Source organism: Oncorhynchus nerka, linkage group LG25, assembly GCF_034236695.1.
Source record: "Oncorhynchus nerka isolate Pitt River linkage group LG25, Oner_Uvic_2.0, whole genome shotgun sequence".
Classification (NCBI taxonomy): Eukaryota; Metazoa; Chordata; class Actinopteri; order Salmoniformes; family Salmonidae; genus Oncorhynchus; species Oncorhynchus nerka.
Window position 1 is genome coordinate 39,499,776 of NC_088420.1, and position 288,358 is coordinate 39,788,133.

At 43.9% G+C, this 288,358-nt stretch overlaps 10 protein-coding genes across 16 annotated transcripts in view; 3 read left to right on the plus strand and 7 right to left on the minus strand.

Annotated features, from left to right (window-relative positions):
* Positions 1–33,316: 33,316 nt before the first annotated feature.
* LOC115109494 (genetic suppressor element 1-like) lies at positions 33,317–76,968 on the plus strand. 3 transcript variants are annotated; one of them, XM_065009782.1, is made up of 15 exons: positions 33,317–33,463; positions 59,346–59,513; positions 61,138–61,340; positions 63,728–63,900; positions 64,036–64,230; positions 68,928–69,089; positions 69,862–70,139; positions 70,362–70,638; positions 70,844–71,457; positions 71,615–71,727; positions 71,815–72,094; positions 72,346–72,459; positions 72,557–73,165; positions 73,400–73,503; positions 73,778–76,968. In XM_065009782.1, exons 1-15 carry the CDS (start codon positions 33,370–33,372, stop codon positions 74,087–74,089), a joined length of 3,696 nt encoding a protein of 1,231 aa, XP_064865854.1. In that variant the 5' UTR covers positions 33,317–33,369; the 3' UTR covers positions 74,090–76,968. The 3 variants fall into 3 exon arrangements, with proteins under 3 accessions (XP_064865854.1, XP_064865853.1, XP_064865855.1); XM_065009781.1 differs by having other exon boundaries at positions 33,318–33,463; positions 71,812–72,094; XM_065009783.1 differs by lacking the exon at positions 33,317–33,463 and adding an exon at positions 49,869–50,080 and having other exon boundaries at positions 71,812–72,094.
* A 745-nt stretch (positions 76,969–77,713) lies between these two features.
* Positions 77,714–98,833, minus strand: LOC115109495 (ubiquitin-conjugating enzyme E2 H-like). The gene is made up of 7 exons (XM_029634440.2): positions 98,294–98,833; positions 83,178–83,254; positions 82,937–83,011; positions 82,768–82,807; positions 82,549–82,601; positions 81,630–81,758; positions 77,714–81,333 (listed from the first exon to the last, which is right to left on the minus strand). Exons 1-7 carry the CDS (start codon positions 98,344–98,346, stop codon positions 81,212–81,214), a joined length of 549 nt encoding a protein of 182 aa, XP_029490300.1. The 5' UTR covers positions 98,347–98,833; the 3' UTR covers positions 77,714–81,211.
* Positions 98,834–105,666: 6,833 nt separating this feature from the next.
* Positions 105,667–120,939, plus strand: LOC115109496 (kelch domain-containing protein 10). 3 transcript variants are annotated; one of them, XM_029634443.2, is made up of 10 exons: positions 105,667–105,901; positions 106,827–106,919; positions 109,017–109,238; positions 109,389–109,543; positions 112,880–113,028; positions 113,123–113,207; positions 113,299–113,365; positions 113,449–113,496; positions 117,723–117,862; positions 117,944–120,939. In XM_029634443.2, the coding sequence occupies exons 1-10, from the start codon at positions 105,808–105,810 to the stop codon at positions 118,151–118,153; spliced, it is 1,263 nt and encodes a 420-aa protein (XP_029490303.1). In that variant the 5' UTR covers positions 105,667–105,807; the 3' UTR covers positions 118,154–120,939. The 3 variants fall into 3 exon arrangements, with proteins under 3 accessions (XP_029490303.1, XP_029490301.1, XP_029490305.1); XM_029634441.2 differs by having other exon boundaries at positions 117,723–120,939; XM_029634445.2 differs by lacking the exon at positions 106,827–106,919.
* Positions 120,940–121,796: 857 nt separating this feature from the next.
* Positions 121,797–144,775, minus strand: cax2 (cation/H+ exchanger protein 2). Of its 2 annotated transcripts, none has more exons than XM_029634447.2 (20): positions 144,647–144,775; positions 139,378–139,551; positions 139,112–139,218; positions 136,213–136,321; positions 135,919–136,035; positions 133,451–133,512; positions 132,914–133,078; positions 131,807–131,998; positions 131,466–131,565; positions 131,208–131,349; positions 129,304–129,487; positions 129,036–129,135; positions 128,720–128,835; positions 124,269–124,306; positions 124,010–124,122; positions 123,783–123,928; positions 123,584–123,678; positions 123,342–123,420; positions 122,859–122,967; positions 121,797–122,560 (listed from the first exon to the last, which is right to left on the minus strand). In XM_029634447.2, exons 1-20 carry the CDS (start codon positions 144,696–144,698, stop codon positions 122,487–122,489), a joined length of 2,274 nt encoding a protein of 757 aa, XP_029490307.2. In that variant the 5' UTR covers positions 144,699–144,775; the 3' UTR covers positions 121,797–122,486. The 2 variants fall into 2 exon arrangements, with proteins under 2 accessions (XP_029490307.2, XP_064865856.1); XM_065009784.1 differs by lacking the exon at positions 144,647–144,775 and adding an exon at positions 140,556–141,972.
* Positions 144,776–156,381: 11,606 nt separating this feature from the next.
* On the minus strand, positions 156,382–166,427 carry armc10 (armadillo repeat containing 10). The gene is made up of 6 exons (XM_029634448.2): positions 165,949–166,427; positions 165,317–165,462; positions 164,913–165,047; positions 159,136–159,312; positions 158,943–159,014; positions 156,382–158,611 (listed from the first exon to the last, which is right to left on the minus strand). The coding sequence occupies exons 1-6, from the start codon at positions 166,214–166,216 to the stop codon at positions 158,360–158,362; spliced, it is 1,050 nt and encodes a 349-aa protein (XP_029490308.2). The 5' UTR covers positions 166,217–166,427; the 3' UTR covers positions 156,382–158,359.
* Positions 166,428–208,523: 42,096 nt separating this feature from the next.
* Positions 208,524–228,109, minus strand: LOC115108946 (leucine-rich repeat-containing protein 17-like). Its single transcript, XM_029633497.2, has 8 exons — positions 227,862–228,109; positions 222,478–222,741; positions 222,191–222,327; positions 220,475–220,814; positions 220,067–220,293; positions 210,327–210,482; positions 209,044–209,185; positions 208,524–208,904 (listed from the first exon to the last, which is right to left on the minus strand). Exons 2-8 carry the CDS (start codon positions 222,603–222,605, stop codon positions 208,637–208,639), a joined length of 1,398 nt encoding a protein of 465 aa, XP_029489357.2. The 5' UTR covers positions 222,606–222,741; positions 227,862–228,109; the 3' UTR covers positions 208,524–208,636.
* Positions 228,110–232,528: 4,419 nt separating this feature from the next.
* fam185a (family with sequence similarity 185 member A) lies at positions 232,529–247,480 on the minus strand. The gene is made up of 8 exons (XM_029634449.2): positions 246,814–247,480; positions 246,434–246,543; positions 236,541–236,633; positions 236,266–236,404; positions 233,556–233,597; positions 233,342–233,440; positions 233,001–233,135; positions 232,529–232,850 (listed from the first exon to the last, which is right to left on the minus strand). The coding sequence occupies exons 1-8, from the start codon at positions 247,235–247,237 to the stop codon at positions 232,738–232,740; spliced, it is 1,155 nt and encodes a 384-aa protein (XP_029490309.1). The 5' UTR covers positions 247,238–247,480; the 3' UTR covers positions 232,529–232,737.
* A 16,429-nt stretch (positions 247,481–263,909) lies between these two features.
* On the minus strand, positions 263,910–267,030 carry LOC115109500 (fibroleukin-like). The gene is made up of 2 exons (XM_029634450.2): positions 266,831–267,030; positions 263,910–265,335 (listed from the first exon to the last, which is right to left on the minus strand). The coding sequence occupies exon 2, from the start codon at positions 265,328–265,330 to the stop codon at positions 264,626–264,628; it is 705 nt and encodes a 234-aa protein (XP_029490310.2). The 5' UTR covers positions 265,331–265,335; positions 266,831–267,030; the 3' UTR covers positions 263,910–264,625.
* LOC135564538 (mucin-2-like) lies at positions 267,030–277,409 on the minus strand. Its single transcript, XM_065009785.1, has one exon. The coding sequence runs from the start codon at positions 276,527–276,529 to the stop codon at positions 267,032–267,034; it is 9,498 nt and encodes a 3,165-aa protein (XP_064865857.1). The 5' UTR covers positions 276,530–277,409; the 3' UTR covers positions 267,030–267,031.
* A 6,066-nt stretch (positions 277,410–283,475) lies between these two features.
* The window catches only part of LOC115109501 (lysine-specific demethylase RSBN1L-like), a 25,676-nt gene continuing 20,793 nt past the window's right edge, over positions 283,476–288,358 (plus strand). Inside the window, exons 1-3 of one of the 2 annotated variants that reach the window (XM_065009786.1) lie at positions 283,476–283,958; positions 284,213–284,356; positions 284,575–285,257. In XM_065009786.1, the coding sequence (XP_064865858.1) occupies positions 283,490–283,958; positions 284,213–284,356; positions 284,575–285,257 (1,296 nt within the window). In that variant the 5' untranslated portion in view covers positions 283,476–283,489. The remainder of the gene's footprint in view (positions 283,959–284,212; positions 284,357–284,574; positions 285,258–288,358) is intronic. The other variant, XM_065009787.1, reaches the window with a different exon arrangement.

The following is a 288,358-nucleotide window of genomic DNA, read 5'->3' on the forward strand; positions in this document are numbered from 1 at the left end:
TCAATATGGCAGTGTATTAAGCTTGTTGCTTGTAATAGTTTTTATATGTGAAATTGTGATTGTAATATAAATTGTATTTTCATGTTTAAGGACTCTTGGAAGATTAGTCCAACTCAGGACTCAAAGGGATCGGACAGTTTTTTTTCTCTGTGAGAAATCTTGCTTTTTCATTACAATGTGTGATATGACTGAACAGTCTGTCAGCTAAAATGTCAGCTAAAATGTGTTGGACTTACAACTTTCAAATTGAACCTATCATTCTCTGTTTTGTATGCAGAACCAGAGGTATCAACCTATCAGATGGAACATGAGGTAGCAAAAAGTTATCAACAGGCTATGCAACAAAAATGGGCACCATCAGACTGTTTTTGCTAGTTAATGAACTATGTGAGAGTCTCTCTACTCTTCTTATTACACTATTCTCAGTCACTGGTCTCGATGTCAGGCTAAAATAAAAACAACTCATGTTAATATGTAGCTAGATGGGTAAATTTGAATGTTCCCATCTTTTCCCATTTCTCAGTCCTTTCAGCAGCAACTGAAACTGTATCATGGCCTATATATTTATCCATCACACACAGCAGACAGATACACTGCTGATCGGTACGGCATGATGAGAGGGGATCTTCTCCTCTAGTTGTCCAGTGGCATTAACCAGCATGTGGTTTCTTTTCCTGGGCTGAGTGCATTATAAAGTTTCAGGTGAGTCTCGCAGTAAGAGGCCAGTGACATCAGACAGGACTTGACAGCTATGGGTTTTCTCCCAGTGCAGATGTCACACCCCACACCTAAAGGTCCAGCACAACAGTGAAGGGGAGGAGCAGTTTGGAGTCCTGTCTTCATCAGTTATTCCACTAATTCAGTAAGTAGAGAGTTTTTCCTCAGAAAAGGCATTGGGCAGTGGAGGCTCATCCGAAGAGGAAGGAGAGGACCATCCTCCTCAGTGAATTTCATAAAAATAAAAATAGTAAGTTAGTTATCCTTTTTAGATAAAACTATACTAAATATATTCACATCACCAAATAATTTACTAAAACACACTAATTGTCAATGAAGGTCTGCAATAGCCTCAACAGCACTCTCTGGGGTAGCACCATGGTGTAGCCGGAGGACAGCTAGTTTCCATCCTCCTCTGGGTACATTGACTTCAATACAAAACCTAGGAGGCTCATGGTTCTCAGCCATTCCATACACTTACACCATTAATATTATAATTTCCCAAAGACGTCAGCGCTCTTGCAGTATGAACTGTATGAACTGACATTTTGTCCACCCAATCAAAGCATCAGAGAATTAATCTAGTACTGAAAGCATAAGCTAAAGCTAACTAGCACTGCAGTGCATAAAATATGGTGAGTAGTTGACTCAAAGAGAGAGAATGACAATAGTTGAACAGATTTGAACAAAAGAGAGAGAGCTAGCTTTATTGCTTCTTTAATTTTTACTATTTAATTTTCACGTTTTCACTTTTACTAACCTAGCTAGAAAATGCAGCTAACTAGTTTAACCTTTTCAAACACCCGGCTCAAACAGAGGGATGCTACCTTAGCTAGCTGGCTATGGATACCCAACACTAAAACTAGTCAACACTAAAACTAAGGTAAGCTTTTGGTTTTATTAATTTATTGCCAACAGGCCTGCCGTTTTGTAACTGCTAAACTGCTTGCTATACACTACTGCATGATTGTAGTGGGTTAATGCCTTAGTTCTAGTAGCTACAGTGCATTCGAAAAGTATTTAGACCCCTTGACTTTTTCCACATTTTGTTACGTTACAGCCTTATTCTAAAATGTATTAAATAAATAAAAAATCCTCATCAATCTACACACAATACCCCATAATGACAAAGATAAAACACATGTATTAAAAATGAAAAACATAAATACCTTATTTACATAAGTATTCAGATTCTTGCTATGAGACTCGAAATTGAGCTCAGGTGCGTCCTATTTCCATTGATCATCCTTGAGATATTTCTACAACTTGATTGGAGTCCACCTATGGTACATTCAATTGATTGGCCATGATTTGGAATGGCACACACACCTGTCTACATAAGGTCCGACAGTTGACAGTGCATGTCCGAGCAAAAATCAAGCCATGAGGTCAAAGGAATTGTCCGTAGAACTTCGAGACAGGATTGTGTCGAGGTACAGATCTGGGGAAGGGTGCCAAAACATTTCTGCAGCATTGAAAGTCCCCAAGAACACAGTGGCCTCCATCATTCCTAAATGGAAGATGTTTGGAACCACCAAGACTCTTCCTAGAGCTGGCCGCCTGGTCAAACTGAGCAATCGGGGGAGAAGGGCCTTGGTGAGGGAGGTGACCAAGAAGCTGATGGTCACTCTCACCGAGCTTCAGAATTCCTCTGTGGAGATGAGAGAACCTTCCAGAAGGACAACCAACTCTGCAGCACTCCACCAATCAGGCCTTTATGGTAGAGCCTCCAGACAGAAGCCACTCCTCAGTAAAAGGAAGTTTGCCAAAAGGCATCTAAAGATTCTCTGGTCTGATGAAACCAAGATTGAAATCTTTGGCCTGAATGCCAAGCGTCACGTCTGGAGGAAACCTGGCACTATCCCTACGGTGAAGCATGGTGGTGACAGCATAATGCTGTGGAGATTTCTTTCAGATCCAGGGACTGGGAGAGTAGTTAGGATCGAGGAAAAGATTAATGGAGTAAAGTACAGAGATATCCTTGATGAAAACCTGATCCAGGGTGCTCAGGACCTCAGACTGGGGCAAAGGTTCACCTTCCAACAGGACAATGACCCTAAACACACAGCCAAGACAATGCAGGAGTGGCTTCGGGACAAATCTCTGAAATGTCCTTGAGTGGTCCAGCCAGAGCCCGGACTTGAACCTGATCGAACATTTATGGAGAGACCTAAAGATAGCTGTGCAGCGACGCTCCCCATCCAACATGACAGAGCTTGAGAGGAGCTGCAGAGAAGAATGGGAGAAACTCCCCAAATAAATGTGTGTCAAGCTTGTAGCGTCATACCCAAGAAGACTCGTGGCTGTAGTCGCTGCCAAAGGTGCTTCAACAAAGTACAGAGTAAAGGGTCTGAATACTTTTATGTAAATGTGATATTTCAGTATTTTATATGTAATAAATTTGCTAAAAATTCTAAACCTGTTTTTGCTTCATCATTATGGAGTATTGTGTGTAGCTATTTAATACATTTTAGAATAAGGCTGTAACGTAACAAAATGTGGAAAAAGTGAAGGGGTCTGAATACTTCCTGAATGCACTGTATGTTGACTATGACTTTAGCTAATATGGTGACAACGATGTAGCAGTTAGCGGTTATGGTATAAAGGTTTGGCTTGGAAAGGTTTTTTCGGCTGTTCAGACAGCTGTTGTATTGTGCACTGAAATCCACAAGCAAATGGAAAAGGTGAGATGAGGGGGAGCGTAGATGCCAGAAGGACATATACAACGAGCAAAATGAGCATCCTTTTTTTATGTGATCAGGGGTGTATTCATTACGTCGATTCTGTTGAAAAACCTTTCTTAAACAGAAGCAAACAGAATGAAATGGGAATAAACATACCTGAATTTGTCCACTAGAAACTCTCATTTGCAAATGTTGGACTAATGATTACACCCTAGCTAGATGCAGGCAAGAGTGTGCAAGGCGGTTTTGAATGTGTCACTATCTGTCACATTCATTACTCAACATTTTATCTTGTCCTGTGCACCTACATTGCAAACTTTAATTCGTAGGCTAGGTTGTAGCAACCGGTTCTGTGTGAACTCCAATATCAGACAGTGTCTGGCCAGCAGAGGGCATATGTTGTCTGTCACATCCAGAGAGAAACCCTGATGATGGTTTATTGATACTGAAACATTGGTATAAAATCATTAAATCTGAGGAGCATTAAGATCAGAATGTTGGAGTATCTTTTCATTACAAACAGATAGAAAATCATCTCAGAGTCATCGCCTGCGGCTGCTAATCAACGTGATTCATTCTAAACAGAGAGAGAGAGAGCGGAGGAGGGAGAGAGGGAGCGATACCAAGAGAGTGAGAACCAAGAGAGTGAGAAGGAGAGGAGAGCAGGGGGAGAACAATATATGTAGGCAGAAAAAGAGAGGATAGAGAGTGTGAGAGAGAGATAGAGAAAGAGAGTATGAGTCTCCCCTGTGGCTGTACTGGTCTCTACTAACAACCCAGGTCTGCTGGCTATCAGACAGATGGAGAATTAACACTGATTACCCCACTAACACCTGATTTTCTCTGACAGCTCAACACACACATATATTCACACACTCATGCACACAGATGTGTGTGTAAGTGATTGTATCTAAACTGAGCATGCAACAGAGTTGGTTAAAGGATGCGGTTAATGTGTACCTATTTCTATAAAGGACAGCACATTATGTACATTATGGTCTAGATAGAACCCACAAGCTGAACAGATACTACACATTGGAACAGCATGGAAGCATCCCGTTTCCATTTCTTTCCCTCACTCTTCCGGTTCCTCTCCCCCACAACTCTCTCTCCCTCCCTCTCTCTTTCTACAAGTAGGCCTATGTGCAACTTATTCCAAACCTATGATATGTGTATGTTTGCTCTAGGGAATAAGACACGATTCTCTCTCATAACAGAATGCTATTTATCTATTTTACACTAACAGTGGATGGACAGTTTAGAAGCTGTTTTTATGTTCTACACATATCACCAAGTCCCCGCTGTGATGGAGAAGCCCCCAAATGCTCACACAGTAGTCATTCATGTTGGTACAATCGACTACAATCTTTGTAAATTAAAGGTTGACTTCAGATTGTCTATAAGCAAACTAAAGGAGACAGACAAATGGATTCTCATTTCCGGTCCTCTACCTACAAACGGTCTCGGAATGGAACACTTTAGTCATCTACTGGCTACACTACTGGCTTACCTCCTACTGTTCCTCGATGGATTTGGTGAACATTTTGACCACCGTTGGGAGAGGGCCCAGTTTTACAAGAGGAAAGGCTTGCATCCAAATATAAATGGGCAAAATGTATCTCAGCCAACATCGAGAAGGCTCTTGTAAAACATTGCCCAACCCATGGTGAGGTAACTTTTTTCCGTTCCCTCTATTTCACGGCATTGTCAGTAATAATCTTGTAACCATAAAATTGAATTCCACTGTTCGATCTGTTCCTGTTAGCCCATTCAGGTAACACACTGTGGTAAGCTTGTCCAGTGCTATTATAGCATCAAAATGGATACCCCCACTGTTTTCAAATCGGGTAGAGGATTTGGGCTGTTCCATATCTACCTATGAAGTTTGATGTCAAAGATGGACCTTCTTGATATCTGGGTGCATGACACGAGCCTGGACATTTTGGTTGCTAGCTATATATGTGAAATCAACTCTTGTGTTCTCATGTTCTCTAAATATCACTAACCCCCCAAAATGTTAGCTTTTGGTTAATGTGGCCATAAGCCAAAATACACATGTATATGTTGCAAGGATTTTACCACCCCATTTTAAGAATATTTGTCTTGACTTAAACCTGACTCGACTGATTGCAAAACCCACATGGATGAATGTAAAAAATCCAGCAAACTCCTCACTGATTGACCTAATTCTGACAAATACTTGCCTAGTGATGTATTTTCTAATGATCTCAGAGATCACTATCCTATTACATGTACTAGAGATCCCAAACAGATGAACAATGATCCTCGTTTAATTATAGTTAAACATTTTTCCCCACAAGCTTTTCTTCGTGATGTGTATTACTCTGACTTCTCCTCTATCAGCTGCATGCCTGACTCTGAATTAGTTCTAGAATTGTTCTCATCTAGTTGTATCTCTCTGGCAGATAAACATGCTCCCCTTAAATGTTTTAGAGTAAAAAATAAAACAAATCCTTGTCTCTCTACAGAACTTTCAGATCTTCTTATGATGACAAATCAAGCCTAGTCCAAGGCTAGATAAACTAACTCTGCAGCTGATTGGCAGTTTTCAGGCAATTGAGAAATAGATGCACTTCCTCAATCAAGAAAGCTAAATCTAGCTACTTTCTAAGTTCTATCTCAGACTCTGCTGATGATTTGTCAAAGGTTTGGAAAACAGTTAATGCTCTGAATCTTTCCCCTGCCTAAGCTAGTTGTCAGACTCTCAAATCATTTATTTTAATGTTACATTCTCTGATGTCTCTCTGGAAGGCAATCTTTGCTCGAATTCCGTCTACCTTGTTGTCAAGAGACTGGACTTTGGCGAGTCATATACTTGGGAGCTGTAAGAGATGTGCCCGTCTACGGAACCTGACCAGTAGACCGCTTCGTCTGCCCCTTCTGTGGCACCGTTGTTTTGGGTCGCCTACTGGGATCAGATCCTGGGTGGTGGTCTGAACAGAGGATCCACTTCGGGAAAGTCATATTCCTGGTCGTAATGTTGGTAAGTTGACATTGCTCTTATATCCAATAGTTCTTCCCGGCTGTATATAATAACACTTAAGATGTCCTGGGGTACCAATGTAAGAAATAATATATAAAAAAAACAAAATACTGCATAGTTTCCTAAGAGCGCAAAGCGAGACGGCCATCTCTGTCGGCGCCATCATCATAAGCATCATTACTGAGAAAAAATAGATAAGTGATGCTTTTAATCAACATTTTATCTTGGCAGGCTTTTTATTTGAAAGAAATTGTGGTTTAACTGACCCTGGTCAGCCATTCAACTGCCTGCCCCACTCCCAGCCTCTACGGTAACCGGCCCGATGGAAGTTCAACTTCTAGTGCAACTTTGTTTTCATTTCAACAACTCTCTACTTGTGATGTTTATTGTAAAAAAACTGGGGCTGATTTGCTTGATCATTTCTTGATGCAGGTTTCTGGTCCTCTGATAGCAGAATCTTAAACATATATTCTTTACCTTATATCATTTATGGTACCATCCCCAGGGTCTGGAAAGCGGCCCATATATTCCTCATTCACAAAGGTGGTGATCCGTGTGACCTAAATAATTATCGCCCCATTTCCAAACTCTCTTGCCCAGCAAAAATTCTACAATCCTAGGTAAATACTCGATTTACATTATTTTTTCAATACTAAATGTACACCAGTCAGTCTCAGACCAGGTCATAGCACCATCTCTGCTAGTTATTTTGTTTTAAATTAGGTTCTAAATTGTTTGGATAAGAATAAACAGTGTGAGGTTTTTTTACGGACTTATCTAAAGTCTTCAACCCTGTGGATCATTCGTTACTTATTCAGATGCTTTCATCAACAAGGCCTGGACAAGACTGTGTGTAGCTGGTTTGAAGATGATTTATTTGGATCACTTGAAATGACCGTTTGTATTTACTGATGGTGTTAAATCTGGTTTTCAGGACATAACAAAGGGTGTCCCATAAGGATCGATTTTTGCCTGGTTCTTTTCAATATTTGTACAATATTGGTTTGTTGTAAAAAAAATAAAAAAATAAAAAAAATAACTTTCACCTGTATGCAGATGATACTATACTGTGGTGTATGCTATTGCCCCCACAGTTGACCAGGCTGTGTCAGAATGTATTACCTTGCAGAAAGCCGTCATTGAACTGAAATTGGTACTTAAAAGAAAACTTCACCACTAGACACTATTTGTGGTGTTTTTCAAGTCTCCCTACATAACGATGAGTGATGAGAGAGTGTTTCAGACATAACTATGCACTATAGCTGTATTTTTGACATCATTGGTTGATTGAGACTGCTGTCTGATTTAAAAATGAGTCGAAGGCTATTGCTTTAAGACCCAAACGGCGTTCCATAGAAGGCAGGCTTTTCAAAACGGGGCAGAACTAGTTCACAGGTTCACGGGAGGTCTATTACCGTGCACTGTCTATCCGAGACTGCTAAGTAATTAGCTAGGTTTTCATCCAATTGGCGACAGATTTTCATGCGAATATTTTAAAAAACACACAACAAAATATGTGCATTTTCCCAACAGTAGTGTGAATCCACCAAACTGACTTGTTATGGATAAAAATCCCTAAATGAGGACGTTGTGCACACAAAATATGTTTTCGATAAAGTTTACATGTACAGAATAAAAATAGAATGTTCAACATGTTTCCATTGGATTTTCAACCGATAGTTACCGATAGTTTTGTCACAAAACAGTTCATCATAAGTTATTTCCTCTGTAGCCTAATAAACTGCATGGTTTCCCGAGTCGTAGTGGGTGGACCACACACAATATTTATTTTACCTTTATTTAACTAGGCAAGTCAGTTAAAGAACAAATTCTTATTTTCAATGAAGGCCTATGAACAATGGGTTAACTGCCTTGTTTAGGGGCAGAACGACAGATTTTGTACCTTGTCAGCTCAGGGATTTGATCTTGCAACGCTCTAACCACTAGGCTACTCATCGTTTGACTTCAAGTTTAATTCGATTTGATGGTTATTATATCAATATTTGTGCATAAAGGCATTTCCACCAATATTTCTTGCATTATTAATTTTACAGACACTAAAAGATCCCACCATGTCGAAAAAACAAATGATCTGTCTGCATGTAAAAATTGTACCGAAACTTCTTGTTTCCATCACAGCTGTCATGATTTATTTTTATATGTTATGATTTTACTCACAATAAAACTGTGGATGGAAACATGGTTAATGGCTGATTCTGATGATTCCTCTTTTCAAAAGGAGCTGGGATAGAACACTTTTTGATATCCTTTTACATAGGAACATACAGCCCTATTTATTTGAGGCTGAATACACTGAAGAGGGGACGGCGAGAAAAATTATTGCGAGACCAGCAAGCAGCCAGCCTAGACCAGGACAGAAGGGTAATGACAAACGAGTAGGAAGTTTTGTTGTCGGTAGCTAGCTAGCAATATATGCTTTTAAATAAATAAATAAAAGTTTTACCCCCTTTTCTCCCCAATTTCGTGGTATCCAATTGTTAGTAGTTACTATCTTGTCTCATCGCTACAACTCCCGTACGGGCTCGGGAGAAACGAAGGTCGAAAGAAATGCGTCCTCCGAATCACAACCCAACCAAGCTGCACTGCTTCTTTAACACAGCGCGCATCCAACCCGGAAGCCAGCCGCACCAATGTGTCGGAGGAAACACTGTGCACCTGGCGACCTGATTAGCGCGCACTGTGCCCGGCCCGCCACAGGAGTCGCTGGTGCGCGATGAGACAAGGATATCCCTATCGGCCAAACCCTCCCTAACCCGGACGACGCTAGGCCAATTGTGCGTCGCCCCATGGACCTCCCGGTCGTGGCCACGGGCCTCCCGGTCGCGGCCAGACAACAACGGCATACGGGCGTAAATATATATATTGCAATTATTCTCGAATGAGCGGCCGTTCATGTGCAAAGGATTAGCATTTCAATGAATATAATTATAGACTGTGTGTAGTGAATCCATTTAGTCTTTCCCCCTCTTTCTCTGTCCCCACCCCTTTCCTTTGTCTTTCAAAGCCGTCATTTCGGCTTAGCCCACTACAGACTTTTCTATCATTGTTAGTAACCAATATCTACTGTTTGTTTATGTAATTCTGTGTGATTATTTAGTTAATTAGTAAATAAATAATTAAGCCACTTTGTATATCGCTGATTCATGATTTTAACTAGGGTTCCTGCAGATATCCAAGGGTTTGCGATGTTCAGTACTGAGAACTGATGAGGTAATTAAAAATCAATAATGGAAGACTAATTGATAAGATATTAAAATATCTGGGTAGTTATATTCTGGAAATTATAACCCTGTAACGCTAAACATTTTCCCGTGGTGCTCCGACTTCCTAGTTCATTAATGTTTACATGATTAGTTTAATCGCGTAATAATTAAACCTAGAAAATTGATTTGATAATATACAGTCTTCACATGTAATGACAGGCCAGACACGACACATTCTTGCCTCCTTCATTAGCGATTAGCTGCAGCGCCTAAGACAGATGCTGAGGAAGTTGATAAAGAGGTCAGGCTAGCACCCCAGTGGAATTGGGGCGGGTGTGTGTCTGCTTGTGTGTGTGTGTGTGTTCAGCCCCCACCCTCCCCAGGCACTATACACCTCTACAGTATACAGTACACACAACATCCAACCAACTCCTTCTTTTTCATTTACCCTCCCCTCTCTTTCCCTCCATCCCCCATCACTCTATCCCACACGCCTACTCCCACTAACCACCCTCCCCCATGTTTCCTTCCTCCCCCTCATCCATTCTCCTTTAGCTACCCCTCTACCCCCAGGCTTCCAGATCTTTCCATTGTCCCTGACATCTGTTCTGCTGGCTGATTAATTGAGAGTAGCTTGCAGGATGAGACCCCCCAGGTAATAACTGAAATTAGAGAATTAAGTCAGAAGAATGACTGACAGGCACAGTACAGTATCTTCACATTCAATAATGGATCAGGACCAACGCAGGTTAGACTGACTGGCTGGCTAGCTAACTGGCTGGCTTACTGACTGACAGACTGACAGACTGACAGACTGACTACAAAAACTGTTGATGTTATTACTCATGAAGTTTCTGTCAGAATATGTTTGGCTTTACACAAATAGACATTGATTGAGTTCTATGAAATAGAGCTAGAAAAACAAAATCCTGCAGATAAATGAGGCCTTGAGCTAGTGTTAGTGGTGTAGGAGTTTCTGTATCATTCCGTTCCTGCAGTGTCATTCTACCATGTCTGGGAGAAGTGATGTGATTAATGTATCTCCAGGGACAGATGGGAGAGGTCAGAGGTCACAGGCTCAGATCAAGGGTTAGAGATCAGTGGTCACTGTTCTGAGTTTAAGTTCAAAAGCCACTTGGGGAGAGTTGTTGACGTGTCACGTTATTCTGGCAGTGACAGGGCAGGACCTACTCCAACTGACTGACAGGGTGAGGGATGGAGGGAAATAGAGAGAGAAGGAGAGAAAGAGAAAGAGTGAGATGGCCATTGGCCACTGCAGTGATCCACCATCTGGACCGACAGAGTGGGGCCAAAGACACACACACAGCAGGCTTATTTCACACTCAGTATGACTGTGGCTCTGCTCACACGTTTGGACCGACAGATGTACAGATGGTAGGGAAGGACGGAGAGAGGGTCAGTGACCTCACAGGGAGGAGAGAGAGAGAGAGGAATATCGTAATTGTGTGTGTGTTTGTGTGTCAGGGGTAGATTGAATTATCCTATAATCCCAAAGCATTCCGTCACGTATCCACGGTGATGAGGCCAGAGATCATCAATCGTTATTGGCTGCTGCCTGTAATCATCACAGATCATGCGGCGTGTTCATTGGCCTGTGGCTGACCTCTTGACCTCTGTTGACCTCTGGCCCATAAGGATGCAACCTCAGGTCGACGAGCCCAGCTGTGGTTGATGGCAGGCCTGTGCGTGAGGAGTGTGTGTGTGTATATGAGCGTGTGGGGGAAGTATCTCGCTCTATATTATGCCTATCTTTTTCCAGCCCTTTTTTGTAAATAGTCCTATTCACCCCCCCCCCCCCCCCCATCAGCCAGGGTGTGATGAATCAGCTGTCAGTCAGGCACCAGTCCAATCTACTGTTAATGTCCGACATTATCCTCCTCTCTCCATCCTCCCCGTCTCAATTCAGTTCAGCTCAATTCTTCTTCTAGAAGTCTTTGTCTCAAATTCTCTCACCCATCTCTCTTCGCTCCCTCTCTATCTTCTCACAAAACACTACCCTTTCTCTCCTTTATCTGTCTAATTTTTCTCTTCTCTTCACGTCTCTCTACTCTCTCTCTCCTCTTCAGTGTTCAGATGAGCAGTGCAGTGAATGGGACATAGGTGTTGAGGCCGACGAAGTTGGAGAACAGAAAGAGAATGTAGGATTAAAAAACAGAAGACGTGTCTAATGGAAGAATAAAAGCAAAAGGAGTGCAAAGCTGAGAATTAAAAGAAGAGAGGAGGAAAGTGGAACAAATCAGCTTTTCTCTTTGTCTTTCTCGCTCTCTCTCTCTCTCTGAGGATCCCATGAACATAGGATGACAGGATGACACACACACACTCATTCTCAGCCTAGTATGGCAGAGTAACCCTCTCTCTTTTCATCTGTTTTCATGATCCCTCATTCTTCTGCTTGTCTGATATCTATCTCCCTCTGTGTGAGAGCAGTCGGGGGGGGTAACACATGCCCACCTCCAGGCTTCAAGACAGAGCAGAGACCAGTCTAATAACTCACCCCCCACATGGCTCCCCACAAACAGCCAGAGTCCCCCCTCTTCCCACCTTTCCTGGAGGATCTTTCATAGCATTGTCTACAGATGAGTGATTGAGAACTTTGTTTGGGTTAAAAACTCCACAATTCTACCAGGTAAGACCTCAATTGAGGGAGTGAGGGAGGGTAGAGCAAGATTAAACATTTTTAATCAATGCTCATTACCTCCTGAATCTTTCATGCTGGTTATTGAATTATACATCTGCTTTCATAAATGATTGAACCAAAGTGATTATGTGATGCTTTGTCATTGTGTGTGTGTGTGTCTTCTGTGTCTGTCTGCTGTGTGGGGGTTATCCATAGAGATGGATGGGGGATAGGTGGAGAGAGATGAGACAATTCCTCTTCCTCCTCAGGATAAAAACTCCCCCCTCTCCTCTCTCTCTTTCATCCTCCTTTTTTCTGTTTAGTACGTTTCTACACTTTTCCCTTTGGTGTGTGTGTATGCCGCCTGCGTTTTTTTTGTCTGCGTGTGTGTTTCTCTGTGCGTGTCTGTGTGTGTGTTTCTCTCCTTGTCCACAGAGTTAATGGTCTCCCAGCCCCCCTCCTGGTCTAAGTGTGGTTGCCGTGGAGACAGTGTGTCAGCCACATCTACAGTAGCTCTACAATGATTATTGGACAACAGGGTGGGGTGGGGGGAGAGGAAAAGAGGACAGGAGAGGTGAAGAGAAGATAAAGAGAGGAGAGGAAAGGAGAGGAGATATGTGTGCACAGAGGGTACTCTCCTCGGTCAATCATCCCAGAGCTCTATGTGACCTTTACACACTATATCCAGTGGTGGTGGTTTGACTGTTCCAAACACACTCTCTCTCACTCATTCACATACGCACACACATACACCTTAGATAATTGATCATGAGTCAATAAGGTTAAAAAACAGCGTGGTTGATGTATGTGTTAGTCAGCCATATTTATTAGCTGTTGTGGCATTTCTAGGAGCTGGTCGACTGTGTATGACTTGACCTCTGCAGTGATTTCTATGACGTGTGAGAGCTACAAGGACACCAAGAGCTTTGATTAATGGGTGATGTCACACACACACACACACACAATGGGTTATCTTGCTGTTAATGCCACCAGTGACACAATATGTCACTTAGCAATAAGTGCTTCCTGACAGTGAGGCCAGTGCGTGCCAGCGCTAACTAGCAGCCAACCAGTGCTTATATGGGAGACCATGACAACAGCTTAATGTCAACAGCTTAATGTCAACAGCTTTATGTCAACAGTTTTTGTGTACAGAAAACACACACACCTAAACACTGCTCCCCAATCATGTAAGAACAGGACACTGTCTCTCGCCAAGAAGAAAATGAAACAACATAAATAAGAAAAATAAAGAATCCTCACCCTCTCTATCCTTCAGAGATGGAAAGAAGGATGAACAGAAGAGAGGGATGAACAGAAGAGAGGGATGAACAGAAGAGGGGGATGAACAGAAGAGGGGGATGAACAGAAGAGGGGGATGAACAGAAGAGAGGGATGAACAGAAGAGAGGGATGAACAGAAGAGGGGGATGAACAGAAGAGAGGGATGAACAGAAGAGAGGGATGAACAGACAGAAGAGGGATGAACAGAAGAGGGGGATGAACAGAAGAGAGGGATGAACAGAAGAGAGGGATGAACAGAAGAGGGGATGAACAGAAGAGAGGGATGAACAGAAGAGGGGATGAAGGGATGAACAGAAGAGAGGGATGAACAGAAGAGAGGGATGAACAGAAGAGAGGGATGAACAGAAGAGGGGATGAACAGAAGAGGGGGATGAACAGAAGAAGGGGATGAACAGGGATGAACAGAAGAGGGGGATGAACAGAAGAGGGGGATGAACAGAAAGAGAGGGATGAACAGAAGAGAGGGATGAACAGAAGAGGGGGATGAACAGAAGAGGGGGATGAACAGAAGAGGGGGATGAACAGAAGAGGGGGATGAACAGAAGAGGGGGATGAACAGAAGAGAGGGATGAACAGAAGAGAGGGATGAACAGAAGAAGAGAGGGATGAACAGAAGAGGGGGATGAACAGAAGAGAGGGATGAACAGAAGAGAGGGATGAACAGAAGAGAGGGATGAACAGAAGAGAGGGATGAACAGAAGAGAGGGATGAACAGAAGAGAGGGAACAGAAGAGGGGGATGAACAGAAGAGAGGGATGAACAGAAGAGGGGGATGAACAGAAAGAGAGGGATGAACCAGAAGAGGGGGTGAACAGAAGAGGAAGAGGGGGATGAACAGAAGAGGGGGATGAACAGAAGAGGGGGAGGGATAATAAAGGGGGAGGGATAAACAAGTGTGTTTCGGTAAGGTCTTGGGGCCGGAAAACAAACATCCAATCAGCAGCCCTAATTGGTCAAAGGAACTTCTGTCTCTAACGAGCTGCTAATTAACTGCACTTTCACTCAGCACACACACGCACAAACACACACACAAATGCACGCACACACTCTCACTCTCTCTTCCATCCCCTGCTTGGGGTGTTTACCTTAACTTAGTCAACAGCAACGCCAACTGAGGTTGCACACAAAACATCACCGGGGCCGAGCTCCCTGCCATCCAGGACCTCCATACCAGGTTGTGATTGAGAAAGGCCCTAAAAATCGACTCCACCCACCCAAGTCATAGACTGTTCTCTCTGCTACCGCACGGCAAGCGGTACCGGAGCGCCAAGTCTGGGACCAAAAAGCTCCTGAACAGCTTCTACCCCCAAGCCATTAGACTGCTGAACAGTTAATCAAATGGCCCCCAGACTATTTACATTGACCCCCTTTTTAATTCCACAGACTTTCTTGCACATTCACTGGACTCTACCCACACACACAAAGCACACAGACAATCACATTTGCACACTTTCACACTATCTATCCTAATTGCCTAGTCACTTTTACCCCTACCTACATGTACATATTACCTCAACTACCTCGTACCCCTGCACATTGACTCGGTACTGGTACTCCTTTTATATAGCCTCGTTATTGTTATTATATTGTGTTACAATTTATTTTTACACATTTTTCATACTCATTTACTCTGTATTGTTGAGGAAAGGCTTGTAAGTAAGCATTTCACAGTAAAGTCTACACTTGTTGTCTTTGGCCCATGTGACAAATACATTTTTATTCTATTTGAAACAAAATGATACACATAAAAACAAACACACACACACACACACCATGTTGCTTCAATATTCAGCCTGTTGAGTGGCCTCGGGCATGTCTCTGGCTGCCACCTGGCCACAGCATGCAGGAGGTTACTGTTCTACTTACACACTCGGGAGTACGCCCTTACACAATGTGTGTCGGTGTGCAGGTTTGCAGTGTGTGTGTGTGTGTGTGTGTTTGTGTGAGCACGCTCATGTGTGATCTCTCACCACATCTTTCCGCTTCTGACTTCATTTGCATAATCTGCATAATGAGCCTGGCTGTAATTGGCCGTGGCCAGGTATAGGAGATCATGTGGTTTAGTAGGAGATGATAATGAATCACACTAATTGGCCTGAACATAACAAGCTGCTCCTCTACATCTACCTCCCATCTGGAGAGGAGGAGGAAGAGTGGGATGGAGCAGGGGGGGGGGGTGAACAGGGGGAAAGGGAGGAGAAGTGAGAGAGGATGAGACAGAAGGGGAGGGAAAGAGGAAGGGAGAGGGGGAAGTAGGTAGGGAAGGGAAGAAGGAAAGGACATGGGGAGGGAGGGGGATAGAGAAAGGAGACGAGATGAGAGAGGAAGGGAAAGGGAGAGAGGAGGTGAAGAGAATAGAATAGATCTCTCTAATGTTCTGCTGTTGTCATGCAGAAACCTCTAGGTGTATGAAGACTATATAATACAGGGATCAATGTTCTCCATCTCTCTCCCTCCTTCATCTCACCCACACTCCTTCGTTCCCTCTATCTCTATATGTGTGTATGTGTGTGTGCGTGTGCCTGTATGTGAATGAGTGTGTGTGACACTGCCACTGTATCTGCTACACAGATGGCAGGGGTAAGTAACCCTTTCACGCAAACAAAGAAAGGTAATTCTCTCTATATAGGACACGAACAGTACACTTCAAAAGCAGAGCAAACACACCCACTCCTCCCCTTTCTCCTCCCTGGGGGTGGGGGGTGGAGGCAGGGTAATAAACAGGATTATAGCTCATCTAACAGCAGTGCGTGTGGCAGTGTGTGTGTTGGCTGAAGATAGACAGCACAAGCACCTCTCTCTCTCTCTCGCTCTCTCTCTGCATGGTTTCCCTTAGTAATTGTTACAGTGGCTCAGGCATTTCTCTGTTCTTGGCTGGCTTAGTTAGACTGCATCTCAACAGCCTAACATGACATCCCTTTCTTGTTTTCTTTCATCTCTCTCTAAAGGTCACACTACTCTCTCTCTGTCTCTTTCCTCTCCCTTTCTCTCTGTCTGTCTTTCCTCCATCTCTCTTTTTTTGTCTCTGTCTCTCACAACATGTCGCAGCTGCCAGTGTTGAATGATGACTGAAAAACAGAGAAAGGAGGAAAAGGAGAGGAATAGATAATGGACAGAAATAAAGTCAGATTAGAGAGAGAAAGAAAAATAGAGAGCTTTTGTGACAGTGCTTGATGTAATTTATACAAATCAATGATGTAGTGTATTTTCCTCCCCTGCTGTGGGCTAGGTTACTGTGTGTGTGTCCATATTTGTGCATGTCCGTATGTATGAGGGGTGATAAAGGCCATAAATGAACCGAAGGGGGTGACTGAACATCTTACTACAGTTTTTTTCCAACTGCTTACACACAAAATCTTTTCATGTCACACAATTTTTGAAACCTCTCACTCAAAGTGCAAAACTACACACCAAATATCCAAAACCATAAGCTATTTCTCAGCCTTTGACTCAGTTATCAATTGCATAAAACACTTTTTTCAAAACACTACACACAATTCTCTACCTAAAACACAAAAATCTAACAGGAAGTGACTTGCTTTCCTTTTCCAAACACCACCAATCAAAATGCTACAATTATTCACCAGGTCACACACACACTCCTCACATGTGCAAACACTAATAGCTTAACTGATCACTTACCAATCACTGCTTTACTGTAGTATAGGCCCATAAATAGGTCAAAGGTCAGATTACCTATTTTGAACAATGGATGCCAACAATGGACAGAGAGCAAGAGGAGTAGGAGGGAGAGGAAGAGGAAGAAGAGGACGGGGGCAAAGAAGAGAAGGAAGGAGAGCCATCTATGATGAGATTAGGGCAACACTTGTTGATCATGTGATCAACCACAGTTTGACCACGAGAGAGGCTGGACTGAGAGTCCAGCCCAACTTGAGTCGATTTACAGTGGCGTCCATACTTCGAACCTTCAGAAATGAGAACAGGTATGCAACTATAGCCATCCATTTACTGCACTGCACTGCACTGCAATGAATGAGGTTGGTTATCATGCTGTACTACATTTTTTTGTACATTGTTTACAGTTCCTATGCTGAACACATACTGTGTTTGAATTCTGTCCAGAGTGGAAAGGCAAAGACATATTGGATGACGAGGACAGTTGTTTACAGATGTACAAGAAACTGTCATTATAAATATGGTTTTGGCCAGCAATGCAATTAGGATTCGGGAGATAAGAGAGCATATCTTGAAGAATGACACCATATTTACAGTAACAACATCAATACTGTAAGCCTGTCGACCATACAACGCATCCCCCAACGGCACCGAGTGACGATGAAACAACTTTACAAGGTGCCATTTGAGAGAAACTCTGACAGAGTCAAGAATATGCGACATGACTTTGTAGAGGTATGTATGCAACACTACTTCCAGTACTTCAGACATACCATATTTACTCATCTGTATATCCTTTTGTCTGTTACAGAGAGTATTGGAGCTGGATGCCCATGTAATTCGCCATGAATTTATTTATGTGGAGGAGGTTGGCTACAACTTCACCAATACCAGGCAAATGTAATAGGACAGAGGGCAATTACCAATGTCCCTGGACAGCGTGGGGGTAATATAACTGTGTGCTGCCATCACTCAAAACGGGGTCCTCCATCACAATGTCACACTGGGTCCGTACAACACCGGCCATATGCTGACTTTTCTGGATGCAATTTACACAATGCTTGTCCCTGATCCAGATCAGGAGCCTGCTTGGTTTGTTGTTTTTATGGGACAATGTTAGTTTTCACGGGGCTGTTCTGGTCCAAAACTGGTTTGCCACCCATCCACAATTTGTAGTTTTGTACCTCCCCCCATATTCACCTTTTCTAAATCCCATAGAGGAATTCTTCTCAGCCTGGCGCTGGAAAGTGTATGATCTCCAACCCTATGCCCGCATGCCGCTTCTCCAGGCAATGGAGGACGCATGTGGGGACATAGAGGGTGCCTCTGTCCAAGGTTGGATACGCCATGCTAGGAGATACTTCCCTCGATGTTTGGCAAGAGAAAACGTATCTTGTATTGTATTGTATTGTGGCCAGACCCAGGCCGGAGAAGAGATGAAGCGTAGCTTAGCACTGGTGACTGTCCCCCCCACCAATTCCTGGACTACCCCCCCCCCCCCGGGACCCCACACACACAATTGTGTTCTTTACTGTATTCTAAAGAATATACTTTTGGTTTACATATGTTTATGGTTTTGTTGTATGCTACTGTATACAACTGTAATGTTTGGCCTAATAAATATTTTCTGTTTCTACATTGCATTGGTGTTTACAGTGTACTTGTTACCCCTCGGCATTTTGCATTTTGTGTGTGCAGTTTTGGGAATTGTGTGTAGAGTTTTGAAGAAAAGGAGACAGTTTTGAAAACGTGTGTAAGCAGTTGGAAAAAACTGTAAAACCATGTTGAACTCGTGAAAGCCTGAACGCATATTTCAATGATTTAAAAAATGTATTATTATAGTTACACACATGAATGCGTGAACATGTCATTATTTGTATATTTTTATGTAGAATTTTTTACAATTTCAATAAATGAAAAATTGAAAAAAAGTGAAGGTGTGTGTGTGTGTATGTGTGTGCGTGTGTGCATGTGTGCGTATGTGTGCGTGTGTGTGCGCAGCAGGATGTGTGTGTATGTGTGTGCGTGTGTGCGTATGTGTGTGTGTGTGCGCAGCAGGATTTTGTCTTATCTTATTCTGGACTGATCATTCAATAATGTTTAGGGGGCGGCAGGGTAGCCTAGTGGTTAGAGCATTGGACTAGTAACTGAAAGGTTGCAAGTTCAAATCCCCAAGCTGACAAGGTACAAATCTGTCGTTCTGCCCCTGAACAGGCAGTTAACCCTCTGTTCCTAGGCCGTCATTGAAAATAAGAATTTATTCTTAACTGACTTGCCTAGTAAAAAAAATAATAATAAATTAGGGCTGTTGGTAGCCAAGCCTACCAGTTGTTTTTATACATTAAACTGTGTATTTTGCAATAATAATGTAATATTTTTAGCACATTTATAATTTGGCCTTTGTAGTTCCCTAGCCTCAGAGCTGTTGCCAGACTATGATCAGCTTGGGAGAATATTTTTCCCAAGGGGGCCACTCTTTTTGATGCCTTATTTATAGATACAGTGCATTGGGAAAGTACCCCTGTACTTTTTCCACATTTTGCTACGTTACAGCCATATTCTAAAATGCATTAAATAAAACATTTTCTTCATAAATGTACATGCAATACCCATAATAACAAAGCCAAAACAGGTTTTAGAAATGTTTGCAGGGGCCTCCCTAGTGGCAAGGTGGTCTAAGGCACTGCATCATAGTGCTATAGTCATCACTAGAGACCCGGGTTCAATCCCGGGCTGTATCACAACCGGCTGTGATCGGGCAGCGCTCAATTGGCCCAGGTTGGGGAGGGTTTGGACGGGTGGGGATTACTTGGCTCATTGTGCTCTAGCGACTGCTTGTAGTGGGCTGGGCACCTGCAGGCTGACCTTGTCGTCAGTTGAATAGTATTTTTATTTTATTTCACCTTTATTTAACCAGGTAGGCCAGTTGAAAACAAGTTCTCATTTACAGCTGCGACCTGACCAGTTTCCTCCGACACATTGATGTGGCGGCAGGTGTTAAGAAGCGTGGTTTGGCGGGTCATGTTTCGGAGGACGCATGATTCGACCTTCGCCTCCTGAACCCATTGGGGAGTTGCAGTGATGAGACAAGATCGAAATTGGGGAGAAAAATGTTTTTTTAAATAACAATGTTTGCAAATGTATAAAAAATAAATAACAGAATAAAATATTATTTACATAAGTATTCAGACACTTTTCTATGACACTTTGAGCTCAGGTGCATCCTGCTTTCAATGATCATCCTTGAGATGTTTCTACAAATTCAATTGATGGGACATGATTTGGAAAGGCACACACCTGTCTCTATAAGGTCCCACAGTTGACGTCAGAGCAAAAACCAAGCCACGAGGTCGAAGGAATTGTCCTTAGAGCTCTGAGACAGGATTGTGTCGAGGCACAGATCTGGGGAAGGGTACCAAAAGGCAATTCTGCATCATAGGAGGTCCCCAAGAACACAATGGCCTCCATAATTCTTAAATGTAAGAAGTTTTGAACCACTAAGACTGTTCCTAGAGCTGGCCGCCTGGCCAAACTGAGAAATCGGAGGAGAAAGGCTCAGATCATGAAAAGCATGATTCTCTGGTCTGATGAAACAAAGATTGATTCCAAACACCAGTCTCAATGTCAACAGTGAAGAGGTGACTCCGGGATGCTGGTCTTCTAGGCAGAGTTCCTATGTCCAGTGTCTGTGTTCTTTTGCCCATCTTAATCTTTTCTTTTTATTGGCCAGTCTGAGATTTGGCTTTTTTTTTCAACTCTGCCTAGAAGGCCAGCATGTGTTTTGCGGGTACTATGTAATGAAGCTGCCAGTTGAGGTCTTGTGAAGGGTCTGTTTCTCAAACTAGACACTCTAATGTACTTGTCCTCTTGCTCAGTTGTGCACAGGGGCCTCCCACTCCTCTTTCTATTCTGGTTAGAGACAGTTTGCCCTGTTCTGTGAAGGGAGTAGTACACAGCATTGTACGAGATCTTCAGTTTCTTGGCAATTTCTCGCATGGAATAGCCTTCATTTCTCAGAACAAGAACAGACTGACGAGTTTCACAAGAAAGTTATTTGTTTCTGGCCATTTTGAGCCTGTAATCGAACCCACAAATGCTGATGCTCCAGATACTCAACTAGTCTAAAGAAGGCCAGTTTTATTGCTTCTTTAATCAGAACAACAGTTTTCAGCTGTGCTAACATAATTGCTGAAGGGTTTTCTAATGATAAATTAGCCTTTTAAAATTATACCTAACACAGCGTGCCATTGGAACACAGGAGTAATGGTTGCTGATAATGGGCCTCTGTACACCTATGTAGATATCCCATACAAAACCTGCCGTTTTCAACTACAATCGTCATTTACTACATTAATAACAATGTCTACACTGTATTTCTAATCAATTTGATGTTATTTTAATGGACAAAAGATGAGCTTTTCTTTCAAAAACAAGGACATTTCTAAGTGACCCCAAACTTTTGAATGGTAGTGGATATATACAGTATTTCTGTTTTTTTTAAAAATTATATCTAAATGGTAATTACAGTCTTATCCCATCGCTGCCACTCCGGTACGGACTCGGGAGAGGCAAAGGTTGAGAGCCATGTGTCCTCCGAAACATGACCCTGCCAAGCCGTACTGCTTCTTGATACACTGCTTGTTTAAAAAGCTGTTTTTGCTTTGTCATTGTGGGGTTTTGTGTGTTGATCGGAAAAAATAACTATTTCATCAATTTTAGAATAAGGCTGCAACGTAACAGAATGTGGAAAAAGTCAAGGGGTCTGAATACTTTCTGAATGCACTGTATATAAAATATATGCATTGAATCTTCCACTAACATGTTAATGTTCATGCCAATGCAGCACATAACCAATAAGCAAAGCATTAACATTGTTCCGATATTCACCGGACCAGAGCCATTTATTTGGTCCGGACTAACCAACTATGGAGCCCAGGGCAAGAACGTCTTTAACCAACTGTGCTCGGAAAATGACTTCAGAACACAGGAGTGGCATGTTGTAACTAATTGGCAGAAGCCCAGGTAAAATAGAGACAGAAATAGGCTAACTTGTGTTATCCAGATGAAACGCTGGGCTGTTTTGTGCGTCTCCGTGGCGGGAGTGACAATATCAGGACCATGACCAGCGGCCAAGCGCTCAGCCAAATAGATAACGGCGTGCTTCTACACCTGCATTGCTTGCTGTTTGGGGTTTTAGGCTGGGTTTCTGTACAGCACTTTGAGATATCAGCTGATGTACGAAGGGCTATATAAATACATTTGATTTGATCTGATTTGATTTGATAACGCGACAGTCTTATCTCAAAGCAACAACAGAAACGGATGAATTTTCTTTAGGAAACGTGAACAGATATTGAAAGAATTAGCAATCTCACACACTCACACCTGTCAAAAGGACCCATTAATCAAAGCTACCAGCGCACCTCAAACGCACAACAACAAATCACATTTCTCCTTTCCTAAGAATGTCAGCTATTAATAACCTATATAGGCCTATAGGATCATGCGAAAACAATGTCGCCTATCAAATGAATTGACAAGGAATGGTTGAAGGTGGATAGTGAGACATCTATGCAATTACTAGACATATGATGAAGATGAACTGTACAACCATTCAACGTTTTAGTGTGGTTATGCTGATTGCTGACACCACATTTACATTTGTGTATATGATAGACCGATTTGAATTTGTCACCGGTGGATATTTCTTGTCTCTGTCTTGCATAGCACATGTTCAGGTGGTATGGCAGCATAGTCCTGTGAATGATAGATGAATATATGATTCATTTCTCATTAACACATACTGTGTCTCTGTCTTCACTGTTCCCATCTTGCACAATTCACACATCTCTGCTCGGCATCAGCTCCACTGGCCTCTCTTGCTTCCCCTCTTCTCTCTCTCTATTCTTAATAGCTTTGTACTGAACGAGTAGCCTATAGCTCAATGCGAGTCACAGGAATAGCAATACCGTTTTTTTTCTCACTTATTTAGAGACATTTTTAAAACAAATATTAGAGGAGAAAAGCAGAGTAGGCTGCAGCATTGGAAATGAACTGCGAGAAGTATCTCTGGTGGGATGTGATGTGAGTGACGGGGTGGGGATAAATTCATAGCCTAAATGGCTGAATTGACACGTTGCAAAGAGATTAGTTGATGAGTGACTTCATACATCTCCTGCTGTAGATACTGGTGAGGGGGATGGATTTTGTGGCCATTTTGTGTGTCCTAGCATGATGATTTGAACATATCCCTCCGTGTGCCAGAGATGTATTGTGCCAGCATTCAAAATGCTGATATTGAAATGTAACTGTTCCACAAAAATGCATGGAGGAGAAATGTCTATTCACTATGTCGATAAATAAAGATGTATAAATAATATTTAGAGTTATTGTATAAGCCTAACTTTTCTGAAAAAGATGAACGATTAGCAAGACACATGGAGGCTTCCATGCAGATTATGCTACTGTTGAATGAATATAAGAATAATTGTTTATTAACCTATTCAAACTTGTGAAGCGTAACCAGTGGTGCACAAACAGTAAGAATTACACCCCTCCCACCCAGAAAGTAATACAAAAATGTAATAATAAAAAGAACAATGACAGTTGGCTGACAGCGTTTCTGTCAATTCAGCACTATGGACCTAAACTACCCCTGATAACTTGAACATGAAAAACACAAATTATTATAGCAGAAATACTGTATGTTTTCATTTATGGTTACATATTTTACACATACCTGTCAACTACATATTAGCCAGGCATTCATTACTCAAAGCATTAGGGGGTGGTCACAGAATTTATCATAGCCTACCAATACCTTCTATAAACGCAACATGCAACAATTTCAAAGATTTTACTGCGTTACAGTTCATATACTGTAAGAAAATCAGTCAATTGAAATACATCCATTAGGCCCTAATCTATGGATTTCACATGACTGGGCAGGGGTGCAGCTATGGGTGGGCCTTGGGGGGCATAGGGCCATCCACTTGGGAGCCAGGCCCAGCCAATCAGAATGAATTTCTCTCCACAAAAGGGCTTTATTACAGACAGAAATAGTCCTCAGCACCAGCCCCCCCCTCCTCAAACAATCCCACAGGTGAAGAAGCCAGATGTGGAGGTTCTGGGCTGGTTTGCGGTTGTGAGGCCAGTTGTGAGGCCGGTTGGACATGCTGCCAAATGATCAAAAACGACAAATGGAGGCAGCTTATGGTAGAGAAATTAACATTACATTCTCTGGCAACAGCTCTGGTGGCCATATCTGCAGCCAGCATGCCAATTGCACACTCCCTCAAACTTGAGACATATATGGCATTGTGTTCTGTGACAAAACTGCACATTTTAAAGTGGCCTTTTATAGTCCCCAGCACAAGGTGCACCTGCGTAATGATCATGCTGTTTAATCAGCTTCTTGATATGCCACACCTGTCAGGTGGATGGATTATCTTGGCAAAGAAGAAATGGTCAAAATGAAACAAATGCAGTCCATAGTCCTTTTATCCATCACTTTAAATGCCTGTGAAGAAAGAGGATGTTGCTCACAGAGGAGGGCTTGAGCATGGAGTGTCTCTATTCCAAAATTGGGCCACACACACTGAACGCCCGCTCGGAGGGGGCACTGGAAGCCAGGATGCTGACTACGTGGCTGGCAAGGTTGCTGAGTGCAGAGAACTGAAATGTCTGCCTGCCACCACAACAGAACAGCGCTGGGTCTGCATGTTAAACTGAAGTAGAGTTTGACTGCCACATATTATTTTGATATCAGCTGATGTACGAAGGGCTATATAAATAAATTTGATTTGATTTTGATTTGATTTAGTTGATTTAGTTTTCCCATGGTCTTGACTCAGGCGTAATGGTATCTGCTCCATCCTCCCAGTTGAGACTGTTGGTCTCTTTGGCTGTGAGGGTCCTGGCTCTTCAGCAGTGGGGGGACCTACGGCTCCGGCTCCGCTCTCAAGGCCCTAAGACATAATGAGCTCTTCGGTTTGCCTGCATAATCTGCTCTCATGCAGTTTCCTCCAGCACCTTCAGCAGCTGCAACTTGGAGGTCAAAAACGTTGCTATGATAAAAATCATGTTGGGAGCAACTTTAGGCTATGCTAGGTGTTGTTTGAGATCTATTGTTTTGTAGGCCTTTAATTTTAAGGAACAAAGTTGTACACTATCATGGAAATAAAAAATATAGCTTAATGAAACAAGAGCCGTTGTGTTTGCAGCCGGCAAGCAGTGAAAATCACCCGTGGTTTATTTCTGTTGCCTATGGTTGCCTGCATGAGATGAACTGTTTTGCTCTATCTATTGCATGATGATATTGTTTTATATCTCAATTAGACCGATCTGGTTGAATAAAGGTGAAATACCAAGGTTAAATAATAAATAATTAACCTGGTTATATAAAAATAGTGGTTCAATTGGTCTTTGCATGCAGCAAACCTATAGGCATATATGCTTTCATTATTTAAAAAACAATGATGTTGTTGCCTTTGTTGCTTTTGTAGAGCGGTTAAATTAAACTTGTTCTCCAAAGAAATCCCATTCTAACAAAAAGAAGTCTAAATGCCTTTATTATATAGTAATTATTAATCAGCTCGCCTTGCACTCGCTGTTTCAGCGTGCAAGCAGCCTCCATTCAGCACACCACACACAAACACACGTGGTCCGAGAGGAGAGGAATGAATGAACAATGAAGTTGAGCAAGCAGGACTTATCTGTGAATAATGCAACAAAGGGTATTTTATAGCCTAGAATATAATGACCAGAGAATAGAAAGATGGGACCAACATTTCTTTATATTCTGAAGTTGTCTGCCTGACCAACTGCTCCTGCCCACAGCATGAAAAATGCCCTCTATTATAATCATCCCCTGATAACTAGGACATGAGGCGCAAGGCAGAGAAAATTCTTGCAGAAATATGTTTTCATTGAATCGCTTTCACATGTGTGTTCAAAGGTGCTTTCAACCGTGTGTTGACAGATCCATTGACACATTCACACGTGTCAATGTGTGAATGCACGTGTGAATGAACACGTGAACATGCGTGTGAAAGCCTAAGAAAAATAAATGTGTCTTCATTAACAGTCCAGGTTAATTCAAGACGGTTTCTTAGGCGCTAAGTTACACATGACTTGGTGAGACGTATCAGCAGCTACATTAGACTCGATTTAGTCCCCATTTCACCCCTCATACATATGTGTGCATATCCTTGTGTGTGCTTGTCAGTGTGTTAGTGTGTATGTGTGTGAGACAGGTTTATGAGGGGGGGTTTATGGGTGAAGTAGACTGATGACTGGGTCTCCAGCAGCAGTAAAACTGTTACTGTTATTATTACCACTGTAGATCTACACATTATAGTGGCCTCAGTTACACACCTCTTAAACGACTGCACACACACACACACACACACACACACACACACACACACACACACACACACACACACACACACACACACTGTGATTCCTGTGTGTAGAAGGTCAAAGCGGAGTAGAGAAGGTTAGAACCCCAGAGAGTGTCTGCCTGCACAGCTACACCATTAATCATCTTGGTTGCTATTCTCTGTGGGCAGGCACACAAACCCATGCACACAAGCAAACAAACACACACACATACTTTTTCCTGTCCCTGTTCTATGGCAGGTCCTACTATGCAGATGCTTTTCTCTCTCTCTTTTTCACTTTGGGTCATTCCATGAAATCAGTGCCTTTGATATTTTAAGTAGAAATTGTGCGCCAATATTGAATTTTAAAAGCCTGTTATATTAAGTTAAGTGCCCTTTTATATAGACCACATGGAGAATTCAATAAATATTTTTTTTTTTTACATGAATAAAGTCTTGCTAATGTGCCAAAATTCAGCATTTTGACGTGTCCCTCTGTCAACCCTGTGTCACTTCTAGGAAGATGTTAACCCACTGAATCCCCAAACCTACTCCAAGTTTCACCATCATGGTAAAGTTATGTTGTTGCTTTCTAAAGTCCTTTCTGAAGATGATTATTTATGCAATGTGATTAGTGATTCATGTGTATCTGTCACCCGTTTTAAGTTCAAACCCTTGAACTATTGTTTTAATATGGTGAAACTATTCCTTTTAAAATGTTTTTCTAAAAAGAAACATCGAACATCTAATAGTTCAAATCATAATGTAAAAGCAGGTGAGCTGGTTCTACTCTTTTTGGACATGTTGTTTTGTGGTGGAAAACTGAGCGGTCGAGCATCACACATCAACCCTGTTACCATAGATAGACAGGCTAGAAATGTTTAACAATGTAAAACAAGTGTGTGAAGCTTGCATTCAATTGCCAACCCCCGGTTACACACAACAAGCTTCCATTCCCCCTGTAACAAGAGGATTCATGGCTGATTTAAGAAGAACTCGTCAACCCTGTTACAGTCAACCCTCACTTTATTTGGCACTTAATTGTTACTTACTATAGTAATTTAGGGGAAAACATGTTTTTTATGAAGTTGAAAATGTGCCCTTTATGATAGAATGAGGTGAAATCATTTTTTTTTAAACGAAGTTACACTTCTCAAAAGGCACCGAATTGGTGGAACGTGTGTGTGTGTCTTTGTGAAAGAGAGGAGAAATGAAAGCGGTGGTGATGGTGGGCTGAACATCCCCCCTTTTCTCTTTCTTTTATTCTTCACTCCTCTCAGTGCCTCCTTCAGAGGCTTGCTACTTTTTGTTTTTACAAAGGGAGAGGGGGGGGGCTCTGAGCAGTGTTTGTTTGTGTGTTTGTATGTGTGTGCGTGTGTCTTCCAGCAACGAGGGGATTTCACGAACAGAACTGAAGGAAGCATTTTGTTCAGTCGGAGAAGAGAGAGAGTGAGAGATAATCTTACTGTGTGTGGAATATCTTATTCTATGCTTCAACAGGAAGGAAAGGGGGAGGGAGGGAGGTAGGTAGGTAGGTAGGTAGGTAGGAAGGAGAGAGAGAGAGAGAGAGAGAGAGAGAGAGAGAGAGAGAGAGAGAGAACTGCATTTATGAAGGGAAATATATGCAAAACAGCTGTTAAATAGCTGTGAAGTGGAGCAGCTGCTCAGGAGACAGAGGGTGATGGAAGGATGGAGAAAAGGAGGGAGGGTGGGACATGTGAAGGGAAAGAGAGAGAGAAGGGAAGGTAGGGGAGAGGGGATAGGTACAGGAGAGAGAAATGGATAGACCGAACGCAACGGACCGACTGAGGGAGGGATAGAGAGAGAGACAGAGAGACAGAGAGAGAGAAAGAGAGAGAGAGAGAGAGACAGAGAGACAGAGAGAGAGAAAGAGACAGAGAGACAGAGAGACACACAGAGAGAGAGAGGGGGGGGGAGAAGGCAAATATCTCTAGGAGAGATTGAGGAGATAATAGGTGAGGCAGGTTATGAAGTGTACGAGGTGGGATCATGGTTAAGTCTATGAGGTGGGATAAAATCAAATCATCACATGCTTAGTAGATGATTTTAGCAAAATTCTTGTGTTTCTAGCTCCAACAATGCAGCAACAAGGGTGTAGTCCAAGGCTCGATCCTAGGCCCCACACTCTTCTCACTTTCCATCAACAGCATAGCTCAGGCAGTAGGAAGCTCTCTCATCCATTTATATGCAGATGATAAGTCTTATACTAAGCTGGCCCCTTCTTGGATTTTGTGTTAAACGTTCTACAACAAAGCTTTCTGAGTGTCCAACAAGCTTTCTCTGCCCTTAACCTTGTTCTGAACACCTCCAAAACAAAGCTAATGTGGTTTGGTAAGAAGAATGCCCCTCTCCCCACAGGTGTGATTACTACCTCTGAGGGTTTAGAGTTTGAGGTAGTCATCTCACACAAGTACTTGGGAATATGGCTAGACGGTACACTGTCCTTCTCTCAGAACATATCAAAGCTGCAGGCTAAGGTTAAATCTAGACTTGGTTTCCTCTATTGTAATCCCTCCTCTTTCACCCCAGTTGCCAAACTAACCCTGATTCAGATGACCATCCTGCCCATGCTAGATTACAGAGACGTAATTTATAGATCAGCAGGTAAGGGTGCTCTCAAGAGGCTAGATGTTCTTTACCATTCGGCCATCAGATTATCCACCAATGCTCCTTATAGGACACATCACTGCACTCTATACTCCTTTGTAAACTGATCATCTCTGTCTACCCGTCGCAAGACCCACTGGTTGATGCTTATTTATAAAACCCTCTTTTACCTCACTGCCCCCTAGCTGAGATACCTACTGCAGCCCTCATCCTCCACATACAACACCCGTTCTGCCAGTAACATTCTGTTAAAGGTCTCCAAAGCACATACACCCCTGGGTCACTCATCTTTTCAGTTCGCTGCAGCTAGCGACTGGAACGAGCTGCAACAAACACTCAAACTGGACAGTCTCCATCTCTTCATTCAAAGACTCAATCATGGACACTTACTGACAGTTGTGGCTGCTTCGCGTGATGTATTGTTGTCTCTACCTTCTTGCCCTTTGTGCTGTTGTCTGTGCCCAATAATGTTTGTACCCTGTTTTGTGCAACCACCATGTTGTGTTGCTACCATGTTGTTGTCATATTGTGTTGCTACCATGCTGTGTTGTCATGTTGTGTTGCTACCATGCTGTGTTGTCATGTGTTGCTGCCATGCTATGTTGTTGTCTTAGGTCTCTCTTTATGTAGTGTTGTGTTTTCTCTCTTGTCGTGATGTCTGTTTTGTCCTATATTTTAATTAATTTTTGTAAAAATAAATATCCCAGCTACCATCCCCACAGGAGGCCTTTCGCCTTTTGGTAGCCTTTTCCTAGTTAAATAAAATAAAAATTGTTTAAACACAATCTAAAGTAAAGGAATGGAATTATGAATATATAAATATTTGGACGAGCTATGTCAGAGCGGCATAGACTAAGATACAGTAGAATAGAATACAGTATATACAGTTGAAGTCGGAAGTGTAAAAACACTTGTTTTTCAGCCACTCCACAAATTTCTTGTTATAAAACTATAGTTTTGGCAAGTCGGTTAAGACATCTACTTTGTGCACGACACAAGTCATATTTCCAAAAATGGTTTACAGATAGATTATTTCACTTATAATTCACTGTATCATAAATCCAGTGGGTCAGAAGTTAACATACACTAAATTGACTGTGCCTATAACGAGCTTGGAAAATTCCGGAAAAGTATGTCATGACTTTAGAAGCTTCTGATAGGCTAATTTACATTATTTGAGTCAATTGGAGGTGTACCTGTGGATGTATTTCAAGGCCTCCCTTCAAACTCAGTGCCTCTTTGCTTGACATCATGAGAAAATTAAAAGAAATCAATCAAGACCTCAGAAAAAGAAGGTAGAACTCCACAAGTCTGTTTCATCCTTGGGAGCAATTTCCAAATGCCTGAAGTTACCACGTTCATCTGTACAAACAATAGTACGCAAGTATAAACGCCATGGGACCACGCAGCCGTCATACCGCTCAGGAAGGAGACGCCTTCTGTATCCTAGAGGTTAACATACGTTGGTCAGAAAACTGCAAATCAATCCCAGAACAACAGCAAAGGACCTTGTGAAGATGCTGGAGAAAACTGGTACAAAGTATCTCTTTCCACAGTAAAACGAGTCCTAAATCGACATAACCTGAAAGGTCACTCAGCAAGGAAGAAGCCACTGCTCCAAATCCTCCATAAAAAGACAGAATACGGTTTGCAACTGCACATGGGGACAAAGATCATACTTTTTGGAGAAATGTCCTCTGGTCTGATGAAACAAAAATATTACTGTTTTGCCATAATGACCATTGTTATGTTTGGAGGGAAAAGGGGGAGGCTTGCAAGCCGAAGAACACCATCCCAACCGTGAAGCACGGGGGTGGCATCATCATGTTGTGGGAGTGCTTCGCTGCAGGAGGGACTGGTGCACTTCACAAAATAGATGACCTCACGAGAAAGGAAAATTAGGTGGATATACTGAAGCAACATCTCAAGATATCAGTCAGAAAGTTAAAGCTTGGTCGCAAATGGGTCTTCAAAATGTGGCTTAAGGACAACAAAGTCAAGGTATTGGAGTGGCCATCACAAAGCCCTGACCTCTATCCTATAGAAAATGTGTGGGCAGAACTGAAAATGCATGTGTGAGCAAGGAGGTCTACAAACCTGACTCAGTTACACCAGCTCTGTCAGGAGGAATGGAACAAAATTCACCCAACTTATTGTGGGAAGCTTGTGGAAGGCTACCTGAAATGTATGACCCAAGTTAAACAATTTAATGGCAATGCTACCAAATACTAATTGAGTGTATGTAAACATCTGACCCACTAGGGATGTGATGAAAGAAATAAAAGCTGAAATAAATAATTATTATAAATAATAATTATATATAAACTATTATTCTGACATTTCACATTCTTAAAATAAATTGGTGATCCTAACTATGATTAAATGTCAGGAATTGTGAAAAACTGAGTTTAAATGTATTTGACTAAGGTGTATGTAAACTTTCAACTTCAACTGTACATGAGATGAGTAATGCAAGATATGTAAACATTATTAAAGTGACTAGTGTTCCATTATTAAAGTGGTTAAGTGTAGAAGGTGGGATCAAGAAGAGGGTATCCTTTCATTTATTCATTCACTCGTTCATTTATTTTAAATGGCTTATGCTGCTGGTTGCCAGAAATGTACGTTTTTGTAAAAGACACTTTGTGTTCCGCCTCCTGATAACACATCCAGACATGACCAATCTCTCAGTTCAAGTGTCTATCACTTTAATCTAATACTGTAACTGATGCATAGTCCCTCCCTATTAGCTGTCTCTTACCTGTGACACAGTAGAGATAAGTGATACATGTTATGGGTGTGAATGTGCTGAGTCTTACCAGATAGTTACTGCCTGGCCATGCTATTACAGAAGTATTACAACTACCCTAAAACACACATGGGCCTTGTAGACCTGTCACACATTACAGCCAGACATTTGGGCCCTGCACAGGGTTGTAAAACTTTATTATTCCTTGCCTCTCTCTCCTATTGCTCTCTGCCTCTCTCCTCCAGGATGGCAGGTAGCTTAGTGGTTACAGCGTTGGGCCAGTAACTGAAAGGTTGCTGGATTGAATCCCCGAGCTGACAAGCTAAAAATCTGTCGTTCTGCCCCTGAACAAGGCAGTTAACCCACTGTTCCCCGGTATGCCGTCATTGTAAATAAGAATTTGTTCATAACTGACTTGCCTCGTTAAATAAATAGAAATATGGACGAGGTGCAGTCATACACTGTAGCATAGCCTTAGGCATACCCTATATGAAGCAATGGGCCTGCCTCTTAATCTTATATGGCGACTGACTGCATGTATAAGACACTTCTCTTGTAGAAGTAGTCTCTTCAGTCTACACATTTGTATTTTTTTATTACAGTGGTCACTGCATGGTGATGACTGATGATGACAATATAGGACTAGAAAATACTGATGATTTCTTCCTAACAGTGGACTTCCAGTAATATAATGTCTTCGATGTCTGTGGCCGTGTCTCTAGGGGGGTTGTCTGTTTGAGGAGGTGCTTGCCCTCAGAGAAGTCCTGCCTCTTGATCAGGCATCCACAGAGAGAAAGAGAGAGTTTATTTCACTTTTGTTTATCAATTTCACTTTCTTTGGCAATGTAAACATGTTTCCCATATCAACAAAGCCCCTTGAATTGAATTGAGAGAGAGAGAGTATATACTGTATATACTGTATAACATTTTAAATATCTCTATTCTTTTGAAACTTTTGTTTGTGAAATGTTTACTGTTCATTTCTGATTGTTCATTTTACTTTTGTTTATTTCACTTCCGTTGGCAAACATATGTTTCCCATGCCAATAAATGCACTTGAATTTAGATAGAGAGAAATAAAGCTAGAGCTAGCAAGTGGCGCGAGAGAGACAGAGGGAGAGAGAAACAGAGAGAGCGAGAGAGAAACAGAGAGAGCGAGAGAGAAACAGAGAGAGAGAAAAAGAAACAGAGAGAGAGAGACAGCGAGAGAGACAGAGAGAGAGAGCGAGAGAGAAACTGAGAGAAACAGAGAGAGAGCGAGAGAGAAACAGAGAGAGAAACAGAGAGAGAGAAAAAGAAACAGAGAGAGAGAGAAAGAGAAAGAAAGCTCGTGCGAACGCCCGCGAGAGAGAAGAGAGAGAGAGAGAGAGAGAGTGTGGTAGAGTACACCTTGCTATTTCATATGAGTCTATGCCAAGGAACAGCGGTAGCCGATGGTTCCTCTTTTATACTGGGATTAACGCAAAACCGAGGATTTAACCGTCTCTGTTTACGCGGTAAGTAGCCTAAACTAGTTGAAGTAGTATATGGGCGTTTAGTGCTCGTGTACCTCGTTAATTTATGTGGTTAGCCTACTGTTATCGCTCCAGAAGTTGGTTGAATCAGATAGAGGGAAAGATAGCACTGCTTATGCCACGGCAGTCTTCCTCTCTGCGCTCTCCATGTAGGCTACCGCTGTGTAGGCTACCGCTACAGTATGTCTGTAGTGAGGATGGATCTCTCTCTTTCTCTCGTTCTTGTGGTATGTGTTATATGATTAATTTATCTCGTTCTTGTGGTATGTGTTATATGATTAATTTAATACCCATTTATGTTTTTTTTAAATTATAGAATTGAAGCGTAGCCCAGTCAATAACAGCTTGTGTCAATGTTTGCTGTGGAAGTTCAGTAGCTGGCAAACTAGTCCTTAGTCAAACAGAGGGCCAAGCAAGTCGTCTTGTTTAGCTGTGTGGTTGGAAAGTCATTACTCCATGAAGAGTAGCTACTCATGAGGGTGTATGTTACATAAGTTCCTCTGTAGGTAGAAGGGACCTTTAACAGCACCATCACGTTTATCTACTTTAATGGCGCCGGCCTCATTGCTCTGCATTCAAATGGATCAGATACGCTTTGTGTGTAGGCTACACTCCCAGCAGGTAGAGTAGGCCAAACACACACACACTTTCCCACAGACAGGTAGATACAGTGTTGTAGCAGGTGTGGAGCAGCAGAGGAGATAAGCCATTTCACACACACACACACACACACACACACACACACACACACACACACACACACACACACACACACACACACACACACACACACACACACACACAATGTGCAGCTGACCTGTGGTAGAGCAGCTGTTCAGCAGGGGTAGAGTGTCCTACACTAAACCAACAAGTCTCCTCTCCTATAGGATACAGGAAAAAAGTGTTTTAGCAAACATTCTTATCCAGAGGAACTTACAGGAGCAATTAGGGTTAAGTGCCTTGCATAAGAGCACGTCAACAGATTTTTCACCTAGGTAGCTGCAAGTCTACCTGCTGTGCACTGGTGTCTGCCTGGACTGCACTGGTGTCTGCTTGGACTGCACAGGTGCATTCAACAAGCTCTCACAATCTCACTGCGGAATTAGACGTTCAACCACGTTCTCCAAACGTCAAATTTCGAAGTTGCTCCCAACGTCAAATTTCAAAGAGTTTTTGTTGCTCTTGCTACTCTGTATCGTTCCATTTCTCCAAACGTAAAATGTCAAAGTTAAGGGTTAAGTTTACGCACTCATTCCAAATGGTTAAGGTTTTGGATAAGGTTCAAATAAAAAAAATTAAAAAACAGTGTCCACGACTGGGATCGAAGACACAATCTTCAGATCCAGAGTCATAGGATTACTTACTTACAGTTGAAGTCGGAAGTTTACATACACTTTGGTTGGAGTCATTAAAACTTGTTTTTCAACCACTCCACAAATTTATTGTTAAAAAACTATAGTTTTGGCAAGTCTGTTAGGATATCTACTTTGTGCATGACACAAGTAATTTTTCCCAACAATTGTTTACAGGCAGATTATTTCACTTATAATTCACTGTATCACAATTCCAGTGGGTCAGAAGTTTACATACACTAAGTTGACTGTGTCTTTAAACAGCTTGGAAAATTCCAGAAAATTATGTCATGGCTTTAGAAGCTTCTGATAGGCTAATTGACATAATTTGAGTCAATTGGAGGTGTACCTGTGGATGTATTTCAAGGCCTACCTTCAAACTCAGTGCCTCTTTGCTTGACATCATGGGAAAATCAAAAGAAATCAGCCAAGACGTCAGAAAAAAACTGCAGACCTCCACAAGTCTGGTCCATCCTTGGGAGCAATTTCCAAATGCCTGAAGGTACCACATTCATCTGTACAAACAATAGTACGCAAGTGTAAACACCATGGTGTAACGGACCAAAACACAGCGTGGTTAGGGTTAAACATCTTTAATCAAGACGAATACAGGGAAAACAATACAAATATACAAAACAATAAATGTGAAAACCGAAACAGTCCTGTGTGGTGAAACAAACACAGACACGGAAACAACCACCCACAAAACAGGCTACCTAAATATGGTTCCCAATCAGAGACAAATGACTAACACCTGCCTCTGATTGATAACCATATCAGGCCCAAACACAGAAACAGACAAACTAGACATCCAACATAGAATGCCTACTCAGATCACACCCTGACCAAACATAACACAGAAACATACAAAGCAAACTATGGTCAGGGTGTGACAGTACCCCCCCCCAAGGTGCGGACTCCGGCTGCAAAACCTGAACCTATTGGGGAGGGTCTGGGTGGGCATTTGTCCGCGGTGGCGGCTCTGGTGCTGGATGTGGCCCGGGACAGAGGGGCAGCTTGGGACAGAGGGGCAGCTCGGGACAGAGGGGTAGCTCGGGACAGAGGGGTAGCTCCGTACTGGCTGGCGGCTCTGGCAGATCCTGGCTGAATGGCGGCTTTGGCAGATCCTGGCTGAATGGCGGCTCTGGCAGATCCTGGCTGACTGGCGGCACTGGCGGATCCTGGCTGACTGGCGGCACTGGCGGATCCTGGCTGACTGGCGGCACTGGCGGATCCTGGCTAAATGGCGGCACTGGCGGATCCTGGCTGACTGGCGGCTCTGGCGGATCCTGGCGGCTCCTGGCTGACTGGCGGCACTGGCGGATCCTGGCTGACTGGCGGCTCTGGCGGAACCTGGCTGACTGGCGGCTCCTGGCTGACTGGCGGCACTGGCGGCTCCTGGCTGACTGGCGCACCGGCGGCTCCTGGCTGACTGGCAGCACTGGCGGCTCCTGGCTGACTGGCAGCACTGGCGGCTCCTTGCAGACTGGCGGCACTGGCGGCTCCTTGCAAACTGGCGGCTCTGATGGCGCTGGGCAGACGGGTAGCTCAGGCGGCGCTGGGCAGACTGGAGACTCCGGCAGCGCTGGAGAGGAGGAAAGCTCTGGCAGCGCTGGATGGAGGAGCTCTGGCGCCTCTGGACTGAGGGGCGGAAGCTCTGGCAGCGCCGGACAGGCAGGAGACTCTAGCAGCGCTGGAGAGGAAGGCTCTGGCAGCGCTGGACGGAGGAGTTCTGGCGCCTCTGGACTGAGGGGCAGAAGCTCTGGCAGCGCCGGACAGGCTGGAGACTCCGGCAGCGCTGGACAGGCGGGAGACTCCGGCAGCGCTGGAGAGGAGGAAGGCTCTGGCAGCGCTGGACAGACGAGGCGCACTGTAGGCCTGGTGCGTGGTGCCGGCACTGGTGGTAAAGGGCCAAGGACACGCACCTCAGGGCGAGTGTGGGGAGCTGCCACCGGAGGGTTGATGCGTGGAGGTGGTACTGGATAGACCGGACCGTGCAGGCGCACTGAAGCTCTTGAGCACCGAGCCTGCCCAACCTTACTTGGTTGAATGCTCCCGGTCGCCCTGCCAGTGCGGCGAGGTGGAATAGCCCGCACTGGGCTGTGCAGGTGAACCGGGGACACCATGTGCAAGGCTGGTGCCATGTACGCCGGCCCAAGGAGACATACTGGAGACCAGATGCGTAGAGCCGGCTTCATGGCACTTGGCTCGATGCCCACTCTAGCCCGGCCGATACGAGGAGCTGGTATGTACCGCACCGGGCTATGCACCCGCACTGGGGACACCGTGCGCTCCACAGCATAACACGGTGCCTGCCCGGTCTCTCTCGCCCTCCGGTAAGCACAGGAAGTTGGCTCAGGTCTCCTACCTGGCTTCGCCATACTTCCTGTGTGCCGCCCCCCAATACATTTTTGGGGCTGCCTCTCGGGCTTCCTTGCCAGCCGTGTTCCCTCATATCGCAGGCTCCTCTCTCCGGCTGCCTCTGCTCTCCTAGCTGCCTCCACCTGTTCCCATGGAAGGCGATCCTTTCCCGCCAGGATCTCTTCCCATGTGTAGCAACCCTTGCCGTCCAATACATCATCCCATGTCCATTCCTCCTTGCGCTGCTCCTGCTTCCGCTGCCTATCACCACGCCGCTTGGTCCTGTTGTGGTGGGTGGTTCTGTAACGGTTTTCTTCCTGGGAAGGAGAGGCGGACCAAAACGCAGCGTGGTTAGGGTTAAACATCTTTAATCAAGACGAATACAGGGAAAACAATACAAATATACAAAACAATAAATGTCAAAACCGAAACAGTCCTGTGTGGTGAAACAAACACAGACACGGAAACAAACACCCACAAAACCCCACACAAAACAGGCTACCTAAATATGGTTCCCAATCAGAGACAAATGACTAACACCTACCTCTGATTGAGAACCATATCAGGCCCAAACACAGAAACAGACAAACTAGACATCCAACATAGAATGCCCACTCAGATCACACCCTGACCAAACAAAACATAGAAACATACAAAGCAAACTATGGTCAGGGACCACGCAGCCGTCATACCGCTCAGGAATGAGAGGCGTTCTGTCTCTTAGAGATGAACGTACTTTGGTGCGAAAAGTGCAAATCAATCCCAGAACAACAGCAAAGGACCTTGTGAAGATGCTGGAGAAAACTGGTACAAAGTATCTCTTTCCACAGTAAAACGAGTCCTAAATCGACATAACCTGAAAGGTCACTCAGCAAGGAAGAAGTCACTGCTCCAAAACCGCCATAAAATGCCAGACTACGGTTTGCAACTGCACATGGGGACAAAGATCATACTTTTTGGAGAAATGTCCTCTGGACTGATGAAACAAAAATAGAACTGTTTGAACATAATGACCATTGTTTTGTTTGGAGGAAAAAGGGGGAGGCTTGCAAGCCGAAGGACACCATTCCAACCGTGAAGCACGGGGTGGCAGCATCATGTTGTGGGGGTGCTTTGCCGCAGGAGTGACTGGTGCACTTCACAAAATAGATGGCATCATGAGGCAGGAAAATTATGTGGATATATTGAAGCAACATCTCAAGACATCAAGTTAAAGCTTGGTCGCAAATGGGTCTTCCAAATGGACAATGACCCCAAGCATACTTCCAAAGTTGTGGCAAAATGGCTTAAGGACAACAAAGTCAAGGTATTGGAGTGGCCATCACAAAGCCCTGACCTCAATCCTATAGAAAATGTGTGGGCAGAACTGAAAATGCATGTGTGAGCAAGGAGGCCTACAAACCTGACTCAGTTACACCAGCTCTGTCAGGAGGAATGGGCCAAAATTCACCCAACTTATTGTGGGAAGCTTGTGGAAGGCTAACCAAAATGTTTGACCCAAGTTAAATAATTTAAGGGCAATGCTACCAAATACTAATTGAGTGTATGTAAACTTCTGATCCACTGGGAATGTGATGAAAGAAATAAACGCTGAAATAAACTATTCTCTCTACTAACTACTCTACTATCTCTACATTTCACATTCTTAAAATAAAGTGGTGATCCTAACTGACCTGTCAGGAATTGTGAAAAACTGAGTTTAAATGTATTTAGCTAAGGTGTATGTAAACTTCCGACTTCAACTGTACCTACTTGATTGTAATTGCACTCACTGTTGCCCCTAGTGTCTGGTTTTGAATGCAGTTCCCAATGTCCTCAGGACATAGATAGACATCCAATTTCAAAGTCAATCTTTAACAGACCTGGCTGGGTGCTTTACCGTTCACTTCCCTTTACAAAACTGTATGGGCCTATTCTATTTGAATTCTTAACTCTGCATTTTGATTCAGTATGATAATGATTTACAAACAACTTACCATGGGAAACAAATGAACCAATAATTGTTTATAAGCAGATTATAATCATACCATCTAATAAATTGTTCCAGGTATTTATGCTAAAACATCCTGAAGTTACTCAGTTATATGACTTAATGTTTGAATGCACCAACTTACTTTCCCCGTTGGTACTCTCTGTATTAAATACCTGTTTGTGAGGAGCGGTTTGTGTATTGTGGTGTTTGTAAATGTGTGTGTGTGTGTGTGTGTGTGTGTGCGTGCGTGGAGAGGAGAGACAAGATGAGTATGATTCTGCTGTAGACCGCTGAGATACAGACCGTCTGTTCCTCACAGACAGTCAGTCCAAGGCCCTAAGGCTGGGTAACCAGGTGTCAACCCACTGGATTTAGACCACAGCCTCCTGAGCAAACACAACACACATAGAGAAAGAAGGAGCGAGGAAGAGAGAGAGGCACACAGTGTCTAAACTCTGGTGCCCAAACACCCAGTGTGACCTAGACCTGCTATCTGAAGACCAACTAGGGTTCACCCAGCCACATAATAATTCACAAAGGCGCAGACGACCTGAGAGCACAGCAGGAAAGGGTGGCCACAGCACTCAAGGCCGTGATTGAAAAAGCTTCTTCCACTTTCTCCAACTCAGAAGTGGTTATCTCCACCCTGTTACAGTGAAAATACTTTCACCCTGCTACCATACAGCAGGGTAAAAGCAAGAATTTCCTGGACTTCAACAGTCTTTATGACCAGGTCCACCTATACAAAGCAACAGTCCCTACTTTTGCAAGAACCCTTAAAGACGTCTTCCTCTGCTGCAGCCCCAGCACCTCACACAAGAGCAACAGAGCAATGGACAACCCACCCAGACCTGCGAGGGTTCCCCATGAACCTGCACCTAGAGGACCCACGTTGAGAGGACCCACGCCGAGAGGACCTAAATCAAGAACACAGCACCACCAGGCACCAGATTTCATCCTGGAATATACAAGGTCTGAGAGTTAATCTGCCTTTGGCCTAAAGAGCAGTAACCCAGACTTCACAAAATACATCAGAAATACAGACGTTGTCATCCTGCAAGAAGCATAGTATACAGTGGGGCAAAAAAGTATTTAGTCAGCCACCAGTTGTGAAAGTTCTCCTACTTAAAAAGATGAGAGAGGCCTGTAATTTTCATCATAGGTACAATTCAACTATGACAGACAAAATGAGGGAAAAAAATCCAGAAAATCACATTGTAGGATTTTTTATTAATTTATTTGCAAATTATGGTGGAAAATAAGTATTTGGTGAATAACAAAAGTTTATCTCAATACTTTTGTTATATACCCTTTGTTGGCAATGACAGAGGTCAAACGTTTTCTGTAAATCTTCGCAAGGTTTTCACACACTGTTGCTGGTATTTTGGCCCATTCCTCCATGCAGATCTCCTCTAGAGCAGTGATGTTTTGGGGCTGCTGCTGGGCAACATGGACTTTCAACTCCCTCCAAAGATTTTCTATGGGGTTGAGATCTGGAGACTGGCTAGGCCACTCCAGGACCTTGAAATGCTTCTTACGAAGCCACTCCTTCGTTGCCCGGGCGGTGTGTTTGGGATCATTGTCATGCTGAAAGACCCAGCCACGTTTCGTCTTCAATGCCCTTGCTGATGGCAGGAGGTTTTCACTCAAAATCTCACGATACATGGCCCCATTCATTCTTTCCTTTACATGGATCAGTGGTCCCTTTGCAGAAAACAGCCCCAAAGTATGATGTTTCCACCCCCATGCTTCACAGTAGGTATGGTGTTCTTTGGATGCAACTCAGCATTCTTTGTCCTCCAAACACGACGTGTTGAGTTTTTACCAAAAAGTTATATTTTGGTTTCATCTGACCATATGACATTCTCCCAATCTTCTTCTGGATAATCCAAATGCTCTCTAGCAAACTTCAGACGGGCCTGGACATGTACTGGCTTAAGCAGGGGGACACGTCTGGCACTGCAGGATTTGAGTCCCTGGCGGCGTAGTGTGTTACTGATGGTAGGCTTTGATACTTTGGTCTCAGCTCTCTGCAGGTCATTCACTAGGTCCCCCCGTGTGGTTCTGGGATTTTTGCTCACCATTCTTGTGATCATTTTGACGCCACGGGGTGAGATCTTGCGTGGAGCCCCAGATCGAGGGAGATTATCAGTGGTTTTGTATATCTTCCATTTCCTAATAATTGCTACCACAGTTGATTTCTTCAAACCAAGCTGCTTACCTATTGCAGATTCAGGCTTCCCAGCCTGGTGCAGGTCGAGGACAGAGAAGCCTCTTAAAGAAGAAGTTACAGGTCTGTGAGAGCCAGAAATGTTGCTTGTTTGTAGGTGACCAAATACTTATTTTCAACCATAATTTGCAAATAAATTCATTAAAATCCTACAATGTGATTTTCTGGATTTTTTTTCTTCTAATTTTGTCTGTCATAGTTTATGTGTACCTATGATGAAAATTACAGGCCTCTCTCATCTTTTTAAGTGTGAGAACTTGCACAATTGGTGGCTGACTAAATACTTTTTTGCCCCACTGTAGATGCGATGGACAGTATATTTGACTTATCAGCTAACATATCAAATTAAAACAATTCTAGCAGAAAACCCAAGAAAACTAACAACAACAATAAATGGTTTGATGAAGAATGCAAAAACCTAAGAAAGAAATTGTGAAACCTATCCAACCAAAAACACAGAGACCCAGAAAACCTGAACCTACACCTTCACTATGCGGAAACACTAAAACAGTCCAGAAATACACTAAGAAAAAAGAAGGAATGTCAGAATGTCAGAAAACAGCTCATTGTGATTGAAGAATCCATAGAATCAAATCACTTCTGAGAAATTGGAACAAACTAAACAAACAACAACATGAAGCGCTATCTATCCAAAATTGAGATGTATGGATAAACCACTTCGCCAGCATTTTCTGCCATATAACAAAGAACCAAGAGCAAACACATATACATGATCATTTGCAAATCAGCTATTAAAGACTACCAGAACTCTCCGATTACATTGGATGAGCCAAAATACAAACCCTCCAACCCAAAAAGGACTGCGGTGTTGATGGTAGACTAAGCAAAATTATAAAATACACAGATCACAAATTCAAATGGGCTATTCTTAAACTCTTCAACATTGTCCTCAGCTCTTGAATCTGCGTCAATAGTAACCTAGGAGAAATCCTCTGCAGTATCATCAACAGCAGACCCCACGTATATACATCCTGCACACCCTAATTGACAACAACAAAAAAACTACCAAAACAAAAGCAAAGTCTTTTCATGGTTTGTTGATTTCAAAAAAGCTTTTGACTCAATTTGGCATGAGCGTCTGCTATACAAATTGATGGAAAGCAGTGTTGCGGGAGATCATGAGATATTATAAAATCCTTGTACACATATATCTTTCCTCAGAGCCATGGCATGAGACAGGGATGCAGCTTGAGCCCCATTGGTGAGGGCACTGGAGCAGTCTGCAGCACCCGACCTCACCATACTGGACTCTGAAGTCAAATGTTTATTTTTTGCAGATGATCTGGTGCTTCTGTCCCCAACCAAGGAGGGCCTACAGACCTTTTGCACAGATTCGGTCAGACCTTGGCCCTGACAGTAAATCTCATTAAGACATAAATAATGGTGTTCCAAAAAAAGGTCCAGTTGCCAGGACAACAAATACAAATACTATCTAGATACCATTGCCCTAGAGCACACAAATAATTATACCTACCTCTGCTGAGGGGAGGATGGATCATAAAAATGTCTGGAGCAAATGGAATGGCATCAAACACATGGGAACATGTGTTTGATGTATTTGATACATTCCACTCATTCGGCTCCAGCCATTACCACGTGCCCGTCCTCCCCAATTAAGTTGCCATCAACCTCCTGTGCTACCTCGGCCTAAACATCAACATCAGAGGTAACTTCCACAAAACTCTGAACGATTTAAGAGACATGGCAAAAAATACATTCCATGCCATCAAAAGGAACATGGAACTCGACATCCCAATTAGGATCTGGCTAAAAATACTTAAATCACTTATAGAACCCATTGCTCTCTATGGTTGTGAGGTCTGGGGTCCACTCACCAACCAAGCATTCACAAAATGGGACAAACACCCAATTAAGACTCATGCAAAAATACTCCAAACAATGCATGCAGAGCAGAATTAAGAACATACCTACTAAATATCCAAATCCTGAAAAGATCTGTTAAATTCTACAACCACCTAAAAGGAAGCGATGTCCACACATTCCACCACAAAGCCCTTACCTACAGAAATATTAACCTAGAGAAGAGTCCCCTCGGCCAGCTGGTTCTGGATCTCTGTTCACATACAGACCCAACAGAGCCCCAGGACAGCAACACAATTAGACCCAAACAAATTATGAGAAAACAAAAAGATAATTACTTGACACACTGGAGAGAATCAACCAAAAAACAGAGCAAACTGGAATGTTATCTGGCCCTAAACAAAGAAAATCCTTTACCATGTACAGACCCAATGAGCATAGCCTTGTTATTGAGAGAGGTTGCCATAGTCTTTCCTCTCTCAAGAGCCAAGTCTGCCTATGTGCACACTACTCACAAAATGACGTGGACTGAGATGCACTTCCATACCTCCTGTCAAAGGTATGACCATATTAGAGACACATATTTCCCACAGATACAACAAACCCATAAAGAATTTGAAAACAAATCAAACATTGATAAACTCACATAACTGTTAGGAAAAATACTGCAATGTGCAATCACAGTAGCAAGATTCGTAGCCCGTTGCCATGAATACAGGGCAACAGTGGAGCACAAACAACATTATGAATACCACCAATTTTGGTCTGTTTACTTATCTTCCCCTACTATTAGTACTACAACTAGTTATACATTGTTAAAAACACTGTCCATAGCTGATAATAAAACGTTTGAAACGTCTATTATTTAAAAACCTTTATGAGTGCAATGTTTACTTTAATGTTTTGATGTTGTTTTTTTGTTGATGTTGTTTGCTTTGGCAATGTACACGTTTCCCATGCCAATAAAGCTCATTTGAACTGAATTGAGAGAGAGAGAAAGAGAAATAGAGAGAGAGACAGAGAGAATATAACACTGTTTCATGAGAGCGCTCCTAATCCTAGAGACAATGATAAGCAGCTCTTATCACAGAAACAGTGATTACAGTGTGATTATGCTGACAAACTGCCCATAGAACGGTTCTGTTATTGTTCTCCACTGGGAGACTACAGGAACAGAACCAGTATAGGCTCAGTCCCAATTCTACAACCCTCCCCCTCTCTTTCCCTTTATTGCTCTTTCTTTTCCTGGTTTCCTAGCTTTCTGTCATTACTTGATCCTAGGTGAAAGGACTGGATAGGTGTACAGAAGTAAAGCTTAAACCTATCTGCACTCTTAGAGAAAATGGTTGCGAAAGGGTTCTTCGGCTGTCCCCATAGGATAACCCTTTTTAGTTCCAGGTAGAACCCTCTGTGGAAAGGGTTCTAAATGCAACCCAAAAGGGTTCTACCTGGAACCAAAATGGTTCTACCTGTAATCAAAAAATAGTTTTTCAAAGGGTTCTCCTATGGGGACAGCCGAAGAACCCTTTTAGGTTCTATATAGCACCTTGTTTTCTAAGTGCGTAGTCCTTCCAGATCAGTGTTCAAAACAGAAGAGAAGATTGTGAGGGAAAGAGCCCATGACCAAACAAAAATCACGTGAAAAAAGCATGTGAACAATTTCAAGTGAAAAACTTGAAAAACACATACATTTTTCACGTTTTTCCCTCGTGAAGAAAAATACATTTTTTCACATTTATTTGTACACATTATTATTTTCATTACTTCCAGTTACATCTGGTTTCCAATCCAGAGACCAACCCTGCTTAGCTTCAAAAGTGAACCAGCAGTGGGATGCAGGATGCTATGTTGCTGGAATGAATGTGCCAGAACTTGCAACTGGAAAAAAGGTTAGCAAGGCCAGGGTAACATAAGCAAAGATGGGGAAAATTGCAACAAAGAGGGAATCATTTATTTAATTGTGTTATCATATATATATATATATATATATATATATATATATATATATATATTTTAACTTAATGTGAGAATGTGCTCACTTCCCGCAAACTTTAGATCATGCGTATGCACATCTGTTAGTGGTTGAAATATTGTATTGCAAGTAAGTATTTTGTACAAATGATGAAAAGCTTATTCATAAAAAACTAACCAGGAAAACATATTAACAAGAATTCAACCATTTGCCATTAGTGCGAAGAGTGAAAATCTGTTTTATTTTTAGCATCTAAAATAAATTGACAAAGTAATCTTATGACTAGACATAAGAATCTATTTCCGATTTATATTCATAGCTATTGCCGAATATACAATATTAGTCAGCTTTTCTGGCCGTGATGGGTTTATATTCCCGAAAGAGCAATACAACAAAATACAATGTAGCCTAGAAGCCTAGTAAATAGATAGGCTATATCTAGTCCAAGTTTTGCAATATCATAGGCAACGCAGTTTATAATACCGGTATACAGTCAAATTTAACAGCTGATCTTACATTGAAGTAGGCCTATGTATCAAGTTTCTAGTTTTTATTGTCACGTGCACAATTACAGCAAGATATTCAAACATTCTGCCAACACAGTAAATAGACCGGCAGTGTATGTATTTGACAGTATGGGTAGGCTACAGTATTGCTGTGCGATAGGAGCGTGACATTATTGCCTATTTCATCTCAGAGCCTATACTAAGGCAGGACATACAAACCCAATAATCTACTCATAAACTGAATATTGAACAACAATTAGTCTTTTGCATGCCGTGGCCTAATTCGAATAGTTCCAAATTATACAGCAAATAAGGGCGTTGTTGTCACCATAAAAGGTGAATTATCCAAGATGGCGTAGCAGTCAGGCGTCTTTGTCTTCGTCTTGTCGTATCCTGTGTATATATCTTTATATGTATATATTTTATATATTTTTTAAAATAATTTTCTTAACCCCAACTTCAACATACTCTCCTGCAACCCGCCTCACCCAATGTGGTATGGATCTGCTATTTTCTTTACTTTAGAACCGGAACCCCCAACAGAAGCTAGCCAGGTAACTAGCTACTAGCTCGTATCAGCTAGCCTCTGATAGCGGTCATCAGCTTACCATTAGCCCGGACAACTCCTACCAGGCTGCACTTCGCGATTCATCCCAGAGCTGTTCGGACTTCTTTTTCTCCGTATCACCGGATTCCTACCGCAAGCTTTGAACCTCTTCACCTGGATCATCGCAGCTAGCTAGCTGCTATCAGATTGGCTTCTCCTGACTAACGTCTCAGTCCTGAAGTCAGCACCAATTGGCCTGCAGATAGCCTATGCTAGGCCCATCTCCCTGCTAGCTGAAGAGGTCTATCAGCACTCCTTGGGCTACAATACCTATTTTGCCAATTGGCCTGGACCCTTTTAATTGCCGATACAGAGCCCCGCCGATCAATCACGGCTTAATAAGGACAACAAAGTCAAGGTATTGGAGTGGCCATCACAAACCCCCGACCTCAAACCTATAGAAAATTTGTGGGCAGAACTGAAAATGCGTGTGTGAACAAGGAGGCCTACAAACCTGACTCAGTTACACCAGCTCTGTCAGGAGGAATGGGCCAAAATTCACCCCTTATTGTGGGAGGTTTGTGGAAGGCTACCCAAAGCGTTTGACTGAAGTTAAACAACTTCAAGGCAATGCTACAAAATACTAATTGAGTGTATGTAAACTTCTGACCCACTGGGAATGTGATGAAAGAAATACAAGCTGAAATAAATCATTCTCTCTACTATTATTCAGACATTTCACATTCTTAAAATAAAGTGGTGATCCTAACTGACAGGGACTTTTTACTAGGATTAAATGTCAGGAATTGTGAAAATTTGAGTTTAAATGTGTTTGGCTAAGGTCTATGTAAACTTCTGACTTCAACTGTATATATATGTGTGTGTTTTCAATGTTGCACTGTATGTACTGTATTGTTTGCACTATAAAATAGTTATCTAGTAATGAGGTACACTACAGTAATTACTACTACCTTACATTTCCCTAGCTTATCAGGGCTGAAGATGCTAGCTGGCAGTCTTGTCCCTGGATTATGATTTTTCAACGCCGATACCGATTATTGGAGGACCAAAAAAAACGATACCAATTAATCGGCCGATTTTTTTGTTTATTTATTTGTAATAATGACAATTACAACAATACTGAATGAACACTTATTTTAACTTAATATAATACATCAATAAAATCAATTTAGCCTCAAGTAAATAATGAAATATGTTCAATTTGGTTTAAATAATGCAAAAACAAAGTGTTGGAGAAGAAAGTAAAAGTGCTATGTAAGAAAGCTAACGTTTCAGTTCCTTGCTCAGAACATGAGAACATATGAAAGCTGGTGCTTCCTTTTAACATGAGTCTTCAATATTCCCAGGTAAGAAGTTTTAGGTTGTAGTTATTATAGGAATTATAGGACTATTTCTCTCTATACCATTTGTATTTGCCTATTAGATGTTCTTATAGGCACTTTAGTATTGCCAGTGTCTCTCCTCGTTCCTCCCTGGGCTCGAACCAGCAACACAACGACAACAGCCACCATTGAAGCAGCGTTACCCATGCAGAGCTAGGGGAACAACTACTAGAAGGCTCAGAGCGAGTGACATTTGAAACACTATTAGCGAGCGCTAACTACCTAGCCATTTCACTTCGGTTACACCAGCCTCATCTCGCGAGTTGATAGGCTTGAAGTCATAAACAGCGCAATGCTTGACGCACAACGGAGAGCGGCTGGCAAAACATACGAAAGTGCTGTTTGAATGAATGTTTACGCGCCTGCTTCTGCCTACCACCGCTCAGTCAGATACTTAGATACTTGTATGCTTGTATGCTCAGTCAGATTATATGCAACGCAGGACACGCTAGATAATATCTAGTAATATCATCAACCATGTAGTTAACTAGTGATTATGATTGATTGTTTTTTTGTAAGATAAATGTAATGCTAGCTAGCAACTTACCTTGGCTTACTGCATTCACGTAGCAGGCAGTCTCCTTGTGGAATGCAACGAGAGAGAGGCAGGTCGTTATTGCATTGGACTAGTTAACTGTAAGGTTGCAAGATTGTATCCCCCGAGCTGACAAGGTGAAAATCAGTCGTTCTGCCCCTGAACAAGGCAGTTAACCCACCGTTCCTAGGCCGTCATTGAAAATAAGAATGTGTTCTTAACTGACTTGCCTAGTTAAATAAAGGTATAAAAAATATTTTAAAAATAGGCAAATCGACACCTAAAAATACCGATTTCCGATTGTTATGAAAACTTGAAATCGGCCCTAATTCGGTCGACCTCTACCCTGGAGATTAGATGTTTAGGGCCATAGGATGTGTGACGCATGATGCACAAATACTGAGTCAGCAGATAGTGTGTGTGTGACTGTGTGTGTATGTGTGTTCTTAGATGCCAGTAACTGACGTCATAATGTTGTGTGATTGAGGCTGTTAATTTGAGAGATTACAATTCCTCATGCACACACACATTGCACTCAGAATTGATATTGCAGCCATGATTACGAGGATTGTAAACATTTGGCTCTGACTCTACTTTCCGTGTCAGTAGAACATAAAATCCTTTGCCAGCTACTGTATAAAACTGAAATGGGGGTAGGAGTGAGCGCTGTTTACAGTGTGTGTGTTCCATTCTCTTCCGTGGCGTAATGACAGAGCAGGAAATAACATACACATACTCTTGGGGTAAATGAGCATGGGCAGTGTAAATGCTTGTTTACCAATCCTAATGTCACACACACACACACACACACACACACACACACACACACAGGATGACGTTTATAGAGCCTTGTCTTTCGGCAGAACTGAGCGATTTCCACCAGATAGGACAACTGCAATGTCAAAATTGGCTATATTGTACAAATTCAGGAAAATAAAATTGAGCTTTTGGTGTTAATTTAAGGTTAAGTTTAGGCATTAGAGTTAGCAGTGTGGTTAGGGTTAAGGTTATGTTTAAAAGATTGTATGACTTTGTGCCTGTGCCAGCGACTTACCACTCTGGAGAGCTGCCTCCAGAACATTATTCATGACGAAAACGCTAACCTGCCACACACACACACACACAAAGGATAGAGCAGGTCCCCTGCCACGCTGTGTGTGTGTGTGTGTGTGTGTGTGTGTGTGTGTGTGTGTGTGTGTGTGTGTGTGTGTGTGTGTGTGTGTGTGTGTGTGTGTGTGTGTGTGTGTGTGTGTGTGTGTAAGAGAGACAGAGGGCTGAGTTTATTTTTTGTTTATACGTGTGTGTAAGCGCTGGGCTGTCATGTTGTCCACTCTAAACACTCCTCCATCCCTCGTCAGCCCCTGTCCCCCTGGCCAAGCATAAACTCAGGGGTCAGGGGAGAGATGTCACTGTCAGGGCCCCTGCAGCAGACAGGGCTGATGTGTGGAGACAGAGTGATGGATGAAGTCTACCCCTGCTCCTCCCTCCATCCTCATCCTCCTGCTCCTCCTCATTCTTAAGAGTGGGGGAGGAGAGAGGGAGAAGAGAAGAGGTGGCTGGAGGTGTGAGGAGGAGGGGGTAGACAGGAAGGGGGAGTAGGATGGAGGGGAGAAACAAGGGTATGGGGATAGAAAGGGAGAGAGGGTGAAAGAGAAGGGAGGGGGACAGTGAGGGAATCATGTGATCGTGTAGCAGCTGCATGACTGAGAGGGCTGTTCCTGGAGGAGCGAGAACAAGACCGAGAGAACGAGAGAGAACGAGAGAGCAAGACAGAGAGGGAATGAGAGAGAGACGGAGCGTGAAGAAGAAAGAGGGAGAGTGTGAAAGGGAAAGAGAGCGTGAGAGAAAAGATAATGCCAGCAGGAAGAACAGGGAGCCGGTGAGTGTTGTTTGTTATGTCCTAGTGTATGTGTGCCTGGTGTGGTGAGCATGTGTATCAGTGTGTATGTATTGTTGTGAGAGAGAAAGAGACCCAGTGAGTGAGAGAGAGAAAAGATAAACAAACCAAAGCGAGCATGGAAGGGGGAAATATAGAGGCAGTGTGTGCATTCATGTTCTTGTGAGTTATTTTGCTAAATAAGCTCAAGAGCTTGTTAGAGAAACAGAGAGAGAAACAGAGAGACAGAGAAACAGAGAGACAGAGAAACAGATGAACAGAGAGAGAGAAACAGAGAAACAGAGAGAAACAGAGAAACAGAGAAACAGTGTGAGAGAGAGAAACAGATAGAAACAGTGTAAGAGAGAAAAACAGAGAGAAACAGAGAAACAGTGTGAGAGAGAGAAACAGAGAGAAACAGAGAAACAGTATGAGAGAGAGAAACAGAGAGAAACAGAGAAACAGTGTGAGAGAGAGAAACAGAGAAACAGTGTGAGAGAGAGAGAAACAGAGAAACAGTGTGAGAGAGAGAGAAACAGAGAGAGAGAGAAACAGAGAGAGAGAGAAACAGAGAGAAACAGTGTGTGAGAGAGAAACAGAGAAACAGAGAGAGAGAAACAGAGAAACAGTGTGAGAGAGAGAAACAGAGAAACAGTGTGAGAGAGAGAGAAACAGAGAAACAGTGTGAGAGAGAGAGAAACAGAGAGAGAGAGAAACAGAGAAACAGTGTGAGAGAGAAAGAGAGAAACAGTGTGTGAGAGAGAAACAGAGAAACAGAGAGAGAGAAACAGAGAAACAGTGTGAGAGAGAGAAACAGAGAAACAGTGTGAGAGAAACAGAGAAACAGAGAGAGAGAGAGAAACAGAGAGAGAGAGAAACAGAGAAACAGTGTGTGAGAGAGAGAAACAGAGAGAGAGAGAGAAACAGAGAAACAGTGTGAGAGAGAAAGAGAGAAACAGTGTGTGAGAGAGAAACAGAGAAACAGAGAGAGAGAAACAGAGAAACAGAGAGAAAGAGAGAAACAGTGTGTGAGAGAGAAACAGAGAAACAGAGAGAGAGAAACAGAGAAACAGTGTGAGAGAGAGAAACAGAGAAACAGTGTGAGAGAGAGAAACAGAGAAACAGAAACTGTGAGAGAGAGAAACAGAGAAACAGAGAGAAACAGAGAAACTGTGAGAGAGAGAAACAGAGAGAAACAGTGTGTGAGAGAGAAACAGAGAGAGAAACAGTGTGTGAGAGAGAAACAGAGAAACAGTGTGAGAGAGAGAAACAGAGAAACAGTGTGAGAGAGAGAGAAACAGAGAAAAAGAGAGAGAGAAACAGAGAAACAGTGTGAGAGAGAAACAGAGAGAGAGAAACAGAAACATAGAGAAAGAGAGAAACAGTGTGTGAGAGAGAAACAGAGAGAGAAACAGTGTGTGAGAGAGAAACAGAGAAACAGTGTGAGAGAGAGAAACAGAGAAACAGTGTGAGAGAGAGAGAGAAACAGAGAAACAGTGTGAGAGAGAGAGAAACAGAGAAAAAGAGAGAGAGAAACAGCGAAACTGTGAGAGAGAAACAGAGAAAGAGAGAGAAACAGAGAAATTGTGTGAGAGAGAGAAACAGGGAAACAGAGAGAAACAGATAATTTTTTTGAGAGAGAGAAACAGAGAAACAGAGAGAGAAAAAAGAGAGAGAAACAGAGAAACAGAAACTGTGAGAGAGAGAAACAGAGAAACAGAGAGAAACAGAGAAACTGTGAGAGAGAGAAACAGAAAGAAACAGAGAAACAGTGTGTGAGAGAGAAACAGAGAGAGAAACAGTGTGTGAGAGAGAAACAGAGAAACAGTGTGAGAGAGAGAAACAGAGAAATAGTGTGAGAGAGAGAGAAACAGAGAAAAAGAGAGAGAGAAACAGAGAAACAGTGTGAGAGAGAGAAACAGAGAGAGAGAAACAGAAACATAGAGAAAGAGAGAAACAGTGTGTGAGAGAGAAACAGAGAGAGAAACAGAGAGAAACAGTGTGTGAGAGAGAAACAGAGAGAGAAACAGTGTGTGAGAGAGAAACAGAGAAACAGTGTGAGAGAGAGAAACAGAGAAACAGTGTGAGAGAGAGAGAAACAGAGAAAAAGAGAGAGAGAAACAGAGAAACAGTGTGAGAGAGAAACAGAGAGAGAGAAACAGAAACATAGAGAAAGAGAGAAACAGTGTGTGAGAGAGAAACAGAGAGAGAAACAGTGTGTGAGAGAGAAACAGAGAAACAGTGTGAGAGAGAGAAACAGAGAAACAGTGTGAGAGAGAGAGAAACAGAGAAACAGTGTGAGAGAGAGAGAAACAGAGAAAAAGAGAGAGAGAAACAGCGAAACTGTGAGAGAGAAACAGAGAAAGAGAGAGAAACAGAGAAATTGTGTGAGAGAGAGAAACAGGGAAACAGAGAGAAACAGATAATTTTTTTGAGAGAGAGAAACAGAGAAACAGAGAGAGAAAAAGAGAGAGAGAAACAGAGAAACAGAAACTGTGAGAGAGAGAAACAGAGAAACAGAGAGAAACAGAGAAACTGTGAGAGAGAGAAACAGAAAGAAACAGAGAAACAGTGTGTGAGAGAGAAACAGAGAGAGAAACAGTGTGTGAGAGAGAAACAGAGAAACAGTGTGAGAGAGAGAAACAGAGAAATAGTGTGAGAGAGAGAGAAACAGAGAAAAAGAGAGAGAGAAACAGAGAAACAGTGTGAGAGAGAGAAACAGAGAGAGAGAAACAGAAACATAGAGAAAGAGAGAAACAGTGTGTGAGAGAGAAACAGAGAGAGAAACAGTGTGTGAGAGAGAAACAGAGAAACAGTGTGAGAGAGAGAAACAGAGAAACAGTGTGAGAGAGAGAGAAACAGAGAAACAGTGTGAGAGAGAGAGAAACAGAGAGAGAGAAACAGAGAAAAAGAGAGAGAGAAACAGCGAAACTGTGAGAGAGAAACAGAGAAAGAGAGAGAAACAGAGAAATTGTGTGAGAGAGAGAAACAGGGAAACAGAGAGAAACAGATAATTTTTTTGAGAGAGAGAAACAGAGAAACAGAGAGAGAAAAAGAGAGAGAGAAACAGAGAAACAGAAACTGTGAGAGAGAGAAACAGAGAAACAGAGAGAAACAGAGAAACTGTGAGAGAGAGAAACAGAAAGAAACAGAGAAACAGTGTGTGAGAGAGAAACAGAGAGAGAAACAGTGTGTGAGAGAGAAACAGAGAAACAGTGTGAGAGAGAGAAACAGAGAAATAGTGTGAGAGAGAGAGAAACAGAGAAAAAGAGAGAGAGAAACAGAGAAACAGTGTGAGAGAGAGAAACAGAAACATAGAGAAAGAGAGAAACAGTGTGTGAGAGAGAAACAGAGTGAGAAACAGTGTGTGAGAGAGAAACAGAGAAACAGTGTGAGAGAGAGAAACAGAGAAACAGTGTGAGAGAGAGAGAAACAGAGAAACAGTGTGAGAGAGAGAGAAACAGAGAGAGAGAAACAGAGAAAAAGAGAGAGAGAAACAGCGAAACTGTGAGAGAGAAACAGAGAAAGAGAGAGAAACAGAGAAATTGTGTGAGAGAGAGAAACAGAGCAACAGAGAGAAACAGAGAAACAGAGAGAGAAAAAGAGAGAGAGAAACAGAGAAACAGAGAGAGAAAAAGAGAGAGAGAAACAGAGAAACAGAGAGAGAGAAACAGAGAAAAGAGAGAAACAGAGAAACAGAGAGAGAAACAGAGAAAGAAACAGAGAAACAGTGTGAGAGAGAGCGAAACAGAGAGAAACAGAGAGCGAGAAACAGAGAGAGAGAGAGAAACCGAGCGAGAGAGAAACAGAGAGAGAGAGAGAAACAGAGAGAAAGAGAAACAGAGAAACAGAGAGAAACAGAGAAACAGAGAGAGATAAAAACAGAGAGAGAGAAACAGAGAAACACAGAGAGAGAGAAACAGAGAAACAGAGAGAAACAGAGAAACTGTGAGAGAAACAGAGAAAGAGAGAAACAGATAATTTTTTTGAGAGAGAGAAACAGAGAAACAGAGAGAGAAACAGAAAAAGAGAGAGAGAAACAGAGAAACAGAGAAAAGAGAGAAACAGAGAAACAGAGAGAGAAACAGAGAAAGAAACAGAGAAACAGTGTGAGAGAGAGCGAACCAGAGAGAAACAGAGAGAGAGAAACAGAGAGAGAGAGAGAGAAACCGAGCGAGAGAGAAACAGAGAGAGAGAGAAACAGAGAGAAAGAGAAACAGAGAAACATAGAGAAACAGAGAGAGATAAAAACAGAGACACATACACTTCCGGGTTGGAGCGAGCGGTCGCATCCGCACTCGGTCCGCAGGTAGTATTACATTTCATTACATTTCATTATAGTACAACGGTTTGATTTGTCTAATCTTAGCAATTTCTTCTTAGCTAGCTACATAGCCGTCTTTGTATCATAGATAATTGCGTAATTATCGTATTTCGTCGTCCTAACGCAGTCTACACTGCTATCTGCCCTGCAGCTAGCCAGCTAGCTAACGTCCACCGTCTACCGATTAGCAGCACAACTATTACACTCAACTGAACGACTTGATTAGTGTAGTGTTAGCTAGCTACATAGTTGTCTCTGCTGTCTTCGTATCCAAGATAATTGTGTAGTTTAGAGTGTGTAGTTTTAGAGTGATTATCTTAATTTACCGAGGTTAGCTAGCCAGCTATTTGTCGTCCTTAACGTAGGAGACACTGCTAGCTAGCCAACAGCTAGCCAACGTCTACCGAACAGAACTTCCGCACTCAACAACCCGGACGCATTTCGCTTCGCTCCACAGGTAGTATCACATTTTTCATTTCATTTCATTACAGTACAACGGCTTGATTTGTTTGATCGTAGCTAGCTACATAGCTAGCTACATAGCCGTCTTTGTATCAAAGATAATTGTGTAGTCTAGAACGATTTCCTAGGTTAGCTAGCCAGCTATTGTCGTTCTTTTAACGCAACGTAACGTAATCAACACTGCTAGCTAGCCAGCTAGCCCCGAATAGCAGCACAGTAGAAACTATTACACTCAACGGAACGACTTGATTAGTGTAGTGTCAACAACGCAGCCACTGCCAGCTAGCCTACATAGTCAACAACACAGCCTCTGCCAGCTAGCCTACTTCAGCAGTACTGTATCATTTTAATCATTTTAGTCAATAAGACTCTTGCTACGTAAGCTTAACTTTCTGAACACTCGAGACGTGTAGTCCACTTGTCATTCCAATCTCCTTTGCATTAGCGTAGCCTCTTGTGTAGCCTGTCAACTATGTGTCTGTCTATCCCTGTTCTCTCCTCTCTGCACAGACCATACAAACGCTCCACACCGCGTGGCCGCGCCACCCTAATCTGGTGGTCCCAGCGCGCACGACCCACGTGGAGTTCCAGGTCTCCGGTAGCCTCTGGAACTGCCGATCTGCGGCCAACAAGGCAGAGTTCATCTCAGCCTATGCCTCCCTCCAGTCCCTCGACTTCTTGGCACTGACGGAAACATGGATCACCACAGACAACACTGCTACTCCTACTGCTCTCTCTTCGTCTGCCCACGTGTTCTCGCACACCCCGAGAGCTTCTGGTCAGCGGGGTGGTGGCACCGGGATCCTCATCTCTCCCAAGTGGTCATTCTCTCTTTCTCCCTTACCCATCTGTCTATCGCCTCCTTTGAATTCCATGCTGTCACAGTTACCAGCCCTTTCAAGCTTAACATCCTTATCATTTATCGCCCTCCAGGTTCCCTCGGAGAGTTCATCAATGAGCTTGATGCCTTGATAAGCTCCTTTCCTGAGGACGGCTCACCTCTCACAGTTCTGGGCGACTTTAACCTCCCCACGTCTACCTTTGACTCATTCCTCTCTGCCTCCTTCTTTCCACTCCTCTCCTCTTTTGACCTCACCCTCTCACCTTCCCCCTACTCACAAGGCAGGAAATACGCTCGACCTCATCTTTACTAGATGCTGTTCTTCCACTAACCTCATTGCAACTCCCCTCCAAGTCTCCGACCACTACCTTGTATCCTTTTCCCTCTCGCTCTCATCCAACACTTCCCACACTGCCCCTACTCGGATGGTAATCGCGCCGTCCCAACCTTCGCTCTCTCTCCCCCGCTACTCTCTCCTCTTCCATCCTATCATCTCTTCCCTCTGCTCAAACCTTATCCAACCTATCTCCTGATTCTGCCTCCTCAACCCTCCTCTCCTCCCTTTCTGCATCCTTTGACTCTCTATGTCCCCTATCCTCCAGGCCGGCTCGGTCCTCCCCTCCCGCTCCGTGGCTCGACGACTCATTGCGAGCTCACAGAACAGGGCTCCGGGCAGCCGAGCGGAAATGGAGGAAAACTCGCCTCCCTGCGGACCTGGCATCCTTTCACTCCCTCCTCTCTACATTTCCTCTCTTCTCTCTGCTGCTAAAGCCACTTTCTACCACTCTAAATTCCAAGCATCTGCCTCTAACCCTAGGAAGCTCTTTGCCACCTTCTCCTCCCTCCTGAATCCTCCTCCCCCTCCCCCTCCTCCCTCTCTGCAGATGACTTCGTCAACCATTTTGAAAAGAAGGTCGACGACATCCGATCCTCGTTTGCTAAGTCAAACGACACCGCTGGTTCTGCTCACACTGCCCTACCCTGTGCTCTGACCTCTTTCTCCCCTCTCTCTCCAGATGAAATCTCGCGTCTTGTGACGGCCGGCCGCCCAACAACCTGCCCGCTTGACCCTATCCCCTCCTCTCTTCTCCAGACCATTTCCGGAGACCTTCTCCCTTACCTCACCTCGCTCATCAACTCATCCCTGACCGCTGGCTACGTCCCTTCCGTCTTCAAGAGAACGAGAGTTGCACCCCTTCTGAAAAAACCTACACTCGATCCCTCCGATGTCAACAACTACAGACCAGTATCCCTTCTTTCTTTTCTCTCCAAAACTCTTGAACGTGCCGTCCTTGGCCAGCTCTCCCGCTATCTCTCATCAGATCCTCCTCTCCACCCTCTCCGAGTTGGGCATCTCCGGCGCGGCCCACGCTTGGATTGCGTCCTACCTGACAGGTCGCTCCTACCAGGTGGCGTGGCGAGAATCCGTCTCCACACCACGTGCTCTCACCACTGGTGTCCCCCAGGGCTCTGTTCTAGGCCCTCTCCTATTCTCGCTATACACCAAGTCACTTGGCTCTGTCATAACCTCACATGGTCTCTCCTATCATTGCTATGCAGACGACACACAATTAATCTTCTCCTTTCCCCCTTCTGATGACCAGGTGGCGAATCACATCTCTGCATGTCTGGCAGACATATCAGTGTGGATGACGGATCACCACCTCAAGCTGAACCTCGGCAAGACGGAGCTGCTCTTCCTCCCGGGAAAGACTGCCCGTTCCATGATCTCGCCATCACGGTTGACAACTCCATTGTGTCCTCCTCCCAGAGCGCTAAGAACCTTGGCGTGATCCTGGACAACACCCTGTCGTTCTCAACTAACATCAAGGCGGTGGCCCGTTCCTGTAGGTTCATGCTCTACAACATCCGCAGAGTACGACCCTGCCTCACACAGGAAGCGGCGCAGGTCCTAATCCAGGCACTTGTCATCTCCCGTCTGGATTACTGCAACTCGCTGTTGGCTGGGCTCCCTGCCTGTGCCATTAAACCCCTACAACTCATCCAGAACGCCGCAGCCCGTCTGGTGTTCAACCTTCCCAAGTTCTCTCACGTCACCCCGCTCCTCCGCTCTCTCCACTGGCTTCCAGTTGAAGCTCGCATCCGCTACAAGACCATGGTGCTTGCCTACGGAGCTGTGAGGGGAACGGCACCTCAGTACCTCCAGGCTCTGATCAGGCCCTACACCCAAACAAGGGCACTGCGTTCATCCACCTCTGGCCTGCTCGCCTCCCTACCACTGAGGAAGTACAGTTCCCGCTCAGCCCAGTCAAAACTGTTCGCTGCTCTGGCCCCCAATGGTGGAACAAACTCCCTCACGACGCCAGGACAGCGGAGTCAATCACCACCTTCCGGAGACACCTGAAACCCCACCTCTTTAAGGAATACCTAGGATAGGATAAAGTAATCCCTCTCACCCCCCCCCTTAAAAGATTTAGATGCACTACTGTTCCACTGGATGTCATAAGGTGAATGCACCAATTTGTAAGTCGCTCTGGATAAGAGCGTCTGCTAAATGACTTAAATGTAAATGTAGAGAGAGAAACAGAGAAACACAGAGAGAGAGAAACAGAGAGAAACAGAGTAACAGAGAGAAACAGAGAAACAGAGAGAGAGAGAAACAGAGAGAGATAGAAACAGGGCAAAACAGAGAGAGAGAAACAGAGAGAAACACAGAGAGAGAGAAACAGAGAGAAACAGAGAGAGATAGAAACAGAGAGAAACAGAGAAACAGAGAGAAACAGAGAAACAGAGAGAAACAGAGAAACAAGAGAGAGAGAAACAGAGAGAAACAGAGAAACAGAGAGAAACAGAGAAACAGAGAGAGAGAAACAGAGAGAAACAGAGAGAGATAGAAACAGAGAGAAACAGAGAGAGATAGAAACAGAGAGAAACAGAGAGAGATAGAAACAGAGAGAAACAGAGAAACAGAGAGAGAGAAACAGAGAGAAACACAGAGAGAGAGAAACAGAGAGAAACAGAGAGAGATAGAAACAGAGAGAAACAGAGAAACAGAGAGAAACAGAGAGAAACAGGGAAACAGAGAGAGAGAGAAACAGAGAGAAACAGAGAAACAGAGAGAGAGAGAAACAGAGAGAAACAGAGAAACAGAGAGAAACAGAGAAACAGAGAGAGAGAGAAACAGAGAGAGATAGAAACAGGGCAAAACAGAGAGAGAGGGGGGGCTAAAGGAGTGGGAATAGGAGAGAGAGAGGATGTGGCGATGTCTCAACTCACATGCAGCTGTAAGGATCTGAGTGTGTGTGTCTCTCTCTGTCTGTCGAAGTGGTGTGGGGGTGGGGCGGTAGAGTGTATGATGCTTGGGTTAAATTCAGTGCTAATAGCTGTATGTGGGTCACTGGGAGGGCAGTGGGGGAACACTAATAATGTTAGTGTGTGTGTGTGTGTGTGTGTGTGTGTGTGTGTGTGTGTGTGTGTGTGTGTGTGTGTGTGTGTGTGTGTGTGATTGTCATGGCTCTGACAGACTAACCTGGCCTCTGACCTTATACTTGACCTCAGCTCCTTCCCATCTCTCAGAGTCGTCACACACACACTGTTCTATTATGATAGAGAGAATCCAAAGAGGCTAAATATTCCTAATTTCACTTTTTTGTCCTCTCCTTCTCCCTCTATCTTTCCAGGTATGAACCATGAGTCAAAGTCGCGGTCATTAGGAATGATCTCCACTGCAACTCGCAACACGGCGACGGTCAGCCCTCTTACCCCGCTAGCCAACGGGAGTGTGGCTGCTCACTCCGGATTCGCTGCCGCTCTCCGTCAACTGGCCAAACAGGCTGAAGACCCCAGAGGTTAGCACAGTGACCCCCGCCTCATCTTACCTCAGGACAGACAATATCATCTATACAAAATCCATCCATCCGTGTTTGTGTGTTAGCTCCTAATGCAGGTAATTACCTGCTATTACATACTCCCTCTCACCCTCTCTTTCCTTCTCTCTCACTCCCACTCCCTCTCACCCTCTCTTTCCTGCTCTCTCACTCCCACTCACTCTCTTGCCCTCTCTTTCCTTCTCTCCCACTCCCACTCACTCTTTTGCCCTCTCTTTCCTTCTCTCTCACTCCCACTCACTCTTTTGCCCTCTCTTTCCTTCTCTCTCTCTCACTCCCACTCACTCTCTCACCCTCTCTTTCCCTCTCTCTCACTCCCACTCACTCTTTTGCCCTCTCTTTCCTTCTCTCTCACTCCCACTCACTCTCTCACCCTCTCTTTCCCTCTCTCTCACTCCCACTCACTATCTTGCCCTCTCTTTCCTTCTCTCTCCCTCCCACTCACTCTCTCTTTCCCTCTCTCTCACTCCCACTCACTCTCTTGCCCTCTCTTTCCCTCTCTCTCACTCCCACTCACTATCTCACCCTCTTTCCTTTTCTTTCACTCCCACTCACTCTCTCACCCTCTCTCTCACTCTCACTCACTCTCTTGCCCTCTCTTTCCTTCTCTCTCACTCCCACCCACTCTCTCACCCTCTCTGTCCCTCTCTCACTCCCACTCACTCCCACCCTCTCTGTCCCTCTCTCTCACTCCCACTCACTCTCTTGCCCTCTCTTTCCTTCTCTCTCACTCCCACTCACTCTCTCACCCTCTCTTTCCCTCTCTCTCACTCCCACTCACTCTCTTGCCCTCTCTTTCCTTCTCTCTCACTCCCACTCACTCTCTTTCCCTCTCTCTCACTCCCACTCACTCTCTTTCCCTCTCTCACTCCCACTCACTCCCTCACCCTCTCTCTCACTCTCGCCCTCTCTGTCCCTCTCTCACTCATTCTCGCCCCCTCTTTCCTTCTCTCTCACTCCCACTCACTCTCTTGCCCTCTCTCTCACTCCCACTCACTCTCTCACCCCCTCTTTCCTTCTCTCTCCCTCCCACTCACTCTCTTGCCCTCTCTTTCCTTCTCTCTCCCTCCCACTCACTCTCTCACCCTCTCTTTCCTTCTCTCTCACTATCTCACCCTCTCTTTCCTTCTCTCTCACTATCTCACCCTCTCTGTCCTTCTCTCTCCCTCCCACTCACTCTCTCACCCTCTCTTTCCTTCTCTCTCCCTCCCACTCACTCTCTCACCCTCTCTTTCCTTCTCTCTCACTATCTCACCCTCTCTTTCCTTCTCTCTCACTATCTCACCCTCTCTGTCCTTCTCTCTCCCTCCCACTCACTCTCTCACCCTCACTTTCCTTCTCTCTCACTATCTCACCCTCTCTGTCCTTCTCTCTCCCTCCCACTCACTCTCTCACCCTCTCTTTCCTTCTCTCTCCCTCCCACTCACTATCTCACCCTCTCTTTCCTTCTCTTTCCTTCTACGTGTGTGCGTGTGCATGCTTGTACGTGTGTGTGTGTGTTGATTAGTGAGACATCTAATTTTTATAGTAATGGCTTTCTGATGGCCTCTTTGTTGTGAAATCCCCCCCCCTCTCTCTCCCCTAGGTTCTTCTCCCAATAGTGAGTCTCCAGTCTCCTCTCCAGCCACCAGTCTCAGTTCTCCAGTCAACACTCCTAAGAGGGGGTTGTCAGGACCACTCCAGACCCCAATTCGGGGACACGGCCTTCCCTCCATCCCTTCTGTAGTCACTATCGCCCCCACTCCCACCAAGAGCGGCAGCATTCTCTGGAGAGGAGAAGGGCACCAGGTAAGAAGAAACACACACAGAACCTTAGAACTCTTCTCTTCCTGACAAGGTTATACAGGGGGTCAATGAGCCATGGAGTCATCTCCCTCTCGTTTTCTAAGTTTTTCTCCCTCTTATCTTCTCTGTCTTTTTCTGTCTTTCCCCCACCCCACTGCTACCACTTCCACCATTAAAGAAATAGTCCCAACGTTTATCCAAGTCAATGTGTCAGAATCACCCGTCCCTCTCATCTCTATTTCTGTCCCCATCTCTGCTTCTCTCTGAGAGAGAGGGTAAAGAGGGAGTCACCCAGTGGGCCCATACTGGAGAGAAAAAGCAGTAGCTGTAGACGCTGTCTCCAATTGTTATATTTCCGGATTGTGTGTGTGTGGTGTGTGTGTGTAGTTTGAGGGAGCTTTGTGTACATTTGCTTTTGTCCCAAGACCCCTCTGTGTATGTGTGTTTGTATTTAAGCTGGAGTTAGGAACCAAGCCCCCTAAACAATCCAGGGGTTAGCCCCCTGAGCAGCATTTCTCCCCCTCACAAAGAGCAGTCTGTCTGGCTCGGCTTCCTACCCTGGGGCTCCTATTCAGAGAGGGGTCAGCGGAAGAGAGAAAGAGAGAGCAAGGAGAGTGAGGGTTAAAGAGGCAGAGAAATGGACAGAGTGGGGGAGAGAGAGTGGGGGAGAGAGAGTGGGGAGAGAGAAAGAGAGCGAGTGGGGGTAGAGAGAGTGGGGGAGGGAGATGGAGAGAGAGAGAAAGTTGGGGAGAGAGAGAGAAAGAGTGGGGGGAGGGGTACAGAGAGAGAGAGAGAGAGAGTGGGGGAGGGGTACAGAGAGAGAGAGAGAGAGAGAAGAGAGAGAGAGAGAGAGAGAGAGAGAGAGAGAGAGAGAAAGAGTGGGGGTGGGGTACAGAGAGAGAGAGGGGGAATACAGAGAGAGAGAGAGAGAGAGAGAGAGAGAGAGAGAGAGAGTGGGGGAGGGGTACAGAGAGAGAGAGAGAGAGAGAGAAAGAGAAATAGTGGGGGGGAGGGGTACAGAGAGAGAGAGAGAGAGAGAGAGAGAGGGGAAGTGGGACAGAGAGAGGGGAAGTGGGACAGACTGAAAAAGAAAGGGGGAGAGGGGATAAATAAAAGGGAGTATAAAGGAAGTTAAAGATTGAAAGGATGTGATGTTTTCACTTCCGGTACATTGATGTAGCAGGTGCTTCACATTCAGTCAGAGTACATCCAGTTCAACCAATAAGGACAGCATGTCCTGTGTCTGTAAGGCCAGGGGTCAAGGTGTGTTCTGGGAGCTGCTGCAATTTTTTCTGCACCGGATAACCCCAACACACACACACGTGCACACGCACACATACATATATACACACGCAGACATAAGCATGCTTTGTCCCTTGATCCTCCTCTTTACAACGGTGGATGGAGACCAGAGAGAGGTGATAATGACTAGGGAGAGAGATCAGAGAGAGAGATCAGAGATCAGAGACCAAAGACCAAAGAGAGACCAGAAAGAGACTGGGGTGTGTTTGATCCATTATTGGAAAGCCTGGTGTGAATCTGATTTCCCTGAGAGAGATAGTCAAAGATATTCAAAGCACAGAGATTTCACTGCTGCAGCCAGAAACCCTGGTTGTTGGAGTGAACCTAGACTTTATTATCCAACACTAGGCATTAGCACTGAGAGCTAATACAAGTCCTCAGCAAGGTTACTCATGTGAGGGAGTAGTTTGGTGGAGTGAGTGAATGAGTGAGTGAATGTTTATACTTTATGGAGAGAGGTAGACAGCAGAGAAAGATGAAGGGTGTAGTATAGGGAGGATGAGTTTTAGGATGTCCCCTCCTGCCCTGATCTAGACTTCCTCTGACATATCAGAAGCACTTCTCCACCCGGGTGGGCTTTTAGTTCGCAGCTGAGAGGTCATCTCCCCTCCCTTTCCCCCCTCTTCTCTCCTTCCTCTACCCTACTCTCCTTCCTCTACCCTACTCTCCATCCTTTCTCCTCTCGCTCTCCCTCCCTGCCTCAAGGCTCTTAGAGCTATTAACGTGTGAGTCTCTAACCTTGACCAAGAAGAAGGTGAGGGTGTGTGTGTGTGTGTGTGTGTGTGTGTGTGTGTGTGTGTGTGTGTGTGTGTGTGTGTGTGTGTGAATGGCGAACAGATATGACAGGGGTGCCAAAGTAATGATGAGAGCATTACTGGCATGTGAGTCAGCGATGCTTGCTGAAAACAGAGTGGGTGGTTGGATTAGCTAGGATGTGACAGCGTTAGGATGCTATGGATAGATCAACATTAAGGGACAAATCCTGACTTAAATGGAAGTTCCACATGTTGTGGGTAGGAACTTTTTTGCCAAACAAAGATTGTCTTTCTGTCTCTCTCTCCTGCTGTCTCTCCCTCTCTCTCTGTCAGGCTGAGTTGGGTGTTCTGGGGGTGAGTAGGGAGCCTGTGGGGTCTGAGCCCAGCCTTCCCCAGGAGAAAGGGGCTCATCCTGTCCTCTCTCCTCACATCCTGGCTCACCCATCCTACCCCTTCACCCTCACCCCCAGCTCTGTCATGCAGGACCGGCGACTACAGGGCCTCAGGTGAGCCACTCTATCACCTGGATGCCTACACAAACACACACACACACGTCTCTATACTTGCTTAAACCTTAAAACGCATACACCTCCTTTAACTCCAATTTGCAATCTGATCCCCAACTCCTCCCCCTCCTGTAGTCTACCTGGTCTGGTACAACCTGCAGTTCACTCAGGGGCGGTCCAAGAGGAGTACCTAAGAGGACTACGCCCCTTCACCACCTCAGATGACCTCCGCCTGCGCTCGCTGCCCCTGGGGCTCGACCCCACCACTGCTGCCCACGTTACTGCTGCTGCTGCCTACTACCACCCTGCCTACCTCCACCACCTACACAGGTCAGTCTATAGACCACCCAACCTATCCCCACCACCTACACAGGTCAGTCTATAGACCACCCTGCCTACCTACACAGGTCAGTGTATAGACCACCCTACCTATCCCCACCACCTACACAGGTCAGTGTATAGACCACCCTACCTATCCCCACCACCTACACAGGTCAGTGTATAGACCACCCTACCTATCCCCACCACCTACACAGGTCAGTGTATAGACCACCCTACCTATCCCCACCACCTACACAGGTCAGTCTATAGACCACCCTGCCTACCTACACAGGTCAGTGTATAGACCACCCTACCTATCCCCACCACCTACACAGGTCAGTGTATAGACCACCCTACCTATCCCCACCACCTACACAGGTCAGTCTATAGACCACCCTGCCTACCTACACAGGTCAGTGTATAGACCACCCTGCCTACCTCCACCACCTACACAGGTCAGTCTATAGACCACCCAACCTATCCTCACCACCTACACAGGTCAGTCTATAGACCACCCTGCCTACCTCCACCACCTACACAGGTCAGTCTATAGACCACCCTGCCTACCTCCACCACCTACACAGGTCAGTCTATAGACCACCCTGCCTACCTCCACCACCTACACAGGTCAGTCTATAGACCACCCAACCTATCCCCACCACCTACACAGGTCAGTCTATAGACCACCCTGCCTACCTCCACCACCTACACAGGTCAGTCTATAGACCACCCTGCCTACCTCCACCACCTACACAGGTCAGTCTATAGACCACCCTGCCTACCTCCACCACCTACACAGGTCAGTCTATAGATCACCCAACCTATTCCCACCACCTACACAGGTCAGTCTATAGACCACCCTGCCTACCTACACAGGTCAGTGTATAGACCACCCTACCTATCCCCACCACCTACACAGGTCGGTATATAGACCACCATGCCTACCTCCACCACCTACACAGGTCAGTCTAAAGACCACCCTGTCTACCACCACCAGCTACATAGGTAAGTCTATGCCATCCTGGCTAACTCCACCACTGAACAGGACAGTCTATAGACTAGCATACCTACATCCACCACATACAGAGGTCCATTTATAGACTACCCTGCCTCCCTCAACCACCAACACATATCAGTCTATAGATCACACTGCCAACCTCTACCACATACACAGGTAAGTCTAGAGACAACCCTGCCTATACCACCTACACAGGCCAGTCTATAGACCACCCTACCTACCTCCACCACCTACACAGGTCAGTCTATAGATCACACTGCCAACCTCTACCACATACACAGGTAAGTCTATAACATCCTGTCTACCTCCAGCACCTACACAGGTTATTCTGTAGACCACCCTGCCTACCTCCACCACCTACACTACTCAGTCTATAGATCACCCTGCCTACCTCCACCACCTACACTACTCAGTCTATAGATCACCCTGCCTACCTCCACCACTTACACAGGCCAGTCTATAGACCACCCTACCTACCTCCACCACCTACACAGGTCAGTCTATAGATCACCCTGCCTACCTCCACCACCTACACTACTCAGTCTATAGATCACCCTGCTTACACCAACTACACAGTTCTGTCTGTAGACCACCCTGCCTACATCATCTACACATGTCACTCTATAGACTATCCTGCCTACCTCCACCAGCTACACAGGTGAGTCTATACCATCCTGGCTAACTCCACCACCTGAACAGGACAGTCTATAGACTAGAATTCTACATCCATCACATACAGAGGTAAATTTATAGACCACCCTGCCTACCTCAACCACCAACACATATCAGTCTATAGATCACACTGCCAACCTCTACCACATACACAGGTAAGTCTATAACATCCTGTCTACCTCCAGCACCTACACAGGTTATTCTGTAGACCACCCTGCCTACCTCCACCACTTACACTACTCAGTCTATAGATCACCCTGCCTACCTCCACCACCTACACTACTCAGTCTATAGATCACCCTGCCTACCTCCACCACTTACACAGGTCAGTCTAGAGACAACACTGCCAACCTCTACCACATATACAGGTCAGTCTATACCATCCTGGCTACCTCCAACACCTACACATGTCTATAGACTACCCTGCCTGCCTCCACCACCTACACGGGTCAGTCTATAGACTACCATACCTACCTACACCACCTACACAATTCAGTCTATAGACCATCCTGCCTACCTCCACCACATGAACAGGACAATCTATAGACTAGTATACCTACATCCACCACCTACACAGGTCAATTTATAGACCACCCTGCCTACCTCAACCACCAACTAAGGTCAGTCGATAGACCACCCTGCCAACCTCCACCAGATACACAGCTCAGTCTATACCATCCTGGCTACCTTCAACACCTACACAGGTCAGTCTATAGACCAGCATATCAATTCCACCACCTACACAGGTCAGTCTATAGACCATCATACCTACATCCACCACCAACACAGGTCAGTCTATAGACAACCCTGCCTATACCCCTACACAGTTCACTCTATAGACTACCATGCCTACCTCCAAAAGTCAGTCTATATACCACCCTGCCTACTGCAGCAGGTCAGTCTATAGACCACCCTGCCTACAACCACCTACACAGGTCAGTCTATAGACAACCCTGCCTACCTCTACCACCTGAACAGGACAGTCTATAGACTAGCATACCTACATCCACCACCTACACAGGTCAATTTATAGACCACCCTGCCTACCTCAACCACCAACTAAGGTCAGTCGATAGACCACCCTGCCAACCTCCACCAGATACACAGCTCAGTCTATACCATCCTGGCTACCTCCAACACCTATACAGGTCAGTCTATAGACCACCATGCCTACCTCCACCAACAACACAGGTCAGTCTATAGACCATCCTGCCTACACCACCTACACAGGTCAGTCTATAGACAACCCTGCCTACCTCTACCACCTGAACAGGACAGTCTATAGACTAGCATACCTACATCCACCACCTACACATTTAAGTTTATAGACCGCCCTGCCTACCTCAACCACCAACTAAGGCCAGTATATAGACAACCCTACCTATACCACCGACACAGTTCACTCTATAGACTACCATGCCTACCTCAACCACCAACACAGGCGATAGACCACCCTGCCGACCTCCAACACATACACAGCTCAGTCTATACCATCCTGGCTACCTCCAACACTTACACAAGTCAGTCTATAGACCAGCATATCAATTCCATCACCTACACAGGTCAGTCTATAGGCCACCATGCCTACCTCCACCACCAACACAGGCCAGTATATAGACAACCCTACCTATACCACCTACACAGTTCACTCTATAGACTACCATGCCTACCTCAACCACCAACACAGGCCAGTATATAGACAACCCTGCCTATACCACCTACACAGTTCACTCTATAGACTACCATGCCTTCCTCCACAAGTCAGTCTATATACCACCCTGCCCAACTCCACCACCTACACAGGTCAGTCTATAGACTACCCTGCCTACCCCAGCAGGTCAGTCTATAGACCACCCTGCCTACACCACCTACACTGGTCGGTCTATAGACCACCATACCAACCTCCACCAACAATACTGGTCAGTCTATAGACCATCCTGCCTACACCACCTACACAGGTTAGTCTATAGGCCACCATGCCTACCTCAAACACCATCACAGGTAAGTCTATAGACCACCATGCCTACCTCTACCACCTACACATGCCAGTCTTTAGTCCACCTTGTCTTTACCACCTACACAGGACAGTCTATAGACCACCCTGTGTACATCATCTACACAGGTCAGTCTATAGACCACTCTACCTCCACCACCTACATAGGTCAGTCTATAGACAACCCTGTCTACCTCCACCAGCTACACAGGTCAGTCTATAGGCCACACTGGCTACCTCTACCACCTACAGTAGTCAGCATATATACCACCCTGCCTACCTCAATCACATACACAGGTCAGTCTTAGACCACCCTGCCTTTCTCCACCACATACACAGGTCAGTCTATACCATCGTGCCTACCTCCACCACCTCCACAGATCAGTTTATAGACCACAATACCTACCTCTTCCACCTACAGATGTCAGTCTATAGACTACCCTGACACCTACACAGGTCAATCTATAGACCACCCTGCCTACACCACATACACAAGTCAATCTATAGACTACTCTGCCTTCCTGCACCATCTACACAAGTCAGTCTATAGACTACCCTGCCTACCTCAACCACATATGCAGGCCAGTCTATAGACCACCCTACCAGCACCACCTACACAAGTCAGTCTATAACTACCCTGCCTACCTCCACCATCTACACAGGTCAGTCTATAGACCACCCTGTTTCCCTCCACAACCTCCACAGGTCAGTCTATATACCACCCTACCTACCTCCACCACCTACACAGTCAGTCTACAGACCACCCTGCCTACCTCAGTCTGGCTCTGCAAATATCAGAGTCATTTTTTGCAGATATTTTTTGCAGATATGGAGACAGAGACCCAGAGACAGGCAGACAGAAAGATGAAAAGACAGACAGGGACACAGGGAGACAGGGGTTTGCAGCAGCCTGTGTGTTTGTGTTTCCAGGATGAGCTGTATAAACGCGACTGAACCCCAAAGTGTGCCTTACTGTTTTCGTTTTCTCCCTCCTTCTTTTCCACTTGTCCCTGTGTGTTCCAGGATGGAGGAGTCTTTGTGTCTTTCTGCACTACGGTCTCAGTTCTACTCTGTACCAGCAGGGGGGGCCTTCCCTCACCTCCACCCCTCTGCCCTCCACATGCAACTGCCTGGGGCACGCTACCCTGGGGAGTTCAGCCACACACACAGTGCACTGGCTGAGAGGTACAGTAACACACACACGTATAAGACACACACACAAACACACACACCTGCACCTTCCCACACAGTGCACTGGCTGAGAGGTACAGTAATACACACACGTATAAGACACACACACACACACACCTGCACCTTCCCACACATCACACTGGCTGAAAGGTGTTACACTCATACATGCACACAAACACACACAGTTTGTACATGCACACAAACACACACAGTTTGTACATGCACAAAAACACACACAGTTTGTACATGCACACAAACACACACATCTCTCTGCAGGAAAGGCACAGGTTGCTGACTGTTATATTTTTAGAACACACCCCACCATGCTACCATAGACACATCATGAACACACACCAATACACACATCAGTGTGTGTGTGTTCATCCTGTGGTTACCTATTAATTGTTCATCTGCTCTTGCTCACTCATGCTGTTTATGCCTAATATGGTGTGTGTGTGTGTGTGTGTGTGTGTGTGTGTGTGTGTGTGTGTGTGTGTGTGTGTGTGTGTGTGTGTGTGTGTGTGTAAGTGCCTGCTTGGGCGTGTGTGTGCATAGGTGTGTGTGTTAAACAGTGTGTGGTTAATCTGCCCCATGGTGGGTGTTGCATCTCTCACCCTCTCTCTCCCCTGTGTCCTTGGTGTGTGTGTGTGTGTGTGTGTGTGTGTGTGTGTGTGTGTGTGTGTGTGTGTGTGTGTGTGTGTGTGTGTGTGTGTGTGTGTGTGTGTGTGTGTGTGTGTGTGTGTGTATTTTTTGACCTCCCCCACAGAATACAGATGGAGGAAGAGCTTCGCCAACGAGAGAGGGAGCGAGAGCATGAACGAGAGAAACAGAGGGAGCGAGAGCTTGAACGGGAGAGAGAGAGGGAGCGGGAGAGAGAGAGGGAGACAGAGATGGAAAGACAGAAGGATAGGCAGAGGGAGAGAGAGAGGGAGAGACAGATGGTGAGAGCGGTGAAGAGCCAGTACCTTGCTGGGCTGAAAGCTCTCACGGCTCTGCCGGAGGACAGGGTCAGACCTGGGGAGAGGCTGACACCTAACAGACTGGGTACGGTGTACACACACAGATACATGCACACACACACAGTATAGACGCAATACACACACATTGATTGGTTGATTTCCCGTTAATTATGGACCAGAGATGTATCTTTTAAGTAGAGCCTGATTGCCATCAATATCATGCATTATAACATCCATAATGTATTTCAAAGTGTGTTCCTAAAATAAAATGAAGCATTCATTGTAATAACTCATCTATTTTCCCCAGATAAGCCCACCCTCCCTGCCCTCCCAGTACCTAAACCTCTACAGCCAGGCCTCCAGTCAGCCCCTCACCTCATACCCAGCCTGGTGCCCTCTCAGATGGGGAACAGACACACTGCTTCAGCCTCTTCCGGGGGGCTCCATGGAACACTGCTCTCTGCCATGATGCTCCAACAGGCCAATGGGGAGGAGCGCAGGTTGGCACGTCAACGCAGGCAGGGACAGGAGAGGGAGGTGTGGCCACCTGGGGAAGGGGTGGAGCCTAGGAGAGACAGCTACAGGTCAGTGTTTAATCAAGGAACAAGCAGTTGAGAAAGGTGGGGTTGACCTGTGTGTGTGTGTTTGTTTGATAACACTACAGTATCCCCGAGTCAGTACTCTCTCTACTCTGCTGACATCTACTTTTAAATTGGCTGCATTATCAAGGTCAACTTGGATAAAACCCAGTGTGTGTTTGTGACTACATTGTGTTTGTTGTCTTCACAGATCCAACGCCAGCCAACGTGACACAGGCAACAGAGAATCTCAACCTCACCTAGGAGCCCCGCCTCCACTCATCTCACCCAAACCTCACCTCCTCCCCCACCCCCCTGCCCCTTCCACCACCCTCTGGAACCCTGCCTCCCTCACTGAGACCCCCCCAGACCCCCGTTTCAGGTTCGACTCCCCTGTTCCTCCATCTCGCTCCCCTCCTGATCTGACCAGAATCGAGCGGTCCCCCAGCTGGGAGAGGGGGGAGGATGGGTGCAGGAAAAGGGGGAAGGACCCAGAGAGGCTCTTGTCTGTCAGGGGACCCATTCTGCAGGAGCCTGGCCTCTGGGGCTGGGCTGAGCTTGAAAGATCCACTCACAGTCTCCACCACCATAACCACCTCCACCAGAGTGGTTCGCTGTCCGTCTCCTCCCCCAGCCCCAGCTCCAACCTAGGGGTCCAGCACCACGCCAGCTCCCCATCTCCCTCCATGGACCTCCAGAGGTCTGAACGGCCAGGCCAGGAGCCTCAGAACCCAGTGGTGTACGATGAGATCCTCCAGCAGTACCGCAGGCTGGTCAGCAAGCTGGACCTGGAGGAGAGCAGGAGGAGAGAGGCCAGGGAAGGAGGTAAGAAGAGAGGGGAGGGGATATAAGAGAGAGGGAGGTGAGGAGAGGGGTGTATGAGACGAGATCTGGTGTGGTCTTTAACATAAATATTGTCGGTGCTCTCTCACTCTCTCTCTCCCTCACTCTCTCTCCATCTCTCTGTCTCTCTCTCCCCCAGGGTATGACTATGATATAGATGAGTGGTATGATGACAGTGATGAGGAGGAAGTGAGGGCCCACCTCAGAAGGGTAGCAGAGCAGCCCCCGTTAAAACTGGACACATCCTCAGAGGTAACTGCCACACACTTAAGAACCGCCACGTCCTTACTATAATGTTGTGTGATTGTCCGTTCTCTGTAATCTGTTTTTTTGTAGAAGGTGTGTTTCCTGCGTGTCTGTGGCCTGACCACGCTGGCCCATCGTGACCAGCTGCTTCATCAGAAGAGGAGGAAGAGGAGGAGGATGTTGAAAGAGCGCAGCATCTCCCCTCCAGCAGTACGAGGCAAGAGGAAGACCTCTCCGCATCCTGCGGCACGCGCTCCCACCCTCTGCACCACTCTCACCCCAGAGGAGATGAATTGCTCCCCTCACCTGGAGGACAAGAAACACTTCCTCAACATGTTCAGCCTGTCCCATGTGACCAACCAGCAGAGGAGAGGTAACATACACTACACTAACCCCTATGCACTACACCCTAGCTCTTATTCTCCAACCCCTAACCACTACACTCTAGTGTACTGTAATGCTATATCCCAGGGGTATTCAAATCTTGCTCGAAGAGGTCAAGAGTACCGCTGGTTTTCTTTTCTACCTGATAATTAATTGGTGTTCCAGGTCTAAATCAGTCTCATTCTCACCCTCCCCCGTCCGTCCGTCCCCCCATCCCCCACACACCCCCTCTCTCTCTAGATAAGGAGAAGATGGAGGGGTTGTTGAAGGCTATAAAGCTGAAGAGTGTGACGTTGGACACCATCAGATACAACCCATTACCCCTCTGTAGAAGCCCCCCTGTTTCCCCAACTGGTAAGACAAACACACACACACACACACACACACACACACACACACAAAGGGTAACACCCATGAGATCCTTATACTGCGTTTATGTTTATGTTATCAGGCGAATCAAACGGACTCCACTACCAAGACTCCCCAAGCCCCTCGCCCTCCTACCCCCACCACCCCAACAACCTCCATACAGACCCACTAAAATCATCCACCCCTCCACCCAGCCAACCGCCTCCCCTGGCCCCCGACCCAAACAGGAAAGGACTGGGTGGAGGTCACCCAGCTAAGAGGCTCCAGTGCCTCCAGAATGGAGGAGGCCACCCTGGCCATCATCCTCAACAGAAGGTGCCCCTGGCTGTGCAGAACGGGCAGAACATAACCTGGGAAAGATTCATCCCGAAGGACTTCCACCAGTCTGTGTTGCAGTCTACCCACAAGACACTGAGTGGCTCCACCTGCGTTCCAGAGTCCAGTATAAAGTCTGAGCCCTCAGTGCCCTACAACATCCCCCCACTGAAGAGACCAGTCCTCCTCAACACATCCCTACACCCCACCAACGGGCATCACCCTTACCCCTCTCCAGCCCACCATGTACACCTTGGCGTACGTGATGAGCTGTCAGAGGAAGAGGATGAGGAGGAGGAGGAGGATGAGGGAGAAGCCCCTAGGAAGTGGAGGGGCATAGAGTCAGTCTTTGAGGCGTATCAGGAGTATGCGGATGGTGCGTTTACCTTTGGGCTTTATTTGGGATGAGTCAAATAAAAATACACCTGTTTCATCTACAAATATGTTTGTTTTTTATGTTTTTGTCTCACTTGCTGTCCCACACACTCACTTTCTCACCCTCTATGCCGCTCTCTCTATCGTTCTTCTTCTCTCTGCCTCTATGACCCCATGTCTCCCTTTACCCTCCTGTCGCGCTCTCTATATCTCTCTTACCCTCTCTCTCTCTCAGAGCGGTGTATGGAGAGACAGGTTCTTCACAGTCAGTGCCGGAGGCTGGAGACTCAGAACTACACTCTCAGTCTGACAGCTGAACAACTCTCACACAGCATGGCGGTAAGAACCTCAAGGCCCATAGATGCACAAAGTGTCCTCGAAGTCCACATATACACAGTGTCTCAGAGTAGGAGTGTTGATATAGGATCTGTCCATACAATCTTATTTATTATGATCTAAAAGTGGAAAGTAAAGCTTGATCAGCACTCTGACTGACAGTCTGTCTGTTTCTGTCTACACTGATGTGCTTGTTCACCCCCACTCTCACTTTTAGTGACGCTCTCGATCTTTATCTCTCTCTTGCTCCCTCCCATCCCACTCTTTCTCTCTCTAGGAGCTGGTGAGTCAGAGACAGAGGGTGAGAGATGAGAGAGAGAGGCTGCAGGCTCAGCTGGAGCACTTCAGGAAGTGTCTGACCATTCCCAACGTGCACTGGGGCAAGGGGCAGGCCAAAGGTCGCCCCTCCCCGGTGACCCCCTGCCCCGCTGCAGACCGACAGACAGACCGACGACCGATGACTGATGGAGTGAGAGAGGACACTGAATTGGTTCCCAGTCAGAGGCAGAGGGGGAAGAGAGCTCTGGACTGGGAAGGAAGACAGGATGATAGAAAGGGAGGAGGGAGAAAAGGAGGACAGGCCCTGTAACCTCACATGCCACTCTCCTAGACTTTGTCGTGTGGTCAGACTCACCACTGGTGAAAGACTGGTAGTCTAAAAGCTAGAGGACATAGCTACATAAGGGTATGGCAAAATATTGGGACACACTTTAACCAATCGTAGACTTTGGGATGAATACAATGAGCAGTCATATGTCCTCCCTTTCTCCCTCTATGGTCTGGAAGGGTTTGGAAGCAACCAATAGCCAACCAACCAACCACTGAACTGAAAGGACTTGAATCAGCCAAGATGCACTTAAAGACCTAGAAGAGCTACTAGTGATCATACTAGTGACAGTACTGTTGAAACTACCTAGAACTAAACACTGTGTTGTAGAGCTTTTACTATTCTGGAGCTTTTTTCACTTGGGTTCATGATGAGCAAAAACACAGGTGCAGAATATTTAAGACAGTGTTTCTATAAGGAAATAACTGGAGGTTTTGAAAAATCTATTTTTAAATCAGGTTAAATACATTTTTATCGGATTTAGAAGTCTCTGTTATGTTTTTAATAATTATGCCATTGATAATGTAAATTGCCTACCTATTAAGCCAGAATGTTGTATGTTTTATTATTTTAATTATTGAATTATTGTTATTTAAAAGCCTGCTTTAGAATAAACATTTGGGGTAAAAACAAGATGCTTGGGATAATTTTGTGCTGTTGCTGGCCAGTATGAAATATTTAAAGAGAAGTAAACATTTTAGAAGCGCTGTATGTTAAAGACGCTCCATAAAAGTTGTGTACTATGTCATCGCGTAATTGCTCTCGAGCCCCTGCAGCTGTGCACAAAGACATGCACGTGCTTGGGCTTACTCTACAACCTCATTGGACAATGCCATGTCAATCTGATCCCACTTTAAACAGTTTGGGGCGGTGAGAAAGAAGTACCCTGGAGCTGGTCCTTTCCGTTCTGCCGCCCTAGGTGAAACCAAAAAATGCTGCCCCCTGCAAAACTAGAATAATCCCCGTAAGCAAAATTACATTGAAAATAAGTATTTTCTAGACGTTGAAGTTAGGGTAAATGTAGGTTCTGAATAAAAGGTGAAAATGTATTTTTCGTATGTTTAAAATACATATTTTCCAGGATGTTGAAAAGGCGTGTTTTCTGGACGTTGAATTCAGGTACATTTTTAGTTTTAAATTAAAGTTGAAAAGAGGTCATTTATAGACGTCTATGTTTGGCTCAAATCAAGGCTGGTCCATAAATGTATGTCTGTGGCAATCAAGGCTGGTCCAGACCGCACCAAAAAAAGATGTCCAAAAGGCGTCCCCGTCGGTCATTGCTTACTGAGGTGTAGCCTGAAATGGAATTGTATGAATGTCCATCTATGTGGTAAACCTACCCTTTAAAATTAAAAAAAGACATCCAAAAGACGTTGGCTCGTGCCTACTGGGGTGTAGCCTACCATGTCAGCCACAATGGAATTTTATGAATGCCCATTCATGTGTTAGGCCCACCGTTTGTAAAACAGGCCGATGCATTGGTTTAATTAGTTCTGATTCCTGTGAATAATCAATTTGTCTATTTAAGCTCTGTATATCAGCTACTCAACTTTATCAGGAGTTATCGTGAGCCTGTTTGCAATGTGTTTACACGGCGGGGAAAGCAGAATGATTTTCTTTTTCACTATGATTAGCTTGTACAGATACAAACTTTAAACCATTGATCATGACAAAGGGGTGAAACTCCTGGACAACAGCTGTGGTTGTCCATTTTACTTTGTTTGACCTGTCCTGTTTTTAGGATATGTTGTTTGTTAAAATTACAGCACATATTTTATTTGATTTAGCACCATTTAGGTTAGTTAGGCAATTTGATCGGAGAAACCTGCATGATGTAAAAAAGTGTCCGTCTCATTACATTGTCTTACATTTTATCTCCATTCTTTGGCCTACAGAAATGGCTACATACCCTGTCTACCATATCCTATATCTGCTACATGATTTATGTTAGATTGTTTTTTTGACGGAACGTTGGTGGAGCGCCGCAGCGATGAGTCTCTCCAACAGCACCCTGGAGAGGCACGCTGGGAATGAGGAAGCAAAATATTGTTCGCCCCTACCTTTGACAAAGTGGGCACTGCTTATCACAGGGCGGAATCAGCGATCACCTAAATATCCCATATGCCACTGGTTGAGAGAAATTGTCATTGTTTTTGGGCAGAATTATGTGAGGTTTTATGTATTGTTGCCGCCCTCGTCAATCTAGCCTAATCCCGCCTAATGAGCGGGCAGATGGCTGTGCGCTGGAGGCGGGGGACACGAAGGGTAATATTTCGATAATGATAGCTATTTTATATTTTAAGATGAGTCCCAGCCACAATCACCTCATAACCTGTCTGTCATTGAGCCATCTTCTGCCACAGGACAGAAATGACAAATAAAAGTCACCCAGCTAATTGTAAAACAGATGGTCCCCATGCTGACACAGGTTTACCACAGAGACCAGACCTACTGCACATTTTAGTAATGACGTGTCATCTCTCTACATCCTATTGACTTTAGAGGAACTCAGCCCTTTCCATTGCAGATACCCAGTCTAACCCCAAAGTCTGCCCGCTCTACCTCACGCCTAACCTAGCCTACCTACAGTACATAACCACTATCTGCCCCCCCCCCCCTTCCCCCACAATAAATGAAAAACAAAACAAAGACACATTCTGTGAAATCATGTTTCTACCTGCTCTAGTTAATCTTTTGCTTGTAGGCCTATGACGTAATATTAATTTATGGAAATGTTGCTGTAATTTTCTGATGAAAATGCAAATAAAATGTTTGTATAATTTAGAATTTGTGTAGATCAATGTCAATGGGACTTACCTGTATAAATAATCCCTTTGATCAATAAAAATGTTTAAATTGGAGTCATCGTTGACAACATTTTACTCCTCAGCTAGGCTACATCTCCTGTCCATCCACTCTGAACTGGGGGGGGGGTTTATTGTATTATTATTATTTAGATCAGTACAGATGAGAGGAGACAAGGAAAGGAAACCACTGTGTACTATGTAGACTCTAATATCTGAGAATATGTCTGACCAAAGAGAGTAAAGGACATTGAACCATAGAAGAAAGGTAGAAAAGCTTCAAGTATTTACATGTAGTTTATGCCCTCTGCTGGCCAGACCTGGTATAATACTATTGGTCAATTGCCCACAAGTTCCAACCAAAATGTTACTTCTCCGAAAGACACACACGCATACATACAGGTTTTGGAGAGGTGCGAGAGGGTGCCACATTGGGGACCGGGGAACTGTTGTTGTGGGGGGCTAAGTGCCTTGCTCAAGGGCACAACGCCTTACAATGGCATCTAGGATTTGATGCCAGCAACGCAACGGTTGCCAGCTCACTTCCTCCAGGACTTTTCCCCCGGAGAACTGGGAAACCTCCGGTTGCTGGCTTGCCTCTCTAACCGCTAGGCTACCTGTCGCCCCTCTGATTCTGGTGCTGCTCAGTCTTTTAGAAATATGATGAAAAATCCATCAAGCCCATAGTTATACCAATCAAAATGCTTTAAAACTCACAAGGTGGAGTGAGCATTTGTACACTCCAGGGAAAGTGGAGATAATCAGACCACAAACCAGTAGTAAAACAGAGACGATTTTAAAGGAGTTTTTCATATTTTTGTTTATTTATTTATAAAGTTACAAGGGAAGCACATTTATTCATTAACTTATTTGCCTTTAAAAATGTGGTAATTCCTGGTCTTCTACATCCTTAAAGGATTAAAACAAATAACGCTTCAAATACAGTATATATCTCATTATTGAAAGGGAGTGAATACACATACTGTAATGACTAATGTGTCCTGACGCTAAACAGCTAAAGGAAAAGGGTCCTGTCCAATCACTGATTGTTGCTTCGAACAAGTTTGCAACTCAAACAGTGAGAGCAGACATTATGTATTTTCTTCAGATGTTCGTTGTTCTGCTTTTGTGCCAAGTTGAATGTGTAGAATACATGTTTCTCCTCAAATTATGCTCAATTTGCTAATAGCCAACATAGTTACACACTATGGCTGTTCTCTTGTGGTAACCATTACAATACACCACAGTGTCTGGTGCCCATGTTATTGAGACACAGTTGGCATAATGCTAAAACTACACTCATAATGTATTAGGATGCTAATGCTAACTCGAACCATCTCAATGCTGAGGCTTTCCCATGTCAGTAAAGACAGTGCATGTTTTTCAATGCAATAATTTCTCAAAGAAATGCAATTTTCCTGTCTCATCAACTCTCCTGTTCTTAGTTTAATGGAGGCAAAAAACAAATTACAGACAAATATCAACAATAGCTTCACCATCATGTGGGACTGCGGTGTGGGGCCTGTTCTGTCATCTGTAACGTCACCCTGCACCCTAATACTTCAAATTATGTTAACTATATTATTATACATTTGACAGTTGTTGCATTTTGTGAAAATGAAAACAAAGGGATTAAATCAATTGTGATTCAATTCTTGTGTACGACTAGGATGTCCCCAATGAAAGCTATGATGAGTTTTCTTAAAGAAATACAGATGACATCTCGTCTTATGTGACCTGGGACAAGAGGCCCGTACACCCCCCTGTAACAGGCTTTACGGCAGTGTTTTGAACCATTATGACATCTGCTTTGAGCAAAGGGTCCACATTATTATGGCAGTAATATACACCCGGCTCCTAAAGTTTAGGACCCCAACCCTTTTCAGTTACTGTACATGTCACTAGTAGCATATTGAATTGATGCACAATGTTTAGAAAATCATAGGTAGATCTGTCATGTACAGAATGGACAATATCCTCTATTGTGTGGAACAGACACCCATTCACATTGCATTTCTATATGAAAGTCTCATATAGAATGTGCCCTATAGAATATCATAGGATTAAGCACACCAATCTGGGGATATGATTGGGCCCATGTACTGTACTGTGGCATGAATGGGACACCCTGTGTAGGTTGATGAGCCTTGACCAACCTCTCCATGAACACAATAGTAGGAGAGTAGAATCCTGGAGCACTCCCAATGTGGTGCTGCCGAGTTAGAGATCAAAGTTTGAAAAACCCAAAACACTGCTTGCCAGTCTGGGTATGTAGCTGTACTCATCTAGCCTGGGTGCCAGACAGTGTGTTTCTGCTTAAGCCCAACATGACGTCACAACAGTGAACAAAGGAGTTGGCCACAGCAGAAACAGCCAGACACCCAGGCTAGATAAGTTCACTTGCACACTGACAGAAGAGACCATTTGCATAAGAGAAAGGATACAGAGATGCAACATGCCTTTGGAGGATCAGATTCAAATCAGGAGAAGAAAAAAACAAATCTAATTCAAACTAAATGCTTCACCTTTACAGGACAATTCGCTTTGAAACTAGCTTGCTATAGAAGGAATAAAACCATAGATTATAATAGGATTCACCATCTGGCACATTAACTAGCACTACGCAAGTCAAATACCTATTATAGTTGAACACAAGCAATAGGCAAAATTCCCGTACACCCCACAAGTCCCCAGGTACCCCTCAACACCTCCCAGCCCAGTCCCACACAACAACCCAATCCAACCCCTAGATCAGGGCAGTCCAGTTTTATCTACAGAGGGCCAGTGATGTGGCTCCTGTACCAACCAACACACCTGATTCAACTAATCATAGTCTTCCATAAAGACTGAGAGAAGTCCAAACAGGTGTGTTAGTGCTTGGATGGAATGAAGCCTGGTCATGCACTGGACCTCAGTGTGGATACGACTGGACACTGCTGACATCTAGACCCATCCATCACACATGAGGTGTCTTTTCTATATTTCTACAGCAAATAAGCTCAACAAAGCACTACACAACTTAACTTCTGGATCATGCCACAAGGTACAAAAGGATGCTTAGAGAATGAAACACTTTCCTAAAACGGAGAGGAGGAGGGCTAAAGGAGTGGCTGGTGGACAACAGTGGGAGTTTGTTTAGTGACAGACAGCTCCTGGGTTGATAGTAGTTCATCTCTGTGGTTCTCTCATCCAGAGCAACAACAATGTGTAATGCTGTGTGTTAGGGTTGTCACGGAGATGAGAAACTACTATGGCTCTAGAAGTCTGTTTCATTTCCACCTGGGTCAGTTGGGTCTAACAATATGAGGTTCTCTCTCTCTCTCTCTCTCTCTCTCTCTCTCTCTCTCTCTCTCTCTCTCTCTCTCTCTCTCTCTCTCTCTCTCACACACACACTCACTATCTCTCTCAGGTGTTAAGTGGTGTGGTAGGTTGTCTTTGGTTGGTGAGCTGGTGCTCCTGTCTACGGGGTGAAAGGCGTGTTTACAGAACAGTTTCTATGACAACCAGGGTGTGGTGGGTTGATAGGCTTGCATACTGGCCTCTGGGGCAAGGCCTGAAAGATGGGTCAAAAACAGCCATATTGGATAGGTGGATCTGGATGAAACCCACCAACTGATCCTCAGGAAGGAATGATCCTGTTCCTGATGGTAGCTTCCAACCCCATCCAAAGGAAGGCAGAAAATGACTTTCGAAATGGTGTAATTCCTCATTGTGGTAATAACTCCAGAGAGAGGGGGCCATGCACTAGAGACAGAGAGCTTCTGGTAGAGCATGGGGAGGAAGAAAAAAGCTGTAACTGTTGAAACAGTGTTTCACTCACCAAATACAGAACCATTCTGAGAATTAAAAATCTAAACTGTGGTGGGGAGGCGGTACTGAGTAAACATTCCATCCCTGTCTCTGTCATGACAATGACAGTCTGACAGTCTTGTCTTCCCATGATGCTCTGCTCTCACCCTATCGTCGGTTCCATCATGGTTGGGTTAATCAGAATATCATCCAGACCGAAGGGGGGCATCTAGGATCATGGGAATGCTGCACTCCTTTCTGGGTAGGAGGGGGTAATAATGTGGGTGGGGTGGTGTTGGTAGAGGGCTATGGGTAAGTAATAAAGAATACCTAGACGAGGGGGAGACTGACATTTCACACCGCCACTTCTCATACATATAATCCATAAAAATCCTTGTTTGTTTAGTAATAAAACAATTGCCTTGTTTAAATATGAATATAATAGTTTGCTTCTGCTCTTTAGGAAATGATAGTCCGTGTGGGTGAGGGGAGGGCGGTTGCCAGCCCTTCACTACAACTCCATGTCCTGAGCCTCATCCTCAGAGAAGTCAGACATGGAACTCTCAGACGAGGAGTCACCTCCCTCCTCCTGCTCCTTTAGAGCCTCCTCTGTCGCATACTTTTGAAGATACTCTGGAACAGAGAGAAGGAAAAGAGTCAGACAGTCGATCGTGTGTGTGTGTGTGTGCGTGTATGTATATACAGTATGTATATGTGTGTGTGTATGTATATACAGTATGTATATGTGTGTATATTTACATTTAAGTCATTTAGCAGACGCTCTTATCCAGAGCGACTTACAAATTGGTGCGTTCACCTTATACAGTATGTATATGTGTATTTATATACAGTATGTATATATGTGTGTGTGTGTGTGTGTGTGTGTGTGTGTGTGTGTGTGTGTGTATATGTACATGTGTGTGCCTCACCTTTGATCTTGTGTTTGTAGTCCTCTGGCCGATGCAGGTACATGGCGGCAGCGTCTCCGTTCAGAGGGTCGATAGGGTTGGGGTAGGCCAACAGCTGGGGCAGGAATGACTCAAAGATGTTGGTCAGGTCTGCAAGGGGAGGAGGGACGACCAGTGTTTTACATTATGGGGGTTAAAGAGGTGCTAATGTGCAACCTTTGACTCAAGGTAAACACTCAATGAGCTGTACTAATTGCACAACTAATTGCACAATTAGTACAACCGTACAAGTTGAACCGCAAAACAACCCCGCCACATCACAAGTATTTCATTTGGAGGTTAGTTGGCCTCACAATTTTGCATTTCATATTGAGTCCTGTCATGACAAATGACTACTAGGTCTCTGTTCTGCTCTCACCATCAATACAACAGCCTATCTGCTACAAGCAGTGAATGGGCCAACAACTCCAACCAGAACGGGTGATCATTTTCAGTCATGTTAAAACCGATTGACCCTGCTAAAAAATACATTATAATGCCACGTCTGGTATGTCCCACTGACACAGTGTTCCTAATCGTTGAAACAAGAGTTCAAACCACAGCAACAAGGTCAATTCCTTGTACAGTTAAATTGCTAGTTCAGTTTTCAATGATAGGAACTTCTGTATGGCAATCATGCTCAGCTATTCACAAGGCGAGCCATATAAAAGCCTAATAAACACTAAGTTGAGACATTGTAGACCTGTTTTCCTAGTCGGTCGCTCTTATAGCCGCTCCCCTCACAGCTGCTCCCACCAGCCCAGACATGATCATAGAGAAAGGGTACAGTATGTACCCATGTCATGGAACAAACCATTCAGTGAGTTTCAAACATTTCCAAACTGAAGTGGTAGCATGTCCATTGTGTCCATTTTGAAATCAATTCTGAACTGTTACTCACCATACAGGGCTGTCCACGTCTGGTTGATGACATCTAGACACACCGTCCCTGAGCTGAAGGAGAGGGGAGATGAGAGAGCAGAAAATAAACAGAACTGTGAGCAGCATTCTGTGATATAACAAACATGATGTATAACTGATAAGATTGTCCAGGCCTATACGTCAACATACCGTACATTAGTTGCAAACTACTAAAACGATATCATCAAAATGAACTTACGCTTCATCAATGTTGGGATGAAAGATTTTATTAATGAATCCTGTGAGGAGAACAATAAAGTTAGTTTTCATAGAAAACCTGTGTTAGTCATTTCCACAATGCTTTAACCAGTTATGTTATTAGTTTCTATTACATAGAGATTGTTGACAGATGCATTTTGATACTGTACCTATAGATGGAGACTTGAAGGGGTATTTGTCTGGTAAGTCTACTCGCACCTTCCATACACCTCCTTCATAAGGTGCTAAAAAACAACCACATTTGATTAGAAACACACACACACACACACACACACACACACAGGGAGGAGGATTGCCTCCATATAGCCTACCATACAGATCTTTGCATAGACACAATGAGCCCAGTGAGAAGCCAGCGGAAGTCATTAGGCTGTTTATGAAAACACTTACTTCCTTGTGGGCCGTAGAACTTGACCACAAACTCATTGAGTCCGCTGAGGATGGTTACCTCATGCTTGCTCTCGATGCTGAGCACTTGTTAAGGAAAAGACACGACTGAACGTGACTAACGAGAAGGCTACAGTACAAACAACACACATTTTAAATGAAAGTAAAACAAGCCAATTAAAATGAGCCACAATCAGAATCCAACTAGTTGGGTGAACTGGGCTCCGTCCCAAACGGTACTGATCAAAAGTAGTGCAATAAATAGAGTGCCATTTGGGACTCAGCCCTGGTCTGAGGTCAGTAGAACCAGTGTGTGTGAGAGATACTCTGGGCTAAGGTCAAACATAGGATCGATAACGCCAGCCGTGGTGTCTGATCAATAATGTAGTGATCAGACTCAGCCAACACACAAACACTTACCCTAACCAAAACTAACCACACAAATAACTAATACGTTACCTCACTCTCTTATAACAAACAATGTCATATTATAACCAGAAATAGCCTAACTTCACACAATAACCCAACACCCTCAGGCTCTACCCAGAACTAACCAAATGTGGGTATCAGCTTCTCTTCTTGGGAGAATAGGAACCGAAACAATAGGAAAGCACCAGTGTCCCATCAACTAGTCTAGGCCTCTGGGAGACAATGCTCTGGCCTGATGAGGACCCCCGCTGTGGAGCTACATGCTGGGCATCAGTCACCAGGGTCTATGGATGGAAACACCTTCCACATTCTGACACCTGTGCCCTGTATTGTTTTGACCAATGAATTGAGACAGTTCAGTTGGCCAATGTTCAAGTTCACCTGGGTGAACGAGATGAGGCTGTGGGAGGGAAAAGAATGGGAGAGAAGAAAATAAAGAGAGTGAGACTCTCCAAACTTACTAAACGTTTCGTAAAAATACAGACGGCTACACTTATTACTCAATTGTAAACTTGCTTACTTGCTACTTCTCAACCCCTACTTCCGGGGGCCGCGCACAACATTCACCTGACAGTTGCCCCCCTTGAATCAGGGCAAAACACAATTGTCTCATTGATCAAACACTCCTGTAGTATAAATAGTAATAGCGCAGCTGAAATGTAGACATTTGTCTAATATTTGAGACTTGTTTTATTGAGTTTTTACCTGAAATTGCAGCAACAGCGTGTTACATTCTGAAATTGTCACAGTAGCTGCCAGATGCACTGGCCCTCAGTGTGGATACGACTGGACACCGCTGACATCTAGACCCATCCATCACACATGAGGTGTCTTTTCTATATTTCTACAGCAAATAAGCTCAACAAAGCACTACACAACTTAACTTCTGGATCATGCCACAAGGTACAAAAGGATGCTTAGAGAATGAAACACTTTCCTAAAACAGAGAGGAGGAGGGCTAAAGGAGTGTCTGGTGGACAACAGTGGGAGTTTGTTTAGTGACAGACAGCTCCTGGGTTGATAGTAGTTCATCTCTGTGGTTCTCTCATCCAGAGCAACAACAATGTGTCATGCTGTGTCTGTTAGGGTTGTCACGGAGATGAGAAACTACTATGGCTCTAGAAGTCTGTTTCATTTCCACCTGGGTCAGTTGGGTCTAACAACATGAGGTTCTCTCTCACACACACACACACATTGTCACAGTAGCTGCCAGATGCACTGAGCCATGTAAAACTATGGAAACCCATCCCACTACCAAAAACATGTAAAACAGGATATGTTTTATAACATTGTTTGGTCATTTCAGATGTGGCACCACAGGTCCTAGAGTGTATGAATTGTTTTCCTGTGGGGGCTAACCTAATCAACTCCCACCCTAGTTGTAGCGAATGACATGGTAATAAATCAGCTGTAAAAATACAATTTAAAAAACGGTTTTATATGGGCTTTGATGGGACAAGATTATTTTTCTAAATCAGGCCATATGATTATTTATTTACACCTAGAAAAACCCCTACCCTAGGGAGGATGAAAACATTAAAACCCTTTACCCAAAAACAGACAAATGTGATTGGACAACAAATAAAAGAACAGGGCCGAGCTCGCTGCATTGCAAAGGCATTGCGTAGGACTTTGCATCTGCAATTAAAAAGATACTCGTACAGTATGTCATCACTACTGTGTTAATTTATTCATTCCAGTCAATCATTTTTTATATAAAGCTGTAGATAGCCTAGCCACCAGTGTGAATATACATCAAATTTGATCAAATTCTCAGAACACAAATAAATGTGCCTATTTTAGGCTATAAATTCATAACTTAGGCTACAAAAACATGACATTACGTTTCCCCAGGCCCAGATGGGATCAGAGCGCATAGGCTTCTCTAGGCTACCTGCAGCTGTGGATGTTATCAGTAGGCTACAGTTGATCAGACTGAAGCACAGACTAAATGTGTACGTTGACAAATCATGTGGCATTTTAATAAAAAATGTACAAATTGTGTGGCGGGTATGGGCTTCCAAATAAAAAGCTTGGTCACATTTTCAGTCGCATGTTGCTTTAACCACGTAATGATTTGCATGATATTGATAAAAATGAAGCCTGGTTTGTTGTAATGTTGTAAGGTGCTGTACTTGTACATGTATGTGAAAGGGTTAATCTGTCATTTCTTATAAGCTAACGTTACTTGATGAAGACATGCTGTTACAGCAACTCTTTGCTTTGTTCTTGAAGCTAAAATGTAATGAGTGTAGCCTACAGATGAGAAGATAAACCCTTTAATTGACTGCACATACATGCTTGTGAATTGTTGCATTATTCAATAGCGTAATATGGTTTGGTTGCATTATTTAATAATGTAATATGTTTCAGAAGAAAAGTTTGTCATTGTTGAATAGTTTGTGCTGGCTAGTGCCTACTGTGATATTTATGGTAAATTTGAGCTGCAGACCAAGACTGTTGTGTTGACCAACGAAAGGCAAGGATGTAATGTGAATTAAAAAGTAGAATTCTCTTCTGCAACTCTGCTCCTTCATATCTCGTAGTGGGAATAGGGCCATAGAGATAGATCTCTAAACATATCATGTTATCTAGCTAACTCGCCACTCCAGTCCACATCAAGAAGATTTTACTTCAGTTTTTATTTAATCTCATTCATTTCTGTATCAACCACCAAGGGCATAGGAGCCGTGGAGGACATTAGTTGATAGTTATGAAGTAAAATATTTGCTTTGTGTGTATTTTATTTAGTCTCTATTGCCATTGTCCTAACTGGAAGGTTTAGTGAATGTATTTATTGGTTTATCTATCTATTATGTTCAGTCTGTCTTGGTTTGCAGCTAGGCTTAAGTCACAACATCAAGAAAATTTTTTTTTTTTTTATTGGGTTTAGGAACAACTGAACAGGAGCAGGATTGAAGAACACTGGCCTAGACTAAAGGATGGGAGCAGGGCAGTCAGCAGTGACTGTGACCTACAACAGACAGGACCTATAAATAAGGCTGGCTACAATGCATCTCTGTCTTGTCTTTCCCCTAGGGCCCATGGCTGATGCGTGCACACAGACAATACCAAACACTGAAATAGTCCGTAGGTACAAAGGGAAGGGACTAGGGCCTGAAATGGAACCAGTCCCCAGAGGTCATCATGACAAACAGTCATGCGTTCTACATTGAGCATGCTCTACATTTACCTGTTCCTCTGCTGCCTGGAGTAAACAAAAGACATGCCCTCACACTGAGTGGCTGATATACACTACATCTGGACACCTGCTCGTCGAACATCTCATTCCAAATTCATGGGCATTGATGTAGAGTTGGTCCCACTTTTGCTGCTATAACACCCTCCACTCTTCTGGGAATGCTTTCCACTAGATGTTGGAACATTGCTGCGGGGACTTGCTTCCATTCAGCCACAAAAGCATTAGTGAGGTCAGGCACTGATGTCGGGAGATTAGGCCTGGCTCGCAGTCAGTGTTCCAATTCATCCCAAAGGTGTTCGATGGGGTTCTGTGCAGGCCAGTCAAGTTCTTCCACACCGATCTCAACAAAAACATTTCTGTATGGACCTTGCTTTGTGCACAGGGCATTGTCATGCTGAAACAGGAAAAGGCCTTTCCCAAACTGTTGTCACAACGTTGGAAGCACCGAATCGTCTAAAATGTAATTGTATACTGTAGTGTTAAGATTTGCCTTCACTGGAACGAAGGGGCCTAGTCCGAACCATGAAAAACAGCCACAGACTATTATTCCTCCAACACCGAACATTACAGTTGGCACTATGATTCGGGCAGGTAGCATTCTTCTGGCGTCCGCCAAACCCAGATTTGTCCATCGGACTGCCAGATGGTGAAGCGTGATTCATCACTCCAGAGAACGCGTTTCCACTGCTTCAGAGTCCAAAGGCAGTGAGCTTTACACCACTCCAGCCGACGTATTGTGCATAGTGACCGTAAGCTTGTGTGCGGCTGCTCGACCATGGAAACACATTTCATGAAGCTCCCGACTAACAATTATTGTGCTGACGTTGCTTCCAGAGGCAGTTTGGAACTGGGTAGTGAGTGTTGCAACCGAGGACAGTCCATTTCTACGCGTTACAGCACTCGGCGGTCCCATTCTGTGAGCTTGTGTGGCCTACCACTTTGCAACTGAGCCGTTGTTGCTCCTACATGTTTCCACTTCACAATAACAGCACTTACAGTTGACTGGGGCAGCTCTGGCAGGGCAGAAATTTGATGAACTGACTTGTTGGAAAGGTGGCATCCTATGACGGTGTCACGTTGAAAGTCACTGAGCTCTTCAGTAAGGCCATTCTACTGCCAATGCTTGTCTATGGAGATTGCATGGCTGTGTGCTCAATTTGATACACTTGTCAGCAACAGGTGTGGCTGAAATAGCCAAATCCACTAATTTGAAGGGGTGTCCACATACTTTTGTGTATATAGTATATCATGCACAGCCCACATTTCTCCACTGGTGCTGGGCTAAAAACACTGGATTTACTGTGTACAGGTTTTTCTACCAGGCTTTACAATGTTCTCTTATCAGATAAGAGAGCAGAGGCTTCACATACTAATATACAAGATCCAGTGCCAGAGACAACAGACTATGCGGATTTGGCAGGCACAAAGAAAGGACAGATTTACCACAATACCCAGCCCCCACCTAAACTTCAGGAACACCCACACGTGTATAAACCCACAAGTACACACGTGCATGCGCACACACACACACACACACACAGACACAAAACATGCTAAGACAAAAAACAAACATCTCAAGATGACACACAATCATGAAAGTATCTCTCCCTCTCCAACACATGCATGTTCCTCACAGCGATGGCACTCAATAGGCCACTGCTCATTTGATGTTTAGCCTACTGTACTGTTCATTATTTATTTATGCAATTTATATTAATGTCTTGAGAGAACTGCCCGGGAAGGCAGCTAATTACTCATGATATCCATGCATTGATTTCAAACCAGACAGTATGTTAGGGGGGTGGGAGGAGGACGCAATAGCTTTACTAAAGAGGGGAAAAGTCATTGTGCATGTTTTCCCAGAAAACACACACACCGTCATGGCTGTGGCTGAAATAGAGTAGTGACTTCCGGGTTGGAGCGAGCGGTCGCATCTGCACTCGGTCCGCAGGTAGTAGTACATTTCATTACATTTCATTATAGTACAACGGTTTGATTTGTCTAATCTTAGCAATTTTTCTTCTTAGCTAGCTACATTGCCGTCTTTGTATCATAGATAATTGCGTAATTATCGTATTTCGTCGTCCTAACGCAGTCTACACCGCCCTGCAGCTAGCTAGCTAGCTAACGTCTACCGTTAGCTAGTCCACCGTCTACCGATTAGCAGCACAACTTTCACTCAACTGAACGACTTGATTAGTGTAGTGTTAGCTAGCTACATAGTTGTCTTTGCTGTCTTCGTATCCAAGATAATTGTGTAGTTTAGAGTGTGTAGTTTTAGAGTGATTATCTTAATTTATCGAGGTTAGCTAGCCAGCTATTCGTCGTCCTTAACGTAACAGAACTTCCGCACTCAACAATCCGGTCGCATTTCGCTTCGCTCCACAGGTAGTATCACATTTTTCATTTCATTACAGTACAACGGCTTGATTTGTTTGATCGTAGCTAGCTACATAGCTAGCTACATAGCCGTCTTTGTATCAAAGATAATTGTGTAGTCTTGAGCGATTTCCTAGGTTAGCTAGCCAGCTATTGTCGTTCTTTTAACGCAACGTAACGTAAATCAACACTGCTAGCTAGCCCCGAATAGCAGCACAGTAGCACAGTAGAAACCATTACACTCAACGGAACGACTTGATTAGTGTAGTGTCAACAACGCAGACACTGCCAGCTAGCCTACATAGTCAACAACGCAGCCTCTGCCAGCTAGCCTACTTCAGCAGTACTGTATCATTTTAATCATTTTAGTCAATAAGATTCTTGCTACGTAAGCTTAACTTTCTGAACACTCGAGACGTGTAGTCCACTTGTCATTCCAATCTCCTTTGCATTAGCGTAGCCTCTTGTGTAGCCTGTCAACTATGTGTCTGTCTATCCCTGTTCTCTCCTCTCTGCACAGACCATACAAACGCTCCACACCGCGTGGCCGCGGCCACCCTAATCTGGTGGTCCCAGCGCGCACGACCCACGTGGAGTTCCAGGTCTCCGGTAGCCTCTGGAACTGCCAATCTGCGGCCAACAAGGCAGAGTTCATCTCAGCCTATGCCTCCCTCCAGTCCCTCGACTTCTTGGCACTGACGGAAACATGGATCACCACAGACAACACTGCTACTCCTACTGCTCTCTCTTCGTCTGCCCACGTGTTCTCGCACACCCCGAGAGCTTCTGGTCAGCGGGGTGGTGGCACCGGGATCCTCATCTCTCCCAAGTGGTCATTCTCTCTTTCTCCCCTTACCCATCTGTCTATCGCCTCCTTTGAATTCCATGCTGTCACAGTTACCAGCCCTTTCAAGCTTAACATCCTTATCATTTATCGCCCTCCAGGTTCCCTCGGAGAGATCATCAATGAGCTTGATGCCTTGATAAGCTCCTTTCCTGAGGACGGCTCACCTCTCACAGTTCTGGGCGACTTTAACCTCCCCACGTCTACCTTTGACTCATTCCTCTCTGCCTCCTTCTTTCCACTCCTCTCCTCTTTTGACCTCACCCTCTCACCTTCCCCCTACTCACAAGGCAGGAAATACGCTCGACCTCATCTTTACTAGATGCTGTTCTTCCACTAACCTCATTGCAACTCCCCTCCAAGTCTCCGACCACTACCTTGTATCCTTCTCCCTCTCGCTCTCATCCAACACTTCCCACACTGCCCCTACTCGGATGGTATCGCGCCGTCCCAACCTTCGCTCTCTCTCCCCGCTACTCTCTCCTCTTCCATCCTATCATCTCTTCCCTCTGCTCAAACCTTCTCCAACCTATCTCCTGATTCTGCCTCCTCAACCCTCCTCTCCTCCCTTTCTGCATCCTTTGACTCTCTATGTCCCCTATCCTCCAGGCCGGCTCGGTCCTCCCCTCCCGCTCCGTGGCTCAACGACTCATTGCGAGCTCACAGAACAGGGCTCCGGGCAGCCGAGCGGAAATGGAGGAAAACTCGCCTCCCTGCGGACCTGACATCCTTTCACTCCCTCCTCTCTACACTTTCCTCTTCTCTCTCTGCTGCTAAAGCCACTTTCTACCACTCTAAATTCCAAGCATCTGCCTCTAACCCTAGGAAGCTCTTTGCAACCTTCTCCTCCCTCCTAAATCCCCCCTCCTCCCTCTCTGCAGATGACTTCGTCAACCATTTTGAAAAGAAGGTCGACGACATCCGATCCTCGTTTGCTAAGTCAAACGACACCGCTGGTTCTGCTCACACTGCCCTACCCTGTGCTCTGACCTCTTTCTCCCCCTCTCTCCAGATGAAATCTCGCGTCTTGTGACGGCCGGCCGCCCAACAACCTGCCCGCTTGACCCTATCCCCTCCTCTCTTCTCCAGACCATTTCCGGAGACCTTCTCCCTTACCTCACCTCGCTCATCAACTCATCCCTGACCGCTGGCTACGTCCCTTCCGTCTTCAAGAGAGCGAGAGTTGCACCCCTTCTGAAAAAACCTACACTCGATCCCTCCGATGTCAACAACTACAGACCAGTATCCCTTCTTTCTTTTCTCTCCAAAACTCTTGAACGTGCCGTCCTTGGCCAGCTCTCCCGCTATCTCTCTCAGAATGACCTTCTTGATCCAAATCAGTCAGGTTTCAAGACTAGTCATTCAACTGAGACTGCTCTTCTCTGTATCACGGAGGCCCTCCGCACTGCTAAAGCTAACTCTCTCTCCTCTGCTCTCATCCTTCTAGACCTATCGGCTGCCTTCGATACTGTGAACCATCAGATCCTCCTCTCCACCCTCTCCGAGTTGGGCATCTCCGGCGCGGCCCACGCTTGGATTGCGTCCTACCTGACAGGTCGCTCCTACCAGGTGGCGTGGCGAGAATCCGTCTCCACACCACGTGCTCTCACCACTGGTGTCCCCAGGGCTCTGTTCTAGGCCCTCTCCTATTCTCGCTATACACCAAGTCACTTGGCTCTGTCATAACCTCACATGGTCTCTCCTATCATTGCTATGCAGACGACACACAATTAATCTTCTCCTTTCCCCCTTCTGATGATCAGGTGGCGAATCGCATCTCTGCATGTCTGGCAGACATATCAGTGTGGATGACGGATCACCACCTCAAGCTGAACCTCGGCAAGACGGAGCTGCTCTTCCTCCCGGGAAGGACTGCCCGTTCCATGATCTCGCCATCACGGTTGACAACTCCATTGTGTACTCCTCCCAGAGCGCTAAGAACCTTGGCGTGATCCTGGACAACACCCTGTCGTTCTCAACTAACATCAAGGCGGTGGCCCGTTCCTGTAGGTTCATGCTCTACAACATCCGCAGAGTACGACCCTGCCTCACACAGGAAGCGGCGCAGGTCCTAATCCAGGCACTCGTCATCTCCCGTCTGGATTACTGCAACTCGCTGTTGGCTGGGCTCCCTGCCTGTGCCATTAAACCCCTACAACTCATCCAGAACGCCGCAGCCCGTCTGGTGTTCAACCTTCCCAAGTTCTCTCTCACGTCACCCCGCTCCTCCGCTCTCTCCACTGGCTTCCAGTTGAAGCTCGCATCCGCTACAAGACCATGGTGCTTGCCTACGGAGCTGTGAGGGGAACGGCACCTCAGTACCTCCAGGCTCTGATCAGGCCCTACACCCAAACAAGGGCACTGCGTTCATCCACCTCTGGCCTGCTCGCCTCCCTACCACTGAGGAAGTACAGTTCCCGCTCAGCCCAGTCAAAACTGTTCGCTGCTCTGGCCCCCCAATGGTGGAACAAACTCCCTCACGACGCCAGGACAGCGGAGTCAATCACCACCTTCCGGAGACACCTGAAACCCCACCTCTTTAAGGAATACCTAGGATAGGATAAAGTAATCCCTCTCACCCCCCTTAAAAGATTTAGATGCACTACTGTTCCACTGGATGTCATAAGGTGAATGCACCAATTTGTAAGTCGCTCTGGATAAGAGCGTCTGCTAAATGACTTAAATGTAAATGTCATGAGAGATTAGGTTACTAGATATTTTTAAACCCTACAGTGCTATTATCCAAAAGACACCAACCGTTTGCAACAACAAAATCTAATGTTTTCTCCAAAACCTTGACATGCACACTGAACCATCTCCAACGGATTGTTTTCATAATGGCAGGTGGGCCTCAGTTTATGGCCTGATAGGAAGTCAGTAGCTAGGCCGGTCTATTCCAAGCCCCCCATCCGCTCCCTGTGGAAGCAGGGTTTAGTGTAGGTCAGTGCTGTCCGGGGTTCTTTGGACGCCCATACCCTAAACCTATACCTTAACCATTGTCCCTGTTCCCAAGAATGGAAAGGTAACTGAACTAAATGACTATCGCCCCGTAGCACTCACTTATGTCATCATGAAGTGCTTTGAGAGACTAGTCAAGGATCATATCATCTCCACCTTACCGGTCACCCACTCCAATTTGCTTATATGTCCACAGACGATGCAATCGCCATCACACTGCCCTATCCTATCTGGACAAGAGGAATACCTATGTAAGAATGCTGTTCATTGACTATAGCTCAGCATTCAACACCATAGTACCCTCCAAGCTCATCATTAAGCTCGAGGACTTGGATCTAAACCTTGCCCTGTGGCTGCCCCCAGGTGGTGAAGGTAGGACACAACACCTCCACTTCGCTGATCCTCAACACTAGGGCCCCACAAGGGTGCATGGTCAGCCCCCTCCTGTACTCCCTTTTGCCTTATGGCAAGGTGCTCCATCATGCTGGAAAAGGCATTAATCGTCACCAAAATGTTCCTGGATGGTTAGGAGAAGTTGCTCTCGAAGGATGTGTTGGTACCATTCTTTATTCATGGCTGTGTTCTTGTGAGCCCACTCATGGCTTCCTGGCTGCAAAATTGTGAGTGAGCCCACTCCCTTGGCTGAGAAGCAACCCCACACATGAATGGTCTCAGGATGCTTTACTGTTGGCATGACACAGGACTGATGGTAGCGCTCACCTTGTCTTCTCCGGACAAGCTTTTTTCCAGATGCCCCTAACTATCGGGAAAGGGATTCATCAGAGAAAATGACTTTACCCCAGTCCTCAGCAGACCAATCCCTGTACCTTTTGCAGAATATCAGTCTGTCCCTGATGTTTTTCCTGGAGAGAAGTGGCTTCTTTGCTGCCCTTCTTGACACCAGGACATCCTCCAAAAGTCTTTGCCTTACTGTGCGTGCAGATGCACTCACACCTGCCTGCTGCCATTCCTGAACAAGCTCTGTTCTGGTGGTGCCCCGATCCCGCAACTGAATCAACTTTAGGAGACGTCCTGGCGCTTGCTGGACTTTCTTGGACGCCCTGAAGCCTTCTTCACAACAATTGAACCGCTCTCCTTGAAGATCCGACAAATGGTTGATTTAAGTGCAATCATACTGGCAGCAATATCCTTGCCTGTGAAGCCCTTTTTGTGCAAAGCAATGATGACGGCACATGTTTCCTTGCAGGTAACCATGATTGACAGAAGAAGAACAATGATTCCAAGCACCACCCTCGTTTTGAAGCTTCCAGTCTGTTATTCGAACTCAATCAGCATGACAGAGTGATCTCCAGCCTTGTCCTCGTCAACACTCTCACCTGTGTTAACGAGAGAATTACTGACATGCCAGCTGGTCCTTTTGTGGCAGGGCTGAAATTTTGGGGGATTCAGTTAATTTGCGTGGCAAAGAGGGACTTTGCAATTAATTGCAATTCATCTGATCACTCTCCATAACATTCTGGAGTATATGCAAATTGCCATCATACAAACTGAGGCAGCAGACTTTGTTAAAATTAATATGTGTCATTCTCAAAACTGTACAGGTGCATCAAAGCTGGGACCGAGAGATTGAAAAACAGCTTCTATCTCAAGGCCAACAGACTGTTAAATAGCCATTACCAGCACAGAGAGGTTGCAGCCTACATACACAGACTTGAAATCTGTGTAAATGAATAAATGGAACACTAGTCACTTTAATAATGTTTACAAATCTTGCATTACTCATCTCATATCTCACCACACGGTACCCCATGTATATAGCCCTGCTATTGTTATTTGCTGCTGCTCTTTAATTATTTGTTATTCTTATCTCTTACTTTTTAAAATATATTTTTGTAGATATTTTCTTAAAACTGCATTGTTGGTTGAGGTCTAGTAGACCTCACTGTAAGGTCTACTACACCTGTTGTATTCAGCACATGTGACAAATACATTTGATGTATATACTAGAGTGGCCGATTAATTAGGGCCGATTTCAAGTTTTCATAACAATCGGAAATCGGTATTTTTGGACACCAATTTGGCCGATTTAAAAAAAACTAACCTTTTTTTGCACCTTTATTTAAAAATTATTTAACGAGGCAAGTCAGTTAAGAACACATTCTTATTTTCAATGACTGCCTAGGAACGGTGGGTTAACTGCCTCATTCAGGGGCAGAACGACAGATTTTTACCTTGTCAGCTCGGGGGATTCAATCTTGCAACCTTACAGTTAACTAGTCCAACGCTCTAACTACCTGTTACACGAATGCAGTAAGAAACCAAGGTAAGTTGCTAACTAGCATTAAACTTATCTTATAAAAAACTATCAATCAATCAATCATAATCACTAGTTAACTACACATGGTTGATGATATTACTAGTTTATCTAGCGTGTCCTGCGTTGCATATAATCGATGCGGTGCATATCGTTGCTCCAATGTGTTCCTAACCATAAACATCAATGCCTTTTCTTAAAATCAATACACAGAAGTATATTTAGCTAAAAGAAATCCAGGTTAGCAGGCAATATTAACCAGGTGATATTGTGTCACTTCTCTTGTGTTCATTGCACGCAGAGTCAGTGTATCTGCAACAGTTTGGGCCGCCTAATTTGCCAGAATTTTACGTAATTATGACATAACGTTGAAGGTTGTGCAATGTTACAGGAATATTTAGACTTATGGATGCCACCCGTTAGATAAAATACGGAACGGTTCCATATTTCACTGAAAGAATAAACGTCTTGTTTTCAAGATGATAGTTTCCGGATTCGACCATATTAAGGACCTAAGGCTTATATTTCTGTGTGTTATCATGTTATAACGAAGTCTATGATTTGATAGAGCAGTCTGCCTACCATTGCTCAGTCACCAGCAGGCTTGTAAGCATTCGTTCAAACAGCACTTTCATGCGTTTGCCAGCAGTTGTTTATGACTTCAAGCCTATCAACTCCCGAGATTAGGCTGGTGTAACCGATGTGAAATTGCTAGCTAGTTAGCGGGGTGCGCGCTAATAGCGTTTCAAACATCACTCGCTCTGAGACTTGGAGTGGTTGTTTCCCTTGCTCTGCAAGGGCCGAGGCTTTTGCGGAGCAATGTGTAACGCTGCTTCGAGGTTGGCTGTTGTCGATGTGTTCATGGTTCGAGCCCAGGTAGGAGCGAGGAGAGGGACGGAAGCTATACTGTTACACTGGCAATACTAAAGTGCCTATAAGAACATCCAATAGTCAAAGGTTAATGAAATACAAATGGTATAGAGAGAAATAGTCCTATAAATCCTATAATAACTACAACCTAAAACTTCTTACCTGGGAATATTGAAGACTCATGTTAAAAGGAACCACCAGCTTTCATATGTTCTCATGTTCTGAGCAAGGAACTTAAACGTTAGCTTTCTTACATAGCACATATTGCACTTTTACTTTCTTCTCCAACACTTTGTTTTTGCATTATTTAAACCAAATTGAACATGTTTCATTATTTATTTGAGGCTAAACTGATTTTATTGATGTATTATATTAAGTTAAAATAAGTGTTCATTCAGTATTGTTGTAATTGTCATTATTACAAATAAATTAAATATATATATTTTTAAAAATCGGCCGATTAATCGGCATCTGCTTTTTTTGGGGGGGGGGTCCTCCAATAATCGGTATCGGTGTTGAAAAATCATAATCGGTTGATAAAATCCAAGTATATACTGTATCTACTGTATCTCAATCTATGACAATTGCTCTTCCATATATTTATAATTCCATTCCTTTACTAAGACTTGTGTGTATTAGGTATTTGTTTGTGAAATTGTTAGACATTACTTGTTACATATTGCTGCCCTGTCTGAACAAGAAGCACAAGCATTAACATCTGCTAAACACGTGTACGTGACAAATATAATTTTATTTGAACCATTTTAATTGTCAACGTCAATGGAAGGAGGGGAACAAGGAGCCCCGATAGCACCACCCATTTGTTGTCACTCGAGCAGCCGTTTATCTAGTCCCGCCCCCTACCAGTTTCCGGATAGTAACAGGCTGACCAATCAGGGCGCTAGTTGTCGCTACAGGAGCACAAAAACAAAACAATTCAACACACGCTGTCTAAACCTAACCTTTCAGGCAAATTTCACAAACTAAGCGCTAGATAAAAAAAAACTATAATGTCCATCTACATTCTGATCATTTGGTGAAAAGGGCTACAATTTGGTGCGGCAGGTAGCGTTAGCTTAGTGGTTAGAGCGTTGGGCCAGTAACCGAAAGGTTGCTAGATCGAATCCCCGAGCTGACAAGGTAATCTGTCGTTCTGCCCCGGAACATAGCCGTCATTGTAAATAAGACTTTGTTAAATACAAAAAAATACAATAAACGTTAACTAGCGCCAATGAGAACTTTGATAAAATTCGGAATTCAACTTGCTACCATTACATCATAGTTAGCGTTGGGGAAATGCAAAACATAGTTACAACATGTACTACTTTAGGATGGAAATACATTTAACACAAACATTTCCCCATTATTATAGTACATAATTTCCACATGACTCAAGGTTGGAAAATCAAAATGGTTAAAAACAAAAACACTGGCAAACTTGACAAGGCAGGGGACATGTAAACGATTTGTAAACAAGAGAGCGATGCAATATTACTGATGGTTAATCATGCAGCTAACGTTATAACAGCAGGAGTGTCAACGTGAATGACTTCACAAGGTCGAGATATAATAGCAAGCGAAATAGCTTAGATAGGAAAGAAAGGCCAGTAAAAGGACGGACGACCGATTGCACGCAGAAAATGGTGCCTACAAGGCCATCGTCATTGTTTAGCTTTTCTAGTCATCGTCGTTCAAGAGATACAGCTAGCTATGTGTTCCATAAAATAAATCAGGGTTTGTGGAAAACAACCAAGGGTTGATGAAAGTATCACTAACATTAAGCACGCTAATTAGCTTGATAAATGATAACTACAGGTATTGGACGACATTTGGGAAGTTTTCTGATCTGATCAAACAACTATATAGCATATATTATTGAGGGTGAAATATTTAGCCTAGATCTGACCCAGCTATGGCTAACTGAAACGAATCGTGTGATGCCTGATCAAAACTAAATGTTTCCTACTTTTGTTGTCATAAATCCCAACAACAGCCGTTATTGTTCGCTTACACAACATACTGTATTAGCTAGTTATCTGTGTCATCAGTAACCAATACATGTAATTACAAAAGTTGTAGATAGTTGTCACTACAATTTATGATTAGCTAAAGACGAAAAAGATTGTTTTGCCTGTCTGTTGTTTTTGCTCAGAAAAGGATACAGTTTCACCACGTCGGTATCCATTCGCCTCTTGCCTGGACTTGGCGAAGACATTTTTGTAACGTTATTCCTTGGCTAGCTCGATACTTTACTTCGATGAGGCAAGCTATTCGAACTATATGTTCTGCCTTTTCAGTTTGTCCATCGAACGAAATATTTCAACATTCCTCGCTTTCTCTCAACAACACTAGCAAATGTCTGAAGGGCTGCGTTCAGTAACTACGCTTTTACGTTCTGGAACGTTCAATTGAACGGAAACAGTACTGTACTGAACGACCAGTTGAAACGGGAAGGGGGGCGCTGTCAGCTTGTCCACTGCCCTTCAAATACGTCACTCATTTGTTCAAGCCACACCCACAGAACGAGAGCAAACGTACCTCAGTTTGTTCAAGAACGTACAATAACATTTTGTGGAACGTCTCGTTCAGTTCAAACCGTTCCGCAACGTAGCAAACGTTCAGCGAACTGAGCGCACATCAGGTCTACTCTCTCTCTGCCTAATTCTGAACAAATGTCTGTCCCGTCCTGAACAAAACAATCCCTCCGCCAGTGACATCAATCCGAACTAAGCGACATTCAATGAAGAGAGAGGAGAGCTTGTGTCGTGTTCATGTACTATTCGGAACTAGGAAACTCGGAAATGTCCGACTTGCTGATTGTCGAAAACCGAATGTATATAACTACAAACAGTTAGCTATTTCCGAGTTTCCTAGTTCCAACTATCACTTGAAAGCGGCATTGGAACATAGAAATAGACTTAATAGACACGACAACCATCGACATCGTTTTCTTCCCAAAGATGCGAAGGAGAATTTCTACACACAGCGAAGGATGCGAAGGAGACTTTCTACACACAGCGAATGAAAATTACTATGATAAATAATGCTTATGAACCATGGCACCAGGTGAAAACACATCATAAAACAAAACACTCATTAACTCTGGGCTCCCAAGTGGTGCAGCGTTCTAAAACACTCCATCTCTGTGTTAGGGGGCGTCACTACAAACCCTGGTTTATTCCAGGCTGTATCCTAACCAGCGCACATTTGTCCCAGCGTCGTCCGGAATTGATCCCCTTTCCGATTGTTTGGGGCATCTGTAAAAAAAAAAAAAAAAAGCTTGTCCGGAGAAGACAAGGTGAGCGCTACCATCAGTCCTGTCTCATGCCAACAATAAAGCATCTTGAGACCTTGAGAAAGGCATTGTTCGTCGTGTGGGGTTGCTTCTCAGCCAAGGGAGTGGGCTCCCTCACAATTGTGCCTAAGAACACAGCCATGAATAAAGAATGGTACCAACACATCCTTCGTGAGCAACTCCTAACCATCCAGGAACATTTTGGTGACGAACAATGCCTTTTCCAGCATGATGGAGCACCTTGCCATAAGGCAAAAGTGATAACTAAGTGGCTCAGGGAACAAAACATTGATATTTTGGGTCCATGGCCAGGAAACTCCCCAGGCCTGGAGGGAAGCCAAACTCATTCCACTACCCATGAATGGTAAAGCAGCCTTTACTGGTTCTAACAGTTTAAAGATGACCGTTTTAATGTCACATGCACAAGTACAGTGAAATGCCTTTCTTGCAAACTCAGAACCCAACAATGCAATAATCTATTTTTTTTTAAATTATTTTTTATTTCACCTTTATTTAACCAGGTAGGCTAGTTGAGAACAAGTTCTCATTTGCAACTGCGACCTGGCCAAGATAAAGCATAGCAGTGTGAACAGACAACACAGAGTTACACATGGAGTAAACAATTAACAAGTCAATAACACAGTAGAAAAAACGGGCAGTCTATATACAATGTGTGCAAAAGGCATGAGGAGGTAGGCGAATAATACAATTTTGCAGATTAACACTGGAGTGATAAATGATCAGATGGTCATGTACAGGTAGAGATATTGGTGTGCAAAAGAGCAGAAAAGTAAATAAATAAAAAACAGTATAAAAACAGTATGGGAATGAGGTAGGTGAAAATGGGTGGGCTATTTACCAATAGACTATGTACAGCTGCAGCGATCGGTTAGCTGCTCGGATAGCTGATGTTTGAAGTTGGTGAGGAGATAAAAGTCTCCAACTTCAGCGATTTTGCAGTTCGTTCCAGTCACAGGCAGCAGAGTACTGGAACGAAAGGCGGCCAAATGAGGTGTTGGCTTTAGGGATGATCAGTGAGATACACCTGCTGGAGCGCATGCTACGGATGGGTGTTGCCATCGTGACCAGTGAACTGAGATAAGGCGGAGCTTTACCTAGCATGGACTTGTAGATGACCTGAGCCAGTGGGTCTGGCGACGAATATGTAGCGAGGGCCAGCCGACTAGAGCATACAAGTCGCAGTGGTGGGTGGTATAAGGTGCTTTGGTGACAAAACGGATGGCACTGTGATAGACTGCATCCAGTTTGCTGAGTAGAGTGTTGGAAGCCATTTTGTAGATGACATCGCCGAAGTCGAGGATCGGTAGGATAGTCAGTTTTACTAGGGTAAGCTTGGCGGCGTGAGTGAAGGAGGCTTTGTTGCGGAATAGAAAGCCGACTCTTGATTTGATTTTCGATTGGAGATGTTTGATGTGAGTCTGGAAGGAGAGTTTGCAGTCTAGCCAGACACCTAGGTACTTATAGATGTCCACATATTCAAGGTCGGAACCATCCAGGGTGGTGATGCTGGTCAGGCGTGCGGGTGCAGGCAGCGATCGGTTGAAAAGCATGCATTTGGTTTTACTCGCGTTTAAGAGCAGTTGGAGGCCACGGAAGGAGTGCTGTATGGCATTGAAGCTCGTTTGGAGGTTAGATAGCACAGTGTCCAATGACGGGCCGAAAGTATATAGAATGGTGTCGTCTGCGTAGAGGTGGATCAGGGAATCGCCCGCAGCAAGAGCAACATCATTGATATATACAGAGAAAAGAGTCGGCCCGAGAATTGAACCCTGTGGCACCCCCATAGAGACTGCCAGAGGACCGGACAGCATGCCCTCCGATTTGACACACTGAACTCTGTCTGCAAAGTAATTGGTGAACCAGGCAAGGCAGTCATCCGAAAAACCGAGGCTATTGAGTCTGCCGATAAGAATATGGTGATTGACAGAGTCGAAAGCCTTGGCGAGGTCGATGAAGACGGCTGCACCGTACTGTCTTTTATCGATGGCGGTTATGATATCGTTTAGTACCTTGAGTGTGGCTGAGGTGCACCCGTGACCGGCTCGGAAACCAGATTGCACAGCGGAGAAGGTACGGTGGGATTCGAGATGGTCAGTGACCAATGTAATACTAGTAATACTAGAAAAAAACACACGAGAAATAAGAAGAACACAATAAGTAAGTAAGCATATTATTTACAGGGCCAGTTCCAATACCATATTTACAATGTGCAGAGATACTGGAGTGATGGCGGTAGATATGTATAGGGGTAAGGTGACTAGGCATCAGGATATAAGATAAAGAGAGTAGCAGCATCTTGAATGTGAGTGGGTGTGCTTGTGTGTAGAGCCAATATAAATGTGTGCATGTTATATGTGTGTCACACCCTGATCTGTTTCACCTGTCTTGTGCTCGTTTCCAAATCCCCACCAGGTGTCTCCTATTTTTCTCCATTATCCCCTGTGTACCTGCGTTTTCTGTTTGTCTGTTGCCAGTTCGTCTTGTTATGTCAGGTCTTACTAGCGTTTTTCCAGTATCTCAAGTTTTGTTTTGTGGTCTTCCCGGTTCCGACCTTTCTGCCTGTCCTGACCCTAAGCCTGCCTGCCGTTCTGTCCCAGATTGACTCTGCCTTGGATTACGAACCTCTGCATTCCCTCGAGCTGTAATTTGCCTGTCCCTTTGTTATAATAAATATTCTGAGAATCAAACTATCTGCCTCCTGTGTCTGCATCTGGGTCATATCCTGAGTCGTGATAGTGTGAGTGAGCAGATAATGGAGTGAGTGTGTAGGGCCCAGTGAGTGTGCGTAGAGACACAAATAAAAAGGTCAATGAGGATACAAGGTTAACTCAGTCTGTGTAGCTATTTTGTTAACTATATATCAGTCGTCTTGCTTAGGGATAGAAACTGTTCAAGAGCTTGTTGGTGCCAGACTTGATGCACCAGTACCGCTTGCCGTGCGAAATCAGAGAGAATAGTGTGGTTGGAGTCTTTAACGATTTTCCGGGCCTTCCTATTCCACTACCTGAAATACAGTGCATTAAAGTATTTAGACACTTGAATACTTTCCGAATATACTGTAGATGTCCTGGGTGGCAGGGAGCTTGGCCCCAGTGATGTACTGGGTTGTCCGCACCACCCTCTGTAGAGCCACAGCTGTAGAACTTTTTATAGATTTGAGTGCCCATTTTCAACCTCCTGAGGGGGAAGAGGCGCTATTGTGCCTTCTTCACAACTGTGTGTGTGTTTGGACTATTTTAATTCTTTAGTGATTTGGACACCGAGGAACTTGAAGTTCTGATCCACTGCGGTCCGTCGATGTGGATGGGGGCGTGCTCCCCCTCCCATTTCCTGTAGTCCACGATCAGCTCCTTGGTCTTATTTACGTTGAGGGAGAGGTTGTTGTTCTGGCACAACACTGCCAGGCCGCTGACCTCCTCCCAGTACGCTGACTCTTCATCACCGGTGATCAGGCCTACCACCGTCGTCAGCAAACGTGATGAATTTGTTGGAGTCGTGCAGGGCCATGCAGCTGTGGGTGAACAGGGGGTACAGGAGGGGACTAAGCACACACCTCTGGGGGCTGCTGTGTTGAGGGTCAGTGTGGCGGAAGTGATGTTGCCTACCCTCACCACCTGGGGTCGGCCCATCAGGAAGTCCAGGAAGGTGTTCAGACCCAGAGTCCTAAGCTTGGTGACGAGCTTGGAGGGGACAAGTGTATTGAACGCTGAGCTGTAGTCAGTGAACAGCATCCTCACATAGGTATTGCTCTTTTCTAAGTGGGTGAGGGCAGTGTGAAGAGCGATTGAGATTGCGTCATCTATGGATCTAATGTGTGCCATAACCAGCCTCTCAAAAGCACTTCCTGATTACAGAAGTGAGTGCTACAGGGCGGTAGTCATTGTAGCATAAAGCCTTACAGTTATTGGGGACAGGAATTATGGTGGTCATCTTAAAACATGTGGGTATTACAGACTGGGACATGGAGAGGTTGACAATTACTGTGAACATGTCTGCCAGCTGTTCTGCGCATACTCTGAGAATGTGCCCTGGAATTCCATCTGGCCCCACGGCCTTGAGGGTATTGACCTGATTAAAGACCTTTTTCACGTCGGCCTTGGAGAGCGAGATCACTCAATCCTCTGGGTCGGTGACGGCACTCACACCCGGCATGATGTTGTTGTTGTCAAAGCGTGCATAAAATGCATTGTGTTCATCTGGTAGAGATGCATCGTTGGGCAGATCACGGTTGAGTCTTCCTTTGTAATCTGTAATGGACTGTAGCCCCTGCCACATATGGCGGGCGTTGGAGCCTGTGTAGTAGGATTCAACCTTATTCCTATATTATCCTCTTGCTCGTTTGATAACTCTGGGAAGGTCATAGCGGGACTTCTTGTACTTGTTCCTGTCCTCGGCCATAGCCTCAGGGTTGTCTGCGATATCTCTGTGTGCGGTAGCCCTGTCCTTTAGTTTAGTGCCAACCTCTGTGTTAATACAGGGCTTTGATTGGGGAAGCAGCGAGCCCTCACCGTAGGTACAGCTTGCTGCCAGCTCATAGCAAACTGTTGAAAAAATAGTGTTTGACCAAATACAATGCTATTTCTCTGTAAACAAATGAACAGACTTTCAGCATGCTTATATAGAAGGGCACTCAAAGCACTGCACTGACACAAATTACTGATGACTGGTTGAAGGAAATTGATAATAAGAAGATGGAGGTAGTTGTACTGTTAGATTTCAGTGCAGCCTTTGATATTATTGACTAAGACCTGTTGTTGAGAACCTCTGCCATAAAATGGATTCAGAGCTATCTAGCTAACAGAACGCAGAGGGTTTTCTTTAATGAAAGCTTCTCTAATGTAAAACATGTCAAGTATGGAGTATCCCAGGGATGGTCTCTAGACCCTCTAATCTTTTCAATTTTACCAATGACCTGACACTGGCATTAAACCAAGCATGTGTGTCCATATATGCTGATGATTCAACCTTATACGCATCAGCAACCACGGCTAACAAAGAGTTGCACTCTGTTTTGGAATGGGTGGCCAGTAATAAACTGGTCCTGAACATGCATTTGGTGCAAATAATTTCCTAAGTTCTCAGCTGAATCTGGTAATTAATGTTATGTCTATTGAACAAGTTGAGGAGACTAAATTACTTGGTGTTACCTTAGATTGTAAACTGTCATGGTCAAAACATATAGATTTAATGGTTGTAAAGATGGAAAGAGGTCTGTCTGTAATAAAGAGATTCTCTGCTTTTTTGATACCACACTCCACAAAGCAAGTCCTGCAGGATCTAGTTTTATCTTATCTTGATTATTGCCCAGTCATATGGTCAAGTGCTGCAAAGAAAGAGCTAGTTAAGCTGCAGCTGGCCCTGAACAGAGCCGCACGTCTTGCTCTTCATTGTAATCAGAGTGCTAATATTAATACTATGCATGAGTTGAGGAAAGACTGATTGTGTCACTTCTTGTATTTAGAAGAAATATTCATGTTTTTGGAAATTCCAAATTGTTTGCATAGTCAACTTACAGCACTGGGGTATTTTCATAACTTTTGTTATTGACCAAATACTTATTTTCCACCATAATTTGCAAATAAATTCATTAAAAATCCTACAGTGTGATTTTCTGGATTTTTCCCCCTCATTTTGTCTGTCATAGTTGAAGTGTGCCTATGTTGAAAATTACAGGCCTCTCTCATCTTTTTAAGTGGGAGAACTTGCACAATTGGTGGCTGACTAAATACTTTTTTGCCCCACTGTATATAGTGCAAGTGAACAGCAAACCTGGTTTAAAAAACAAACAAATAAGGCACAATGGCTCTCCCCCATGTGACCTACTTGTTGTGTGTATGTACTGATAATGTTTTAGTATGTGTAACTGATAGATGCACACACACCAAATCAAATCAAATTTGATTGGTCACATACACATATTTAGCAGATGTTATTGCTGGTGTAGTGAAATGCTTGTGTTGCTAGTTCCAACAGTGCAGTAATATCTAACAATTTACAACAATACACACAAATCTAAAAGTCAAATAATGGAATTAAGAAATATATAACAGTAAGTCTTACACCAGTAAGACTAGCTGCCGCCTGTTAACCCTGACTACATTTACCACCCATCTGCTTGGAAGTTTGTTTGCAAACAGTTTATAACCCATTTCCCAACGTTTTAGAATACTGTAACTCTTGAATGCCTTCTCGATTATCTGATTGGCTGGAGCATTTCATCTGGCGTGGACGACGTTTCAAGTTGACGTGGATGCATGTCTAGCGAACTGGTGTTTAGTTTTTTTTGTCCTTATCACGGTTTGTTGCGACATCATTTCAATCGATGAAAGTTTTTTATTTACTGTTAGTTACCTTTTCAAAATGTCCTCTGTTGAAGATGGTGAATGTAGTCGCGGCTTGTATCAACTCAACAAATTCGAGAAACTGTCGGGGAGGCCTCCCATCAGAGACTCAGGTTTGTAGCTAGCTGAACTGTTATTTTTCTATCTAGCTGCTATCCATGTAAAACTACCTAGCTAGAATTAGTTAGCTAGCTAAAGTAACTAACTGACGGGCAATCAACAAAAAAAACGAGTCAGTGTAATTGTTTAGGTAGGCATATCTTCGAATTACAATATTAGAGACAGGCGATTAACTTTAGCTTGGACTTTAACCAAGTATTTTAGCCAGCTAACGCTAACGTTAGCGCAGCTTGATACGGAAGTCAACATGCAAAGAAGACTGACTAATGGTGGGAAGCATACATTTTCCCTCTGGGCAATCCATTGCCAGTCATTTGTACTACTGACTTTGCTGAGTAGATCTAAATGTATTTCCATAGGAACTATTGTAGTATTGACCAATCAGTGGCAACTACAGTTTTGAAACAACTCAAGTACTGATGTAAGGTTGGAAAAGTATCTTTGACTCGAGTCAAAGATACTCTAGGTTCTGAGTGGCTAGGTAGTGTCAGCCACTTATGTGGTAGCTTCACCACCAAGGCTGTGTCTCTCTCTCAAACTACATTGTATTGGTCACATACACATATTTAGCAGCTGTTATTGCGGGTGTAGCGAAATGCTTGTGTCCCTAGCTCCAACAGTGCAGTAGTGTTTAACAGTACACACAAATCTAAAGTAAAATAATGGAATTAAGAAATATATAAATATTAGGGTACCTGTGTGTGTTTGTCATACAACAATGGACAAGCCACTTGTCTAGCCTATTTGGTTAGACACGAAGCAGGCTTGAACTGAACTCCACCAAAAGCCTATGTTTGGGGTGGAATGTTAGTCTGTCTGCTTTTGTAATGTTTTTGTGGTTTTGTTCTCCGCTAATTGTGTCTGTGTGTGCACATGTCTGTATCATGGCTGGTGATTGTGGTTGGTGATGACTGGCAGGCTCTAAGAAGAGAGTAAGATGGCTTCAGGCTCGGCGGATCTTCTCCCCTTCGTGCCCCAACTTCCGCATCCCTAATAGGTTTCTGAGAGAAGGTGGGTAACTGTAACACCCGAGACTGCAGCCAAGACCACCTCTCTCTTCACCGACCAATGCTAACGCAACTCTAGTGCCCTCAGACTAAAGAATGAGGGATTCAATTTAAGCTGGCCCGGGTTGAACAGGGATAGCAGGGTGCGCCATGCTAAAATTGAACAGTAATCAGCGCCACTTGGTCATCTTGTCAACAAGGCATCATGAAGCATCGTTCAGAAACATCTCTTTTCCATGAAATATATGTTTGAATTTTCAAACTAGGTTTCATTGGGAATGCAGATTAAGCATGCAGATTTATCAAGCTCAATCATTTTTGCATAGAAATACACATTCTTACATATTACTCCACATATTTCACCTACTGTACGTCACTTTTGTTTTGAGCTGCTGTTGGCCAGAACGGGGCATTAATGGAATCCCCTCAATGGCAACTATGTCTCCTACAGTTGGTCAAGCACAAATGTCCTATCTGCTCTTCCACCTCCTCTCTCACTCCCTTGTCCAGTCTGCAGTGCTTCTCTTCTCCCTCTCGTTTCCCCAAGACTCAAGGAAATCCACTTGTACCACTCTGCTTCCTTCTTTCTTCCTCCTCTCTTCCTATCTAAACAGCCTCTTCCTCTCCCTTGTAATGGTTCTCGGTCCACTCCACCTCTTCTCTTCTTTCCTGTTCTCTTATCACTTTTATCCCTCTTAGCAAGAGTCTCTCTTACTCTGATTGGCCCTGGTTCCTCCTTTCCTCTTGTCACTCATCCTCTTCAGCTTTCTTTATTGGACCCAGGGAGGCTTTCTCTCCCTCAGTGTCTCTGGGTTTGGATGTACGTTTGTCATGGAGTGTTCTGAGGTCTCGCTTTCTCTGTTCTATTTTTCTTTCTGTGAGTCGGTCATGTTGTTGCTCCTATAACGATTGTCATAATTGTTATAGGAAGCAATTGACCTCCGTGCGCCTAGGAGAAGAAAAAAAAATCACCCAAATGATAATGGTTGCAATGATGACTTCACTGTACCGCTGCCCCTGAGTGCCATGGAGAATACACTGAGCGCAGATTCATGACCGTCATGCTTGCACCATTACTACAAAGAAAATAGCTTGTTACTTACACAAAAAAAATGTGCTCCTAAATTTTTCAACGTAGGCTCATAAATTAGAACGTCAGTGTAGAGCCCTTGACCTGTGCCTCCTATTTTCCTCAGTGTCTGAAAGTAGATCCACTTGACTATTTGATCTGTTATTCCACTAAAAACATTCCTCTGGTCTTTTCAACAACAAAATATCTTGAGGCTCAATGATTCCATAGGGCTGTTGTTTAGTCCTTGGCTGTTTACTCAAAGCTCATCATACTGATGCCTGGACATTTAATCAGTACACACGGTGAACTCCACCACCTCCACAGTGGAAATGTTACGAAGTATGTCAATAAGATATGGCTCATTATTCATTTAACATGCAGACTTTCTCCTACGCCTGTCATATAGGGAGTACTTTAACCACATGCTTGCTTATGTGATGGCTAGGCCTATTTATCTAGATTCTTAAATAATCAGAAATGTTTTAGCATTTGCTTGTTGAAAGCGGTCTGTTTATGCAGCCATGTTCTTGGTAATCTGTGCAGCAGATTACATAATGGCTCTGGGGGGAAATCTGATGGAAACCCCCTGGATTACTTCACTGCATTTTATTATACTCATTTATGTCTCTAGATCGGCTGTCTGTGACACACAGCTGGGAAATAACAGACTAGGCCTACACATCTATGGCTTTTCAGCCCATGCAAATCATGTAGTGGCGGTCAAGTCAACAAGGGTAGGATACGTGTTTTAGATTGAAATCTAGACAATGTTTCAGGCTCCATTCCAAATAACGGCCCCTTCTGCGCTGTTGTTCCTGCCCTCATGAATCTGGCTGGACTAAATAGGTGAAAACCATATGGCAGAAAGAGAAAAGGTGGCGCTATTGCTTAAAGATATCGCAGAGATCCACAAAGGGCACTAAAGAAGTGCAAGAGGAAGGACAATTCCCCTGTAACCCTGTCTCCTTCTCTCACCCTTGCTCCCTCTTCCATCCATGAAACCCCACTCTTTACTCACCTCCCCCTCAGGTCACTGTGCCCCCCCGGCCCGCAGCGGGCACCGGTGTGTGGCAGACAATGCCAACCTGTATGTGTTTGGAGGATACAATCCTGACTTTGAGGAGGCAGGTGGCTCGGAGAACGAGGACTACCCTCTTTTCAGGGAGCTGTGGAGGTTTCACTTCGCCACGGCTACCTGGCAACAGGTCCACACAGAGGGCTACATGCCCACCGAGCTGGCTTCCATGTCAGGTAAGGGATCAAGTTGAAGATTGGCTGTCCTTTTATGTACCCATCGATCCATTGCAAAATGAACTTGCTTAACCATTATTATCCGTTCCTGGTCAGACTGAGAACAGACCGTTGAACAGTTTGTTTTGTGTTTTTCTCTGTGTGTCTCAGCTGTCTTACACGGCAACAATCTATTGGTGTTTGGGGGCACTGGGATTCCTTTTGGAGAAAGCAACGGGAATGACGTCCATGTCTGCAATGTTCACTACAAACGCTGGAAACTGCTCAACTGCCGAGGGAAGAAACCCAACAGAATCTACGGGCAGGTAAAGAGCTCTCATCTGTTGACCACCTGAGCTGTCCCACTGACACATCGTGTGGTCTGTGGAGAGTTAACGGTTAGCTTTAAACCTGGGCTGTGGCATTTTCCATTACTCCTACAGTGCATTCAGAAAGTATTCAGAACCATTTACTTTGTACATTTTATGTTACAGCCTTATTCTAAAATTGATTAAATGGCTTTTTCCCCCTCTTTAATCTACACCCAATGCCCTATAATGACAAAGCAAAAACAATTTTAGTAATGTTAGCAAATTTATTACAAATACAAAACAGAAACATTTACATAAGTATTCAGACCCTTTACTTTGTTGATGCACCTTTGGCAGCGATTACAGCCTCCAGTCTTCTTGGGTATGATGCTACAAGCTTGGAACACCTGTATTTGGGGAGTTTCTCCCATTCTTCTCTGTATATCCTCTCAAGCTCTGTCAGGTTGGATGGGGAGCGTCGCTGCACAGTTATTTTCAGGTCTCTCCAGAGATGTTCGATCGGGTTCAATTCCAGGCTCTGACTGGGCCACTCAAGGACATTCAGAGACGTGTCCCAAAGCCACTCCTGCGTTGTCTTGGCGTTGTGCTTAGGGTTGTTGACCTGTTGGAAGGTGAACCTTTCCCTCAGTCTGAGTTCCTGAGTGCCCTAGAGCAGGTTTTCATCAAGGATCTCAGTGCTTTGCTCTGTTTATCTTTCCCTCGATCCTGACTACTCTCTCAGTCCCTGCTGCTGAAAAACATCACGATACCACCACCAACTTGCTTCACTGTAGGGATGGTGCCATGTTACCTCCAGATGTGACTCTTGTCATTCAGGCCAAAGAGTTCAATCTTGATTTCCTCAGACCAGAGAATCTTGTTTCTCATGGTCTGGGAGTCTTCAGGTGCCTTTTGGCAAACTCCAAGCGGGCTGTCCTGTGCCTTTTTACTGAGGAGTGGTTTCCATCTGGCAACTCTACCATAAAGGCCTGATTGGTGGAGTGCTGCAGAGATGGGAGAACCTATTAGAAGGACAACCATCTCTACAGAGGAACTCTAGAGCTCCGTCAGAGTGACCATTCTCTCCGATTGCTCAGTTTGGCCGTGCGGCCAGTTCTAGAAAGAGTCTTGGTGGTTCCAAACTTCTTCCGTTTTTCTATGTCTTCTTGGGGCCGTTCAATGCTGCAGAAATCTTTTGGTACCCTTCCACAGATCTGTACCTTGACACAATTCTATCTCGGAACTCTACGGACCATTCCTTCGACCGCATGGCTTGGTTTTTGCTCTGACATGCACTGTCAACTGTAGGACCTTACATAGACAGGTGTGTGCCTTTCCAAATCATGTCCAATCAATTGAATTTACCACATGTGGAGTCAAATCAAGTTGTAGAAACATCTCAAAGATGATCAATGGAAACAAAATGCATCTGAACTCAATTATGAGTCTCATATCAAAGGTCTGAATGCTTACATAAATAAGGTATTGATGTTAATTTTAATACATTTGGAAAGGAATTGAGAAACATATTTGCTTTGTCACTCTGGGGTATTGTGGGTGTAGATTGATTAAATACAAATCCTCAATCTTAGGATGTCTGAAACATAACAAAATGTGGAAAAAGTTAAGGGATCTGAATTAGAGGTCGACCGATATAATTACCGATTTAATTAGGGCCGATTTCAAGTTTTCATAACAATCGGAAATCTGTATTTTTGGACACCGATTTGGCTGATTTAAAAATATAAATATATTTTTTAACATCTTTATTTAACTAAGCAAGTCTGTGTTCTTATTTTCAATGACGGCCTAGGAACGGTGGGTTAACTGCCTCGTTCAGGGGCAGAACGACTGATTTTACAGTTAACCTTACAGTTAACTAGTCCAACGCTCTAACTACCTGATTATATTGCACTCCACGAGGAGCCTGCCTGTCACACGAATGCAGTAAGAAGCCAAGGTAAGTTGCTAGCTAGCATTAAACTTAGTTTTTTATAAGATATCAATCAATCATAATCACTAGTTAACTACACATGGTTGATGATATTACTAGTTTATCTAGCGTGTCCTGCGTTGCATATAATCGATGCGGTGCGTATTCGTGAAAAAGGACTGTCGTTGCTCCAATGTGTTCCTAACCATAAACATCAATGCCTTTTCTTAAAATCAATACACAGAAGTATATATTTTTAAACCTGCATATTTAGCTAAAAGAAATCCAGGTTAGCAGGCAATATTAACCAGGTGAAATTGTGTCACTTCTCTTGCGTTCATTGCACGCAGAGTCAGTGTTTAGGCAACAGTTTGGGCCGGATTCGACCATATTAATGATCTAAGGCTCGTATTTCTGTGTGTTATCATGTTTTTACTAAGTCTATGATTTGATAGAGTGATGGTAGGCACCAGCAGGCTCGTAAGCATTCATTCAAACAGCACTTTCATGCGTTTGCCAGCAGTTGTTTATGACTTCAAGCCTATCAACTCGCGAGATTAGGCTGGTGTAACCGATGTGAAATGGCTAGCTAGTTCGTGGGGTGCGCGCTAATAGCGTTTCAAATGTCACTCGCTCTGAGACTTAGAGTGGTTGTTCACCTTGCTCTGCATGGGTAACGTTGCTTCGAGGGTGGCCGTTGTCGATGTGTTCATGGTTCGAGCCCAGGAAGGAGCGAGGAGAGGGACGGAAGCTATACTGTTACTGGCAATACTAAAGTGCCTATAAGAACATCCAATAGTCAAAGGTTAATGAAATACAAATGGTATAGAGAGAAATAGTCCTATAATTCCTATAATAACTACAACCTAAAACTTCTTACCTGGGAATATTGAAGACTCATGTTAAAAGGAACCACCAGCTTTCATATGTTCTCATGTTCTGAGCAAGGAACTTAAACGTTAGCTTTCTTACATGGCACATATTGCACTTACATTCTTCTCCAACACTTTGTTTTTGCATTATTTAAACCAAATTGAACATGTTTCATTATTTATTTGAGGATAAATTGATTTTATTGATGTATTATATTAAGTTAAAATAAGTATTCATTCAGTATTTTTGTAATTGTCATTATTACAAATACATTTTTAAAAATCGTCCGGGTTTAATCGGTATCTGCGTTGAAAAATCAGAATCGTTCGCCCTCTAGTCTGAATACTTTCCAAATGCACTATATATGACTTCCTTCCTTTGTCTTTCCTAACCTCTGATCTGAAAAGATTGGCTCGGTCAAAGTAAATAACTGACACAATTATTTACATTGTTAGTCTGTCCTACTGTATGTAACAAATCACTTGACCGTAAGGACATTCCCCACAACCATGCTCTCTCCCTCATTCCTCCCTCCCTCCTTCCAGGCCATGGCCATCATTAATGGCTATCTGTATGTGTTTGGAGGGACGACAGGCTACGTGTACAGCACAGACCTACACAGGCTGGACCTGACTACCAGGGAGTGGACCCACCTCAAGCCCAACAACCCCCCTACAGACCTGCCAGAGGAAAGGTCAGTCACCCCTCACCTCTTAATCTTCTGGTAGTTCCCCCCCCCCCCCGCACACACACACACACACACACACACATCTTAATCTCTCTTTCAGGTACAGACATGAGGTGGCCCATGATGGACAGAGAATATACATCCTAGGAGGCGGGACTTCCTGGACATCATATCCCCTAGACAAAGTACAGTACAGGATGAGAGAACACTGTATGTAAGGTGGTTGTTTTACTGACATATTTTAGCATGGGGGTTTACGTTCTGTTCCCCCCTCAGATACATGCCTACAACCTAGAGACTAACTCCTGGGAGGAGATTATCACGAAACCTCATGAAAAAATAGGTTGGTTGCATAAGGGTCTACTGTTGCTCATATACACATTACTGTGCACGCCTGTAAACTGATGTGTGTTCTGTTGTTGTCAGGGTATCCTGCAGCACGACGGTGTCACAGTTGTGTCCAGGTCAGGCAGGGTAAGAACTTTACATCTGTCTACTAGGAATCAGCTCTGTGTGTCCATGCTAGGGTTAATTTTCAGTAATATTGGTAAATGGCAGGTAATTTATGGTAACTTTGGTCATTTATACTTGATTAACTTGAAAAATGATTTTAAATCCTATGTAGTGCCTTCAGAAACTATTCTCACCCCTTGACCTTTTTCCACATTTGACCTTTTTCCACATTTGAACTGTTACATCCTGAATTTTAATTGGATTCGATTGAGATTTTGTTACTGGCCTACACACAATACCTCATAATGTCAAAGTGGAATTATGTGTGTTAGAAATTGTACAAATTAATTAACAATGAAAAGCTGAGATGTATTTCGTCAATAAGTATTCAACTCCTTTGTTATGGCAACCCTAAATAAGTTCAGGAGTGAAAATGTGCTAAAGTCCCATAATAAGTTGCATGGACTCACTCTGTGTGCAATAATAGTGTGTAACATGATTTTTGAAAAACTACCTCACACATAAGGTCCCTCAGTCAAGCAATGAATTTTAAACACAGATTCAAGACCAGGGAGGTTTTCCAGTGCCTCGCAAAGAACAGCACCTATTGTTAGATGGGTAGAAATAAAAAGCAGGCATTGAATATCCCTTTGAGCATGATGTAGTTTTTAATGACACTTTGGATTGTGTATCAATACATCCAGTCACTACCAAGATACAGACGCCCTTCCTAACTTAGTTGCCGGAAAGGAAGGAAACCTCTCAGAGATTTCACCGTGAGGCCAATAGTGACTTTATGGGAGGTAATGCTGTAGTTACTCCACAATACTAACATAAATGACAGTGAAAAGAAGGAAGGCTGTACAGAATAAAAATATTCCAAAACATGCATCCTGTTACAATAAGGCACTAAAGTAAAACTGCTAAAAATTTGTCCTGAATACAAAGCCTTATGTTTGGAGCAAACACAACGCCACTGAGTACCTTTCTTCATATTTCTAAGCATGGTGGTGGCTGCATCATGTTATGGGTATGCTTGTCATCGGCAAGGACTAAGATGTTTTTTAGGATAAAAAGAAACGGAATAGAGCTAAGCACAGGCAAAATCCTAGAGGAAAACCTGTTGGGAGACCAATTCAGCTTTCGTTGCTTACAAAGATGGCATTAAATGTTCCCAAGTGGCCTAGTTACAGTTTAACTTACAGTACCAGTCAAAAGTTTGGACATACCTACTTATTCCAGGGTTTTTCTTTATTTGTACTATTTTCTACTTTGTAGAATAATAGTGAAGACATCAACACTATGAAATAACAACTGGAATCATGTAATAACCAAAAGTGTTACATTTATCAAAATATATTAGCCCCCCTTTTCCTTGACAGCTTTGCACACTCTTGGCGTTCTCTCAACCAGCTTCATGAGGTAGTCACCTGGAATGCATTTCAATTAACAGGTATGTCTTGTTAATTTGTGGAATTTCTTCAATGCGTTTGAGCCGATCAATTGTGTTATGACAAGGTAGGGGGTATACAGAAGATAGCCCTATTTGCTAAAAGACCAAGTCCATAATATGGCAAGAACAGCTCAAATAAGCAAAGAGAAACAACAACTTTAAGACATGAAGGTCAGTCAATATGGAAAATGTCAAGAACTTTGAAAGTTTCTTCAAGTGCAGTCGCAAAAACCATCAAGCACTATGATGAAACTGGCTCTCATGAATACCGCTACAGGAAAGGAAGACCCTGAGTTACTTATGCTGCAGAAGACAAGGTAATTAGTTACCAGCCTCAAATTGCAGACCAAATAAACGCTTCACATAGTTCAAATAGCAGACACATCTCAACATCAACTGTTCAGAGGAGACTGCATGAATCAAGCCTTCATGGTCAAATTGCTGCAAGAAACCACTATTAAAGGACACCAATAATAAGAAGAGACTTGCTTGGGCCAAGAAACACGAGTAATGGATATTAGACTGGTGGAAAATAGTCCTTTGGTCTGATGATTCCAAATTTGAGATTTGATATTAATTGTGTCTTTGAGACGCAGAGTAGGTGAACAGATGCTCTCCGCATGTGTGGTTCCCAGCGTGAAGCAAAGAGGAGGAGGTGTGATTGTGTGGGTGTGCTTTTCTGGTGACACTGTCTGTGATTGATTTAGAATTCAAGGCACACTTAACCAGCATGGCTACCACAGCATTCTGCAGTGATATGCCATCCCATCTGGTTTGCGCTTAGTCCCACCATCATTTGTTTTTCAACAGGACAATGACCCAAAACTTACCTCCAGGCTGTGTAAGGGCTAATTGACCTGGGAGAGTGACGGAGTGCTGCATCAGATGACCTGGCCTCCACAATCACCTGACTTCAACCCAATTGGGATGAGTTGAGTGAAGGAAAAGCAGCCAACAAGTGCTCAGCATATGTGGGAACTCCTTCAAGACTGTTGGAAAAGCATTCCAGGTGAAGCTGGTTAAGATAATGTCAAGAGTTTGCAAAACTGTCAAAGCAAAGGGTGGCTACTTTGAAGAATCCCAAATATAAAATGTAACACTTTTGGTTGCTACATGATTCCATATGTTATATCATAGTTTGTCTTCACTGTTATTCTACAATGTAGAAAATAGTCAAAATAAAGAAACCCTTGAATGAGTAGGTGTGTCCAAACTTTTGACTGTTACTGTAAATACGCTTAAATCTATGGCAAGACTTAAATGGCTGTCTAGCAATGATCAACAGCCATTATGGGGTATTGTGCGTGTAAGTAAATGGGTGAGGGGAAAAATCTATTTAATCCATTCTGAATTCAGGCTGTCCAGGGATATGAATACTTTCTAAAGGCATGATATAGTATATATTTTTTATGTGTCCATATTGTGCATTTAGTTTCTAGGGGATAGGCTTTTGGTTCACGAGAAAATAGGCTAATGAAAAGCATCAAATCAATAATGGAATTTAAAATTAACTCCACAACTCTGGACTTCAGAACTTCCACCAGTTTGGCACCAAAACATATACATTAAAGATGTATTTAAAAAAAATGATATTTCATGCTAAAACCATGTTAAACACAATGGTATTCACTAAATTGATGTTTTATATTTAAGATAATGTTTTACAGCTTTGTCATTTTATTTTTTGATATGCAATGAGTACCAAACATTCAGAGGTCGAGACAGCATGTGTGGTAGTCAAATATCAGGTCCGAGACCAGTAGCACATCTGGTAAACAGGTCAGGGTTCCATAGCCACAGGCAGAACAGTTGAAACTGGAGCAGCAGCACGACCAGGTGGACTGGGGACAGCCAGGAGTCATCAGGCCAGGTAGTCCTGAGGCATGATCTTACGGCTCACATCCTCTAGAGGGAGGGAGAGAGAATTAGTGGGAGCATACTTAAATTCTCACACGACACTAGATAAGACAGGAGAATTACACCAGATATAACAGACTGACTCTAGTTCCCCAGCACACAAACTATTGCAGCCTAGATACTGGAGGCTGAGACGGGTGGGTCGGGAGACAGGGACCAGGCAGGATATAACCCCACCCACTTTGCCAAAGCATTGTCCTCACACCACTAGAGGGATATCTACAGACCACCAACTTACTACCCTGAGACAAGGCTGAGAATAGCCCACGAAGGTCTCCCCCACCACACGAGCCAGAGGGGGTGCCAAACCAATGCTTCCCATAGCTGTCAAGTTGGCTGGATGTCGTTTGGGTGGTGGACCATTCTTGATACACACTGGAAACTGTTGTGTGAAAAACCCAGTAGCATTGCAGTTCTTGACACAAACCGCTGCGCCTGGCACCTACTACCATACCCCTGTTCAGAGGCACTTAAATCTTTTGTCTTGCCCGTTCACCCTCTGAATGGTGCGCGCACACACACAATCCATGCCTCAAGGCTTAAAAACACTTCTTGAACCTGTCTCCTCTTCATCTACACGGATTGAAGTGGATTTAACAGGTGACATCAATAAGGGATCATAGCTTTCACCTGGTCAGTGTGTCATGATAGAGCAGATGTCTTAATGTTTTGTTCACTCAGTGTATTTTACATGTGATAAGGCCACACATAGGGCCAGAAATAATTGCATAAATGTGATCATCTGAAGTACCCATTACCAAAATTCTGGTAGTTTACCGGTAAACTTTGAAAGTTACCAATAACATACCGTCCCTTTGCTTCCCTAGTCTAGGCTATGGATTGGGAGTCAGTATTCATCCCTCTCTCCCCCCCTCAGAGGTGTTTCTATGTGGGGGTTACAACGGGGAGCTGATCCTAGCTGACCTGTGGAAGATCAACCTGCAGACCTTCCAGTGGACCAAGCTACCCACCATCATGCCTGAGCCTGCTTACTTCCACTGTGCTGCAGTCACACCGGTCAGTACATCACACACACGCACACTTTTCTGGATGTACGATTTTCAATCACGTCTCTCTCTCCTCCCTCTCCTCTCCCAGGCTGGCTGTATGTATGTGCATGGTGGAGTGGTGAACATGTCAGAGAACAGGAGGACTGGGTCTCTGTACAAGGTGTGGCTAGTGGTGCCCAGCCTGCTGGAGCTGACCTGGGAGAGGCTGCTAAAGGCCTTCCCTCACCTGGCTCAGCTCTCCTCCCTGCAGCTTCTCAGCCTGGGCCTCACACACACCCTCATCCAGCGCCTCAAGTAGACCACCATGCCCTCACGGCTGACGTGGGAACAGGTCAAAGCAAGGACAGCGGTGAAGGCCAACGGATTGTGGATGGAACTGAGTTGACTCCCTTTCCTGCCACCACTGGGCAGAGGGACTGAATGGCCACAATGAACAATGGAACAATGAACAGGTGTGTTGGCATATCTGGGAATGGACTGAGGGATGAGAAGCGATGTATATTGTGGACATAACGTCAGGTCATCCTCAAACATTGGATGCCTTTTAAAAAAATAAAGTTTTTAATGTGTGCACTTTGACTGAGTTTGAAATCCCAAGTGGAATGTTTGAAATTTGTGTTGGAGTCCCTGGGACCTGGTGTATTTCAGGGTTTGTTTGCCTTCATATTCCATTAGCCATGGCTTAACTAGGCGAGCAACTAGGAGAGTGGAGTTTTAGTAGAACTTGGGAGTTCACTGAATGCTACTTATTTCACCCTTTTATGTGTTTGCATGCAGCTGACCACACTAATCATACCCGTTATCGTGAGTATTGTTTCAAAGGGCTCTACAGTCTAGGCAAAAGATCTGCAACGTAGCCGATGGACGTTAGTTTGCTTAGCTCTCTACGTAGTATTACGTATTTTCTTTTTTTTGTGCAGCTGAATTTTTTAGAACATGACGCAAACGTAGCTCCGTAGACTGAAAACCACTATGGAGAGCCCTTAACTCTACTTACTATTCCTCCCACCACACACATGCTGTTCAAAAGGGAATAGCGGAAACTTTAAACTCAGTGGTTTATTTCCTTAATGCCTAAAGGGACATTTTAATTTGTCTCTTTTGATACTGTGATGTATAGGTTCCTGAGGGAGACAGACCAGGTACATGATGCTGATAGACATGGTGTCTTGTTTTCTGTAAGGAAGCCCACTGGTAAAGAAACAGCTGCTGCTATGTCCACTGACCGGTCTAATACGAATTGGTCTCATCTAGCAGGCTGGTGGGGCAAGACATTGATTTAGGACAGACAGGGCAAATCTTGTTCGGTATACTTCACCTCTTGAGCCAGTGTGACTATGTGAACCCCCTGTGACAGCACTGTGATTCTCTAGAGCCTGAGTCTTACAACTTCCGTTCTTAGACACACTGATCACACACACAGCGGGGAGCGGTGTGAAACTGTACTGTAGCTCCAAAGTGAAAAGAGCTCGCCATTTATTTCATTTAGTGCCTTTTCAGATCATTTTTTTCCAGTGTGACAACTGTATTGGTTTGTGTAGAGTTCTCTCCTTTTACCACGCATGTGTCCCTGAAGCATGGCTTTTAACTTTACTCCTAGTCACTGACAACATGGAAATGTCCAAATAGCCCTCCACCAGTCTCTGTTCCCCCATGCTTTACTAATCTGAGCCATTGACCCGCTCATCTTTTAATGTTGTCCTCCTTCCACCTATTCTGTTTACTGACCTTTGGTCAAACCATTCTGTCCGTTACAGTTCTTTTTATTTGGGTTTCTGAATGTCGATCACGCATAGTGAACCCTTAACTTGTGAATTTGGTTGGACAGACTATGTATAGACTCATTTGGTATGGTGCAGCCCAATATGGTGACCGGAGTGTGGGTGTGTCGAAAGGAGTGGGTGTATGGAAAGTGAATCAGCTAATTGGGCAGATTTGTTGCCACTCGACTGTTTTGCCTGTCAGTTTAAGCCAGTGTGAATGACTAGTGCACCCGGTCTTGTATTGCGCCAGCACTACACGGCTGACTCAAATAACCAAATCGTCATTTGTTGATTTATTTGAATCAGCTGTGTAGCGCTGGGGCAAAAACCACAATGTGCACCTCTTGGGGTCCCCAGGAAACTCTGGTGTAACCTAATAGCAGAGCGCTACTATCCTTTCCACTCACCCACTCCGGGCGTCATATTGGGCTGCAGCTACCCCCTTCTGCATTTATCCTATTTCTGCTTTTAAAGATGTGCACCAGTGTCTTCAGGTCATTTTAACATTAAACCAAACTGGAGATGTATCTGGTGGAAAAACCAATGAAATCACGACTCTGCCTTTTCAACAATGTTGGGTTTAATCTCTAATATCCCACACATTTTCCCTGTCAGTTAGAATGATAGCATGTAACTCACATGTCACCTCTGGTCCTCCTTTTTATACTATAGTTTCTGCACAGAACACAGGTGCTCAGTCTGAAATCAATGCCAATCCTCTTGCCCCCTGGCTACTACTTGTCGATCTGGAAGACTAGCGTTGGCTTTTGACATGTTTCTTACACCCACTCACATCTTTTAGGATCATGAGAAGTATCAAGGGATGGTGCCTAAGGGTTGATTTTTGGACTGGGAAATTTGCCTTTGCTATAACTCTAATTTTTGGGAAAGTGTGGGCTTCTGTATGAGACACTGCACCCAGTGGTCTATTGTTTTGTTGGTAATCTATGGAATAGATTTTGGAACTCCATGTCAACCTGTGAATGTAGTCACTTTACACACGCTGTACTGACTGTGGATGGACAAACAACCCGACTCTGCACAATTAAAGGCAATCATGATTATGCTGTCATGACTCCATTTAGGTTTTTTAATTTAATTGTTTGAATCAATAAATGTACTGTAAGCACTTTTTAAAAACGTTGTTTGACTGGTGTATTATTTGGCCTGAAAATCCAGGTACTATGTATTTAATTTAACTGACTCCCTTTCAAACACAACTTGTTTTGACTTTGTATTATACTGAACAAAAATCTAAATGCAACATGTAAAGTGTTGGTCCCATGTTTCATGAGCTGAAATAAAAGATCCCAGAAATGTCCCATAGGCACAAAAAGTATATTTCTCTCAAATGTTGTGCACACATTTGTTTACATCCCTGTTAGTGAGCATTTCTCCTTTGCCAAGATACTCCACCCACTTGACATGTGGTGTATCAAGAAGCTGATTGAACGGCATGATCATTACACAGGTGCACCTTTACAAAGGCCACTCTGAAATGTGCAATTTTGTCACAAAATGCTCAATGTCTCAAGTTGAGGGAGCGTGCAGTTGGCAGGCTGACTGTAGAAATGTCCACCAGAGCTGTTGACAGAATTGAATTGAATGTTCATTTCTCTACCATAAGCCGCCTGACAGTTTGAGAATTTGGCCGTATGTTCGACCGACCTCACAACTTCTGTCCATGTGTAACCACGCCAGCCCAGGACTTCCACATCTGTCTTCTTCCCCAGCAGGATTGTCTGAGACCAACTACCCGGACAGCTGATGAAATTAAGTATTTCTTTCTAGATTTAAAGTGTTCTGAAAAATGTACACAAACTATGAGTTCATAAGGAAACAAGTGAATTGAAATAAAAATCATTAGGCCCTAATCTATGGATCAAACATGACTGGGCAGGGGCGCAACCCATGGACAGGCCTAGCCACTCCGATTGACTTTTCCCCACAAAAGTGCTTTATTAATCTGATTGTGAAAAAGTCCAACTTGGATAATTGTCATGCTTGGGTCGGGTGGATGACAGACTTTTGACAAGTGAAGTGGCTGACGTTTCAAAAAGGTTCCATTAACCATAGTGATCTGGAAGTCTGGATAGGCCCTTTGACATTTTCAAATCCTTAAGGTCTTTCAGAATGCTTTATCGTCAAATCAACTGTGGCTCGTTAAACACCCACACATTTGGCTATTAAATGTATTTATTCCTTTGCATTAAAATACTTTTAGCATTGACAAAATAAGTTTGACATCTTCTAAACACGTTTTAAATGTACAAAAATACCTTCTTTACAGAGGCTGCTGAAAACACCCTAGGGGTTTTCAAACAAGTACAAAAATAACAACAAACCTAAGAAAGGGAGAGAGGTCCAGTGTAAAGTTTACCAAACTGTACACCGACTAATCATTGCTCTTTGACAGTTGAATGTTGTCCTCCAGTTTGCATAGCTTCTATTGAACATTCTCAGTGATGGTTTTAAAAGCAATAATATTAAACAGCAAGGTAATACGGTACTAAGGTTTGGTTGGTGTGTAAAATCAGTAGTTCTAAGAAAATATGTAGATTCTGATTTGACAGAAACAGATGAGTGACTAAATGTAGCGTGGAACAGGAGGATTACAGTATATATGTTGTTAGCTGGAGTTGTGCGACTGTGCGGACACTACAGTGTTCAACACTGAAATGTTTCACCAACTGTTAGAATTGTTTTTGAACCGCAGTCCAGAGAAATTTCTAGATGTTCTCTAGCAGTCTGCACACAATATTCAATTCCATAAATAACTTAACTAAGTAAAAAAAACACACAAAAAAACATATTGAATGCAACTTAGTCTGATATAAAAGGTAACAAGATGATGCTCAGATTAGTCCCTCAGCAGCCAGCTGGCGATGGAGCGAAGAAGTAGGATGCCAGGAGGATGAGGTAGACCACCACCAGAGCAGTGCCTGACCAGAGGAGAAAACTGTCCAATTAAACACTTAATCCACTAGAGGGCAGTTCTCTATCATGCTCAAATAATCAATATCCTACGATGACCGGCAACAGATGGACAAGGATGATTTGGTTGGATCAATGATCATTTCCACGTGTTAATTGATTACCCTAGCCTGTGTACAGTGTAGCTGACCGTTTCTGCATTGAACAACACTGTTGTTTACAATGCCACGTTGGCTGATGCAGAAACAGTCAGGCATACAGGTTGGGATGGATCGCTCTGAGGCAAACCCTCCAGTCACGCCTTACCTTGGAAGTAGTCCGATTTGCCATCCATGAAGATGTAGTTGACGAGGACCACGCTGAAGATGCTGGCCCACAGATGCAGGTCACAGAATATTAGCACAAAGCCCACATCCTGTCATAACACACACACACAGGAAATGACTTGTCTATTTTTACCATCAACATATTTATTTTCTATAGTCTACCATGGTATAACTATGGTCTTCGGGTGAGTTGACAAATCAAATGAAAAAAACATCTAAAAAAATCCATCCATGAAAATGTAAGCGAAGCCAATTCAGAAAGGGAATCCGAGTCCCCCGCCTTAGCTGACATCAGCTGAGAGTGCACCAATTAGGTGCTACTTTAGTAACAATCACGCCTACCTTAGTTGGAGCTCCATTTAATCTGACCAGGTTCTGTTCCTGCTACATGGTGTTTCCATTCTCAACTGGACTTGTATTATTGATGAGTTATCTAGTGACAGGTACAGTAGTAGTGTCTTACGTAGAGGGCGTTGAATAAAACAAGCAGGGGGATCTGGAGCATGCAGACCTGTACAGCGATGCAGCTGCCCACCTCCAGGCTGGGAAACGCAACACAGAGGAGCAGTCAGTCACTCCCCATCAAACACTTGTTTCAGTCAGAGAATTCCTGCTAACCAACAGGTCACCATTGCAGTTTGTACCCCGTCAGATCATGTGGTTAGGAAAAACAACTGTTCATGACCCCTGTTAGCGAGGACCCACCTCAGACTGATGTTGTTCTGAAGGGCAAACTGGATCCCGTTGACAATCTCCGGGATCTCAGGTACCATGGCCAGCACGGTTACTCCTATGAAGTACTGATGAAAAACGAGAGGGACAGTGAGGGTTGAGAGGAGAGGGAGCTATAGGGAGATCATCATGATGACAAGACAACCGTGTGGTGTGGTGTGTGTGTCTGTACCTGTGAGATATTGGGCTGACTCAGTATGGGCTGGATGTGTTCAGTGGTGACGTCAGCGCAGGCTGACATCAGTAGAGTGGCTATGATGAGGATGGCCAGAGCTCTCCACCGAGACCAGTGGACAACTGCACCATGGTGGCCGGTCACTGCAGACACACATAAACACACAGTTATGGATGGCTGTTACTTATATAGTTTATAACTGTGTGTGTGTATTTTACCCTTACCATGTCCCTCGCCAACGTGAATGTCGTAGATGTGTGAGTGTGTCTTCAGTGTGAAGATTAAACCAATGATGTAAGCAACAGGCAGAAGGAAGGAGACCGTGTACACCAGTGGCCTGAGACACACACACACAAATACACACACAAATAAAGATGAGTATCACAATTCTTTACAAAAGTATATATATTTTTAATATTCACTAAGATCATCGAGTTACAAAAAAAGTACTAATAATTTGGAGCAGAACCTCTCAACACTCACTGGATGTGGCTGTGGAACAAGGTGTAGTTGTTCTCACTCTGTTGGTAAGATGACAATATATCATCAGGTGAAATACTCAGTGCCACACGACTGTCTGATACAGTACTATACAGAAGAGTGTTTCTGTTACTTTGCGAAATTACAGTTTGACTGTGTGTATGTTGATGATTGAACGTTACACTGTGTGTCTGTTGATTTACAGTTTGACTGTCTGTTGATGATTGAACATTACAGTTTGACTGTGTGTCTGTTGATGATTGAACATTACAGTTTGACTGTGTGTCTGTTGATTTACAGTTTGACTGTGTGTCTGTTGATTTACAGTTTGACTGTGTGTCTGTTGATGATTGAACACTACAGTTTGACTGAGTGTTGATGATTGAACTCTACAGTTTGACTGAGTGTTGATGATTGAACACTACAGTTTGACTGAGTGTTGATGATTGAACACTACAGTTTGACTGTGTGTCTGTTGATGATTGAACATTACAGTTTGACTGTGTGTCTGTTGATGATTGAACATTACAGTTTGACTGTGTGTCTGTTGATTTACAGTTTGACTGTGTGTCTGTTGATGATTGAACACTACAGTTTGACTGAGTGTTGATGATTGAACACTACAGTTTGACTGAGTGTTGATGATTGAACATTACAGTTTGACTGTGTCTGTTGATTTACAGTTTGACTGTGTGTCTGTTGATTGAGTGTTGATGATTGAACACTACAGTTTGACTGTGTGTCTGTTGATGATTGAACATTACAGTTTGACTGTGTGTCTGTTGATTTACAGTTTGACTGTGTGTCTGTTGATTTACAGTTTGACTGTGTGTCTGTTGATGATTGAACACTACAGTTTGACTGAGTGTTGATGATTGAACACTACAGTTTGACTGAGTGTTGATGATTGAACACTACAGTTTGACTGAGTGTTGATGATTGAACACTACAGTTTGACTGAGTGTTGATGATTGAACACTACAGTTTGACTGAGTGTTGATGATTGAACACTACAGTTTGACTGAGTGTTGATGATTGAACACTACAGTTTGACTGTGTGTCTGTTGATGATTGAACATTACAGTTTGACTGTGTGTCTGTTGATGATTGAACACTACAGTTTGACTGTGTGTCTGTTGATGATTGAACATTACAGTTTGACTGTGTGTCTGTTGATGATTGAACATTACAGTTTGACTGTGTGTCTGTTGATGATTGAACACTACAGTTTGACTGAGTGTTGATGATTGAACACTACAGTTTGACTGAGTGTTGATGATTGAACACTACAGTTTGACTGTGTGTCTGTTGATGATTGAACATTACAGTTTGACTGTGTGTCTGTTGATGATTGAACACTACAGTTTGACTGAGTGTTGATGATTGAACACTACAGTTTGACTGAGTGTTGATGATTGAACACTACAGTTTGACTGTGTGTCTGTTGATGATTGAACATTACAGTTTGACTGTGTGTCTGTTGATGATTGAACACTACAGTTTGACTGAGTGTTGATGATTGAACACTACAGTTTGACTGAGTGTTGATGATTGAACACTACAGTTTGACTGAGTGTTGATGATTGAACACTACAGTTTGACTGAGTGTTGATGATTGAACACTACAGTTTGACTGTGTGTCTGTTGATGATTGAACATTACAGTTTGACTGTGTGTCTGTTGATGATTGAACATTACAGTTTGACTGTGTGTCTGTTGATGATTGAACATTACAGTTTGACTGTGTGTCTGTTGATTTACAGTTTGACTGTGTGTCTGTTGATGATTGAACATTACAGTTTGACTGTGTGTCTGTTGATTTACAGTTTGACTGTGTGTCTGTTGATGATTGAACATTACAGTTTGACTGTGTGTCTGTTGATGATTGAACATTACAGTTTGACTGAATGTCTGTTGATGATTGAACACTACAGTTTGACTGAGTGTTGATGATTGAACATTACAGTTTGACTGTGTGTCTGTTGATGATTGAACACTACAGTTTGACTGAATGTCTGTTGATGATTGAACACTACAGTTTGACTGAGTGTTGATGATTGAACACTACAGTTTGACTGAGTGTTGATGATTGAACATTACAGTTTGACTGAGTGTCTGTTGATTTACAGTTTGACTGTGTGTCTGTTGATTGAACGGTACAGTTTGACTGTGTGTCTGTTGATGATTGAGCACTACAGTTTGACTGTGTGTCTGTTGATGATTGAACGTAACAGTTTGACCATGTGTCTGTTGATGATTGAGCACTACATTTTGACCATGTGTCTGTTGATGATTGAGCACTACAGTTTGACCATGTGTCTGTTGATGATTGAGCACTACATTTTGACCATGTGTCTGTTGATGATTGAGCACTACAGTTTGACCATGTGTCTGTTGATGATTGAGCACTACAGTTTGACTGTGTGTCTGTTGATGATTGAACGTAACAGTTTGACCATGTGTCTGTTGATGATTGAGCACTACAGTTTGACTATGTGTCTGTTGATGATTGAACATAACAGTTTGACTATGTGTCTGTTGATGATTGAACACTACAGTTTGACCATGTGTCTGTTGATGATTGAGCACTACAGTTTGACTGTGTGTCTGTTGATGATTGAACGTAACAGTTTGACTGTGTGTCTGTTGATGATTGAACGTAACAGTTTGACTATGTGTCTGTTGATGATTGAGCACTACAGTTTGACCATGTGTCTGTTGATGATTGAGCACTACAGTTTGACTGTGTGTCTGTTGATGATTGAACGTAACAGTTTGACTGAGTGTTGATGATTGAACATTACAGTTTGACTGTGTGTCTGTTGATGATTGAACACTACAGTTTGACTGAATGTCTGTTGATGATTGAACACTACAGTTTGACTGAGTGTTGATGATTGAACACTACAGTTTGACTGAGTGTTGATGATTGAACATTACAGTTTGACTGAGTGTCTGTTGATTTACAGTTTGACTGTGTGTCTGTTGATTGAACGGTACAGTTTGACTGTGTGTCTGTTGATGATTGAGCACTACAGTTTGACTGTGTGTCTGTTGATGATTGAACGTAACAGTTTGACCATGTGTCTGTTGATGATTGAGCACTACATTTTGACCATGTGTCTGTTGATGATTGAGCACTACAGTTTGACCATGTGTCTGTTGATGATTGAGCACTACATTTTGACCATGTGTCTGTTGATGATTGAGCACTACAGTTTGACCATGTGTCTGTTGATGATTGAGCACTACAGTTTGACTGTGTGTCTGTTGATGATTGAACGTAACAGTTTGACCATGTGTCTGTTGATGATTGAGCACTACAGTTTGACTATGTGTCTGTTGATGATTGAACATAACAGTTTGACTATGTGTCTGTTGATGATTGAACACTACAGTTTGACCATGTGTCTGTTGATGATTGAGCACTACAGTTTGACTGTGTGTCTGTTGATGATTGAACGTAACAGTTTGACTGTGTGTCTGTTGATGATTGAACGTAACAGTTTGACTATGTGTCTGTTGATGATTGAGCACTACAGTTTGACCATGTGTCTGTTGATGATTGAGCACTACAGTTTGACTGTGTGTCTGTTGATGATTGAACGTAACAGTTTGACTATGTGTCTGTTGATGATTGAACGTAACAGTTTGACCATGTGTCTGTTGATGATTGAGCACTACAGTTTGACCATGTGTCTGTTGATGATTGAGCACTACAGTTTGACTGTGTGTCTGTTGATGATTGAACGTAACAGTTTGACTGTGTGTCTGTTGATGATTGAACGTAACAGTTTGACTATGTGTCTGTTGATGATTGAACGTAACAGTTTGACTATGTGTCTGTTGATGATTGAACGTAACAGTTTGACCATGTGTCTGTTGATGATTGAGCACTACAGTTTGACTGTGTGTCTGTTGATGATTGAACGTAACAGTTTGACCATGTGTCTGTTGATGATTGAGCACTACAGTTTGACTGTGTGTCTGTTGATGATTGAACGTAACAGTTTGACTATGTGTCTGTTGATGATTGAACGTAACAGTTTGACCATGTGTCTGTTGATGATTGAGCACTACAGTTTGACTGTGTGTCTGTTGATGATTGAACGTAACAGTTTGACCATGTGTCTGTTGATGATTGAGCACTACAGTTTGACTATGTGTCTGTTGATGATTGAACATAACAGTTTGACTATGTGTCTGTTGATGATTGAACACTACAGTTTGACCATGTGTCTGTTGATGATTGAGCACTACAGTTTGACTGTGTGTCTGTTGATGATTGAGCACTACAGTTTGACTGTGTGTCTGTTGATGATTGAACGTAACAGTTTGACTGTGTGTCTGTTGATGATTGAACGGTACAGTTTGACCATGTGTCTGTTGATGATTGAATGTTACAGTTTGACTGTGTGTCTGTTGATGATTGAGCATGACTAAGCGTTACTGACCAGGTCGTAGTGACAGTTGCGGCAGGCGAAGGACCCGCTGGTGGTGTTGGAATTGGTGCAATTGTCACACACCAGGTTCCCATACGCCTTAGAGAACAGCGTGGGGGCAAACACACCTACAGAGACAGGATGAGGAGAGGGTAAGCCAGGGGAATAAAACCTTTTTCGGGATATGTGGGTCTTGAGGGTCTTGGGTACGGGGTGAGAAAGGAGTTAGGGGTTAGAGGTGAGTTGTGGTTAAGAGTTGAAGCTCTTGGATACGGGGTGAGGAGTAAGGACGAAGGGAGGAGTTGGTGGTGAGGAGGTCAGGACTCACCTCCCACAGAGATGAAGAGCAAGGCAGAACTGACCCCAGCTGAACGACTGTTAAACCTCTGCTCCCTGTGTCTCAGCCCTCCTATGATCATACAGATCCCCTAGAGAGGTAAGAAAGGGTGAGCAGGAGTGGGTGGTTGGGGGAGGAGTAAGCAAAAAAGAGGAATAAGGAAAAAGAGACGTATTACATTTCAGTGTGTGTGTGTGTGTGTGTGTGTGTGTGTGTGTGTGTGTGTGTGTGTGTGTGTGTGTGTGTGTGTGAGACTCACAGGGATGAAGAGGATGCAGCCCAGCAGTGTGCCGGTGAGGGCAGATTTAACTATCTCCTGCAGACAGGCATTACCAGCGCGGTGACCCCTCAGCAGGGCCGTGATATAGAAGGTCATCTCTGTGATGGAGCCAAAGGTCGCATTCACCACCGCCCCCACCGCAAAGTTGCTCTGGGCAGAGATACTGCAGAAGGGATAAGGGGCATTGTTCATATGACTTTGTTGTGGCCAATTGTTTTTATTCAGCTTTAAAATAAAGGGTAATACGAGTATTGCTAGTCATGTTTGCGCCTCAAGTATACATGTACTGTATGCATGTTTGCGCCTCAAGTATACATGTACTGTATGCATGTTTGCGCTTCAAGTATACATGTACTGTATGCATGTTTGTTTATGGGAATATGTAGGGGAGAGTGGGGTAAGATGAGCCATTGTTTTTCATTCAGCATCAATCTGTCAAGGGAAATATAGTTTCCATTCTTACAAAGATATCTGTCAGGATGCTGTGTATCCCTGGAAATAAATCAGAATTCATGTAAACATTACAGTCTTGAAAACATAGCTTGTCCAAAAAAAGTTGTCTCTTGGCACAATTTACCCCGGGTTTTGCTAGCTACACATTTCTGTAACGAATTAAATATTATCACTGCCTTTTTGAAACCATGTATATTCTCATTTCCCAAACACCATTAAACACAATCAAAATAGCTTTTTTGTCTTTGAATCATTTTAACCCAATGAGTCCCACTGTAACACCAGCGCGTTTTAGACTTCTATCCCCTTCTAATCATAGTGTGAATGCGCTACATACATACTTATGGGTTGTACCATTGGATCAATCCATTTCTTCTGCATCCGTAGATACCGACCATTAATGGGGGCTGAGCTAGACCGGGCCCGGGTCTTTTTACAAAAACATCTGTAGAGTGAATGGTTTGAGCTACAAAGCATTAAAAGCTAACCATGAAAAGCTGAGACTCTCACAAACAGGTAACATGTTTTGCTCACAAGAGTCGTTAGAAGGTGAGGGGTTCTTCTACATAGAAGATCACAGGAAATCCCAGGACACATATACTGTAATAAGCTCACATAGTTGCTGTCACAAACTCCACAGAGATGTCACGGACTAGTTGTATATTCATTTCCAAGGGAGCAAACAATTGCTGTACTTACAGCACTCATTTGTCAATATAACTCACGAATGCAACTGTTTAATATCAAATTGTGTTGTGTTCTACTTGTAGTCCTGGTTGTCCTGAAAATACAATTGTAAAACACTTCACTGTGAGGATAAATATAAGAGCTGGACATGCAGCTGATAGAAAGTTAGATACACGAAAAGACCATTTTTGCTGGGGTCTCAGCTGACTGATATGGTTGTTAAGCATCTTTTAACACAGGCTTAACGCCTAAATTCACTTTGTACTTTTTTAAACTCTTTTAACACAGGCCCTGTTGTTACCTCATATCCCAGTGATAATGACTTGCATTACACCTGGGAAGAAAACTCTTACATTGGCTCAACTTACACCAAGGAAAACATTTTTACTATTAGCCCACACAGCTACAAGGATGTACTTTAATGCTAGGTTTAGGACATCATATGGATGCTTATAGAGACCCCAACTGATGTATAGAACAATCTCTACTTTTGTTTATATACAAGCATCACGAAACCTCAACACAATAAATTCATTTGACTTGGTGAAAATCTGTTTCTTTTGGACACAACTGTTTACCACTTTTTCCATGTGGTTTCTTCCTTCACAGACTCCATGAAATGATGACCTCTTCCCAAATATTTGGTCAAATTGTTCATTTTGTGTATGGTTTCCAAGAAACAAGGGTGGCTCAACATACCTCACTCTCCCCGACAGTATTTGTGTGTGAGTGCGTGTGCTGACCTGGCGATGCCCATGCCGATGTAGTAGGACAGAGGAATGATGGAGCCGACTGCTGTGGCAAACTTGACCTCAGAGCTGGCAAACTGGTTTCCTTTATCTACATAGCCAATCACCAGGGACACTATCACCAGGGGAAGGAGGTCTGATGAAGGGACTAAGGAATTCAACATGTAAAATGTAAATCAAATGACTGGTCCAAAAACAACCCCGTCCTAGTCCTTTTGGCCCCAAGACTATAGGCCTTGTGATAAAGGATACTGACAGCAAACACATTGATCCCATCCACAGTGTATTTGTAGTAATACCAGTTGACCGCGTGGTAGCAGCACAGCAGCGCTCGAGTCTCACAACCCTGAGGCTGGAAGTCATACAGGATATTACAGTTAGTAATAATACATGGATTCTTTACTGAGACCTAATCCAGACAGATCTTATTCATTTTATCAGCTGCTCACCAAGGCCTTAGATTTTCTAAAACAGGTGTGTTACAGCAGGGATGGAACAAAAGCCTGCATAGCCAGCTCCCAAGGAGGAGATCTGGCTATACCTGGCTTAAATGCTTAAATGATCAGCGCCCTGTCTGCCTGCCCTGCCCCTACCTTCCTCTTTGAGCAGGTGGAGACCGAGAGGTTCTCAGGGGGCATGAGGAGGATGGAGGCCAGGGTCCGGGCATTCATCTTGGCCACGGGAATGGTGAACACCAGCAGCCAGGAGATCAGGCAGGCCAGGGAGTGAACCACAGCCAGCAAAGGATAACCCAACAGCAGCCACACATACGTGCTCACACGGTGCTACATAGGATAGAGGAGACAGATAGAAGGTATACATCACACGGATTGGCTGCAGATCCAACCTTTCTGGACCCCTCTTCCCGACAGCTAAAGGTCTCGAAACTTCTGCGCATGACACTCTACTTTACGCACAGTCTCTGCTCTACTCGTAGATAACAGGCTACTCATGGCGAATGGTTCTCGTTTAATAAAGTTAGATCAAAGCTGAATCAATGTCTGCAATATCCCATAATGATAGCATTCTACACAACAGAGCCGAATATAGTAGCATAGTATAAAGTTACTCTAAGACAAAAAAAACACCACCCCAATCCTTATGAGATTTTAGGATGATTGTGCGAAGGGTCGAAATGTTCTCATGTGGCCAAAACTCAACAGCGCACGCCACCAGGCAAAATACGTGCTTTGATTGAAACTAAACACAGGTAGGCTATGCTACTGTATGCAGGTGCTGCGTGGACGTTTCACCAGTAAAACTTGAATAATTATCATTCACAATTGACAGTGGGAAATGTGAAGGGAGGGTGACCACAAAAAATGTGTGCGTCAAGAAAAAGTAAACAAACATGAAAGGTTAGCAGAAAGGTACTGCAAGCTCATTGACGACTACAAGAAGCGTTTTTCTCTCCGCAGTTATCTTGGCCAAAGGCTGCGCCACCAAGTACTAGCGCCGGCGTGCCAATACTATTGTCCATGCCATTTGTCTTTATTTTCTAAATCAAATGTGTAAACTTAAGTTCAGAAAAATAAAACTGGTTCTGCAATGTTGAAAATCCAATAACACGGTGTGGTGATCAAAAGTTTGTTGTATTGTATTTTAGTAGATATTGGGAATTATTTAAGAAAAGTGTATGGGTGTCAACATATTTGTCCGCAACTGTATACAAGCCCCCGCATCACACATCAGACTCTTACCCAGTAGGGCTTGTGCTGCGGTGGCCCCTGTAGCAGGTCTGGGATGGGCTCTTCAGTGGGTGATGGCAGGAGGATGGGAGAAGTGTCCTCATTGTCCTCCACATCCTCTGGGATGGCCTCACAGTGGGGGAACCTACCACAGCACCTCTCTACGCCTCCTCTCAACTAGAGGGGGAACACAAGAGAGTTTAGCCCAGACACAACATTCATTCTCTTAGAGGACATTATCTGTCTGTCTGTCTAATCTTTGCCCTATAAGTCATCACATGTTCAACAATCTAGCTGTATTCTAGCTATTTTATATGCTTCGATAACACAGACCTTTAAGTCTACATGATTGTTGTGGACATTTGCCTTTAATGGCTTGTGGTGGGGAAAGGAAACAGGGACTTCTGCTACACAGCAACCACAGACAAACAGACAGGAAGTGAAGACAGGAGCTGAAACAGATGTGGTGTATCTTAACAGTTTTAACTTACTTCCTCTAAACCGATCTTTTCCAGTGGAAGCAACGTGACAAAACACATATTACTGTACCTCCTGTATGGACTTCCCAAATGGCCATAAGAAATACCAAGACAACTTCCAGCACATCTTCCCTAAAAGCAGAGAGAGCGAGAGAGACCCAATCATTTCTAAAGGAATCATATCTTAGGATGGCAGTATGTGATAATCCCACCCTCCACAAGATACAAAGGTTTCATCTCAGATTGGAGTCCACCAATTCAATTGATAATCGAAAATTGATTATCGAAAATAATGGCGCCGGAGGGGATGGCTGCCCTTTTATGATTCCCTAACCAATTGTGCTGTTGTGTGTGTTTTTTTGCGTTATTTGTAACTTATTTTGTACATAATGTTTCTGCCACCGTGTCTTAAGAGCTTCTAGTTATCAGGACAGTAACTACTCACCCAATACTGGAGGAATACTTTTTCTTTCATGAGTCAGACGGGAAGGATTTACTTCAGATGTACAATCATTGGATAATAAAATATACGAGCTATGAGCACCTACATCCTACCAACGGAACATAAAAAACTGTAATATCTTATGATTCACCAAGTTGTGGCTGAACGACGACATAAATAACATACAGCTGGCGGGTTGTAAGCTTCTTCGGCAGGATAGAACAATGGCCTCTGGTAAGACAAGGGGTGGGGGTCTATGTGTATTTGGAAACAACCGCTGGTGAATGAAATCTAAGGCTACAAAGGGAAGCACAGCCGTGAGCTGCCCAGTGACACGAGCCGACCAGACAAGCTAAATTACTTAGAGGAAAATAACACTGAAACATGTATGAGAGCATCAGCGGTTCTGTACGACTGTGTGATCACACTCTCCGATGTGAGTAAGACCTTTAAACAGGTCAACATTCACAAGGCCGCAGGGCCAGATGGATTACCAGGACGGGTACTCCGAGCATGTGTTGACCAGCTGGCAAGTGTCTTCACTGACATTTTACACCTAATACCAACATGTTTCAAGCAGACTCCCATAGTGCCTGTGCCCAAGAACACTAAGGTAACCTGCCTAAATGACTACCAACCCGTAGCACTCACGTCTGTAGCCATGACGTGCTTTAAACGGCTGGTCATGGCTCACATCAACACCATTATCCCAGAAACCCACTCTAATTTGCATACCGCCCTAACAGATACATAGATGATGCAATCTCTATTGCACTCAACACTGCCCTTTCCCACATGGACAAAATAAACACCTATGTGAGAATGCTATTCATTGAACGTTGAGCTGTAGTCAACACCATAGTGCCCTCAAAGCTCATCACTAAGCTAAGGACCCTAGGACTAAACACCTCCCTATGCAACTGGATCCTGGACTTCCTGACTGCTCGCCCCCCCCCCCCCCCCCAGGTGGTAAGGGTAGGTAACAACACATCCGCCACGCTGATCCTCAACATGGGGGCCGCTGAGGGGTGTGTACTCAGTCCCCTCCTGTACTTCCATGACTGCATGGCCAGGCACGACTCCAACACCATCATCAAGTTTGCCAATGACACAACAGTGGTAGGCCTGATCACCGACAATGATGAGACAGCCTACAGGGAGGAGGTCAGAGACCTGGCCGTGTGCTACCAGGACAACAACCTCTCCCTCAACGTGATCAAGACAAAGGAGATGATTGTGGACTACAGGAAAAGGAAGACTGAGCACGCCCCCATTCTCATCGAAGGGGTTGTAGTGGTGCAGGTTGAGAGCTTCAAATTCTTTGGTGTCCACATTACCAACAAACAATCATGGTCCAAACACACGAAGACAGTCGTGAATAGGGCACGACAAAGCCTATTCTCCCTCAGCAGACTGAAAAGATTTGGCATGGGTCTTTAGATCCTCAAAAGGTTCTACAGCTGCACCATCGAGAGCATCCTGGTTGCATCACTCACTGGTATGGCAACTGCTCAGCAAGGCACAACAGAGGGTAGTGCATACGAACGACCCAGGCTTATTAACAGCTTCTACCCCCAAGCCATAAGACTCCTGAACAGCTAATCAAAGGGCTACGCTGCTGCTACTCTCTGTTTATTATCTAGGCATAGTCATTTTTACCTCTACCTACATGTACATATTACCTCAATTACCTCGACTAGCCGGTGCCCCTCCACATTGACTCTGTACCCGTACCCCCTGTATATAGCCTCCACATTGACTCTGTACCTGTACCCCCTGTATATAGCCTCCACATTGACTCTGTACCTGTACCCCCTGTATATAGCCTCCACATTGACTCTGTACCTGTACCCCCTGTATATCGCCTCGCTGTTGTCATTTTACTACTGCTGTTTAATTATTTGTTACTTTTATTTTCTATTTTTGGAACTTATCTATTTTTTCTTAAAACTTCTTAAAACATTGTTGGTTAAGGTCTTGTAAGTAAGCCTTTCACTGTAAGGTCTACACCTGTTGTATTCGGCGCATGTGACAAATCAAATTTGATAACACAGTACTGCCAAAGGATAGACAGTACTGCCAATGGAGATCCATACCATATGGTACTCCAATGATGGTGATGAACATCAGTATGCTGACCAGGAGGTAGACCAGAGACACCCACCAGCCAAACAACAACACATACACTACATTTCCACAGGTGATCAGATGACCTGACATCAGAGACACAGACAGAGAGAAATTAGTGATGACGCCATGTAGTCCTATTCACAGCAAGCCATGATTGAGGACTTCGGGGTTTGTACTGAGTATCACAGTGACATCTGTAGAGTTGACTACTTTTCCTCCTTACAAGCACAAATACACAAAAAAAAAACACAAACACTCACCTGTGTGTGGTTTGATGACGTTGAGCTCTGAATAGAGCTCCTTGACCACATCCGACCTGTCCTCAAAGGGACGCTCCGTCACATGACTCTTCCACTTCCTAAATCCAAACTAAAACACGAGCACACACACAGTGAGAGAGTAAATGTGCACACATGATTTAGACAGTTCATTTGAACCTGTACTGTACAAAACATACTTCCTAACTTCAGATTTAGTGAATATTTGTTTTCATTTCAACAACTCTACTTGTGATGTGCTAGACACCCTGCGTACAGTGGCAAATCAGCAGTTAAAACAATGACAAAGCCTTCTCCCCACCACTATTTCAGTTAAAACAATGACAAAGCCTTCTCCCCACCACTATTTCAGTTAAAACAATGACAAAGCCTTCTCCCCACCACTATTTCAGTTAAAACAATGACAAAGCCTTCTCCCCACCACTATTTCAGTTAAATCAATGACAAAGCCTTCTCCCCACCACTATTTCAGTTAAAACAATGACAAAGCCTTCTCCCCACCACTATTTCAGTGAAAAGTAGGGGATAAGGCTGGAGAAATGTAACAACTCAAATTCAACAACAGAGCTATGGATGCAAGGAATGACCATGATATCAAAATGATAGTTTTAACCATGTTAACATTTTACAGCAGTGGGCTAAATCAGGGTCACAGAGTGTTTCTTGGTAGTCTTCAACAAATCTACTTTGAAACAAACGTATACGCCTCACACACATGGTCATGGGCTTAAAAAAGACACCTATACCATGTCAGATATAGAGTTTAAATGTTGAGTTTGCGTCCCAATATTACATCCCAATATTACACTTTATATACAGTGTTTTCGGAAAGTATTCAGACCCCTAAACTTTTTTCACATTTTGTTACGTTACAGACTTATTCTAAAATTTATTAAATCGTTTTTTCCCCCATCAATCTACACACAATACCCCATAATGACAAAGCAAAAACAGGATTTTAGACATTTTGGCAAATTCTTCAAAACAAAAAAAATTAACTTGGCCGGGTACGAGCCCGGGCTGCGTCGAGATGTGCTTGTCCCATCGCACTCTAGCAACTCCTGTGGCGAGCCGGGCACATGCACACTGACATGGTCGCCAGTTGTATGGTGTTTCCTCTGACACATTGATGTGGCTGGCTTCTGGGTTAAGCAAGCAGTGTGTCAAGAAGCAGTGCGGCTTGGCAGGGTCGTGTTTCAGAGAACGCATGGCCCTCGACCGTACGAGAGTTGGAGCGATGGGACAAGACTAACTACCAATTGGATATCATAAAATTGGGGAGAAAAAGGAGAAAAACATAAATAAAAATAAACAACAAAAAAATCCTTAATTATTACATTTACATAAGTATTCAGACCCTTTACTAAGTACATTGTTGAAGCACCTTTGGCAGCGATTACAGCCTCGAGTCTTCTTGGGTATGACGCTACAAGCTTGACACACCTGTATTTGGGGAGTTTCTCCCATTCTTCTCTGCAGATCCTCTCAAGCTCCTCCAGACGTGACGCTTGGCATTCAGGCTAAAGAGTTCAAGCTTGGTTTCATCAGACCAGAGAATCTTGTTTCTCATGGTATGAGAGTCTTTAGGTGCCTTTTGGCAAACTCCAAGCGGGCTGTCATGTGCCTTTTACTCCGGGGTGGCTTCTGTCTGGCCACTACCATAAAGGCCTGATTGGTGGAGTGCGGCAGAGATGGTTGTCCTTCTGGAAGGTCCTCCCATCTCCACAGAGGAACTCTGGAGGCTCAGTCAGAGTGACCACCGGGTTCTTGGTCACCTCCCTTACCAAGGCCCTTCTCCCCCAAGATTGCTCACTTTCGCCCAGAGGCCAGTTCTAGGAAGAGTGTTGGTGGTTCCAAACTTCTTCCATTTAAGAATGATGGCAGCCATTGTGTTTTTGGGGCCCTTCAATGCTGCAGACATTTTTGGTACCCTTCCCCAGATCTGTGCCTCGACACAATCCTGTCTTGGAGCTCTACGGACAATTATTTTGACCTCATGGCTTGGTTTTTGCTCTGACATGCACTGTCAACTGTGGGACCTTATATAGACAGGTGTGTGCCTTTCCAAATCATGTCCAATCAATTGAATTTACCACAGGTGGACTCCAAACAAGTTGTAGAAACATCTCAAGGATGATCAATGGAAACAGGATGCACTTGAGCTCAATTTCAAGTCTCACAACAAAGGGTCTGAAATCTTATGTAAGTAAGGTATTTCATTTTTTCAAACTCCATTTTAGAATAAGGCTGTAACGCAACAAAACGTGGAAAAAGTCAAGGGGTCTGAATACTTTCCGAATGCACCGTATATGAATGCAGCTGCCACTGTATTGAAGCCAATGGACACAGTTTATTATAGTTCACTATGCTTTATTACCGGTGACAGGTTCAGTACACTGCATTCTGTATCAATGCACTGCTCTATTTTAGTTTATAAAGCCCTCGTGCAAACTTCTGCCATGCCTTACATCACTGTTAAATTACAGACATACGAGTCACCAGACCGGATCACAGGGATGGTCAACTCTGGAGATCCTTTTGGTCAGCATTGAGTTAGGTAGATCTGCGTTTAGTTCATTTTGCACCTTGTGGAATGATCTCTAGAATTCTACAAAGTTGGATGTTTTGGTGTCGCTAGGACATTTCAGACAGTTGGTTGATTACTTTTTGACTGAGGAATGTGTTTGTTTTTCAGGATCGTGTTTTGTTAGTGACTTTTCTTAAATTCCTTGTAAAAAATGGTGTGTTTTTATTGTATTGAAATTGTAAGTATTGTGAATTTGTATGATTGTGTGCAGGGCTGCATCCCTGGGATGGATCAAAATCTTTCATTCATCTGCAATGTTGTTGATTCTGCTTCATAAACTATACTGTACTATACCCTGTAGTTGTTGGCTAGTTTGTTGGCCTCCACTTCGTTCTCTGCTCTGATAGTGGTCTTGTTGGTGGCGTCCTCCCATACTTCCTCAGAGGCATGGGCGCTGAGTCCTGAAGGGTGAGATGTATTCAATCATGTTACAATCTAACTCTATTGAGGTTAATAAAAACAACCAAAAGTTTATCTCTGGCCCGGTTCCATTTCAACCCTTACCGCCCTCTCTTCTCCTAGTGCTATAGTACCAAAATGTGACTGGATCTTGTACTCACGTGTGTGTGTGGACGGACATTTTGGCGTGTAGACACCTGGTCCGGGGAGGAGGGAGGGGGAAAGCGAGGGGGTGCAGGCATCCCTCAGCTCGGAGTGCAGGCTGGCCACACACAGCCGATCACACATTGGCCCGTGGAGGTGCCCCCCCCGGTGATCTTGGTCCCATGGAGAATCTGCAGGGAGTGGACGAGGGGAGGAGATGTAGCAATGGCACAAGAGGTTCTGGCCATGACCCAAAGTGTTTGGTAAACACTGGTCTAGCGTGTGGTATTCTGGTGGAACCGTAGGTCAGAGACAATGACCCTGTACTTCATGTCTGGAAGAGGAGGAGAGGCATGACAGACATACACAGCCAGACAGACATACACAGTCAGACAGATGGGCACAGACAGACATAAGCTGGGCTTGTTCACGGAGACAAAACTCTGCCTGAAACAAGACAGGCGTGCCTGCCTGGTCGGTTATTTTCAGAATGTGCTTGATGGTGGCAAATAAACTTTATGACCCAATACATTACACTATTTATTTAACCTTTATTCATCCAGGTAAGCAGTCATGCAATGCACTTAGGCCAAAGTGTGATCTAATGTTCCCCTGACTTGTTTTTCTGTACCAAGGCTTCTCATAGTCACAGTAGGCCTGCAGTAACACCTGCTAAACTGTGTACATGACCAATAACCTTTGATTTGAGTAAAATACAGAAGGATTAGTATCACTTCCCTTTACCAGTATAAATACAAACGATGTTCTTGAACTTCCCCATCTTTCTGCCTAAATGTCTTCAATGTCCCTTAAGGTCATACAGTTTCAACTGCATGTTACAAACATTTAATGATTCCTGTAACCAGACGAGGTAGACAGACGTTATCCAATGGTGATACTAGCAGGCCGCCAGCCACAAACAGGGGCAGTTCCTGTCCTTAACACTGAAAGATCAAACTTGTGAGACGTGTCTTACTGGTAATCGGTTCTTACAGCACCCACTACCATTCAGTGACATTATTTGTCCATGGGGAAAAAGAGCTACTTCGTAAACACAGCACTGCCTGTTAGACTAAAATGAGTAGTAACCCTGAATAAGACCTAACCACACACTGACCAAAAAGTTATTTAGTTGGCATTTACGTATGTCCCCATTACCAGTAAAACATCATCAAAACCCATTTCTTTCACTTACTTGCTGTGCTGTGTCGTTGTTCATTTGTTCAGTCTCATCCAGGATTTCATCATACATGTCAAGCAGTGAAGTTTCAGCTGTCTGTCTGTGGCCTCTCTTCCTCGATGCCCACTGTCACTGTGTCCGTTTCCATCTTGTCCAGCTGTGTCTAACATTTCACGTAAACCCTGTTTCTTGTCTGCATCGAAGTAGCGGGTCTGGTACCTAGCATCGAGCTAGGTGGCGACACAGTAAAGTGGCTCAGAGAGAATGCCACCAAATCACTTGTTCACAGCCTCTTGTACTTTTGCAAGTTTTAACCCCATGGTCTGTGTGGGCAGTTTTGTTGAGCAGGTGTTTCAATGCCATGACAGAGGGTGTCACGTCTGCTGCAGACGCAGTTGATGAGATTATTTCTCAGGTCAGTTGTTTGAATGGAGCTAGGAGTGTGTTCATGTTTCCATGTTTCAAACATGTTCTCAAATGCCATTGAAATGGAAGCAGCGGTATGAGAAACGGCACATTCTTGAGTATGCAATACGGCTTTCCTCAGTAGGAAATCCTCATCGACCCACTGCTATCACACTCATAATGCTCATAGGGCTGACATCGCTGGTCCAAATGTCAGTCGTGAAGATAATAGCAGTGATAATAGCAAGTAGCTCATGGATGTGCGTTTCAACAATACTGTGTAACTCCGGTAGGGCAACATCTGAAAAATTGTGCCTACTTGGTAGTGTGTACCGAGGCTCGAGGTGCTCGGCCAGTCGACGAAAGCCAACATCATCCATAACAGAGAATGGTTGATTGTCAAGGGCAATTAATTTCATTATCTTGGCGTTAATGGATTTTTCCCGAGTTGTCTCGCTGAAATATTCTTACTCTTTCAAATGACTGCTCGACTTTAACTTGTTTAGTTCTTGGAAGTGTGCGCTTAGTATTTTTATGTTTTTGTTCTGTGTACAACTGGACCCTGGACTTCCTGACAGGCCGCCCCCAGGTGTTAAGGGCAGGCAACAACACGTCTGCTACGCTGATCCTCAACACTGGGGCTCATCAGGGGTGTGTTCTTAGTCCTCTCCTGTACTCCCTGTTCATCCACGACAGTGTGGCCAAACACGACTCCATCACCATCATTAAGTTTGCTGGCAACACAACAACGGTAGGCCTGAGAGGGAGGAGGTTAGAGACCTGGCAGTGTGGTGCCAGGACAACAACCTCTCTCTCAATGTGAGGAAGACTAAGGAGCTGATCGTGGACTACAGGAAAAGGCGGTCCGAACAGGCCCCAATTAACATCGACGGGGCTGTAGTGGAGCGGGTCGAGAGTTTCAAGTTCCTTGGTGTACACATCACCAACAAAGTATCATGGTACAAACACACCAAGACAGTCATGAAGAGGGTACGACAACACCTTTTCCCACTCAGGAGACTGAAAAGACTTGGCATGGGTCCCCAGATCCTCAAAAGGTTCTACAGCTGCACCATCGAGAGCATCTTGACCAGTTGCATCACTGCCTGGTATGGGGAGACAGGTAGCCTTTTATTTGCTTTTTATTATCTATGCATAGTTACTTCACCCCTACTTACATGTACAAATTACCTTAACTAACCCGCACATTGATTCGGTACCGGTACCCCCTGTATATACCTAGTCACTCGGGGGGCTCCCGAGTGGCGCATCTCAGTGCTAGAGGCGTCACTCACTACAGGCACCCAGGCTGAATCACAACCAGCTGTGATTGGGATTTTCATAAGGCGGCGCACAATTGGCCTAGCGTCGTCCAGGTTTGGCCGGGGTAGGCCGTTATTATAAATAAGAATTTGTTCATAACTGACTTGCCTAGTTTAAAAAAATTATATATATATATATATAACCTGTTATTTTATTGTGTTACTTTTTATAATTTTTCACTTTAGTTTATTTGGTAAATATTTTCTTAATTCTTTCTTGAACTGCACTGTTGGTTAAGGGCTTGTAAGTAAGCATTTCACGGTAAGCCCTACACATTTTGTATTCGGCGCATGTGACAAATAAAGTTGGATTTGATTCTAGACAATTCTGTGCTTCCAACCTTGTGGCAAGAGTACGGGGAAGGCACTTTCCTGTTTCAGCATGACAATGCCCTCATGCACAAAGGTCCACGAGGTCCATACAGAAATGGTTTGTCGAGATCGGTGTGGAAGAACTTGACTGGCCTGCACAAAGCCCTGACCTCAACCCCATCTAACACCTTTGGGATGAATTGGAACGTAGACTGTGAGTCAGCCCTAATCTCCCAAGATTAATGCTCTTGTGGCTGAATGGAAGCAAATTCTCGCAGCAGTATTCCAACATCTAGTGGAAATCCTTCTCAGAAGAGTGGAGGCTGTTATAGCAGCAAAAAGGGGACCAACTCCATATTTATGCCCATGCTTTGGGAATGAGATGTTCGACGAGCAGGTGTCCACATACCTTTGGTCATGAAGTGTATGTATCCAACGGACTCATCCTACAAAGTAGGCTTTGTCTTTGATCGGATACTTTCAAAATGCATCCTTCTGTCCTCCCTTCCTCCAATCACTGATATGACCACATAACTAGAATGAGATTCTATTCCTATGTATATGACTGGGGATGATTGGGTAAAAGGTCAAAATTGAGTTTGAGGAAAAGCAAAAAGTCCACAATGTTATCACCTATCTAGTTAAGTAAAAAAAAAAAAAAAACGTTATTATAGCTCAATCCAAAGGGGAGCAGCATAATGAATTCTAAAATTCTGAGCAGGACATTTGACACAAGGAAAAAAATCCTGCGTGACAGGTGTGCGAGCATATGTTGGTGACGGTGTTATAATACTACTGTTTTGTCGGGACTGATGGTCTGTTTATGTTTTTATGGTTGTCGTTATATGGAGTAGGCCTACAGCTCTATCTAGTTGTCCTATCAGGGACAACAGTTGGTGACAACTAGCATTTTAAATCTAACCCTTTTCCTAACCTTAACCTAATTCTCCTAACTTGCCATGTTAATTCTCCTAACTTGCTGCGTTGTTAGTTCTACTAATTTGCTACGTTAACTCCCCTAACCTGCTATGTTAGTTCTAACCAGCTATGTAAACAAACCATCAGTCCCTACAAACCATCTGTATCACCACACCTGTTGCTAGCCCAAAGGCCGGCAGATGGTGATATTGAGTCATTTCCATTTTACAGTCTGCATTGTTTGCAGCAAGCGATAAACCCGTATCCCAGTGGACCGGTTCTTCCTACATTCGGTCTGCAAAGGAAGGCATCGATTTCCACCTTAACTATATTTAATGGCAAGAAGGCTGGTGAAATAACGGGAAAAAATATGCATACTTTCTTTATGAAACACGATGTTCCACCACCATGCTAAAGTGTCTAATGCCTGCAAACACTGCATATCCCATGCTGCCATCTGTTTGCTGCCATCTGTTTGCAGCCATCTGTTGTTTACCGCTAGTTGAACGAAGGACGTGACATCAGGAAGTATCATTAGAATGGGGTTGGAAATTGTGTTTCGTAAAGAAAGTATGCATTTTCAACAACAACAAAAACACCTTCTCTCCATTAAATCTAGTTCATGAGGAAATCAACGCATTTGCAGCCATAATGGAGAACGTTGTAGGTAGGAACCGGTCCAAGGGGGATACCAGTGTATTGCCGGCTGCATTCAACGGCTTTTGATGGTAAAATGAAACCAGATCAATATCGCCATCTGCCGTTTTTGGCCTAACCTGTAGTCTATTCCGTGTGATCATACGTCACAGGTTTATTCTCAGATTTTGATTGATTTAAGTGACCACGAATAATGTATTCATGTATTCATTCAGTAGTAACACAGTCATTATCAAAAAAGGATAGGCAATGCACCTGTCTTTTCCCTTTGTTCAATTTCTTGAAATTACACTGTAGCCTAATGTGCATGTATTAACATGTAGGTATTATTTCGCGGTAGGATTATTTATTATATGACAGATTTTTTTTAAAGCACATCGACGATACGAAGTATATGGCTGGTGTGTTAGTATACATAGCCTAAAAAAAGTTTAGCATCGCACAACACTAACGTTAGCTACATCAGCAATAGGCTATTTAGCTCGGCCTCACCTTGACTGTCGATGGTTGATCTCCGCCGTCGACTCTCTGTGTCTGTTGACATGTGTGGGCTGGAGAGAGACAAATCAGTATCTCAGTCAGTTATAGTAATGGGTTCCATCACGCGCTTCTTGCTCAACCTTGTCGTATGACGGCAGAGGGTTCTGCGCTCACGGATTAGGCAACATGGAATTATGGGAAGCGTAGTGATTACTGCACTATATGGGCTGTGTTGTAGGCTAGGCATGTAGACCTTTACTGGGAAGGTTTTCCTATTCATTGCCCATTCCTCGTAATACAGTTTGAGTGGGCATATGCCTACCTATCTCTTGGTCGCTCGTCGGGCTTTCGTGTGCATGCTTTACACATTTACAAAGGAAGACGTGCAGCAATCTCCACTCATCTGTGAATACTGAACTGAAAAGGAGCATCGCATGATCATAGAGAGAAAGCGTTTGTGTGTAAGTGTGTGCGTGCGTGCGTGCTCTCAGTGTCCGCAAACTTCTCAAACCCTTTCACCAGAGGAAGTCTCAAAAACAGAATATGCTTGCATTTGACAGCCAGTGAGAGGCCTTGTACCCATCCGTTTAGTCATGGTGTGGTTTCTGTCTGGCACTGTGAAGACAAGTGAGATGCACAACAATAACCACCTATATTTGATATGTACACTACATGGAATTTGGATTCTGATCCATTTACAGTGCATTCTGAAAGTATTCACACCCCCTAAACTTATTCCACATTTGGTTGTGTTACAAACTGGGATTACAATGGATTAAGAAATTATCAAATTTGAACAAAATTCATGAAAAATACATAAGTCAACCCTGAGTCAATACATTTCAGACTCACCTTTGATAGCGATTACAGCTGTGAGTCTTTCTAGTTAAGTCTCTTAGAGCTTTCCACATCTGGATTGTGCAACATCTGCCCATTATTCTTTAAAACAACTTTTAGGCTCGATCAAATTGGTTGTTGATCATTGCTTGACAACCATTTTCAGGTTTTGCCATAGATATTAAAGCAGATGTAAGTCAAAACTGTAACTCAGCCACTCAGGAACATTCACTGTCTTCTTGGTAAGCAACTCCAGTGTAGATTTGGCCTTGTGTTGTAAATTATTGTTCTGCTGAAAGGTGAGTTCATCTCCCAGTGTCTGGTGGACAGCAAGACTGAACCAGGTTTTACGCTAGGATTTTGCATGTGCTTAGCTCCATTGCGTTTATTTTTCTTCCTGGAAAAACTCTCCAGTCTTTAACGTTTACAAGTATACTCATAACATGACTCATTTTAAGCTGCATTAGTTTAGTGCCTTGTTGCAAACAGAATCTCTGTTTGAAATTCCCTGCTCGACTAAGGGATCTTACAAATAATAGTATGTGTGGGGTACAGAGATGAGGTAGTCATTCACAAATCATGTCAACCACTATTATTGCACAAAGAGTGAGTCCATGCAACTTATGTGACTTGTTAAGCACATTTTTACTCCTGAACATATTTAGGTGTGAATACTTTCTGAAGGCACTGTATAATTGATCCTGTCTTGGGCCAGATGAGCATCAGATATTTACATCAGGGAAAGGCATTTGGTATTTTATTAGGATCCCCATTAGCTGTTGCAAAAGCATCAGCTACACTTCCTGGGATCCACACAAAACATGACATAATACAGAACATTATTAGACAAGAACAACTCAAGGACAGAATTACATTAATAAAGCCTACATAACAATACATACACACAAACTATATTGACCAAATAGGGGAGAGGCGTGGTGCCATGAGGTGTTTATCTATTTTTTAAATCGGGTTCGCTGTTCATTTGAGCAATAGGAGATGGAATGGAGTTCCATGCAATAATGGCTCTATATTCTTGAATTTGTTATGGATTTGGGAACTGTGAAAAGACCCCTGGTGGAATGTCTGGTGGGGTAAGTGTGTGTGTGTCAGAGCTGTGTGTAAGTTGACTATGTAAACAATTTGGGGTATCCAACACATTTGTTACAAAAATATGGGAAAAGGCCAGTAGCTGAATGGAGATCTTAATTGCACTCATAAACATGCATGGTATCAGTGTGGAACCACCTGCTAAATATCATGGTGGAGGAAGGAGTCTCCTAATTACGTTATTTTAGTTGGAGTCCGCAAGAAATAATCAAAATAAATATTTTGCCTGTGAAATATTGTTCCATGTTTTGTGGTTTATCATCACTGTAAATATCCAGCAATAGTTACTGTGAAAACAGGTGTGGCAGTAAAAATGAATTATGACTAGCAATTATGACTACAGTACCTGCCCTCACATACCATCAAGACCAGAATAGGGATCACCTGGAAAGAGATGTTTAATTTAGCCCAAAACAGGAAGGGATGGAGTGACCTTGTGGAGCCCTTATGAGCATTTAAGATTGACATGGTTGTTAAATGCCAAATGAAATGTGAGATTATATGCTATACGGTGGAGGCTAAATATATTGTCTTAAATATTCCCTTTTTCTTCTAAACTAACTTAACACTGAAAAAAACTTTCCACGCGCTGTTATTGGATTATCAAGATTGTTATTGGATTATCAAGATTGTTATTGGATTATCAATCTTGCATACTTTCAAGGCCCCCAGTACCAAAGGCAGCAAAGCAAACCCACAGCATTATCCAACCTTCCCCATGCTTTATTGTAGGAAGGGTGTTATTTTCTATGAATGCTTCATTTGGTTGTTGGTAACATAGGAAGACCACACTGCTGAAAGAGACACAGGAAAGCCCAATTGAACTTTTCAAAACCCCAACTAAACAAGCATAAATCCTGGGAAAATGTTGTGGACCAATTAAACAAAATTACAACTATTTGGCGATACAGATCAGCTCTGTTTACCAATGACCAAATTAATAATGAAAAGAAAATAACACCCTCCCTACAATGAAATATGGCGGAGGTTCGATAATGCTGTGGGGTTGGTTTGCTGCCTCTGGTAAAGGGGGGGGGGCTTTGAACGTGTGCAAGACATCATGAAATCAGCAGATTATCAAGAAGTTTAGAGTGCAATGTTCAACCCAGTGACCAAAACTAGGTGTTTGTTAAAGGTTGTGGGTCTTCCAGCAGAACAATAACCCAAACACACATCAAAAAGCAACCAGGAATGGTTCATGAATAAAACACTGGACGTTCCTGGAGGAGCCAGCAATGAGTCCAGATCTGAATGCCAACAAAAACCTATGGCGAGATCTGAAAACAGCAGTTGGTAGAAGGCACCACTCAAACATTGAAGAATTGGAGCAGTTTGCAGCTGAAGAGTGGGGTAAATTGCCAGTAGAAAGGTGCAGCAAGCTCATTGATGGATACAAGAAGCATTTTCTAGTGGTTCTGCAATGTTGACAATCTAATAAAAATTTATTTTTCACTTATTCTAGAAGAAATATGGAATTATTTAAGAAAAGAGCAAGGCTGTCAATATATTTGGCCTCCACTGTATATTGATAGCTATATTAGAAGTATATATTATATAGACACGTGTCTATTATTTTATTTATATTCTTAAAATTGTTGAGTGTAGTCCTGCACAAATTCAATGTTAAGGTCACAAAGACCTTCAACCCTGGTCAAAGGCTTATCAGAGATCGTTATGACCAAAACATTGTATTTGTCAATACATTTTTACAGTGCCTTTAGAAGTATTCACACCACTTGATATTTTCCACATTTTGTTGTGTTAGCCAGAATTTAAAATAGATAACATGTTTTGGTCACTGGCCTACACACACAGTAGCCCATAATCTCAGTGGAATTAAGTTTTCGACATTTTGACAAAAATGTCTGTAGGTGGGTGGATGGGATTTGCCGGAATGGAGTGTCTGTAAGAACAAGAGGGAAAGGGTATACCATATTGAATACATTTGATCTTTGTAGGCTTCAGACAGTGGAACAGATGACGGTAATGAAGTGGATGCTGCGGAGGGGAAGACGGCTCATAATAATGGCTGGAACGGAGAGTGAATGGAATAGCATCAAACAATGTGTTTGATGTATTTGATACCATCCTCCAATTGCGCACCAGCCATAACCACAAGCCCGTCCTTCCCAATTAAGATGCCACCAACCTCCTGTGTGTAATGTCAGTAACAGCTCTGAGGTTCCGTCTGAATGAAAGATAGTGATTACTTATTCGGTGGGGTTTATCGGCAGTTGGCATCCAACTGTGCATTACCGCCACCTACTGTACTGGAGTGTGGGCCAGAGACAGGGAGAAATTAAATCCTACTTGCCAGCCCTGTTTCTCTTAAAAAATATTAAATATTTGAGACTGTATCTAACGACGTTCCACTCAACATCCTCCCTCATACTAGATCTCAGCCTCTCTTTCTCTCTCATACTGCCCACACTGTATCAATACATGCTCCACTGTCTCCATTTCTTGGCAATAATCCCACCTTCCTGCTGGATGCTTTCCCATCACATGTAAAGTCTTATTCAACCGACTATGTCCCACCCTTAATCTTGTAAAAAATAGCCTCCCCTCTTGTCCCTTCCTGTCGTCCTCCCCAACATTCCTCTGTACTTCAAATAAATGCCTGCCCTTAGTATCTCTATTCCACTGCTGCCATCTCTGCACAATTACTCTCCATATCAGGCTTTTTGCGTCTGCCTTGGTCATTGAAACAAAATCAACATCCCCAGTACTAAGTGCTTGTTTAGCAAGTACATCAACTGCCTCGTTCCCCTTCACCCCCACATGGGGGCTGGGACCCAAGTAAATCTTCTGTATACCTATGTGTCTAATCCCGCCATAGGTTTGTAGACCATCATAAAGTAGGTCTTGTCTGCTAGGTGAGCTAAAGGACTGCAGACTCATCAACACTGTACATGAATCAGAGACAAATAACTACTCTGTCTGTCTTGACTTCCTCCACCCACTGCAAGGCCAACAGTATGACCATCAGCTCCGCCGTATATACAGCCAGATGATCTGTAATACGTTTCCTGACTGTCACCCCACATTACTGTGCTGACCCAGTACATCCTGTCCTTGGATCTTTTGAACCATCTGATATACAGTATCCAGATGTCTATTAAACCAATCAGATGAATCATCACCCTCCCTGTCTTTCTGTAGTCTCTCCAACACTTCTAGATCAACTACTGGAGGAAGGAGGAGCCATGGTGGGTTTACAGGAATAGCTGCCGTTGGACTAACCTCCCTTCCATACAGTCCCATCTCTCTCGCCTGGTTATTACCCATACACCCAAAGCGCGTGTTCTGTCCTCACTCATGTTCCCAGCATGCCTGTAAAATCCCTTTCACAGGATGAGACACCCAATGTCCCTGTAGGTTGACCCAATAATGAATTGCCAGCTGCTGTCTCCTAATCTCCAATTGCATATCCCCCCATGTCCACCTGTAGTGCAGACACTGGGGAGGTCTGAAACAACCCACTACATATTTGTAGCCCTTGCCCCTGTATGACAATGCATCATTTAATCCTCCCTCCTGTCCAGCGCTCCAGGGTGCTCATCTTGTTCTCTCTGCCCCCTCTGACAAATTTGCCGAGCTATGCACTTGGACAGACGCTTTGGCCATCATCTCTGCCTTCTCATCTGTTACTGCCATACCATCCCCAGTCGTCAACACTGGATAATCCCACTCTCTTCTAATGCCATTCATCCTCTTAAATGATATTCCACACTTTTCCCCACAGGTGTCACCCTTCCAATGGTAACAGGACCGACAGAAACATGACCACTTTGCCTGATGGACAGTACTCCTCACCATGGCCTGGGCCTGCTTATACTGAATCAGTACTCTAAATTCCCTGTTCCTACTCCTCACCATTGCCCCGCACTCCTCCATCCACCATGGGACAGCTTTCCTCCTCCTCCCTGAACTCTTAGGTATAGCCTCAGTAGCTGCCCTCATGCAGTTATTCATACTATCCTCCTCCCCCCGAGGCAAGAGCGTGATTAGCTGCAGGGTGGTGTATTTACTATCCCCCTCCTTCAGGTGGTGGTGCTTGTTCATAACAAGGTTTAATGGAGGTGTGTTACAACCAATGAGGGGGTGGGGATCTTGAACAGTTACTCTACAGGAAATATACAAATACCAGAATTCCTATAATATCCTCAAATATTCTATATGTGCAACTTGATATGGTATTTGGGTTACCATGACATTTGGTTTGAAGTGACATTGAGGATTTGAGCTTGCTTTTAGAACCATGGGCCCTACTACTCCCATTGTTTCACTAGCAGCGGTGCTAATGCTGGCTGTGGGGTAAGTAAATAAAGAAAACCAAGCCATATTTTTGGTCATTGTCTCTAAGGATAAATGGATTAAATCACTTTTTGTCAATAAAAGTATATTTCCCATTTGATGTTCCACCCCTTTAATAAGTGGCACTTTTACCACATAAATATGACAACATTTATATTTACTTCAAAATTATGAAAACTAAATGATACTACAATCAAATTATGTTAAAATCAACTTTAGAGCTAAATGTGGATTGCACTTTGAAAAAAAGATGCACATTAAGGGAAAAATATATATTTTCGTTTGCCAGAATATGCAAATTAACTGTCATTTTGTTAAAGTAGTCTTTTTGGGTTTGTATTTTTTTAAATTTCAGATAACATTATTTACATATCTAATGATGTTTTGATAAGAATTAGGTTGATAGTTTGCTATGACTGTTGCTTTTTCCAATGGTTTTTTATTGGTGTCAAAATGACCCATTAGTAATACATGTAAAATATGTTGGTAGTATGAGGGTTAAAAGGTCCAATGCAGCTGTTATTATCTTTACATCAAATCATTTCTCTGTAACAATTAAATACCTTACTGTGATGGTATTTTTTTTTTTAAATCATTTGAATTAAAAACACAAATATCTTAGTAGCAAAGAGTGTTTCTCAAGTAAGAACTTTGCTAGGACTGTCTGGAAGTGGTCTGAGTAGGGAAGGAAATAACAGAAAACTAGCTGTTATTGGCAGAGAGGTTTGGAACTCTAATTTGTATTGGTCTATTATACAACTTGTTTGGGTCCTGGATGCTGATTGGACGAGCAGCGTTCCAAGCCGCAGTTACAGTGCATTCGGAAAATATTCAGACCCCTGAACTTTTTCCATATTTTGTTACATCACAGCCTAATTCTAAAATGTTTTTTTATTTTTTATTCCCTCAATCTACACACACTACCCCATAATGACAAAGAGAAACGTTTTTTTTTTCTTTTTTCGCAAATGTATTCTAAATAAACAGAAATACCTTATTTACACATAAGTATTCAGACCCTTTGCTATGAGACACGAAATTGAGCTCAGGTGCATCCTGTTTCCATTGATCATCCTTGAGGTTTTTCTACCACTTGAAGTCCAACTGTAGTAAATTCAATTGCACTGGTGTAAAGTACTTAAGTAAAATTACTTTAAAGTACTGCTTAAGTAGTTTTTTGGGGTTCTGTACTTTACTATTTATATTTTTGACAACTTTTACTTCACTTCATTCCTGAAGAAAACAATGTACTTTTTTACTCCATGCATTTTCCCTGACACCCAAAAGTACTCGTTACATTTTGAATGTTTAGCAGAACAGGAAAATGGTCCAATTCACACACTTACTTAAGAGAACGTCCCTCGTCATCCCTACTACCTCTATTCTGGCGGACTCACTAAATAGTGTACCCTTGGCTGTGTGCCCTTGGCTATTCGTATATACAGTTGAAGTCGGAAGTTTACATACACTTAGGTTGGAGTCATTATAACTCATTTTTCAACCACTCGACAAATTTCTTGTTAACAAACTATCGTTTTGGCAAGTCGGTTAGGACATCTACTTTGTGCACTGCCCAAGTAATTGTTCCAACAATTGTTTATAGACAGATAATTTCACTTATAATTCACTGTATCACAATTCCAGTGGGTCAGATGTTTAAATACACTAAGTTGACTGTGCCTTTAAACAGCTTGGAAAATTCCAGAAAATTATGTCATGGCTTTAGAAGCTTCTGATTGGCTAATTGACATAATTTGAGTTAATTGGAGGTGTACCTGTGGATGTATTTCAAGGCCTACCTTCAAACTCAGTGCCCCTTTGCTTGACTACATGGGAAAATCAAAAGAAATCAGCCAAGACCTCAGAAAAAATATTGTAGACCTCCACAAGTCTGGTTAATTCTTGGGAGCAATTTCCAAACGCCTGAAAGTAGCACGTTCATCTGAACAAACAATAGTACACAAGTATAAACACCATGGGACCACGCAGCCGTCATACCGCTCAGGAAGGAGATGCGTTCTGTCTCTTAGAGATGAATGTACTTTGGTGCGAAAAGTGCAAATCAATCCCAGAACAGCAGCAAAGGACCTTGTGACGATGCTGGAAGAAACAGGTACAAAAGTATCTATATCCACCATAAAACGAGTCCAATATTGACATAACCTGATAGGCCGCTCAGCAAGGATGAAGCCACTGCTCCAAAATCTCCATTAAAAAAGTCAGACTACGGTTTGCAACTGCACATGGGAACAAAGATCGTACTTATTGGAGAAATGTTCTCTGGTCTGAAACAAAAATATAACTGTTTGGCCATAATGACTATCGTTATGTTTGGAGGAAAAAAGGGGGGGGGGCTTGCAAGCCAAAGAACACCATCCCAATCGTGAAGCACGGGGGTGGCAGCATCATGTTGTGCGGGTGCTTTGCTGCAGGAGGGACTGGTGCACTTCACAAAATAGATGGCATCATGAGGCAGGACAATTATGTAGATATATTGAAGCAACATTTCAAGACATCAGTCAGGAATTTAAAGCTTGGTTGCAAATGGGTCTTCCAAATGGACAATGACCACAAGCAAACTTCCAAAGTTGTGGCAAAATGGCTTAAGGACAACAAAGTCAAGGTATTGGAGTGGCCATCACAAAGCCCTGACCTCATACCTATAGAAAATTTGTGGGCCGAATTGAAAAAGCATGTGTGAGCAAGGAGGCCTACAAACCTGACTCAGTTGCAACAGTTCTATCAGGAGGAATGGACCAAAATTCACCCAACTTATTGTGGGAAGCTTGTGGAAGGCTACCTGAAACGTTTGACCCAAGTTAAACAATTTAAAGGCAATGCTACCAAGTACTGATTGAGTGTATGTAAACTTCTGACCCACCGGGAATGTGATGAAAGAAATAAAAGATGAAATAAACCATTCTCTCTACTATTATTCTGACATTTCACATTCTTAAAATAAAGTGGCGATACTAACTGACCTAAGACAGGGAATTTTTACTAGGATTAAATGTCAGGAATTGTGAAAAACAGAGTTTAAATGTATGTAAACTTCTGACTTCAACTGTATATATACACAATAAAATAGTGCCATCTGGTTTGCTTAATGTAAGGAATTTGAAATTATTTATACTTTTACTTTTGATACTTAAGTATATTTAAACCCAAATAATTTTACTCAAATAGTATTTTACTGGGTGACTTTCACTTGAGTCATTATCTGTTAAGGTATCTTTACTTTTACTCAAGTATGACAATTGGGTACATTCCCCACCACTGTTCAATTGATTGGACATGATTTGGAAAGGCACACACACACCTGTCTATATAAAGTCCCACAGTTGACATTGCATGTCAGAGCAAAAACCAAGCCATGAGGTGGAAGGAATTGTCCGTAGAGCTCCGAGACAGGATTGTGTCGAGGCACAGATCTGGGGAACGGTACCAAAAAACTTCTCAGCATTGAAGGGCCCCAAGAACACAGTGGCCTCCATCATTCTTAAATGGAAGATGTTTGGAACCACCAAGACTCTTCCTAGAGCTGGCCGCCCGGCCAAACTGAGCAATCGGGGGAGAGTTCCTAATGTCCAGCGGTCAAGGAAAGCGAATGTACAAATACCTTCCCCCTCTAGCTCTTCCTCTGTACAATGTGGTCCTTACAGAACTGGTGGCTAAGTGAGTTTCCCAAAGTTCAGCCCCCATAGCCAATACATCTTATTTCCCAAGCACGCAAACTACCAGCCCTCTGGCATTCAGTTTCTGAGCAGCAGCACAAAGTCCCAGTCAGTCCGATACAGAAGCCCAAAGACATGGCCTCCAGACCCGGTGTCCAGCTTCATGCATTCAGGTCGCTTTGGAAACTATTAAGGTTCTTCTAGCAGTTTTGATGCAATAATGACACAATCCCCAATGTCCACAAACACAATCTGGATATGTCTCCAGCGTACCGACCTGCCGCATCCAGCTCTTCTGGCCTAGAGGCTTCTCTCGTCAATCCATCTTATTTCCCAAGCCCACTAGTAACCAGGCCTTGGGTCAAAGAAGACTTCCCTTCTCTAAGCAATAGTTGAAAGTCCCCATCAGCAAGAAGCCCAAATATGTGACCAGCTGAACCAGTGTCCAGCACCCTGTATCCAGTGGCTATGACTCTACTCAGACTGGAGGTGTTCCTCAGAGCAGTGGAAGCTATGTGAGCACTCAGAGAATCAGCCCACCCACCATCCCATCTAAAGGGAAAACAGTCCCAAACATTGTCTCAGAGAGACATGTCAAAGTCCCTGTTAAACAAGGGGCAAAATAAGTGCCTTACAAACCCTGTGGCTTTGGAAATTACATGAATTATGTTGACTCCTCTTTTGGAGCTAATAGAGTTCACTCCAGCAGTTTTGATGTCCATAATGAACAAACTGCCCAAATCCATCAGTCCAGCAAAGTATCACAAACTGGCCATATCCTTCGCCATCCTTATATCGTTAAAGGCCATGTGAGTGCCTCAGGAGTTGATTTAATTTAACCTTTAACTAGGCAAGTCAGTTAAGAACAAATATTTATCTACAGTGACGGCCTACACCGGCCAAACCCGGACAACGCTGGGCCATTTGTGCATCGCCCTATGGGACTCCAAATGATGTCCGGTTGTGATACAGCCTGGATTCGAACCAGGGTGTCTGTGGTGACGCCTCTAGCACTGAGATGCAGTGCCTTAGACCACTGCACCACTCAACCAGCCATCCCATTACCCAAGTTGTCGAGTCAGGGGAAGATATCCTTACTCGGAAACAGACAGAACAAACTGCAAATGCATCCAACAAGTTCATGCTGCAAGAGCTCTGATAGGTTGGAGGGTGTCCTCTGGAAGTTGTCATAATTGAGCCTACTAGATTTTGTATTGAAGTCAATGTGACCAGAGGACGTAAACTAACTGTCTTCCGTTTACACAATGGTGCTACCATACAGAGTGCTGTTGAGGCTACTGTAGACCCTCATTGACAATTAGTGTTTTAAGCAGTTATTTGGTGACATGAATATATTTAGTATCATTTTATCTAAAAAGGATCAATTTAATGTTTCACTATTTGTAAGAAATTCAATGAGAAGGATGGTCCCCTCCTTCCTCCTCTGAGGAGCCTTCACTGTGATTGACAAATGTCTTTCTGCTTAAATCAACTGTTATGCTCCTACATGGTCTGACTTTGACAATACAATCAATATGTGTGATCTCACTGCTTTTGGTTTGTGGAAAGAGTTGTATTAGAATGAAAACATGAATAATCTTTTGCTATGCGGGGGGGAGCATTCACAAACCTCCCCCCCCCTCTTGGTCAGAGAAACCCAGACTGCTGGCTTTGAACCACTTACCAGCTTCAACACTAGAGGGCATAGATTGCACATCGTATTTTACTGGAAATAAAGGAACATCAACTTTTCATTTATAACAAGCTCAAACAATGAGGCATGGAGAGATAGAGATGGAGGCAGTCACCTTTAAAATAAAACATATTTACTCACAAATGTAAAACAAACAAAACAAATCTATACATTAAGGCCAAAACTGGGTTGAAACAAGAAACAATTGAATAATCCAAAATAAATATTTCCTGAATAACTGTAGCAGATAAGCTTTACAAGGGGATGCTACCGTTGGATGTGTATTTTTAATCAGTACCATCTTCCCATCTCTGCTCTAAAACACAAAAGCCAGGGAGAAGAGATAGTTTTGGGTTTGACACGGAGTCTCTCGACATCAGAATTTTGCGGCATTTGTACAGACCAGAGGTCTAACTCCAGTCCCAGAGAAATTCTAGCACTGACACACCTATCTAAAAAAAATATATATATTTATCCAGTCTTCCCCCTAGATGACTTTCCAGGTGGGGCGCCCAAAGCCACCTAAATTGTTGAGACAGGGAACAACTATACAGGGGGGAGGGGGGGAAACACTGAACCAGTCATGGTCTTCAATCTGGCCACGGTTACCTGAAGTAGGTGCTGGGAGTTGGAGAAACCTAGTACAGTGCAGCCTATACTTCAAATCAGCCTCAGCTCATGTCTTATGAGATCAATGCTAAAAAAATCCCATTTGGATGATGTGAATGTTGTTGGATCAGGGAAAACCCCATTGACATTTATTGAGTCATACAAACAAGAGATCAGTGACAGTAGTCTCCCTCGCTCCTCTGTAAACGGTCTACGGTGTGTGACACACCAGCACCAGGGGTCCATAACTCCAGTCCTCTCAGGTCTGACCTGGCTCAGTCTCATTCAACAGCTGTATGATTTTATAGGAAGCCTGAGACGAGCTGGTTGTCGTCTTTCTTATCTCAGTGCTTTAAACAAACAATTCAAGTCACGGAATGTTTCAGCCTATAATTTATTTAAGCTGTCTGCAGGGAGTACTCCTTCCGCTTGAAAGCGTTAAGCTGCTAGTGCACACATTTCAGATATACCTAACTTGACCTTTGATTCCCAGGTGTAAATCACTTACTGATTGATAGTTTAAGAGGGCAAGACTTGACAGTTGAAGACTGGAGCTGTGTATCCCTGTACTGGTGTCAACAAGGCATTCAAATTGTGTGCATCAAGTAACTTCAAAGTACAGTAACGATTGGCCAGCCTCTCCAGATTGTCTCCACCACAAGACGTGTTAGCCAACTCTGTTAAAGCCTAGGTATTAGGTCAGGGAGCAATTGCAAGTCTTCAGCTCTCAGGCAAGTTTACGCATCATGCAAGTGTGGTTCACCAAACCAACTCCATTACATATGCACAGCACACCACGCAGGGGCAGTTAGTAGGGTGAGGTGTTGGAGGGCATATTACTGACACATTCTCCTTGCTTGAAAGGTTTTGGCAGTGGGTTTCAGTTAAGGGGCTTCGCCTAGAACAGGAGAAAGTGGACAACATGTTCTCAGGAGAGAGAAAGACACAGTGGAAGTGGAGCACTGCCTCTTTAAATACAGCCTAAAATTACAGCCTAAGTGAAGGAGGAGTGGGAGGGGAGGGAGAGGTGGCCCGAGTCTCAATACTATTAAATGGCTTCCTCTCCACCTCACCTCCTTCCTTCCTTTATGATCACTGATCGGTAGATAATTGGATAGATTTCCAATGGCTGTAGGGGACTTTACTGAAGTGAAGGTTTATGATGGTTTGGTTGAGGTTTGGAGTGGAGAAGTAGGACACAGATTGGGTGGAAATTGGCAGAAGGGGTGAAGGGCAGGGTGGTGTTTGAAGGCACGGGCAGGCCTGGGCAGATTGATTAAGTCTGGTTGTGAAGGTAAGAGGGTGGAGGTTTGAAAGTAGGATGTATGTTTGGTGGCATGATTAAGGAGGACTGGGGATAAGGAAGATTGGAGGAGCTGGAGGTTAAAGGAGTCAAGGTTGAGAAAAATCAAGTTGGAGTTGGAGGTTAAATTAATAATGTAGGTAAGAGAGGTTGTGTCGGGATTTGAGGTTCGGTATGGGGGTCTACAAGAGGACACGGGCCACCTGGGCTCGGACCTCGCCGTCGGGGTGAGAGAGCAGCTGGATCAGTTTGCTTTGGAGCTGGGAGGACTCATCCAGCAGTACCCGGTACAGGCCATCCTGTCTCCTCCTCAGGGCCTCCGCCACCTGGGCAGAAGGCCTCCAGGCCTTCAAGTTCCCTGCAAACATCAGCAGCCGCAAGAGAACCGCCGAGCTGGTCCGCACGTCAAACAGCAGCACCACAGCGGCTGGAGCCTGGGAAGAACGCAGAGAGCAGCAATACAGCTCATGTCAAGTTTAGAGCTCTAAACAATAATGACACAGCAGGACCATGGAGGCTGGCGCATCAGGGGAATATTAAGGAAGACAGAGTCTGGCTCATGAGACTAGGTATGATATGTACACACCCAAAGACCCAGGTGCTGAACTGAGCCAACAGTTCAAAGAGAACAGATCTGGTTTGTGACTAGATCATTCAAGCTTAAATGTAGGCTAAATTAACAATCATTGTAATACGAGGTCCTATCAGAGTTGATGACCATGTGTGTCTGTTTTGTCTGTAAATGTATTTGTATGTCGGTCTTACCTGAGCTTGCACTATGTCATCCATCATATCAGGATTGGAGGATAAATTCACAAGCACTTTTAAAACTTGGATCTGTAAAGAAAAAGTAGGAATACATTATTCAATCATAACTGGGATTTACACTGAATTACATTTGGGTTGAGTTCCAATATACACAAGCTATACAACAGTCCATAAATGGCTCCTACTGTACCTGTAACACTTGATTGCTAACAACGAGCAGAGAAAGGAGGAGGGTGATGGACCCCCTGAGTAGCTGGTGGTGGTCATCTGTGACAGACAGGTTGGTCAGCAGCCGGAGGGCTGCCATCTGGAGGTCAGAGTTCACCGGAGACATCTCGATTAGTTCCAGCACCTGGGCCACGTACACCTGACAGACAGAGGACAGAAACGTTGATTGTTCAACTGAGGAAATTGATATAGTTAAAAACCCTCTCCTCTTTGAAGAGAAGGTTAGGTATTGAATGGAGTATTGAGTATACAAACACTTAAGGATGGAAGGTCTTAAAAGGCCACAAACAGTCAAAATCACATTTTTCATGAGAATGCTGACCAAAGTAGGAAAAATGACTGTTGCTTCTACATTGATAAAGTGTGATCATAAAGTTACTGGTCCCCTCCCCCATGTCAAACACTTTGATTCCAGAGGCGGCATAGGGTGACATCAACCTAAGTTATTTTGTACATAATGTTTCTGCCACCGTGTCTTATGACCAAAAAGAGCTTCTAGATAACAGGACAGCTATTACTCACTCCGTACTGGAGGAATAATAATTCTTCAACGAGACGGAGGGGAAGGATTTACTTCAGACGCCCGACAAAGCCCTAATCCCCGTCATTTACAGGAGAAAGAGACAGAGGTAATGTGGACAAAGGTCTGGGTGCCTTGTAAGGATCTGTCTCCGTGAGGGTAATCTACCTTTACCATCGGTCCTATTAGCCAATGTACAATCAATCTATAATAAAAATAGACTAACTACGATCAAGTATATCCTAATAATGGGACATTAACTGTAATATCTTATTTTTCCCCGAGTCGCGGCTGAACGACGACATGAATAACATACAGCTGGCGGGTTGTAAGCTTCTTCGGCAGGATAGAACAATGGCCTCTGGTAAGACAAGGGGTGGCGTTCTACGTATATTTGTAAACAACCGCTGGTGCACGAAATCTAAGGAAGTCTCAAGGTTTTGCTCGCCTGAGGCAGAGTATCTCATCATAAGCTGTAGACCACACTAGTTTGACCGATTCATCGGAATGGCCGATTTCAAGTTTCCATAACAATCGGAAATCGGAATCTTTGGACACAGACTTTATTTAACTAGGCAAGTCAGTTAAGAACACATTCTTATTTTCATTGACGGCCTAGGAACGGTGGGTTAACTGCCTTGTTCAGGTGGCAGAACAACACATTTTTACCTTGTCAGCTCCGGGATTCAATCTTGCGACCTTACAGTTAACTAGTCCAACGCTCTAACCACCTGCCTCTCATTGCACTCCACGAGGAGCCTGCCTGTTCCACGAATGCAGTAGAAGCCAAGGTAAGTTGCTAGCTAGCATTACATTTATCTTATAAAAAACCATCAATCAATCATAATCACTAGTTAACTACACATGGTTGATGATATTACTAGTTTATCTAGCGTGTCCGGAGTTGCATATAATCGATGCAACGCAGGAGGATGATTTAACAAAAGCGCATTTGCGAAAAAAGCACAATCGTTGCGCGACTGTACCTAACCATAAACACCAATGCCTTTCTTAAAATCAATACACAGAAGTATATATTTTTAAACCTGCATATTTAGCTAAAAGAAATCCAGGTTAGCAGGCAATTACTAACCAGGTGAAATTGTGTCACTTCTCTTGCGTTCATTGCATGCAGAGTCAGGGTATATGCAACAGTTTGGGCAGCCTGGCTCATTGTAACTAATTTGCCAGAATTTTACGTAATTATGACATAACATTGAAGATTGTACAATGTAACAGGAATATTTAGACTTAGGGATGCCACCAGTTAGATAAAATACAGAACGGTTCCGTATAATAAACGTTCTGTTTTCGAAATGATAGTTTCCGGATTCCACCATATTAATGACCTAAGGCTCGTATTTCTGTGTGATATCATGTTATAACCAAGTATGATTCAATAGAGCAGTCTGACTGAGTGATGGTAGGCAGCAGCAGGCTCGTAAGCGTTCATTCAAACAGCAGTTTCGTGCATTTTGCCAGCAGCTCTTCATTGTGCTGTTTATGGCTTCAAGCCGATCAACTCCCGAGATTAGGCTGGTGTAACCGATGTGAAATGGCTAGCTAGTTAGCGGGGTGCAGCTTTTGTGGAGCGATGTGTAATGCTGCTTCGAGGCTGGCTGTTGTCGATGTGTTCCTGGTTCAAGCCCAGGTAGGGACGAGGGGAGGGACGGAAGTTATACTGTTACACTGGCAATACTAAAGGGCCTATAAGAACATCCAATAGTCGAAGGTATATGAAATACAAATGGTATAGAGAGAAATAGTCCTATAAATACTATATTAACTACAACCTAAATTATCTTACCTTGGAATATTGAAGTATCATGTTAAAAGGAACCACCAACTTTCATATGTTCTGAGCAAGGAACTTAAACGTTAGCTTTCTTACATGGCACATATTGCACTTACATTCTTCTCCAACACTTTGTTTTTGCATTATTTAAACCATATTGAACATGTGTCATTATTTATTTGAGGCTTAATATAATTTATCAATAAAAAACTATTAAGTTAAAATAAGTGTTAATTCAGTATTGTTGTAATTGCCATTATTATAAATAAATAATAATCGGTTATCGGCGTTGAAAAATCATAATCGGTCGACCTCTACTATTTACCAAGAGTTTATCTGTATTTTTTGTAACTGTCCATTTACCAGCACTCAATGAGCTGTATACGGCTATAAGCAAACAGGAAACCGCTCATCCAGAGGCCAGCGCTCCTAGTAGCCGGGGACTCTAATGCAGGGAAACTCAAATCCGTTTAACCTCATTTGTACCAGCATCTTAAATGTGCAACCGGGGGGGGGCTATAGACCACCTTCACGTCACACAAAGAGACGCATGCAATCTCTCTCTTTCCCTACATTTGGCAAATCTGGCCATAATTATATCTTCCTAATTCCTGTTTACAAGCAAAAACTAAAGCAGGAAGTAGATTATAAACTGTCATGGTCAAAACATATTGATGCAGTAATAGCTAAGATGGGGAGAAGTCTGTCTATAATAAAGCGATGCTCTACCTTCTTAACAACCCAATCAACAAGGCAGGTCCTCCAGGCCCTAGTTTTTTCGCACCTTGACTACTGTTCAGTCGTGTAGTCTGGTGCCCCAAAAAAGGACGTAGGAAAATTGCAATTGGCTCAGAACAGGGCAGCACGGCTGGCCCTTGGATGTACACAGAGAGCTAATATTAATAGCATGTCAATCTCTCCTGGCTGAAAGTGGAGGAGAGATTGACTTCAACACTACTTTTATTTATGAGAGGTATTGACATGTTGAATGCACCGAGCTGTCCGTCTAAACTACTGGCACACAGCTCAGACACCCATGCATACCCCTTAAGACATGCCACCAGAGGTCTCTTCACAGTCCCCAAGTCCAGAACAGACTATGGGAGGCACACAGTACTACATAGAGCCATTACTACATGGAACTCTATTACACATCAAGTATCTGACGCAAGCAGTAAAATTAGATTAAAAAAAATTTAAAAAAACAGTTGAAACACCTTATGGAACAGAGCGGGGACTGAAGCAACAAACATTGGCACAGACACACACACACAGGATAACATACGATATGGTAGTGGTGAAGTAGGAGCCTGCGGGCACACAGTGTGTTGGGAAATCTGTGAATGTATTGTAATATTTTAAAATGGTATAAACTGCCTTAATTTTGCTGGACCCCAGGATGGGGATCCATAATAAATACATCCAAGCCATAAGACTCCTGAACTGCTAATCAAATGCCCCCCACCTCTCCTTTTACACTAGTGCTACTCTGTTTAAAAAATAAATAAAATCTATGCACAGTCACCTTAATAACTCTACCTACATGTACATATTACCTCAATTACCTCAAACTAACCGGTGCCTCCGCACATTGACTCTGTACCAGTACCCCCTGCATATAGCCTTGCTATTGTTATTTTACTGCGGCTGTTTGAGTACGTTCCATTTATTTTATTTTTTTACTTAACACTTTTTCTCTTAACTTCTTAAAGCATTGTTGGTTAAGGGCTTGTAAGTAGGCATTTCACTGTAAGGTGAATACCTGTTCTAGTCGGTGCATGTGACAAATAGAATGTTATTTGAAGTTGCTTGACAGCGGCATTTCAAAGAGCTTTCAGTCAAGGCAAGCTCATGAATATAAGCGCCCAGCCAACTCAGCCAGTCTTTTAAAACTTTTTGGTAGTTAGCCATGAGTGATCTCAATTTTTTTGCTTTTCTATCCAAAACAAATATTATGGGTGATGTTTTAGACACTCAAAAGGCTATTTTACACTGGAATCAGAATGACTTTTCGGGACCTTTAATTCTAACTATCTTCAGATACTCAATTTGAAATGAATTAACTTCCTGAAGAACCAAAATGATTTGATTAGAATCTGCAATATGTTAACTGCTAGCCATTTGGTCGGCTCAGTGAATATTTACCTTATTTACCACACGAAACTAGAACAAAACCAGACCAGGATTTTTTTTCTTCATGAAATGTAATATATAGAAGGATATTTTGGAGAAGGATTGTTTACATATACATTGACACTTGTATCTTAAAGCATAATTGAGAAAGAATGAATTGAAGTTCCAACATGTGACATTTTGGCATTAACCAGGCCCCCTTTCAAGACTCCATAATGACAAAACAGTGTCATATGAAACTTTACCGTTTGCTCTGTAATACGAGTAGTATTTCTCATATGAATATGAAACATATAAACATGAATATTGAAAATATACCATTTTTGAATTGGCCATTTAAAAAATATATATATTGTTGAACCTAATATACTCTACAGGTATATCAAAGTTCCAGAGTGGGATAGTTTTAAAGTTATGTCCCATTTCACGTAGAGAAATTGGCGTAGTAGGAAATCATAGCCCTCCTGATTTGCACATCCTGCAAATCAGGGGTCTACGCTGATCTTTTTTTTATTACTCGGAGCCTGTGTACACCTAGGTTGAAAAATGTAGGTATACAATTAAAACTATTTGAGATATTAAAGCTATAATCCTTCATTTTTTCTAGGCTCACTGGTGTGGCGCCTAAATAAAAATGCCAGGTCACACAGCAAGACATTTAGGTGAATATGTGAGTAAAATGGTCACACTGTAGAGCCTGACAGGGAGACCAATCATAACTCTAAAAAGTAGAATAGATACCACTGTGGAACTTTGATGTGGCCGTGTAGAGTATATACTGTTCAACAATATATTGAAACCGTAGTCAAATCAAAATGTGACTATTTTCAATATTCTTGTTTATATTTTTCAATATTCATTAATTTATGTAAGAAAACTTATTGAAATTAAAATACTACTCATATTCCATAGCAAGCGGTAAATCTTTATATGACACCAATTTTTGCTTTGAAATGCCTACAGATGAAACATTAGACTCTTAAAGGAGGCCTGGGTAAGGCCAAAATGTCACAAATGTTCCATCTTCAATTAATTATTTCTCAATTATGTGTTAAGATACAAATGTAAAAAATATGTAAACAATCCTTCTTCCAAAGGACCCTTCTATGGATTAGGCCTAGATTTTGTGAAAATCCCCAAAAATGGTGGTCTTGTTTTGTTATAGTTTCATAAGGAATCACCCATATTGCTGATATGCATCCATCCTTTCAGATGTACTATAAGTGCCTAGAGGGGTGATGTTTTACTTTGGAATCAAGCAAAAGACTCAAAGAAATCTGGTGAGTTTTACCTTCAGTTGCTCTTGATTCCTAAGGTTCATGCTCAGGTTATTCAAGGCATTTAGAGTCTGCACTCTGACTTCTGGCACAGGATCTGACAGGAAGCCAGCTATGACGTGAAGGCCCCCAAACTCACGGATGAGATCCTGGGAGGGGGTAGAAAATTACATTGGCTTGTATGTGCAATACTCAGACAGGGCTCAATGATTAAACATGGGTATTTGAATCCCTTAACATATGGTACATTTCAGAAATATTACACCAATTGAATATAACAAGAAAATACAGATCTGCCACTAAAGAGTAATGACACTGCTAGAAAGCCAAACATGTGAATTGGAAAATTATCATTTGAAACCTTTTCACAGTAGTTTGAATTGAGGCAACAGACAAGCTTTAGAGAAGCCTGTCTCACCTGGTTTACAGTGAAGGCAGCAGTATTTCCTAAAGTGATGAGGATCTGGGCTCTGTCAGAGGGGTTGGGGCTGCCCTGAAGAAGTGACAGGAGCATCTTCAGGTGTTGTGGCTCCAGGCTCCCAGGTGATCTAGAGATGATGTCACCTGAGGAAGAGAAGCAATGTCTTAAACTGGCCAAATGCTTGTAGACAACAGGACATACAGTACTCTTCCCATGAATCACTAGTTACTCAAGCTAGCTGGCAAGTTCGCTGGCATGTTTGTCAACAGCAAAACAAGATCATGCGGTCAACAATGCTAGCTAGTCACCTAGCTGACTAGCAGCAACCTTTTCAACACATATGTAAGCTGCATGTTAGCTAGCTAGCGGACAAAACATGCCAATCGAGGTTAAGAATAATGATTTATGCTCAACCACGGCACCGCACGAATTTACTAGTTACCTAGCTAAGTATATATAAGACGTTCTATAATCTATTCTACACGATCATTAATGATTTAAACAAACCGACTAGCTAGCTTAGCTAACTAAAGACTTGGTAACGTAAACTTGACAAAATGACAGTCTCAGTTGGCTGGTTAGTTTATTGGCTAGCTAGCCAACGTTACCTCGCTAGCTAATGTGCTTACTTGATGCAACATCCACGGCCTGACTTTCGCCTCCACGAACCACATCCAACCCGGACACCTTAGCTAACAAGCTCCCTGGCTGCAGAACTATACCACCGGGTGAGTTATTCTTGGGGCCATGACTTTCGCTGTAGGCACTTTTTTTATTTTCCTTGAAGCTAGTTACACTGAGAAGTTTATAAATCCCGTAGGAGGCTCCAGCCCCGGCGACTATCCCAAGCAAAGCCTTCATACTACCGAACTTGGGTATGACACTGCCATCGCCCATGCTGGAAATTCAGTGAAACGCATGAACAGATATTCAAATACTAAATACAGATCTTTAAAGTAAATCATCTAGCCAAACTAAAGATTATGACGAATTTAACTCATTTTGCACACACGCTACGAGCTAGGTTGAAGATGACAATTGCCCAGCTGCTTTCACGGGAGTTCCTTGTTCATGAGTTTCAAGTATGTGTTGTTGGCGATCCAGAGTATGGGGGAGTGGGTGTGTCGAAAGGAGGGGAGTATCTAAAATTGACTGTTAAAGCTCACCAAAGTCACCTTACCACGAGAGTTTGGACTTCTGTTTATAAGCCAGAGGATGAGTCTGAGTCGTATTTCACTTAGTTTTACACAAATAAGTGTACATTTTCAGGTATAATTGGGGAGGCAGGTAGCCTAGTGGTTAGAACGTTGAATCCCTGAGCTGACAAGCTAAGAATCTGTTGTTCTGCCCCTGAACAACGCAGTTAACCCACTGTTCCTAGGCCGTCATTGTAAATAAGTATTTGTTCTTAACTGACTTGCCTAGTTAAATAAAGGTAAAATAAATCTAATACAATCAGATAAGATACAGCAGGGGTTCAAACTGTAGAACCCAGTTCTTACATTTGAATATAAAAATAGATTTTTATCAAACTATGCTACATTTTATCTCTGGGACCCTCAAGATTACTAAAAATAAGTACGCTATTTATCTTCAGAGGTGAATGTATCAAACCAGATGCCGTGATAATATATATTATATATCAATGATGTCGCTCTTGCTGCGGGTGATTACCTGATCTACCTCTACGCAGACGACACCATTCTGTATACATCTGGCCCTTCTTTGGACACTGTGTTAACTAACCTCCAAACGAGCTTCAATGCCATTCCACACTCCTTCTGTGGCCCCCAACTGCTCTTAAACGCTAGTAAAAACCAAATGCATGCTTTTCAACCGTTCGCAACCCGCACCCGCCTGACTAGCATCACTACTCTGGACGGTTCTGACTTAGAATATGTGGACAACTACAAATACCTAGGTGTCTGGCTAGACTGTAAACTCTCCTTCCAGACTCATGTTAAACATCTCCAATCCAAAATCAAATCTAGAATCGTCTTTCTATTTCACAACAAAGCCTCCTTCACTCACGCTCCTTCACTCACGCTGCCAAACTTACCCTAGAAAAACTGACTATCCTACCGATCCTCGACTTCGGTGATGTCATCTACAAAATAGCTTCCAAATACTCTACTCAGCAAACTGGATGCAGTCTATCACAGTGCCATCCGTTTTGTTACCAAAGCCCCTATACCACCCACCACTGCGACCTGTATGCTCTTGTCGTCTGGCCCTCGCTACATATTCGTCGCCAGACCCACTGGCTCCAGGTCATCTATAAGTCTATGCTAGTGTAGCCGATGTGAAATGGCTAGCTAGTTAGCGGTGGTGCGTGCCAGTGGCGTTTCAGTCGGTGACGTCACTTGCTCTGAGACCTTGAAGTAATGGTTCCCCTTGCTCTGCAAGGGCCACAGCTTTTGTGGAGCGATGGGTAACGATGCTTCGAGGGTAACTGTTGTTTGTGTGCAGAGCGACCCTGGTTCGCGCCCAGGTCGGGGCGATGGGACGGACTTAAAGTCTATACTGTTACACTAGGTAAAGCTCCGCCTTATCTCAGCTCACTGGTCACGATAACAACATCCACCCGTAGCACGCGCTCCTGCAGGTATATCACATTGGTCATCCAACACCTCCTTTGGCCGCCTTTCCTTCCAGTTCTCTGCTGCCAGTGGCTGGATCTAATTGCAAAAATCGCTGAAGCTGGAGACTTATATTTCCCTCACTAACTTTAAACATCAGCTATCTGAGCAGCTAACCGATCGCTGCAGCTGTACATAGTCCATCTGTAAATAGCCCACCCAATCTACCTACCTCATCCCCATATTGTTTTTATTTACCTTTCTGCTCTTATGCACACCAGTATCTTCACTTGCACATCATCATCTGCTCATTTATCACTCCAGTGTTAATCTGCTAAATTGTAATCTCTACTATGGCCTATTTATTGCCTACCTCCTCACGCCATTTGCACACACACTGTATATAGACTTTTTTTCTATTGTGTTATTGACTGTACGCTTGTTTATACCATGTGTAACTCTGTGTTGTTCTTTGTGTCGCACTGCTTTGCTTTATCTTGGCCAGGTCGCAGTTGTAAATGAGAACTTGTTCTCAACTAGTTTACCTGGTTAAATAAAGGTGAAATTTAAACATTTAAAAGAATTAAGTGTTTTGTTGTTGTGCACTCTCCTCAAACATGGCATTTTTTTCACTGTAATAGCTACTGTAAATTGGACACTGCAGTTACATTAACAAGAATGTAAGCTTTCTGCCCATACCAGACATGTCTATGTCCTGGAAAGTTGGCTGTTACTTACAATGTCATTCTAGTCACATTACCGTACGTTAGCAACAACCGTCCCGGTGTAGGGATACCGATCCCGTAAAGGTTAATTGGCTTCAATGCACTGAGTCTTCACCAATGAGATGCTTTGAAGCCACGGGTTGGTCAAATTGACAGTCTTCAGAAAAGCAAAACATGTCTATGTCCTGGAAAGTTGGCTGTTACTTAAAAGGGGGTAGCTGCCTACCAATATGGCGACCGGAGTATGGACAAGTAGGTGTGTTGAAAATAATGTAGTGGGCGTGTGGAAAATAGTGGGTGTGTCAAAAGTGCTCTGCTATAAGTTAGAGTTAGACAGTCTTGAGTGAGCAGTGTTTTTTTCTTCCGTTTCTTACCACACAACTACCATATATTGCGCTACCTATCTATGCTTTGAAAATGATGCCTGAAAAATGCTAATATCAGACCCATGACTTGAATGGGATTTGTGCCACAGATGCTAAAAGCTTAGCATTTGGAAACAGTGCCAGCTACTGACAGGAAAACGAAATGAAAGCATGGATTGCTGTCATACCTTGTACATATGCCACGTTCACGTGTTAGTCGGAACTTGGACATTTAAGACTTGCTAACTGGTTGAACGTGGCACGTGTATAAATCAAATTGTATTAGTCACATGTGCCGAATACAACAGGTGAAATGCTTATCTATGAGCCCCTAACCAACAACGCAGTTTTTAAAAAACAAATACAGATCTACACCGTTGGCGTGAAGAAAAGACGCAGGAAAAGGGGCCACGGATCAGGCAGCCTTCTGAGAATCCGTAGGCGAGAGAGTTAACTCCCACTGCCATCCGTTCTACTTGCTAACGTGCAATCATTGAAAAATACAATTGATGACCTACAATTAAGATTATCCTACCAACGGGACATCAAAAACTGTAACATCTTATGTTTCACCGAGACGTGGCTGAACAACGATACGGACAATATAGAGCTAGCGGAATTTTCCATGCACCGGCAGAACAGAGATACTACCTCTGGTAAGACGATGGGTGGGGTTGTGTGTCTATTTGTCAATAACAGCTGGGGCGCGATGTCTAATATTAAAGAAGTCTTGAGATATTGTTCGCCTGAGGTAGAGTACCTTATGATAATCAATAGACCACACTATCTACCAAGAGAGTTCTCATCTATGTTATTCGTAGCATTCTATTTACGACCACAGAATGAAGCTGGCACTAAGACCGCTCTCAACCAACTCTATAAAGCCATAAGCAAAAAAGAAAATGCTCACCCAGAAGCGCTCCTAGTTGCCGGAGACTTTAATGCAGGCAAACTTAAATAATTTTTACCAAATTTGCAAACACAGAAAAAAAATCCTAGACCACCTTTACTCCACACACAGAGATGCAAACAAAGCTCTCCCCCGCCCTCCATTTGGCAAATGTGACCATAATTCTATCTTCCTGATTACTGCTTACAAGCAAAAACTAAAGCAGGAAGTATTAGTGACTCACTCAATACGGTAGTGGTCAGATGACGCGGATGCTACACTACGGGACTGTTTTGCTAGCACAGCCTGGAATATGTTCCGGGATTCATCCATTGGCATTGAGGAGTACACCACCTCAGTCATCGGCTTCATCAATAAGTGTATCAACGACGTCGTCCCCACAGTGACTGTAAATACATATCCCAACCAGAAGCCATGGATTACGGGCAACATCTGCATCGAACTAAAGGCTAGAGCTGTCGCTTTCAAGAAGCAGGAGACTAATCCGGACTCCCGCTATGCTCTCAGATGAATCATCAAACAAGCAAAGCGTCAATACAGGATTAAGTTTGAATCCTACTACACCGGCTCTGATGCTCGTCGGATGTGGCAGGGCTTGTAAACTATTATGGATTACAAAGGGAAAGTGACGCAAGCCTACTAGACGAGCTAAATGCCTTTTATGCTCGCTTCGAGGCAAGTAACACTGAAGCATGCACGAGAGCACCAGCTGTTCTGGATGACTGTGTGATAATGCTCTCAGTAGCCAAAGTAAACAAAATCTTTAAACAGGTCAACATTCACAAAGCCGCTGGGCCAGACGGATTACCAGGATGTGTACTCTAAGCATGTGCTGACCAAGTGTTTTCACCGACATTTTCAACCTCTCCCTGACCAAGTCTGTAATACCTACACGTTTCAAGCAGACCACCATAGTCCCTGTGCCCAAGGAAGCAAAGGTAACCTGCCTAAATGATTACCGCCCTGTGGTACTCACGTCAGTAGCCATTAAGTGCTTTGAAAGGCTGGTCATGGCTCACATCAACAGCATCCTCCCGGACACCCTAGACCTACTCCAATTCGCATACCGCCCCAACAGATCCACAGATGACGCAAATCTCAATCGCACTCCACACTGCCCTTGTGGACAAAAGGAACACCTATGTGAGAATGCTGTTCATTGACTACATCCCTACTACCATAGTGCCCATGAAGCTCATCACTAAGCTAAGGACTCTGGGACTAAACACCTCCCTCTGCAACTGGTTCCTGGACTTCCTGACGGGCCACCCCCAGGTGGTAAGAGTAGGCAACAACACGTCTGCCACGCTGACCCTTAGCACTGGGGCCCCTCAGGGGTGTGTACTTAGTCCCCTCCTGTATTCCCTGTTCACCCACGACTGCGTGGCCAAACACGACTCCAACACCATCATTAAGTTTGCAGACGACACAACAGTGGTAGGCCTGATCACCGACAACGATGAGACAGCCTATAGGGAGGTGGTCAGAGAACTGGCAGTGTGTTGCCAGGACAACAACCTCTCCGTCAATGTGAGGAAGACTAAGGAGCTGATCGTGGACTACAGGAAAAGGCGGTCCGAACAGGCCCCCATTGACATCGACGGGGCTGTAGTGGAGCGGGTCGAGAGTTTCAAGTTCCTTCGTGTCCACATCACCAACGAACTATCATGGTCCAAACACACCAAGACAGTTGTGAAGAGGGCATGACAAAACCTTTTCCCTCTCAGTTGACTAAGATGCACCATCGAGAGCATCCTGACCGGTTGCATCACTGCTTGGTATGGCAACTGTTCGGCATCTGAGCGTAAGGCACTACAGAGGGTAGTGCGAACGGCCCAGTAAATCACAGGGGCCAAGCTTCCTGCCATCCAGGGCCTATACAATAGGTGGTGTCAGAAAAAGGCCCATAAAATTGTCCACTTGTACACTACTGCTCCTTGCTGTTTATCTATGCATAGTCACTTCACCCCCACCTACATGTACAAATTACCTCAACTAACCTGTCCCCCGCACACTGACTCGTTACCGGTGCCCCCTGTCTATAGCCTCGTTATTCTTATTTTGTAACTTTTTATTATTACTTTTTATTTTTGTCTACTTGGTAAATATTTTCGTAACTCTTCTTGAACTGCACTGTTGGTTAACGTCTCTGGGATCGTTCGAGACGCTAGTGCCCCACCTCGCCAACAGCCAGTTAAAGTGCAGGGCACCAAATTCAAAACAACAGAAATCTCATAATTAAAATTCCTTAACCATACAAGTATTTTACACCATTTTAAAGATACACTTCTCGTTAATCCAACTACAGTGTCCGATTTCAAAAAGGCTTTTCGGCGAAAGCAGAACATATCATTATATTAGGTCAGCAACTAGTCACAGAAAGCATTCAGCCATTTTCCAACCAAAGAGAGGTGTCACAAAAAGCAGAAATATAGATAAAATTAATCACTAACCTTTGATGATCTTCATCAGATGACACTCCCAGGACTCAATGTTACACAATACATGTATGTTTTGTGTAACGGCATTCTTCCTCCTCTTCTGAGGAGGAGTAGCGAGAAGGATCGGAGGACCAATGCGCAGCGTGGTAAGTGTCCATAATGTTTATTTTAAGACATAAACTAAACACTATGAAATACAAAACAATAAACGTGAACATGAACGAAACCGAAACAGTACCGTCTGGCAACAAACACTCACACGGAAACAAACCCCCCAACATAGAAAAACACACATAGACTGCCCACCCAACTCACGCCCTGACCAACTAAAACAAAGACAAAACAAAGGAACTAAGGTCAGGACATGACATTTTGTTCGATCAAGTTCAGATTTATATCCAAAAACCTCAGTTTACATTGGCGCCATGTTCGGAAATGCCTCCAAAACATCTGGAGAAATTGCAGAGAGCCACAACGAATAACAGTAATACTCATCATAAACTTTAATGAAAGACACATGTTTTACATAGAATTAAAGATAAACTTGTTCCTAATGCAACCACTGTGTCAGATTTCAAAAAAGCTTTACGGCAAAAGCATAATATTCAATCATCTGAGAACAGTGTTCAGCCACAAATGCAAGCCATACAGTTACCCGCCAAGTTGTGGAAATAAATCTTCAATAATATTCAGACCGGACAATAGCGTATTCATTACAGAGGAAAAAGAAGAAACGGCGCGCCCACGTGACCGCTCAGTAAACAACTAATTGGCCTCAGCCTAGTCCACTTGTTGAAACAGCTCTTATTCGAGCCCCTTCCACAATAGAAGCCTCAAACAACTTTCTAAAGACTGTTGACATCTGCTGGAAGCCTTGGGAAGTGCAATCTGGCCCCATAGACACAGCATATTGGATATGCAGTCACTTAAATGAAACTACAAACCTCAGATTTTTAAGGGCTTGTAAGTAAGCATTTCACAGTAAAGTCTACACTTGTAGTATTTGGCGCATGTGACAAAGATTGATTTGATTAGATTTTGAGTTGATAACAACCGAGATTAGCAGCGGTCTAAAAGGGAGGGGGGGGGGGGCAATACAAATGGTCTGGGAAGTCATTTGATTAGGTGTTCAGGAGTCTTATGGCTTGGGGGTAGGTCTACAACCAGTTACACTATACAACACTAAACAATACATTAATCGCACAATAACGGTGACAAAAGCTGCCCACAAACTGTTACGGTCTACAGAAAGCTATCCCAACAGCAGTCCCAGCATTTTACCACTGCTACACCTGGCTGTCAGCGGAGCCTTGTCTGGCACCGAAACAGTTCATTCAGCCTCATTTACTGCCTTTAAAAAAAAAACATAGCTGATATGGCTGACTTGCTTAAACAGATGTGGTTTCTATTGACAATTGAGATGTACAAACTATGGCATAAGGGGACGACAAGCAGATAAGAGGATATTCTTAATTCCGATTAAGACATTAATGAGCGAGCTAGGCTGGACGTAACAGTCAATAGAACTACTTGTTTAGCACTTTTAAAATGTACAGCGACAGAATTCAGAACATGGGCCGTTCTTACAGTGCTACCTGTCCCAGACCTATTATTTGACCATGCTGGTCATTTATGAACATTTGAACATCTTGGCCATGTTCTGTTATAATCTCCACCCGGCACAGACAGAAGAGGACTGGCCAACCCTCATAGCCTGGTTCCTCTCTAGGTTTCTTCCTAGGGTTTTGGCCTTTCTATGGAGTTTTTCCTAGCCAACGTGCTTCAACACCTGCATTGCTTGCTGTTTGGGGTTTTAGGCTGGGTTACTGTACAGCACTTTGAGATATCAGCTGATGTACGAAGGGCTATATAAATACATTTGATTCGATTTGATTCTCCCTTTACACCAAGTCAGAACTGTAGGATAAATAAAGGGGCCATATAAGCAGACAGTGAAATCTCTTACAATATTTGATGATTACATTTCTCTAAAACAGGTTATAGGCTACAGTAGAACAGTCAAAACAGTAGGCAAAATTAATAGGGATAAATAGACCAAATTATTAGAGCAAAGGGATGTGGGCTACTAACATCTTACTACACAACAAACAATTAGCATTACTTTCTTAGCTACAGTATACATATCTCCCTGGCATATTACATAATTTATGAAGCAGCATACTATACATTTTTGGACATTGTTCGCTCTGGATAAGAGCGTCTGCTAAATGACTTAAATGTAAATGTAAATGCTGTGCTCACTAGAACAGGAAGATGGCGCGGTGGTCCTCCTAGTTAGTTGTTTTGAGCGCGGCACAAATCATGCTTTATTGACAGCCTGGCCAATGTTTAATGTTTATCATTTGAAATTTGGAAAAAAGCCCCTTAATCCCAGATTTGGGACCACACAGCCACAGCCACTGCCAATGATTCCTTCCAAACCACTCGTTGAATTTGTGATTTCTAAGTTGTTGTGTAATGTTTATGTCCAATAGCCGATGAGCACCGATATGTTTTATCTATAATTTCTCTTCATTATTTCTCTTCATATGACAAGGATTAAAAAGGATTTGTCAGTAGATTATCGACTTGATTCATGATGATGACTGCTAGCCAAGTTTGTGAAAGTATGATGTTGACATGATCAGTCCAATCAAAGCTACTGTACATATATTGTGATTTGACATCATTTTATCTGTGGCCAATGACCTTGAGCCTTATTGGATGGGCACTTCTATGGCAACAGCCGAAGGGCTAACATTTTCAAGGTCTCATGTTACACTTGGCAGTGATGTAAAATCTCCATGAGTGACAGAACACTGAGCCAATCACGGGGCAAAGCTCTGTATTTTCTGCTGGCTTGCCCCACCACCACCACATAAAGCACTGAGCTAGGCTGAAACACCTGCATTTTGGAGCTGATTTACTCATCAAAACAAAATGTTTGTATGCGGCTTTATTAACTCAATGATATATATTATTTTTTACATTGTTTGCATATTAATGTGACAAGTATTAATGCCAAAATAACATGCAAAACAGGCAAGCCCTGTTTTGGGGGGTTTTTTTGCTAAAAAAAATGGGGCTCAAATGACAGATCGCCACTGGAAATTACTCATGGAGACAATCTGGATGTCCACTAGTTAACACAGTCACAAAGTTAAAACAGGCTGTATCATACAAATTCATCGAAACTAAAATGTGATTTTTGTTTTTAATTTAAGGTTAAACATAAGGTTTGCAGTGTGGTTAAGGTTAGGTTTAAATCCCTTTTTAATAAGATACATTTTAGAAATAGGTGGGTTTTATGACTTTGTGGCTGGCTGTGGTAACTCGTGATGACCCATAACATGCGCAGTTTGTGCTACTCCAGGAGGTAATCTTGCAGGCTAGCTCAGTGCTGCCCCCTCTCATTGAGTACCTCAAATTGAAGGCCGAGTGGGGTACTGCAGGCTGTCATTTGCAACTAAATTACCCTTATAACTTCTTCTGTGTTCATTTTTAAAATAATCTGTTGAAGGACATACATCTAGTGTATTAGAAGCAATTATTGGTACCATACGTCTTCAAAAAAGCATTTTATCTACACAAAGATTCTCCACTAAGATTGTCATTTTTATTACCATAAATGGGATATCCTGTTGTCTGCTGACGTTGTCTGCTGACAATGCCTGCAGTGCCGCCCATAGAGATAGAGGACCCGCTTTACATCTTAGGCATTGAGGCTAAAACCCAAAGGAATCCCCACTCAGTTGTCTACTTTAACTACTTTAAAATGGCGGAAGCATAGTGGAAGCCCTCAATGGTGCTGCCCATGCCTTTTGGCTGATATAGCGGTCTGTAGCACGGCCCCCTAAAATTGTCTGCATTGCCGTGTTAAAGCCTAAATTCACATTTGATTACATTATTTTTCTTTCTCAGCCATCTCCACCCCATAATGACAAAGTCAAAACATGTTTTATATAAATTTTGTTAAGGTTATTGAAAAGGAATTACAGAAATCTAATTTACATACAGTAAGTATTCACATCCCTGAGTCAATACTTTGTAGAAGTACGTTTGGTGGCGATTACAGCTTTGAGTCACCTTGGGTATTTCTATCTGCTTTGTACATCTGGAGTCGGGGATTTTTTCCCCATCTTCCTTGCAGATTTTCTCAAGCTCTTATTAATTTAATGTGCATCTTTCCCTTCAACAACAGATTATCTCCCATTTGTTTGAGAAGGCCTACTCCTCTTAGACTTACAGTACAATTGTTAAGTATTCAGACCCCTTGACTTTTTCCACATTTCATTGTTAGTCTTATTCTAAAATGGATAAAATATTTTTCCCCCTCATCAATCTGCACACAATACCCCGTTATGACAAAGTGAAAAAAGGTTTAGAAATATTTGCAAATGTATTAAAAATATTTTAAAAAACATATGTTAATAAGGTATAAGTATTCAGACCCTTTTCTATGAAACAAGAAATTAAGCTCATGTGCATCCTGTTTCCATTGATCATCCTTGAGATGTTTCTACAACTTGATTGGAGTCCACCTGTGGTAAATTCAATTGATTGGACATGATTTGGAAAGGCACACATCTGTCTATGTAAGGTCCCACAGTTGACAGTGCATGTCAGAGCAAAAACCAAGCCATGAGGTTGAAGGAATTGTCGTAGAGCTCCGAGACAGGATGGTGTCGAGGCACAGATCTGTGGAAGGTTACCAAAAAATGTTGTGCCGCATTGAAGTTCCCCAAGAACACAGTGGCCTCCATCATTCTTAAATGGAAGATGTTTGGAACCACCAATACTTTTTCTAGAACTGGCCGCACGGCCAAACTGAGCAATCAGAGAGAATGGTCACTCTGACAGAGTTCTAGAGTTCCTCTGTGGAGATGGTTGTCCTTCTGGAAGGTTCTCCCATCTCTGCAGCACTCCACCAATCAGGCCTTTATGGTAGAGTTTCCAGACGGAAGCCACTCCTCAGTAAAAAGGCACAGGACAGCCCGCTTGGAGTTTGTCAAAAGGCACCTAAAGACTCCCAGACCATGAGAAACAAGATTCTCTGGTCTGATGAAATCAAGATTGAACTATTTGGCCTGAATGCCAAAGAAGGTAACATGGCACCATCCTTACAGTGAAGCAAGTTGGTGGCAGCATCGTGATGTTTTTCAGCAGCAGGGACTGGGGGAGTAGTCAGGATCGAGGGAAAGCTAAACAGAGTACTGAGATTCTTGATGAAAACCTGCTGTAGAGCGCTCAGGAACTCAGACTGAGGAGAAGGTTTACCTTCAAACAGGACAACAACCCTAAGCACAAAGCCAAGACAAACGAGGAGTGGCTTTGGGACATGTCTCTGAATGTCCTTGAGTGACCCAGCCAGAGCCCGGACTTCAACCCGATCTAACATCTCTGGAGAGACCTGAAAATAGCCGTGCAGCAACCCTCCCCATCCAACCTGACAGAGCTTGAGAGGATCTGCAGAGAAGAATGGCATAAACTCCCCAAATATCAAATCAAATTTATTTATATAGCCCTTCGTACATCAGCTGATATCTCAAAGTGCTGTACAGAAACCCAGCCTAAAACCCCAAACAGCAAACAATGCAGGTGTAAAAGCACGGTGGCTAGGAAAAACTCCCTAGAAAGGCCAAAACCTAGGAAGAAACCTAGAGAGGAACCAGGCTATGTGGGGTGGCCAGTCCTCTTCTGGCTGTGCCGGGTAGAGATTATAACAGAACATGACCAAGATGTTCAAATGTTCATAAATGACCAGCATGGTCGAATAATAATAAGGCAGAACAGTTGAAACTGGAGCAGCAGCACAGTCAGGTGGACTGGGGACAGCAAGGAGTCATCATGTCAGGTAGTCCTGGGGCACGGTCCTAGGGCTCAGGTCCTCCGAGAGAGAGAGAAAGAAAGAGAGAATTAGAGAGAGCATATGTGGGGTGGCCAGTCCTCTTCTGGCTGTGCCGGGTGGAGATTATAACAGAACGTGGCCAAGATGTTCAAATGTTCATAAATGACCAGCATGGTTGAATAATAGTAAGGCAGAACAGTTGAAACTGGAGCAGCAGCATGGCCAGGTGGACTGGGGACAGCAAGGAGTCATCATGTCAGGTAGTCCTGGGACATGGTCCTAGGGCCCAGGCCAGTTGAAACTGGAGCAGCAGCATGGCCAGGTGGACTGGGGACAGCAAGGAGTCATCATGTCAGGTAGTCCTGGGGCATGGTCCTAGGGCTCAGGTCCTCCGAGAGAGAGAAGGAGAGAATTAGAGAACGCACACTTAGATTCACACAGGACACCGAATAGGACAGGAGAAGTACTCCAGATATAACAAACTGACCCTAGCCCCCCGACACATAAACTAATGCAGCATAAATACTGGAGGCTGAGACAGGAGGGGTCAGGAGACACTGTGGCCCCATCCGAGAAATATATGTGTGCCAAGCTTGTAGAGTCATACCCAAGAAGACTTGAGGCTGGAATCACTGCCAAAGGTGCTTTAACAAAGTACTGAGTAAAGGGTCTGAATACTTCAGTAAATGTGATATGTCAGTTCTTTAATAAATTAGCAAAAAACTCTAAAAACCTGTTTTTGCTTTCTCATTATGGGCTATTGTGTGTAGATTGATGAAAAAACATTTAATCAATTTTAGAATAAGGCTGTAACGTAACAAAATATGCAAAAAGTCAATGGGTCTTAATGCTTTCCAACTGCACTGTACATTTAACAAATACACTGAAAAAAATATATAAATGCAACTGAGTTACAGTTCATAAGGAAATCAGTCAACTGAAATAAATTCATAGATACCTTTAAAAACAAGGTAGAGGCGTGGATCAAAAAACCAGTCAGTATCTGGTGTGACCATTTGCCTCATGCAGAGTGACACATCTCCTTCGGTTAGTTTTGATCAGGCGGTTGATTGTGGCCTGAGGAATGTTGTCCAACTCTTCTTCAAATCAAATCAAATGTATTTATATAGCCCTTCGTACATAAGCTGATATCTCAAAGTGCTGTACAGAAACCCAGCCTAAAACACCAAACAGCAAGCAATGCAAGTGTAGAAGCACGTTGGCTAGGAAAAACTCCCTAGAAAGAAACCTAGAGAGGAATCAGGCTATGTGGTGTGGCCAGTCCTCTTCTGGCTGTGCCAGGTGGAGATTACAACAGAACATGGCCAAGATGTTCAAATGTTCATAAATGACCAGCATGGTCAAATAATAATAATCACAGGCAGAACGGTTGAAACTGGAGCAGCAGCACGGCCAGGTGGACTGGGGACAGCAAGGAATCATCATGCCAGGTAGTCCTTAGGCATGGTCCTATGGCTCAGGTCCTCAGAGAGAGAGAAAGAAAGAGAGAAAGAGAGAATTAGAGAGAGCATACTTAAATTCACACAGGACACCGGATAGGACAGGAGAAGTACTCCAGATATAACAAACTGACCCTAGCCCCCCGACACCAACTACTGCAGCATAAATACTGGAGGCTGAGACAGGAGGGGTCAGGAGACACTGTGGCCCCATCCGATGATACCCCCGGACAGGGCCAAACAGGAAGGATATAACCCCACCCACTTTGACAAATGACAGTCCCCACACCACTAGAGGGATATCTTCAACCACCAACTTACCATCCTGAGACAAGGCAGAGTATAGCTCCCAAAGATCTCCGCCACGGCACAACCCAAGGGGGGGCGCCATCCCAGACAGGAAGATCACATCAGTGACTCTACCCACTCAAGTGACGCATCCCTCCCTGGGATGGCAGGTAAGACCACCAGTAAGCCAGTGACTCAGCCCCTGTAATAGGGTTAGAGGCAGAGAATCCCAGTGGAAAGAGGGGAACCGGCCAGGCAGAGACAGCAAGGGCGGTTCGTTGCTCCAGAGCCTTTCCGTTCACCTTCACACTCCTGGGCCAGACTATACTCAATCATATGACCCACTGAAGAGATGAGTCTTCAGTAAAGACTTAAAGGTTGAGACCGAGTTTGCGTCTCTCACATGGGTAGGCAGACCATTCCATAAAAATGGAGCTCTATAGGAGAAAGCCCTGCCTCCAGCTGTTTGCTTAGAAATTCTTGGGACAATTAGGAGGCCTGCTTCTTGTGACCGTAGCGTACATGTAGGTATGTACGGCAGGACCAAATCAGAGAGATAGGTAGGAGCAAGCCCATGTAATGCTATATAGGTTAGCAGTAAAACCTTGAAATCAGCCCCCACTCTTCCATAAAGGCCAGATTTGTGCAATATACGACTGATTGTTGTCCTATGGACAGAGTCTCCCACCTCAGCTGTAGATCTCTGCAGTTCATCCAGAGTGATCATGGGCATCTTGGCTGCATCTATGATCAGTCTTCTCCTTGTATGAGCTGAAATTTTAGAGGGATGGCCAGGTCTTGGTAGATTTGGAGTGGTCTGATACTCCTTCCATTTCAATATTATCGCTTGCACAGTGCTCCTTGGGATGTTTAAAGCTTGGGAAATCTTTTTGTATCCAAATCCGGCTTTAAACTTCTTCACAACAGTATCTCAGACCTGCCTGGTGTGTTCCTTGTTCTTCATGATGCTCTCTGCGCTTTTAACGGACCTCTGAGACTATCACGGTGCAGGTGCATTTATACGGAGACTTGATTACACACAGGTGGATTGTATTTATCATCATTAGTCATTTAGGTCAACATTGGATCATTCAGAGATCCTCACTGAACTTCTGGAGAGAGTTTGCTGCACTGAAAGTAAAGGGGCTGAATAATTTTGCACGCCCAATTTTTCAGTTTTTGATTTGTTAAAAAAGTTTGAAATATCCAATAAATGTCGTTCCACTTCATGATTGTGTCCCACTTGTTGTTGATTCTTCACAAAAAAATCAGTTTTATATCTTTATGTTTGAAGCCTGAAATGTGGCAAAAGGTTGCAAAGTTCAAGGGGGCCGAATACTTTCGCAAGGCACTGTATAGTGAAAACAATAGTGGTCCTAAAACGGAACCTTGAGGAACACCAAAATTTACAGTTGATTTGTCAGAGGACAAACCATTCACAGAGACAAACTGATATCTTTCTGACAGATAAGATCTAAACCAGGCCAGAACTTGTCCGTGTAGACCAATTTGGGTTTCCAATCTCTCCAAAAGAATGTGGTGATCGATGGTATCAAAAGCAGCATTAACGTCAAGGAGCACAAGGACAGATGCAGAGCCTCCGTCTGATGCCATTAAAAGGTCATTTACCACCTTCACAAGTGCAGTCTCAGTGCTATGATAGGGTCTAAAACCAGACTGAAGCATTTCGTATACATTGTTTGTCTTCAGGAAGGCAGTGAGTTGCTGCGCAACAGCCTTTTCCTAAATTTTTGAGAGGAATGGAAGATTCAATATAGGCCGATAGTTTTTAAAATATTTTCTAGGTCAAGGTTTGGCTTTTTCAAGAGAGTCTTTATTACTCCCACTTTTAGTGAGTTTGGTACACATCCGGTGGATAGAGAGCCGTTTATTATGTTCGACATAGGAGGGCCAAGCACAGGAAGCAGCTCTTTCGGTAGTTTAGTTGGAATAGGGTCCAGTATGCAGCTTGAAGGTTTAGAGGCCATGATTATTTTCATCATTGTGTCAAGAGATATAGTACTAAAACACTTGAGTGTCTCTCTTGATCGTAGGTCCTGGCAGAGTTGTGCAGACTCAGGACAACTGAGCTTTGAAGGAATACGCAGATTTAAAGAGGAGTCCGTCATTTGCTTTCTAATAATCATGATCTTTTCCTCAAATAAGTTAATGAATTTGTTACTGCTGAAGTGAAAGCTATCCTCTCGTGGGGAATGCTGCTTTTTAGTTAGCTTTGCAACAGTATCAAAATGGAATTTCAGATTGTTCTTATTTTCCTCAATTAAGTTGGAAAAATAGGATGATCTAGCAGCAGTAAGGGCTCTTCGATATTGCACGGTACTGTCTTTCCAAGCTAGTCGGAAGACTTCCAGTTTGGTGTGGCGCCATTTCCGTTCCAATTTTCTGGAAGCTTGCTTCAGAGCTCGGGTATTTTCTGTATACCAGGGAGCTAGTTTCTTATTAGAAATGTTTTTAGTTTTTAGGGGTGCAACTGCATCTAGGGTATTGCGCAAGGTTAAATTGAGTTCCTCAGTTAGGTGGTTAACTGATTTTTGTCCTCTGACGTCCTTGGGTAGACAGAGGGAGTCTGGAAGGACATCAAGGAATCTTTGTGTTGTCTGTGAATTTATAGCATGACTTTTGATGATCCTTCTTTGGGCTCTCAGCAGATTATTTGTTGCAATTGCAAACGTAATAAAATGGTGGTCCGATAGTCCAGGATTATGAGGAAAAACATTAAGATCCACAACATTTATTCCATGGGACAAAACTAGGTCCAGAGTATGACTGTGACAGTGAGTAGGTCCAGAGACATGTTGGACAAAACCCACTGAGTCGATTATGGCTCTGAAAGCCTTTTGGAGTGGGTCTGTGGACTTTTCCATGTGAATATTAAAGTCACCAAAAATTTGAATATTATCTGCTATGACTACAAGGTCCGATAGGAATTCAGAGAACTCAATGAGGAACGCTGTATATGGCCCAGGAGGCCTGTAAACAGTAGCTATAAAAAGTGATTGAGTAGGCTGCATAGATTTCATGAATAGAAGCTCAAAAGACGAAAACGTCATTTTTGTTTTTGTAAATTGAAATGTGCTATTGTAAATGTCAGCAACATCTCCGCCTTTGGGGGATGCACGGGGGATATGGTCACTAGTGTAGCCAGGAGGTGAGGCCTCATTGAACACAGTAAATTCATCAGGCTTAAGCCATGTTTCAGTCAGGCCAATCACATCAAGATTATGATCAGTGATTAGTTCATTGACTATAATTGCCTTTGAAGTAAGGGATCTAACATTAAGTAGCCCTATTTTGAGATGTGAGGTATCACGATCTCTTTCAATAATGACAGGAATGGAGGAGGTCTTTATCCTAGTGAGATTGCTAAGGCGAACACCGCCATGTTTAGGTTTGCCCAACCTGGGTCGAGGCACAGACGGTCTCAATGGGGATAAATGAGCTGACTACACTGACTGTGCTAGTGGCAGACTCCACTATGTTGTCAGGCTTGGTCCTGTTTGTGGGTGAGTCCCAGAAAGAGGGCCAATTATCTACAAATGCTATCTTTTGGGAGGGGCAGAAAACAGTTTTCAACCAACGATTGAGTTGTGAGACTTTGCTGTAGAGCTCATCACTCCCCCTAACTGGGAGGGGGCCAGAGACAATTACTCAATGCCGACACATCTTTCTAGCTGATTTACACGCTGAAGCTATGTTGCGCTTGGTGATCTAAATGTAAATCCAAGATGGCGTAGCAGTAAGTCGTCCTGTCGTCCCGTCCCTGTATATATCGCTTCTTTTTCGTTTTTTTAACATATTTTTCTTTGCATACCTCTTCAAAAACATTTTGCTAAACCTAAGCTTCCAAATACTCTCCTGCAACCCGCCTCACCCAATGTAGCTATCTTTCCTAAAGTATTTATATTTACTTCGGAACCGGAACCCCTCAACTGAAGCTAGCCAGCTAATCCACCAGCTATGCTAGCGGTCTTCAGCTAACCGGTCATCAGCTAACCTTTAGCCCGGAAAGCTCTCGCCAGTTCGAACAACGCGACCCTAACCAGAGCACAACGGACCTATTTAATTTTTCATCCCCGGATTCCCACCGCAAACGGAACATTTTTCAAACAGACTCACCCCATGGCGACGTCCCCCAAAGGCTAACTCTCTAGCCCTCGCTATCTCCCTGCTTGCTAATTCGGCCTGCTAACTGCTAGCTTGTCTAGCTCCGGTCCGCTAACTGCTACCTTGTCTAGCCCGGGCCTACGAACTGTTAGCTTGTTAGCACAGGCCTGCTAACCGTCTGAATCACCGCGTCCCAAACACTCTCTGGACCCATTTACTTTCTATCTCTTTTTGATTTTTAATTTGTTTATACCTTCCGGAAACCTGCCTGACCCAATGTGATACGGAATCGCTATTATTTTTAATTTTTTAGAACACACTCAAGAACCTCCAGACGCTAACCAGCTAACTAGCTACAAACTATTTAGTCATTGTTAGTTTTTTTAACCTGGATAACACTCGCCAGTCCAGCTTCCCTGCCCATCCACCGCTGCCCCCCGGACACTGATCTCTTGGCTACATAGCTGACGCACGCTGGACTGTCCATTAATCACGGTACTCCATTCTGCTTGTTTGTTTTATCTGTCGGCCCCGTTGCCTAGTCAACGCCATTTTACCTGCTGTTTGTTGTGCTAGCTGATTAGCCTCGCCTACTGTTTTAGCTAGCTTTCCCAATTCAACACCTGTGATTACTGTATGCCTCGCTGTATGTCTCTCTCAAATGTCAATATGCCTTGTATACTGTTGTTCAGGTTAGTTATCATTGTTTTAGTTCACAATGGAGCCCCTAGTTCCACTCTTCATACCCCTGTTACCTCCTTTGTCCCACCTCCCACACATGCGGTGACCTCACCCATTACAACCAGCACGTCCAGAGATACAACCTCTCTCATCATCACCCAGTGCCTGGGCTTACCTCCGCTGTACCCGCACCCCACCATACCCCTGTCTGCGCATTATGCCCTGAATATATTCTACCATGCCCAGAAACCTGCTCCTCTTATTCTCTGCCCTCAACGCTCTAGGCGACCAGTTTTGATAGCCTTTAGCCGCACCCTCATACTACTCCTTCTCTGTTCCGCGGGTGATGTGGAGGTAAACCCAGGCCCTGCATGTCCCCAGGCACCCTCATTTGTTGACTTCTGTGATCGAAAAAGCCTTGGTTTTATGCATGTCAACATCAGAAGCCTCCTCCCTAAGTTTGTTTTACTCACTGTTTTAGCACACTCTGCTAACCCTGATGTCCTTGCCGTGTCTGAATCCTGGCTCAGGAAGGCCACTAAAAATTCAGAGATTTCCATACCCAACTATAACATCTTCCGTCAAGATAGAACTGCCAAAGGGGGAGGAGTTGCAGTCTACTGCAGAGATATCCTGCAAAGTAATGTCATACTTTCCAGGTCCATACCCAAACAGTTCGAACGACTAATTTTGAAAATTACTCTCTCCAGAAATAAGTCTCTCACTGTTGCCGCCTGCTACCGACCACCCTCAGCTCCCAGCTGTGCCCTGGACACCATTTGTGAATTGATCGCCCCCCATCTAGCTTCAGAGTTTGTTCTGTTAGGTGACCTAAACTGGGATATGCTTAACACCCCGGCAGTCCTACAATCTAAGCTAGATGCCCTCAATCTCACTCAAATCATCAAGGAACCCACCAGGTACAACCCTAACTCTGTAAACAAGGGCACCCTCATAGACGTCATCCTGACCAACTGGCCCTCCAAATACACCTCCGCTGTCTTCAACCAGGATCTCAGCGATCACTGCCTCATTGCCTGTATCCGCCACGGAGCCGCAGTCAAACAACCACCCCTCATCGCTGTCAAACGCTCCCTAAAACACTTCTGTGAGCAGGCCTTTCTAATCGACCTGGCCCGGGTATCCTGGAAGGACATTGACCTCATCCCGTCAGTTGAGGATGCCTGGTCATTCTTTAAAAGTAACTTCCTCACCATTTTAGATAAGCATGCTCCGTTCAAAAAATGCAGAACCAAGAACAGATACAGCCCTTGGTTCACTCCAGACCTGACTGCCCTCGACCAGCACAAAAACATCCTGTGGCGGACTGCAATAGCATCGAATAGTCCCCATGATATGCAACTGTTCAGGGAAGTCAGGAACCAATACATGCAGTCAGTCAGGAAAGCTAAGGCCAGCTTCTTCAGGCAGAAGTTTGCTTCCTGTAGCTCCAACTCCAAAAAGTTCTGGGACACTGTGAAGTCCATGGAGAACAAGAGCACCTCCTCCCAGCTGCCCACTGCACTGAGGCTAGGTAACACGGTCTCCACCGATAAATCCATGATTATCGAAAACTTCAATAAGCATTTCTCAACGGCTGGCCATGCCTTCCGCCTGGCTACTCCAACCTCGGCCAACAGCTCCGCCCCCCCGCAGCTCCTCGCCCAAGCCTCTCCAGGCTCTCCTTTACCCAAATCCAGATAGCAGATGTTCTGAAAGAGCTGCAAAACCTGGACCCGTACAAATCAGCTGGGCTTGACAATCTGGACCCTCTATTTCTGAAACTATCTGCCGCCATTGTCGCAACCCCTATTACCAGCCTGTTCAACCTCTCTTTCATATCGTCTGAGATCCCCAAGGATTGGAAAGCTGCCGCAGTCATCCCCCTCTTCAAAGGGGGAGACACCCTGGACCCAAACTGTTATAGACCTATATCCATCCTGCCCTGCCTATCTAAGGTCTTGAAAGCCAAGTCAACAAACAGGTCACTGACCATCTCGAATCCCACCGTACCTTCTCCGCTGTGCAATCTGGTTTCCGAGCCGGTCACGGGTGCACCTCAGCCACACTCAAGGTACTAAACGATATCATAACCGCCATCGATAAAAGACAGTACTGTGCAGCTGTCTTCATCGACCTTGCCAAGGCTTTCGACTCTGTCAATCACCATATTCTTATCGGCAGACTCAGTAGCCTCGGTTTTTCGGATGACTGCCTTGCCTGGTTCACCAATTACTTTGCAGACAGAGTTCAGTGTGTCAAATCGGAGGGCATGCTGTCCGGTCCTCTGGCAGTCTCTATGTGGGTGCCACAGGGTTCAATTCTCGGGCCGACTCTTTTCTCTGTATATATCAATGATGTTGCTCTTGCTGCGGGCGATTCCCTGATCCACCTCTACGCAGACGACACCATTCTATATACTTTTGGCCCGTCATTGGACACTGTGCTATCTAACCTCCAAACGAGCTTCAATGCCATACAGCACTCCTTCCGTGGCCTCCAACTGCTCCTTTTAAGGATGTTGCAAATTTTCGCAGCTTTTTGTTAAAAATCGCGCAAAATTTCAGCGCCCTGCTATTCATGCCAGGAATATAGTATATGCATATGATTAGTATGTGTGGATAGAAAACACTCAGACGTTTCCAAAACTGTTTAAATCACGGCTGTGGCATTTACAGAACGGGCGTTTCATCCAAAAGCGCAGGGAAATCTGTTCACTGAAAATGGAAAAATATATCCTTCCGCGATTACAGGCAATTGTTCAAAGTGAACCGAATTAAATAGAGCCGAGTTTACATTGCCTACATCTTCCACAGGTTGTCTAGAGTCATGTCATTTGATTCGCAATTGATTCTTGGTCTAACCCAAACAAGGGAACTCCTTCCCTGCTGTCTCCGCCCAGATTTTTGGTCGACCCTTTCCAGACATATTTTTCTCCACGGACAAGCTAAACATTTCACATCGCCTCCTGAGGAATTTTATCGCTTATTAACGTGTACTAATACCTAAAGTTGCATTACAAAAGTATTTCGAAGTGTTTTGTGAAAGTTTATCGTCGACTTTTTGAATTTTAAAAATTGACGTTACGTTATGAAACGCAATTTTTTTTCGTTAATCACACAGTATTCTTAGATCGATATCTAGGCTATATATGGACCGATTTAATTGAAAAAAGACCCTAAATGATGTTTATGGGACATCTAGGAGTGCCAAGAAAGAAGCTCGTCAAAGGTAATGAATGTTTTATATTTTATTTCAGCGTTTTGGTTTGCTACGGCTAACGCAAAATCTTTCGTGTTAGGTGACGTTGCAGTATTTTGAGGGTGCATGGTATCAGATAATAGCTTCTCATGCTTTCGCCGAAAAGCATTTTACAAATCTGACTTGGTGGACAGATTCACAACGAGTGTAGCTTTAATTCAGTATATTGTATGTCAATTTTAATGAAAGTTTGAGGTTTATCAACCTCTATAGGTGGCGCTCTTGAACATTTCCGCTGATTGTGGTCCCCACTTCGGTACCACGTCCTTAGTAAAGTAAAACCAAATGCATGCTTTTCAACCGATCGCTGCCTGCACCCGCATGCCCGACTAGCATCACCACCCTGGATGGTTCCGACCTTGAATATGTGGACATCTATAAGTACCTAGGTGTCTGGCTAGACTGCAAACTCTCCTTCCAGACTCATATCAAACATCTCCAATCGAAAATCAAATCAAGAGTCGGCTTTCTATTCCGCAACAAAGCCTCCTTCACTCACGCCGCCAAGCTTACCCTAGTAAAACTGACTATCCTACCGATCCTCGACTTCGGCGATGTCATCTACAAAATGGCTTCCAACACTCTACTCAGCAAACTGGATGCAGTCTATCACAGTGCCATCCGCTTTGTCACTAAAGCACCTTATACCACCCACCACTGCGACTTGTATGCTCTAGTCGGCTGGCCCTCGCTACATATTCGTCGCCAGACCCACTGGCTCCAGGTCATCTACAAGTCCATGCTAGGTAAAGCTCCGCCTTATCTCAGTTCACTGGTCACGATGGCAACACCCATCCGTAGCACGCGCTCCAGCAGGTGTATCACACTGATCATCCCTAAAGCCAACACCTCATTTGGCCGCCTTTCGTTCCAGTACTCTGCTGCCTGTGACTGGAACGAACTGCAAAAATCGCTGAAGTTGGAGACTTTTATCTCCCTTACCAACTTCAAACATCAGCTATCTGAGCAGCTAACCGATCGCTGCAGCTGTACATAGTCTATTGGTAAATAGCCCACCCATTTTCACCTACCTCATTCCCATACTGTTTTTATACTGTTTTTATTTATTTACTTTTCTGCTCTTTTGCACACCAATATCTCTACCTGTACATGACCATCTGATCATTTATCACTCCAGTATTAATCTGCAAAATTGTAATTATTCTCCTACCTCCTCATGCCTTTTGCACACATTGTATATAGACTGCCCCTTTTTTTCTACTGTGTTATTGACTTGTTAATTGTTTACTCCATGTGTAACTCTGTGTTGTCTGTTCACACTGCTATGCTTTATCTTGGCCAGGTCGCAGTTGCAAATGAGAACTTGTTCTCAACTAGCCTACCTGGTTAAATAAAGGTGAAATAAAAAAAATAAAAAAAATCTCTGACTGTTTCATCCTAACATCGTTGGTGCCGACGTGGATAACAATATCTCTATACTCTCTACACTCGCCAGTTTTAGCTTTAGCCAGCACCATCTTCAGATTAGCCTTAACGCCGGTAGCCCTGCCCCCTGGTAAACAGTGTATGATCGCTGGATGATTCGTTTTAAGTCTAATACTGTGGGTAATGGAGTCGCCAATGACTAGAGTTTTCAATTTGTCAGAGCTAATGGTGGGAAGCTTCGGTGTCTCAGACCCCGTAACGGGAGGAGTAGAGACAAGAGAAGGCTTCTGACTCTGACTGTTGCTTAATGGGGAAAACCGGTTGAAAGTTTCTGTCGGCTGAATGAGCTACACCGGTTGAGCATTCCTACAGCATTTCCCTCCAGAAACCGTGAGAAAGTTGTCCGGCTGCTGGGACCGTGTGAGGGGATTTATACTAATGTTACTATCTGTACTTACTGGTGGCACAGACGCTGTTTCATTCTTTCCTACACTGAAATGACCCTTTCTTAACGATTGTGTCTGAAGCTGGGTTTGTAGCACAGCTATCCTCAGCGTAAGGTGATCGTTCTCCTGTATATTATGAATACAGCGACTGCAATTAGAAGGCATCATGTTAATGTTACTACTTAGCTTCGGCTATTGGAGGTCCTGAGGTCCTGATGTAAGGTTGGCAACAAAACGCACAGCAACACGTAAACAAGTCTGCAAGTTGTGACTTCGCACAATCATTGAAGATTGTTGTTGCTGGATATTGGCAGGAACTGGGACCACGATGACGCACACATCTATCCAGAGCATCACAAACATGCTCAATGGGTGATATGTCTGGTGAGTATGCACGCCATGGAAGAACTGGGACATTTTCAGCTTCCAGAAATTGTGTACAGATCCTTGCGACATGGAGCTGTGAATTTGATAAAGTAATCCTTCTCACCCCCCCTTAGATGCACTATTGTAAAGTGGCTGCTCCACTGGATGTCATAAGGTGAATGCACCAATTTGTAAGTCGCTCTGGATAAGAGCGTCTGCTTAATGACTTAAATGTAAATGTAAATGTAATTATCAAGCTGTAACAGGTGATGGCGGTGGATGAATGGCACGACAATGGGCCTCAGGATTGTATATCTCTGTGCATTGAAACTGCCATAGATAAAATTCAATTGTATTCATTGTCCGTAGCTTATTCCTGCCAAACCATAACCTCACCGCCATCATGGGGCACTCTGCTCAACGTTGACATCAGCAAACCGCTCGCCCACTAACCGCTCTGCCATCTGCTCAGTACAGTTGAAACCTGGATTCATCCATGAAGAGCACACTTCTCCAGAGTGCCTGTGGCCATCAACGGTGAGCATTTGCCCACTGAGGTCTGTTACGACGCCAAACCGCAGTCAGGCCAAGGCCTTGGTGAGGATGACGAGTATGCAGATGAGCTTCCCTGAGACAGTTTCTGCAGAAATGATTTTGGTTGTGCAAACCCACAGCTTCATCAGCTGTCCGGGTGGCTCGTTTCAGACAATTCTCCAGGTGAAGAAGCCTGATGCGAAGTTCCTGAGCTGACGTTTACTGTGCCTTGCAAAAGTATTCATCTCCCTTGGTGTTTTTCCTATTTTGTTGCATTATAACCTGTAATTTAAATAATGTTTATTTGGATTTCATGTAGTGGACATACTAATAGCCCAAATTAAGGTGAAATTGAAATAACTTGTTTAAAAAAATAAAATAAAATTAAGAACAGAAAAGTTGTGCGTTTATATGTATACACCCCCTTTGCTATGAAGCCCCTAAATAAGAACAGGTGGACTTTATTTAAGTGTCACATGGTCTCAGTATATGTTCTGAAAGAGTCCCCGATTCTGCAACACCACTAAGCAAGGGGCACCACGAAGACCAAGGAGCTCTCCAAACAGGTCAGGGACAAAGTTGTGAAGTACAGATCAGGGTTGGGCAAAAACCATATTCAAAACTTTGAACATCCCACGGAGCACCATTAAATCCATTATAAAAAATGTTTAAGAATATGGCACCACAACAAACCTGCCAAGAGAGGGCCGCCCATCAAAACTCACGGACCAGGCAAGGAGGGCATTAATCAGAGGCAACAAAGTGACCGAAAATAACCCTGAAGGAGCTGCACAGCTCCACAGCGGAAATTGGAGTATCTGTCCATATGACCACTTTAAGCCGTATACTCCACGGAGCTGGGCTTTACGGAAGAGTGGCCAGAAAAAAAAACATTGCTTAAAGAAAAAAATAAGCAAACACATTTGGTGTTCACCAAAAGGCATGTGGGAGACTCCCCAAACATATGGAAGAAAGTACTCTGGTCAGATGAGACTCAAATTGAGCTTTTTGGCCATCAAGGAAAACACTATGTCTGGCGCAAACCCAACACCTCTCAACACCCAGAGAACACCATGCCCACAGTGAAGCATGGTGGTGGCAGCATCATGCTGTGGGGATGTTTTTCATCGGCAGGGACTGGGGAAACTGGTCAGAATTGAGGGAATGATGGATGGCGCTAAATACAGGGAAATTCTTGATTAAACCAGTTTCAGTCTTCCAGAGATTTGAGGCTGGGACGGAGGTTCACCTTCCAGCAGGACAATGACCCTAAGCATACTGCGAAAGCAACACTCGAGTGGTTTAAGGGGAAACATTTAAATGTCTTGGAATGGCCTGGTCAAAGCCCAGACCTCAATCATATTGAGAATCTGTGGTATGACTTAAAGATTGCTTTTTCCCAGCAGAATTCATCCAACTTGGAGGAGCTGAAGCAGTTTTGCCTTGAAGAATGGGCAAAAATCTCAGTGGCTAGATGTGCCAAGTTTATAGAGACATACCCCAAGAGACTTGCAGCTGTAATTGCTGCAAAAGGTTGCTCTACAAGGTATTGACATAGGGGAGGTGAATAGTTATGCATACTCAAGTTGTTTTTGTCTTGTTTCACACTAAAAATATTTTGCATTTTCAAAGTGGTATTCATGTTGTGTAAATCAAATGATACAACCCCCCAAATCTATTTTAATTCCAGGTTGTAAGGCAACAAAATAGGAAAAATGCCAAGGGGGAGAATACTTTCACAAGCCATTGTACACATGGGCTACGGTTGTAAGGCCAGTTGGAGGTACTGCCAAATTCTCTCAAATTAAATTCCTGCAGTCAGCATGCCAATTGCAAGCTCCCTAAACTTGAGACACAGAGGCATTGTGTTGTGACAAAACTGCACCTTTTAGAGTGGCATTTTGTCCCCAGCACAAGGTGCACCTGTGTAATGATAATGCTGTTTAATCTGCTTCTTGATAAGCCACATCAGGAGGATGGATTATCTTGGCAAAGGAGAAATACTCACCAACAGGGATTTAAACAAATGTGTGCACAAAATGAGTGTGTATTAAGCTGTGTGTGTATGGAACATTTCTGGGTTGTTTTATTTTAGCTCATGAAACCAATACTTCACATGTTGCGTTTATATTTTTGTTCAATGTGCTTCAAGTAAGCAACCCCTGTTATCTAAAGCTAACCTATTGAATAAAAAAGTGTCCCATTTTGAGAACCATGTTTAGTTAGGATACAGAGAGGAACAGATTGTTTAACCAGGGTGTGAACTCCACTACATTAGCAATACAACCAATAAACCAGTACCAGCAACTACTATAGTTGGAAATTGTCAAGTTACAGTACATGAAAGACTGAAGAGAAAATATTCAGTTGAATCAATTTTATTCATCTTTGCAGGACAGCAGGGATTCAGGCCATGACACACGGAACCTAGTTAAAGGCAAAAGAAAAACAAGGATAGTTAGTGCAGATTCAAGTAATGTGTTGGATGGTTTCACATTATTGGAAGTCTTAACTTCGAAGGAGAACTGATTGTCAAATCACAATGTATTCCTGCAAAATAGAATTCAAATATAAAGTAGAGACATTTTAAAATCCAAGCAGGTTTCGTAGAGACTGCAAATTACCTCTGATGAATCTTCACACCATGGGATTGGATTCTTTGGCAGTAGCGAGGTTGTTTAGGGACAGGTCTACTGGATCTACTGCTCCTCTGAGCCAACACTGCTAGTGAAGGGTTTAGCAAAATAAATGTATCCAGTGTAGTGGGTTTTGGAGAAGACCACCTTGCCTCTCTCATAGCTGTTGTGGGACTAACAGACAGAGCGGGCTGAGGAGAAGTGAGCATATAGAAGTCTGTAGATGGGCCGATTCTCTGTGTACTGCTCTCAGGAGAACCACCACTGTCTGGTATCAGAGCCACTGGATACAGGTTGGAGCTCAGAACCAGAAAGGGATATCTTCTCTTGACCAGAACACTTGGGTAATGGGATGGCTGGTTGAGTGGGGCCAACTCCTGAGGCACTCATATGGCCTTTACCAATATTCGGACGAAGAGGGATATGGCCAGTTTGTGATATTTTGCTGGGCTGATGGATTTGGGCAGCTTGTTCTTCATGTAAATCAAAACTGCTGGAGTCAACTATTAGCTCCAAAAGAGGAGTCAACATAATTCATGTAATTTCCAAAGCCACAGGGTTTGTAAGCCACATATTTTGCCCCTTGTTTAACAGGGACTTTGACATGTTGCTCTGAGACCATGTTTGGGACTGTTTTCCCTTTAGATGGGATGGTGGGTGGGCTGATTCTCTGAGTGCTCACAGAGCTTCCACTGCTCTGAGGAAAACCTCCAGTCTGGGTAGAGTCATAGCCACTGGATACAGGATGCTGGACACTGGTTCCGCAGGTCACATGTTTGGGCTTCTTGCTGATGGAGACTTTCACTTGTTGCTCAGAGACAGGAAATGTTTTCCCTTGAGCCAAGGGCTGTTTGCTAGTAGGCTTGGGAAATAAGATGGATTGACTAGAGAAGCCTTGTTATCTAGGCCAGAAGAGCTGGAGGGGGCAGGTCTTGGTACACTGGAGACATAGCTAGTTTGTGACACTTTGTTTGGCTGCTGGGCATTGGGGACTATGTCAGTAGGGGCATCCAAACTGCTAGTCGCCTACATAGTTTCCAAAGCCACTGGATGTAGGAAGTTGGACCCCGGGTCTGGAGGTCATGTCTTTGGGCTTCTGAGTCCGATTAATTGGGACTTTGTTCTGCTGCTCAGAAACTGACTGACCAGAGTACTGGTAGTTTTATTGACTCGGGAAATAAGATTGATTAGCTAGGGGGGCTGATCTTTGGGTCGCTCACATAGCTACCAGTTTTGTAAGGACCACCTTGTCCAGTGCAAGAGTGGGAAGGTTTCTGTACATTAGGGGCATAGCCAGTATGGGATGCTTTGCTTGACCACTGGACATTGGGGACTTGTTCACCCTGAGCATTATAACTGATAGAGACAGCTGCATAGCTTCCAAAGCTAGAGTCGGCATTATGAAAACTACTTCGTTTGTAGGCTACATTTTTGGTTCCTTGTTCAATGGGGATTTGCTGGCGCTGCTCAGAGACGGATGGAGACATCTTACTGGGACCTGGCTGGTAGCTTGTGGGCTTGGGAAATTGGATAGCTGGATTAACTTTTGAGGTACTTACATAGTCACTACTGCTAGGAGAGCCTTGAACAGAGAAATGTCTAGACAGGGAAGTTTTCTGCACAATAGGGACATGACCAGTTTGTGCAGATTTGTAGAATTCATATGGAGAAGTTTTCCCATTACCCAGGGGATAAGGGAATGGGATGAATGGGCGAGGGGAGGGGGACTGAGTCTTGGGGCACTCTGGTAGCCACCACTCTTGGAAGACAACACTTGTCCATCCTGGCCAGAGGAAGAACTGGAAGGGGAAGGCCTTTGTACAGTAGGGGCATAGCCAGTTTTTGTCACTTTGAACGGCTTCTTGACATTAGGAACTTGTTCAGTCTGGGCCGCAAAATTAGCACCACTATCGTTTCCAAAGGTTGAGCCAGCATTAGCAAGAATTCCATAGGTATTTGAAACAGATTCCCCTGCAGGGACTTTGTTAGAATGATACCAGGGTACAGGATCAGGGCATTTATGGCCATACTAACCACTGTGAGAATCTGGATCTTGGGTATAGAAGAGAGGATCAGGGACAGATGTCCTTGCACTGGGGCTTTGGAGAGGCTCATGGGGCTGTAGGATTGTGGTTGTGACCCATTCATTCTGGTTGGATCCAGTACGGACTGGCTCTCTCAAACCCCAGGTTGAACTGTAGCCATTTTGGGCAAGCCTTTGATCAATCGGGACGGTTTGGGATATTTGGCTTGTCAGCTGAATGCCGGGGACTTGTTCATTGTTGTCAAAGATTGTTTGGAAAGGTCTATATGGCTTAAGGAAGCTGTTCCTCATAGACTTCACAAATTGTTTTAAATCATGAATGGTTGCAAAACTGACATCCTTGACAATGCTGCTCAGTGCTGGCCTCTCATGCAAAGGGTTGTAGGGAGGTTGGACATCCTTACCAGTGCTAGCATATTCAGGCTCTTGAACAAAGTTGTCGGACGGAGCTGAGATAAACTCATTGGGCTCGTGCCCTGTGGAGTTTCCGGTCTGGGCAGATCCAGAATGGCTAGAAACATGATTGTGATAAACGCTGGAGTGACTGGGGTAGTTAGCCTGCTCCACGGTTTCTCTTGGCTCATATTCGTTTGGGACAGTTCCACCCTTGGTGAGGCTTAATCCGCTTGGCATAGGTTTTGGTTTAGTTGGAGTGGACACAAGTTGGGTGTACTGCCCAGGCTCCTGGGATTGGGGGACTGGTTCTCTCTGTACAGAGACAAAGCTGTGGGCTGGTTTCTCTCCACTGAACTGGTAGCTCATTCCAGCAGAGCTAGAGTCTGAACCAGACCTTGGGAAGCCTCCAGAGTTCAGAAGGCCTGAAGCATCTCCATACGGGGCAGGCACATCTCCAAAAATGTTGGACTCAATGTTACTGAAAGGATATTCACGCAGAACAGGGTTTCCTGAGGACAAACAAGGTGTAAAGTTTAGCCCAGTGGTGTCAAACTCATTCCATGGATGACTGAGTGTCTGCAGGTTTTTGGTTTTTCCTTTCAATTAAGACCTAGACAACCAAGTGAGGGGAGTGCCTTACTGGTTAGCGACCTTAATTAATCCATCAAGTACAAGGGGGGAGAGAACCCGCAGACAATCATCACTCCGTGGAATGAGTTTCACACATGGTTTAATATTATTAAGGTTGCTGTACTATTCTGGTCAATGCAAATGGGACAGCGTCTGCAGAATTCACACCTTTTTGGGCAGGTAACTTCATGGCTACAAACGGTCTGTAGTCATTTAGGCAGGTTACCTTAGTGTTCTTGAGCACAGGCACTATGGTCTGCTTAAAACATGTTGGTATTACAGACTCGGACAGGGAGAGGTTGAAAACGTTAGTGAAGACACTTGCCAGTTGGTCAGCGCATGCTCGCAGTACACGTCCTGGTAATCCGTCTGGCCCTGTGGCCTTGTGAATGTTGAATGAATTACCTGTTTAAAGATTTTACTCACATCGGCTGCGGAGAGCATGATCACACAGTCTCCCAGAACAGCTGGTGCTCTCATGCATGTTTCAGTGCTATTTTCCTCAAAGCAAGCATAGAAGTAGTTTTGCTCGTCTGGTAGGCTCGTGTCACTGGGCAGTTCTCGGCTGTGCTTCCCTTTGTAGTCTGTAATGGTTTGCAAACCCTGCCACATCCGACGAGCGTCAGAGCCGGTGTAGGACGATTTGATCTTAGTCCTGTATTGAGGCTTTGCCTGTTTCATGGTTCGTACGAGGGCATAGCGGGATTTCTTATAACCTTCCGGGTTAGAGTCCCGCTCCTTGAAAGCAGCAACTCTGGCCTTAAGCTCTGTACGGATGTTGCCTGTAATCCATGGCGTCTGGGTGTGGTATGTACGTACAGTCACTGTGGGGACGACGTCATCAATGCACTTATTGATGAAGCCAATGACTGATGTGGTGTACTCCTCAATGCCGTCGGAGGAGTCCCGGAAACATATTACAGTCTGTGCTAGCAAAACAGTCCTGGACTTTAGCATCTGCTTCATCTGACCACTTTTTCATTGATCTAGTCACTGGTGCTTCTTGCTTTAATTTTTGCTTTTAAGCAGGAATCAGGAGGATAGAATTATGGTCAGATTTGCCAAATGGAGGGTGAAGGGAACATTGTATGCATCTCTGTATGTGGAGTAAAGGTAGTCCAGAGCTTTTTCATTCTGGTTGCACATTTAACTTGCTGATAGAAATTTTGTAAAACTGATTTTAGTTTCCCTGCATTAATGTCCCCGGCTACTAGGAGCATCACCTCTGGGTGAGCGTTTTCTTGTTTGCTTATGGCGGAATACAGCTCATTCAATGTTGTCTTAGTGCCAGCAGCAGTCTGTGGTGGTATGTAAACAGCTACAAAAAAATATAGATAAACTATCTAGGTAAATGTTGTGGTCTACAGCTTATCATGGGATACTCTACTTCAGGCGAGAAATAGCTTGAGACTTCCTTAGATATCGTGCACCAGATGTTATTTACAAAAATACATAGACTGACGACCCTTGTCTCACCAGACGCCGCTGTTCTATCCTTCCGGTGCAGCGTATAACCATTTGTATGTTGATAGTATCGTCGTTCAGCCACGACTCCGTGAAGCATAAGATATAACAATTTTGAATGTCCCGTTGGTAGTTTAATCTTCCGCGTGGGTCATCTATTTTATTCTCCAGAGATTGCACATTTGCTCGCAGAATGGAAGGAAGTGGGGGTTTATTAGATCGTCTACGAATTCTCAGAAGGCAGCCCGCCCTCCGGCCCTTTTTTCTCCACCTCCACTTCACGCAAATCACGGGGATCTGGGCCTGTTCCCGAGAAAGCAGTATATCGTTTGTGTCAGGCTCGTCAGACTCGTTAAAGGAAAATAAGGATTTTGCCAGTCCGTGGTGAGTAATCGCAGTCCTGATGTCCAGAATTTATTTTCGGTCATAAGAAACTGTAGCGGCAACATTATGTACAAAATAAGTTTTAAAAATAAGTTAAACATTTTTCATTAAAACCGTTATTTTGATGAACTTATTCATAGTATTTCATCCTTCAACAAGATATAGTCCCAACACAAATCTCGGGTTGCTATCCAAGCCGGCTGGTCGTTTGTTCTATCGGTTCAGTTGCCAGAGACGTGACACAGATGTTCTGTATCTATGGAAGCAACCCAGACATACGTTCTAAATGTTCCATTGCCATACTGGGTGGCACCTTCTTATCCCTTGCTTGCTAGCTAGTCAACTATGGCTAACTTACAGTCACATCAAACAGTGCAGCCAGAAAAACAATAAAGTAGCTGCATTTGCTTTTGTTCAAGCTGTTTTCTAGTGACATTTATTTGGATACATCCATAACAATGAGCTAATGAGGTGACTGACGTAGAAAATGTGCTCTCTTGTCAAGACACTGTTGTTCAGAGGAGCTAGCCAACAATACAGCTAACACAATCACTTCAAAGGGAAGCTGAAAAGACTGCAAACTAGCTGCACTTTGTTTCGTTTGACCTCTTTTCAATTTACATTTCTTTATATATATATATCCACATAAATGATGCCAGCTGATTCCTGATTTCGACTGGCTGAGAAACACTGCCTGCCTGTCTGTCTCATTATGACTCCCAACACGTTCATTACTATAAGACAGCTAGAGATCAAATTTGAATTTTGAAACAATGCTGCAAATGTTGGAGAGACAGACAGCAAGGTTTATACAAATCTCTGCTGATAAATGTTAGTCTAAAATAAATGTGAGATCATTTCTAGCTGATTTTTATAGTAGAGATCAAGTTTATAAATTGCCTGGCTGGGCTGATGAGACAGTGGATTGCACAGTCAGATGGAACAGAGTAAATAGGCATTTCAACATCATAGATTTAGGTGGTGGTAACTTGTGAAATAGACAACGGCTGGAATGAGCTTTTAACCAATCAGCATTCAGGATTAGAGCAACCCGTTCTATAAAATTCCCTACTCTACTTGCTGCTATCTGTCAGGTGAAACGTTTTGTCCAACATTCTAACTATATGTGTAATGATGGTGTCCAGTAAAGGTCAGTGTTTGAAAGCAGCTTGGAATTGAAGAGAGCGCCGGAACCACCCGAAATCAGTGGGGTCTCGCATTTTGCAACCCACGGTTCGAAAAAGCACATGATCAAATGAGGCTTCGGACGTCATTGATGATGTATCTCTGATAAAGTGATACATGCATCCGCTCACTGCTTCGAAATTAACTGCTTAGTGATTTCGACGCATTTCTCGGAGCTCCGTTATCAAACGTAACATCACCACTGACTGCCTTTGTGCTATCTGAATAGCTGATTATCTGGGGGGAATAGCTCATTGAGGAGAGTGAAACCTTTAAAGTGATGCTTTAAAAAAAAACGTTTTTTTAAGTGCTGTATAGAATATTCAGAGACTTCTATTCAACAAGATAACTGGGGCACATAATGGTCTAATGAATGAAAATGCCCCTGGTTCATGTTCTACCCCGCTGATTGAATGAAAGTGTACAGGGGCAGTTTTACCTGCCTGCCAGCTCAAAAAAAAAAAAAAATGGAATAAACGGAAGGAGGCCACGGTGCTGATGCTGAATTTGGAGACTCGCACGCCGCAAGAGGAGGCAGAACTGTAGGCAACTATTAGTGATGGGCAACGGGCTTTCTGAAGCCTTTGGGGCTTTCACCAAATTGTACCGAAAAACGGTTAATTACTCTGAGCTTTTGACACTTTAGTGACATCTGCTGGTCAGTAATGACCATATATGTTCGCACCTTCCATTTTTTGTTGTGAATCCCGTTTTTTGCGGTCAAAATCTGAATGTATTGCATTATTTAGGATAGACGCTTATACTTTACTAAATAAAATGAATTGTTTGAACAACAATTTGCAGAAAGTATGGTGTCGCAAAACTATTTTTAACTCTACCTGCTAAACTACCGTTCAGGTGACACTACATTAAATAATCCTAACTACATTGTAAGTATGGTGTCAAGTAAAGGTTGGTCTTTCAAGAGCCACTTGGAATCGAAGAAAGCACCGGAACCACAGCGAAATCAGTGGGATTTCGTATTTTGCAAAATACGGATTCAAAAACCACGTGATCAAACAAAGCTTCAGACGTAATTTATAAGGTGATGCTGTTACTTTGAAACAAGCATCGGTACATTGAGTCGGATCAGTAGTGCTTTGAAAACGGCATCGGAGCTCCGGGAATCAATCATCCCATCACTAGCAACTACTGTCACCGTGTGTTGCAGAGTAATCTTTATAGCCGACAGAGTTACTGAAGGCAAACTACAGTTTAAGCCTCTGGAATTTTATTGGGTGCCATTTTGGCAATTTAGAAGATACTTTTGTATATATAGTGTATGTGGACACCCCTTCAAATTAGCGGATTAGACTATTTCAGCCACACTGAATTACTGAATGGTGTATAAACTCAGGCACTCAGCCATGTGATCTCCATAGATGAACATTGGCAGTAGAATGGCCTTACTGAAGAGCTCAGTGACTTTCGGCGTGGCAACGTCATAGGATTCTACCTTTCCAAAAAGTCAGTTCATCAAATTTCTGCCCTGCTAGAGCTTCCATGGTCAACTGTAAGCGATGTTATTGGGAAGTGGAAACATCTAGGAGCAACGATGGCTCAGCAGCGAAGTGGTAGGCCACACAAGCTCACAGAACAAGACCGCAAGAGTGCTGAAGCTCGTAAAAATCGCCTGTCCTCCCTCGGGTGCAACACTCACTAACAATTTCCAAACTGCCTCTGGAAGCAACGTCAGCACAATAACTGTTCATCAGCACAATAATTGTTAGTTGGGAGCTTCATGAAATGGGTTTCTATGGTCAAGGAGCCATGCACAAGCCTAAGATCACCATGCGCAATGCCAAGCGTCGGCTGGAATGATGTAAAGCTCGCTGCCATTGCCCTCTGGAGCAGTGGAAACATGTTCTCTGGAGTGATGAATCATGCTTCACCATCTAGCAGTCCGATGGACAAATCTGGGTTTGGCGGATACCAGGAGAACGCTACCTGCCTGAATGCATAGTGCCAACTGTAAAGGTTGGTGGATGAGGAATAATGGTCTGGGGCTATTTTTCATGGTTCTGGCTAGGCCCGTAAGGGAAATCTTAACCCTACCGCATACAATGACATTCTAGACGATTCTGTTCTTCCAACTTTTCTCCAGCAGTTTGGGGAAGGCCCTTTCCTGTTTCAGCATGACAATGCCCCCATGGACAAAGCATGGTCCATACAGAAAGGGTTTGTGAGATCTGTGTTGAAGAACTTGATTGGCCTGCACAGAGCACTGACCTCAACCCCATTGAACACTTTTGGGATGAATTGGAAAGCCGACTGTGAGCCAACCCTAATCGCCCAACATCAGTGCCCGACCTCACTAATGCTCTTGTGGCTGAATGGAAGCAAGTCTCCATAGCAATGTTCCAACATCTAATGGAAATCCTTTCCAGAAGAGTGGAGGCTGTTATAGCAGCAAAGGAGGGACTCCATATGAATGCCCATGATTTTGGAATGAGATGTTTGACAATGTTTTGGTCATGTACTGTAGTGCATTTATATTTTGGTTAAAATGTAAGAGACTCTTATTAGCTATACATTCAAACAGCGATATGTGAATTCTTCCATAGTAGCCCTCATATACCTTGGCTACTAGAAAGGGACAGAAACAATTTTTCAACATGCAATACTTTCTTCATTCTCGATTCTGAATATATACAGTGCATTGCAAAAGTATTCATCCTCCTTGGCGTTTTTCCTATTTTGTTTTAAAAAATTAAAAAATTACAAATGGAAAAGTGGTGAGTGCATATGTATTCACCCCCTTTGCTATGAAGCTCCTAAATAAGATCTGGTGTAACCAATTACCTTCAGAAGTGACATAATAGGTCAAATAAAGTCCACCTGTGTGCAATCTAAGTGTCACATGATCTGCCACGTAATCTCAGTATATATACACCTGTTCTGAAAGGCCCGAGTCTGCAACACCACTAAGCAAGATGCACCACTATGAAGACCAAGGAGCTCTTCAAACAGGTCAGGGGACAAAGTTGTGGAGAAGTACAGGTCAGGGTTGGGTTATAAAAAAATATCTGAAACTTTGAACATCCCACGGAGGACCATTTAGCCAGAACTCAATCCAATTGAGAATCTATGGTATGACTTAAAGATTGCTGTACACCAGCGGAACCCATCCAACTTGAATGAGCTGGAGCAGTTTTGCCTTAAAGAATGGGCAAAAATCCCAGTGGTTAGATGTGCCAAGCTTATAGAGACATACCCCAAGAGACTTGCAGCTGTAATTGCTGCAAAAGGTGGCTCTACAAAGTATTGACTTTGGGGGGGGGTGAATGGTTATGCATGTTCAAGTTTTTTTTGGTCTTATTTCTTGTTTGTTTCACGAGAAAATGTTATCTTCAAAGTGGTAGGCATGATGTTTAAATCAAATGACTCCCCCCAAGGGGGTGCTAAAAATGCTAACTTTCGCAAGCCACTGTAACTCTATTTTATAAATGAGAATTGGGGCGGGGTCCCAATATTCAAATATGCTCAATGTATTGATATTAAAATTAAAATAAACATTTGCTATGCTACGACAGGCAACCACCCACAGCCGTCAGAAATCATCTAAAGCAAATGTAATAATAATCATAACTAAACTTAACATTGCCTTTATTACTACCGGTTCTAGTATTACGGCGTACTGCAGTTCTTTCTGCGTGTGGTTCGTCCAAGTGAAGTTGCCGGGCCCCAGCAGAAGACGTTGCTGGACTGCTATGGGTTGGTACAATCTATGTCAAACACTACTGTCTCTCTATTTCATTACTTTCAAATTTATTAAAACGTGGGAAACCTAGAATGTAATATGAATGTTACGTGGGCTATAACACTGTCGATTGTGCTAGTTTCAACGTCAACGTAATTTTGCACTGTAATTGTGGAAGTAAATAATATTTTGCTAAAAACGTGTCAGTAATTGCATGGAGTGGAAACAAACGTTTTTGGTGAAAACTGGCCGATTTGCGAGTGCTAATCAATCAACCATCGCTAACGTTGGCTATCATAGCAAAGTTACATAGAAAGTTAATTAGCCACACATTCACCTAGCGACCAACAATGGTGCTCACGGGCGTATTCAACTAACGTTAATGTCTTTATTACGTTATATTTGTCAGAAAGCACATGTGAAGTCTGAGCAAAGTGTCAATCATTTGTTGCACTGCATGTGTAATTTATGTAGACAGTAGTACCTTTCTTTTCCTGCATATTTGTATACTGTATAGCTGTACTTGCTTATGATTAATAGCATTATTAGTGTTTGTTTGATCAGTGATGTCATCATGAGCAAGAGGAAGGGTGGCAGTGACATTCGTCAGTTTTTTTTGGACCTCAGAAAAGAAAGGTATGTTGAGAAAATGAGTACAAACAGATGATAGAAGTATACAGTAGTACAAGAGGAGTCAATGTTTCTTGATATAATAATCATTGCCATTCAGATCAGAAATATTTAGTAATCCATTCCTGAACATCAGGGCAAGAAACACCACTTGTTTACTGATATTTATTTCACGGTCACTCTGGTGCATTCAGAGTAAAGAGAAAGCATGAGGATGCTAACAGGGCAGGGAGAGCAGGTGACATGGAGGTGAGTGAGAAAAGGAGCAAATATTGATGACTGATCTGATCTCCATGTTGGTGTTGTTCCTACGACATAACTAATGTTGGCACAACTGAGCTTAGTGGCTGGCACCTGTGCCTTAACCTGAGGTTAGGGTTAGGTCAAAGGGTGGGGTGCTAGGGAATATTCTGTCTTTGGACTGGGGTAACCAACTAACTACAGGTCAGTTGCAATGATGGTCCAGGAGAAATATTATGTCTTAGGAACAACACCAAGACGGAGATATCAGATCGCGCAAATATTGATGGGTTAAGAGTCTTCTATCCGCAAGCCTACAAAGCGTTACACCAGTCAGGCTGCAGCCCATATCCATCCGGATGCCCAGTCTGTACAGAGCCCAATTCTACAACGCCTTGGACACAGTGAAAACTCAATTCAGAGGTTTGATCAAGCTGGATTCCACAAGCTGCAGCAGCTTGAAAATGTGCTGCTACGCGGAGACATGGACAAGGTGGTAGATGAGTATCCTGAATTTAATTCAAGACTACTGCAGGTGCAGCTGGCCATGTTTGGGGCTAATTACACGCATCAAACGAGCTCTGATGTTGCTAGCATTATTCGGGAAATGGAGCCAGAGGTCTCGTCAGTCAAGTGGAAGCTTTATTAAGGCTTCTACTGGTCGCCCCTGCCTCCTATGTAGAGGCTGAGAGGAGTTTTAGTGCCCTGAGGAGACTTAAGACATGGCTTAGATCATCGATGAGTCAAACAAGGCTAAATAATGTGGCCATGTGTCACATGCACCTGGACAGACTGGACCTTGAAGGAATATGCCAGTCTTTTATTAGTGTCAACAATAAGCGCATAAAGGCCTTTGGATCCTTTGCTTGAAGAATGGCAAGTCAAAACACATGTCATTGCCTGGAGAGGAGAACAGAGCAGAGATGACTGGAGAGGATCGGAGAAGAGAATATAGGAGAGGGCTGCAGAGCAGAGCAAATGCCCCTGCTGCCCACCCAAGTTTACTTGTAAATATGTAAGTTAAAAACAGCAGATTGCTTAACCTTGGACACAATATTTGTACTTGTCTTCATAACAATGCATAGATTTCTGTTTATATGGTTATGGTTGTACTTTATTAATCTCTGCCATTACATACAAGAAAAGGTCAAGAAAAAAACAGCAATACAATACATTGTAAAAAATTCATCCAAAGCCCCCTGCAGATTGACTGCCCCCCCCCCCCCATGACAGATTTGTTATAAGGGATATTGTACTTCAGTAATCCACAATTACCTGGTGATGTAATGTCATTATTAGATTTTTATCTTCCATTTTCCTACAGATACCTTGTAACTGGTGATTATTTCAAAACAATGACCTACAGTTAGCGTGTAGGGCACTGCAAGGTTGGGTGACCATGGCCACCTGGGACTGCCTCCTGGAGGAATTCAGGTGTGTGAAGGCTACCTATGTCCTTCATAATTTCATGAGGATGAACATGAGGTGCAGAAGAAGATCTGCAGCTCACCCCCATGTGCCAGAGGAGAAGTCTGCTGTTCTGCAGAATGTTTCAAGGATGGTGTCCAACAACGCAGCAAGAGAGGCAATCTGTGTGCGGGAGATCTTCACCTCCTACTTCTTCGAAGAGGGTGCTGTTCCCTGGCAACACAATAGAATACACTATGCACAACCAAAGGCTCTTTTAAGACCCATCCACATTGCAATAAGAGTATTCTTCCATTTACTTAGCTATGTCAACTGCAGTTTCAATTTCCATTTTCTCTCCCTTTGATTTCTACTTCTCAGGTGAGGGTGCTGTGTAGGTAAGGGGGTGATGTGTACAACAACAAAACAGGTTATTTTAAGTCACCCATATTGATTTTTTTTTAGAACAATTAGACACCATATAACCCACACCTACACATGTATCAATCTGATTGTGTTGTGCAGTAAGCAGGCACAGGTGTATAACTGTGGCTCCTTCCACCTTCAAAGAATAGGCAAAAGGGCCAACCATGGAGAACAGTAAGACACTTAATTATTTCTATGCTATATTGTTTGTCCTTGTGTCTGCATGTTTTTCAGTATAAAGTACTCTGCAGCCACTTAGTGTGGACACCAGGTGAGGCCACAAACACGTATTCCTGTTGAACAATGTCTCTTTAACTACCTTATTTTCTTAAGTCTCTCTCCTTCACTTCATCCCGCTCTCCCCTTCTCCCTACATCCTCTAGGTTATATCAGCTGTCGGTCACTTGGTCAGGTCAACAGGAAGTATTATTAAAGAGATGCTTCACATTGAAATACAGATAGAGATGCAGTAGTCCCAGAGTTAATGATCCAAGGTCAGTTTTGCATTTCACCTTCTGATGATTGATAACTGACAGTGTTAGAATAGAAAAATAAAAAACAAGGCTTAAACATCTCTCCATCTGTCTCTTGTCTGCAGGTATGTTTTTTTATGTGAGAGAGGATGCCAACCCCCAGTCCCGTCATCGCTACCTCACCCGCTCTTAAGATAACCTTCGGGTCGACTGGGAGCCCAAGGTTCATAGCTAGGTTCTGAACAAATATGTATACCAAACGTTACACAGATCAGCTACATAGCTAGCTTCACATCCATAGGCATACAGGTTTTTTTTATTCCCCATTGCACAATAAGCAAGAAATTAGTTAACTAGTTACTTTATTTCATCTATCTGTATTGCATGGCAAATATCAGCAAGGTAAGTTTACACAATTGTACATTAAATGTGCAGTAAATGCTTTAGCTAGCTAGAGTCTTCACATCCACTGTTTCACAAGACGACAGCCTGGTTTGTTGGTTGTTTCAGGAGTCCATACAGCCAGAATGACAATTTCATACTCATGTCACAACACCCATAATGCTAGCTGGCTAATGTTAGCCAGTCAAATCGCGATTTTCGTAAATAAACTTTACGACAAAAAATGCATAATCGTTTGTCTCTACATTAACTGACATATTCCTGTCAACTGTACATTATTTTTGCATGATTCGTTATGGCGTTATAATCACTTACATTTGCTTCCATCCTAGTATTTCTGCCAGCCATCTTTGCTAAAGAAAGTCTCCAGCCTTGGGTCGCATAGTGTCAAATTCGTCATGGGAGCCACTCGATATGATTGGTCACCGCTGCTGACTTTCCATAAATTTGGGAAAAGTTTATATTTTTCACCGCCTCCCACGCCACCTTTGCACCGCCCAAAGGACCCATGACCTCTCCGGTTCTCACCGCCCCCCGTCCCCATTGAAATGAATGGGAAGTTGTGTTTCTCCGCGCAGCATCTTGTGCTAATTGTACATGGGCCGTCATCACACACTATATGCATTCTATTTCCAGCGTTCGCGCACTTTATTTGATTTCGAATTGGGTTTATGTGGATGGAATGGCTCTCTCGTTTTCTGGATGATAGTGTCATTGGACCCATTTCTGAAAGCAGTTACCCCATAACAAGTACCCCTGTATGTTTTATGTCTGCTAGCAAAGGACATTTTTAGTGACTTGTTTTTGATTTGTAGGGCCAGGGGTGTTGTAACCGCAGGGAAACTAATCAGCAGTGGTTCATGTTTAGTGTGGGGGTATGCTAGGAAATGGGTCATATAAAATAAATGCATACCTATAATAGTATTATACAGGACTTTTGTCTGGGACCATTCTGTAGGAATCTAGCGGTTACAGAGTAGCTATGGCACCAAGGTGTATTTCTTGGCAGAGATTACTATGCTTTTAAAAAAAAATCAAACATCTTGCCAAATAAATATTCCTGGGCCATGACTATGTTTGGGAAAGGAGCAGGGCTCCTAAATGCTTTGACAGTTTGTTCAGTATTTTCTTCTGTTTTTTTAAAAGGCAAAATCTTAATATAATTGTGGGAAATAGCAAGAGGAATGGGGGCAGAGAGATTGTTCTGCTGTGTGCTCTCAAAATGAAATGGATTCAGATTGACTCACAATGAGAGTGCAAATGGCATAAACGGTATGGGTGAAAAGTAGACCTGTAGTAAATCAAGGCCTACAGACTAATGCCCCATTTATGTAGAGCCATTTTTATTTAACTAGGCAAGTCAGCTAAGAACAAATTCTTATTTACAATGACGGCCTACCGAGGAACAGTGGGTTAACTGCCTTGTTCAGGGGCAGAAGGACAGATTTTTACCTTGTCAATTCGATCCACCAACCTTTCGGGTTACTGGCCCAAAGCTCTAACCACTAGGCTACCTGCCGCCCCAAAAATATGGATTGAATGGTGGTCACCTCATATTCTGTTTTATATACTGTTTACTCACTGTGTATATATTGTATTCTAGATATAGCTCATCCTAATATACCTAATACTGTACATGCCATTTTCTTTCCCAAATTATATACGGTCTATACACACCACATTTATATTCTGGATTCTCACATATGCTCAATCCAATATATCTACTTGGATTGTTATTTCTTGTTTTTTGGGACAAAGCAGGAACAACAATATTGAACAAAGTTCAAGTTTACCATCTGATACAGAATTAATTTGAATGCTCTATAAAAAGACAACGTATTTAAAGGTGTTCAATATGTCAGTCATTCCATCCTGGGGTAGTTTGTTAATTCAACCTGGTGACGTGGTATTTCTGCGGTCCTCTCAGATGTGCCGGTTCCATCTCCTCCTGCAGCTCCATAGATGTGACCCACAATTCTGGATCTGTCTGGCCGTATTCCGTCTGACTGTGCTCTGTCTGGCTGCAGGCTCTGTTGTAGGAGTGAACATAGTCCTCCACACTCTTTCCTCTGAGCTCAGGAGGGGAGTGGCACAGCAGGCCAGAGTGGGTCACCCCTGGGTGCAGACGTAGCCAGTACACCAGGTAGTGGATGCTGGAATATTAATTGATCTATTTATTTCATGGTTTATTTATGAGGGACAGGCCCATTTGAAACATTGACACATTGAATGATTCACGGTCAAATGCATTGTACCTGTAATTAGGAGTTACCTAAAAGTAGTTCTACCCACCTGTAGTCACAGACCCAGGGGTTTCCCCCCAACCTTAGTAGGGACAGGAAATAGAGGTCTTCTAGAACACCATAGTGGAAGAAGTGCAGGTTGTTGTTGGAAAGGTCCAACTCATGGAGGTGTAGAAGGCCAGACAGGGAGGCTGAGAAGCAGAGAAGTGTGATTATCAAGGTCAAACTACACTTAAGAAAAATATAAACGCAACCTGTAAAGTGTTGGTCCGATGTTTCATGAGCTGAAATAAAAAGATCCCAGAAATATTCCATACACACAAAAAGCTTATTTCTCTAATTTTCTGCACAAATGTGTTTACATCCCTGTTAGTTGGCATTTCTCCTTTGCCAAGATAATCCACCCACCTGACAGGTGTGGCATATCAAGAAGCTGATTAAACGGCATGATCATTACACAGGAGCACCTTGTGCTTAGGACAATAAAAGGCCACTCTAAAATGTGCAGTTTTGTCACACCACCCAATACTACAGATATCTCTCCCAATGCTACAGATTTGAGGGAGAGTGCAATTGGCATGCTGACAGAAGGAATGTCCACCAAAGCTGTTGCCAGAGAATTGAATGTTCCTTCGTTTTAGAGAATTTGTCAGTATGTCAAACTGGCCTCAAAGCCACACGTGGTCTGCGGTTGTGTGTTCGCGAGCGGATTGCTGATGTCAACTTTGTGAACCGAGTGCCCCATGGTGGTGGTGGGGTTATGGTATGGGCCAGCATGTGCTACGGACAATGAACAAAATTGCATTTTATCGATGGCAATTTGCACAGAAATACCGTGACGAGATCATGAGGCCTATTTATTTTAAGGTATCTGTGACCAACCGATGCCCATCTGTATTCCCAGTCATGTGAAATTTATAAATTAGGGCCTAATCAATTTATTTCAATTGACTGATTTCCTGATTTGAACTGTAACTCAGTCAAATCTTCATTGTTGTATGTTACGATTTATATTTTAGTTCAATATAATATTTTCTTCCCTTTTTAAGTACTTCCAAGACTGTCCTGTGGATTCAAACAGAATTAGTTCTCTGGCAATGCAAATGCTTCAAACCTCCCATGTGTTATTCATCTGCTGATGGGATACACAACTGTGTTTATAGGTTTCTTCTGGATATCAGTGAATAGTAAACATATGGTTTTCATTTATCCATGATCTGGTTAAGGAATAATCTACCTGTCTGACTCCCACTCATAACAGGTTGATATTATAATTAGGCTTTCTGTTTCTCCGCCCCTTTCTATCTCTCTCTCTCTCACTTACACACACACCTGTGTCCATGTCCTCCAAGTTGTTGTCGCTGAGATTGAGTGACCTTAGGCTTCTGGCCTCCACAAAGTCTCTGGCCTTCAGGCGCCGGAGGGAATTTTGGGACAGGTCCATGTGAACCATGTCCCCTGGGATGTCTGCAGGAACCTCCGCCAGATCTAGAGACCGAGAGGGGAATAGGGGAGATAACAGAGAGAGTTTATGGGTGATAGTCATTCTCTGTCGCAATTGTTTTTCCAAAGTTTCCCCTCTAACAGATCGGCATGGAACAAGATGGCTGTAGTTAAAGGGGCAATCTGCAATTGCTACATACATTTTTTGGACTTGTGAATTAATTGTATGTATCCATTGATTCTTGAAGAATATAACTTCCAAATGCCTCATGAGCTTAGTTCAACTGTCGAACCCCATCAGAACCCCAAATATAGGCTTGATTTATTCCAATGTTTGGGACAGATGGAAAACTGGTAGGGGGACAGTTTGAAACTCATCTGATTGCCCTGTGCAAAGCATCCCCTGGTGCCCTGACAATGGCTCAGTCCTGGATTTATAGTGGTTTACTTTATTCCCAAATAAAATTAAGATGTTATTGTTTCAGAGGGATTGTAGTCTGTTAGATATTGCTTGTTAGATATTAGTGCACTGTTGGAGCTATAAACAAGTATTTCGCTACACCCGCAAAAACATCTGCTACACGTGTATGTGACCAATAAAATGTGATTTGATTTGAATCTGATTTGGCATATAGATCGCTGATCCCTTATAAAGAGAGAGAGGAAAATATAATTCAATATTCCATAGTAACATCTGACAAAAATATCTAAAGACACTGAGGCAGCAGACTTTGAAAATGAATATTTCTGTCATTCTCAAAACTTTTGGCCACGACTGTATATAAAACCGTGGGATTAAGTCAAAGAGAGTGATAGAGACTGAAAAATAGGACACCTGCCAGCTGTGATCTCCCTCTCTCCAGCTCTGTTTCTAATTGTATGAATCCTCAGAGGAATGGGGGTTTGTCATTCCTGTGGTGTGACATGGTCTAGTAAGATTTTCACAAAGATACGTGTTCTCTGACATACAACATGGAGTGATTTCTTTTATCTGTCCTGTTGTGTTCGTAGCACGGGTTCTAAGTACTAAACATACACACATACACATGTACCAGGCATGGCCATAGTGTCTAACCATGAACCCACGTCAAGACATAGCTCTTTTCGTCACTTCCTGTTGAATGAGGGAGAGCTCAGTTTGTTGTTTTGGAAAGTGTATTGGAAAGTTTATTAGTAGCTTGCTAACATTTTAGTTTGGATCCAGCAAAGCAGTTGGCATCAGTTGCTGGGACCACTACTCTCTGTCCAGTGATCCTGCCGATCAAGGCCGGGTCTGAGGAGCTATTTGACAAAGCAGCTAGCCTAGCTGCTAGCTAACTGCCTATCAAGCTAGCGGGGTTCTTGAGGGCTTGAACGGAGCCCGTGACGCTGTTAGCCATTGTGGCTGGGACCGTGGATTGTCCCGGGTTTGTTGTTTTCAGTCTTTCCTGTGACCTGCCCTGTCTGGAACTGCGATGAGTAACAACGTAACCTACATTGCTAGCTACCATGACAAAGACCAAAGCCAACAGGAGTACTGTTGAGGACAGTGGTGTCTCTCTATCACAGGTGAAGGATCTTTTAAACGATCAAAAAGAGTTCTACAAGCAGTTGTCATAACACCAAGAAAATGGCTTCATGTGTTTTGTCCAAATACTGGTGGATTCAACTAATAAAATAATGGACGACCTGACCAGAGAGGTCCAGGACCTAAAGAACAGCTTTTATTTTAATTTAATTTTAATTCACCTTTATTTAACCAGGTAGGCCAGTTGAGAACAAGTTCTCATTTACAACTGCGACCTGGCCAAGATAAAGCAAAGCAGTGCGACAAAAACAACATCACAGAGTTTACATCAACAAACGTACAGTCAATAACACATGAGAAGAATATATGTACAGTGTGTGCAAATGTAGAAGAGTAGGGAGGTAAGGCAATAAATAGGACATAGAGGTGAAATAATAATTTAGCATTAACACTGAGGTGATAGATACTGGGGTGCAAGAGGATAAATAACAACATGGGGATGAGGTCGTTGGGTGTGCTATTTACAGATTGGCTGTGTACAGGGATCGGTAAGCTGCTCTGACAGCTGATGCTTAAAGTTAGAGAGTGAGTTATAAGACTCCAACTTCAGTGATTTTTGCAATTTGTTTCAGTCATTGGCAGCAGAGAACTGGAAGGAAAGGTGGCCAAAGGAAGTGTTGGCTTGGGGATGACCAGTGAAATATACCAGCTGTAGCGCGTGCTACAGGTAGTATATGGGGCTTTGGTAACAAAACGGATGGCACTGTGATAGACTGCATCCAATTTGTTGAGTAGAGTGTTGGAGGCTATTTTGTAAATGACCACCGAAGTCAAGTATCGGTAGGATAGTCAGCTTTACGAGGGTATGTTTGGCAGGATGAGTGAAGGAGGCTTTGTTGCAAAATAGGAAGCCGGTTCTAGATTTAATTCTGGATTGGATATGCTTAATGTGAGTCTGGAAGAAGAGTTTACAGTCTATGACTTAAATGTAATGTAATGTAATGTAACCAGATACCTAGGTATTTGTAGTTGTCCACATATTCTAAGTCAGAATCGTCCAGAGTAGTGATGCTAGTCGGGCGGGCGGGTGTGGGCAACAATCGGTTGAAGAGCATGCATTTAGTTTTACTAGCATTTAAAAGCAGTTGGAGGCCACGGAAGGAGTGTTGTATGGCATTGAAGCTCGTTTGGAGGTTTGTTAACAGTGTCCAAAGAAGGGCCAGATGTATACAGAATGGTGTCGTTTGTGTAGAGGTGGATCAGACAATCACCAGCAGCAAGAGCGACATCATTGATATGTACAGAGAAAAGAGTTGGTCCGAGAATTGAACCCTGTGGCACCCCCATAGAGACTCCCAGAGGTCCAGACAACAGGCCTTCCGATTTGACACACTGAACTCTGTCTGATAAGTAGTTAGTGAACCAGGCGAGGCAGTAATTTGAGAAACCAAGGCTATTGAGTCTTCCGATAAGAATGTGGTGATTGACAGAGTCGAAAGCATTGCCCGGGTCGATGAAGACAGCTGCACAGTACTGTCTTTGGGAGATTGAGGGCGTCTAGCTTAGATTGTAGGACAGCCGGGGTGTTAAGTATATCCCAGTTTAGGTCACCTAACAGTACGAACTCTGAAGATAGATGGGGGGCAATCAATTCACGTATGGTGTCCAGTGCACAGCTGGGGGCTGAAGGGTGTCTATAACAAGCAGCAACAGTGAGAGACTTGTTTCTAGAAAGGTGGATTTTTAAAAGTAGAAGCTTGAATTGTTTGGGCACAGACCTGGATAGTATGACAGCCTGCAGAATTGTATCTCTGTAGTAGATTGCAACTCCGCCCCCTTAGGCGGTTTTATCTGTCACGCCCTGATCTGTTTAACATGTCCTTGTGATTGTCTCTACCCCCTCCAGGTGTCGCTTATTTTCCCTGGTGAATTTATCCCTGTGTTTCCTATCTCTCTGTGTCAGTTCGTCTTGTATGTTCAAGTTAACCAGCGTCTTTTTCCCGTGCGCCTGCTGTTCTACTCTCTTTACTAGTCTTCCCAGTTTTGACCTCGGCCTGATTTTCTGGACTCCATACCCACCTGCCTGACCATTCTGCCTGCCCTGACATCGAGCCTGCCTGCCATTCTGTACCTCTTGAACTCTGAACTGGTTTTGACCTTTTTGCCTGTCCACGACCATTCTGTTGCCTACCCCTTTTGGATTGTTAATAAACATCTTGGACTAATCATCTGCCTCCTATGTCTGCATCTGTGTCTCGCCTTGTGCCCTTATACTATCTTGTTGGAAGATGTTATAGTTAGCGATGGAAATTTCAGGAATTTTGGTTGCCTTCCTAAGCCATGATTCAGATACGGCTAGGACATCAGGGTTGGCAGAGTGTGCTAAAGCAGTGAATAATGCATGAAACCAAGGCTTTTACGGTTACAGAAGTCAACAAATGAGAGTGTCTGGGGAATGGGAGTGGTGCTGGGGGCTGCAGGGCCTGGCTTAACCTCTACACCACCAGAGGAACAGAGTAGGATAAGGGTACGGCTAAAGGCTATAAGAACTGGTCGTCTAGTGCATTCGGAACAGAGAGTAAAAGGAGCAGATTTCTGGGCGCGGAAGAATAGATTCAAGGCATAATGTACAGACAAAGGTATGGTAGGATGTGAGTACAGTGGAGGTAAACCTAGGCATTAAGTGACGATGAGAGAGGTTTTGTCTCTAGAGGCACCAGTTAAGCCAGGTGTGGGGATGGAACAAAAGGGCTATTTAAGGCATATTGGGCAGGGCTAAGCGCTCTACAGTGAAATAAGACAATAATCACTAACCAAAACAGCAATGGACAAGGCATACTGACATTAGGGAGAGGCATGTGTAGCCGAGTGATCATAGGGTCCAATGAGTAGCACTAGACGAGTCAGGGAGCCAATTCCGTAGTTGCTGCTATGCTAGGCGAGCTGGAGACACAGTGATTCAGACAGCTAGCGGGCCGGAAGAGCCTGTTGAGACCACCTCGGACGGTTACATCGGCAGACTAGTCGTGATGGATCGGCGGGGCTCTGTGTCAGCAGTAAAGGGTCCAGGCCAATTGGCAAAAGAGGTATTGTAGCCCAAGAAATGGCTGGTGGACCTCTTTGGCTAGCCGGGAGATGATCCTAGCTCCAGGCTAGCTCCAGTCTAACTGGTGCTTGCTTCGGGACAGAGACATTAGCCAGGAGTAGCCACTCGGATAGCAGCTAGCTAGCTGCAATGATCTGGTGTAAAGGTTCAGAGTTTGAGGTAGGAATCCGGAGATGTGGTAGAGAAAAAGCAGTCCGATATGCTCTGGGCTGATATTGAGCTGTGCAGACTGGCAGGAATTGGCTGGGTTGAGACTGGCTGATGTCCAAGTTAATTGTGAGGACCGCTAGCAGTGGCTAACTGACTACTAGCTAGTTAGCTGGCTAGCTCCTGAAGTGGGTTCCGGTTCTAAACTATAAAAATAGCAGATCCGTACCACATTGGGTGAGGTGGTTTGCAGGAGAGTATATTCAGTCCGTAGATGGAAAATTAGATTAAAACATCTACAAAATATACATGAAGAAAAATATATATACACGGGACAAGACAAAGACACACGTCCAACTGCTACGCCATCTTGGATTGAGATCCAGGCTTGCAGTTCTCCCAGGGTCAGCTCGATGAGGTGAAACAGGAGAACGGCAAGATGACAGCAATCTGTAAGTCATTGAGAGAGGACATCAGTTCAGTCTGTGAATCCATGATAACAATGACGGATAAATCAGACTTGAGGGACAATCAAGGCGGAATAACATGCTTGTGGACGGAATTGCAGAATCTCCATATGAGACCTGGACGGAGTCTGAGGACAAAGTGAGGGAAATTATGGACCACAGGAAGATTGAGGAGGAGTGTTCCCACAGGACTGGAAAACCCACCACCGGCACAGGTGACATGCCCAGGCCGATAGTTGTCAAGTTCCATGAAAGCTGCCAGACCGTGTGGGGACATTGCTTATATCCGCTATGACAGGCTCATTGTCCACCCTCCCTCTCAGAAGTCTGGAAGGGATGAGGGAGCCAAGCATATGGGTTCGTAGCTTCAACCCAGCAGCGCACACACACACACATACACCAACTGATTAATAGACTGCTGAATGTCTCTTTTTTTCTTGCTTTGTTTGCTCTTTTCCATATTATGTTTCTCTCTGATAAGCTACCCAGGAAAAGGCTGAACATGGCCCATATTAATATATGTAGCCTTAGAAATAAGGTTCATGAAATCAATATCTTGCTAACATCAGATAACATTCATATATTAGCCATTTCTGAGACTCACTTAGATATTTCATTTGATGACACAGCAGTAGCAATACAAGGATATAACAAATATAGAAGAGACAGAAATGCTTATGGGGGAGGTGTTGCTCTATATATTCAGAGCCATGTCCCTGTAATGCTTAGAGAAGATCTAATGTCAAGTGTTATTGAAGTGTTGTGGGTACAGGTTCACTTGGCACATCTGTCAGTATCTAAATAAATAGTCAGTATCTAAATAATATATGTGAAATGCTTGATAGTTAGTGTATGTGATGTAAACACATACACTAATCTGGTTCAGGTTATTAATCAACCTACCAGGGTGTTTACAAACACTGCAGGAACAAGATCATCCACATGTGTCAATAGCATTTTTTCTAATACTGCAGAACTTTGTTCTAAAGCTGTATCCGTACCCATTGGATGCAGTGATCACAATCTAGTGGCTATATTCAGGAAAGCCAAAGTTCTAAAAGCTGGCCCTAAAATAGTATATAAGAGATCATACAAAATATTTTGCTGTGACTCTTATGTGGATAATGTTAAAAATATTTGTTTGTCTGATGTGATTAATAAGGAGCATCCAGACACTGCAGTTGATGAATTTATGAAATTGCTTCTTCCAGTTATTGATAAACATGAACCTGCTAAGAAACTGACTGTTAGAACTGTTAAGGCTCAATGGATTGATGAGGAATTGAAAAACTGTATGGTTGAAAGAGATGGGGCAAAAGGAGTGGCTAATAAGTCTGGCTGTACATCTGACTGGCTTACTTACTGCAAATCGATAAATTTTGTGACTAAACTCAACAAAAAGAAGAATAAACTATATTATGAAGCCAAGATCAATAATATAAAGAAAGATGAGAAAAAAAACTTTGGAGTATTTTAAATGAAATTATGGGCAGAAACACAAATTCAACTCAATCTTTCATCTAATCAGATGGCTTATTTATCACAAAACCATTTGATGTTGCCAATTATTTTAATGATTACTTCATTGGAAAAGTGGGCAAACTTAGGCAGGAAATGGCAATAATGAACAGTGAGCCATCATATTCATACATAAAAAAAATAATAATGAAAGAAAAGCATTGCAAGTTTGAATTTTGTAAAGTTAGTGTGGGAGAGGTGGGACAATGATTGTTATCGATCAATAATGACAAACATGTCATTGACAACTTAGATGGAAAGCTACTGAGGATGGTAGCTGACTCTATAGCCACTCCTATGTGTTATATCTTTAAACTGAGCCTAGAGGAAAGTCTTTGTCCTCAGACCTGGAGGGAAGCCAAAGTCATTCCGCTACTAAAGACTGGTGAAGCGGCCTTTACTGGTTCTAACAGCAGACCTATAAGCTTGCTGCCAGCTCTTAGCAAACTGTTCGAAAAAAATATTGTTTGACCAAATACAATGCTATTTCTCTGTAAACAAATTAACAGCAGACTTTCAGCATGCTTATAGAGAAGGGCACTAAACATGTACTGAACTGACACAAATGACTGATGACTGGTTGAAAGAAATTGATAATACGAAGATTGTGGGAGCTGTAGTGTTAGATTTCAGTCAAGCATTTGATATTATTGACCGTAACCTGTTGTTGAAAAAACGTACGTGTTATGGCTTTTTATAAACTGGGTGGTTCGAGCCCTGAATGCTGATTGGCTGACAAAGGGTACGACAAAACAGTTATTTTTACATCTCCAATTACGTTGGTAACCAGTTTATAATAGCAATAAGGCACATTGGGGATTTGTGATATATGGCCAATATACCGTGTTGCGTCGTGCCCAAGAACAGCTCTTAGTCGTGGCATATTGGCCATATACCGCACCTCCTTGGGCCTTATTGCTTAATCAACCTCTGCCATTCAGAGCTATCTATCTAATAGAACTCAAAGGGTTTTCTTAAATGGAAGCTTCTCTAATGTCAAACATGTAAAGTGTGGTGTACCGCAGGGCAGCTCTCTAGGCCCTCTACTCTTTTCTATTTTTACCAATGACCTGCCAATGGCATTAAACAAAGCATGTGTGTCCATGTATGCTGATGATTTAACCATATTCGCATCAGCAAACACAGCTAATAAAGTCACAGAAAGCGTTAACAAAGAGTTGACGTTACCTTGGATTGTAAACTGTCATTGTTAGAACGTATAGATTCAATGGTTGAAAAGATAGAGAGAGGTCTGTCCGTAATAAAGCAGACACCACACTCCACAAAGCAAGTCCTGCAGGTTCTAGTTTTATCTTACCTTGGTTATTGTCTAGTCATATGGTCAAGTGCTGCAAAGAAAGACTTAGCTAAGCTGCAGCTGGCTAAGAACAGAGCGCTACGTCTTGCTCTTCATTATAATCAGAGGGCTGATATAAATACTATGCATGCCAGTCTCTCTTGGCTAAGAGTTGAGGAGAGACTGACTGCATCACTTCTTCTTTTTATAAAAAACATTAATGTGTTGAAAATCCCAAATTGTCTGCATAGTCAACTTACACACAGCTCTTACACACACACGTACCCCACCAGACATGCCACCAGGGGTCTTTTCACAGTCCCCAAATCCAGAACAAATTTTTAAAAGTGTACACTATTATATAGAGCCATTATTGCATGGAACTCTGTTCCTCTAAAACCTGGCTTAAAAAAAACAAATAAAGCAACACCTTTTTATTTTTTAAATGTATTTAACCTTTATTTAACTAGGTAAGTCAGTTAAGAACAAATTGACCTGGAGAGAACGACCTCACGGCACAAAGCCTCTCCCCTATTTGACCTAGACAGTTTGTGTATATGTATTGACATGTCGGCTACGTGTGCCTTTTGTAATGATAATTTATTCATTTTGTATGTATTTATGTAGTTCTGTCCTTGAGCTGTTGTCTATTAATGTTCTGCATTATGTCATGTTTCATGTTTTGTGTGGACCCCAGGAAGAGTAGCTGCTGCTTTTGCAACAGCTAATGGGGATCCAAATAAAATACCAATAAAATACCAAATACCAATCTCTACACACAAACTCACATGTACACATTCTCTTGTTTTCATTCTAACCTGCCCTCTGAAGAAGTAAATTGATGTAATTATGGTAATCCACATCTGTAGTGAATTTCCAGAGAAACACAAACATAAGGTTGGATAAAACATGCTGATTTGGTTAAGATATTCACAACCTACAGCTGCCAACTGTTAATGCTCCTACTGCTTCGCTTCCTAGCGTAAAAGCAACCAGTCTGTAAACAGGTCCGCCTACACATAGATAGATAAAATGGTACAATGAAACCAATGGAATAGTTCCAAAAGTGCAAATACCACCCACCCTACATGCTGGTCAAGCAAGCTACACTGAACAAAAAAGATCCAGAGGCCTATTGTTGTGCCATTCATCAGCCACAATCACCTCATGATTCAGCATGATAATGCACGTCCCCATGTCACAAGGATCTGTACACAATTCCTGGAAGCTGAAAATGTCCCAGTTCTTCCATGGCCTGCATACTCACCAGACATGTCACCCATTGAGGACAACAGCGTGTTCCAGTTCCCGCCAATATCCACAGCCATTGAATTGGAATTGGACAACATTCGACAGGCCACAAGCAACATCTTGAGATGTGTCAAGCTGCGTGAGGCAAATGGTGGTAACACCAGATACTGACTGGTATTCTGACCCACGCCCCTACATTTTTTAAGGCATCTGTGACCAACACATGCATATCTGTATTTTGAAATTGTTGCATGTTGTGTTTATATTATTGTTCAGTGTAAATAAAGCGCACCTCAAGTATTTGAACCAGTTGGGTCTGATAGTTTGTGACCTCACCTCTGCTTCTGCAGTCCAGTCGGGGTGTGGGGAACAGGTAGGTATGGCAGGAGGTGGTGGCATCAGGCTTGCCCCTGATGGGGATGGGCTGCAGAGGGTATGTGGAGTCCCTCTGGTCCTCCCCCTGCGGGTCTGGGGGGTCGCTGGGAGGCTCCAGCTCCACACACAGCAGCTCTGGGTCCACCTGTCTCAGCTTCCTGCCCCTCAGCCCAACTGGCTCCGCACACCTAGATTGTGTTCAGTAGAGCACTTGTTTTAAACAGGGAGGTGCTATAGCAACATGAAGATGAGAACATAGATTTCTGTTGTCCATTATATAAAGTATAGTACACTTATTTAGATCAATGCCCACAGATGTCATTTGGGACACCTCTGTTGAGCCCTGTGTCACATTCTATTCCCACCCACCTGGCATGGTTCCCCAGGTTACGGTTGCTGGGCACCTGCAGGGTGCGAACCAGACTGTCGAGTGTGCAGCGGCAGCTCCAGGGGTTGTCATGGAGACGCAGGTAGCGCAGGGCTGGCATGGGGATGAGAGCCTCCTCGCTGAGCGTGCCCAGACGGTTGTGCTGCAGCAGAAGGGTGGTGAGGTGTATCAGGCCCAGGAACACCCCCTCCTCCAACACTGAGATCCGGTTCTGCTGCAGGTCCAGGCTCCTCAGGCCCTCGAAGCCAGAGAAGGCCCCGTCGTGGAGGGCCCGGATACGGTTACGGGCCAGCAGGAGGTGGTCTGGAGCCCGTGACCAGGCTGACAATAAGAATCATGATATTATGTTTCATTTCCATAACACTTTTCAAGCAAAGCACAGGTGTTATATTTTGTTACAGTGAAGGTTGCAGCAGAAGTAAACTCCTTTATCGACGACTCAATATTAGGAAGGTGTTCACTGATGCCAAAAAATACATTTGTTCATATTGGCAGAACATTTTATAAAATAAATAAATACAAATTCGCTGCCTTCCTTTTAGATGGAATAAATAAAACAGGGTTGGATGAATAACTTGAAAAATGTAATCCATAAGCCTACTAATACATTGATCGGCATAAATGTAAAGTCTGTCCCAGTTAGCAATGAGGAACTGATTCCCGGGGGACCGGGACTGATTGAATTGGCCCAGAATCGGGTGTCGGACTCGGCCTGGAATCAAAATGAATGACTGCTCAGAATCGGCCCAAGTACATCAGGCAGTTTCAGTGTTCCGGAATTCCGCCGACTTTGTCGGCATTTTACCAGAATCCCCTCAGAAGTGGCCCAATACAATTTGAAATAAATGTTTACAAAATTACCCAATTTAGTCATTTTAAAAATGACTATTGTACATACAAATTACACCCATCCACACATTATTTTAAATAATTGTATTTGTTTATTCTTTACCCCCTTTCTGTCATATCCAATTGTCTTGTCCTATCTCTGCAACTCCCGTACGGCCTAGGGAGAGGCGAAGGTCGAGAGCCATGAGTCCTCCGAAACAACCCCGCCATGCCGCACCGCTTCTTGACACAATGCAAGCTTAACCCATATGTCGGAGGAAGCGTGCATGTGCCTGGCCCGCAGGACATCCCGTCCGGCCTTACCCAATTGTGCGTTGCCTCATGGGTCTCCCGGTCTCAGCCGGCATGGGTATCAAACCAGCATCAGTAGCAACGAGGTTTGCACTGCGATGCAGTGTCTTAGACCGCTGCACCACTCGGGAGGCCCCATCCACAAAGGTTTTAATGCTTATCAACTGCCTCGCACAATGTATCCAAATACTAAAATCCTTCTTAAACAGGACTTAAATCATTTAATTTAAATGTTAATTTTATTTTCTGATTACAGAAAATATGGAAAAATAAATCAATAATGAAATGTTAATTATATAAAGTAGCCTGTGTAATCATCTGCCAGAGAGTAGCCACAATCGGCCCGAGCCCCAAGTACTACATTTGGGCTAGATAACTCATACCGGAATCGGCCCGAGCCCCAAGTAATACATTTGGGCCAGATAACTCACACCGGAATCGCCCCGAGCCCCAAGTAATACATTTGGGCCAGAGTAGGCTAAATCTGTCCCTATTTGATCTTTATAGGCAGTAAAATCATAAAGTAAATAAGCTAGAATCCAGCGCATTATAATTACATAAGGCAGTGGGGATGGAGGAAAGTTTTCGCCCTTGGCAGTCCATGAAGAGGTCTTCAGAGTCGCTGTACTCTGAGCATTCAGGGACCTGATGCCTGGAGTCTCCTGACCTGCCCTGGCGCCCCTGACCTCTCACCCTAATGATGAGAACAATACATTTTAGCATAATTAATGTAGATAATATTTGCAGCTAAATAGACTTACTTATAACACCTAATAAAGTCAATAAAACATTGTGGTTTAAACGAGTAAGATATAAAATGAAACCACCTAGAATCCATCCATACCTGTCCCGTCTGAGGAGGCGTCTGCCTACTTTGAGCCGCCTGCCCTGGCCTGCCTTTCTCAGCTGGGAGGGTGGTGGGAGCAGCAGGAGTACTAGGAGAGCCAGGAGGAGAAGGGAGGTCACACGCATCCTCAGCCAGCTGGGGCTGCCTCTCGCTTGGGATAGCTGGAGCGAAGCAGTGGGTGGAGTGGAGGTTTTACTGGAAAATGGGAGTGGAGGATTGCATGTTGACAGTGTCTGATATAATGGGATTCAGCTGCTGTTCCTGCAGAGAGAGAGAGAGAGAGGGAGGGAGAATGGGACAGAGAGAAAACAGACAGTGTGAGCGACTGGGACAGAGAGAAAACAGACAGTGTGAGTGACTGGGACAGAGAGAAAACAGACAGTGTGAGTGACTGGGACAGAGAGAAAACAGACAGTGTGAGTGACTGGGGCAGAGAGAAAACAGACAGTGTGAGTGACTGGGACAGAGAGAAAACAGACAGTGTGAGTGAATGGGACAGAGAGAAAACAGACAGTGTGAGTGACTGGGACAGAGAAAAAGTTGACAGATGGCATTAAAGCAACACAATGGTTAAATTTCAACATTTCGAATATTGTTTGTCATTCTTTCTGCATTTAGCAGTTGCTTATTTTACTTACACGTGACAGTAAATTCAGCTGAAACCATGAAGGCAATGTGGGCGAGATTACCCAGATAAAAACAGCTTTGTAAAAGTTGATGAGACAAGTCATGGCAGAAACCAGTCCCTCCCTGTACACATTCATCACAGTCAGGGATTTGTTTGTTGGTGTGTGTTTATATGTATTTGCTCCTGAGTATATTATTTCAAATAAAGCACACACATCTGGAAACATTCTTATGTTCCTTCTGCTGCTTTTCCATCTCACCTCTCTCTCTTTCTGTATCCCCCCCTTTCAGAGGTGAATGCAGAAACCTACAGGAGCTGAACCTGCCACTGTTCCAACATTAACATGAGTAACGGCAACATCCTGTCACGGGTACAAACTACCCTCTTATCTTATCTTCCAGGGGGGGAATTAACGGTAGAACAGGAAGAACATCTTTAGTTTATGCTTTTCATTCATTCCCTTTTGATAATGGGTGCAAACTTTGCACAGGTACAAACACCTTTGTAAACCAAGTGCTTAGCCTTGATGGAATGCCACTGTTCTGAAGCTCATCACCACTCAGACTGACAGTTGGAGTCAGATTATTAAAACTAGACATTGCTTGATTATACAGCACCACTACTATTATCTACAACATGACATTAAGAGGACTACAGGGAATCATTCCTTTTCCCTTTATTCCATATGTTGTATACTTCCCAATACTGTTTAGGTGTAAAGCTACAGTGAAATCAGTACCACATGGGGACTCGGGTGGAGGGGGAAACTGCTTGTCGTATAATGTGATTTACAGTCACCATTCATCTTTACCGATAACACTACATTCTTTAAATAACATGTCATTACTGTAAAAAATAGGGACACATTTTATACATCAAAGGCCTGATTGGTGGAGTGCTGCAGAGATGGTTGTCCTTCTGGAAGGTTCTCCCATCTCCACAGAGAAACTCTAGAGCTTTGTTGGAGTGACCATTGGGTTCTTGGTTACCTCCCTGAACAATGCCCTGCTCCCCCGATTACTTAGTTTGGCCGGGCTGCCAGCTCTAGGAAAAGTCTTGGTGGTTCCAAACATCTTCCATTTAAGAATGATGGAGGCCACTGTGTTCTTGGGGACCTTCAATGCTGCACACATTTTTTGGAACCCTTCCCCAGATCTGTGCCTTGACAAAATCCTGTCTCGGAGCTCTACGGACAATTCCTTCGACCTCATGGCTTGGTTTTACTCTGTCAACTGTGGGATCTGATATAGACAAGTGTGTGCCTTTCTAAATCATGTCCATCATTTTTAATACATTTCAAAAATAAATGAAAACCTGTTTTCACGTTGTCATTATAGGGTACTGTCTGTAGATTGCTGAAAAAAAAAAAATATTTTATACATTTTCGAATAAGGCTGTAACGTAACAACATGTGGAGAAAGTCAAGGGGTCTGAATACTTTCCAAAGGCACTGTACATATTGTTGTTTGTTAAGTGGCCCTGTTTGATTTTTTATGAACCATCTAATGAACTCTGAGGGCTTGTTTGTTATAAGGGACTACAGTGCCTTGCGAAAGTATTCACCCCCCTTGCCGTTTTTCCTATTTTGTTGCATTACAATCTGTAATTTAAATTTATTTTTATTTGGATTTCATGTAATGGAAAAACACAAAATAGTCCAAATTGGTCAAGTGAAATGAAAAAAATGACTTGTTTCAAAAGATTAAACTTTTATTTTTAAATGGAAAAGTGGTGCATGCATATGTATTCACCCTCTTTACTATGAAGCCCCTAAATAAAATCTGGTGCAATCAATTACCTTCAGAAGTCACATAATTCATTAAATAAAGTCCACCTGTGTGCAATCTAAGTGTCACATGATCTGTCACATGATCTCAGTATATATACACCTGTTCTGAAAGGCCCCAGAGTCTGCAACCCCACTAAGCAAGCGGCACCATGAAGACCAAGGAGCTCTCCAAACAGGTCAGGGACAAAGTTGTGGAGAAGTACAGATCAGGGTTGGGTTGTAAAAAATATCTGAAACATTGAGCCTCCAACGGAGCACCATTAAATCCATTATTAAAAAATTGAAAGAATATGGCACCACAACAAACCTGCCAAGAGAGGGCCGCCCACCAAATCTCACGGACCAGGCAAGGAGGGCATTAATCAGAGAGGCAACAAAAATACCAAAGATAACCCTGAAGGAGCTGAAACATCCATAGGACCACTTAAGCCATACACTCCACAAAGCTGGGCTTTACGGAAGTGGCCAGAAAAAAACTTTGCTTTAAAGAAAAAAATAAGCAAACACGTTTGGTGTTCACCAGAAGGCATGTGGGAGACTCCCCAAACATATGGAAGAAGGTAGACTGGTCAGATGAGACAAAAAATTGAGTTTTTGGGCCATCAAGGAAAATGCTATGTCTGGCACAAACCCAACACCTCTCATCACCCCGAGAACACCATCCCCATGCTGTGGGGATGTTTTACATCGGCAGGGACTGGGAAACTGGTCAGAATTGAAGGAATGATGGATGGCGCTAAATACAGGGAAATTCTTGAGGGAAACCGGTTTCAGTCTTCCAGAGATTTGAGACTGGGATGGAGGTTCACCTTCCAGCACGACAATGACCCTAAGCATACTGCTAAAGCAACACTCGAGTGGTTTAAGGGCAAACATTTAAATGCCTTGGAATGGCCTGGTCAAAGCCCAGACCTATATCCAATTGAGAATCTGTGGTATGACTTAAAGATTGCTGTATACCAGCAGGAACCCATCCAACTTAAAGGAGCTGGAGCGGTTTTGTCTTGAAGAATGGGCAAAAATCCAAGTGGCTAGATGTGCCAAGCTTATAGAGACATATCCCAAGAGACTTGCAGCTGTAATTGCTGCAAAAGGTAGCTCTACAAAGTATTGACTTTGGTGGGGTGGGCGTGAATAGTTATGCATGCTCAAGTTTACAGTTTTGTTAATGTTATCTAAATAAAATGATACACAACCCCCCAAAAACCTATTTTAATTCCAGGTTGTAAGGCAACACAATTTAACAAATGTCAAGGGGGTGAAGACTTTTGCAAGGAACAGTATATGCATGCTTATTTAGTCTTATAATGCTATATGAGTGTGATATGTGATAAGACCAGGAAAATTATGTCGACCTATTGAAGCAACATCTCAAGACATCTGTCAGGAAGTTAAGGCTTGGTCGCAAATGGGTCTTCCAAATGGACAATGACCCCAAGCATACTTCCAAAGTTGTGGCAAAATGGCTTAAGGACAACAAAGTCAAGGTACTGGAGTGGCCATCACTAAGCCCTGACCTCAATCCTATAGAAAGGTTGTGGGCAGAACTGAAAAAGACTGTGCGAGCAAGGAGGCCTACAAACCTGACTCAGTTACACCAGCTCTGTCAGGAGGACTGAGCCAAAATTCACCCAACTTATTGTGGGAAGCTTGTGGAAGGCTACCCGAAATCTTTGACCCAAGTTAATCATTTTAAAGGCAATGCTACCAAATACAAATTTAGTGTATGTAAAGAAATAAAAGCTGAAATAAATGATTGTCTCTACTATTATTCTGACATTTCACATTCTTAAAATAAAGCGGTGATCCTAACTGACCTAAGACAGGGACTTTTTTACTAGGATTAAATGTCAGGAATTGTGAAACACTGAGTTTAAATGTATTTGGCTAAGGTGTATGTAAACTTCCGTCTTCAAACGTACCCCAGTTATGATTGCCCAATACTGTTATCCCAGTTATGTAGTGAGATAATGTGGCAAGCTGAAACAATGAATGAGAGCAATAGAGAGAGAGAAAAACCAAACCAGGCTTTGTCTGTCAAACCCAAAAGGCATGGACGGCCGTTCAGGTCTTTGTGTCAAAATTAAGACGTTAAATAACGTGCTGTCTACTGACCCGAACAGCCTTCGATTAACAGGGACCTTGACCATGTGTCTTTGTACCCTCTCCATAAGTGTTTATATTCCAAAACATTTTACACCTGAAAGCAATTCCATAGGCTCTGTTTTCTGTTAAACCCTATGAGCTCATAGAGAATACATTTTTGGAAATTGCTTCACAGAGCTGTTTAAGAATGAACCTGCAGAAATAAAGTCTTATTTCAGTTCATTTCCAATGACTTTTAACCATCTGACTGTCAGTGCTGCTGTCAACACATACCTACACGTCCCTCTTTCTCTGGTAAGTCCCTCCTCTCCTCCTCTCTCTCTCTGTCCATCCTTCCTCTGCTGTTCTTATGGGATTCCTCCTGATTATCAAGGTCTAAACTCAGGTTAAAAAGCTTCTCCCAATCAAATGCCACAGTCAATTTACGACTGCCTACCTCACATCCCTCCACCAACCCGCTCACCCCTTGCTTGCCATCCTACGTTGGTCGTTCACCTGGGGAAACCCTACCAGAAGTCAAATAATCTGTCATACATTGTCATAACACCAAAACCCACACCTACACAAATCGAAGAAAGTGAGAAGACTTGAATTAGTGGAATCAGGCTGATAACAGGCTACAGGTGCAGAGCTGTGATAAAATAACACATTGTCTTTATAAATACTATGGAGTATTACTTGTCAAATTACTTGTTACAAATCATAGATCTTTAGAGGTGCCTTCAGAACATCCAGTATGAATATGAAGCTAACACACAGCCAGTTGTGGCCCAGCACTGTTCACATATTGATCTTAAACCCCCTCTGTCTGTCCAGGAGCTGTCGGAAGGTAGATTCACTGTTAAAGGCTTACAGTACCTGGCCAAAGGGAAGGGCTGCCACAAGCTCATCCACCTCAATCTCTCCGGCTGCACTCAGTTCAGTTTCTGCGGTCCTCTCTGATCCATATGTCTCCTCTTCTATCTGCTTTAACTATATCCAGATCAGTTTTCCAACACATCTGTGTCCTCTGCCCCCTGGCTGCACTGGAGTCAGTTTGTGTGCTCCTCTCCAAGTCTGTATGTTGACCCTGGGGAATGAGAAAGGTTCTCTCTCTGGCTCTGAAAGGGAGAGAGAGAGGGAGAGAGGGAGGGAGGGAGGGAGGGAGGGAGAGAGGGAGAGAGGGAGAGAGAAAGAGAGAGAGAGAGAGAGAGAGAGAGAGAGAGAGAGAGAGAGAGAGAGAGAAGGAGGGGGCTCCAGCTTACGCACTGGTTTTAAATTACAACACACACACCCACATGCACATGTACTCCAGCATGAACAAGGACTCTCACCAGGGCCAGCATTTTTCCAGCTGGTTAAGTGGTTGTACTTTGCTGCGAGAGAGAGACAGAAAGGTTGCAGCTAACTTGTTTGTTGAAAATTACATGTCCATATTCACCTGCTCCCTCTCTCACCCCACTGCTCTCTAATGTTCTAATGTAGTGTGTGTGCGTGTGTGTGTATGTGTGCGTGGGTGCGTGCGCGTGTCTTGTCCCTAAAGATCTCAGTGGATGGTTTCAGGTACATAGCAGCGGGCTGCCGTCTGCTGCAGTGGAGCTACCAGACAACTAATTTAGGCTCTGGCCAATAGTTGTTCTCTTTCTAGGGAGTAGTACCATCTTTATTAACCACCATTGGCTACCTGTGTATTTTGTGAGTGAATGAGTTAATGGACCTCTGCCTGTCACTGTCTGGTGTCCTCCAGTTGGAGTTAGACTCTAAGTATCACTCTCTGTCTGCCATCTCCCTATGGAACACGGCCCATCTCTCAGACTTTGTCCATCTCAACCTCACCAAGTTCAGAGTGGATGGTGAGGGTCTGTGAGTGTGTGTGCCACGACTCATGTTCCATATCTGTGTATAAGTTTTCGTTGATTGTCTTGGCAACTATCGTTGTGGTGAGTCTCATTGCCGGGGTGATGTTTACAGGGAATCTGATTGGGTGACTAAGTGACAAGCTACAGGCCTTATTTCATGTGATTGGTCTGTGACATCAATCCATGATGCAGCATGGAGAGAAACATCTTGTGGGCCATGTTGTGGGTCAACCCTGGAACTTTGGAAATCCACACATTTTTGGCCTTATACAGTGCTGTATCTGGCACAGGTCACTGTTAAGTGATCAGCCAATGATTATAGCTCTTCAGCCAAAGGAGATAGTCAGTTTGTTTCTGAAGATGTGATTAGTCAAGACAGATGGTTCAGGCGCATTATCAACACACACATAGTTTGTTATGGTGTGTGTTGTTCTGACAGTATATCTGTGTGTTCCTGTAGGTAGCAGTCAGAGCTCTGTGTCATAGCTCTCCAGGCCTCGCTACACACCATGCTGCTTACTGCCCCAGAATGACTGACGCCAGTCAAGTCTATGGGCGCCATCCAAAACCTGGTCTATCTCAACATCTCACACTGCAGTAGGTGTTTGTGTGTATGTACTGTCTCTCTACTTTAGATTACATCCGGTTGCGACACCTGACAGTGTGTGTGTATGAGTGCATGCTTGTTGCAGGGTGAATAATAGGCGCAATGATTCCATGACTTTAGGGTTCTCTGCCTCTAAACTGAGGGAGCTGAATCTGAGCAACTGCAGCCACATCAATTTATCTATCATGAGGGTGGCTCAGAGCAAGGTCACACAAATACATAAACACACATGTACTGTACACGCATTGACTGACTGGCGTGATGTGTTTGTACTAGTTGCAGTGAGCTGAACCACCTGAGTGTGTCTTAAAGCCAATCTATTCTTGCTCCGAAAATGTAATCCGGAGGCTCCTCGTGGAGGGTTTGACAATTGCGGAGCCTCTGGAGGCTTGCAGAAGCCAAATTGAGCTCCGTACTGCATTGCCGTGCGCCTCCCAAATTTGGTAAAAATGCGTAGGCTCCATATAGCCCCGCTTTGATTGATTGGCGGTAGGTCCTGTATAAACAAACTCACTTCCTTGACAACTTCCACTTTTTCTGCAAAGTGCAAAAAGTGTGTTTGCTCTGACTTCTGTGGAGGCCGCATCACAGTTGATAACATGTTTGATTCTGGCCTGGAGTGGCTCAGTAGCAGTTCCTCTCTCCTCCCTCTAGACATCAGTCAATGCAACATCATGGACTAGGTAATGCTTCCATAGCTTGCTGTATATGTGTGTAGAATTACAGTTAGCCATGTCAAACACCCCCCAAAATGTACTTATGTTTCCAGGCCATGAGACTGCAGCCCTGAGCAGTGGGAGCACAGTACCAATGTAGCCCCCTACTAGTTTGGCTATGACTGCTGTATCCAATCAGATGATCCAACTAGAACAAGGACACCTAGGAGGAAGACGAGCCAGCACCAAGTAGAAATAACAAAAATAGGAATTTGATAAAGGCCCGTGGAGAGGACTACAATTACACAACATGAGTACACAGTCCATGCAGACAAACAAAAACACCAGGACGGAGTTTATACAGTTTATATATACATTCCAACTACCAATTTAAGGTAAACCAAATCCCTACCATTCACTGCACCTTTTACTCAATGTCAAGCACCTGACTCGAATGACTAAAGATGAATAACCACAAAACAGATTATTTTTAGGCTAGGAAATGTTGAATTTTTAGCAGAACATCAATGCATTATATACATTTATGTAAAGCTTTTACATCAAAACATTTCAACTGAGTGGGAGAAAGGATCTAGATTTTTTATATGCATTACAACAGATTACTGAATTTCATTTACATCATACAGCAAAACAGTTTTGCATTGAAATAATATTCAAAAAACAAAATTGCCTCAATTATTTCATTGTCAGTGTTCACGTCAACACTTTTCCCAGTATTTTTTATTCACAGTAGATTGAACCCCCCATGAATAGTTTCAAATAAAAGGCAACAACAAACACTGTCATTCTTTTACGAAGCATCCCAAAACATTTTGTACATTATGCAGTTTCAACCCTACGGTCAGAAAGTATTAAGAGTGAGGTTCACCTGGTTTGTCATAACAAACAAGACAATTATCTTCCTCAATAGTGTGTAATGAATTCTACTAGATGAAAAGCCAAAATGAATATACATTCTGCCATTAAAAGAAATCTAAAACATTTACATTTCACATACTATCAAACCTTCTATTTTCGCATTGTATTTAAAACGCAGAAGCCCATATCTGTACCATTGACAACGGCTACTAGGCTTTATTACGTGTCTAAATGCAGTTGCAAAACATGATTGTGATCAGGCTTTATTACGTGTCTAAATGCAGTTGCAAAACATGATCACGATCAGGCTTTATTACGTGTCTAAATGCAGTTGCAAAACATGATCACGATCAGGCTTTATTACGTGTCTAAATGCAGTTGCAAAACATGATCACGATCAGGCTTTATTACGTGTCTAAATGCAGTTGCAAAACATGATCACTATCAGGCTTTATTACGTGTCTAAATGCAGTTGCAAAACATGATCACGATCAGGCTTTATTACGTGTCTAAATGCAGTTGCAAAACATGATCACGATCAGGCTTTATTACGTGTCTAAATGCAGTTGCAAAACATGATCACGATCAGGCTTTATTACGTGTCTAAATGCAGTTGCAAAACATGATCACGATCAGGCTTTATTACGTGTCTAAATGCAGTTGCAAAACATGATCACGATCAGGCTTTATTACGTGTCTAAATGCAGTTGCAAAACATGATCACGATCAGGCTTTATTACGTGTCTAAATGCAGTTGCAAAACATGATCACGATCAGGCTTTATTACGTGTCTAAATGCAGTTGCAAAACATGATCACGATCAGGCTTTATTACGTGTCTAAATGCAGTTGCAAAACATGATCATGTTTTGCAACTGCATTTAGACACGTAATAAAGCCTAGTAGCCGTTGTCAATGCTACAGATATGGGGATCTCCGTCTGCATGTGTCAAGGCTCCCAGAGGGCGATTCATTTCATCGTATCACTGATCTGTCTCCCAGTTCCACATTGGCAACTTTCTCTTCTTTTTTTCTCCTCTCCTATGTCAGCTCAGCAGTAACAGAGAAAGACAACTGTGGTTGGACTCTGCCCAACAGTCACAGCCAATGAGATAGTTATGTCTACACTTCTACACGCCGCAGCCCGTCTGGTGTTCAACCTTCCCAAGTTCTCTCACGTCACCCCGCTCCTCCGCTCTCTCCACTGGCTTCCAGTTGAAGCTCGCATCCGCTACAAGACCATGGTGCTTGCCTACGGAGCTGTGAGGGGAACGGCACCTCACTACCTCCAGGCTCTGATCAGGCCCTACACCCAAACAAGGGCACTGCGTTCATCCACCTCTGGCCTGCTCGCCTCCCTACCACTGAGGAAGTACAGTTCCCGCTCAGCCCAGTCAAAACTGTTCGCTGCTCTGGCCCCCCAATGGTGGAACAAACTCCCTCACGACGCCAGGACAGCGGAGTCAATCACCACCTTCCGGAGACACCTGAAACCCCACCTCTTTAAGGAATACCTAGGATAGGATAAAGTAATCCTTCTCCCCTCCCCCCTTAAAAGACCTAGATGCACTATTGTAAAGTGGCTGTTCCACTGGATGTCATAAGGTGAAAGCACCAATTTGTAAGTCGCTCTGGATAAGAGCGTCTGCTAAATGACTTAAATGTAAATGTTAAATGTTGTCCCTGAGGACTTAGTTCAGTAGGTAGAGAGGAGGTAGGTAGGACATTTTTGGAATGGGGCGTAGCAGTGAAGCCTCAGCTGCCCAGCTTCAGAGACTCAAACCAGCTCTGTGCCTTCAGGGTGATGGAGCCTCTGTCTGCCTGGGCCCTGATCCACTGGTCACCCTGGAGTTGCCCATTCATATGGCCTACAGGGAGAGCAGAATAAATGGAATCGGGTGGGTTTAGTAATAACAGTAGCAGTTGTGTACTGTACTCACTGGGTGAGTAAACATAGTAGGACTAAGTGTAACTCATTGGTGAGTTTAGTCCCAGTAGTATTTATAGGGATGACTGACCAGTGACAGTAGTCATGCTATCTTTGAAATCTCTCTCTGCTTGCTGAAGGACTATCTCTGGGCTGATCTCTACTGACATTCCACACAGCTGCACTCCTGCTCTTATAGAGGAGGGGACACGCACAGACACTGCACCTGAGAGAGGGAGGAAGAAGGAGGGGGGGGGGGGGGTAGAAAGCAAAAGGGAGAAAATGGTGACGGGAAGACAGTGACAGGAGAAGACTGGGTCAGAGGTGTAACATTGGAGAGAGAGAAAGAGTCAATTCAGAAGGATGACCAGATGTGGCTCATCATATTGAGCATTCTATACCCAGTACATCCACCCAGAATGTTATGTTTACCTTGCTGAGAGTGGAGTTCTGCACTGCCACGGTCTCCTACATATGCATCAATGTTTCCACTCTTTGACAACACCTTCAGGTAGCCATTGTTAGAACCATCTGGCAAAACGTGTCAAAGTAAAAAAAAGAACGTTTAAAATCAGGTTAAAATAGCCTCAAACAAAATTTGACACAATCGGTTTTCAAATGTAGAACAGAGTATTGTCCCACTTACCTACAATTATATCTCCAGTCTCATTCCGCACTGTGGCATCGCCTGTATGACAAAGAAACTAAAACGTGAGATGCTGATGTACCCAGAGAGCTCACAGGCTAATGGTTTCCATGTCCTCTAGAAGAACAGAGGCTGTCTATCTCAGAGGAAATCTCCATTAATTATGGCTGACTCATCCTCTTCTCACCTCACTTTCTCTCTGTTAATTGCTCTTCCTGGTTGTTTTCTTTGCCAGAGGTTCCTCTTCTTCTTTCACTCTACCTAACCTTGATTTATCTAAGCAGTGACTCACTCAGGCCATCCACAACATAATCATCTTGTTTACACCAAGTTAGGGAAAGCATTTAAGTCTCTAGTCTAGTCTAATGGTAGTCACTAAACCAAAACAGTATTGACCAGGAAAAACTCTGTGCCTTAGATATAGCTGATAAATAGTGCCCAGGGTTTTTGCATGACATGTCACGTGTTCAATAAAAATTCAGGGCCCTAACTAAAAGTGCTGGCCAGTATTTGGCAGTATACAGTTGAAGTCGGAATTTAACATACACTTAGGTTGGAGTCATTAAAACTTGTTTTTCAACCACTCCACACATTTTTTGTTAACAAACTATAGTTTTGGCAAGTTGGTTAGGACATTTACTTTGTGCATGACACAATACATTTTTCCCAACAATTGTTTACAGGCAGATTATTTCACTTATAATTCACTGTATAACAATTCCAGTGGGTAAGAATTCACATACACTAAGTTGACTGTGCCTTTAAACAGCTTGGAAAATTCCAGAAAATTATGTCATGTCTTTAGAAGCTTCTGATAGGCTAATTGACATAATTTGAGTCAATTAGAGGTGTACCTGTGGATGTATTTAAAGGCCGACCTTCAAACTCAGTGCCTCTTCGCTTGACATCATGGGAAAATCAAAAGAAATCAGCCAAGACCACAGGAAAAATAATTGCAGACCTCCACAAGTCTGGTTCATCCTTGGGAGCAATTTCCAAACGCCTGAAGGTACCAAGTTCATCTGTACAAAAAGAATAGTACACAAGTATAAACACCATGGGACCACGCAGCCGTCATACCGCTCAGGAAGGAGACACATTCCGTCTCCTAGAGATGAACGTACTTTGGTGCGAAACGTGCAAATCAATCCCAGAACAACAGCAAAGAACCTTGTGAAGATGCTGGAGGAGACAGGTACAAAAGTATCTGTATCCATAGTAAAACAAGTCCTATATCGACATAACCTGAAAGGCCGCTCAGCAAGGAAGGAGCCACTGCTCCAAAACCTCCATAAAAAAGCCAGACTGTTTGCAACTGCACATGGGGACAAAGATCATACTTTTTGGAGAAATGTCCTCTGGCCTGATGAAACAAAAATAGAACTGTTTGGTCATAATGACCATCGTTATGTTTGGAGGAAAAAGGGGGAGGCTTGCAAGCCCAAGAACACCATCCCAACCGTGAAGCACGGGGGTTGCATCATCATGTTGTGGGGGTGCTTTGCTGCAGGAGGGACTGGTGTACTTCACAAAATAGATGGCATCATGAGGCAGGAGAATGATGTGGATATATTGAAGCAACACCTCAAGACATCAGTCAGGAAGTTAAATATTGGTAGCAAATGGGTCTTCCAAATGGACAATGACCCATGCATACTTCCAAAGTTGTGGCAAAATGGCTTAAGGACAACAAAGTCAAGGTATTGCAGTGGCCATCACAAAGACCTGACCTCAATCCCATAGAAGATTTGTGGGCAGAACTGAAAACGTGTGCGCGAGCAAGGAGGCCTACAAACCTGACTCAGTTACACCAGCTCTGTCAGGAGGAAGGGGATAAAATTCCCCTAACTTATTGTGGGAAGCTTGTGGAAGGCTACCTGAAAGGCAATGCTACCAAATACTAATTGAGTGTAAACTTCTGACCCACTGGGAATGTGAGGAAAGAGAAAAAAGCTGAAATAAATTATTCTCTCTACTATTATTCTAACATTTCATATTCTTAAAATAAAGTGGTGATCCTAACTAACCTATGACATGGAATCTTTTACAAGGATTACATTTCAGGAATTGTGAAACTGAGTTTAAAAGTATTTGGCTAAGGTGTATGGAAACTTCCGACTTCAACTGTATATGACTAGGTATACAGTATTATATTGTGGCCAACATGTACAGTCCATTCGGAAAGTATTCAGACCATTTGACTTTTTCCAAATATTGTTATGTTACAGCCTTATTCTAAAATGTTTTACATTCATTTTTGTTCCTCAAATCTACACACAACATCCCGTAATGACAGTGAAATCAGGTCTTTAGAAATGTTTGCAAATTCATTTTTTTATTTTTTTTATTTTAAATACAGAGAAATGCCTTATGTAAATAAGTATTCAGACCCTTTGCTATGAGACTCCAAATTGAGTGCAGGTGCATCCTGTTTCTATTGATCATCCTTGAGATGTTTCTACAACTTGGAGGCCACCTGTGGTAAATTTAAATGTATTTGGCGAAGGTGTATGGAAACGTCCGACTTCAACTGTATGTGTGAATTCAAACCGATATCACAACGACAAAGTATCCCACAAACCACTGTCATTACCATTGACTCATAAAAGCCAAAGCTCTGGGGTGACAATGTTTCAAGTCTCATGAAGGCCATGTTACTATGCAATGCTAACTGTACCATCCACTATATGCGCAGCACTCCCCTCCTCACCATGTATGTGTCCCAGCTGTATCCTCCCTGAAGAGGACGATATGGAGGTGGACTCAGCGTAGATGGCTTTCACCTTCAGAGGGCCATGTTCTGTCCACACGTTCATAGTAGTACCCTGGATCTTCTTCACATTCACCGCCTACAGACACAGAGCACAGAAAGAGCTTATATCTAGTATTAACTGTAATACTCATAACATTCAACACAAATATACTTATATAAAATAAACATAATTGGGTAGGGTAGGTCTCAGAGTATAACAGCAGCTACTGTACACTGTGTCCAGATGTGCTGATGTCCACATTGCCATGGATGGTTCCCACCCCAGTGACGTTGCCCCCCTGGGACTGGACCTGCACCTGGTGACCCTGTAGAGTAGAATAGGAGATTTCTTACGATGGAAATATTTTTTGCTCTCCTCCCATTGCCCCCAAAACCCACACAAGAAAATGCATGCCCAAGCAATATCTAATCTCCCCCTAACCTTCTAGGCATAGCCACGGGAAGTAGGGGTGCTGAGGGTGAAGCACCCACTGACAAATCGAAATCAACCTTTTCACCTGTGAGTTCCAAATATCTCTAACAGTTTATGCACGTGATGTCCGAATGCAATCACGGTGACAAAATGTGATTATTACGCAACAGGACAGTTAACCCGCGCTGCCTGCTAATTATATTTGTATCATGTTGTTTCTACTGTATGTATATATATATATATATCTATGATAATGTATTTACTGTATTATTCACATGTTTTCAAGTACTGTGACAAATAATGCATTCCGATTATCGCATAGATTGTAATGGACACCTATGATGCTAAAGGCTAGACTTGTAGCCTACATTTTCCGGTTTGCATGATTGTGTTATGCTGTCTCTACTTCTGTGAATGTCTGAACATTGCATCCAAAAAGAAACTGGTCACATTCAGAACATTTGTAAGGACTGTGTTTGTGCAGAATGTTTCTGTGAAAAAACAGTGTGGCCAGCTCAAACGCTGACTTGCGTCAATTGAAACTGGATGCTCTAAATAAGCATTCGAATCACACAGGTTTGAGCGTATGCTGCAATGGCAATAAATTAATAAAACCAAAAGCTTACCTTGACTTGGAAGAGTTCCAGTGTTGGATAGTCATGGCTAGCTAGCTAAAATAGCACCCCTCTATGTTTAAGTAGGCTAAACTAGCTAGCTGGATTGACTAAGTGAAAAGAAAAACACTATGAAATATAGCTAGCTCTCCCTTTTGCTTCTCCTTCATTTTTGAAGAAATTAATTTGTTCAATACTGTCTCTCTAGTCACCCAGAAGCGGCGCTCCTAGTGGCCAGGGACTTTAGCGCAGGCAAACTTAAATCAGTTTTACCAAATTTTTACCAGCATGTCACATGTGCAACCAGAGAACAAAATCCTAGACCACATTTACTCCACACACAGAGATGCAAACAAAGCTCCCCCCCTCCATTTGGCAAATCTGACCATGATTCGATCCTCCTGATTCCCGCTTACAAGCAAAAACTAAAGCAGGATGTACCAGGGACTCGCTCAATACGGAAGTGGTCAGATGACGCGGACCCTACACTACAGGACTGTTTTGCTAGCAAAGACTGGAATAGGTTCCGGGATTCATCCAATGGCATTGAGGACTATACCACCTCAGTCATCTGCTTCATCAATAAGTGCATCAACAACGTCGTCTCCAGAGTGACAGTACGTACATATTACATTTACATTTAAGTCATTTAGCAGACGCTCTTATCCAGAGCGACTTACAAATTGGTGCATTCACCTTATGACATCCAGTGGAGCAGCCACTTTACAATAGTGCATCTAAATCTTTTAAGGGGGGTGAGAAGGATTACTTTATCCTATCCTAGGTATTCCTTAAAGAGGTGGGGTTTCAGGTGTCTCCGGAAGGTGGTGATTGACTCCGCTGTCCTGGCGTCGTGAGGGAGTTTGTTCCACCATTGGGGGGCCAGAGCAGCGAACAGTTTTGACTGGGCTGAGCGGGAACTGTACTTCCTCAGTGGTAGGGAGGCGAGCAGGCCAGAGGTGGATGAACGCAGTGCCCTTGTTTGGGTGTAGGGCCTGATCAGAGCCTGGAGGTACTGAGGTGCCGTTCCCCTCACAGCTCCGTAGGCAAGCACCATGGTCTTGTAGCGGATGCGAGCTTCAACTGGAAGCCAGTGGAGAGAGCGGAGGAGCGGGGTGACGTGAGAGAACTTGGGAAGGTTGAACACCAGACGGGCTGCGGCGTTCTGGATGAGTTGTAGGGGTTTAATGGCACAGGCAGGGAGCCCAGCCAACAGCGAGTTGCAGTAATCCAGACGGGAGATGACAAGTGCCTGGATTAGGACCTGCGCCGCTTCCTGTGTGAGGCAGGGTCGTACTCTGCGGATGTTGTAGAGCATGAACTTACAGGAACTGGCCACCGCCTTGATGTTAGTTGAGAACGACAGGGTGTTGTCCAGGATCACACCAAGGTTCTTAGCGCTCTGGGAGGAGGACACAGTGGAGTTGTCAACCGTGATGGCGAGATCATGGAACGGGCAGTCCTTCCCCGGGAGGAAGAGCAGCTCCGTCTTGCCGAGGTTCAGCTTGAGGTGGTGATCCGTCATCCACACTGATATGTCTGCCAGACATGCAGAGATGCGATTCGCCACCTGGTCATCAGAAGGGGGAAAGGAGAAGATTAATTGTAATGCAATGATAGGAGAGACCATGTGAGGTTATGACAGAGCCAAGTGACTTGGTGTATAGCGAGAATAGGAGAGGGCCTAGAACAGAGCCCTGGGGGACACCAGTGGTGAGAGCACGTGGTGAGGAGACGGATTCTCGCCACGCCACCTGGTAGGAGCGACCTGTCAGGTAGGACGCAATCCAAGCGTGGGTCGCGCCGGAGATGCCCAACTCAGAGAGGGTGGAGAGGAGGATCTGATGGTTCACAGTATCGAAGGCAGCCGATAGGTCTAGAAGGATGAGAGCAGAGGAGAGAGAGTTAGCTTTAGCAGTGCGGAGCGCCTCCGTGATACAGAGAAGAGCAGTCTCAGTTGAATGACTAGTCTTGAAACCTGACTGATTTGGATCAAGAAGGTCATTCTGAGAGAGATAGCGGGAGAGCTGGCCAAGGACGGCACGTTCAAGAGTTTTGGAGAGAAAAGAAAGAAGGGATACTGGTCTGTAGTTGTTGACATCGGAGGGATCGAGTGTAGGTTTTTTCAGAAGGGGTGCAACTCTCGCTCTCTTGAAGACGGAAGGGACGTAGCCAGCGGTCAGGGATGAGTTGATGAGCGAGGTAAGGGAGAAGGTCTCCGGAAATGGTCTGGAGAAGAGAGGAGGGGATAGGGTCAAGCGGGCAGGTTGTTGGGCGGCCGGCCGTCACAAGACGCGAGATTTCATCTGGAGAGAGAGGGGAGAAAGAGGTCAGAGCACAGGGTAGGGCAGTGTGAGCAGAACCAGCGGTGTCGTTTGACTTAGCAAACGAGGATCGGATGTCGTCGACCTTCTTTTCAAAATGGTTGACGAAGTCATCTGCAGAGAGGGAGGAGGGAGGGGGAGGAGGATTCAGGAGGGAGGAGAAGGTGGCAAAGAGCTTCCTAGGGTTAGAGGCAGATGCTTGGAATTTAGAGTGGTAGAAAGTGGCTTTAGCAGCAGCGACAGAAGAGGAAAATGTAGAGAGGAGGGAGTGAAAGGATGCCAGGTCCGCAGGGAGGAGAGTTTTCCTCCATTTCCGCTCGGCTGCCCGGAGCCCTGTTCTGTGAGCTCGCAATGAGTCGTCGAGCCACGGAGCGGGAGGGGAGGACCGAGCCGGCCTGGAGGATAGGGGACATAGAGAGTCAAAGGATGCAGAAAGGGAGGAGAGGAGGGTTGAGGAGGCAGAATCAGGAGATAGGTTGGAGAAGGTTTGAGCAGAGGGAAGAGATGATAGGATGGAAGAGGAGAGAGTAGCGGGGGAGAGAGAGCGAAGGTTGGGACGGCGCGATACCATCCGAGTAGGGGCAGTGTGGGAAGTGTTGGATGAGAGCGAGAGGGAAAAGGATACAAGGTAGTGGTCGGAGACTTGGAGGGGAGTTGCAATGAGGTTAGTGGAAGAACAGCATCTAGTAAAGATGAGGTCGAGCGTATTGCCTGCCTTGTGAGTAGGGGGAAGGTGAGAGGGAGAGGTCAAAAGAGGAGAGGAGTGGAAAGAAGGAGGCAGAGAGGAATGAGTCAAAGGTAGACGTGGGGAGGTTAAAGTCGCCCAGAACTGTGAGAGGTGAGCCGTCCTCAGGAAAGGAGCTTATCAAGGCATCAAGCTCATTGATGAACTCTCCGAGGAACCTGGAGGGCGATAAATGATAAGGATGTTAAGCTTGAAAGGGCTGGTAACTGTGACAGCATGGAATTCAAAGGAGGCGATAGACAGATGGGTAAGGGGAGAAAGAGAGAATGACCACTTGGGAGAGATGAGGATCCCGGTGCCACCACCCCGCTGACCAGAAGCTCTCGGGGTGTGCGAGAACACGTGGGCGGACGAAGAGAGAGCAGTAGGAGTAGCAGTGTTATCTGTGGTGATCCATGTTTCCGTCAGTGCCAAGAAGTCGAGGGACTGGAGGGAGGCATAGGCTGAGATGAACTCTGCCTTGTTGGCCGCAGATCGGCAGTTCCAGAGGCTACCGGAGACCTGGAACTCCACGTGGGTTGTGCGCACTGGGACCACCAGATTAGGGTGGCCGCGGCCACGCGGTGTGGAGCGTTTGTATGGTCTGTGCAGAGAGGAGAGAACAGGGATAGACAGACACATAGTTGACAGGCTACAGAAGAGGCTACGCTAATGCAAAGGAGATTGGAATGACAAGTGGACTACACGTCTCGAATGTTCAGAAAGTTGAGCTTACGTAGCAAGAATCTTATTGACTAAAATGATTAAAAATGATACAGTACTGCTGAAGTAGGCTAGCTGGCAGTGGCTGCGTTGTTGATTCGGGGGCTAGCTAGCAGTGTTGATTACGTTACGTTGCGTTAAAAGAACGACAATAGCTGGCTAGGTAACCTAGAAAATCGCTCTAGACTACACAATTATCTTTGATACAGAGACGGCTATGTAGCTAGCTAAGAAGAAATTGCTACGATCAAACAAATCAAACCGTTGTACTGTAATGAAATGAAATGAAAATGTGATACTACCTGTGGAGCGAGGCGGAATGCGACCGGGTTGTTAAGTTCTATTCGCTAGCTGTTGGCTAGCTAGCAGTGTCTCCTACGTTAAGGACGACAAATAGCTGGCTAGCTAACCTCGGTAAATTAAGATAATCACTCTAAAACTACACACTCTAAACTACACAATTATCTTGGATACGAAGACAGCAAAGACAACTATGTAGCTAGCTAACACTACACTAATCAAGTCGTTCAGTTGAGGGTAATAGTTACTACAGTGCTGCTATACGGTAGACGGTGGACGTTAGCTAACTGGCTAGCTGCTGGGCAGATAGCAGTGTAGGCTACGTTAGGACGACGAAATACGATAATTACGCAATTATCTTTGATACAAAGACGGCTATGTAGCTAGCTAAGAAGAAATTGCTAAGATTAGACAAATCAAACCGTTGTACTATAAATATCCCAACCAGAAGCCATGGATTACAGGCAACATCCGCATCGAGCTAAAGGCTAAAGCTGCCGCTTTCAGTGAGCGGGAGACTAATCCGGACACTTATAAGAAATCCCGCTATGCCCTCAGGTGAACTATCAAACAAGCAAAGCGTCAATACAGGATTAAGACTGAATCCTACTACACCGGCTCTTAACGTTCGTCGGATGTGGCAGAGCTTGAAAACTATTACGGACTACAAAGGGAAACCCAGACGCAAGCTGCCCAGTGACGCGAGCCTACCAGACGAGCTAAATGCCTTTTATGCTCGCTTCGAGGCAAGCAACACTGAAGCATGCACGAGAGCACCAGCTGTTCTGGATGACTTTGTAATAACGCAATAAAGGTTGCCAAAGTGAACAAAACCTTTAAACAGGTCAACATTCACAAAGCAACGGGGCCAAATGGATCACCAGGGGGTGTACTCAAAGCATGCTCGGACCAACTGTCAAGTATTTTCACTGACATTTTCAACCTCTCCCTGACCAAGTCTGTAATACCTACATGTTTCAAGCAGACCACCACAGTCCCTGTGCCCAAGGAAGCGAAGGTAACCTGCCTAAATGATTACCGCCCTGTGGCACTCATGTCGGTAGCCATTAAGTGCTTTGAAAGGCTGGTCATGGCTCACAGCAACAGCATCCTCTTGGACACCCTAGACCCACTCCAATTCGCATACTGCCCCAACAGATCCACAGATGACGCATTCTCAATCGCACTCCACACAGCCCTTTCTCACCTGGACAAAAGGAACACCTATGTGAGAATGCTGTTCATGGACTACAGCTCAGCATTCAACACCATAGTGCCCATGAAGCTCATCACTAAGCTAAGGACTCTGGGACTAAACACCTCCCTCTGCAACTGGATCCTGGACTTCCTGACGGGCCGCCCCCAGGTGGTAAGAGTAGGCAACAACACGTCTGTCACACTGACCCTTAACACTGGGGCCCCTCAGGGGTGTGTACTTCGTCCCCTCCTGTATTCCCTGTTCACCCACGACTGCATGACCAAACATGACTGCAACACCATCATTAAGTTTGCTGACGACACAACTAATCACTGACAATACAGCCTATAGGGAGGTGGTCAGAGAACTGGCAGTGTGGTGCCAGGACAACAACCTCACCCTCACTGTTAGCAAGACAAAGGAGCTGATCGTGGACTACAGGAAATGGCGGGCCGTACAGGCCCCAATTAACATCGACGGGGCTGTAGTGGAGTGGGTCAAGAGTTTCAAGTTCCTTGGTCTCCACATCACCAACGAACTATCACGGTACAAACATACCAAGACAGTCGTGAAGAGGGCAGGACAAAACATTTCCCCCCTCAGGAGACTGAAAAGATTTGGCATGGGTCCCCAGATCGTCAAAAGGTTCTACAGCTGCACCATCGAGAGCATCCTGACCGTCACTGTCGGCGCATGTGATAAATACAGTTTGATTTGAACTACTCACCACATTTTATGCACTGCAGTGCTAGCTGTAGCTTATGCTTTCAGTACTAGATTAATTCTCTGACCCTTTGATTGGGTGGACAACATGTCAGTTCATGCTGCAAGAGCTCTGATAGGTTGGAGGGTGTCCTCCAGAAGTTGTCATAATTATGGTTTAAGTCTATGGAAGGGTGAGAACTATTGGCCTCCTAGGATTTGTATGGTGCTACCGTACAGAGTGCTATTAAGGCTACTGTAGACCGTCATTGCAAAACAGTGTTTTATTCCATTATTTGGTGATGTGAATCTATTTAGCATATTTTTATCTAAAAAGCCTAATTTTTAATGTTTCTATTTTTATGAAATTCAGAGGAGGATGGTCCACCCCTTCCTCCACAGAGGAGGCTCCGCTGCTTTACACACTCCACTGCTTTACACTTCAACCGATCGCTGCCCGCACCGGCCCGCCCGTCCAGCATCACCACTCTGGACTAGAGGTCGACCGATTAATCGGAATGGCCAATTAATTAGGGCCGATTTCAAGTTTTCATAACAATCGGAAATCTGTATTTTTTTTTTTTACACCTTTATTTAATCTTTATTTAACTTGGCAAGTCAGTTAAGAACACATTTTTATTTTCAATGACGGCCTCGAAACGGTGGGTTAACTCCCTCGTTCAGGGGCAGAATGACAGATTTTCACTTTGTCAGCTCGGGGGATCCAATCTTGCAACCTTACAGTTAACTAGTGCAACGCAATGACGACCTGCCTCTCTCTCGTTGCACTCCACAAGGAGTTTACGCCTGTTACGCAAATGCAGTAAGCCAAGGTAAGTTGCTAGCTAGCATTAAACTTATCTTATAAAAAACAAGCAATCATAATCACTAGTTAACTACACATGGTTGATGATATTACTAGATATTATCTAGCGTGTCCTGCGTTGCATATAATCTGACTGAGCATACAAGCATACAAGTATCGAAGTATCTGACTGAGCGGTGGTAGGCAGAAGCAGGCGCGTAAACATTCATTCAAACAGCACTCTCATGCGTTTTGCCAGCAGCTCTTCGTTGTGCGTCAAGCATTGCGCTGTTTATGACTTCAAGCCTATCAACTCCCGAGATGAGGCTGGTGTAACCGAAGTGATTTGGCTGGCTAGTTAGCGCGCGCTAATAGCGTTTCAAACTTCACTCGCTCTGAGCCTTGGGGTGGTTGTTTCCCTTGCTCTGCATGGGTAACGCTGCTTCGATGTGGTGGCTGTTGTCGTTGTGTTGCTGGTTCGTGCCCAGGGAGGAGCGAGGAGAGGGACGGAAGCTATACTGTTACACTGGCAATACTAAAGTGACTATAAGAACATCCAATAGTCAACAGTTAATTAAATAGAAATGGTATAGAGGGGAATAGTCCTATAATTCCTATAATAACTACAACCTAAAACTTCTTACCTGGGAATATTGAAGACTCATGTTAAAAGGAACCACCAGATTTCATATGTTCTCATGTTCTGAGCAAGGAACTGAAACGTTAGCTTTCTTACATAGCACATATTGCACTTTTACTTTCTTCTTCAACACTTTGGTTTTGCATTATTTAAACCAAATTGAACATGTTTCATTATTTACTTGAGGCTAAATTGATTTTATTGATGTATTATGTTAAGTTAAAATAAGTGTTCATTCAGTATTGTTGTAATTGTCATTATTACAAATACATTCATTTTTATATATATATATTATTAATATTTTTTTTGTATATATATATATATATATTTGTTTTTAAGTGTTATTTTTTTATTTTATTTAATAAAAAAATCATTAAAAAATTGTCAGATTAATCGGCATCGGCTTTTTTGGCCCTCCAATAATCGGTATCGGCGTTGAAAAATCATAATCGGTCGACCTCTACCCTGGACGGTTCTGACTTAGAATATGTGGACAACTACAAATACCTAGGTGTCTGGTTAGACTGTAAACTCCCCTTCCAGACTCACAATAAGCATCTCCAATCCAAAATTAAATCTAGAAACGGCTTCCTATTTCGCAACAAAGCATCCTTCACTCATGCTGCCAATCATACCCTCGTAAAACTGACCATCCTACCGATCCTCGATGATGTAATTTACAAAATAGCCTCCAACACTCTACTCAACAAATTGGATGCAGTCTATCACAGTGCCACCTGCTTTGTCACCAAAGCACCATATACTAACCGCCACTGCGACCTGTATGCTCTCGTTGGCTGGCCCTCGCTTCATACTCGTTGCCAAACCCACTGGCTCCAGGTCATCTACAGGTCTCTGCTAGGTAAAGCTCCGCCTTATCTCAGCTCACTGGTCACCATAGCAGCACCCACCCGTAGCACGCGCTCCAGCAGGTATATCTTTAAGCACCAGCTGTCAGAGCAGCTCATATCACTGCACCTGTACATAGCCCATCTGTAAATAGCCCATCCAACTACCTCATCCCCATACTGTATTTATTTATTTAGCTCCTTTGCACCCCATTATTTTTATTTCTACTTTGCACATTCTTCCACTGCAAATCTACCATTCCCGTGTTTAATTGGTATATTGTAATTACTTCGCCACCATGGCCTATTTATTGCCTTAACCCCTTATCTTACCTCATTTGCACACATTGTATATCGACTTTTTCTAACTGCATTATTGACTGTATGTTTGTTTATTCCATGTGTAACTGTTGTTGTATGTGTCAAACTGCTTTGCTTTATCTTGGCCAGGTCGCAGTTGTAAATGAGAACTTGTTGAAATAAAATAAAATGAAAGCTGTGGATGTAAACGTGGTTAATATAATGTTTGGATTCAGTCTCGTGAACCTTTGTGTCCTCACCTTTTGGTCTAATAATTTTCTCAATCTCCAAACTGTTTCTTTTCAATTGCTACCATGTTTATCTATATGCTTTATATATTTATTTTGTATTAATTTGCTTTGGCAATGTAAACATGTGTTTCCCATGCCAATAAAGCCCTTTGAATAAGAATTGAAGGGGCTGCTGGGCCATTATAACAGATGTGGCTGTTGTTTTAGTCAAACTATAACCGTATTCATATTTCACTTGACTGTACAGACTTTAATCATATTTACCTTGACTGAGTGCAGCACACAATTCCCCCTCTCTGTCTGCACCCTGCAGATATCACACTCCATCTTCTGGACATGCACGTTGCCCTCTCCTTGAGTGGTGATGTAAAGGTCTGACACACACACACACACACACACACACACACACATGATTTCACTCACTGTTTTGCTGTCATATCTAACTAATCACTGGTTTTATAAGAGGGAGGGGAAGTGCTTGGCTTGGGGTCATCATATCAATAATTAATCATGAGCATCAGCTGACAGTCTGATCCTAGTACAGTTAGTACACCTAGAGCCATTCTCTTAATGGACTTATTTAATTCATGAAGCAGACAGTGGCTCTAAACTCGTGATTCAACTTCACAAACCAAAACACTCACCGCTTTTGATGGGAGCGGTCAGCTCCACTGACACGTTGCTGTTTTTGACCTCGGACAAGATGGACAGTTCCTTGTTTTGGTCATCATAGTGCACCTGGAAGTTGTCTAGTTGGACGGCTTGATCTGCGCTGGTGCCATGAATGGTGATGAAGGCCCGGTTCGCCTCGGGGAACGCGTGCGGGTCCAGAGGTCGTACGGAGATGTTACATTGGAGCTGAACCCGTACTTTGCTGAAGGGGTTAACAACAAGAGTCCACTGCTTCAAGGGTTTGCTCGCCTCTTTCTTGGTTGAAGAGCAGGGAGAGGTCGAGAACGCCTTCAGCATCAACAAGGAAGAGTCTTGGAGGTTATTTGGACACGCTGCCAGAGACCTCCAGCGTAGAAGTCCGAGACTTATACGTTGGTTCGCGGAACAACAAAACATCACGGTCACAGATCATAAACAGTCTTGAAAAGACTTAAACATTTGCACCAGGGCTCCTTTATTGCGGCGCGGAACTCCGTTGCGTTACGCTCCACGTCCTACGGGAAGACAATACTTTTGGCCAAAGGATGATGAAACAAGTTCGAACTCCTTAGGTGATATTCTAACCAAATACAGGTTTAGAACCACTGTGTTTTTGCCCTGTCCAAAAATAAACCAGCCTCTCGTCACTCACTATCAGCGTCTAAGTACTTCCGGGTGAGGGAATTTTTGAAAATGTCTAAATAAAAGTCCCCCACGTAATAGTAGAAAACTGTAATTAACCTGTATTTATCATAACATATGAAATATAATTGTCTAAACATTAAACAATGATTCATATTTAAGTGACATTTACATTTCCCCCAAAGTTAAACAAATGCCCCCAATGCAATACACTGTAGGCCTATAAATTACACATGGGCTTGTAGAGAAAAAAGTATTCTACGCACCACTGTAAAAGGACGGTTGGGAAAACTCTGTCGAGTCTGTAGCACAGGTGGTTGGTGGAACCTTAATTGGGGAGGACGGCCTCGTGGTAATGGTTGGAGCAGAATCGGTGGAATGGTGTCAAACACATGGTTTCTATGTGTTTGATGCCATTCCATAAGCTCCGTTCCAGACATTATTATGAGTCGTCCTCCCCTCAGCAGCCTCCACTGGTGTAAAATCTATATATGGTCTTATTTCATGGGGGACTCTGGTCTAAATACCCAGCAACACTTTATACTCCACCCCAATGCAATAATACACTGTAGGTCTATTAAATGATTTTTTTGCCTACCCTGTTTGCTTCCAGTGTGAAATAAAATGCCATTCCATACTAGACTTTCATGAACTCATGCATTGCCCTAATGGAGGTGCCAAATACTAACTATTAGCAGGTGATTAGTTACTTCAAAGACACAATGTAGGACTGACATACTAACCTAGATTAAGGATGAGCCAGTCGCGCCTTCTACACATTTTAGTCATTTAGCAGATGCTCTTATCCAGAACCACTTACAGTAGTAGTGAGAGCATACATTTTCGTACTGGTCCCCCATGGAAATCAAGCCCACAACCCTGGCATTGCAAGCACCATGCTCTATTAACTGAGCCACACGGGACTACACATTAAAATCAACACAAGGCCAGCCTTGACCTGTGCCAAAAAATGTATCTTGGCCCGACGTGTAAAATATTTTTGAGGCCATATCCTAGTAAAATCATATTGCTATACTTTTATATTATCCCAAATATTCATTGCCTTCCAACGATTCTGTTAAACCCACATTGGTCTCAATACAGTGTTTTGGTTGTTATTGGTACATTTTTTGTCACTATTACTGTTTGTGTATGGAGGTCTATGTGTTGTTCATTTAATAGGTCTACATGAGTTGGAGTCAAATTGAAGTCAATAAATTCTGGAAGTAATTGTAAATTAGAAAATTGAGAGAAAAAATAGCTTCTTGACTTTAAATAGCTTTCCTTATCAGCTTATTTAGACGAAAATGAAAATAACAACCTTCAGTTCAAATTGACCCCAACCCTGAGGCCTAAATCCAGCACTCAAATGAGATGAGGATCGCACTGCACTCAATGCTTCACAGATCCATAGGCTATCCAATTCACATTCATTTACAGTTGAACTCCATGTTCAAGTAGGTATAGTTATCAATCGTGTGTTTCTTTGTTGTTATTGTTAGTCATTAAAAATGTATGGGCCTCTTGTGTTTTCTTGTGAGACATTAGTATCTGTGCATTAGACACCAATCAAAACCCTTACTTTAAGAAAGGGCTGTTGGACACACTTTTCAAAAACGTTCTACCTGTAAAACAAACTTGGTCTGACCTTTGACAGGAAATGTACAGAGGTTTTCTGCATCATACAAGTCAAAACCAAGACGGAATAAGTAGAGCAATTAGTGAGGTAATGTTCAAAATCATAGTTTTATTTCTTGATGATACAAAACATTGAATTTGCGAGTGCATTGTCAAAATCTATATTCTGCATAAAGCTATCCAGAGAAACATATGTGAGAAAACCTAACTTGGAAATCCCAAAAGGCAACGCATACTTCCGAACCCGAGGAAAGCTGTGAGAAAAGGGGGAAAAAAGTCACCAAAGCATCTCTGTAGGTCTTTTCAAATGATTCCAGCTATAAGTTCTGAATCATTCAGTCTTAATGAAAAAGACAGGGATGAACAATGATCAGAATTTACTGTGTAATGTGCCAAATCTGGTCAATAGGTTGACATTTCAGCAGGATTTCTTGAACGATACAAAGATAAAAATATGTAGATTTGCAAACAGGGCTTCAAACTGTTAGTTCAACTCATCCTTGCATCATTGTTATATCTCCGGATAGTGAATTCTACCTTCAAACATTTTGACCCACAATCCATGACAAAATGTTCAGATATTAAAGAAGAACTTTGCTGCTCTCTTGTTGTCTGCAGTTCAGAGGCCTGGACACATCTAGATTTGACATATCAATTACTCCTGGTTAAAATAGTTGTGCATTTAAACAGTGATCAGTGCTATGCATACTGATAGCTGTGAAACTTGCAAAAACAGCATCTCACACAATGAGAATTACTTCAGCTACATTTTTCAGGTTAGTCTAAATACAGACACATCATTGCTAGATATTATATTCAGACAATTAATCACTAAAGGGGGTGCACACACAAAATGCAGTCAATGTGATGGTGTATTGATTAGACAGACTGTTTGGACCACCACACCAGATATTCTTGTTATGTCTGTGCCCCGTGTAGCAGAAAATGGTAGAAAAAGACTAACGTCTACTCCCGCTCCACCACTTGACGTCGCTGGTCTACTAACCGCCGGTCCTGGCAACCCATCACTGCGTACACCTGGCAACCCTCATTATGCACACCTGTGCCTCATCATTTGGCACACCTGGACCTTATCACTTCCCTGATTACTCCCCCTAATATATATATATATATATATAGTGCTATATATATATAGCACTCCATTGTCATTTCCCATCAGGCGTTATTGTCTCTGTTTATGTTCTCATGTTTAGACGCTGTGCTTGGTTGTGTATCATTATGGATAATTTTATAAAAATTAACACAACTGCTTCCTAACGCCCTGCATCTTCATTACAGAATAACACCTCACCTCATGGAAGTAGCAGTTGATCAAGGCATCTCCCAGATGGTCAGCGAACACGAAGACCTACTTCGCCAACAACACGACCAGCTGGCTCAACTGGTGACGGCTATTGGCGAGGTGTATCATCGTTGCCCAACATCCAGCAGTCTGTCCATGTCAGCTCTGTTCAGGGGGGTCTTCGATCATCCACCAGAGATGGAGGTGAGTGCTTACTCCACCTACGGCAGGAAGGCCAGACCTCTGCGGATTACACACTCCTCTTCAGGACAGTGGCAGCATCCAGCAGATGGACTGAGCCGGCACTCCGCACCCTATTCCAAAGAGGGTTGCGCGAGGAAATCCAGACGGTGTTGGCGTGCTGAGATCTCTCCTTGGACGCACTTATCGTGATGGCCATCCATCTAGATAACCTTCTGCGGGAGCGTAGGTACCACCACCTCTCTCCCTCCTTCATTGACCAATCTGAGTCCGAGCCTGAACCCATGGAAGTAGTGGCCCCTCGCCTACCTGTGGCTGAGCGACAATCGGAGACAGCTGGGGATCTGTCTCTATTGCGGACAGGAGGGGCACCAGCTTCCGCAGTGTCTGATATGTCCCAATCCGGGGTCCACAAGAGTAGAGGGACGGTCCCGTGATCATCCGTCTCCTGGGTTTGGCGTGAGTATTCCACCATCCTAACTTTCCGCCAAACCCTTTCTAGAATCCATATCACTAGCCGGCTGTCCCTCAAATGTTGTCTACTGCTCTAGTGGGCCGCGGGGAATTTCATTGAACAGGCCCTTGCAGCCTCACTGAACATCCCCTCATATCTGCTCTCAATTTCCGGTTCAAGCGTTGGCTGGACAACCACTGGGATCATGTAATGTCACACGCACCACTCACCCTCACTGTGGGACCTATGCACCAGGATAGCCTTCCCTTCCTCATCACCACACCCATGCAGTCATCCTCGGCCTCCCGTGGCTTCAACTTCATAACCCCACCATCTCCTGATCGAGGATGAGAATCACCGCCTGGGCACCAGGATGCCAGAGGACCTGCTTTCCCTCACCTTGTGGTTCCACTTCTGAGAGCCGGGTAGCGCCCACCAGCCTATCCCGCCTTTACTGTTGGCCCCGTGTTTTGGGACGTGGATGTGGACATCCGCCAGGCTCTGGAGAGGGAAACCTCTACCTGCCCTCCTGAAAGCATCTACATCCCCCTCGGAGGTAAGGAATAGGCTATTGACTTGGGCGCACACATCCCATACTGGACACCCAGGTATCACTCACACTATTCACTCCATCTCTGAGAAATACTGGTGGCCCACCTTGGCGCAGGACACGGCCCACTAGATAAACTCATGTTCCGTATGTGCCCAGACAAAATCCCCCCGGCATGCTCTAGCAGGGAAGCTCCCTTCCCGTGCCTCAGCATCCCTGATCTCATCTGTCCATTGACTTTGTTACTGATCTCCCCTCTGGTGGTTGTAGACAGATTTTCTAAATCATGACTGTTTATTTCTCTCTCTGGTCTCCCTACCGCTCTCCAGGTCGCTAAGGCACTGTTCCAGCAGGTCTTCCGACACTGGCCTTCCGGAGGACATTGTCTCCGACCGTGGCCCCCAATTCATGTCACAGGTATGTAGGGCTTTCATGGAGAAACTGGGGGTCACAGTCAGCCTCACTTCCAGGTACCGGCCTCAGTCCAACGAGCAGGTGGCGAGGACGAATCAGGAGCTGGGGAGGGTCCTGAGGAGTCACTGCCAGGACCGGAAGGGGGAGTGGGCCCGACTGCTTCCCTGGGTGGAATACGCCCAGAATTCATTACATCACTCCTCCACCGGGCTTACTCCCTTCCAGTGTGTCCTGGGTTATCAGCCAGCCCTGGCTCCGTTGACTCTGAGCCAGACTGGACCTACTCACCGTCACAGTCATACTCTGGACCTAGTTTTGTCCACTGGAATAAATGTTGTGGATCTTAATGTTTTTTTCTCATAATCCTGGACTATCGGACCACCATGTTATTACGTTTGCAATTGCAACAAATAATCTGCTCAGACCATAACCAAGGAGCATCAAAAGTCGTGCTATAAATTCCCTGACAACACAAAGATTCCTTGATGCCCTTCCAGACTCCCTCTGCCTGCCCAAGGACGTCAGAGGACAAAAATCAGTTAAACACCTAACTGAGGAACTCAATTTAACCTTGCGCAATACCCTAGATGCAGTTGCACCCCTAAAAACTAAAAACATTTGTCATAAGAAACTAGCTCACTGGAATACAGAAAATACCCGAGCTCTGAAGCAAGCTTCCAGAAAATTGGAACGGAAATGGCGCCACACCAAACTGGAAGTCTTCCGACTAGCTTGGAAAGACAGTACCGTGCAGTATTGAAGAGCCCTTACTGCTGCTCGATCATCCTATTTTTCCAACTTAATTGAGGATAACAAGAACAATCCTAAATTTATTTTTGATACTGTCGCAAAGCTAACTAAAAAGCAGCATTCCCCAAGTGAGGATGGCTTTCACTTCAGCAATAATAAATTCATGAACTTCTTTGAGGAAAAGATCATGATCATGATCATTAGAAAGAAAATTACGGACTCCTCTTTAAATCTGCGTATTCCTTCAAAGCTCAGTTGTATATTATATGTAAAAATATATTTTTATTTGTTTAACACTTCTGGTTACTACATGATTTCATATGTTATTTAATCGTTTTGATGTCTTCACTATTATTCTACAACGTAGAAAATAGTAAAAATAAAGAAAAACCCTTGAATGAGTAGGTGTGTCCAAACTTCTATTTCCAATATAGTCACATTTTCAGACGAAAACGAATTTGTGAAATGGTATACATATCATGAAAAGCTTTGGCATGTAAACTGCACTGAGACATCAAAGTTGTCAGTGGGCTGTAGTTTAGAATTACACATTTTGAAAGACACATTTTGTCATGTTGCATATGACTGGATAAGTAGAGTAGAGGTTCTCCACTTTGGTCTCAAAGTAATTCACTAATGCACTGTCTAATGCAAGGAATGTGAATTTCTCTCAACGTAAAGACATTCCTAAGCCAACTCAGAGAAAACTGTCTTCACTAACCGCTGAGGATTTTGATTCAATAAGCAATGGAAAATGGTTCAGTGATAAGAATTTGTGTTGCTTGATCTTGTAAACTCTTATTTGGAGGATCACTTTGAGTTGATGTGCCCCACTTATTTTGTTAGCCAACAATTACAGAATCTCTGTTCTGAGAGGATAGATGTTCTGCCTAAGGTACCTAGAATAGCATGCAATTGGCAATGTTTGAGGCAGAGGTCCAGTGGCTGTGTTCTTTTGCCCATCTTTAATATTTTATTTTTATTGGCCAGTCTGAGATATGGTTTTTCTTTGCGACTCTGCCTAGAAGGCCAGCATCCCGGAGTTGCCTCTGTTGACGTTGAGACTGGTGTTTTGCGGGTACTATTTAATGAAGCTGCCAGTTGAGGACTTGTGAGGCGTCTGTTTCTCAAACTAGACAATCTAATGTACTTGTCCTCTTGCTCAGTTGTGCACTGGGGCCTCCCACTCCTCTTTCTATTCTGGTTAGAACCAGTTTGCGCTGTTCTGTGAAGGGAGTAGTACACAGCGTTGTACATGATCTTCAGTTTCTTGGCAATTTCACACATGGAATAGCCTTCATTTCTCAGAACAAGAATAAACTGACGAGTTTCAGAAGAGAGTGCTTTGTTTCTAGCCATTTTGAGCCTGTAATCGAACCCACAAATGCTGATGCGCCAGATACTCAACTAGTCTAAAGGTCAACTTTATTGCTTCTATAATCAGCACTAGAGTTTTCAGCTGTGCTAACATAATTGCAAAAGGGTTTTCTAATGATCAATAAGCCTTTTAAAATGCTAAACTTGGATTAGCTAACATAATGTGCCATTGGAACACAGGAGTGACGGTTGCTGATAATGGGCCTCTGTACGCCTATGTAGATATTCAATTAAAACATCTGCCAATTCCAGCAACAATAGTCATTTACAACATTAAAAATGTCTACACTGTATTTCGGATCAATATAATGTTATTTAAATGGGAAAAAATGAGCTTTTCTTAAAAAAAAGGACATTTCCAAGTGACCCCAAACCTTTGAACGGTAGTGTAAATTACCCAACAAAATTGACGGAAAATCTATCCCTTCCATATCTATCCAATATGTGATCAACATAGACATCCTCTATAATCATTCACGCACAATTGCAACATAGGTGTAGTGCCTGTAATCAAATGTAAGAAATTTGATGAAACAAATGAATGAAAATAAAACATAACGTTTAGCACGCATTCATTTGCATCAAGACTGTGAGCATTTGGCCATAAATTCTCATCCATATCGCAGTGAATGTCATTGTTCATGCACCGTGGGAAAAACCTTCTGGTATGGCGAATCCAAGCCTGACATTGGTCTGCATTAATATCGTTGCATGTCTCATCCGTGGCCAGAAGGAGGGTGGCATGCTCATGGGGATGTCGATCGTACACCTTCCACCTCCATACCAAAACAAAATACTCAATAGGTTTGAGGAAAGGAGAGTATGTGGGCTGGTATAGGGTCATGAATCGGGGATGGGCCCAACAGCCTGAACCAATTCAGCATGGTGTAACCTGACATTGTCGAGCACAATGACATAGGTGACCCCTTCACCTTGCCTGCCTGCTCAATTTGATTGAGAAACACAATGAGGTGTGCAGCATTGTATGGTCCAAGTAATGGCCTACCACACCATCTTCAGAGAAGGCTGCGCGCATAGAGATGTTTCCCCCACGTTTTACAGGCACTTGGACAGTCGCCCCTGGCCGATGAGAATCCGCCCAAGGTGCCGAGTTTTGGCCAGGTTGAAGCCCACTTCATCAACAAAGATATACTTGTGATGGTTCACAGCAGCATCAAGCACCATCATCCTCTACATTTTTGGGGGAGTTAGTTATTTTTACAGTATAGTTCCAATATGATATTGTGAAGTAGCATGTGCATCAAATAATAACAATAATACAGTGTATAGTGCTGTACCTGAACATACTTGACCCACAGTTGTTTTGCCCGATTGTTAATTCTTTCAAAAGGCAACAGGTAAATGTATTTTATGATGGAACACACATTTGCAAAGGTGACATCGTTCTCCTCAATAGCCTACTTTATTTTGGACAGCCATGTCATTCCTGGTCCTCACCATTTCCACCACTGTCCAGTCCTGCTGGTCGGTCAGCACACGGCCACCACCATGTGTTCTCCTGTCAATTCTGAGGGTAGTATAGAGTATACTGTAACATGTTTAGTGAATTTACATGCATTACAATATGTAATTTAGTGTAAATGTAATGATAATGCATAATGTATATCCTGCAGACTTACCAGTTTTCTTGGTGAAATGTTCTCATGATCGAATTGACAGTTGATCTTTTCAGATTGGTGTGAACTAATCTGTCAGCCTCTTACCACATGGTCAACGACGATGTCCCGGACTTCATTAGATACAACCTGCCGTCTGCCCAGTGGTAGAAAAAGTACTCAATTGTCATACTTGAGTAAAAGTAAAGATACCTTTTCGAAAATGACTCAAGTGAAGTCACCCAGTGTAATACTTCTTTAGTAAAAGTTTTAAAGTATTTGGTTTTAAATATACTTAAGTATCAAAAGTAAATGGAATGGAGGCCTCCCAGGTGGCGCAATGGTCTGGTGCTGTGCCACCAGAGACTCTGGGTTCGAGCCCAGGCTCTGTCGCAGCCGGCCACGACCTTGAGATCCATGGGGCGACGCACAATTGGCCTAGCGTCATCCGGGTTGGGGAGGGTTTGGCCGGTAGGGATATCCTTGTCTCATCGCGCACTAGCGACTCCTGTGGTGGGCTGGGCGCAGTGCACACTGACCAGATCGCTAGGTGTACGGTGTTTCCTCCGACACATTGGTGTGGCTGGCTTCCGGGTTGGATGCGCGCTATGTTAAGAAGCAGTGCGGCTTGGTTGGGTTGTGTTTCAGAGGACGCATGGCTCTTGACCTTTGTCTCTCCCGATCCCGTACGGGAGTTGTAGCGATGAGACAAGACAGTAACTACTAACAATTGGATACCACGAAAAAGGGGGTAAAAAGTAAATGGAATTGCTAAAATATACTTAAGTATCAAAAGTTAAAGTATAAACCATTTCAAATTCCTTCTATTAAGCAATCCAGATGGCACAATTGTATATATATTTTTTTTTTAATGATGAATAGCCAGGGGTACACTCCAACACTCAGACATAATTTACAAACAAAGCATATGTGTTTAGTGAGTCTGCCAGATCAGAGGCAGTAGGGATGACCTGGGTAGTTGCCTTGATAAGTTTGTGAATTGGTGTCACGTTCTGACCTTAGTTCCTTTGTTATGTCTTTGTTTTAGTATGGTCAGGGTGTGAGTTGGGTGGGTTGTCTATGTTCCGTTTTCTATGTTGTGTTTTGCGTTTGGCCTGGTATGGTTCTCAATCAGAGGCAGGTGTCGTTAGTTGTCTCTGATTGAGAATCATACTTAGGTAGCCTTTTCCCACTTGTGTTTCGTGGGTGTTTATTTTCCGTATCAGTGTTTGTTTCCACACGGAACTGTTTCGGTTTTGTTTTTTCATGTTGTCTTTTATTGTTTTGTTCAGTGTTCTTATTAAAAACCAAGATGAACACTTACCACGCTGCGTATTGGTCCGATCCTTGCTACTCCTCCTCAGAAGAGGAAAGCCGTGACAGAAACACCCACCACCAAAGGACCAATCAGCATGGTAACGGGCAGCAGCAGCGATCTCAGGACTCCTGGTCATGGAGGAGATTCTGGACGGCAAGGGACCCTGGGCACAGGCTGGATAATATCGCTGCCCCAAGGCTGAGCTGGAGGCAGCGAAAGCCGAGAGGCGGTGGTATGAGGAGGCAGCACGGCAGCCCGGCTGGGAGCCCGAGAGGCAGCACCAAAAATGTATTGGGGGGGACACGGGGAGTGTGGCAAAGTCAGGTAGGAGACCTGTGCCAACACCCTGTGCTTACCGTGGAGAGAGAGGGACCGGGCAGGCCCCGTGTTATGCTGTGAGGCGCACGGTGTCCCCGGTGCGCAGGCATAGCCCGGTGCGGTACATAGCAGCGCCTCGAATCGGCCGGGCTAGGTTGGGCATCGAGCCAGGTGCCATGAAGCCGGCTCAGCGCATCTGGTCTCCAGTGCGTCTCCTCGGGCCGGGGTACATGGCACGAGCCCTACGCATGGTGGCCCCGGTTCGCCAACACAGCCCAGTGCGGGCTATTCCACCTCGCCGCACTGGCCTGGCTACGGGGAGCATTCAGCCAGGTAGGGTTGGACAGGCTCGGTGCTCGAGACCTCCAGTGCGCCTTCACGGTCCGGTCTATCCGGTGCCACCTCCATGCACCAGCCCTCCGGTGGCAGCCCCCCGCAAAAAGTCTGTCTCTCCGTCTCCTCCCTACAGGTGCTCCCGCCTGTCCAGCACTGCCAGAGTCTTCCTCCTGCCCAGCGCTGTCGGAGTCTCCCGTCTGTCCTGAGCTGCCGGAGTCTCCCTTCTGTCCTGAGCTGCCGGAGTCGCCCGTCTGTCCTGAGTTGCCGGAGTCGCCCGTCTGTCCTGAGCTGCCGGAGTCGCCTGTCTGTCCTGAGCTGCCGGAGTCGCCCGTCTGTCCTGAGCTGCCGGAGTCGCCCGTCTGTCCTGAGCTGCCGGAGTCGCCCGTCTGTCCTTTTCCCACTTGTGTTTCGTGGGTGTTTATTTTCCGTGTCAGTGTTTTGTTTCCACCCTCAGACTGTTAAACAGTCATCACTAACATAGAAAGGCTGCTGCCAACATACAGACTCAAATCATTGGCCATTTAATAAAGGTATCACTACTCACTTTAAATAATGCCATTTTAATAATATTTACATATCATACATTACTCATCTCATATGTATATATTGTATTTTATACAAGATGCAATATATCTATTGCATCTTGCCTATGTCGCACGGCCATCGCGCATCCATACATTTATATGTACATATTATTTTTCCATCCCCTTACATTGTGTGTATAAGGTAGTCGTTGTGAATTTGTTAGATTACTTGTTAGATATTACTGCACTGTCGGAACTAGAAGCACAAGCATTTCGCTACACTCGCATTAACATCTGCTAACCGTGTGTGTGTGACCAAAAACATTTGATTTGAGCGGAGTAACCGGATGGTCCTACTTAAATTCGCTTTTGAAGATACTTTACTTAGGACAGTTTATCAGTTGTACCAGTGATTGTCTGGGAGGTGAGTTTATCATGTCCACCTCGTGTTGAGATTCAAAGTTCAAACCACTTTAAATGTGCAGCTGCAGCTTCATACTTTTCTGGTCTCGTGTTTTTTTCTTAACCCATCGATAATAGAGTTTGGTCGAAAGAGGTGGTTCCAGCAGGCTGGCACGCTCTCTGACCTCACTCCGGGCGGTAACTACTCACTGTGCAAAGTTAGGTAAAACAATTATCTCTTATAGCTTCTCAAATCACATCCCTCTCTTAACAAAAAGACTCGTACTTTTTCATATTACATGCACAACGCAGAGTATGGAAACTTTATATACTGTACTTTACAAATTACAGTATTTCTTTTAGAACATTTTTATGACATCACAAAATAACAAACAAAATGACAGTGTTCTATAGATCGCCTCTGACCATTCCCCACATTCTATGTTAGAAATATGGTTTCAGTACTCACTTTTGAATGTGTTAGAGGTTCAGTGGGGAAAAGTACATTCCTTTGATGAATCTTGAGAGTGCAGGCCTGAATCCTCTCCCTTGATTTACAACAGGGTGTGAGTTGTTAACCCCTACTAGTTTTTTCCTTAACTCTCTAGGGTGAGATGGGTTCTGATTGAAGTTATTCATTGTTCATTGATTCTCGTGGACAGTCATGACAGTTATCATACATGTCATTTCGATGTTTATTCTTTCCAAAAACATGTTAAATCCATATATAGTAGACAAACCAGTTTAAAATCTATAGGTTTATCAAACGGCTAAGTGATTATCCAGTAAGCCCAGTTGAATTAACTGATGGCCAAATATATTTAAACAAATGAGAAGAGAATCATATGAAAATTATTGTGAGCATTGCATTGTGAAAGGCAATTACTTTAAATGAAATATATTTCTAGATGAAACACTGATTAGATTTGGTGAAGAAGTTACTGTGTAATTTTGGTTTTGTGTGATCATCAAAAACAGCCTTTTTGATGATCTGTTTGAGTGGTGAAGTTTTACCACGTACTTGTGAAAATAGTACCAAAGCGATAAAAAAACTGTAATACCTGTGAATTTAAAAGTACATTGGACGGCCATCACTATAAACATGAAAAATAAAGTATTCGCTCGCAATAGTATAACATTGAGTGTTAAAAAATGTGCTCCTTAAAGCAGTATGAGAAGGAACTGGAGGGCATTCTTCACTCACTACAGAAATATCTGGGGCTACAGTATTTAGCATTAAATGGGAAGATTGTCAATTAATTAACTCACAACACTGACCCTGCATTGTAAATGTGTGTCACGTCCTGACCTTGGTTCCTTTTTTTATGTCTCTATTTTAGTTTGGTCAGGGCGTGAGTTGGGGTGGCATTCTATGTTTTGTGTTCTATGTTTTCTATTTTTATGTGTTTGGCCTGGTATGATTCCCAATCAGAGGCAGCTGGCAATCGTTGTCTCTGATTGAGAACCATACTTAGGCAGCCTGTTTTCCCACTATGGGTGTGGGTAGTTATTTTCTGTTTAGTGTTTTTGTTGCACCTTACAGAACTGGTCGTATGTCGGTTTGTTGTTTTGTTCAGTATTCATTCTTTATTAAATTATTATGAATACGTACCACGCTGCACTTTGGTCCTCTTCTCATTCTCCCGATGACAATCGTTACAATGTGGCTGTCACGAGTCCGACCGAGGGTGGCTTCCCTTCCTGGTCGGGTGGCGCTCGGTGGCCTATTAGCTGCCACTGATTGTCTTTCCTCCCCCTCCTTGTATGTTTATTGGTAGCACCTGTTTGTGAATGATTAGTTGGGCTTTATTAGACAGCCGGCCCGCCTGTTTGTTGTGCGGGATTAATTATTGTGACCTTCGGTTCTGTATTTAGAGGAACGTGTTTGTTCCTGGTCGTGTATTTCAGTTGTACATTTTTCGTCCCCCGTGTTTGGGGCCGTTATTGTTGTGAGCACCCTGTGGTGCGTTTGTGCATTAAAGAGCACAGCATTGCACTCTCTGTCTCCTGCGTCTGACTCCACACCCACGACACCCGGAGCGTTACAGTGGCACTGGCACTGACCCTGTAAATGGCTTACTTTCTCTGTCTTTTTCTTATTTCGTATTTCTTTCTTGTGTGTTTAAATAAATCGACTTTAGACTATTTTATATACGGTAGTATGGCATAAGTCACATAATCCAATAGAGATATTGGGCTAAGGCAGGGAGCTCTGTAAATGTTTAATCATTGGACATATGGAAGTGTAGCGGGTCTTATATGCACCACAGGAGAACCAAGAAATGAAGAGCGACACCACGGCTGTCTTTTAGGCTGCAATAGTATCTGCAATAGTATTGTGTTAAGACAGGACAGGAACACATCAGTCTCCAATGCACCATCTGACAAGTTGTTCTCTCTCTCTGTGTTTTCTCGGACTCACACAATCACACTCATACATAAAGCCATAATGTATACTATAAAATAATAACCAGTCCTTAATATAAAGAATGTATAATCTTAATTCTTAGACAATAGAACCATACCTGCAATAGTATTGTGAAAAGAGGACAGGAACACATCAGTCTCCAATGCACCATCTGACAAGTTGTTCTACACAGGAGCATGAAGAAAGGTAAAACACATATCCTGTCTCACATCCCCAATACATTGCTTTCAGTGTTGACAGTACCAAAATACAACAACTCATGTACAAAAACACTGCAACACAGACAAGTTACAACGTGAAGTCGACACTATCCCATTCAAACCTTAGAGGACCAAACTACATCTCCCATAATGCAACGCCAGCACCAGTCGGCAGCTCAGCTAACCGTCTGCATCACAGAAAGGCATGCTAGCTAGCAACAGCAGCACTTTTAGCACTCTGTAAACTATATTAATAACAACAATAAAACTCACACTCCCTTATAACAATATCTACAACATTAACATTGGGATGTTTTATTTATTTCACGTCATGGACTGCTACAAAGGACTAAACTGCAACACATACCTTTCTCAGTGTTTTCTCGGACTGAGGAGCCAGATGAAATAAAATACATTTAATGAAACAAAACCCGAAGATGTTAACATCATTCAGCTGCTGTAGCTGCCTATCTAAGCACCAGTAGTGCAACAATTAGAAATAGACACCAAAAGTAAAGTTCCTGGCGATCATAGCGATCTGACTGTCTGAACTTCTGTCTGAACTTGGAATATTCCTGTTCGCGGGCTTTGGCCACTGACCCTCAACCTGGTTGTTCTGTTCTGCGTTGTGTACTATTCTAATCATTTGAAGTTTGATGGAATAACCATTTTAACTCTACTACAGAAGCACTACAGTACTGACTTCAAGAAATGGGTCAATGCACAACTTCCTTAGAAGTTCTGATGTACCAAAGGTATAGTACTGTACTATGACTAAGTGGATCTAAGTATAGATGATGACTTCATAACATGTAGTATTTTTTTTATTTAACCTTTATTCAACTAGGCAAGCCAGTTAAGAACAAATTCTTATTTACAATGACGACCTACCAAAAGGCAAATGTCGGTAATAGATTTGATCGAGGACACATTGCTTCTTTGGAACTGCATTGGATTCCTATTCCATGATGGATGCGTTGTTTGCAAAGCTTTCCACCAAAATGTTATTGCAGTTTTATTTCACAGCATTTCTGCCATGTAAATAGAGCGTCAAGTCCTATTCCAAGCTCTGGCTTTAGGAACTTAAGCTCACACTCTGTAAATACACACACACACACACACACACACACACACACACACACACACACACACACTCAGTAAACACTGCATCTCTTAAAAAGCCACAGGGAAATTCCTTTCCTCTCTTTTCCCCTTCTCCCTGAGATTGAAATAAAGTGTCAGCCACAGTTAGAAAGAAAGGGGATAATGGGGGAAAAAGACTTGCAAACTTGGACAGTGTTTCTAAAACAAAGTGGCCTTGAATAATAATTCAGGGGAACAGATATGTACTACAGTAAGAGAAGACAGACAAATGAAAGCTAGATGGGAGCATATGCTGTACTGTAGGTTAGGTCATTTTGTGTTGAATAAGCTGTTGCACTCATTCATAGACACAGTACATGATAGTAAACAGGTAAATACTGTACATAGAGGTACACAATATTGAATAGAGCAAGACAACATAACTTAAGCTTCTTGGATAAAATAGATGGTGTTCATGTTGTGTGTCATGCTGACTATAAGCAGTGTACTGTAAATGTCCTTACTATCAGCCTACTAACACTGCAGCAGTGGTGTACAGTACTAAAGTAAAAATACTTGAAAGTACTCCTCAAGTAGTTTTTTGGGGGTATTTGTACATTACTTTACTATTTATATTTTTGCCTACTTTTACTTCACTACATTCCTCAAAAAAATGATGTACTTTTTACTCCATATATTTCCCTGACACCCAAAAGTACTCTTTACATTTTGAATGCTTAGCAGGACAGGAAAATTGCCTAACTCACACATTTATCAAGAGAACATCCCTAGTCATCCCTACTGCCCCTGATCTGGCACTCACTAAACACATGCATCATTTGTAAATGATGTCTGGGTGTTGGAGCATGCCACTGGCTATCTATAAATAAATAAAAACAAGAAAATGATGCTGTCTGGTTTGCTTTTTTAAGGAATTTGAAAATATTTATACTTTTACTTTTGATACTTCAATATATTTTAGCAATTACATTTACTTTTGATACTTAAGTATATTTAAAACCAAATACTTTTAGATTTTTACTCAAGTAGTATTTTACTGGGTGACTTTCACTTTTACTTGAGTATCTCCATCTCTCCTTCCTATGGCCTTTCTACGGCCTTCCGGCAGTGATCATTCAAATGGTTCTTCTCTCACATGTTGATGTAAGTGTGAGATGCGCTATTCACCATGAGTTTGGAAGAAATTATCTCTGCATACTGTTTGTCATCACTCTAGTGGAAATCTGATTTTAATGTTGTTTTTTAACTTTATTTTCTCCACAACTCTACTTCTGTACAGGTTCTTACTGGAGTTCAACTTCTGTGGGTTGTGGCGCTCGGATTACGTTGTAGACGGTAAGTTATGTTCTTAATACTCTACGTGACAAAGGCCATTGCAAAGAGGATATTTGGATACATACCTGTGGAGGGAGAGTCTTTACGTGCTAGCTGAGAGGTTTGCATAGATAGTCTACAAGTTATACATGTATAGTCAACACCATGGTGTGACTGAACACATCAACAAAGGAATTAAGTTCTGTTTTATTGACCTCATTTAATTTTTCCCGTAAAAAATACTGAGAATAAAAAAACATTACAACAATCAATCGTCAGTCAATCATTCCAGTACAATTTCAGTACAATTTCATTACCCTCCTCAAAGAGTATTTCTCTTTCTCGTCACAGGAGAAAGACTTCTATGAAACCGTTTTCCAACAATACTTTCACACTGTAACCTTACATAGATAATAAGAAGACATCTTATAAATTACTTCAGGAACTCTGAACATCTTTTCCACAGTTTGAGTGTTCCATTTGAAACCATAAACCATGGTGTTTCGTTTCAGACCACTAAGTGGCAGTATTTTACCAACAGAGCAGGCTTTTCCGAGGCCCACTAATATTTATCAAGAAATTAAGAAGATTTAGGTGTTGTTGACCCGCCTGAATCAGAGATTTAATATTTGAAAGATTAAATGAAATTATGGAATATATTAAAATTGCTTGTTAAACAAAAGGCATTATAAACCCCAAAATATGAAACAGCAGTACAATCTGAATGTTTCCATTTGCGTATCAAACAGTGGTCCTCCATAAAAAAATCAGATTTTTAACATTGAGCATTTGATCTGCTTTTTCCTGCTTTTGTCATGGACCCATTGAAAAATCTCGGAGGCCTCATAGGGGTCCCCGGCCCCCCTATTTGAGAATTGCAACAGCTGAGAACGCCAACCGAGGAGCCAGCCGTAGATCACTTTGCATAGCCCCTTGGCCTGATCATCATTCTGACAGTCTTGAAAGATTGTCTGTCATTAGTCGGGTAGTACTCTGTGGATATGTTATGCCACGTCCCCCAGTAGATTCCGTTCCGCACCCCTTTGTATTTTCCCACATAATATCTCCCGTTGAGGTTGGAAGCCATGCAGGCGTCAAACCACCAGCCTGAGCTGTAGTAGGCCCCACAGTTCCCTGAAGGGTATCGGTCATAGTCCCTGTCAGGAGTCGTAAAGAACCTGTTGTTGTGGTCATAACTCTTGCTAAATTGAAGTGCATCTCCTGCCGTGCCCGAGTACCCACCCACAGACAGGCGGTAGCGTAGCCGCTCGCCAGCCACACGGAAGAGCCTGTACTCTGCGTACTCCATCATGCCGTTAAAGTCCTCCAGCTCCACCCTAAGGACCATCACCCTGTTTCGTGTCAGCAGGTGGATGTGGTCGTTGCCCAGCCAGAACTCCCCAACCATCAGGTCACCAAAGCCTGTCCGGTATTCAGCCCAGGTCCGGTTGAAGTCCACACTGCCATCCTGACGGAGCTGAATGACGGTCCACCCTCCGCCATGAGACTCCATGTCACAGAACACTGCAATGGTTCTGTTCTTAGGGTCAGGGGTCACTTGGTAGACTCTGCTATTCCTCTCCCCCCTGGCCATGTGGTCAGAGCAGTCTCTGGGTGCCATGGTAACTGTTGAGTGGAAGGATTGTGAAATGACAAAATTAGATTGGAGTAGTCTGTAATCTTTGTTGAAGAAAAGGTGCCTTGCAGCATAACACAAATATACATGTTCTTACTGTAGGCCTACAGAAACTAAACTGGTTGAATAAAGGTTATTTTATTTTCTATTTTTTTGCAAACAAAATACAATTTTTCACACATTTGAAACTATACACACAAGATTAGAATATGATTGTATCATGCTGAAATAGCTAGGATTTATCGGTTACCATAAATTTGAAGTCTTTTTATGTTAAAGAAAATGTCCCTGAAACAGATTTCAGTTAAATGTCAATTAGAGTTGTTAAGTCTGTAAGACATTTAGGTGCTTGGCTTAAAGTGGCCTTGAACATGAATAAAAGCTAGCAATAGCTTTGTGTGACACTTAATTTGTTATTTGATATATGTGCCACTCAGCAATAACAATGTGTGTTTAAGCTGAATATGACCTAAAAGCATGCTCTGCACAGTCACACCTTGATCCCTATTTAAGCCACACACACTCACAGACAAGCACATGCTCACATATATAAATTCTTAATTTAACAGAGAATAACCACAAACCACACAACATCTGTTACAAAGATGATGATCTCAAACCTCCACCACATTATAATAGGCTCATTAAACATCACCTTAGGTCGCTTGGAATTCAAAGTTACAATCCTCATCATTTATAATGGAGATGATATCACACTGATATAAAGTTGATTGAGCAATATTTAAAATAAAATTCCAGAACAACATTGTTCCACTCACAACAATATATTTTCCAGTCACAATTTCCACTGTTATCTGCCATAACCTAGGCTACACTGTTTCAATAGAAGTTTATAATTTATCTTAACCAATGGGGAAAGGAATAGGGGTTTTGTACTTATGTGGGATCTTCATTTGATCAATCTGTTGCAGGATGTCTTTTCTGCAATGCAGGACATTTAAAACTTGTAGTGTATTTGAGGTTTAAAAAGGCTTCTTTTTGTCATTTATCATTTCCACTTAGACGTGTCATACTTGATTTTCCATTATGAAAAATGTATTAACCTCTACAAAAATGTCCATTAATTATAATCCACATAATAATTATAATCTCCTGTTGCTGCAGGATTATTTTCCTGCTGTAGCAAACTGGCTCAAATGAAGATCCTACATCTGTGTAGGCTGTCATCAGAATTTGTAGTGTTGTATTTGTATAGCACGATTCTATTAAGTTTACAAAAAAAGTGGCATCTTAATAACAGTGAATGGCCTTTCTGGATCTTGCATTGAATAAGTCAACACATTTGGTAGCTACGTACTATAGGCTACCTGGTACCAAATAATATATAATACGGCTTGATTCAGTGAACCCATAAGAAAGCTCAAACTAAACTTTACGTCATTATCAATTACAATGTAATTATAATACTTCCATTTAAATAGCAGACAATAGCATGTAAAGTAAAATATAATTCATGAATCTTACCTCCTGGTGAAATCTGTGCAGGGCTTTGAGGCTGGTTCTCCGTCCTGTTAGTCTTGCTGCCTACCTGGCCCTTTTCTGTGAGCAGGTTTAACCCAGGACGGACCTTTGGATGCCCTCCTCGAGAAACCTTTGGCCCTCCGCTTGTATCCTTTGTGTCATTCAGACTAGCAGATACCTGGCTGGTCTTCACACGCAGTTCTCTCACACTGGGGGTGGAAGACTCCGGTATGGGACTGGGGGTAGGGAGTTGGGGGTAGGGGTAGGGGTGTCAGGGCTGGTGGTAGTAGGGCTATGGTTAGAGTTGGCCAATGGAATGGGACTAGTAGTGCTAGTTTTGGGGCTAGGCCTTGTGCTAAATTGTTGCCTTGAGCTGGTATTTTTTAGACTGGCGATAGTAGTTGTCATTGTGACAGGGCTAGTGGATGTTTTCAGGCTAGTTCTAGAGATGATTTTTGCGCTAGAGCTGAGGGTAGTTTGTTGGTTAGGTCTTGTAGTTTTTGAGCCAGGGCTTGTGGCCGTTTGTGGGCTGGGGTCAGGTATAGTCCTTTGGCTATTGGATGTCTTGGGGCTAGGTGTGGAGGAAGTGGTCCTTGGACCTTGGGTGGTGGTTTTGGGCCAAGGCTTTGGAGCAGGTCTGGGCTTCAGCACAGGCTTTGGTCTTGGTCCAGGTTTAGGTGTTCGGTCTGGAATAGGTATTGGGTCTGGTTTGGGCTTTGTGCCAGGTTTAGGCTTACGTTCAGGTTTAAGCTTTAGGCCAGGTCTGGTAGTTGGTCTGCTGGGTTCTAGCTTTTGGGCAGACTTTGTCTCAGGACTGATGCTGATACTGGTGGTCCTTGAACTGGAACTTATGGAGGTTGTGGTTGCTGGAGTTGTGGTTGCTGGAGTTTTGCTGCTTGAGCTGGAAGAGTTGGTCCAAATTCTTGAACTGGTGATCCTTGAGCTAGTGTTAGTGGTGGTTGTGGGTTCTGGAGTTGGGCTACCGCTGGTGCTGGTCCCGATGCTGAGCCTGAAGGTTCTGTAGTTCATCCTGAATCCTGGACTAGTGACCTTTGGGTCAGGATTAGTGGTGATTCTGGTTGCTGAAAATGAGCTCAGTGTTGTACTACTTCGGCTTGAGCTGGAAGATCCATTCCGGATGCTTGGACTGGTGGTCGTTGGGCCAGGGCTACTGGTGGTGGCTATAGAGTGGATCTGTGTAGTGCTGCTTAGACTAGTACTGGTCCTGGTGTCCCGTAGAGTGGGGCTAGTAATGCTGATCCCAGGGCTGAAGCTGGTAGTCCTGAACCTTGAACTGGTAGTATTGGAGCTTGGGCTATGGATAGTGGTAAGAGATCGGTCAGGCCTGGGTGTGATTTTTGGGCTGGAAGAACTAGTAGGATTGGGTGGTCTGGGCTTTAGGACAGACTTTGGTTTTGGTCTTGGTTTGGGTCTTAGGCCTGGAATAGGCCTTGGGCCTGGTTTGGGATTTGGTTCAGTTTCAGGCCTTAGGTCATCTTTGGGCTTTAGGCTGGGTCTGGACTGTAGGCCTGGCCTGGGTTGTGGCCCAGATTCTGGCTTTGTGCTAAGTGTGGGGATCCACTGGGACCTGGTGATTGTTGGGCTGGGTCTAGCATTTTGGTCAGACTTTGTCACATGGCCGGAGCTGGCGCTGATGCTCAGTGAGCTGAGTCTAGTAAAGCTGGTTGATTGGCTGGGGATAGTGGTGGAGGAGCTGGCCTTGATAATTGGATTGGTGGTGGTTGTAGTTGCTGGAGTGGGACTACTGCTGGTTCTGGCCCCAGGGCTAAGGCTAGTGGTGGTGGTTGAAGTTGAGCCGGGTTTGAGTGTGGTCTTTGGTCCTGAACTGGAGAAGCTAGTCGGGCTGGGTGTTCTGGGCTTTAAGACTGATTTAAGCTTTGATCCAGGTTTAGGCTTTGAACTTGGAATAGGCCTTCGGCCTGGTTTGTGCTTTTGGTCTGGTTTGGGTTTTAGGCTAGGTTTGGGCTTAATGCTAAATCTGGGGGTTGTTGAGCTGGGTTCAGGATGTTGGGCAGACTTTGACTCAGGACTGATGCTGGTATTGGTGGTCCTTGAGCTGAGGCTAGTGAAGCTGGTGCTTGAGCTGGCGCTAGTGGTGGTTTTGGTTGCTGGAGTTGGGCTTAGTGTGAATCTTCCTGAGCCTGCCCGGATGCTAGAACTGGTGATCTTTGGGCTAGAGCTAGTGGTGGTTGTGGTTGCTGGAGAGTGACTTGGTGTGGTTCTGCTGAGACTGCCCGAACTGGGGTTTGTAAAGCTAATCTCAAGGCTGGAGCTGGTAGGACTTGTGGTCTTTGGGCTGAGGCTAGTGGGGATGTCTGGAGTTGAGCCAGGTCTGGGAGGGGTCTTTGAGATGGAGCTGGGGGAGCTGGTTGGATTGGGTGGTCTGGGCTTTAAGTCAGGTGTGAGCTTTGGTCCAGGTTTGGGTATGGGTCCTGGAATAGGACTTAAGCCTGGTTTAGGCTGTAAACCTGGTCTGGGAGTCAACCAGAACCTAGTTCTGGAGCTTGGATGGGTGGTCCTTGAGCTAGGTCTAGCAGTGGTTGTAGTTCCTGGAGTGGGGCTACCACTACTGCTACTGCTGATGCTGACCGCAGGGCTGGAACTAGTGGTCTTGTAGCTTGGGTTAGTAATCTTTGTGGTAGTGCCTGGAGAGGGGCCTGGTGTGGTGCTACTTTGGCTGGTACTTGTCCGCGTGGTCTGCCAACTGTGGCTTGTGATTCCAGGGCTGAGGCTAGTGGTGGGAGTTATGTTACTGGTCTTAGGGTTGAGGCTGGTTGGGCTGGGTGGTCTGGGCTTTAGGATGGGCTTTGATTGTGGTCCAAGTTTAGGCCTTAGGCCTGGAATAGGCTTTGCACCTGGTTTGTTCTTTAGTTCAGGTTTAGATTTCAGGCCAGGTTTGGGCTGTAGGTTAAGTCGAGACTGTAGGCCAGGTCTGGGCTTGATCCTAAGTCTGGCAGTTGTCGTGTTTGTTTCAGGGATTTGGACAGACATTGTCTCAGGGCTGGAGCTGGTACTGGTGGTCTTTGAGCTGAGGCTAGTGAAGCTGGTCCTTGGGCTGTGGCTAGTGGTGGTTGTTGCTTCCTGAGTTGAACTTGAGCTGGAAGAGCTGGTCGGGATGCTTGAACTGGAAGTCTTTGGGATAACGCTAGTGGTGGTTACTGGAGAGTGCCCCGGTGTGGTGCTGCTTTTGCTGGTACTTTTCTTAGTGGTCTGTTGACTGGGTCTTGTAAAGATGATCCCAGGGCTAAAGCTTGTGGTGATGGTTGAAGTTGAGACACTTCTTGGATAGGTATTTGGGCTTGAGCTAGATGACCTGGTTGGTTTGAGTGGCCTGGGCTTCAAGACAGGCTTTGGTTTTGGTCCAGGTCTGGGTCTAGGGCCTGGAATGGGTTTCGCACCTGCTTTGGGCTTTAGGCCAGGTCTGGGCTTAATCCTAGGTCTGGTAGTCATTGTGATGTGTTCAAGGTTTTGGGCGGATGTAATCTCAGGGCTGGAGCTGGTACTGGTGGTCCTTGAGCTAAGGCTACTGAAGCTGCGGCTAGTGGTAATTGTAGTTGCTGGAGTTGAACTTGATGGTGTGGGATTTAGGACAGGCTTTGATTTCGGCCCAGGTTTTTGTCTGTGGCCTGGAATAGGCTTTGCACCTGGTTTTAGCTTTACGCTGGGTGAGGGGGTCCATAAGGACCCAATTCTGGCACTTGAACTGGTGGTCCTTGGGCTAGATCTAGCGGTGGTTGAATTTCTTAAAGTTGGGTCACTGCTACTGCTGGCCCAAGGGCTGGAACTAGTCACCCTATAGCTTGGGCCGGTAATCGTTGAACTAGGATTAGTGGTGGTGGCTGAAGAGTGTCCCAGTGTGGTGCTACTTTGGCTGGGTTTTGTACCTGGTTTTGGCTTTAGGCCAGGTCTGGGCTTAATCCTAGGTTTAGTAGTCATTGTGCTGGGTTCAGGGTTTTGGGCAGATGTTGTCTCAGGGCTGGAGCTGGTACTGGTGGTCCTTGAGCTGAGGCTAGTGAAGCTGGTCCTTGAGCTGCGGTTACTGGTGGTTGTTGTTGCTGGAGTTTGTCTTGGCCTTGTGCTGTTAAAACTGCCTTGACTGGTGCTTGGATTACTAATCCCTGGGCTGGAATTGGTAGTAAAGGAGCCTGGACTGGTGATATTTGTGGTGAGGTTTGTGCTGGTGTCTAGAGTTGAGCCAGTTCTGGAAGTTGTCTCTGGGACGGCTAGGGAAGAGCCAGTTGAGCCTGATGGTGTGGGCTTTAGGACAGGCTTTGATTTTGGTCCAGGTTTGGGTCTGGGGCCTGGATTAGGCCTTGCACCTGGTTTTGCCTTTAGACTGGGTCTGGGGGTCCACCGGAACCCAATTCTGGAGCTTGGACTGGTGGTCCTTGTGCTAGGTCTAGTGGTGGTTGTAGTTCCTGTAGTTGAACTACTGCTAATGCTGTCCCCAGGGCTGGAACTAGCAGTCTTGTAGCTTGTGCTAGTCATCTTTAAGATAGGACTATTGGTGCTGGCTGAAAAGTGTCCCGGTGTGGAGTTGCTTCGGATGGTACCTTTCTTAGTTGTCTCTAGATTGGGTCTTGTAAAGCTGATCCCAGGGCTAAGCCATGTAGTGGTTGTTGAAGTTGAGCCAGTTCTGTGATATGTCTTTGGGCTAGAGCTGGAGGAGCTTGTTGGACTGGGTGTTCTGGGCTTTAGGACAGGCTTTGATTTTGGTACAAGTTTTGGTCTGAGGCCTGGAATAGGTTTTGTGCCTGGTTTTGGCTTTTGGCCAGGTTTGGGGTGTAGGCCAGGTCTGGGCTTAATCCTATGCGTGGTAGTCATTGTGTTGGGTTCAGGGTTTTGGGCAGATGTCGTCTCAGGGCTGGTACTGGTGGTCCTTGAACTGAGGCTAGTGAATCTTGTCCTTGGGCTGTGGCTAGGGGTGGTTGTAGTTGCTGGAGTTGAACTTGAGCTGGAAGAGCTGGTTGGGACGCTTGAACTGGAAGTCTTTGGCCTAGGGCTAGTAGTGGTTACTGGAGAGTGTCCCGGCGTGGTGTTGCTTTTGCTGGTGCTTTTCTTAGTGGTCTGTAGACTGCGTGTTGTACAGCTGATCCCAGGGCTAAGGCTGGTTGAAGTTGAGCCAGTTCTTGGATAGGTCATTGGGTTTGAGCTTGTTGAGCTGGTTAGGCTGGGTGGTCTGGGCTTTAGGACAGCCTTTGGTGTTGGTCCAGGTTTGGGTCTGGGGCCTGGAATGGGTTTTACTCCTGTTTTGGGCTTTATGCCAGGTCTGGGCTTAATCCTAGGTCTAGTAGTCATTGTGCTGGGTTCAGGGTTTTGAGCAGATGTCATCTTAGGGCTGGAGCTGGTACTGGTGGTCCTTGAGCTGAAGCTAGGGAAGCTGGTTCCTGGGCTGCGACTAGTGGTAGTTGTAATTGCTGGAGTTGAACTTGAGCTGGCAGAGGTGGTTGGGATGCTTGAACTGGAAGTCGTTGGGCTAGTGGTGGTTGCTGAAGAGTGTCTTGCCATTGTGCTGTTAAGACTGCCAAGACCGGGGCTTGTATTATTAATCCCTGGGCTGTAGCTGGTAGTGCAGGAGCCTGGACTGGTGGTATTTGGGCTGAGGCTTGTGCTGTTGTCTGGAGTTGAACCAGGTCTGGAAGTGATTTCTTGGTCAGAGCTGGAAGAGACAGTTTTCCTTGATGGTGTGGGATTTTGGACAGGCTTTGGTTTTGGTCTAGGTTTAGTTCTGGGGCCTGGAATAGGCTTTGCACCTGATTTTGGCTTTAGGCCAGGTCTATGGGTCCACAAGGACCCAATTTTTGTGCTTGGACTGGTGGTCCTTGGGCTAGATCTCGCGGTGGTTGAAGTTCCTGGAGTTGGGCTACTGGTACTGCTGACCCCATGGCTGGAACTAGTTGTCTTGAAGCTTGGGCTGGTAATCTTTGAGCTTGGACTAGTGGTGGTGGCTGAAGAGTGTCCCAGTGTGGTGCTGCTTTGGTTGGTACTTGACTTAGTGATCTGTAGACTGGGTCTTGTAAAGCTGATTCCAGGGCTAAGGCTTGTGGTGGTGGTTGAAGTTGAACCAGTTCTGGAAGTGGTCTTAGGGTTGAAGCTGGAGGAGCTGGTTAGGCTGGGTGGTCTGGGCTTTTGGACAGGCTTTGGTTTTGGTCCAGGTTTGAGTCTGGGGCCTGGAATGGGTTTTGTAACTGGTTTGGGCTTTGTGCCTGTTTTGGGCTTTATGCCAGGTCTGGACTTAATCCTAGGTCTGGTAGTCATTGTGCTCGGTTCAGGGTTTTGAGCAGATTTCGTCTCAGGGTTGGAGCTGGTACCGGAGGTCCTTGAGCTGAGGCTAGTGAAGCTGGTTCCTGGGCTGCGGCTAGTGGTGGTTGTAGTTGCAGTAGTTGAACTTGAGCTGGAAGAGCTAGTTGGGATGCTTGAACTGGAAATATTTGGGCGAGAGCTAGTGGTGGTTGCTGGAGAGTGCCTTGCCATTGTACTTCTAAGACTGCCTAGACTAGGGCTTGTATTACTAATCCTTGGGCTGGAGCTGGTAGTAAAGGATCCTGGACTGGTGGTATTTTGGCTGAGGCTTGTGCTGTTGTCTGGAGTTGAGCCAGGTCTGGGAGTGATCTCTGGGACAGAGCTGGAAAAGCCAGTTGGGCTTGATGGAGTGGGCTTTGGGACAGGCTTTGGTTTGGGTCCAGGTTTTGTTCTGGGGTCTGGAATAGGCTTTGCACCTGGTTTTGGCTTTAGGCCAGGTCTATGGGTCCACAATAACTCAATTCTGTCACTTGGACTGGTGGTCCTAGGGCTAGATCTAGCAGGGGTTGGAGTTCCTGGAGTTGGGCTACTAGTACTGCTGGCCCCAGGGCTGGAACTAGTTGTCTTGTAGCTTGGGCTGGCAATCTTTGAGCTCGGACTAGTTGTGGTGGCTGAAGAGTGTCCCAGTGTGGTGCTGCTTTGGTTGCTACTTGTCTTAGTGGCCTGTAGAATGGTTCTTGTAAAGCTGATTCCAGGACTAAGGCTAGTGGTGGTGGTTGAAGTTAAGCCAGTTCTGGAAGTGGTCTTAGGGTTGAAGCTGGAGGAGCTGGTTGGGCTGGGTGGTCTGGGCTTTGGTTTTTGTCCAGGTTTGTGTCTTTGGCCTGGAATGGGTTTTGTGCCTGGTTTAGGCTTTAGTCCAGGTCTGGGCTGTAGGCCTGGTCTGGGCTTAATCCAAGGTCTGGTAGTCACTGTGTTGGGTTCAGGGTTTTGGACAGATGTTGTCTCATGGCTGGGACTGGCACGGGTGGTCCTTGAGCTGAGGCTAGTCAAGCTGGTCCTTGGGCTGCGGCTTGTGGTGGTTGTAGTTGCTGGAGTTGAATTTGAGCTGGAAGAGCTGGTCGGGATGCTTGAACTGGAAATCTTTGGGCTAAGGCTTGTGGTGGATACTGAAGAGTGTCCCAGTGTGGTGCTGCTTTTGCTGATACTTGTCTCAGTGTTCTGTAGACTGGGTATTGCACAGCTGATCCCACGGTTAAGGCAAGTGGTGGTGGTTGAAGTTGAGCCAGGTCTTGGATAGGTCTTAGGGCTAGAGCTTGATGAGCTGGGTCGTCTGGGCTTTAGGACAGGCTTTGTTGTTGGTCCAGGTTTGGGTCTGGTGCCTGGAATGGGCTTTGCTCCTGGTTTGGGCTTTAGACCAGGTCTGGGCTTAATCCTAGGTCTGGTAGTCATTGTGCTGTGTTCAGGGTTTTGGGCAGATGTCATCTTAGGGCTGGAGCTGGTACTGGTGGTCCTTGAGATGAGGCCAGTGAAGCTGGTTCCTGGGCTGCTGCTAGTGGTGGTTGTAATTGCTGGAGTTGAACTTGAGCTGGAAGAGCTAGTCTGGATGGATGAACTGGAAGTCGTTGGGCTTGTGGTGGTTGCTGGAGAGTGTATTGGTGTTGTGCTGTTAAGACTCCCTAGATTATGGCTTGTATTACTAATCCTTTGGCTGGAGCTGGTAATAAAGGATCCTGGACTGGTGGTATTTGGGCTGAGGCTTGTGCTGTTATCTGGAGTTGAGCCAGGTCTGGGAGTGATCTCTGGGACAGAGCTGGATGGTATGGGCTTTGGTTTTGGTCCAGGTTTGGTTCTGGGGCCTGGAAAAGGCTTTGCACCTGGTTTTGGCTTTAGACCGGGTCTGGGGGTCGACAAGAACCCAATTTTGGCACTTGGACTGGTGGCCCTAGGGCTAGATTGAGCAGTGGTTGAAGTTCCTGGAGCTGGGCTATTGCTACTACTTGCCCCAGGCCTGGAACTAGTCATCTTGAAGCTTGGGCTGGTAATCTTTGAGCTCGGACTAGTGGTGTTGGCTGAAGAGTGTCCCAGTGTGGTGCTGCTTTGGTTGCTACTTGTCTCAGTGGTCTGTAGACTGGGTCTTGTAAAGCTGATTCCAGGGCTAAGGCTAGTGGTGGTAGTTGAAGTTGAGACAGTTCTGGAAGCGGTCTTATGATTGAAGCTGGAGGAGCTGGTTGGGCTGGGTCGCCTGGGCTTTAGGACATGCTTTGGTTTTGCTCCAGGTTTAGGTCTTAGGCCTGAGAATGGCTTTTCACCTGGTTTAGGTTTTCGTTTATCTTTAGGCTTTATGCTGTGTCTGGGCTTTAGGCCTGGTCTGGGCTGTGTCCCAGATTTTGGCTTTGTGCTAGGCCTTGGGTTCCACCATGACCTGGTAATTGTTGGGCTGGGTCCTGGGATTTTGTCCGTCATTGTCCGTGCAGTGCTGGAGCTGGTGGTGGTGGTCCGTGAGCTGAGGCTGGAGGAGCTAGTCAGGCTGGGTGGTATGGGCTTAAGGCCAGGTCTGATGGCCTGGATAGTTTGGTTGGGCTTGTGCTTCTGGGAAGGTCTGTTTCTTGGGCTAATAATACTTTCTGATGAGCTGATGGTTGTTTGGTGTGAGCTTGTTTTGATACTTGGGATGGTTCTGTCAGTCCTGTAGTTGGTGCCTGAACTTGGGGTTGTGATGGGGCCAGACCTGGTGGCTCCTTGGCGAGGTAAAGAGGAGATGGTCCTTTGACTTGAGCTTGTGTTCAGAATTGATTTCATTGTGCTGGAGATGGAGGAAAATCTTGGGCTAGAGGTTGAGCTGGAGGAAGGACTTGGAATATATCCACCGGCAGTGTCTGATCTAGATCCTGGGCTGGGATTGGTGGCAGGGCCTGAGATGGAGGTGGATGTTTGGTCTGGTCCTGAGGAGTGAGGTCTGGGGATTGAGCCCTGTGTCAAACCACTGCTTGGGCTAGTTGAGGCTATGTCCTGATTATCACTTGACCCATCTGTCGTCACCACTATGCTGTGTCTCTGCACTTTTTGGACTCTTTTTTCTACCTCTTTCTCTATCTTCTTTACTGTCTCCTCTCTCTGATTCTCTTTCTTTTCTTCTGTCTGTCTGTGGCTTGGGGTTTGCTTCTCTCTCTCTTTCTTCTTTTGCCATTCTTTCTCTCCCTGGGTCTTCTTCCCTTGCCAAGGATGTTGGCTCTGCCTCTCCTTCTCTTTCTTTTTTTCACTATCTTTCTCTATCTTCCCCTCCCTTTCACTCTCTATCTCCACCTGATGTTGTCCCTTCTCCTCGATCTGTTCCCTATTTCCCCACCCTCTCTCCTCTTTCTGTCTACTCTCGCGCTCCAGATCCTTCTCCCTTAACTTATCCCCTGACTCTCCTCGGTTTCCACCTTCATTTCCCATAACCTCTCTCTTTCATTTTCACTCCCCCTGTTTTTCTCTATCTCTCCCCCTCTCCCCCTTTCCCCTTCTAAAATGTTCTCCTTCTCCATCTCTGTCTCCCTTCCCTCCTCTTCCTCTCTCTTGGTCTCATTCTCTATTTTTCTCTCCCTTTCTATCACCCATTCCCTGTTTCCCCCTCTTTCTCTCTCATTTTCCCTCTCCCACTCTCTCTCCCACTCTTTCTCCCGTTCTCTCTTTCTTATCTCAACAATATTGTTCTCAATCTCCCTGGCCCTCTCCTCCACTCCCTCTCTCTCTTCCACAATTGTTGTCTCCCTGCCTCTTGCCCCCTCTCCCTCCTTGTCCATCTTCCTTTCTCGGTCTCCCTGTCTCTCTGTCTTCTTCTCCCACTCCTTCCCCTCCTTCTCCTTCTCCCTCTCTCCCAATCTCACCTTCTCCTTCTCTTCTTTCTCCCTCTCTCTGTCCCCCAGCCTCTCTCTCTCCCGCTCCATCTGGCTTATCCTGCACTCCATGCAGGCTCTCTTCAGCTGCTCCACGGTCTCCTTTAGCCTCTGCACCTCCTTCGCCGTCCTCTCCAATTCCCTGAGCTGCCGGGGCAGCATGACGTCCAGCGGTGGCAAGGTCACTCGGTAGGGGCATGCGTCCTCGTCCATCCCCTCTCCCCCACACTTCCCTGCAGGCTTTAGAGTTACCAAGCAGCTCCCAGAATCTGTACCCCAATTAAAGTCTCCCTTGCTGAGGTTTGCATAGTTCCCAGGGGGCGTGGAGAAGGCCAGCAGGGTCCCGCACACGCAGAGCACAGCCAACCTCATCGCTATCCTGAGCTATAAGAATTCTGAGAGAAGAGAAGGCGAGAGAGGGTGCATGAGGATGCCAAAGACCCACCTCGGTGTGTGTGAAGCTGTGACAGAGAGTGGGAGGGAGGAAAGAAGGGGAAGAAAGAGGAGGGGGCTGAGGGACTTCTTGAAAGTGGTGTTTGCTTGTGTGAGAAGGATTTAGAGGAGAGAGAGAGAAAAGGAATGGGAGTGAGGGATTAAAAATTGGGCGTCCACTTCAAGGGGGTATCCATGTCTGTGAGTGAGACAGGAAAGGATGAGATGAAGAAAGAGGGAGTGAGAGGTAAAGAGAGAGGGGGGAGGAAAGAGAGAAAGAGATCATTGGGGGATTATAGCAGTCTTTGGCTGCTTCAGCATGTCACCAAAAGAGTTAACAGGTACGGAGCTAAATTGGTTATAAAAGGCAGGAAAAGCTTTAAAAACGAAAGGCATTTATACAGCATATCGTAATCCTATTATTATTTTCCACATTGTCTTTAACCAAATCAAAACATCTAATGAGGACCATTCGCAACGCATTCTTATTCCATGCTGTAATGATAAGCACACATTGTTTTCTCTTCTTGTATATCACTGCAGTGAATATGCATGTGTGTGATGGTCTCTTTGGCATCCATCTCCCCATGTGTCCTGTTAATAGGGCCGACACACATGCGAATGACAGATGAGATGGGTCCAAATATGCATTTGAAGCACAAAGTCGTGGGGCCCCGGGCTGTGGCTTTATGTTTGTTACGTTACTGTTCAGACATATCTGATATCTCGCTGTCTCTGAGTCTCAGTTCTCTCTGGCTTGAGTGGAATAACAGGCAAGAATTTATCATCACATATTTATCCAAGGGGGTTTGTGGTTACTAAATACAGTGTATGATTAATGAATTGTCTTAGTTAGAGATAAGGATTATGGGCCAATTGTATGCATTCTATTCATGGAAAGAGCAAAGTTTTACGCCTTTGGAATGTGCCACAGAATACTGTACTGGTATAAATTCACAGTGCCTACGTAGTCGAAGAATGAAGTTGCCCCCGATACACATGACTAGGCACCCACCCCAATGGCTCAGGTTATGATTTGGGTGGGTGAATTGTTTAAATCCTAGATATGTGCCTAAGGGCAACTTCTACCCAGAACGATGGCACTACACTGCACAGCCAATTTCCTTCATATTTATTTTAGACCCAGGCCATTAACACCCTCTGCTGTGTCCATTGCCATGTTTGGTCGGGAGGGGGGTTTTCATCCTCAGGGTGCACTCTTTCTGAACGCAGTGTTTTGAATTCCCATGGTAACCTGTCTTGGTCTACTCTCTGTCCTGGGTTGTGTAAGCACTAAGCAGCACTATAGTTTTTACTTAAACCGGCAAAAATAAACATCTTACTATCAGTGAGGCTTTGCTACCTAGACTGGACTACTAGATCAGGCCTCCCGGCAGGCCTCTCCATCGCCATCCACTCTAGGCAGAGAAGTGATTGTCGTTGGGCCTGTATGTTTGTCTGTGTGTGACTGCCCTATTCCTAACTGAGCTGGATTCACATGTCTGTCTGCGATGCCGTGCCACTTCCCTGTAATGCCATAATTCCTGGTAGGCCACTCCAACTCTGGAGCGAGATGTGGCAGGTGTGTTGGCTCTATGCTTAAGTTTTCTTCGCAGCCCCAACCAGAGTCTCATCTGTCTGTGACGCCATCCTAGTCCCCTGTAATGCAGCACTTGGCATGTGGGTCTGATAGCGTAAACACAGTAATGTAATGCGCTATTAGGCATGACAAGTCACCTGTCATTACCATGAGGTTATGTTTAGTCTAGAAACTGTAGTTGAGACTCGTCAGCTGTGTTCTGGCTAGATAGGACAAGGACGGGAGCTTTTTTGTATTTGTATTGATTAGGATCCCCATCAGCAGTTACTCTTCCTGGAGTCCGAGCAGGATACATTATTGTTTTAATCCTACATCATAAATCAAATAAAATAACACAACCTAAACAAAACAACACATCATACAAGACATTACATCATTACTATATCCTCACACATCTACAACATACATTTTACAATACTATAATACAACAGTGTTAAAGTATTACAGTGTATGTGTGTGTGTTTGTGTGTGTCTCTTCGCAGTCCACTTTGTGCCGTGAGGTGTTGTTTTATCTGTCAACTAATTACTACACACACACTTACACACTTGAACACTAATTAGTTCACATCTTCTCCAGTCTCAGTCAACCCTCTGTCCATACTGAAACTGATAACTTCCTGTTCTTCCGTGTAAAAGTTCTGCACTTATTCATTGGTCAGTTGCCTGATTTCTTAAAAATGAGAAAGCGAGGACTTCGAGTCCCACACATCTGGGTTGGATTTCCTACACAGTGTCAAACACAGATAACGTCAGGTCATTTTTGTTTCTGTTTCAAGAGCCTGTACCTCATTAAGACATTGTTTGACAATTCTCTCTAAGATTCCCTGAGTTGATACAGGGTCTGGAAAACATGCTTTAAAGGGGGAGTGGATTGTTTGGTTCTAACACCTCTCACCCAGGGGAGTCTGACTCTCAACCATCCACACAATCGTTATTAAAAAAACGTTATATTTTTCCCCTGAAGGAGAAGTTGTGATGTACTGGAAAACAGTTTGTTTGTACCTTTATTTTTGCCAGCAAATTTACAACAGGACATTCTAGTTTTATAATCCTCATATTGTGTCCTGAGGGACCACTATATTGTATAACTTGTTTAACTGTGAATTCCTCCATTTAGTTTCACAGTGCACTAATGGAGGAGGAGTGGAAACCAGCAGTAAACAAGATAATTGAGATGTGTCAATTGATTTGACCCTTATCGTGCTTCGCAATAGTGTGAAATCTTCCTCTCCTTATAGTCATATCTATCTTCATCTGCATAGATGTGAAAGAGCAGGACATGTGAAAGCAAATTCCATATGTTTTTAGATAAGAGGAGAGGACAGGGAGAGGAGGACACTTCAGACAATTGACTCCAGACGTACAAATGACCTCGACTAACCTGTACCCCACACATTGACTCAGTACCGGTACCCCCTGTACATAGCCCCGTTATTGTTATTTTATTGTGTTACTTTTATACATTTTTTTAACTTTAGTTTATTTAGTAAATATTTTCTTAACTCTATTTTCTGAACTACATTGTTGGTTAAGTGCTTGTAAGTAAGCATTTCACGGTAAGGTCTACCTACACCTGTTGCATTTGGCGCATGTGACAAATAAACATTTATTTGATTTGATTTGACATGTTTGTGGATGGAGAGTGTGTGTGAGGGTCGGAGGGGAGTTACTTACTCTTTCCAGTGAGTCATCACCATCTCCATGGTAACCCACTCATTCAGCGTCAGTTCTCTGTCCAATATACACTCAAGAACCATTTAGGGCCAGAGAAATAAACACACTCTGTTAGAATAATCCAATGACAGGATTGAACTGAATGCTGTGTTTATTCTGTACTCTCCATTGTCTCTGATGGATTTGAACCTCTACTTGAATGTTGCATTTAAAGGATAGAGTGATATTCAAAAATGGATCCCTTTGGCGAGGGTGCACTTGAACAGAATTATTTAGATGAGGGATAGTTTGCACATTTTCATTGTGTTTATTTCTGATTTATGTTTGCATGCAGAGAAACTTCCCTTTTTCAGATAACCAGTGCATTACTGGAAACATGTTGGAACGCTGTTTACAGCACGTTGTTTATTCGGTAACTGAGACGCAAGCTAGGTAATATAAATAATCAATACATGTGAAAAGACACAGCTGAAGTTGAGCGTAAACAGGCCTATTACTATTATCAAGGTTGGATTGTGTAATCTGAGTCATGTTTTGAAATGACATCACTCTCTTCATGTATTTGGGTTTTAACTAGTTCTGTGAAAACAGCAGAGGTTTAAAGTGCACGTGATGTCTCTCTCCGTCTCTCAATTTTCCCTCTCACTATATTTTTCCATTTCCCTCTCTTCTCTCTTCCTCCCTCCCTTCCTTCCTCCCTCCTTTCATACAAGTACTTGGGAGTATGGCTAGACGGTACACTGTCCTTCTCTCAGCACATATCAAAGCTGCAGGCTAAGGTTAAATCTAGACTTGGTTTCCTCTATTGTAATCACTCCTCTTTCACCCCAGTTGCCAAACTAACCCTGATTCAGATAACCATTCTACACATGCTAGATTACGGAGACTTTATAGAGATAATTTATAGATCAGCAGGTAAGGGTGCTCTAGAGAGGCTAGATGTTCTTTACCATTCGGCCATCAGATTATCCACCAATGCTCCTTATAGGACACATCACTGCACTCTATACTCCTTTGTAAATTGATCATCTCTGTCTACCCGTCGCAAGACCCACTGGTTGATGCTTATTTATAAAACCCTCTTTTACCTCACTGCCCCCTAGCTGAGATACCTACTGCAGCCCTCATCCTCCACACCAGTTCTGCCAGTCACATTCTGTTAAAGGTCCCGAAAGCACATACACCCCTGGGTCGCTCATCTTTTCAGTTCGCTGCAGCTAGCGACTGGAACGAGCTGCAACAAACACTCAAACTGGACAGTTTTATCTCCATCTCTTCATTCAAAGACTCAATCATGGACACTTACTGACAGTTGTGGCTGCTTCGCGTGATGTATTGTTGTCTCTACCTTCTTGCCCTTTGTGCTGTTGTCTGTGCCCAATAATGTTTGTACCATGTTTTGTGCTGCTACCATGTTGTGCTGCTGCCATGTTGTTGCTACCATGCTGTGTTGTCATGTGTTGCTGCAATACGATGTTGTTGTCTTAGGTCTCTCTTTATGTAGTGTTGTGGTGTCTTTTGTCGTGATGTGTGTTTCGTCCTATATTTTTAATCCCAGCCCCTGTCCCCGCAGGCCTTTTGCCTTTTGGTAGGCCGTCATTGTAAATAAGAATTTGTTCTTAACTGACTTGCCTAGTTAAATAAATAAGCTTTCTCTCCCTCCCTCATACTCTGGTCCGCACAGGACTAACTACTGGGCCCAGACGTCAGTTCAAAGTATAGTTTTGATTGACATTTTCTTGAGTTGTCAACTAATGTGAATTCAGTGTGAAAACAACTAAATAATGTCACCATGTCAATTTCAGCAATAAGAGTCCTCTCCCCCTCTCTCGTCAACATCCCTTTTCTCTCTCTCTCTCTCTCCAGCAAGACATGGATGTTATTGTTAAGTGAGTCGTTCCTCTGCTGCCACCGTGTGGTATATTTTTATATTGCAGCATAGCCGTGATTATGTATGTTTTTTAACCTTTATTTTTAAGAACAAATTCTTATTTGACATTGATGGCTTACCCCGGTCAAACCCTCCCTTAACCCTGACAATGCTGGGCCAATTGTGCGCCGCCCTGACGGACGTTTGTGATACAGACATCCCGAGTTGCGCAGCGATCTAAGGCACTTCATCTCAGTGCTAGAGGCGACACCCTGGTTCGATTCCAGGCTGTATCACAACCGACTGTGATTAGGAGTCCCATAGGGAGGCGCACAATTGACCCAGCGTCGTCTGGGGTGGGCTGGTATAGGCCGTCATTGTAAATAAGAATTTGTTCTTAACTGACTTGCCTAGCTAAATAAATAAAAAATACAGCCTGGGATTGAACCAGGGTCTGTAGTGATGCCTCTAGCACTGAGATAAATTGTTACTCAAAAGGTTGGTGTAGTGAGTACCCAAGCAAGGAAAAAAAATAGTCAAATGTGGATTCATATTTTTTTTACAGGAAAGACGCTCATACTCATATACTCATATATTCTCCATCGTCCAATCTCTTTCATGTATGTCACTATGTCAATGATATATCTCATATCACATTGATAGTGAGAGATGTTACAGTACAGTGGCAATGTCAATATTGTACTATATGCATTGTAACAGTGTAGCTGAGGTACAGGGTGCATAGTATAACATTGTATCAATCTGAGGTACAGGGTGCATAGTATAACATTGTATCAATGACAGCTAGACTTTCCCGTTTGCAAAGTGTTTACTGTTTTCCCCCCTCCACCCTCTTGTCTTCTGACGTACTACACAAGGGGTCCGCCCCTCCCTGTCTCTCACGCAGCAGTTACGTATGAGCGTAAAAAATAGAAACTTTCAAGATGGCTGAGTCCGTAGGATCCATGCATTTCGCAGCTAATGGCAAAATAAATCCCCCAAAACCCTTGGTACCCAAAATACCACCGGAGAGTCGACCACAGTCTTCCAACGATGTCTTCCCCCCACCGCCCAAGAAAGTCAGAATTGAGGAGAAGAGCTTGAAGCAAAAGAAATTGAACGGGGACGTAGTGTGCGCAGGGGAAAAACACAACGGGAAGCAGAGTTATGGAAGCCCAGCGAAATGGAGTTTCGGCCCGGCCAAGCCGAGCAACTCCACCTCGCCAGCTCCCGCACGAAAGATCTTCAAGATCAGCAACTTTCTCGCTTCTCCTTCGAAAGTGAAGAAACCGAAGGAGAAACGTCACAAGGAAAAAGAGAAGAGCACTAAAATGCAGAGCTCACTCCTGGAGAAAGTGAGCCTTCCGAGTTGCCATACAAAGACGGAGAATGGTGATGTAAAGATGTTACGAGGTCAGTCTTCTGAATAACGGATTTCATGTTAAAAGTCATGGAAACTAGGTTTTAAATTACTAAGGCCAGCTGATTGTAACATTAGTTACAGTGCCACTGTACAGTAGGCCTACATAATGCCACTAGGCCCAGCTGTTTATAATACTACTGACTGATAGGCCTACACTTGAGAAGTTGAATATGAATGACGTGTTGATTGATCATTATCAATATATTTGTTACTACATAATCTGTATTACATTTCAATTTTTAAGATCATACTGGCAAAGATGAGGAAAGAGAGAAGAAAAGGGAGAAGGATACTGATAAGGAGAGGGACAGGGAGAAGACGAACCACCCAGGGATGGTTGTGAATGATGTTGCGAGGGAGAATGGCGAGGTGAAAATGCCACTGAAAGGTATGGGTGAGAGAAGCTCTTCGTGGTGATTGCTTGGAGATTGATGCCATGTTTGTCATTCCCATGTCAGAGGTGTTCACACTGTTTTAGTTTCCCTCTCATAATACATTTAGTCTATGGCTGTGAAGTAGCTAGGTCATTTACCAGGACTAGTGCCTTCAAGATGTATGCACATCTTATTTACACCTGTTGGTTTACACGTCTTCTCTTCCATGCAGACTCGACAGAAAAGCCTAAATTCAACTCTGAGGACGAGCTCCTCTTGAAAAAGTTAAAGAAGAAGAAGAAAAAGAAGCACAAAGACGGAGAGAGGGAAAGACGCAGCCGGCCCAAGATGTACCACCGCTCCAGCCAGACTGTGTGTTCGGGTGTATCTGTGGACCTGCCTGACCTGCTCAACACACCAGACAGAAGTAACAACAGCAGCAATAACAGTTTCTTCCAAACCTTCCCAAGTCCCCATCAGGATTCTTCCAGCATCACCACTAGTACTTCTGTGTCCACCTCCACAGCCTCCATGGTCAGGGAGAGGTTGGGCTATGGCTCCCCCCTCCACAGTGCCCCGTCCCTCGGCATGGCGGTGCTGGAGTTTGGCAGTCTGATCCACGTGGAACAGCAGGCCAATGGCGGAGCCTTGGTGGCCCACGCCTACACCCAGCAGCTGGCCTGTCTCTCACCGGCTGAGATGCAGCGCTTCGCCCAGGAGTTTGTCACCCTGTCATTCAGCGAGGACCAAGCTGACGCCGCCCATTACGTCATGGGCATCATCCATGGAGCGGCCTCCTACCTACCAGACTTCCTGGACTACTTCTCGTACAAGTTCCCCAACGCACCCGTCAAGATGGAGGTGCTGGGGAAGAAGGATATAGAGACCACCACCATGACCAACTTCCACACTCAGGTCAGTGGATGGATGAGAGAGAATGCTTTATAATGCTGGTATAATACTGTTGTGCTTTATAAGCATCCCAAAGAATCACCACATCCGTACCAGTCACTTCCACACACTGGTGCCGATGTTGTGTATGTGTGACTTTGAAGTGCATGTGGTTTTTGTAGCCCGGCGTCTTCACGGGACTAGCCACTCCATCTGGGCCATACCAATTTTGTTTACATTTAGGCTTTGTTATCTTTGCTCCAAAGTCGTTGGTGAATCTTTGACGCTCCATATGTTGTTAGATTATTGCCTGGATGAGGGTTTGAAAGAATGAATAATTGTAGCGAATTCAGGGGGCATTTTCTACCAAAAGTGAACATACTCAATGACGCTGACCCGGCTGCTGTATTTACCCTAGAATAGTTTTTTTATGCTTTATTTTCCTTACAGTAGGAAAGCATTGGGCTTCTTCCGACAATCCTCGCTCCTCTTTACCTGTAAATCTCTCTTTTTAATATGAAAACCCGTCAGGATTCCAACTTGTTGAAGGGTAAATGTGTTTTAATTTTTTTATTTAACCTTTATTTAACTAGGCAAGTCAGTTAATAACAAATTCTTATTTTACAATGATTGCCTAACCTGGCCAAACCCTCCCTAACCCGGACGACGCTGGGCCAATTGTGCACCACCCTATGGGACTCCCGATGTTAAGCTTAAACACCACAGGAGTTACATCTTGTTTATCCCAATTAAGATAAAGGGCTTAATCTCTACATTTAAGATCATGTTCACATCACAAACACAATGTTAGCTAAGTTGTTTTGATTGTAAATCAAGGAAGTAATTAAAAACACAGAATTGGAAGAAGACATGAGTGACAAAATATACTTTTATTTGTTTGAAATCAGTGCACATATCACGCATGCAGGAAAATTAAATTGTTTATCAAATGGAACATTCAAAGGCTAATATGAATTGATCAAAATGCAGTCGGAGCGTTCAGCTAAGGGCTTTTGTGCACAGAGTGAATCAAGAGGAAGGGGAGAACACTGACTAATACATCAAATCACATTGTATTGGTCACATACACATATTTAGCAGATGTTATTGCAGGTGTAGCTAAATGCTTGGGTTCCTAGCTCCAACAGTGCTGTAGTTTCTAACAATACACACCAATAGACACATCTAAAAGTAACAAAATGGAATTAAAAATATATAAATATTAGAACAAGCAATGTCTGGGTCCGGAGTATAAGTGTGTATGTGTGTAATGGGATGTATGGACAGTATGTGGATGGAATATTTAGTGTGTGTGTATATATATATATTACTGTAATAGTTTAATAGAATTGCATTGACTAGACTACAGTATATACATATGAAATGAGTAAAGCAGTATGTAAATATTATTAAAGTGACCAGTGATTCCATGTTTATGTGTATAGGGCAGCAGCCTCTAAGGAGCAGGGTTGAGTAACCGGGTGGTAGCCAGCTAGCGATGGCTATTTAACAGTCTGCTGCCCTTGATATAGAAGCTGTTTTTCAGTCTCGGTCCCAGCTTTGATGCACATGTGCTGATCTCGCCTTCTGGATGATAGCGGGGTGAACAGGCCGTGGCTCGGGTGGTTGATGTCCTTGATGATCTTTTTGGCCTTCCTGTGATATCGGGGGCTGTAGGTGTCCTGGAGGGCAGGTAGTGTACCACCGGTGATGCGTTGGACAGACAGCACCACCCTCTGGAGAGCCCTGCTGGTGCGGTGCAGTTACAGTACCGGGAGGTGATACAACCTGACAGGGTGCATCTATAAAAGTTTGTGAGAGTCTTACATGCTGACCAGACCGGACACGTTGCGTGCGTCACAAAATACATTTAGATATCAATGTTATTCAATTATTGCACCCACACTGCTCGCTCGCGCCAACGAGCGTCTGCGATGCCAAGGGCTAAAATAGAAGTCAGTTCTATTTCTGACGCAGATCACGCTGCAAGTCCTGCCTCTCCCATCTCCTCATTGGTTTATAAAAGCAGGTACCCACGTGCCATCTCCTCATTGGTTATACTCACGTGGGTGATTGAAAGACGAACTGTTTTGCCGGTCGTCGTGGTAATACTATGATGCCGATCACCATATATGTTCAAATATGAAAAAGCCTGGAAGGAGGAGAGATGACTAGAAACGATTCGGTTGGCTGTTTTATGTGTGGATTAATTGTCAGAGTAGAGGACCTTGTGCATTTCAAGTAAAATAACAACACAATGTTTATCCCCAGGACAAATTAGCTAGCAAGTGCAAGCTAACTAGCTAAAGTGCCATACATGTTTAATGCTTTTCGACCTGTTCCCAAATTAATGTCATTGGTTCAGAGTTTTTGATATTTTAACCTGCGTGTCGTGATAGCGTTTGGTGTAGGGTGACAAATAAATGTGCGCACGATAGCGCACGATGGCGCAGGCGGTTTGGGTTCTGTGTTAGGGGCCAAGCTACATTTTTTCAGCCTCCTGAGGTTGAAGAGGCGCTGTGTGGATAGACCATTTCAGGTTGTCAATGTGTATGCCGAGGAACTTGAAGCTTTTCACCCTCTCCACTGCATCCCCGTCGATGTGGGTGGGGGCGTGCTCCCCTGCTGTCTCCTGAAGTCCACGATCAGCTTTTGTTGACATTGAGGGACAGGTTATTTTCCTGGCACCACTCCGTCAGGGCCTCATTGTTGGTAATCAGGCCTACTACTGTCATTGCAAATTTGATGATTGAGTTAGAGGCATGCGTGGCCACATGGTCATGAGTGAACAGGGACTACAGGAGGGGGCTGAGCACGCTCACTTGTGGGGCCCATGGGGATCAGCGTAGTGGATGTGTTGTTGCCTATCTTCCCCACCTGGGGGCGGCCCGTCAGGAAGTCCAGGACCCAGTTGCACAGGGCGGGTTTCAGACCCAGGGCCCCAAGTTTAATGATGAGCTTGGAGGGTACTATGATGTTGAAGGCTGCGCTGTAGTCAATGAACAGCGTTCCTACATACGTAGTTATTCCTCTTGTCCAGATGGGATCGGGCAGTGCGATGGCGATTGCATCGTCTGTGGATATATTGGTGCGGTATGGAAATGGAAATAGGTCTAGGGTGTCAG

Bases quoted from the DNA above. Each gene is read 5' to 3' on its own strand.
- LOC115109494 (XM_065009781.1), top strand. From the start codon at position 33,370: ATGAGTCTATGCCAAGGAACAGCGGTAGCCGATGGTTCCTCTTTTATA. The intron at 63,901-64,035 runs GTGAGCCACTCT...CCCCTCCTGTAG, and splicing joins CGGCGACTACAGGGCCTCAG to TCTACCTGGTCTGGTACAAC. The intron at 71,458-71,614 runs GTAAGAAGAGAG...TCTCTCCCCCAG, and splicing joins GAGAGAGGCCAGGGAAGGAG to GGTATGACTATGATATAGAT.
- LOC115109495 (XM_029634440.2), bottom strand. From the start codon at position 98,346: ATGTCTTCGCCAAGTCCAGGCAAGAGGCGAATGGATACCGACGTGGTG. The intron at 83,012-83,177 runs GTAAGTGTTTTC...GTTGTTTTTTAG, and splicing joins GTTCTACGGCCCACAAGGAA to CACCTTATGAAGGAGGTGTA. The intron at 81,759-82,548 runs GTGAGTAACAGT...CTCCCCTTGCAG, and splicing joins GACGTGGACAGCCCTGTATG to ACCTGACCAACATCTTTGAG.
- LOC115109496 (XM_029634441.2), top strand. From the start codon at position 105,808: ATGTCCTCTGTTGAAGATGGTGAATGTAGTCGCGGCTTGTATCAACTC. The intron at 106,920-109,016 runs GTGGGTAACTGT...CCTCCCCCTCAG, and splicing joins TAATAGGTTTCTGAGAGAAG to GTCACTGTGCCCCCCCGGCC. The intron at 113,029-113,122 runs GTCAGTCACCCC...TCTCTCTTTCAG, and splicing joins ACAGACCTGCCAGAGGAAAG to GTACAGACATGAGGTGGCCC.
- cax2 (XM_029634447.2), bottom strand. From the start codon at position 144,698: ATGTCAACAGACACAGAGAGTCGACGGCGGAGATCAACCATCGACAGT. The intron at 136,322-139,111 runs GTATAGTACAGT...CTCGTGTTTTAG, and splicing joins AACTAGCCAACAACTACAGG to TTTGGATTTAGGAAGTGGAA. The intron at 123,679-123,782 runs GTACAGACACAC...GTTTTTCATCAG, and splicing joins GTCAGCCCAATATCTCACAG to TACTTCATAGGAGTAACCGT.
- armc10 (XM_029634448.2), bottom strand. From the start codon at position 166,216: ATGGGCGATGGCAGTGTCATACCCAAGTTCGGTAGTATGAAGGCTTTG. The intron at 165,048-165,316 runs GTGAGACAGGCT...ACCCCCTCCCAG, and splicing joins CTGCCTTCACTGTAAACCAG to GATCTCATCCGTGAGTTTGG. The intron at 159,313-164,912 runs GTAAAACTCACC...TCTGTCTGTCAG, and splicing joins GGAATCAAGAGCAACTGAAG to GTGTACGTGGCCCAGGTGCT.
- LOC115108946 (XM_029633497.2), bottom strand. From the start codon at position 222,605: ATGCGTGTGACCTCCCTTCTCCTCCTGGCTCTCCTAGTACTCCTGCTG. The intron at 220,815-222,190 runs GTAATTATAATG...TCTTATTGTCAG, and splicing joins CTCCATCCCCACTGCCTTAT to CCTGGTCACGGGCTCCAGAC. The intron at 220,294-220,474 runs GTGGGTGGGAAT...AACACAATCTAG, and splicing joins AACCTGGGGAACCATGCCAG to GTGTGCGGAGCCAGTTGGGC.
- fam185a (XM_029634449.2), bottom strand. From the start codon at position 247,237: ATGTTTTGTTGTTCCGCGAACCAACGTATAAGTCTCGGACTTCTACGC. The intron at 233,441-233,555 runs GTAAGTGGGACA...ACGTTTTGCCAG, and splicing joins GACTGGAGATATAATTGTAG to ATGGTTCTAACAATGGCTAC. The intron at 232,851-233,000 runs GTCAGTCATCCC...CTCTCCCTGTAG, and splicing joins TAGCATGACTACTGTCACTG to GCCATATGAATGGGCAACTC.
- LOC115109500 (XM_029634450.2), bottom strand. From the start codon at position 265,330: ATGGCACCCAGAGACTGCTCTGACCACATGGCCAGGGGGGAGAGGAAT.
- LOC135564538 (XM_065009785.1), bottom strand. From the start codon at position 276,529: ATGGGAAATGAAGGTGGAAACCGAGGAGAGTCAGGGGATAAGTTAAGG.